The 288,358-nt window shown below is 36.9% G+C and overlaps 1 protein-coding gene across 1 annotated transcript; it reads right to left on the bottom strand.

The window, feature by feature from the left end:
• Positions 1-63,091: 63,091 nt before the first annotated feature.
• On the bottom strand, positions 63,092-222,686 carry MMP16 (matrix metallopeptidase 16). The gene is made up of 10 exons (XM_075141528.1): positions 222,518-222,686; positions 154,332-154,480; positions 146,318-146,440; positions 135,555-135,859; positions 112,885-113,046; positions 109,747-109,964; positions 82,750-82,888; positions 72,768-72,918; positions 68,231-68,346; positions 63,092-63,731 (listed from the first exon to the last, which is right to left on the bottom strand). The coding sequence occupies exons 1-10, from the start codon at positions 222,650-222,652 to the stop codon at positions 63,397-63,399; spliced, it is 1,833 nt and encodes a 610-aa protein (XP_074997629.1). The 5' UTR covers positions 222,653-222,686; the 3' UTR covers positions 63,092-63,396.
• Positions 222,687-288,358: the final 65,672 nt, after the last annotated feature.

Here is a 288,358-nt window from a genome sequence, read left to right as displayed (position 1 = left end):
CTTCATGTTTTTGTCAAAATGCATTCTGAGCTGAGAAAGTCAAAACTAACAAAATCTTCCAACCTCTTTTGAAATATTTGTAGCCCCAGTGCTGAGTCAGCCTTGTCTTAAGCAGCGCCATCTGTTAGATATTGAGTAGAAGCATTTCTTCCAGACCTGCATGAAACAAGTGGTCCAGCAACTGCCAGGGAGTTAGTTAGAAGTTTCAATTTCATAAAACCTATGCATTCAGTGGAAGGCTCTTCTCCTCAATGTCAACCTGTGCAGCCTGGAGGCAGAGCCTTTATTATTTAAATTTGATTTACGCTAGCACCCACAAGCCTGACTGGAGATCTAGGGCTTGTTAAGTACTGTATTTTTTTTTTTTTCATACACAATAACCAAGAGACAAAAGCAAGCCTCAGCTTAACTAGATTAATACCTCAAAATAACTGTGGTTCAGTACAGAAATGATTTATATATCTTTAAAAAAAAAAAATATTGGTTCACCTGATTAAAAGTTCTGTTGTTCAAGCATTATGGGGTATAATAGCATAAATTACTGCAAACATCTAAAGTCATTAAAGATCCCTATGCAGGATCATGGAGTGTTCAGGACTGACCGTCAGTGTAGTACATTTTATGTGAGTGAAAGAAGTGCTATGTACTGGAACAGCACAAGGAACATCAGACTGCAGTAAAAAGCTCTGACCATTTATTCCCTAGCAGTCAGGTCACAAATCTTTGGAAAGACTTTTTTTTAATCATCTGTTTCTTTAACAGAGAGAATATAGAGCAAAACATTATTTCAAGACATACTTTTGAAAATAATGCAGAGACCTGGGCATACAAGGTATGTGCTATATACTCAATCAAGCTATGCAGTGGATAAGTGCATCTTTCTAAGAGACAATCTGTACAGTGTAAAACAGGTTTAGCCTTTGAATGCAAGGTAATCCCCTCTGCATACCAGAAACCATTCCTGAGTTAAGAAAGAATAAGCATGAGGGACTTGACCAGTTAAAACTAGAAATCTTACCAACTTTGTTTTCAGTAGAACTTTTTGACTTCTTTAATTGTGAAAGTTTGAAAATAAAAAGGGGTTGAAACCTTCAAATTCCACACATTTATATTACACAAACTCCAATGTTCTAAAGCCTAAAATACTTTGGACTTGGTTTTGTTTTCTATACTTACATTGATATAAATTGCAAGAAAATTCAGTGAAGGCCGTTTCTTCATTCTGATGTTAACAGTCAGTCTGGCTTTGTGTTTCTGTTCTCTCAGAATATTTAACTAATATTTAATCCTAATATACTTTTGTCTTCGTTAAATATGATTATGAGATTCCCACAGCAATATCACAACAATACTTTCATATACAGTGTTATGGGATACTTAAATGATTTAATCAAGTCACTTCGGACAACTTTTTTTCCCTTATAAATCATCCAAGAACCTCTGTTAAAGAGCAAGCTGTCTAAACAAAAGTTTCTAGGGGAGCAGTAAATAAATATATTTTTTTCTTTAAGAAAAGTAGCTCAGAACATATAAGAAAATGTTGAAGGAAAAAGCTATTATTTGTGTTATTTAAAACAGAATTGTTTAGTTGGAATACTCTTGGTCTGCATTATATTATAGTGCAGTCCAAAAATGACTAAGATTTAGTGTTTAAAAATATAATTAACAACCATAAAGATATAATTGTTCTCCTGTCTGATGCCTCAAAGAGTCTAGATAATAGTAACACTTGTTTTAGATTTTTCTATAATCTGTCTAAGTACTGATACTGATGCACTCTCCAGATTATGTGGCTGGAAGAGCTTTTGCTCAGTAAGATAGCTAATATTCTTTTGAAGCTGCTTAAAGTTTTCTTTTTTTTTTTTTATTCTTTTTTTTCCCCCTCTTTTTACAAAGCTTGGAGGATATCCAGACAAAATGAATTGGACAATTCTTTGTATCCAGTTCCCATGGCAGCTGCTTTCCAAAAGATCTTTTGTTCCAAAGCCTCTAACTCTGCTGTAGACTAATATAAGTTATGTCAATTTTTCAATATACTCTATGTTTGGAAGAAGACGAAGGGCCACCTTATTGCTATCCAACTTAGCTCTGATTTCCAAGTCCTTCATTTAAGATGGGAGTAGTTTTTCAAATACTAACCCCTGTTACGAGCAACTTCAATATTTCAGTTCACTTAATACAGAGCCGCCACAAGAAGGAAGAAGTGTCAGGAACTTCTTTTGAAATTTTGAGGCTACAACTATTTACGCTTGAGAATCACCAGAAATTAATTTTTAACACTGAAGCAGGCCTGAAACATTTGACCATTCATAAATAAGTAACAAATCCTGTTGGATATGCATTTTCTTCAGATAAGGTAAAAAAAAAAAGAGGCTTAAATCTGGAATTAGTCTGAACAATGATTAAAAGGTACCCTTTAAATCCTTTTTTGATTTTCCCTCAGAAAAGTACACAGTGCATGCTCCCACATAGACCAAACAGATAAAAAGTTTTCAAAGAAGGAACCACAAGCAACAGTCTCTAAAAAGGCTGTACAGTGAATTACGTGACAGGATTTACTTTAGTTAATTTGTTGAAATTTTCATTTTTTTTCCTATTAGCTATATCTTCTGTGGTTTCTAGTTCCTGTTTCTCAGACCTGGTGAGTAATCATTTGCCAGCTACTCAGATTATTATTCAAATATATGACTAGTTCAAGATAAATAGTACAATTAAGATGCTCACATTGGAAATATTTGTTGGAAAATTACTTGACATTGGAGGTGTATCTTGCTGCAAAAGGCATAAAGACGTTTGTTAAGTGATCAGAATGCCTATTGTTCTAAAAGTGTCAAAATGTCAGATACAGTAAAACCTCCTTTAAAAGAGCTCACTCTTAAAGGACATCAATTTAAAAACTTTATTCTTCCCAGCACTTCAGAGAATAAAGATTTAGTGCCTTTTTTTCTTTTTGACATATTTTTTGTTCATGGAGTTTCTACTTCTGTGCAAAATTTTCTGATGCAGCATTTTGAGCATTGTGGGAAATTTACTGGAGCGAACAGAACTATTGGGTTATGCAGATTGCATTGATGAATGGTTAGGTTTCTAAATGTTATGTAAATCTTATCTTGTGAACCTAAATCCTAATGTAGGTATGGCCTTAGTATCACATAATATATTTGTGGTACAGCAGTGAGTCGAAATCAGATCTTAGAAACTGCACACTTTAATCCTTAGACTATCTATTTCCTCTTGAGAAACTTTGTTCTGATGGCATCAGTGGCAATCATTGGTTACAGTATGAAGAGAGGTGGCAAAAGAGTTCTGGCTATATGCTAGGTTTAGTCTCTTATCTACAAAACAACAATGGAAAATGCTTATAAAGCATTTGAACCAGGTTTCTAGACAGCTGGTGGAAAGAGAGAAAACACATTAAAAAGTGAAAGATTTATGTAAAATCTGGAAAACACTGGGAAGCTTAAAGTAAAAATAATCCTATCTTTGCATAAAAGGATTGAAAGAGATGATGCAGTCAAATAGGACCCCACATTCCAGTTATATAAAATTATAAAAGACTGGTCACTCCTGGATCTTATGAACCACATGGTTATAACTGCTTTTCCTTTTAGATTAAAACCAACAGTCCTGCCCCTTGTTAATGTCTTTCCTCAGGTTTTGTTTCATAACATATAGTGCTCTTTTTTTTTTTTTTTTTCTTTTTTTAATTTGACTTGTTTGGAGAAATTGTAATTTTGACAATGAGATAAGAATGGGAATAAAGAATGCCGGAACTTTAGAGCATGGTGGAAGATGCTGTGTATGAGTCCCCCTCAGCTTTTTATTAATAAAGCCAAGGGTGTGAAGTGGTTTGTGGACTCCTTGACTGAAGTGAATACCATCATTAATAATGAACACAAAAGTCAAAGGTTCTCTTTCTCAAAATGATTACTGCACAGTAAAATACCATACATTGTGATACATTGTGAGCAGCAGAAGCAACCAAGCTCAGTTTCCTACTGATTAATATATGGTTACTCTGAGCTCCTGAGTCAGATTCTCTCTATGAAATGTAAGGGTCTCACACTATAACCTTTCCCTAATACAGTTTATCTGCTTTATCCAAGAATCTGGTTTTATGATTCATAGAAACAAGGTCTTCAACTCTTCCATTTAATATGATTAAGATTGGACAGAGGCTCTAAAAGCTAATAACGGGGTTCACGCATATACACACACATACACAGAGGCTTATTAAATAAGTCTCGTTTCCTTAGGAAACTAAGTTACAGGTGAATTCCTTACGAATTGTTTGTGCTAGAAATTGAAGAATGTCTTAAACGGGAAAAAAAGAAGAATCCCTCAAAAATCTTCCCGTTATCCCCATTTTCTTCATAAATTAATAACAGGAACATATTAGTGGAACTTTACCAAACTTTGTCTTAAACATTACCCTTTTAGATAAGCCTGTTAAAGAGGAGATTGAACCTGGACTACTGGCTAAATTACAGCAGTAGGGAAAGGAATTTTAGACTTCAATCCCAGGTCCAACTTTTCACATAAATTACATCAGAACTAGCTCTGCATTTTTACTTATAGAACTGGTCTTCCTTCATAAGGACAAGTAAGGAGGCTGAAATCCAGCTTGTAAATACATTTCTGAATTTTGTTTCAGAAGAGGAGGAAAATACTTTCCTCTTACAAGTGGTAGATGTAAAGCTTGTCCTTGTTAGATAATCAAAACCAATACATGTGCACGAGGATTGCTGTTAAATCATAATTGTTAAACATAAAAATGTAATCTCACATAAAAAACTGCAATTCCAGCAAGCATTTTAAATTGTCGTGGATGGAGAATATTAGAAAAGAATATGGTTCAGAGAAGACTGGAGTGCAACAGATATTAAGTAGAAATCTTGAACAAAAAATGCAGCTTTGGTGTGATTGACTCGTATTCATCAATATTGAATGGTGAGGCTGACAAGAAAAGAATATATATACAGAAAAAGGAGTTTTTCAATACTTAGAGGTAATAGGCAGAACAGGGAATAGTTAATTTGTAACAGAAAAACTAAATATGAGGCAAATACTGCGTATAATTTCCATGGGTAGTTGCAGACCTCCTGTTATGCCTCCTAACAAAGAGTAGCAGATCAGCTATACAACTTGGTGTTCAGACTTTTAGAGCTGTGGGTGATTATTCTTTTCTGTCCTGAATTCATGCTGTTACAAAATTTCATGTATTGCATTGCTTAGCACAGTAGGGTCTCTCCAATTTAATTCATTAACCAAGAACATTGACCATGTACAGAGGGTCTAGCAAAAATCCTCTGCATCATTGTTTGCCAGTAGCAGTGACTCCAGTCTTGCAGAATGCTTTGGGGAAACATTTTTGTCTACAGAAGAATTTTGCACGCTGGTCTTTTTGAGCAGCAGTCAGTCCAGTGAGAAAGAAGACGACCAGAGTAGGAGCTAGACCAGGATGGGTCACTCATGTGAAATTGAGCTGTAAACCACTGAGAAAATCACCTCCTATTAACCTCTTTTTCTCTTCCCCAATTTGTGTGTCTTCCTTCCTTTTGATGTAACTTCTTTAGGAACACTGGCCCTTGAGTATCTACTGTGATTCTACTTTCAGTGAGGTTCTGGATGCTGGTGTTAAAGAAGGAATGAAGGCGCTATAGAAGTGCAAAATATATTATACTAATTTAGTTTAAAAATATTAACACAAATGGAACTTTCTCAGAGTCCAACCAATTTCCCGAACAGTTGGATTCAGTTTAACTCAAATGAAAGTCTTACCTCACTCTTGGATCTCTTTCTGTCTCTTTCTGTACATTTTTACTACATTTTTTGTGGAGAGAAATACCTCAATTTTCAAGTTAAGCATTCTGTATTATAGCGACTTGAAGGTGGCCTAATTTTTTCTCATTTCAAATATTCTATTATTAATGAGAAATCCAGCCTAATTATATTTCCATATGCTTTAAAATTAAAAATGACAGATCTCTGCAGAACATGGAGATATTTTCCAGGTCAGGTATTAACACTAGCATGCACATTGTTTGTTTTTTCTGGCAACTGGCCTTTTCTTTTTAAACTCCAAAGTGATGTTAATTTAATAATAGAGGATCAAGTTCAATGCTGCAAAAGCCTTCCTGTCCCATCAGGGCTTATGCACATTTCTGAACCTGCTCACTTCTCTATCTTAAAACCCAGAAATCCCTTTGGTTACAAAAGAAAATGATTTCTGGATCCGCTGGTAGTGGAACATAGAGATTAACCTCTTGCATCATTTATATTTGAAAGAGTCATAACTGGCATTCAGCAAAATCTGAGTTGAGAGTGCTTTTGTCTATAGGGTGATCTATAACAAGTTTCTGGATTTCCAATGTTTTTATTTTAAAAAAATGTAAACAGAAAATACAAATATTATTTATTTCTCATTTTCAGCTACTTTTTTACATTATTAACTCAGATGTCTAGTCTTATTTTCTAGAATGAGAAAATTTGAAGAGCAGTAATAAAATTAACCTTAAATATAAACTAATTTGAAGAGCAGTAAACAAGTCAAACATTCAAACAAACTTAGTTAATTTAATTCATTAGGACTATTTTAAATGCTTTACTTTCCTCGTGAGTACTTTTTAACATTTTGTTAATTCAAAAGCTCCAGAAGAGCTTTAGTGAAAAAGTACCTTTGTTTCAGATCTAACTCCTTCCTCCAGTGAAGTACAAAGAAAATACTTTTATTACATACTCTGTCTTCAGTAAAATGAGGTAAAAACAGATGTGATATTTCTAATGCTAACTTTTAAAATTGCTCATCTGAATATACTTCCACTTTGCCAACCACCTCAGTATAAGAAAGAAAGAAAAAAAAGAGGCTATCGGGCACATACCCAAATACTATGGCAATAACTTCCAAAATATTTAGAGCTTTCAATTCAATCTGAAATCAATTTGTATCACCCAGGAAAATGTCCACTGTAATGTTACTTCTCTCTAGCTCAGACATTTTAAGCTGCATGTTCTGATTCATTAATATGATGATTTGAGCAATATTTGCTACTAAAGGACAACACCATTCTTCCAGAGAAGAGAATCATATTCATTGCTGGCATATGACACTGGAAAAATGATTAGAAACAAAGATTTCTAAACTGTTTTGTTAACAATATACTCAACAAAATGTTTTCCAAGTCTTCCTACATTATCATGACACTTCACATATTTCTCCATGATGCAGACTCCATTCACCCAGCTCCTAAACTTAATATTATTTTTCAGTTGGGAAATCTTACTTCAACATTGAGGTGAAATAAAACTTTTTTTTTTTTTTTACCTGAGAAGGTTTACAGTCCTGGTAGTTGATATAACAGCTGGGAAGTTTTGCTCCAAGTCATGCCTCTTACATCTAGTATAGTTCAGTCATGTCATGGAATCTTCTGGTTTGGAGACAAAGATTAATTAAAGCATTTCCAAAGTAATATCAAACCAGGAAATCTGAATCCTCCATCAAGTGAACCAATGAAATAATTTCTCCTGGAATCTTGCTGGAATTCAGTGTGTCACAGCTTTGACCAGCTTGAGGTGCATCTGCTTTTTCAATATACAATATAACTTTGTTATTACAATGTCTGGGTCTGCAGACGTTCTACCTAGAGTCATGGATATCTCAGAGAGCCGAAAGCAAATTTTTAATAATAAAAGAGTAAATCAAGAGTTATTGTGCCAAAAGCACATGTGGTAGGTAATATTCTATTTTCTACTTATTTAGTGCACAGTTTTCTATACTGCTTATACTCTATTGAGTCATATACTCCCTAAAATTTCTTCTGACACAATGTAGAATTGAAGCAATATAATTTAAAAATATTAAACTTTCAGCTTCATTAAGTTCGGATATTTTTTAAAAGAAGGAAGTAAGATATCATGAAAAATTCTAAGATTCTTTCATTTCCCAATATTTCTAGAAGGAAAAATATACAGCTTCATTAAATAATCCATTATTTTTAAATTATATAATACAGTAAAAAAAAATATCTGCACTTATTTAGAGTTCTTCAGCAGGAAGATTGAAATATTTTAAACATTCAGATCAACCATACTGAGAATTCAGTGTTCACTGAAAAGAAATATGAGCTAAATTTGAAAAGTATTAACAACTTGGGATGGATTTGTTTGGTTTCCATCCCAAGTATTTCCCTTATGTGATTTAAGAAAGTCAAATATATTGTTTACACATGTAGCATCTCCAGTAGAAATAACCAGATGCTATGCCCTTTCATGTTCTTTCAAAGCATATTATATACACTTTCTGTGCACTTTGTGATTTGAATCTCAGAGCCATTTAAAGAAAGCAACTGATCCTGGTAGCCTTCCTGCCAGCTCGATAAGCATTATCCACATTTAATAGCTGGAACAACTGAAGTCACGGTACCATAAAATGCTCACAATCCAGAAAATTTAAGTGCGTTTCAGAAGCCCCTGTAAGAATCATGTGAAAGATTATTTTATTTCAGTATGGATCCAAAACTGAATTCAGGTAACCAAAATATTTGTAACCCTTTAAAGAATGTTTGGGAAACTCTTTTCTAGTTTTGAAACCAGGGAAAGTGAAATTCAGATGTTAGAATATTTATAGTGTGCATGGAGGTTTTGTTTAATTTGAATTCAGGACAAAACCTGGCTCATGGGATATAAATGCTATATGAAGAATGGATTTCATCTTTTCTTGAAAATTAACCTCTTACCTCAAGTCTGAACAGCCCTGATTCTACCCCTCTCCTCCACTGGACCCCACTCCACAGCATTTTCCTCGCTGTTTGCCTTTATGAAAACAAGAACTAAAAGAAAGATTTAAAACCAAGTACAATCAGTTCTCCACTTCTCTTGTAGTTATTACTTTTTCCCTGGAATATAAGAATTCATTGCCAAGAGCATTCTGAAAGTAGACCTTTTTATATTAAATTCAAAGTCAAATTATAAACCATATCTAAGAAATGATAGTTACAGCTTTATAATGACACTAAAACACCGTTTACATGTCTGAGAAGTAAGAGTGGAAGGCTACAGAAATCTTATAGCAGGAGTGATAAGTGCAAAATAATTTGGGAAAGTCTTTTGTATGAAGTGCAACAGAATTGCGAGACAATTGCGAGAAATGGATTGGGCACCTTTTCTCTGCTCTGAAGGAATGATTGACAGTGATGCTGTGATTACTGTAAGAGCACAGGGCTGTACTCAGCAGCTCACCGCTGAGGGCTCAGACAGCTGAGTCAAACACCATGTCCTCAAAGATCTGTGTTTCCAGAAGGTCTTGTCTTGAAAGACAACTTTTTCCTCTGTGTTTCTTTGTGCACTCAAGCCTTGGTTTCTACCTCTAAGGTCAGTAACTTGGACACCAAGTTACTGGACTGGATTACTTGGACTGGATTACTTTGACTCACCAAATGTATGAAGATATTTAGTGGAAAACATGACAGGAAGATCCCCATACCAAAGCATTCAGCTGCTCGTTCAAGCAAAACCTGTCCATCCATGCCTTTGAACATAATTTTCCTAAGAGACTTCTCATTTCAGTTTTCTAGGAAAAGAGGGTATAGATTCACATAGTAGTAAAGGTTAACCCACAGAGAAGTTATAGTGATGTAAAAATTACAGGATACTCTGTCTTTTGTGAACAGATTTCTGTACATAAATCTTCAGTTTTAAACCTTAGGCAAATATTTAACAAGTCAGATCACCAGTTATCTTATAAATGGCTTCTGTTTACAGAGATTTCTGTTATTTTAGTGGAAAAGTTTATATCTGGCATAATGTAATCATCTCCAATTTATACAGAACCTCCTAACATTTAAATCTTCCCTTTAGCAAGGCAACTCTACTATGGTACCTTGTGCCTGGTTATAAAAGTTCTTGTTTCTAAGCCTTTTCTAATTCAGTCCCCTGTTGGGCTTTAAGCTGCTCAGGGAAGTGTTTAGGGTTTTCTTGACTGTCTACTTGAATTTCCAGGAATTACCTGATAACTATTACACAATAAATAATCATAACTCTGAATGGTCATCTGGGAATAGAAAGAAAAGTGAGGTGAATATTACATTTGGACAAAACGAGAGATCAAGTGGAAGGTCCAGAATACCTTAGTAACATCGTTCAAAATCCCATGTATGATCTAAATATCAGTCCAAATCTGAAGCTTAATGCTGAGTATGCTCTAGCCACATGCTAGCAAATTCAGGCCTTGTTAATTATGTGACTTATGTCATGATCCCCAGTGGAGCTAGGAAAATTAAAATACCCCTGGCAGAAGGAAGGGTCTTTCTACCAGGAAATAGATACTGTTTAAGGAAATTTACCCTTCAGGGCAGGAAGTCTCTTAGAGGACAGGTGGAGTTTATGTGCCCCGGAGTTAAGCCAGTCAATCATACAAGAAGCAACACAGATCAGTCAATCAATTTAACATGCCTACATGACAAAATTCAGTCATCAATATGAAAAATAGAAGCATCCATAGGTAAATGTTGAAATGCTGTTGTAACTCTTAGAAAACACAGTGTAGTAAACTATTTACCACTCTTTTACCAATCACTGTGCAGAGCAAGAGGCAACCACATATAGACCGGCGTATTTACCTGGTGGCAACATGAGTACATAGATGCAGCAAAAGGAAATTTACCCTGCAGAATCTGTATGAGAATAAACAAAATAAAGAGAGAATGTGGCATGGCTTTTCATTCATGATCTGAGTTTGCCTTGTGGGCAGCTAGGAAATATTACATAACTGTTATTATTACAGTCATTATGCTTTTAAACACAGCAAATCTGCAGCAGAAGTTAGCAGGGACAATTAGCATTTATTATGTCCTACTAGTCAGCTTTCAGCATGGGACCCACTTAAATTTTCTGATGTATTCTGATTCTACTAGCTCTTTCTTTTATGATATAACTATAGTTTAGCAGAAAAAGCCTTTAATCAATTGGTTTTAATTTAATATTTTCCATGTTTTCCTAAAAGAAAAGCCAATGTGAATTCTCTTTCTATATGTAGCATTTCAATAGGGATGCAGAAGATGTTACAGTCATCTGGCTGGTGAACACAGGCACTGAGAGTAAGATTTCTGTCAGTAGTTCAAAACTAGCTGGATAGTCTGGGTTGTCAGTGGATATTTCCCTCTCCAGAAGTGATAGACTTGCCAAGGTATAGGTGAGTGTCTAGTGGTTCTTTTTCAGCACTGTTCCATTTTTAGAGTAAAGGAAGAATTATTTAGGGGTATTTTTCTGTACTCTTGTACCAGATTTACAAATCAGGCTGCCCTACATGTATTTGGAGAAAGATCTCCCCGCTCCGGAGGGAGCAGCAGACAGCACGGGAAGCGGCTGGATGGCTGCACAGACGCTGGCGGTGGGGGTCTAAGGAGGCTCTCTGTAGAGATTCTGGGGGGAGCGGAGTAGGGAGCAGGGACAGGCTGTGCTGACAGCTGGACTGCAGGGCATGGGGAAAGGGAAGGAAGGAGACGTTGTCCTTAGCCGCATGCTGGAGCCTCACTGCACTGCCGATGTGTTTACACAAAGCTCAGTCCCTGGAAATGAGAAGCTGCTGTAAACAGAAATGTGCCTCGAAGCCAAGGAGCACCTGGGGACTTTCATTCTCAGCATTACAAGAGCTTCACTTCATTCACGGCCACTATGAGAGGGTCCTCTTGTATTCCAAAAAAACTGAATCAGAGCAAATCTGGACTGTCGTTCCTTGAAACTCTGTTTCTCTGGGTGTTACTTTTGGGAACGGCTAGAAAAATAATTCAGCATCCTGTAGGTGTTGGCTGTGTCAACAGGGTCAGTAGCAAAATATTTATTCTTCCTCTATGGACCTTCGATCACAGTTTCTAAACTCTTTTAAATGGTTTCTGTTTATTTCAAGCTTTGCTATATGATAGCTTAGAGATTTAATTGAGTATAGGAAAAAAACAGTGGATAGAGGAACCCACATGTTCTCTCTTCCAAAACTCCTGTTAAGTAACACACACAGCTCTCTCAGTAGAGTCTTAAATCTAGATCTGAGCTAATCTCAAAATCTTATCTTCCAAGAAATAATGTATTTTCTTATCTACATATTATTCTTATACAATATTGTTCCCATTCTTATTAGAAAAATCAGAGGCAGCAATCAGGGCACCTGCCAGAAGAAAAAATACAGGCTGCAGCTTTCTTCAGCAGTATTTTCACTTAGCACATTTAAAAATCTCTTAGTTGAAAGAAAATGTTCCTCATTAATTTGATAACTTCCGAATATAAAGTCATGTTCTGTTATTATAGCAAGCTCTGCTAATTTTCATACAGATTTTTTTTCTTCAAACTCCTGGAAATGATGAAGTAGTTACTGGTAGTTTAAATGGATTTTCCAACATTGTTCAATTTGAAATTTTATGGTATTTTTACACAACTCTGCCCATAGCCAGTATTAAGTAGCAATTTTCCATCTGGGTAGGGTGACATGTCATCCAGATGGTACTGGTGTTTACTCTAAGGCTCTCTAAACATCTGTCTTGCAGAGAAATTAAAGTGTTCTTTCTGCTCTGAACAGAAATTACTTCTGAATTTTCTGTACTATAAAAACATTATTTTCAGATTAGCAGCAGGCAAGCCATCCATTACTTCTTTAGGAGAGGTTATGACATAGATCTTGTGGGACAATAAAGCCTGATTGTAAGGTTAAAAATCTTAAACTCTAAGCCTGTCTGTGTTGGATTGGTCTGCAAAGAGATAATGTGCATGAAAAGTCTTGTTTTAGATAACATGTTTGTTCCTATTAACCCACAAGCAAATATCTAGTTGTCTGACAGTTCATTTTTGTTTCTGATCTTCTGGGACACCGAGGCATTATGCCGTGGAGGTGAGTGGTGCAACAGTGGGCAGCAAGGGCTGCTTCCCCTCTTTGTAGAGTGAGTCCATGTTGGCTTTGTGTCCGTCTTGACAGTGCTCCAGACTTAACCTTTCTTCTGCAGCTGATGGCTCCTGACCAGCACAGGGATTGGAAGAGAGGTTTGTTGGCTGTGCTGGAATTCAAGTTTCACCATGGCGGTGAGCCAGCATGGAGCCCAGATGGGGCTGGCTTCAACAGGAGAATCTGTGATGAGCACAACAAGCTTAGTTTTATGTGAATCAGAACAAACAGAAGGTGGTGTTCAAAAAAGCTTACATTTCATTATATGTAAGTATATTAAAAGGAGAGAAAACAGAGTTCAGTCTCATTGCGGAAAGGGCTGGGGTGCTGCAACTAAAAACATTATTTTCACATCTAAAATACTTTGCCATGAAAACTTATAACAACAAAAAACTGGATCTCCATTTGCTGTAGTTTGCTACTGACTTGTGGAGTTGGTTAGCATGGATAATGAGCATGTTCATCATCTAATACTGTCTGTATCCTGTGAGTTGGATGGTTAGTTTTACCATTTGTACAGGAGTGTTACAGGATTCTTGACAATTACAAATGGACTGATCTCAACACGCTGAAAACTGACCACATTTCTGAAATAATGCTCTTGTTATGCCCATCGGATCAGAATCAGAGGTATGTTTCAGAGAAATTACCTGTAAAACAGCTAAATTCAGCAGTCTTGAATAGGGCTCTGGACTTCCACTGCTAGCTCAGTTACTCCTGTGCTGTGTGACGCTGGTGCAAGGTATTTCCTCCTCCTCCTTGTTCCCACTGCAAGCTCTTTAGGCACTGTCCCCTACTGGGTGTTTGTGTAGTAGCTAACATAACAGGGCCCACTAGGCACAACTGCAACACAATTAATAAATAATAATACATCTAATCCCACGCTTTGCCATTACAGGATTGTTTGCTAAGCAGCACTTTTTAGTGTTAGTGTTATTCTCTTAATCATTATTTAGCCAAGCTATGCATGCATAAGTCTTTTATTCTTCTCTAATAAATCAGTCTCTCTAGCCCCTTCAACCTTTTTATTGCATTTCTCTGAAGGAAGAAGTTAGAGAGGCACTAACAATAAAGTAGCCCTACATTTTCCACAATTCTTATCAGCAGTTTTACAGGTGCCTCACCTGTCCCTCCACTGGTGTGCAGACTTCAGCCAGCACTATCTTTGGATGCACTGACCCTTGAGTGCATAGTTTATAGATTTGCATGGCTGAACATGCAAATAGATTGAGAGAAATAAGCTTTATATGAACCCCATGTTCATATAAACACATATAAACACATGGGGGATGGTTGCCAACATTACAGCCATGTAGAAAGGACTGTACGTGAATCTACATAAAACGCTATGAGTTTGAGTTAGCAGAGGTAGACCTTGCTTGTTAAAAACATATGCATTTTATCTTTTCTCTTAAGGAAGAACTAAAGAATGCTAGACACAATTTTATACAGTATTTTAGAAGATGATAAACTGGATAAATTTGGGACTTGACATGTGCCAAGGTCATTCATCTCACATAGTACGCATCTCTCATCTTTAATAGTATAAACTTGATAGTGATCCAAACTTTGAAAGATAATGCTGGTAAAGAGGTGAACTACAAAAGCTTACACAGCAGGTAAAGCTATATCGACATATTCACAACCATACATATCTTTTTGCACAGAACTTGCCATATCACCACTAGTCTCTTGGGATTCAAGGCTAATAAATATAATACAGCTAAATTGTTCTTGAGAATTTTTCAGTAAGTAATTTGTTTCTTTTGCAGTGGCAACAGTTGCACTACTTTAGCTACAGGCAAATTTTGGAGAAAGTATTGATGTCCTTACATGGGTAGGTAGTTCCTCACATGAGTAAATCCACTGGAGCTGGTGTTCCTATCTGAGTTAATATCTGCTAATGGAAAACTCTTTAAACAGTCTGTGAAGAATAAAATAAATTATGTTCAAGTTAACTACTGGAAAGAGGGGAAAGAGATGATTTTGTTGTGAAAAGGATCATGCTAAAGCTATCAAGGGAGCAAACAGACTGGTATTGCATAATGTATAGCAAGCATAGGCAGGGATATCTAGATGAATAAGCAGCACACAATAGATAAAATTACTCCAAACAGTTGGTATTAAGTGTTAATTGCCCGAGCCTCTCTGAGACGATAGGAGTACACTCTGCTGCATGACCCAGTTCTTATTAAAGTAATTAAAGACAAGTTTAGGCCAAACCCTTCGACATACATACCACAGATCTTGAGGAAGTTTATCTACGTACTTAAGTTTTCTGGTTGGATTTTATCATTGTGGTTGATCAAGATTTAAAACCATGGATGCAGTCCTCAAGGGCTTAATTTTTATAAAAGTAAAATAATATTTTGAAATGAAAAATAAAATTTTGTTCTGGATCTGGGCAGTTTGGCTTAAACCATTTCCAGTATTGATAATATTTCTGTATATTTCAATTCCACAAATTTCTTAGACCAGACACATAAACATGTCCTTATCTCTGTATGTTTGAGACATCCCTTTGATTTCAGTGTGATATCTCATGCATGCAAGTGCTCTGCGGGATCAGAGCCAAAGGATTTAATATTTTGCAGGATATAGTCCTTATAAAATAGAGATAACATGTATTATAGAATAGGTAGATGGCTTTCAGATGCAGACATAATGCCTTCTCCATAAGCCTGTAAATATAAAAGAGGAAACTATAATTCTGCAACAACAATCAGTAAGTCAAAATGTAATGTTAATAATATTTTATGATTTCCTTGAACACAGAAACCATGTCTCCACACAGTATGAATTACTGAGCTTTTACAGAAAATTATTGTAAAGGACTCTGAGACAAGAATCAATAGATGAACATTTCTATAGCATGAAAAACATGCGGAAATACTGCCTTACGAATGGGCTACAGAATTGAAGTGTCAGGTATAATCTTCCTTATGTAATCACTAAGTAGGGTCATCATGAAGTATTAATGTATTAGTCAATAAAATAAGTCTAGATAAGGTCAAACACCTTAGGTGTTATCTCTTCAGCTATAATTGCTGTTACAACATGAGTTTATGAACAGCATGAAACATCCTGCATTTTATCAGAAAAAAGCCTTTGGCAAGTAACAGGCTGTTTGAAGGTAATAGTAAAACAAAGCAAAAGGGTAAGCAGGACCTAACTCTGACAGATGTGGTCATAGGGCTGCATCTGGACTAGAAACTCTTCCTGGGGCGGATACTCCCATTCTGCTACTTTTGCGCAGCTTAAATCTTGCAAAGAGACTGGAAACAATTTACCTCTTGGCAGCTTAGAATCCTTCATCCTTTATGGGATCCTTAGTAGATCATTATACAACTTTTCTGAGGTCATGACTTAGCAACGGTTATTCAAAGAGGAGAACCTGGCTAGGTCACCTTGGCTTGCATCAGCAACTAAATGGTCTTGCTGTGCTCTTATTTCTCATGTTCGTCCAGCAAGTCAAGTCATGCCCAGTAATTTTTTGTCCTCTTTTTGGTTAGCGTAACCTTAGGCCAGGGTCTACCCTTAACACAATTTACAATGCTTTTAAGTATAACGTGAGTGCAAATGAAAGCACAACACTACTTGCAACTCTCTTGCAGTCTGCAAGTACTAAAGACGCCGGTAGCAAAAAGTTAGACTTGTTATGAAATGCATGACATATTGATTAAATTGTCTGCAAAAGCTGATAGATACTAGTGCTCAAAGAATATATTTACTCTTACATCAGCAGCAAGTTTTTCTAATATTGAAGGGGTTTAGACTTTTATCAATTGCGATATTTTTAAGGAAAAAGAGAAGTCATATAGGGACTAGAAACAGGCAATGAATAATGAGAGTTACTTTTTCAAAATGTTATATATTATTTTTCTGCGTATTGACATGCCTTAACAAAACTAGAATATGCCAAAAGCCTTCCACTGATTTCTCATTCTTATATTAATTTAAATGTATTAGGATTTTGATGAAATGTAATCAGTCACAAACCACTGAAAGGTAATTTTCAGTACAAAGTTATTTGCAACTCTACATTCAAAGTTATACACAATACTATGTACCAATCATTCAAGGGAATTTAACTCAGAAAATCCATATATTTATTGGAAGCTTCACTGACTTCAAGAATAGGCTTGATACAGGCTTGATCTTGCAAGGAGCAGCACTGGGATTCACCCAGGCACAGCGGTCTGTGAACACAGAATTCACTGAACTTCCTAAAAAACTGGAGGTAGGATTGTCTGTCTTTTCTATTTATATACCATCTACTAGATTTCAAAGTTAGCAGTGCTGTAGTATAAAAAACCATCATTATCAGCTGCAGTGTCCTGGCAACCCTGAATACAACAACTTAGTCATTTTAATTGGCTGTTGGAAAAAAAAAACAGTTTTGTAGTATGGAAAACTTCCTGAAACTAGTTCATTAATATCATTTCCTTTATAAGATGTAATTTTGTAATGGGCTGCAGTCTGAAGACATAAAAGTAAGGTTTCAGTTTTTAATCTGTATGACCTAATTAGTCAGGAAGTTTACACTAAGCTCATCAGCTGGAAGGCCTCATCGCCTATTTCAGAACAATGAATGTGCCTTGATTGCATTGTGTTTCCTAAATATTTCATTAATGCTGCGTTGGGAACATTTGTGTTCAGCAGAAATCAGGATCTAAATTCTTGTCTTCTACATGAGAAGAGCAAATGGAGAATAGCTAACCTAAGCAATCAGGATTTTTATTGTAGTTAATGATCTCCTTTGGACAAGAGAGAAAGATCAGCCTGACTCTCTCACAAGGACGGATCAACCTCCTTCAGTACCACTGGCAACAAAACCTCTCTGACATCTATGCAGATCCTGATGAGAATAGATGTAACCATGTTTGAATGGCTGAACAATTTTCTCCCATGTCATTCTATGTATCCTAATGGGCAATTATTTTTTTCTTAAGGCTCAGTTCTATTCTATCATCTCTTCAGTATGCACAAGTGGCTTCTAATACAGACAGCAAAGCTTTTCCTAAGATAAAGACATTTCCTACTATAATTTGAGACTCCCCCCTCAAGATTACAAGTTTTTTACTAATAGCAACTGGCGCACTAAAAAGATAATTTAATTCTAGTCTAACACAACCCTGCAGAACTTAAAACACCAGCAGAAACACATAGGTTTCACCTTCCATAGTTAATTAGATATTGCCAAGGAAGACTTTTGGGCACTGAAGCTTCATCAGCTGTTAAGCTGTTAGTATAGTTTTTAAATTTCTAGTATGGTCCTTAGCATGAGCTTGGCCTGAACCAAAACACGCTCTCAAACAATATTTAGATTTGAATCATGGATTTTCATAGGCCAGAATCCATTCCTCATAGGTAATTTCATGCAGCCTGTTTTGAATGGTAAGAGAGTTTAATGCTAAGTAATAAAAAATTATGGACTGTGCTCTGCCAGTTGGCTTTAGTGCCAGAGATCAGTCACAAGCCCTTTACTAATCTTGTTCCACATAGGGATCCCGTTTGATTGTGTAGAGCTACTTGCCCTCTTCCTCTACTCCTGTGACTCTTTTTTTCCCAAATTTCTTTCAATAAATCTGTTCTTCTGTGCATCATTAAGACACTTTACGAATTCCAAGGAAGTCTTCTTAGAATGAAAAATAAAAGTCACAGAAAAAAGAGGTCCATCAAGAGATATTAAACAAGAAGATATGACCTTGGCTCAAGAATTCCCTGTGCTGCTGATTGCTAAGGTTTGGAGGATTTACCAAAGAAATATTGTTATAACATTATCTTCTTGTATTTTTTCTATATCCTGTGCAATGGCTAGAGGGACTGCTCTGTACCCATACAGCTGTTCTTTTCTTCTCACAAAAACAACCAGAAAAATACCCATGGGAGAGATATTATTGTTCTTTTTCATAGAGTGGCCTAGGAATTTTTATTACATGCTGGCATCATGAAGGATAGTAAAGTTTGTAGTCTAGTGTATGAAAATCCATCTTGTTGATTAGCATGATTATTGTGGGTTTTTTCCTGCAGTAATTATCTGTCATTAATGACAGAGAAAAGCAGGAAATGTTCATATCCTGTTGTGTAATAGAATAATTTGCAAAATCTGTTAAGAAGGAGCTACAGAAATATAAGACACCATTCCCAAATATTATATTAAATACTGATGTTTTCCTTTTGACAACAGGTTTTTAGAGAACACCAAAAGATCTATCAATACACACATGCACATATAAAAATAGTCATATACTGCCCAATTTTTAAAATGTAATAAAAATTACAACTAAATATATTTTCCTAGTGTCACATATGATTTGCTAGAGAAAATACTAAAAGGCAAAGTAGCAAACACACATCTATTCCAGATTATATGGCTGTGAACTAGAGCATAAGAGCTTACAGGAACAGTATTGGAAAAGTATATAGGATTGATCTTGTTCTTACTGAGTTCTGTGGGATGTTGTGTATCTGGCATTTATTGTAACAGGACTAAAATTTTACTCCTGGTTTAAAAAAATCCTCTTTTTTTTTTTTTTTTTTTTTTTTTTGTAGCAGTCCAGCTATTAAATTCCAGATATTATTCCTATGCCAGTGATTAAAATCAAGAAAATGCTTTTTCATAACCTTGAATGTAGTCTTCCCTGTTTAGTTTTTCCATTATAACTGTTACCAAGCCATTCATTGTTAAACAGTAATTTTCTGTTTTAAACTGCAAGTTTAACTGAAATAATTAAATATTAAATCCTTTGGGTCTGATCCCGCAGAGCACTTGCATGCTTTTCAAAATAATCTGAATATACTTTAAATTTGATTTTTACTACATTTTAATCAACCTGTACTTATACTAGCAGATCTACTCTTAAAGTAGTATTTTTTTCACTGGTCCAGTGAGCTTCATTTGCCTTTTATTTTCTTTTTACAGGAACACAGTATCAGCCAGGATATACTTTGCAGAAAGAAATAAATGTTAATCTTCTATATGCTATGTAAAAGGCTACAGCCTCTCTTTGATCTATGACAGTTTGGATGTGGTCCTATAAATATAGAAAGTATTTCTCACAACATGCTGAATTGTGCATAGAGTTCAAAATTACTTTTTAACCTAAACAAAGCAAATTGTGCACTCCTGATTTTAAATCTTGGTTGACAGTGGTTTTGTTCATTAACTGTAATTTTGGATACTGTCCATATAGACAATATATGTCATATTTCATTTGGAAGATAATGTATATAGTGAGGCTTCGCAGACATTTTGCCATGTTAATATCATTCTCATTACAGTTTTTCACATTTCTGTCTAGACTGTTTAAAAACAAACTTTCTTAGCATATAGCCAGAACACAGAAATGTTTATACAAATAAATTTCCCTATTGTCATAGATCAGTTCAGACACTGATAAAGAACTAGATATAACTTTGAGCTAGCTAAGTTTGTGACATTTTTCTGAGTTACAAAACTTACATCACAAAATATATACCATTCTTTCCACAGTAGGTGGATTCTTCTTGACCATAAATTACAGGAAGCTAGAGCAGAGTCATGAATTACTAACAAGAAAGGCTAGTTCATGTTAGGAATCTAACCATTGTAGAGATTGAATGTTGTCAATATATAACTCCAACCTGGGTTTAGCAAAAAGCTTCTCCCATTTTATTCACTAGTTTTGAATGCCTTTCTTATGTCAGATCCCTCACTTTTTGCTGTAGATACACATTTCAATTCATGAGGGGCTTTTTCTGGGAAATGGAGCCCATTGAATTAGCATTTCTCATCTTATAGAGCAATTTCTCTGTTCTAATGTCTTTCTCTGGTCTGCTGGTAGTACTGAAGCATACTTCCAGAAGAGAAAATATGTTTGAACAAAGAACTGTAGATTGGCCTTAGCTCAGAAATGTATATTACTGCCATATATTTTCATCCTGTTAAGGGCACCCCCTTATAGGAGCAGCGGTCTCCAAATTGGGGTGCCTGCCCTCCAGGGCGTGCACAATCCATTGGGGTTTGGGAAGAAAATATTATTTGTGTCATTAATAAATAAAATAAAAAATTAAAAAGAGTGTTTATTTCATCTTTACCTCATCCTTTTTTAGATTCTAAGGGTTTTGTATATTTTATAATGTGCATAATATAATATTACAGTAGTAAATGTATATAATTTATAAATAAATAAATATAAATATATTGGGAGTTTGTGCTCAAAAATTTTTTACTTATAGGGGTGTACAATCAAATATATTTGGAGACCACTGCCCTAGAGGGGCCCTGTGTAATTACAGATCTGCACAAAATCTACAAGCCAGGCAGGCAGCAAGCTCTAGCTTCCTCTGTACTTTTCTGTACTCCAGCAGCAGTAGTAACCGGAATGGGCTGCTGACACCCCACTCTGGCTTATCCTACTGCCTTCATAAGGGGTTTGTCCCAGAGGCCTCCAAATATATACCATACTGAGGTTTTCAGCATCTTGCTCTTGGATGTGTAACAGAAGTTTTGTCATAGCTCATCTAGTCTTATGGATGCTCTGCAGCAGGTCTTTTGTGTTTCTTTACGTTACTTTTTTTTCCCCTCCTTTCTGCCTTGCTTTTCATGACTGTTTCTGTACCCAGCCTTTTATTTTATTCTCTTTACTTTCCTTTGATCTCCTTCTATGACCAGGTGACCCGCCTAGTGGATGAGGGAAAGGCAGTGGATGTGGTCTACTTGGACTTCAGTAAAGCCTTTGACACTGTCTCCCACAGCATTCTCCTGGAGAAGCTGGCGGCTCACGGCCTAGACAGGTACACTCTTCGCTGGGTAAAAAACTGGCTGGACGGCCGAGCCCAGAGAGTTGTGGTGAATGGAGTTAAATCCAGTTGGCGGCCGGTCACGAGCGGTGATCCCCAGGGCTCAGTACTGGGGCCGGTCCTGTTCAATATCTTTATCAATGATCTGGATGAGGGGATCGAGTGCTCCCTCAGTAAGTTTGCAGACGACACCAAGTTGGGCGGGAGTGTTGATCTGCTCGAGGGTAGGAAGGCTCTGCAGAGGGACCTGGACAGGCTGGATCGATGGGCAGAGGCCAACTGTATGAGATTCAACAAGGCCAAGTGCCGGGTCCTGCACTTCGGCCACAACAACCCCAGGCAACGCTACAGGCTTGGGGAAGAGTGGCTGGAAAGCTGCCCAGAGGAAAAGGACCTGGGGGTGCTGGTCGACAGCCGGCTGAACATGAGCCGGCAGTGTGCTCAGGTGGCCAAGAAGGCCAACGGCATCCTGGCCTGTATCAGAAATAGTGTGGCCAGCAGGAGTAGGGAGGTGATCGTGCCCCTGTACTCGGCACTGGTGAGGCCACACCTCGAATACTGTGTTCAGTTTTGGGCCCCTCACTACAAGAAGGACATGGAGGTGCTGGAGCGTGTCCAGAGGAGGGCAACGAAGCTGGTGAAGGGCCTGGAGCACAAGCCTTATGAGGAGCGGCTGAGGGAACTGGGGTTGTTTAGCCTGGAGAAGAGGAGGTTGAGGGGAGACCTCATCGTGCTCTACAACTACCTGAAAGGAGGCTGTAGCGAGGTGGGTGTTGGTCTCTTCTGCCAAGTAACTAGTGATAGGACAAGAGGAAATGGCCTCAAGTTGCGCCAAGGGAGGTTTAGATTGAACATTAGGAAAAATTTCTTTACTGAAAGAGTGTTCAGGCCTTGGAAGAGGGTGCCCAGGGAAGTGGTGGAGTCACCATCCCTGGAGGTATTTAAAAGACGTGTAGATGAGGCCCTTAGGGACATGGTGTAGTGGGCATGGTGGTGTTGGGTTGACGGTTGGACTCGATGATCTGATAGGTCTTTTCCAACCTGTATGATTCTATGATTCTATGATTCTATGATTCTATGATTTTCTTGTCCTGTGCTTCTCCCTATCTCTTTCTTTATCATATCCTCTCATTTCCACACACTTAGTCTATGTGACTGATCACCACAGCGCAATTTTAAGTTCATGACAATTAAGTAATTATAAACTGCTCCCAAAGACAGGGACAAGTGTAAACAAGAAAGGGAGAAAATAGCAAATGCAACTTTCCTATTATTGTAACTCTCATGCTCTCTTGTTTGCAATCACTTACCTTGTCAGATCTAAGTTTAAACTATAAACTCCTCAAGGCAGAAACCATTTTTCACTTTCCTAGAAACCATTATGCCATCCTATTGCACTATATAAATATTTGTGCACATTTTTAAACACAATTAATCATTTTGTATACCACAATGTTCATCTGTCTGGCTAAAGAGCGCTTAAAGGGTTATGAATTTTATATGGCAGATACTATGCACTTCCTAAAATGGTGTTTCTTTAGAATGCCATATATTGGGTAACTGAGGTAATTAATCATGCTAGAAAATTTGAGCTAATAGCAACATCAATAATCTTATGCATTTTGCACATGGAAATCTCACTGGCATCACTGCCAGGAAGAGCAGAGGAGAAAAGCAGCGGGAAAGGAAGAGCTCTCTGTTAGGACCTGCCCAATACAGCAGCCTGATAGAGGTGCAGTGGCTGAAGCTCCACCCAGCTCGTTACTCCAGCCAGTAACAAGGCTGAGCATGTAGTCCCAACAGGTACACAATAAAACACATATATACAATATGCATATCACACAGTGGATGCATCCAGTAACTGATCTTAGACACTCGGTCTATCCAATAACTTACCTTGAGATCCTCTCATCTCCTGTTGCCTCATGCACTAACACACACATGTGCAAATGGGTCCCTCGGTCGAACCCTAAACCCCATGGTCAGCCCAGTAGCTGGCTTGATCCTCCTGGTCCCTCTAGTAACCAACTGGCAGATTCGTTGCTCTCTCCAGTGTCCAGCCGCCAGTTCTGGACATTTTAATATATGTTTCCCAGGCCACTTACCCTACTTATCGACTAGTTCAGCTTGATATTCATGAAAAATCATATATTGACATACATGTTCACACACTATGCACACACTCTGGTCTCTCTGATCAGGAATGTACGAGGCACGAGGAGGAACAAACACCAGTCAGAAAAATGGCTGCAAGAATGTCATATGCTGGTTTCACCCAGATTAAGAGGATCCCAGTATATTTACTTGCAACGGCTTAGAACAATCAGACTGGAAGACAAAGGACAGTGAGTAAATTCTCATTACTCACACAGATGTGAAAGCAGGGAAAGACTGTCAGCTCCTAGAGGACAAAAAGGCTATCCAAAACCAGCACAAGACAATCCCAGGAGACATGAGGACGACAGGACCTTTTGCCTTCTGTGTCATCACAAGGAATCCTGCTCAGACCACCTGAATAGAAATGCCTTGCATGCTAGATGGACTACTTGGACACATAGGTTTTAGTGGTTTTCAGTATGTGGGAAGACAGTGTGAGTGTGAATGAATGAAATCGTTTTTGTTTTAAAATTAAATTGCCTTTTCCTGTAATGCCCCAGGCTGAGCTTTGCTACATTCCTGTTGCTACAGCGTTGTAACATTATTTCCTACAGTCTGGTTGAGATGTCATCTTGCTTAGCCTACTGGCTCCTGTGAATCCCCATTACTAGGTACACTAGAAATTATCTCAAGAACCTAAATGCTTATCTTCAATTAATGAATTTCATTAGGTGCTTGACACGTAAATGTTTTGTGTGGTAACATATCATGCTATCACACCTAAATCTGCTTGTGGATCTGGCTGTGTTTCAGTCACAATTCATTCATTAGGAAAGATCTATTCTGGAAACCTTGCCTGATGTTCAAAATAGAATTTGTTGGCACATTTAGTAGGCAATCATCACTACTGTATTTGATCACTAAAGGGCTCACAGACCTCCTAAATAATCTCACAACAAATTCCAAATTTACACAATAATACTTATACTACGAGCTTTAAAAATTCCCCATCCACAAGCTGCTGTTGTTTTCTATATTGACAGAAGTTGTGTTATTTCCATTGTAATATTAAATGATAGATAAACAAGCACAGATTCTCACAGTTTTAGAAAAGCTGAATTACTATCAAATGAAGAGGAGTTTGGTCTGAGGAAGAACATCAGGATTTAGTCAAGTGGTTGAAGCTGAATTTAATGAAATACAATTACTAAGCAGCCAGAGTGTGTTGGTGAAGTGAGACTGGGAAGGTTTGAGTATGTGAATGTATTGCTATTTGTAACCACCCTTCATACACCAAGTGGTACATTCTGCTTCTCTAACAAAAAATATTTTTCTCCACTACAAATACATGCAATTTTCCTTTTCCTTTTCTTGCTTATTTTGATATGCGGGGTTGGGGTATAATGTACAGCTGTGGTAACAACAGCTAAAAACATTGTAGGGAACTAGGCAAGAAGTGCAGTATACAGGTTACTGCTAAACTTACAGGGATGAAGCACTGAAAGGGCCCAAGGGCCGTAGCTCCTTTAGGACCAGATACATATTAAGACATGGATAGCAGAGCATGTTAAAGGTAGGAATTTAAATACACAAAATGCCTTGCAATGCAATATAAAAGTTTATATTTCCTTCTCCCTCTCCTGTAGGAATGTTTTCCTCATCATTAGAACAATACTGTATCTCTTGGACCCCCTCATTGGCTCCACACATGACTGTGGAAGTGAAAAGCCTGGGTTAGACATAGCCATGCTAATAAAAGCTCGAGCCTTAGGTCGGCTACTTCCACATCTACTGCCCTAGCACTAGGAAAGATAGGTACTCAAGACTGGGGAAGGTGAGAGAGCGCTACAGCCCTGGGATTTTTTCCACATTTCCTACTGCATATATCTGTCATCTCCCTGTTCAACATGCTTGGTGCTGCAAATCCCACTCTGTACAGTGTATACAGCCATGAAAATGCAATTTGATCTGAACTTTTCCAAAACAAGCTTGCCTCTCCCTCCTTCTGATAAATGCTCATTCCCTCAGTCTCCACTTTGAAGAGCACAACTTCTTATGGGAGAAATAGGCAATTCATTCCTACCTGCACATTTTCACAACTACAGATCCCGTAGCAGAGCCAGTTCCTCCTATACATGCAGACTTAGTTTTTCAGCAGTCCAGTCACAAAGATTATGTTTTTTCCATCTTTATATTTTAAGAGACTTGAAGAAATGTTTGTGCATGCCTGCTACCTTTGAGCCAAAGCCAAACAATATCCATATTTCCAACTATGAGTCACAGCAGCTCTCTTCAGTTTCAGGTTAATTAATTTTATTGTACATTTTATTTCCCTTGTGGAAGGAAGCTCAGAGTTCTTTTCAACATATACTCTTATATACTCATATTCAGCACATGCACATATATATTCCTTCTTTTACGATATGACTTGTCAAATTCTCACTCCACTCAAATCAATGACAAGAGTGTACTGAGTTTAAGTCCAGAATTTCATCCACAGTTACAGAAAATAAAGCTCTTTCCAGACTGCAGTTCCGAAAGAGGAACAACCCCTTTTTGCAACAAACATGGTTAAAGCACTGCAATTTATTTGTGAGACAGAATTAAAGACATTTTTGTCTTATGGAGGAAACGTCCTGTTACCATGGGTTTGTTTTGAAAATTCAAAAGGTGGCATCCTGGATGCATAAGCAGAATTTTTTTTTCAGACACAATGGCCTTACTTGAGCATTTGACAAAGCCAAATGTAACAAGATGCTCTATTCACTTCTTAAATATCTTGGTAGGCAGGTTTGTGTGCCAAAATTAGGACTAATCCAGGTTATTTTCTTTTTCAAAGTCCTAATTTTCTTGTCACAAAACTGCTGAAGGAGGGATGTGGTCACTTTCTGTCTTGAATCTTTTTCTCTGACTTTCTCCTTAATTACAGATCTGTTTTCTAAATTTTGCCAGCTGGTGCTCTAACAGAAGATCAACAAACCAACTTGAGAAGATGTTCAGGAAGATGGAATGAGAAAACATGCATGGGATCTGGAAAAAAGAAAATGTCCCTGTTAGGAAATAGTGAGACTCTGTTTTAGAAAAAGGTTAGGGTAGATTTATTTTTATTATGTATCAGAGCTCTCCTACAACCATTACAATAAAATCAATAAGTGTATAAAGGATAATTGGATCAAGTCCAGGGTTAAAATTGAATAAAATAACAGTGACAGGTTAATATACAAAGTGATGATCCAAGCCTAGTAAGTCAGCAAGCGACTCTAATCTAAAGCTGAAAAGTGAAAGGGCTAGCATCAGGTACTCAATATAGGGTAAGCAAATTGCTGCATTCAGAGCTCCCAGTTTTCTTACATCTGAAGCTTCACCATGTGTGAGAGTGGAGCACATCCTCAGCTTCTCTTCTCTGTCTTGTCTCAGGTAGATGCTTTTACTTCAAGTCCCCAGGTGCATTACAATATACCACCACAGGTGGTACTGATTTTCATATTATTATTCTCTGTTTTCTTGTGTGGATATTAGAGAGGGGTTTTGATGCAGGGTTCAAGATGGACTGAAAAGGAAGAAAAAGACCAAATCTGACTGGGAAAATGTTAATAATGTTAAATGGGAATTGTCATTGTTATTTATTTATATGTAGTAGCCTTAGCCTATCTTTTTCTTTCCAGAGGTACACTCTTAGGATAACAGATGAAACTCAGGCCAAGTGGAATAATTTGCTGCACATACTTTCTCAAGAATTCGCTACATTTTATCTGACCATATGTGACTTCACATTTCAGCCAGTGTTCAGATAATTGAATGTCTGTGAAAAATGTATTGAATAAAGAGTCAGTATTTTTTTTAATCCATTAACCATTTATAACTTTTCCCCTCCTCCCCCACTATTTGGCTGGATCCATTATGTTACAGTCCACTTTTGAGGGGCTTGTGCTGTAGCTTCAATATACGCAAGTGAAATCAGATTCATGTTCCCTGTGAAGTTGATGGAGATATTTTGGATCTACTCTCTGATCTTATCTGGTTTATTTTGGAAGGGAAAGCTATTCTGGCTCACTTTTTTGAAAACACCAGGAACTGAAAAATTTCCAAAAAAACCCATAAACCTATACTGATGATTTATAAGTAAAGCACACTAGGGTAATCCAGTGCTCTGAAACACGTGTTCTGATCTTTCAGGGCATAACTATCTTAATTTTATATCTACTTTTCATACTAGATCCCAAGTGATAGTCTTGCAGGTCACTCTACCTTTAGGTAAAAAACAGGTGAGTATGTTGGCAAAATGTGCCCTCTGACTATGGGAACTGACATGGTACTAAGGATTAGAACTGAGGTCTCGCTACCGGGAAAGGGCTTTTCTTACCTGGCCACAAGAAAGCCAGGTAAGAAAAGGCTTTTCTTACCTGGCCACTTTGCTTGAATAGTTAGCAATCTGGGAAAACAACTAGAGGGCTGCTGAAATAAAGCCGAGGGGAAAAGGCTGTGAAGAGTCTAGATGTAAGAGAAAGAAAGATTTAAAGAAATTGCTGTAATTCAAGGGAGATTACTGTAAGAAGAAAGTTGCCTGAGGAAGAGAGTGTAAGAAGGCCACTGACTAGCCTCATCCTTGAATATCCTATGCTTCAATATTCTTTCAACGTTTGTTTTCAATTGTTTTCTTGCTTCTCTGGAACACATCCCATTTATCAATATTCTTTTTATGCACCAGAGCTGGGCACACATCCCATCACAGCAGCAGCAGTCATGCTCACTGGTAGTGGTATCAGATGCTTCCTACTACTACTCAGTGTTCAGCTGTCTGTATGGAATCACTGTAAATCAGAGTGTTACTCTGGAAGCTCACATTCAGCTGACTCTCCACTATGATCTCTCTCAGACTCATTTTTTCCTGGGTTTCATATTGGAAGCCCAGCCTACAGTCTTTGCTCCCAGATGTATTACCTTACACTAAGTGAGACAGAAACATATGGATTGTGCCCAATTTACAAGATGATCCTGCTTTCTACATTAGTGATCTGTATTCTTCATGATATTTACCACTCCCTCAATCTTTGTCAATAGCAAATTTTATCAGTAATGATTTTATGTCTTCCATGTCACTGGCAAACTTTAAATACTGTACAACTAAGAATAGATCCCCATGGGGCTCCAGTAGAATCAGAAGAGTAGATGGTTGTCCATTCAGGAGTTTTAAATCCATTTGAAATACGCCATGTTGTTTTTGTATCATTCTGGTTTCTGGTTTAAAATCCAGTAAAGTCAAAGTGCAAGACCAGAACTTTCACATTTATCAATAAAATTTGTCTTTTTTTTTTCTTTCATCATATTAATTTGATAAAATCTTTAATCGTAAGTGTCTGGTAATTTTATTATTTAAATGACTTTCCTTTAATAGCACTGCCTTAATGACTAATTGGTGTTACTACATGATGAAAACCTGATTAACTGGGAGCTAAGTGCCAGTCATTAAGGCTGCCTATTCAGCTCTCTGTGTAGGGATTTACATGCTTTATCTGAGCATCTGGATTGAAAATATTTATTAATTTGCATATGTAACTACTAAGTATTATAACTCAGACAAATCACAAGGAACTAGCTCTCACAAGGACTTAAATATCTAGATGCCACCTCAGACACTTACGTTTAAACTATAAACTCCCATAATGCACTCTATATGTTGACAGCTGACTCTGGAGGGACCTAAATTCCTTAGATGTTTAAGCTTTTAACAGTAAAGGTATCCTGGGTATTAAACATGTACTGCTGACCCCATGCAAAGCCACTAATGGCATAACAGAAGTGAATTGTTCTTTGTATATGTCAGGAATATTCACAAATTATGTGTTTCCATGTTTAGCTCATCTCTCCTGTTTGTTTTAGTAGCATTTCCAGAACTTAGTTAATGTTTCTGACCTCCCGTATAGACAGGTGTCTCTTTTACCCAACAGCCCAATCCTTAGAGCAACAAGGCCTGTTTATCCACTTAAGTTTAAGAGGGAGTTCAAAGATCCCCTTCACAGCCCTTGTTCTATTCAGGTCACACAATCACAAATAAAGCCTTACATTTGTCTCCCAGCTAGATTCAAGGCTCCGGGAGATGTCTTTGATCACACGGGTCCCAAAGGCTGAGACCTCTTTTACAGATAGGTGCCTGTGTGCCTGCTTTTCACGGAGAGTGTCGGAACCTCTTTCCTGAAATGCTTGTAATAGTGGTTGTCTTGGACCTTCATTTCTGTTTTTTTTCTCTCACCTTTTCTAAGCAGACACCTGCCACTGTGTTGAATGTTTAGACCTGTTTCACTCAATCAGTCATTAGATGTCCAACTTTTCATTTTCTTAACTAAAAAGGTAGAATAGAGATATGCAATGATTTTGAAAAACAGTCCTGTTTAAATGAAAAAGAAAACACATATGCCACCTGAAAAATTCTGTTTAGAACAAAGATGCTGACACAGTCTCAGCACCAGAGCGTCCCTCACTGTAACATACCTGGGCAGCTTCGGTGTGTGCAAGTATGCTATGTCTTTTTTAATAGGAGACTAAATAACTTACAAATGAGGCTACTTAGGCAAGGCAAGTATAACTAACTTCCTCAACAATCTATAACACCACAAAGCCCTATACTTTACTTTAGACTTTTAGATTACTTTACTGCATGCCAGCTTTCCACCCAGAGATATGATCTGGTAAAGGTACTTTTTCCATTTTGTAAGATGGGAAATATATATCTTTATATGATTATTGCCCAGATGTTTGAATTTATTTGACATTTCATGGCCTTGGCCTTGCCATGATTTTCCTTCCTTTCTGGATCTGTCCCTCCCTGTTTAGCTGCCAGAGGAACGCAGCTGACATCTAAGAAGTTTCCTTGATGTATCATAAATGCTTTGATTTAGCACTTGCTGTTTCACTTGATGGGATCAATCTACCCTTTCCACAGGCGCAGTGTAACACTTTTCTCAATTACCCCCTATCCACTGGAAGTTTAACTGTGCCAGCTACAAGGCGGTGCTTGCTGATGGCTTCTCTTGGGTAATACACAGCTGTAGTATGTTTGAACTGTTTTCTTTTACATTTATGTTTCTGATCACTAGACTACTTTTTCTGTTTTAAAAATAAAACTGTCATTACAAGGAACAGCAAGCAGTGCATCCTGTCTTTCTTTGCCATTCTGATTTTTTTTGTTTGAAACAGACCTTGGCTCCTATTGTCAGAATTGTTTGAAAGACAAGGTCACATAATATGACTTTCTCATTTAAACAACATTAGGGAGTAATTCTTCAATTCGGACTATCCCATAGTGCTCTGCCCTTATTACATTACAGAGAGGAAGACTGCACCTGAAAAAAAAAAAAAAAAATCAAGCCAAAAGAATATTTTGCATATATTAACTTCCTGGGGAAAAAAAAAAAAAAAATTAAAGTTGATTCTGGGCACCTTCCCTTTTTCATTCCTTTATGGTACACTACAGAATGGTCAACAAATTTCTTTGCTTGTGATGAACAGCCAGCAGTTCCTCTAGTCTTAAAAGGAATAATCATTGACAATCAAACACACAATCACTCACATGCCCCAGCCAATAGACACAACACATAAACAAGATAGATGAAAACATTTTTGTTTAATCTCAAATTCAACATTAGAATTTTTTTTACATAAATTTTTCCCTCGTCTCCCCAAAATATCTAGTTTCTAAAGTAATATATGAGCATGGACATAGCATGTGAGATAATTATTTTTCTCAGCATTGGAATAAAGGGAAAAAATATAGGTTATTTTCAAGTCCCAATCACTCTATAATTTAGTTAAGAACTTCAAGTACAATATAGATTCAATATGCACATCTTCCCTCTTCTTTCTATTTAACAAAATGGAATATGGGAACAATATCATGTTAACTGACATTAATATCCATCTAGAATAAGTGGGTCAGGAAGGCTCTGTAGAGGATCAGGCTTCCTGTAAGGTCAATGGGAAAACATAGGAACATCCATTCCATCACAAAATAAACACCTAAAATAAATAGCATTCTTCTTTGCTATAGGAAGTCTGTCCATACAGGGAACACCTTTATCTCCCTTCTGGATATGTCTATGTCAAAACAGTAACTCTAGAAAGAACCTAGATAGCTACTTTAAACTTGACACCCAAAATACATTAAATGAATCCAGCTCCAAAGAATAATTCAAAGGATAATCCAAATGAACAAACATAAAAATTGTTGCCAATCAATTCAATAAAAATAAATCCTAAGACATAAGCATCACCGACTAAGTTAAGGATTTACAATGGAAAGGTACAACTTTTTTTGCTTTTGCTTTGCCTCTTCATAACACTATGAATATCACATCTAGTTCCAGCCAGAAGCCCTATAAATAGTTCCTAAACCCAAGGAAGAGTCTGAAGCTCTAGATTACGGGGTGCAGGAAGCCTCTACTTCTCCCTGTCTGGTAATTCAATTAGGTGTACTCTAATATCACTTGCTAAAGCAGACTCTGCAGACAAGGCAAGACCTAATTGACAGAAACATGATTATGAGCTGATTAAGGATTTATAATTAACAGCTGGGTGGAGCTTTAAAATACTTCCGTGGTATCTAAATGCAGGACCTAATGAGGTGGAAGGATTCATTCCATCCAAGGCATCTAAGTTGGAAAGATATTCATAGATCCTTTTACTGTCCGGGAGAGAGAGGCACTTCTAGAGAGGGATTCAGCTCTTCTGATTCACCCCTCTGGGGGTGGTCTCTCTCTATTTTTGGCTTGGGATTTTCCAGTTAGTTGCCCACTAACAGGAGATAGGGTGGGAGGAATTCAGGTTCCATAATGGATATCAGCCTTTCAGTCCTTTGAACATTTTCCCTTTCATGTGCTATCCTTTGTTTGTTTGCTTGATTTTGTGCATTTAATATGTTCTTTCTTTTGTACACATTAGTGGACAGATGTATAGCCATTAAATAAAGCATCTGTTACGTGGTTTCCATTATCTGAATGATAACTGGTTTAGAGGAAATGCTGAGAGAATTGTGGTTGTTCAGCTTGGAGAAGAGAAGGCTCCGGGGAGATCTTATTGTGACCTTTCAATACTTATAAGAAAGATGGGGACAGAGTTTTTGGTAGGGCCTGTTGTGATAGAACAAGGGTAATAGTTTTAAACTAAAAAAGGGTAGATTCAGACTAGGTATAAGGAAGATATTTTTTACGATGAGAGTGGTGAAACACTGGAACAGGTTGCCCAGAGAGGTGGTAGATGCCCCAACCCTGGAAACATTCAAGGTGAGGTTGGACGGGGCTTTGAACAACCTGATCTAGTTGAAGATGTCCCTGCTCATTGCAGGGGGGTTGGACTAGATGACCTTTAAAGGTCCCTTCCAACCCAAACTATTCTATGATTCTATGATAGATGTCAACAAAAATATTCTTCTCAGCACTGCCTGGTTATTGTTTGCTCCCTTTCCCTCCTAGAGGCAGTGTCTTCTGCAAGGTATCATTATCCCTAGCTGTCCTCAAAACCTCACATTCTTCAATTAAAATAATTCTTCAATTATTTATGTATAATGTAATTTATGAATTTGCTTGGTGTGAATACTCAACATATTGGTCAAGGAATCAATTAGACCCTCAGTATTTGTATAGTATTTAATTTCTAAATATAATTTCTATTTCCCTCTAACTTAGGTCTTTACACTGTCACCTGCCATTTAACTATGCATGGTAATGTATTCATTCTCACAGGAGCTTCTACCATATGTCCAAATACTGCTAAAAGTTAACTTTTAAAAAGCAGGAGTTTTGAACTGACTGAATTTTCAGAATCACGAAATAAACAGGAACTGAACAGATGCCCCAGATGCATTGCCTACAATTCTGGTAAATCAACCTTTTTATGATGTGTAGGAGTCTGGTGATGCCCACCACAGTGATTTACCTCCCTTTATTTTATACTCTGTTTCGTTTGCCTGGCTTTCTCCAGTGAGAAGAAAGCAAACACTGCTGATGTGTATTACATATCCACTCTTTCCAGAACCAGAGGAGCTTTAGTTTTAACAGGCAGCTAAGAACCCATTAAAATGAGTTGTCCTGTTCTTCTCAGACTAAAAGCAAATTGATATGGTTGTTGGATTTCCTGAAGTTTGTCTAACAAACAAACCAAAGAAAAAGTTAATCTACAGGAAGAAGATAGCAAGCAGTTTAAAGCTGATGGCAGATGTTCTTAGACCGCCATCATAGCGAAATTTCATTTGAGCTAAGAGAAAAAAAAAAACAACTTTAAATGAGGTACTTCTATGACAGTTTTATATTTAAAAATAAAACATGAAGCTTGGAGTTATATTCTAGTTCTACACTTTCCTAATAAAGTGGGTTTGCACAACGAGAATGGAAGTTTGATAATGGGCTGTTTATTATAGGGCCTGCCTAATTTGGGGGTCTAGTTTAGCCAGTCGCCAAAACAGATCAGTATGATGAAGGCAGATGGAAAGGATGGCATTTAGATTACATTTGTTAGAATCACAGAGCAATATCTACTGTTATCTATAGCTAAGTAGGGTGAATTTGTAACCTGATATAATGAGGTAAAGTTATTTAAGCAACTAAGAATTGTTCCAGTAATTTGTATTAATCTATCATTTTGGATTATGTAAAATCACCATAATAAAGTTGTTTACTTAAATCAGTGATGTATATACTGAACTCAAATTTCAACCAGCTACTCTCGTGTTGCCATCTCCTGTCAAGAAACCTTTGTTCATTCTGCAGAACAAGTTTAAAAATTAAAACACAGTTACTCAGAGAGACGAAAAAATGGGAGATTTAAAGATGATTCATGAGTTCTCTTAGAACAAAAGGTATTTCTAATAACTCTCTATCACCCAGGCCTCAGACGCTATTATGCACAATACAATACAATATCGCACAATACAAATCGCTAGCAGTCAATCCAATTGGATTTCTTTATATACTTCAGGAAAATAGAGCCTGTTCAGACTTAACCTCAGATGCAATGTCAACATCTTAAGTATATTTACATAACTGTTGTACAATTGTGAAAAAATCTCCATAGCTTTAGAGTTCCCATATATCCTGAAACTCACTTTCAATGTTATTTATCATTGCATCTGAAGTGAAACAATAGTCACTAACAGGCTTTTATAGACATATTTAGTTTACGAGTAGAGGCCACTTAAAGGAAGTGGAAGACTGTTTTTCTTTGAGCGACTTCTCAGTTGGCAGTATCTGAAGTATCATCTCTTTAGGAAACAAAACCTTCACTGAACCATTTTCTTCATTGGAAGTACAGTTCAGCAGTTGTATGACTGTTTTTCTAAACTAAAAATGTCACCAACCTAGCTGTAGTATTTTTCATGCCTATTTGTTCAATTAAATCTTCCAGCATTGAGCTTACATAGCAGGCAAAAGATTTTATATTACTATGACTGATTGTTTTAAAAGAATATATACCTTCTCAGAAGTGAAAGAACAGAGACTGTAAAAACCCTACATTACATTAAAAAAAACAAACAAGGGCACATGATCCTAAGAGTTTTATTGTAAGATCTCCCCAAACCAGTTGCAGGGTGTCTACATCTGCCTGAAACACCTCAAGTTATTTTAACAGAATCAGAATTGCACAAATCCATCTGCAGGATTATAATAAAGTCATACACCCTTGAGCTAAAGTGTCCCTCTAGAAATGGGGAATCCAGAGGATGGGAAAAGGAGTCCCAAGTAAGCACAAGGATGTGTGAAAATTTCAGTTTGCAGCCATTTAGATGGAAACTGGACTCCATATTTACCTCATGGAATCTTTTCTGTATAGGGTTACCTTAAAATGACAAATTACATAAAAATGTCATTTTAATGCTTTTAGCTTTACTTCTGTCATGAAAGCTTTGGTTTATAAATTAGTCTCTGAGATACAGACTGAGAAATATCTCTTTTTTATGATAAAATTATGCTTTTCAGAGCAAGAACAGTAGTGCATTCACATGCACAACTGATATCTCACATAATGATCCACAACCTGAAAAAAATTGAAAATGAAGACTATGTTTACTGATAATGGATTCGTTAGGATCTCTATCCTGCTGCCAACAGGCACAGGAAAAAGTTCTTTGGCTACATGTGTTGGCTACTCATAGTGTTGATGGAAGAACTGAAACGTCTTTCAATAGCATCCAAGTGAAAGGAGATCTTTGTTCTGCATTCTTGTGGGACTGAAAACATACATTTTGAAACTCAAAGGTGTATGCTCTAGGAAGGCTTAGAAGATGTTTGTTAACTGAGGAGGCTCCAACAGGGGAAGTTAGACTAAATGTGTCGCTGTCAAATTTATTATGAGTTCAAGAGATCCAGACACTTTTAGGTTCCAAGAAATCTCAAAGTAATGCAGAATATGAAGGAAAATTATTTTTGCATGTACTTCACAAGAGCAGATTCATTGACTGCATAATTCTGTTTGAACAAAATGTTTAAATTTTAAGTTTAAACTTTGCTTACTAGGAACACAAAATATTTCCATGATATGGCTTGCAAGAGATCAGAAAAAAAAAAATATATGGAAACTATTCAGTTATTCTATAAGGCCCTAGGTATACATATTACTTGCAAATTATTATTCTAAACACCAATATAAATAAGAGCTTTCTCCCAACTTTCTCTCTTCTTTTATGTTTCATTTAAAAAATCTTAGCAGTGTGAGTTACTGAGAAAAAAAGTGGGTTCAAATTCGGTTTCATACCTGTTGTAAGGTATTTCAGCTCTTGGGGTGCTCACAGGGGTGCTTACCTTTCCAAAATGTCAGGTGACAAGACAGGAACATGGGTGTAACAGTGTGTGTGAATGGGACTCCCCAAACTGCCTGAGAGATCATTTCACCCCAGTTTGAACACGATAGCAAGGATGGTGACAAACAGCCAGGTTAAACAGTAACCAGGGAATTTCCAAGGGACTTTTGAAGCACGGGAAGAGTCAGCTCAAAAAGAAGTATAGGAATATGAAAATCTTAATGGTGAGAAGAGAGACTTTGGAGAGGAAAGATCAATAGCAAGGCTGGCATGATCCTGCCAGATATAACCCTGTGGCACTGGGAGTTCTGCATGGACCTGGCAGCATGGCCCCCAATGGGCCACCCCAGCAGCCAAAAAAAGCTCAATATTTTGAAATCTGGAGTCCATGGCTACCTTCATCTTGTCTGTCTCTCACAGATAGCTGCATCCTGAGGTTCTTCATAGTTTTCACTCCCAGGATTAGGCAGGCCGTCCTGTATAGAAAACAAGATTGAATTTTCTACATCAATCCTTCCAGCTATAGTAGTAGTAAGTAAAAGCATATGAAGGCAGCTGTCCACTCTGCCTCTAGTGAACAATTTATTTGTTCATCTAATGTAGTATGTAGCACACCCCTGAGATGCAGATGAGAGAGAAGCTGACAAATAGAAGGGTCCTTCTGCTGATAATTTTTCTACTTTGCGTATCTCCCAAGCCAGAGAAATTAAGCTATTTGATACTGTCTTTTAGTGATGTTTACATTTAGCAATTTAAAATTAGTAGTTTGTAGATATAGTGAGGAAAAAGAAAACATTCTGAAAGAATTAGAGTTGCTAACATAATTAACTTGAAGAAACAACACGATAATAACTTTTGCTTGTGTGCTGGTTTTGGCTAGGATAAAATTTTCTTCACAGTAGCTAGTATGGGGTTATGTTTTGGATTTGTGCTGAAAATAGTGTTGATAACACAGCGATGTTTTCGTTATTGCTGAACAGTGCTTACACAGAGACAAGGCCTTTCCTGCTTCTCACACCACCCCACCAGCGAGTAGGCTGGGGGTGCACAAGAAGCTGGGAGAGGAAACAGCTGGGACAGCTGACCCGAACTGACCAAAGGGATATCCCATACCATATGACGTCATGCTCAGCATATAAAGCTGGGGGAAGAAGAAGGAAGGTGGGGATATTCAGAGTGATGGCATTTGTCTTCCCAAGTAATTGTTACGTGTGATAGAGACCTGCTTTCCTGGAGATGGCTGAACACCTGCCTGCTGATGAGAAGTAGTCTGCTTTACCTATTAAACTGTCTTTACCTCAACCCACGAGTTTTCTCACTTTTACTTTTCTGGTTTTCTCCCCCATTCCACCTGGGGGGGGTGAGTGAGCAGCTGTGTGGTGCTTAGTTGCCAGCTGGGGTTAAACCACAACAGTGTGGTATGCAATAATTTCAGAAGAGATATTTGCCTTATCTCAATTTTATGAATCATATTTCAATTTGTAAAAAATGTTCTGCTAAAAGATTCTAGGTGATTATGAGATGATCGTTGCTTTCAGTACGTCACACATCGTGGCTTTTTTATTTTTGATCAGTCCCTTTCTACTACAACATATTTCAGGCAAGTGGACCCAAACTCAGGAGCATATCTCCCTCTAGGCAAGTATTTAAACATACACAGACATGTAAGCTTAATTTCCCTGCTGAACAGGATTTAATCCTCTTGCCTATATGCCTCACACAATTGGGGCTATAAGGGCTCAGTATAAGTGTACATGTTTGAAACGCATCTCTCTTCGTAAGTACATGTGAACAATTCTAATTACCCATTGAAAATCAGCTGCTACTTATTGCATAGCAACTGTAGCACATTGAACCATACCCTTCTTCCAGTTAGATATTTTGACTGATTCAGACATTTACAACATTTAGACATAATCAGTGTTCCTGGAATCCTCGCTGGAATCATTACAGGGACTTTGGTTCACAAAGGTTTGAAATGCAGGAAGTTTTGCAAAGATAGTTGTTGCCACAATTTCTTTGCTAAGTTCTCATGAAGATGTGTATACTTAGGAAATAGTCTCTAATTAAATGGAACAATCAAAAAAATTTTATGTGCAGTGCATGCATGTAGTGCAATATGTGGAAGTAAGGATATGTAATTTGTGAGGATACCTTGTTAGTGGGTAGTTAACACAAAAGACTAGGAAAAGAGACAGGAGAAGTAATAAATTAAACACTTAGATGCACATATCCTAATAAGCCATAGATAACAGAGACAGTATCAAAGACCAGCGCTCTCAGGTGCCTGACTGAGACAGGCCATAGATGGAACCACTCAAAGCCTTGAGGAGGTTCATCCAGATGTTTTGTAACTAATAAGAAAGGGGAAACAAGATTATCCTAAGTCTCATGAGAAAGAAGAAACTTATGAGATATTTGAAGGGGCTTGTGAGATTATGAAGTTTATTATGGGATATTTAAGAGAAGGGCCAAAGAAAGTAGTGTGCAAAGAAGTTGCTGGTCTGGCATGCTTGACTGGCTAAGTCTGGCACATGATCATCATCGTCTGTTGAGTCTTTTTATTAAACCCTTCTCCTAAGTGTTTTCCTATGTGAGTGTGCTCTGTCTGTGTGTGCATGTGTGTGTGAGACCTGCTAGTGAGCATGAAGCTGGACTAGCTGACAAGTAGGAAGAGTGGTCGAAGTGGCTGCTATGGAAGATAGAGACTGTGGATCAAAGGGACTTATAGGAGGTGGGTCTGGCAGCTGGAGAGACTGGGGCCTGGGGCCAGCTACTGGATAGGCTCAGGATCAAAGGCCAGCTCCTGAAGGGATCCATTTATTTACCTGTACATGATGTTAGCAAATTGCAAACTGGACTAGCCAGTGAGTCACACCAAAGGTCTGGGAGCCAGTTACTGGAGAGGCCATAGGTCTGGGGCTGGATACTGGGGAGACTGGGGGCAGCTACTGGAGAGATCCTAGGATGGGGCCAGCCACTAGATAGTCCCATTTGTGAGTGCGTGAATGTGGGCTGTGTCAGTAAGCCTTGAAACTGATTAGCCTGCAGGTGAGAACAGGATCAGGCCATTGGTATGATTCACATCTGTGGGAGTGCTGTTTATGGGCACGTGGTGCCTGTAAGGGCACTGCTCTCCTGTCTGTGTTACTTTGCTGTCGGTTGGTTGTGTGTGTATATCTATGTAAAAGTGTGTGTGTGTGTGTGTGTGTGTATTGGGAGTACCTGCTTGGCCTCACTAGGGCCCAAACCTGGGCTGACTTTTGGGGACTGGGCCAGGAGGACTCCCCCAAGTCTTTGGCTCTGGTGGGCTGGGAACGATAACTCCCTTGGGTCCTGAAGGTCACCAGATGTGGCATCCCTTTAGCTCATAGTCCTAGGGGCTCCCTTCTGTATCACACCTTGCATGCAGAGGGAGGTAGCTGCAGGCTCCGGGCTCATAAACAGCCTTACCCTGACTCCTCCTTCCAGGAGCCCCCAACCCCACTGGGGGCCCCACATGCCTCCAGAAACCCAAATCCAAACACAAAACTTGTGTGGAGAATACCAAAAAGCAATCAATATGACACAGAAAGAGAGAGAATAGCCACCAGAATGCAGAATCAGGATGCCAATGTCCCATTTTGTACAGTAATGGAAAGTTAATTAGGTGAAAACTTTTCCAAAGTAGCCATATCACATGCTATAGAGTAGACCCCAAAAAAGCTATTGGTTTCTGTGAATTTGATCTGGAAGCAGACACAATTCTTCTTTGACCTCCAACCTGAAAGCTGGTTGGATCTGGGGCACATTAAACAGACACCCAACAGACTCATTGACTCTACTAAAAGCACAAATGCATTTTTTTCCCATGTCCTGTACCTAGCATGGTCATCCTCTGAATCTCTTAAAGAAGGTGAAATGCAGTTCTGATACACAATTGTCCAAGTACAAGGGGAAAAAAATCTTTCTTGTTCATAAAAGTGCCCAGAGGAGAATGTAAAGCATGGAATCAATTTAGTACTGTCCAAATACAGTGGAATATGTTTCCTGTTATGTATAAAAAATTCATGGCCAAGTGTTATTGATAAAGAACCCATTTCTGTTTATCTTCCCAGGGTACTGAAAGGGGAAGAAATGGTGACAGAAGGGAAATAATGTTAGTGCTATTTGTTTTGTCAGCTATTTTTTCTCATTCTGTTTTGATTTTTATTTTATTGTTGTTCTATTTTATATCTATGTAAGTAATATGTAGGCTGCTGACAAAATCACTTTTCCTTGGCCTCATTCAAAACACTGGCAAATATATGAAACATCAGAACAAACTCTTTAGTTTTCACTGAAGGGAAGACTTTCAATGTCATTGACAAAGTTAATTCTTTTAGGATTAAAAATGTCATTCACATCCAAGATCCATCTTGACATTTCCTTATGAAAAATTGTGAAAAAATTAAACAACTGTTAACTATGGAGGCAACTACTGCAGAAACCCCAGTGCAAAATTATGAGGCAAAATTTGCCTGTGTTACCTTGCTTGATACTATATGATGGTCATAGCTTATCACCATTATTAAATCCATTAAGGGGTATTAAATCCATTAAAAGCAAGGGAATCTTGCTTTTAAACTTACATATAAAGTGGTGATCTCTGAGGAAGCCATCTGAGAAAGTCTCCCTTAATCAGCTACTTCCTACATCACGTATCTTGAATTATTTTCTTACACCTTAGGGAGAAATCTTTCCTTCTCTTTAGAAACTATGACAAATCACTCATTCATTGCAAATTGTACATCAGGTACATAGGTTTTACTTAACCTTCCTGTTTGCATATGTATATACACATACTGAATTTTTTACAGAGTAGGTGATAGGCTGAGCACATAGAATTATACTGGTTAACTTACTGTGTTAGGAAGGCAAAAGATATAGGAAAACTATTCCAAGGACTGATATTTAGTTTTTAATATAGAAGTACTCAGCTGGCCTCAGTGTGCCATGTCAGTCTTTTCATGAGTCACGCTGAGTACCAACACACAGAAGGCATATTCAATGGAAATCTTGATGATGTAAAGATCTGTACTGGGGAGACTGTCATAATGTGATACACAGGAATTCTCGTCTCAGATTAGGGCTTCATCTGTGTAAAGATTCTGTTGCTAATGGTGAGCATGACTTTAGGATAGCTCTCCAAGACATATTTTCAGGATCATTATCCCAAAACTCATCATCTCCCAAGTGGTTGATTATCATTGTGTCTGGTTTCAGTGAAGAGGCAGAAAAGAATTACAGGCACTTATCCGATTTAAATATTTACATTAAGTATATCTATTAATGTATGGGTTAATATGAAAGACAGGGTTCAGTAAATGAAGATCCTTCACATTTACATTTGAATTTTCAGTTACCCAAAGTTGTGGGAAGTTTGGTAGTTTACTCCTCACTGAGTCAAGTCAATTATAACAAATGCTGTTTGTTTACCAACTCAATATATAAACACATAAATGACAGTATGGGTTCTAGTCTAGTATCTTGAGCCACTTCCACAAAGATACTGCTTTAAGCTTGCATTATTCTTATTATTTTCCACAGTCCTGCATCTCGGTGTGTCAGGTCCTACCAGAGGACTCCTTGTGCCCATGGTGGTGGTTTGTATTGAATAGCTCTAAAGAGATTTTGCTTCTTTTCATTTGTCAATTCACTTTTTGAGTATATGTCAACTTTTAGTGTCTATGATAATTTGTAACAAGTAGATGAGCATCTTACCTGTGTGTTGTGAAAAGTATCTACTTTGGCTAGCTTTAAGCCTGCCACCTGTTAGGTTTTTTTGATTGACTTACGGGATAAGACAGTTAAAAATAACTTCCTATACACTTAGTCATATAACTCAGGTTTTTAGACTGTTTCTGTGTTTCCCCTAAGCTATCTTTTTTGAAGAGTCCTCATGTAGACATATATGTAGACATTTCTTATAAAATAAAAACATCGTTGATAACTTTGCTCATCCTTGTAGCTTTTATCCAAACACAGCTACATTATACAATATTATGACTTTGTTACTATATGAATTTTGATGTGCAAGTGGAGAAAAGGAGGCAGAACTTCAAAGAAAATTCAAGATGCAGGCATGTAATGAATTTATACAGCAGCACAATGATTTCTTTATTATTAGTATTTTGTTTTGTTCTCTATTCCATTCCTAACAGCTTCTAACATCTCATTGCTTTTCTTCACTGCTACTGTGTATTGAACTGACACTTTCATAGATTTCTCTCATATTCCTAAGAACTTTTCTCAAACACTAGTACTTAGCTCAGAAAACATTATATATACAAATTTTTTTTCATATGTGCTTCACTTGTACATAATTTCATTTATATGCCATTTGATTTCCACATCCTTAGTATTGTGCAGCTTTTCTTTTTACAAATATTAACACTTATTCGTTGTCTTTATTATTGTTAATATCATCAGCAAAATTTGTCATATAACTCTTTCCAGATCATTCATGAATATAGTGAATAACAGTCTCTGGAGAGACTCCTATGAATTTTATTTATTTTATCAGGCCCAGCCAGCACGGGTTCATGGAAGGCAGGTCCTGCTTGACCAACCTGATCTCCTTCTATGACCAGGTGACCCGCCTAGTGGATGAGGGAAAGGCAGTGGATGTGGTCTACTTGGACTTCAGTAAGGCCTTTGACACTGTCTCCCACAGCATTCTCCTAGAGAAGCTGGCGGCTCACGGCCTAGACAGGTGCACTCTTCGCTGGGTAAAAAACTGGCTGGACGGCCGAGCCCAGAGAGTTGTGGTGAACGGAGTTAAATCCAGTTGGCGGCCGGTCACGAGCGGTGTTCCCCAGGGCTCAGTTTTGGGGCCGGTCCTGTTCAATATCTTCATCAATGATCTGGACGAGGGGATCGAGTGCTCCCTCAGTAAGTTTGCAGACGACACCAAGTTGGGCGGGAGTGTTGATCTGCTCGAGGGTAGGAAGGCTCTGCAGAGGGACCTGGACAGGCTGGATCGATGGGCCGAGGCCAACTGTATGAGATTCAACAAGGCCAAGTGCCGGGTCCTGCACTTCGGCCACAACAACCCCAGGCAACGCTACAGGCTTGGGGAAGAGTGGCTGGAAAGCTGCCCAGAGGAAAAGGACCTGGGGGTACTGGTTGACAGCCGGCTGAACATGAGCCGGCAGTGTGCCCAGGTGGCCAAGAAGGCCAACGGCATCCTGGCCTGTATCAGAAATAGTGTGGCCAGCAGGAATAGGGAGGTGATCGTGCCCCTGTACTCGGCACTGGTGAGGCCGCACCTCGAATACTGTGTTCAGTTTTGGGCCCCTCACTACAAGAAGGACATGGAGGTGCTGGAGCGCGTCCAGAGGAGGGCAACGAAGCTGGTGAAGGGCCTGGAGCACAAGCCTTATGAGGAGCGGCTGAGGGAACTGGGGTTGTTTAGCCTGGAGAAGAGGAGGCTGAGGGGAGACCTCATCGCACTCTACAACTACCTGAAAGGAGGGTGTAGCGAGGTGGGTGTTGGTCTCTTCTCCCAAGTAACTAGTGATAGGACAAGAGGAAATGGCCTCAAGTTGTGCCAAGGGAGGTTTAGATTGAACATTAGGAAAAATTTTTTTACTGAAAGAGTGGTCAGGCCTTGGAACAGGCTGCCCAGGGAAGTGGTGGAGTCACCATCCCTGGAGGTATTTAAAAGACGTGTAGATGAGGCCCTTAGGGACATGGTGTAGTGGGCATGGTGGTGTTGGGTTGACGGTTGGACACGATGATCTTAGAGGTCTTTTCCAACCTGTATGATTCTATGATTCTATGATTCTATGATTCTATGTCTCTCTCGTGGAAATTAGGTAATAATGTTTTCTTTTTTTCCTGTACTTTAATAACTTGCTCATCTATCTGAGGACCTTACCTCCTTTGCTAACACAGCTAAATTTCTTTAAGAGTGTTTGGAGAAGGATCTTGCTAAATGTCTTTTGGAAATCCAGAAAAGTGTATCAACTTGATTAGCATTATTTACATGTTTCAATAGGTGATTCTGTTACTGAAATAATTCTGATTTCACTCTCATATATCAGGTTTATCCATATGTTTACAAGTCCCTCTCCTAAGGTCAGTTTGCTCACTAGAGATGACAGTTTACTTGGCTGCAGTTTTTCAGATTTTGCACAAAGCTCTCTCAAAAAATCACTGGCACTTTAACCACCTTCCAGTCATGAAGCAGTTTTAGCACAGTCCATAAATCAGTTATTTTTTTTTTCAGTTCCTTCAGAACACTGAAGTTATTTCTAGCAGAAATGTGATACTTATCATCCTATCAACTATTCTTTAACATCTTATACTGACATTTCAGCTCAAGATGATGCTCTGATAATCACATCCAGGAAGATAATTCTACCTCCCCATGTTCTTCCATTCTTAACACAGGTATAGAATTTTGCATCTCCACAAAAGTTTGTGCCAGGAAAAGTGTCAAGTATACCATCAAATAAAGTAAAATATCCTTAAAGAATGTTTGGGGAGGTGTTCACTTTGGCTAGGAGCCAGACACCCACCCAGCTGCTCATTCACTCCCCCTCCTCAAAAGGACCAGGGCAGAAAATAGGATGCAAAACCTTGTGGGTTGAGATAAAGACAGGGCTCCAGTGCCTGGAGCACCTTCTCCCCTTCCTTCTTCACTGACCCTGGTGCTCACAGGGTTGTTTCTCACTTTTTTCCCTCATTCCTCACTGCCTGTGCAGTGTTTTCACCCTTTCTTAAATACATTTTCCCAGAGGCACCACCCACTTGGTTGACAGGCTCAGCTGTGTCCTGCAATGGGTCCATTGGAGCTGGATGGAACCTGCTGGAACCAGCTATGTCCAGCATGGAGCAGCCCCGACCTCTCCTCACAGAGGCCACCCTGCAGCTCCTCACTGCCAACGCCTGGGCAGTGACAGCAGACACAGTGACTAAACCCCTGAAAGCCATCAAGGGGCCCCTGGGAAGGAGATCAGACAACTTGTTCCACTCTGAAGGAACTTGCTGCAACAAATGCAACCTTAGAGTGTGAAGAAACACAGAATCCTCACAGAATTTATCAGTGACCCAGCTTAAGACATCCACTGCAAAGAGTCTTCGCTGTCATCTCTAGTGCCTAAATTCCTTCTGTGTTGACTGGAGAGGCTGTTTAGAATCAGATTCACACCAGTTGCCATAATATTTCCTAAATGAATGCTGAGGAAAAAACAGTACTGAGAAATAATGAGGAAATAGAGTATTTAAAATCCTTCTTCTCTCTCTGGGTTAAGTACATGAATGACAAAAGCTCTCTGGAGATTAAATATCTAAATTTTCCCTTTTTAGACACAGAGGAAAGAAGACTGAGCTGATGAAAGCCATCTAATTCCTAACAAGAGCCAGATCCCCTTGAGCTCAGGGGGCTTTGGAGTCCAGAAGTCTCCACACCCAGGGACAATGCTTAAATGAGTTACCCATCTCCAAACCTGCAATTTAACCAGTTCATCAACTGATGATAACCCAGAGCTCCAGAAACACCTAGCTCTTCCACTGGCTGGTGGCTAAGACTAGAGGCAGAGTCGCACTGTCTTCCTCCTTCAGTGCTTCTTAATAGTAAGTTTAAGTGTCACCCTGCTCAACAGGTTGACTATTATGAATCATATTTTTGGTGCTCAGGCTATGGAGAGCTTAGACACACAATTCTGTATTGGCAATTCTACTCATTTCAATACAGAGTATTACAACAGCTGCCAGTGGTCATTATATGATTCGCCAAGGGTCAAAAAAGTAATCTGACTGTGCTGGGAAGTTAAATCTTATTCCAGTTAGGCTAGAGTTGCTTTCACCTAGGTATCTTTCTCACTCCAGCCACAAGAGTACAAAAGCAGCTGCAAAACCACTTTACGGTCTACGCAGATGGAAGGAATCAACCTTAGAGGAACTCCTGAGGTTGCTGGGCTGCAGACTGGGACTAACTGCTGTAATAATACATGTAAAAAGTATAAAGGGGAAGAGACATGGGGGAATAAGATTATCAATGCTAAAATAATTACTTTTATATATAAAAAAGAAAGGTCTGCATGAACCATACAGCTTCTGAGATAAACAGGCACGTATGATTGTGCCAGTGTAATTTGGAGACAGGTGGGAGAGGTGAAGAGAGAGTTTTTGTCCCTTGAGGAACTGTCCCTGCAGCCCACATCAACAGAGGCATATGTACTGTGCAACGTCGTGTAGCCTGACCCATCAAAGGAATAAATTAATCTTCAGAACTTTCAATTTCTTGTCTCTCTGGACCACTTAAGTTCAATTCTTTTAATTAACATTTAAATGAGATTACAATTCCCTATTTGCGTTTTCAAAGGTCATTAGGACTTTACGGCATTAGGTGATGTCCCTTTCATATCAAAGGATTTGAGAAATATTCTCACATCCAGGCATTTATATCTGGATTTATTTTCTGTTTCCTCTTTAACTACTGATTGTACCTGGGCTTAGTAAGTAACACAGCCAGAAAAATATGCATGGCCCAGATTTCCCCAAAAGTTAGGTAAATAAAAAATTCATTGTCAAAATTTCTATATTGTATAAAGCAAAGCTCAAAACTACTTTTTCTAAACACTCTGGTCTTTACTGCCTTTCTCATTTCTCACAAAATGTTTATCTTTCCCCCATTTCCATCTTTTTATTACATTAGTAAAATTCTGTGTGTCCTCATTTGCCTGTTCCCTCATTGTCTGAGAGACCTGAGTATACACAGTATAGTAACATTTCTCAGCAAGATATAAGCTTTTGCTACATGGTATAAGCCAGCATATAAGCAAAGTGCTGTACAAATAGCTGCGCCTGTAAAGGGTGTAGGTGGCATTCAGCATTACAGTCAGAGGGCACTCAGCACACTTGCAAGGCCTTTTTTTGCTCTCACTTATGTCCTGTGCTGCTAACTGATATCCATATGAGATAGCTCAATGAATGTGTTTTCTCTATGCTGTTTGTAACATGCAAAGGCTCTGCTGCACGCATGAATGTCAACAGTGAATCAGTGGAGGCACCTTCCTCACAGATGATAGGAGCAACTTAATTATACCTGAATTTTAGTTGACTCAAACAAAAGAAATCAGGAAGTGGTACACCTGGAACCAGTGTATCTCTGCCTGACACTTGTAAATGGGAGACTCTGGTTTGGTTGTTGCCTGGGCAGTGTCCAGTGATAATACACAACTGTAGTACAGACGGGTGTGCAAGCACATATCAGATATTTAAACACAGAGAAACATGTGTTTAAAGGAGCTTCCTTTCCATTTTCCTTTCTTTTTTCTCTTTGTACTGTGATTTCTGACAGTCGCGAGATACCTCATTTCTTTTAATTGTGTGGGATCTCTCTCTGTTTTCCCAGCATCTTTTTCTATGGTCTGCATCTTTGTTCTCCTGTCTGAGGGGTGAAAGGGATACAACTCAGTTAACTTACATGTCTTATCAAGAGAAAGAGTCTTAAACTAACTCCCAAATTTAGCTGTCTGTTCAATGGAGAGAGGAACCAACTTCTGAAGGCCACCAGCTAGGGTACAAATATATTATAGTCAGGTAGAGCCCTAATGCAGTTAGTTTAGGCATAGGTTAGGAGCTAAAAGTTGGCAATTATGCCCTATGCCACACTTTTAAGGGGCATTTAAGTTCCCGCATCCCAAACTCATTTTCTGATAGGCTAGCCTGACCTTTGAGAAGATCTAACTTTTCTTTACCTCTGAGTTTGTTACAGTTCTGAGTCTAAACAGTGCCGGAGTGATTCCTGGAATAACTGCCTCCCAAAAGAAAACACAGGTTTTAACTCTAAAAGGCCTAGCTAGTGCACTCCAAAAGAAAATCTTAATGCACACGCAGTGTGGACTGTCAGGGAAACAGGAGCTGGAAGAGATTTGGGAATGAAGTTATTTGACACTGTGACAGTATTCAAATACTCCGTATCTTCCTCGTAAAACTAGTCCTTCACAGATAATTGAGTACTTCCTTACAAAAGAACAACATGAATAGAAAAACCCTTCAGGATCTTTTCAATCTGAATCTATTACTTTAATCAATGTGTGAGCAAAGCCACGCAGTGGGAAGCTGGCCAGCGTGACAGAGTAACAACTTCCCGGTGTAGAGACAGAGGGAGTGCAGCCATACTTTTCATTTGTCATTGTGAGAATGTTTGACTGATGCTGAAAATCAAAGCAAAAATTATCTATGAACCACAACACAAAAGCACTGCACAATGAATCTCTTATCTAGCAATTAGACAGCAAGTGAGCAAGTCATGGGTAACAAGGATGCCTCTACATGTCACTTCAGGGGAACATTTTAAATAGAAGAATCCCAGAAAAGTGAAGAAAGATAATCAATACGGTGATTAATGACAGTAATTTCACACAAACATCTGGGAAATTAAGCATGCTCTTTACCAGTTGTTTCTTGCAGTGACTTGTGAAGGGATGAATGAGTTGCAAACCAAACTACACATCAATATATTGAACAGTGTGGTAGCAACGATACTTATTTCAGCTTGGAAAGTTTCCAGAAATTAAATACTAATATAAAACCATCTTTGAAAAATATTAGGTTTTCAAATACTTTTTTTTTGTTGTTGTTTTCTTGGATGCTGCTTTACTGTTACAGCTTACCCACTCTAGTTCTCCTGAATTATAACTTCAATATTTCAGATTAAAAAAAAAAAAAAAAACTTCATGGGAAAAGAGGCACTTAAGTGAAAATGTCTATATGTGGCATTTAATGTGACACACTGAAATAAGAGAATACGTTTTTGTTAAGTCTTGGAAAAGCTCTTTTACATTCTGAATGTTAGAATCATAGAATCATAGAATCATGGAATCATTAAGGTTGGAAAAGACCTCTAAGATCATCCAGTCCAACCATCAACCCAACACCACCATACCCACTACACCATGTCCCTAAGCACCTCATCTACACATCTTCTAAATACTTCCAGGGATGGTGACTCCACCACTTCCCTGGGCAGCCTGTTCCAAGGCCTGAACACTCTTTCAGTAAAGAAATTTCTCCTAATGTCCAATCTAAACCTCCCTTGGCACAACTTGAGGCCATTTCCTCTCGTCCTATCGTTAGTTACTTGGGAGAAGAGACCAACACCCACCTCACTACAACCTCCTTCCAGGTAGTTGTAGAACGCGATGAGGTCTCCCCTCAGCCTCCTCTTCTCCAGGCTAAACAGTCCCAGTTCCCTCAGCTGCTCCTCATAAGACTTGTGCTCCAGGCCCTTCACCAGCTTTGTTGCCCTCCTCTGGACACGCTCCAGCACCTCCATGTCCTTCTTGTAGTGAGGGGCCCAAAACTGAACACAGTATTCGAGGTGCGGCCTCACCAGTGCAGAGTACAGGGGCACGATCACCTCCCTACTCCTGCTGGCCACACTATTCCTAATACAGGCCAGGATGCCATTGGCCTTCTTGGCCACCTGGGCACACTGCCAGCTCATGTTCAGCCGGCTGCCAACCAGCACCCCCAGGTCCTTTTCTTCTGGGCAGCTTTCCAGCCACTCTTCCCCAAGCCTGTAGCATTGCATGGGGTTGTTGTGGCCGAAGTGCAGGACCTGGCACTTGGCCTTGTTGAATCTCATACAGTTGGCCTCGGCCCATCGATCCAGCCTGTCCAGGTCCCTCTGCAGAGCCTTCCTACCCTCGAGCAGATCAACACTCCTGCCCAACTTGGTGTCGTCTGCAAACTTACTGAGGGAGCACTCGATCCCCTCATCCAGATCATTGATAAAGATATTGAACAAGACCAGCCCCAACACTGAGCCCTGGGGAACACCGCTAGTGACCGGCCCCCAACTGGATTTAACTCTGTTCACCACAACTCTCTGGGCCCGGCCGTCCAGCCAGTTTTTTAGCCAGCGAAAAGTGCACCTGTCTAAGCCATGAGCCGCCAGCTTCTCTAGGAGAATGCTGTTTGTGCAGAGGATCCTAATACACCTCCTTTTGGGCTGAAAGTGACTCAGGTGAACATTGGTTAGGCATTGATCAGGGTCTAGCTTTTTGTACTAGTGAAGCCCACTTCAAATGTGCACCTAAACTTTGCATGTCTTATAGCAAAACCCTCTTTACCAATACAGACTCATTTTTACCACCAGCAGCAGAGCATTTCCAATATATTTGGAGAAAAGACAGTTTGACTCGTGTAAGCTTTAGGACTGAATAATGTTCATTAAAGTGCTTTCCTCACAATTCATGGTAAGCACCTAGAGTTTTCCCAGTTAGCTTAGTAGGTAATCTATAAAATACTCATTTCTTTTATCCTTAGCTTCTTTTGAGTGGAAAATGAACATGTTCCATGCTATTGTATGCTGTGTAGAACTGAAGAAAATAATATATAATATATTCCTAAGTATTAATTCCATTGACAACTATTGATGTCCAGATGTTTAGTTGATTTTGTTCACTGTAATAATTCAAATAAGCAGCATGAAAGTGGTTAGCAAGCAGTGATTAAGAATATTTATTATTCATAGAAAGTTTTGTCTAATTTGTTAACCTAGTATTGATTGTGTTTCTAGGTTGGAAAGATTTTTAGAGGAGAATAATTCCTGGAAGCTAAATCCTTAATTTGGGCCCCAACATTAAAACAAAATCTAATTATCTGCCACATAATTATGTTAAAATAGGTCTGAAAAAGATTAAGCTATGGCGCCAAATTTCTCATATATCAACTGTGATTGCTAGATGTTTACTACTAAGTTTTCTGCCTGTAGCAGCATCTTCACCTATAAAGGAAATGGTATTAAGAAGACATAGATCAATTTGGAAGTTGTTTTAATTCATGTCTTTCAGAAACAGCACACTTCCATGAACTTAAGATACTAAGATATTTAGGACACTCCCTAAACCCTTCCATTCAGAACTGGTGTTTTTCCTGTCAGTCGCCTGCAGACAAGGCCCAGCCATGGGCCTTTTCCTCTCTTGTGTGTGAGAAGTACAACCAGCGACTTCTGTAGCATCTGATTTATTCAGTTCTCTTCCTTTCTTCCTTTACTCAGCTAAAAAATGCGACTTCCTTTTTTTCTTCTTTTTTTTTTAATGATGAGCTCCTTGTGAGTTTTAGCAAGTCTCTGATTTAGAATGGAAAAGAGTAAGGTTTCAGGTAGCTTAGGTATGTAATGAGTTTGGCCTCGGGTCTTGGATCAGCTTACAAGCACTGCCACCTTTCTTGCTAGGACCCTGAAACAATAATATCTTTCAGTTTATCTCCAAATAGATTGGACTTGTTCCTGGTTTCCTGCACCCACACATATACATGGGTGTAGGAAAATTTTAATCTTCTATAGCCTAAGAAGAATTACACGTTTGTTGACATGGGACAAACACAGATCTTTGCAAAGCTCAGCTGCATGGCCAAAGTTTTAGAAAACTCTCTTTTGCATCTTAGGCCTGTGGTCTTCTATTGTGATTCGATTTCAAGAAAACTATATATTTTTTTTGTTTTTATACTTCAGCTATTTTCTAATCTGAATCATTAGACTCACCTCTTCTTTACACTATACTTTTCATGGTTTTTCTTACACACAAGAAAGGAGCAAATTCAGCCACCTGTTTGTCATTTTTGTAGTGGCTGTGACAGCAATCTCTAATGAGTGGCCCTTCAGACACTACAGAAGTAGGTTCACTGTCACATACTCCACCTCTTTTCCATACAAATTAGTTTTTCCTACTCTATTTGGATTAGGAAAATTAACTAATGTTTATTTCACCCTGCTCATAGCCAGATATATCCATAATATCTCTATACACTGGATAGGCATTCCTCTTCTGGGGTAAAGTTGACTGTAATGTTATACAGTAGCTAAAGAGCAGCAGCTATAAATCTTACAGTAATATATACCAATTAAACCGCAATTCCTTTATGAAACTTTTTTTCTGTTCTCTTATTTATTGACAGATTTTTTTTAATTACAACACAATGAAATGATGGTAAGTACATAAGATGCATTAGTATAAAAAGCCATTTTAACCCTTCCCTTGGTTAAGACACTTACAGCAGACAAGAACTGCCCCACCCCAATTCCCCCCTTCTGAAATGAAAACAAAAAATAAATATAAATTAATAAATATAAAACAAATCACTGCACAGCCCTTAACTCTTTGATTGCCATGGCAAGAACCATAATGATGATTCTAGCATGTGACTTTCTGTGGTTAAAGGTTGCCGCAGCAGTCAAAGGGTTATAGCATTGTAAACATAAGTATTTTGTTGAAAATGTTCAGTCATGTTAATGTTCTACAGCAATGAGATTATTATCATGACCCCTTGACCTTTAATGACACAACATTATAAGGAGTTAAAGAGATAATAGCTTGGTGAGCTGTTACATAGATTAATTAACCCATTTTGTTTAACAATACACTATGAGGTCTTCATTTACTAATAAAAGACAACTTGTGTATAATAAAACACTGTTCAATGCATTGATCAATAAAAACAATGAAAATAATCAGTCTAAGCACCACAAAATTTTGCCTGATTATATCTGACAGTCATCATACACTTTAGCACCATTTAGTCAGCCTTGCATTTGCACACAAACAAGCTTTGTGTTTGTCAGTAGAAGCTACCTGAAGGAATAACATATGTCAGTTATAAAAAGGTTACTGTATAGAATGCTGTGTGAACCAATAAAATAAAATAATATAAAATAAAATAAAATAACAATAATAAAATGAAATTTAGTTGCAGAAAACAAGTAAATGCCCCAGTTATTTCATTACTAACACACATCCTAATGAGCCAAACATGGGCATGAAATGCATATGGGGCTATGCGAGAAAAGGGAATAAAATGCATGAAAGGTTGATTTAATCTTTCTCAGAGGTGGAGGATAAACAAGCAAATCAGTGTGGGAAGAGTCACAATTGTAGTAGCTTCTAGCTAACATATTGGAACCAGAAAAATTTCTGCTGGAATTTTGCAGGGAGGAAGGAATGGCAACAAGATGGAAAATGGAATCAGCTGGTAAAATAACACCCAACAAGCAAAACTAAGGAAGAAATCAGGTTCTGGTAGATACAAGAGTACAGCACTTGGAGAGAAAGCAAGGTGCATGTTATTCAGAAAGTAAGAAAAACAAGAATGTGTATGAAGCATGGAAAACAATGTACCCTTCTTGTACATATCCATATCAAACTCTGACTACACACTGACAAAACCAGCTGTACATGTTTTAACTGCTAACAACACGAATCACAGGACTGGCAAGGAGCAGACATCATCTCCCTCAAACAGCTTCTGATCATGTAGGAACACTTGTTACATACAATAAACCTACAGAAGTCAAACACCTGCATCTTTCTCTGCAAGCTGCGACTGAACCGTGCAATGAATCTGATTCCCAGACTACAGCAGTAGATGTCAGAGAGAACTCTTCATAAATATGTTTTTTATGATGCCTAAAAATTAGGATCAATCAGAAAACAATCCATAATAGCAAAGCATTCTGCCATGCAACAGTGTTAGCATATTATGCTACAGCAGTAATGTAATGGCAGTTGATGTATGTGTATGAACTAACTTGTGGTAGAGGAAGAAGTCAAGCCTTATAATTATTGTCTGAAAGTCCATGACACAGATTATAGGCATCAGAATGCAAAGGAAAAAGAAAGATTAAAGACGAGAACTGGAACCACTGGAAATAATACAAACATTTTTGAAATGCAGCTTTCTAGACTGTTCACCTCTCACAGATGGCATAAGCTATACATGCAAATGGTATGCAATGGCTGGCATCAAAAATGATAGGTCTCTGCTGTTACACCAGTGTACACATGACTAGGCAAGTAGCCACAAGATGCAAATAAGAAGTCCATAATGGTCATGGACATCATTTTCATAAAAGACTTAAAGGATGGCAGTGTCAATGGGTGGCAGAGACTTCAATAATCTGACGTAAGTAACTTGGAGCTCAGTGTTGGGAGACTGGACAGTGAACAAGATTTAGTGAAAGATATATATCAAGTTCCTCAAATGTTCATAGGATTTTTTGAGAAGGTCCTACCTCTTCACCATAGACACAAAAAGCTGCATTTCCTAGTGACAGAGTGTAAAAAGTTGTGTGTGATTAAATGAGATGGACAACAAAATTGTATTTTCTTCTTTTCTCTGTATAGTGAACAGATAATTTCTCACTTGTCTGCCAAGAGCATGTAACATTAAGTATTATTTTAATTAGTCAGGAAACATGTCAGGGCACAGTGAAAAAAAAGGGGTGGAGAGAAATCAGAAGTTTGATCATATTTATCAATTTACACAAAGAAATAGCAATAAATGATCCATCCAAATGCCATAAATGTATTGCTATTATATCAAACACTTCAGGACTGAAATATCATTGAGATAAAGATACATGGCTGTAATATAGACTAATAGAAGTTAAGGCTTCTTTGTCCTTCAATATTTCATCCAGTTGAGTTCTTCAAATGACAACTTTTTGGATCTAATTTCTGAAAAAAAATGTAAGAACATTTCACTGTGACAAGTTTTTGCAGATAGATTCAGACTGATGTTAGTTTGACTAAATCTCAAAAGATTTGTGATTGCAGCAGAAAAATAATGTGTTCTCTCTATATATTTGTAGTCAGATTTAGAGTAACTATACTGAGGAGCCTTTTGATTGACTGCTCTGTGGTGGGTTATGACATCAAATATAGAATTCAGTGGACTTTCTACAGCCTAACAGGTATCCTTGTTGTTGGAGACCAATAATATTTTCAAAGCTTTCACCAACTTCCTGAAAAGTTCTCTTCTCTTTTATTGTTGATTACATAGCAGTTACATGCAATTTTAGTGGTGTCAGTGGTCCTTGGCTCCTTCCCTTTCTGACAAACTGGTTTTGTACTCGCAATTATAAACCAAAATGTTCTCATTCCTTTTCTTATATTCTTCTGGAAATGAAAAATGGAAATGTGCTTATGCTGCTTTTTCTGTGTCTGTCTGCAGTCTTTGACCAAAAGACTTAGCTGGCTTTCCAGTGGATCCTAGAAGTTGTGGAAAGTAAGTTCATGACTGAATTAAGTTTCCTCTGAGAAAGATTTCAGTAGGGTGATCCTTTAAATCTCTATTTGTCATCACTGTGATCCAAGAGCTACCACCTTCAAAAGGAATGCCTATTGACAGCAGATGATGATCTGTGTATCTTGGATGACAAGAAGGCAGGATCATAATACTTGATCTATTCTATAAAATGGTTTCCAACCAGACACAGTAAGACAGTACTGTGCATGAATTGACAAGGGATGCCTGCATGGTTTTGGAAATACAGTAAAGATGGACGTTAGGCATATACTTAGTTGAAAAAGTTTTATCAAATGCATTACATAGAGTAAGAACTGGGAATAGATAATTTGCATCATTACACGTTCCTTCAATTCTGGATTCCTACTCAAGATTAAATTTTCTTGGCTATAACAATCTCAGGTATTTCTGTGAGCTGTGTGAGTATTGACAATGGCTATCCTGAAAGACTTTTTTTAATAGTTTCATCTTCCTCGTGATGCATGGCCAGAGTTCATAGCACTTTATCATATGAGGTAAAACACAACCATGCAAATACAAGCCACAGCTATGCCTTGCAGGTATGAATTGTGGTTGTCATGATCATTTAAAACAGCTCTGTATGTTGCTGATGATGTCTTCTGAATACATACCATCACATGTACCATTTTCTAACTTATATGACTCTACTTATATCCAAGCAGACAAAATACTTGGAGCTGACTTCAGCATGGTGCTCCTGTAAGATATGGAGATGATCAGTATGTGAGCACTGACAATTTTGTGGCAATAGCCAAGCATAGCGTACACAGTATGTGCATCTCTCGTTGTATTCGTTGTATGCCTAAATATGGGGCTGTGCATTTCAACTGGAATACATCAGTTGTACAATAGTACTTTTTGAGCTATATATAATATCATGTAATTGTGAACACTGACAAAGAGTATTATAAACCATCATTTTACATTACGGAAAAAAACACTTTCTTTTTCTTTGTAAAATGATAGTAAGGGAACCAAAATTTGTTCACACCTCAGTTAGCATTGATTGCCTGCTGACCTTAAGCACTCTCAGCTTCCACAAGGCAGATGATTTTATGTACAGTCACGTAAGTTATGAATATGTGTGTGGGCTGGGTTAAACTATGCCAACACATCAGGATGGAAATATGGATTAGAAACATTCTTTTCTGACTTAACACACTACGCTTTGCAAGTAGTGAACCCATATGGGCATGCACTGATTGGCAGAGTTACACTGTTCTGTTGCCGGTGGGTAAGTAATATAATAGTTCACTAAAAACTCTTCAAATTCTGTTGTCATATTGTTAAGGGTTAACCAGGTACTTTAGGAAAGTATTTTATCCCAGCCTTCTGATGATAATCCCACTTCCCAGAAAGCCAGTTCCCAGAATGATGGAAGGGCAAATGGATGATCCAGGACACATGCACAGAATGAAAGTCATTATTCCATGTGTTACTGCCAGATGGCAAGATGCAGAGAATGCTCAGTATATATTTTACTCCAACAGCAAAAAAAACCAAAAATGGACATGAAAGGCTATGAATTAAGATATGCCGATAGCTCACCAAGGAGATTAAGGTTGTAGTTATACAAAGGATGTGATGCAATTTCATAGGGTAGAAATTACTACAAACTAAACAGAAAACTTTGATTTATGTGGTGGCTATTATAATTATCATCTGTGGACAATGTCATTCTACAGAAGCAGAAGAAATTAAGCTGTGTGACTGGAAAGCTTCATGCTATCATAAATGGCTGGCATGTGTAATGATTACTGTTTTATAGTTTTACTGTGAGAGCAAGTAGCACTATGCTGCATGCACATCCAAGTGTAGAAAATTGTCTTTAGCATGCTAGTTTACAGTAGCATTTCTTCATTTATGTCTTCTCTGCCACTAAAATTTATTTAATCTATACTGCAGGCAGACTAGAGCAGTACTTAAGGCTATCTCCACAGGGCAAACATACTTTATGTACACCTCTCACAGAATGTCATATCTCATAGACATAATGGGCAGCTACAACTGCAAATGTTAATCAACTGACTATAATTTGTAGCTGATATGCTAAAGCTTATGTATACTGGGAAACAAGACCTATTTATGATGCATGTGTTTAATGCTGTCTACATGCTTCTTTGAAATACATTTTGATTTTAGGAACAGATGTTTGCTGTGGTCACATACTGATGATCCTTCAAAATATGATCTCCTGATTATCACTGGGCTTTCCTAGTTACACACATACATCAAATAATGCCACATCATACAGAATCTATGCTGCCTAACATTAGATGTTACCATAGATCAAGCATCAAATGGAGCCAGTCTGCAACAAGTGATGGTATGCTTTTGATGCCTACCAGACATTTTCAGCATCAATGGCACTGATGACAATGTATTTCTCTATCAGCCTCTGATATCTTGGATGGCAAGTCACAAGAATGGGTTAGACAGATTTGACTCACATATTACATTTTTCATGAGACCAGTGGCAGACAATTCATTGATTCACATGCATAATTTTATGAGTATATGGTTCACTTACACCTGATTTTGTAACTGACATATGTTTAAATGGTCTTATCTTATGTGAACCACTCTGCCTGCAGTCTGTGTACCGTGAGCTAAGGAAGTACACCTAGCGTTACAGTGCTGGTGTATCAGTCATGGCTATACCATTGTATTCAATAACGGGTTATCTGTTCCTCAGCTCCCACACAATATTATTTGATTTACAGCATAGCTGAACACCTAAGTGGCTAGTGACATTTGTTCCCTCTTGATAATAATGATTTGCCTTATGGCTCATAGGGCTGAAGTCATCTATTTACGCTTCTGGAAACAGAGCTGTCCAAAGACAGTCTTGAAAACAACAAAAGGTGACAGGGAACTATTGTTCTGTAATGGCTGCTTCGCATCTCCTACTGCCACAGTACTCTGCTTCCTCCACCTCTGCAATTGGTGATAAAACTTAGGCCATGTTGTGAGAAGATACAGAAGCCAGAACAGAGCAAGCCCCTGCAGTCATATCCTTGCTTCTCAGCCCGGTCATCTTGTGCTATCTTCAGTTTAGGCTGCTAATGGTGTAGTACGTTGCATTTCTACTTTCTTAAAAATGCAGTGCCTGGAACATTCACTGTTCAGTTTGCTATGTGTCTTTTTTAGTTTGCCCTAGTGATGGTTCAAATGCCAAAAACTAGAATAGGAATGTAATGCTTCCATTGCTTATAGGCAGACCTACTTTCTATTCTACACACTTTTCTCTAACCAACAAGCTAGAATTTGAGTCTATATAATTTGGTACCAAAAGCTACATTTAACTGACATTAAGATTGTGAAGTAAGACCCCCCAAAAATTTGAAAATTCAAAAATTAAACCTTACACTCTGTTCTTAACCCACAGTGCTAATGGCACAGGAGTCTTGACCAAACAACTGAGCAGGTGAAGTACACTTCTAAGAAAAAGTGTAAGTCTGCACCTTACGTTTGAATCCATTAGCTTCTGTTATTTTCATTCACAAAATTAGCCTTTAAAAAATCTTTTTTCTTTAATTATCCCCTCCCTTTGCCCCCCTTGGAAAGAGGAAAAAGAACAAAAGTTCGTAGGAAGATATAAAATATGTATTACATTTATTCAGGAGACTTGAAATGGGCTCCTTTGGAGCCATTTGAGTTTCTCCATCCCAGCCTACCCAGTAAATATACGGTTACATAGCTTTTTAAATGTATTTTTTGATAACAATTAATTTGTGTCTACAGTCAATAACCTTTTCCTAGGTTTATACATTAAAAAGCCAGAGGAAACACTGCCATCATCTACTCTGGCCTCCTGCATCATTCAGACCATAGAACTCTGAAGATACATGACCCTGTATAGTCAGCTTGATAGACTGTAACTGATTAACACAATGCATATTCAGTTTTGTATTGTTCCACAGTACAGATCATGACAATAGGAATATGGAAATGTTTATTAAAAACTTTATGAAAAAAGATACGGCACATGAGCAGGAACCCATATTGTAGAACTGAAAATATTTTCAATTTGTTTCTTCTTAATTCTTATAATTATAGGCCCTGGTAGAAAAACAACTGTTCAAAAAATAACGTTGTCTTTGAACTTTTACTCGTTTGAGTTCAAAACTAGATCAGGCAATATCACTAATTTACTCTGAACTTCTATAATTTGAAACTAACCAGTATGTATTTGGGAATTACAATGAACACAGTTGCTCCTACATCTTTTACTTAAAGCAAACCTTTATGACTGTGTTATATGTTATAACCTACTGAAAATAGGAGTATGTAATAGAAATGCCGACACAATCTTGCTCTGCATGACATAAACTTGCCAATATAGTATTTTTTCTCCCTCTGTATATAATATATATGCACTTTTAAGTAAAAGAAAATAGATTAAACAATCAACTTATCATGTGTTCATGTATCTATCAGGTACCATATACCAAGCACTAGACTTATCACACTTACCTTCCTGCATAATTAAAGTTAAATTCTCCAAATACAAACATTTTCATTACCTTATCAAAGAACAACAGTCAACATGCTCAGCACTTCATTACTGTCAGGGAAACAGTTGCACAAAAAGTTAAAGCTGCCATGAAAGATATTTCAAAATTGAAGTGAAATTTTCACGTGAATAAAAAAACAAATGAGATGCTGTTCTGACTTAAAGATATTATAAAATAAATTCTCCTATTGTAGAGGAAAACCAAATGCAGAATAAGTAGTGCTGTTAGTATTTTCCACCAACTATCCAAGGGACAAAATAGGAACAGCAACATGAAACATTTTGTTCTGTCTGTAGCAGAACATAAGTTATAGTAGTTTGTTGACAATAAAAATCTCTCCATGGATTAAAATATGCGTGTATGTGTATGTGTGTGTTTGTATGCATTTATAAGCATACAAACACACACACACATTTTAATATATATGACAAACAGGCATAGAAGTCCAAATTCACCAAGTGAGCTGATGTGCAGTAAATATCCTATGTTACTTAACTGTCAATTAATCTATATTTTCAGCAACAGCCGAAGTGGATTTACTAAATAATGCTATGGGCTGATACTGGTGCAATTCTAACCTACAGAATGCAGTACCTTTACAAAACATCTCCAAAACGTCATCTGCATTGCATATTTGTTGTAAAACTATATCTTTTTCTAATCTTCATTTTTGTTAGCCGTACATATGTATATCTGTTTATGCTCTAAGAAATAAGTTTGCAATGCTTTATAGCATGCCACATATGTTTGTAAAACAAGTTCTCAAAACAATATAAAATCATGTAATTGAACAAAAAGGCATACTATTTTTCATGCTATGCTCAATATAAATATAAATTCAAGGCAGTCAAGCTATCCATTACCAAAATAATAATAACCATAATATATATGTATATATACCTACACTCTCTAAAAAGTGATCCAGTTATGTGGATTAAGAAACCAGTAAGAAATTGGTTGAATGTAGTATAAAAGTCTCATTTTATGTAAAAGCCAATACTGGCCATTTCAAGTATTTTAATACTTTCCTATAACCTTGTCATTAATAACTAACTATTTGTAGAAATGATAATTTTATACCGAAAATTGTATTCAAGTTAAATAAAAATTAACTTCTACCGTAGTTCATTTTTAGAGTGTGCATGTATACATAGCAAAATACCCTTCTACAGATCTATCATAAATATTTTAGTTTATGTCAGTTCTTTTCTATGAAAACACAACGTTTTTTTCTCAAATTTTGGATAATGTATATCAGGCCTTTTAAGAAATAAAATTTGTCTTAGTTCATTTGCAACACCAGATTCCCTTCAGTTTGTGCCAGTTTGCAAGTTAAAGGTCAAAGATCAAAGACACAGGACAGTACACTTTAAGGAAATTCAGACAGTGAAGCTGTTCACAAAAGACAATGTTTAACTTGGTAATGACAGTCAACAGGTCAATAATCAAGTTCAAGGCAAGCTGTTCATTGTTGCAAAAGCTACTCCCCTCAAATCCTGGCTTTCATAAAAAACCAAGTGTCTGACTTTTGGGGTGCATCATTCTGACCATCTTTAATAAGTTCACAGCCCAGTGACTGTAAAGCCTATCACTGCAAGAAGCAGCTCCTAAAATCAATAAAGAGGTCTGTCAGTTGCTGACTTTTCTCTAGGAAAAAAATATTGATACAAACCTGCTCTGCAGGTCACATGAATATGACAATACTGTTGTTAGCACAAATTACATAGAATGACAAAATGCTTTGGTGGTCCCTTGGCTCTATCAGTGATATCATGTGTGACTGAAGGCCAGAAATTTGACTAACCCTTTGAGAACTACGGTGAACATGCAAAGGGTAACACACCAGAGGATACTCATGCAGTATCAGAGTCATCGTTTTAGCTTTCCTTTGAAACTGTAAATCTACCTCTGCAGAGGCAAATTGAATTATCATGCAACATAGTTTAAAAGATAAATTCAAGATGCTTAAGATAAAAGGCTAAGCTATAAAACTGTCACCAGTTCAGAAAAATTCTTGGTAAGTAGTAGAATTTATTAAAATAGGTTTGGTTCCTTTAACCGGAAAGTAGCTGGTAAATATATTTTGTTTTCTATTTATGTTACAAATGCTTTTCTATCAATAATGCAAATAATTAAAAACACTCACTTGCAGTCACAGGAAATCTGTTTTGAAAAACTGATTTTCTTTTAAAACCTGTATTACCCAAACACAATCCTATAATTTGACAACCAAGATTAACATCCATCAGACTCTGAAAACAGATGCAATAGTTCTCAAAGGGTTACACCACCAATGTAATACCGGCGTCACGTTTCTCTATAGCATGACTGTTGCTTTAATTCATTGAAATCCACTTCAGAGACACACTGCTTTTTACCATGCTTTGGAATGAATGCTCCTGACAGACCTATGAAAGGCCTGGGGCAATTGGCTTGGTACAGCTTGGGAAAGATTATGCAGGAAAACCAACCAAAAATCAAACAAACCAATAAAAAGGTTCTGCTTGAATATAGTAATGAATATAAATGAGTTTAAAACATTGAGGACGTAGCCCAGAGCAGCTGTAAAAAACACAAAATGAATGTATTATTAAGGCTGTTACTATATTGCAGATATTTTGGCCCCTTGTTTGTTGGAAAATGGCTGTCCGAACAGTCTGAAGTCCTGCGTGTCATCCGAGTCTCCCACCTGACAAAACTGGAAGTAGGAGTATAGGACTTTTTCCGTAGCAGACAAAAAGCAATCCTCTTTGGAGACAAAGCTGTTTTGGGTCTTCTCACTTTCCTGAAAGTTCTGTTGTGGGTTGTGTTTTTCTAAAAATATTTACTTTCAGCAAAAAATTTTTCAAAGGGGAACAGGCCTTAAGGGAAAAATGTAGAAATATTGGATTTTTTTTTTTTCCTCTTCGTTAGTTAATCTTGATAGTTTATAGGGCATTGAGCGTGCAGAGGAAAGGCCTAGAATCGAATGACAAAGAAAGACAAAGGACTGAAGAAACAGCAGATACTGTGTATCATGGAAGCTTCCCAGCTGAACGAATCACCACTCATGCGCAGGGCAGGCAACCTCCTGGGTTTTAAAGATCAGCTTTGTTTCAGACTGACAGGTGCCTGCTCCTAGCTAGGAAACTGCATAACAGCTCTTGTGTTGAATCTCAAGTTACCACAAATTCCTGGGAGGGAAAGAAAAAAACCAAAACCCTACATCACACCCACTCTTGCATAGAGCGTTTGCAGTACAGTATGTGGCGGGGTGTTCCTTTCCTTTTGAACTGGAACACAGTGTAAACCAAGACAAGGAGGCACAAGGCCAGGATGCAGGGAATGACGATGGCTATGGCTTTCACAGTGCTGGCTGTGTTGTCCAGTTTGATGACAATGTCAACGTCATCTTGAGGGCTGTGTCGGTCTTTATCTCGATCTGTTGGTCCATCACAACCCATAAAATCCTTGAGGATGGATCTGGGATAGCCAGGTTCCACCCTGAGCATCTGGTTATTGAATTTCCAGTACTCTTTTCCTTTGTAGAAATATGTGAAACCTGAGGAAGAAAATTGCAATTATTCGTGGTCATATCGGATCAAATCATGTCATCAACACACCATGACCAAAACTACTGGCATCTAATTATTTTGTAATTAAAAAATTAAAAAGGTGTAAGGAATAGACCTCAGTTATAGGTCTTTCAAATCTTCTTTACAAATTCTGTTTCTTTACTCTCTCTAGAAAATCTAACATCGGGGTGTTTTTTTTAATTCAATAAACTGGGATTTTATTTTCTTCCATTACTACAAAAAAATAAAGGAATTCCAGAGAATTCTTTGACAGACCAGGGTTCAGCTGATTTGTTCATTCACTGAAAACCCAACCAGAGTTGGAATCCTCTGGGCCAGGACTTTAAGGCATCACAACGTCTTCAAGATGGGAAGTATACTGAAACAAATTGCAATGCTATGCTAGCCAGAAATGAGAACTGACCCTCTTTAATGTCACATAGCCTACTGCTGTATTTCAAAAGAAGGAAACTGGATGAAATAACAGCAGCTTTGCCAAGAGAAAACAGGTGTAACCAGATTTAAGTTTTCTGCAAAGAGCTGGTATTTGATCATTCAGGTGCAATCCAATATTATTACTAAACATGCCTAAATGGACAAAAGAAAAACTTGACTCCTTGCCAAAAATCTACATTACTTTATTATCCCAGCTGAAAAATGGCATTGATCTAGTAAGAAACTAACCTTCAGGATGGGTGAACTTCCTCCTACTGTTTAGGAACCAAATGCCAACAGCTGGATTTTTCCTTATCTTTGTTTTATAGACCACAGCTTATTTCCTGCAGTACTAAAGGCCACTAAGAATACTAAGACAGATTGGGCACTAGTTGTCATTTTAACAATGCTTCCTGAAAAGATTGGTAACTGGTTATCTGGAGATAATATTAGTAATCACCTATTCAAACAGCAATTAGTTTCTTTCAATTCCAAAAAAAATTACTTGATACTATATTTTGCAGTTGAAACTGTAAAAAATCTTCATCATCTACTGCCAGTTTTCAGAATATTTAGAATATTTTAACATCCTTCTACATTAGCTATTTATGTAATTTTAATGGTCTTCCTAGCCACTGAAAAGGTACTATTTTCCTTTCCTTAATCCCTTGCAGTTTTATTATCTGAGAATATGTTAGTGTATCTGTAGAAAGGTATAATACTGGTTAAAAAGAAAAAAGAAAAGAAAAGCACTGAGCTATATCAAAACAGTAGTTAGGAGGTTTGTTCACAAAATGCCTTGTATTCTGATTGGAACAAAACAAAAAAGAGGACTGTAATTCTTTAAATATAATGAAGTTTTAAAATTTTAGCATATATAAAGTTCCTTAAAGCAATCTGTAGTTTAAATGAAAAATATTATCAAATGCAAAATTTCAGTATTTTGAGCCACAGGTTACCTTATATTTGCATTTTATACAACCACATGTATGTAAGAAAGCACTGTATATACTGGCCCTGGATAAATATTTCAAGTGTGGAAATTTGATATATTATCTCTATCAATATTCTAATACATATATAGAGACCATATACAGACATGACATCTCTAAATCTAGTATTACATATATACAGGATACATATATGTGTACATCAGGGGTACACATAAATCAGAATACTGACATTAGTTAGTATGAATTGTTATTATACATTAAAATATCAAATTAAAACTGTTAAAATCAAAGCAGCAAAGGAATCGCCAGCCTCTATAGATCCCATAAAAATTCTTCAGTCAGAGCATATTTTCCACTGGAAGACTCTGAAGGTAGTTTAAACTTTTCTGTCATTTTGCTGAGGCAGGAACCAGGATAACAGTCAGTAACAGCTGAAGGATGGAAGTTACCAGCAGAGAAGGGTAGTTCTAAGAGTCTGAGTAGTTTTACTGCTTCTCATGTCAGAACAAGTGATTTCACAGAACTGTTGAAAGTGATTTCATCTAACCTGCTTGACTTGTTGAGCCTGCTTTGGGAGCTGCTCCTTACAATTTTCTAGGTGCTAGTTGCTAAGAGTAGTGAGTGCAATGCCTGACGCAAACAGCATGGAAGGGCTTAACAGTCACTAACGTGTCAAATAGGAACTCAAATTAGGAGTGGTAGTAAGCACAAGGCAAAAAAAGCTCAATGGGCTAACAAAGTAGACTACCTTTTCTCTTTCTTGTCTCTAAAAATTGCCCCACCATCCACTTTAGAATTTCTAGTTGGGAGGTGAGATTTTCTATGCTCTCAAGGCAGAAAGAAAGATTTCTCCAATCTGGAAGACTTTGTGTGATCTCAGATTCCATGGAGCAACAGAAAGGAAATTTCTCCTTCACCTCCTTGTAAGAGTTTCTACCACAGCGTTAGAAACCAAATCACAATATGGGAAGTAGCAGGGAGAGTTTCAAAGATGTTACCTGAACCTTACCAAGCTTCTAGGACAATGAGACAGGATGCTGACTAGAGTAGGAAATTGTTTTTTCTCATCTTTCCCAAGCCTCTTACTGCAAGATGACCCAAAATTTTTGTGGACAGTGATCAGACTTATTGCAGGTGTTCATTTGCATGGTTTACACAATAGAAAGACAAGGGAAAGAAAAAAGTATTCTTTAAAACAAAATGGATAAACTGGAAGACATGCTTTCAGATGTTCCCTTATGAAGCTATACAGTAAAACTTCCTTGTCAACTCTGCTTCTGCTCAAAGAAAGGAAAACAGTTTCAGACAAAATGCTATCAACTTCTTTCCAACTAAGCCATGGTACTTCTTATTTGCATCTGCTTTTGTTTCTTTCTCTCCTCATACAAATAACAGTGGAGTTGTGAACTGTTTCTTAAGATGTCTATTTTCTTGATTTCAGGGAAAATGTCTTAGTGGTCTTCTTAGGAACTGTATGGTGTCATTTTTAGTCCCTCTTTCTGTCCTGGGGCCCTTTTAGGCTTTCTGAGAAGCCCTCTTTCCCTTCCTTTCCTTCACAATCTCACGTCATGTTTTACCACCCTCCTCATTCAAACAGTCAGACAGACTATCAAAGCCACTGGGGTAAAAAAGAGAAGTGGCTTTGATGTAACCGAGAGCCTTTCCTGCCTTAGGAATGAGTTCTCTGCCTCTGCAGTGCTTTCAAACCCACCGATCTGGGTGTTACTGTAAGATAATTTTCACTTTTAATAAGAGACACATGTACGTGAGCTCAGTACAGAAAACTTATTATGCGGAATGCAATCAAGGTAAGAAAAAACTCCATATATACATACATATATATATATGTTAAATTCCTTTTGGATGTAAATCTTCAAAAATATGCTTAAAAAGTAATGAAGGGAAGAAAGCAGAGGTTATAATACATTATGTTTGTCTGTGCATATATAATGTTTGTGCCCATTTCCACATACATACGTATTTATGAACAGTTAGTTATTGAGTGTGATCTATGCAGAATACCATCTTGACTGACCTATTTTCCAGTTAAAAACAAAACAAAACAAATAAAAACAACACAAAAAAAATCCAGTCTAGCCAAAAGGTCAGAATCCAGGAGGGTTTCTGCTTCTGGATAAAACAGAGACAAAGCAAGGAAGCAATTAAACATATTTCTGAAAAAAAACCCCAAACATTTCCATCGTAAATTGCTTAATCAAGTTAGAGGTTGAAGTAAGAGACTGAAATGGTTTATACAAGGAAAGAAATCTTTTTATCTGCTTATTAAAAGGAAATTAAAATAATATGCCAATATATACATGACTGTCTGTGAGGCAAACAGAATAAACTCAGAACCTACTAATAAATAAATCATAAATGCCATACAACAATTCTCCAACAATGACAAGTGACGACAAATGCATATTTTTATTCCCGTCAAAGGGATCTAAAGTCTGTGCAACTGAGGGCCAGCAGCCCCTGGGTAGCACTGAATTCTCATAAGATGGAGGAGATTTTGGCTGCTCTCATTCATTTGGAGGTGTGGCCAGCTGAGATTCTAGGTTCCTGTATGTGATGATGCATCTTGGTACAGGTAATAGCGCTTCATACTAACATCTTTGTGACCTGCATTTCTACATCATGGGCTTATGACATCTTTGATTTACATAGATTCCTAGGGATATTTCTGCTTATATAAAGACTCTGCTTCCCTTTTCTAGCTGTTCAGAATGAAAGTAATACCTTCTAAGCTGTTCAAACAGCCAACACCTTGACAATTCAAATAGAGATATATTGTTTTGAGAGGTACTATAATTCAGCAGAGAACAAAAATAATTAAGTGAATTAAGACACAAGAAAAAAAAGAATGGAAATTAAGATTTATGATACTAAATTTGAAATATTTTTCTCCATTGTGTTAAATGGTACATACAAACAAACAGCTATTTTCACAACAGCAAGTTCTATAGCAGAAAACATTCTGTTCATAAATCAAGAATTCCTTTGCTACTTAACCTGAATAGTCAATCACCCCTCTACTACTTTGTCTTACATAAAGGGTGTTAGTAAATCATTAAAACAGAAACGTGTTTGCATACCATTTTCTTTGTGGACAAAGGCTCCCTGAGGAGATTCTGGGATACCTTTCCAAATTGTGATTGGTTTGGGATAACCAGGGTCCATGGATCTCATTTCTTCACTGTACCTCCAGTACCTGAAATTTTTTTAAAGGACAAAAATAAAAGGAAAAAAGCATTTATAAGATAGCAGATTAATAACTACATTTTTTTTCCCTTCTAACATTTGCTACATTCGTTAGCCACAAATGAGAATACTTGACTTCTTTTCTTTGAACACACTACCTGATTACAAAGAAATCTATTTGCTGACTGGACAACAGTTTCATGTAAACAGAAAGAAGATAAAAGTTTTTTGCACTTTGACAACTAAATCAGCATGCATCTCACTTATAATTGCAGCAATTCTCATGCCTATGACTTCTGCACAGTGACACAGAAAGATGCAATATATGCAAAAACGATACATTAACATTTTAGATAATTTTAATCACAAAAATGACAGTAGATTCAGATTAAAATACTCCCAGGAACCTTATTTTAAGTCCTTATATGTATACATTACAGTAGCTTTTCATTATCATTAAATAGATACAGTGTAATACAAAATTCAACTTGCTTTTGTGCCATTTTGCCAACCAGCCCTTCTCCAATTTAAAAAGATTCAGCATGCAAATTCTAGGTAACCTGAGCATGTAAGAAGTATTTACACTTGTGATTTTGTTTACACTTACAGATAATTTTTTTGTCCTTATGCATCTGGCTAAATTGCTCTGCATATCTTACTATAAGCTGGTTCTAAGACTTAACATACTGTATCTCTACCATCTCTGTATATCTGATATAATAATTGGGTGGATCATTTCATATTTTGATTGGTTCCCCTAATTTAGAGCATACCAATTTAGAGCATAGTTTTCTTGGAGAAATTTTTTTTTTCAAAATCACTTTTATTCATGTGAAAAATTACATAAAAAGGCAGCCACTCAGGCTGGCATTTCAGGACACCAAGAGCCTGAGAATATATCACTTTCGTTGATAATCTGGTCACTGCTAAAAACGTGACCCTTTTTCTTATTTGGATTCATTTGACTTCAGCTTTTAGAGATCCTTGTTATGATCATTCCTGATACATTAAAGAGACCTTAAGTGGATGGTATTTTGTCCCTGTGAAGGTACTTATACACTCTACTAATTCACATCTTAATCTTTTTTAGAAACAAAGTGGTCTAAATTTCTCCCTGTGGGGCATTTCTCTGGCTTTAAACTTTCAATGACATTAAAAGGTGGCAGATTTCAAGTGGGTTAAGAGTTGGCAAGTTACGTTAAATAAAAATTGTATGTTTGTTTTCTTTCTTATGCATGACTTATTTTTATAGCCTGATTTCTTAATCTAGTCACATATGCATCAGTAACCAGGCAACAAAGCAACGCTCTTTATTTTGAAATGTAACATCTCTCAGAGTTTACATGGAGAAAGAACATTTAGTAGTAAACAAAGCTATGACATCAATACTATTGCAACAAGTTCTTGCTCATCTTTTGACTCTGTGTTTCTTCGTCCTTAGTTTGCATTTTCTCTTTTCACATTTGCCTGTTCTCTCTTTCTCTGTTTCTTTATTCTCACTCTTTGCTGAACTTAATATTCTATTTTCTAATCTCCATTTTTATCTGCATTCCCTATCAGCTATCTTACTTTTTTCTTCTATCCCTCTTTCCCAGAACCCTATTTCCTTCCTGCATACTTCCACTCATTTTCCTTTTTTCTCTTCCAACATTTTCACCTTTTTGAGCTCCTTCTTTTACTAACCTCTGTGTTTTTCCACTAGGCTGCATGATGGAAATAGACAGTCCTATAGGACTTTCAAAAATATACATTGTCATTAAAAAACAAGTCTTTGAGGACACACCCAGTGCACTCTCAAAAGTTCCAAAACTTGTTTTTTCAGCATTGATGAGAAATCCTATGAGGGAAGGACTGAGTGGTATCTCAGCAATCTGTGCTGGAATAATGAGCATGTCTACAGGATAAGGAAAAGCCTAGTTCACAAGCAGACTCCCCAATGATGATTTGAGTGATTTGAGCTTTACATATATTAAATGTGTTACTGTATCTCAAAGACTGATAAACAGAAGGAAAATAAATTAAAGTGCACTTTGTGGCTTTAGAAAAAGGGAATTTGGAAAATATTTGCTAAAACATGTTTTTTCCTGTATCTAATCCTATTTACTTAATGATATTCTGAACTATTGGATGACTAAGCTTTATGAAGAAAAAAATATTCATTTAAACTCTAAAACCCAGTCACACCAGACATGGGCATAAACAAGGCCATGTGTCAAGATATGCAGCAAATCTGTTACCATCTTGTCCTACACTACTCAATTCTGGTAGGATAGGAATGAGAGAGGGCAAAATGTTTTCTGTAGTGATCTTTTGTCCCCTCTTTATTTTTCATACAATTATTTGGAAGAATTATCTTTAGTGTTTAGATGGATCATTTCAAATATTGATAATGATTCATACATGAACTTCTTTAGACATACAAATATTACAATGCCATTTACTATTTGGACTTTTAAATCTTCTTACTGGATTGTTTTGGGTTTTGTTTTTTTTTTATTATTATTTTATAGCCAATATTTGATGTTTTGTATTTTATTGCTCTAACTTTTTTATGTATACCACTGTTCTGGGACATTTAACTCTGTCTAGATTCTGTCCCAGAGCTCCTTAACTACAGATTACTGTCAAAACAAAATAAGTATACAGGTCCTTGAGTTACATAAAGAGGAACATACTTTGTTATATGGATGCTGAAGTAACTTTTTGGTTCCCTTTCATTCCTAATTCCTGCCACCAAGAAGCTATATTTATGATTTCTTCAGGAAAAGATCCACACCTATAGCAGACTTATACATACTAATAAAACCAACAGGAGAATTCAACTCTAATTTTACATTAAGAAAAAATTATGACATAAACAATACACATTGAGAAGCTTGGTGATATATGGGTTTATTCCCACTGGTGGTCAATATCCTGTAATAGCTCAATTATCTCTGCAAGGCTTATGTTGTTCGATCTTCTAACATACTGTATTGCATTTATATCCTGCTGAGTTTCATTGTGCTTGTTAGCTCCTAGTAGCAACTTCTCCATCAACAGATGTTTTCTCTGACAGTTCTTTTTGTCTTCTGTTACCATTAGTATTTTAGGAAAGTCTTGACTATAAGTAACTGCCTGTGCATGGAAATATAAAAGGACACTGCTGGTACAGGTCACATCAGATTCTTACTGTACATACTTTGCCAGGAGTGTGGAAGTGGAAAATTATTACCTGAAAATGAACTTACATTTTTTAAAAAATTTACTCAACCATGGGAAGCAAATTATTTAGGTGTCTGTCTTCTTTACTGTGGAAATTCATTGCTTGAAATGATACTTAGATTTCAAATACCACAAAAATTTTACTTAGTTATCTACTTTCCTCATCATGAGTGTTGGAGAAATTTTTTTTTTTAAAAAAGCTTTAACTATAAAATTGGTTGTGGCAATCTGTAGTGCAATATTACAGTACTGCCAAAAAAAGATCAACTGTAGTGTGTAAAACATATTCTATGATGTGCATTAAATTAATTTCTTAAGTGATCCATGAATACTATTAGTGTCTCAGAATCCTAAGTACCACACAGTAACAAAAGCAGTCATCACACTAATACATAATACTAATACAAACACTACAATTATTAATAAAGAATAATTTGTCTCTGAGCACTTAGAATTTGCACAGTGATACATCAATCAACAAACATAGTAACATCCTGAAAACCTGTAAAATCCATCATTCAGATAACCTGCAGGGTTTCAAAATTTAATTAGTTCCTTTGACATCTCTATAAAGCGGACAAATATTCTTTCCCTTATTTTTACAGACAGGGAAATTAAGACACAGAGATACTAAGTGACTAGTGCAAGTCTCTTTCAGGAATGGAAAATAACTCAGATTTTACAATTTTTTTCTGTTCTTTATTAATCATAAAAATAAGTGTCCCTTCTGAAGGGAACTGTAAGATTTATTTAAAAATAATTCCTAGGGAACTGCTCAAATTTTTCTCTAGCTTCCTGGTTTAGCTGTCATTTCCCCTTCTTACCTCATTTTTAAGTAGTAGAAGAGAAGTAATTTTCTCTGACCTTAAAAAGTTTTGGATCATGCCTTGCTTGTTTATGTGCTAGGATTTAGAAATGTGGATAAAAAGGAACAGGTAAAAGTGTACACAACTACGTTACTTTGAGTATTTAAGTTTAAATTTGCCACAACTGTGACTTGCCTGTTGACTTCTAAAACATAATTTTTCCACTGGATATACACATACTCATTTCAGGTTATAAGAAATGTGAAAACAGTATGGCCCTCTATGCAGGAAAGGTTAATTTCATTCACAGAAAATGAACTGTTTAAGTGGCTTGACTTTTTCTTTTGAGAAATAGAGGAAAAGATTAACATGCTTAGCTGATATCCACCAAATTGCTTCCTTACAGAATTCCTATACCAACCTATCTCCTTTGAAGAAGTAGGTTTTCCCAACATCTTCCCACCAAATTGCTGAATCAATGCCATGGGAAGGAATTCCGCTTCCAAGTGTTATCAAATCATGAGGATAACCTGGCTGGAGAGTAGTGTCCTTGAAAACCCAGAACTTGTTACCTGTACAAAAGCATATATATACACATACATATATGTGTGTTAGTCTTCAGTACTCTCAGTATTAATATTAATACATTTGTAAGAAATACGAAAGACTCCCAAAAGGCTGTAGTGGTTCTGCCAAACACAATGAAATGAAAAATGTTCTATCACTGCAGATAATGTAAAATTAAATATGCCTTACAGATACCTTGCATTTATAAAGCACCTTTCATTCAATAAGCCCACAGAAGATTTTGATACCAACTATATAGGGATCAAAATCAGAATGAAAATGAAGTAATCTCAAGAGGCTCTGTGGTTGATAATGTAATACATTTACAGCAATACTACACAACAGATTTATGTTTCATGAGGAAAGAAGAGTGAATTTTAAGACAAAATGAGGTAAGAAAACATAAAAATAAATAAAGAATAGAAATTCCTATCCTCACAGAGACCATATATTTTTATTTCTCTCCTTCTCCTCAAGAAGTTAAATTACTTATGAAGTATGTACAGATTATTTCTGAAATGGCCATAGAATTTAATTTTTTTTTTAATCATATTTTCTTTAGTGGGGCCTAAAGACAGAAAACAGGTTCTGAAGTCCCACAGGTGAAAACCTTGTGTTTCTGAAATTACTGGGGGGTTGCCTTTAGTATCAGTGGCAGTAAGATTTAACCTTTGGTTGTGGGTGACAAATCATTTAAAACTACTCAATTTACTTATTACATGCTGACAATACAAGGTACTTGTACGACTCTAGCCGGTGTTGGGATAGTCTCTACAGAAACCTCAGGTTACCTAAACCGTCTTAAATACGAATAATACCCTAGTGCCTCCTGAACAGCAATGCTCAGTGGTTGAACCCCTACTATTGCAGTTACTAGCTAAATATATTTTCCATATAGGGGTATGCACGTATACAGAAGCAGCAGTTGCACCAGTGTTTTGTAGTATAGCTCCCCCGTACCTGTTTTTGGAGAGGATGCTTCCTGTGCTCTCTCTTGTAACTGGATATCTTACCTCATCTATTGGGTTTGCGTGGCAAGGTTTTGGTAGCAGCGGGTGCTACAGGGGTGGCTTCTGTGAGAAGCTGCTAGAAACTTCCCCTCTGTCCAACAGAGCCAATGCCAGCTGGCTCCAAGATGGACCTGCCACTGGCCAAGGCCGAGCCCATCAGCAATGGTGGTAGCGCCTCTGGGATAATGTATTTAAGAAGGGGAAAAAAAACCCCTGTGCAACAGTAACTGCAGCCAGAGAGAGGAGTGAGAATACGTGAGAGAAACAACTCTGCAGACACCAAGGTCAGTGAAGAAGGAGGGGAGGAAGTGCTCCAGGCGCCGGAGTAGAGATTTCCCTGCAGCCTGTGGTGAAGCCCATGGTGAGGCAGGCTGTCCCCCTGCAGCCCTGGAGGTTACCGGTGGAGCAGTTATCTCTCTGCAGCCCGTGGAGAACCCCATACCAGAACAGGTGGATGTGCCCCAAAGGAGGCTGTGACCCTGTGGGAGGCCTGCTCTGGATCAGGCTCCTGGCAGGACCTGTGGACCTGTGGAGAGAGGAGCCTATGCTGGAGCAGGTTTACTGGCAGGACTTGTGACGCCGTGGGGGACCCACGCTGGAGCAGCCTGTTCCTGAAGGACTGCACCCTGTGGAAGGGACCCACGCTGGAGCAGTTCGTGAAGAACTGTAGCCCATGGAAAGAACTCATGTTGGAGGAGTTCATGGAGGACTGTCTCCCATGGGAGGGACCCCACACTGGAGCAGGGGAAGAGTGTGAGGAGTCCTTCCCCTGAGGAGGAAGAAGCGGCAGAGACAATGTGTGATGAACTGACCGCAACACCCATTCCCCATCCCCTGTGCCACCGATGGGGAGGAGGTAGAGAAAATCGGGAGTGAAGTTGAGCCTGGGAAGAAGCGAGGGGTGGGGGGAAGGTGTTTTTTAAGATTTGGTTTTATTTCTCATTATCCTACTCTGATTTGATGGGTAATAAATTGAACTAAATTCCCCAAGTCAAGTCTAGTTTGCCTGTGATGGTAATTGGTGAGTGATCTCTCCCTGTCCGTATCTCGATCTATCAGCCTTTTGTTATATTTTCTCTCCCCTGTCCAGTTGAGGAGGGGGAGTGATAGGGTGGTTTTGGTGGGCACCTGACATCCAGCCAGGGTCAATCCACCACATCTTACCAGCCCACAACTCCAGTTTCCCAGCTTCAGTTTGCTCTAGCTTCCTAGCCAAGCTCTTCTTCCTCACTGAACACTTCCACGATTATCTCACCTGGTTCATCATCTCATATTAAGCCTTTAGTCTAACACTTTCCCCCCAAATTGTGTTGTCTTCCAGACTCTTTACTAGGGTCTTCTCAACATACTGTGGTTCCTGTCCTATTCTTGCAACTATCTTCTCCTATTTACATTTTTGCTTTCTTCTAATTCTTCTTCAAAACATGTTTCTCACCTGTGTCTTTTCAGCAGAGACTTCTCTTTCAAACACAGACAGCTTTGGCTGAAAAAAGGGAATAAAGATCCTCATATGCCCCCTAGAAATAGGGAAAATGGAGCATAATTTGCATTTTAGTACTTATCTGAAAAGCTTGCTTTGAGGCCTCTCTTCTCTTTGCATTATGTCATCTAGGCCACAGGGACACTCTTTTTGAGCTAGACTATAGGCTCCATTGTGTAGGAACCATGTATTCATTTTCTCTTCAAAACACTGTCTTCATCTGTGTTTCCAAAAAATATTGCTATGTTTAGTAATAATAACACTGAAGGAGAAGATACTCTTTGATGTCATGTAGACCCTTCTGAGTTACATCACAGAAAAATCTAGAGAAGATCCATGAACATATATATTGGATTGGCCTACTGGATGCTTCTCTTTGGTCTATCCATTGTTATTCATGATGATGATATTTGGAAAGAGATCCTAAGAGATAAAATTATGGCTGTTCATATAAGCTATTGTACTTACCTGTAAGGCTAGGCAGCTGTTACACAGACTTAGGAGGTCAAGGCACTCTGCTGTGTAAGGATGTAATATTACCCCAAAGATCTAGGATCAGGTGTATGCCAGTCACCAAGATGGAAAATCCGGAGAGCTGTTTTGCAGTTGGTTTTATATTTTAGATATCCCTCAATAGTATTAAATGTTTGTTTAAAGGGAGGGTGTTTTTAATCTCCCTGTTTGTATTGTAGTGATTTAAAGAATGTTTTCATGTTATCACAATTTTAATTAGGAGAGGGTATACAGTTTCAGGCCCTCCCATGCTGGGTTTCCAGAGTAAATTTTTTATCAGCTCCTTTACAGCTGCTTGTCATCCAGTTCCAAGCACAGACACTACAGTTTTCTCAACAGATCTATCTTCTCCCCCCCTGCCAGTTGAAGGAAGAAAGGGTTCAAAGAATGAGTATGTACAGAGCCATTCGAAGTACTGAAAATAAAAGAGACACAAATCTGTGAAGAACAGTCATGGAAAGCTGAGGTCTATGTTGACCTGGGATTAAGGTCTGTGCTAACCTGACATTTACCTTTACTGAGATTCCTTACAAAATTCACTTATAGGGTTTGATCTTGTCAGGGGAGAGCAACTTCAGTCATTCACCCTCCCTCCTCCCATGTGGTTTATCCTTTTGCCAATTCACATGACCGGACACAGAAGGCTTCAGATGGTGATGGCAGTTTCAAATGCAACAATGAGAGAAAGTCATGCTTTTTGGACCTTACTAGTTGGTACTTATGGTGTGAAAAACAGATGGCATCCAGTGAATGATACTGAGCCAGCTCATTTCTGTTTCAGAAGATCATTCAAAATGACAGCTGTTGCACAGCATTGAGAGGCATATGCTGTGATGTATGTAATGCCATTACCTTTCTCTGTGCCTCACAAGGAATAAAAGTAACAGCAATTGTTAGGAATAGATCATTATCAGCCATACGCAATGAGTCAAATTTAGCTCTTAACAAGATCAGGTCATACCAAAATAAACAAGGGTTGAGCACACACCATTATAATTGACAGCACCACTAAGCCAGGTATTTGTTGCATATTCAGATATACTGAAGTAGAAGGAAAGTGTAAATGTGGGAACACAAGACTTAAGAAACTAAATTCTTCTTCACATAATTTCTCACTAAGAAGCAAATTCTTCCTGGGTAGAGAAAAGATAAATTTAACTGTATTTCATGGAGAGAGTTGGGCGTTGAGAGCTCTAACATATGTGGGCAAGACTTCTATTGGTTCTAACTAGAGGGAATTGTATTTAACATTTACTTTGGAAGACATGTTTAGTCTACTACAACTGTGTTGATTGTTAAGGGGAAGGACTGTATATAAAAAATCCAAATGTTCCATCTGGTTGGCAGTTTTCACTTTGTTGTTTTGTTTGTTTGTTTCAGGGGGTTTTAGGTGGTTTTGTTGTTGATTTTGTTGTTTGGGTTTTTTTCCTGTTTAGCTTCTGTCCCTCAGCTGGAGAAAAGTAGGTGGCTGTTGATCAGAGGATTTCCAAAAAGTCAGAAAAAATGTGAAGCTTTCAAACTCAGAACCAAATATTAGGAGGAGTTAAAGCTGAAAATCAGTGCAAAAGATGCCTGACTGTGATGAGAATTAGCTCCTTTTATTTCTAACTTATATTTATGTATCTTAAAATGTGTTAAAAATGAATGCTTAAGTCAGTATTCTTTCATTTAGCTCATATTCCACTTCCACTAGTAAATAGTCACTTCATTAATTGTGATTATAATGGAAATAAAGAATATATGACAAAACAAGAATAGTTATAGTTTGATCCTTCTTATAGATAACTAATGCTTGTTCAGAGTCCTAACCTATGCCCTTGGCAGAAATCGCCACTGTATTTATTTTACAAAGTTGTTTTTTAAGGTCTGGTTAGTGGGTTTGTTATTCTCACAGAGAATAAAGCACCACATGTTTCATGAAGTCTGGCCAATCTTCAGAATGTTTCATCTCTCTGCTTTTATTCCCTAATGTAAGATCTAATACAATAACAAGCAGAATGTAAGGTCACAAGCTAAGAATGAAGCAAGTGATAAAAAAGTCAAAATGTCTTACTTTTTTGCAATAATGCTTTGTTAAATATCATCACTGTAGGGAAACAATTGAGAAGGATGAACTGTGACTGCAATTATTTGAAGTCTCTCAACATCTATCTTTGACATTCTAGAAAAAATACTGGAAATAAAGGGTATCTGTATTGTTATGATTCACTTAAAATATTGAATATTTAATTCCAAATATCCTTCAGACTGTTTAACTACCTGCTGACTACTGCAAACAATTATGTAGTTTTTAACAGCTGTGGTTCTTCCTTCATAGAATCAGAATGCTGAATAGTTGTGCTCCTGGGTTGTCAGCAACCAAAATTTTTGTTCATGTTATATGCAATTATATGTGTGTAGTGCAAGACCTGTGTGGGATACAACACATACTCACTGTAAGTGTTACAGTGATGAGACAAATTCTCAAAACTTTTAGGAATTATATTCAGTTGAAATCAATTAAAATTTTAATATCTAATTAAAGTGATTTTTTTTTCTCCAGTTACACTTGCTCTTAATTTTAATCTTTCAAGCCAGGATCAAGTGTCTTCTTTCCAGTATTCCCAAATTACTATTCATACTTCTTTTCTTCTCATTCCTTGTTTCCCACATTAAGTTTCTGTCATTTCTCTGCTCCATGATCTGACACTATAGTAAATCTATTTTTCAAAATAAAACTGTCAAGCAGTGGGATAAGTGCAGTTGAAAGTTATGATGGTGGCACTGGTAGTATGAGTTTTACAGCAGCCTTTCTATTGCTACATTTGGTTTACCATAACATTCAACAGTGCAGATGGCTTGATAATTTCATTTTTAGCACCATATGAATTCCCACAGGTACAGAGAATAAATTTTACTATTCACATTTCCTCATTAAAAAAAAAAGAAAAAAGTATCATTCTGGTGCCATCTTCTTATTATCATTCAGCATGAACACCACCAGTGAATAATAACAAGAATGTAAACATCTGCTTTTTATAAGCAGCCATCCACCAGATTGCTATGTACTTTATGAGCATTATGAGGTAGAAGGAGGTAGGCCAAGTATCTTAAGCCACCCGAAATGAGCAAGCATCACTTTGCACTACAAGCACGCTACTGAATTTTTACAATTGTTTTTCCTTGTGTAAATAAATATTAATGCAAAAAAAAAAATTAAATAAAAGTTAAAATGATAAAATTTTAAAAAAATTAAAACCAACGAAATTTCAAAACCAAAGAAGACACTTGATCCAATAGTCTTGAACTTGATTCAGCTTGATTTTCTATACACATCTAACACACTATGCATGATCTCACAGGCTCCCCAAGTATTCTCAGAAGAGTAATGTCAAATAGGTATAAATATACAGATAGATTTTATTGGCAGAAGTTAAGAATAACTACATTTCTCATAGCAAAAACATCAGCTATAAAGACATTTCAAAAGTTCATAAATAAATGTTCTGTCCTGAGCTGCCATCTGATATCATTTGCATATGGTTCATACTTTACAACATAGCTCCCATTTAAAAAAAAAATGTTAGTTTTTAAATACTTTTATACCTTCATTAATTTATATTTCTACTACTGTAAAGAAGTCTACTAATATCATGAATCCAACTGTATACACAAAGGGAGGAAAAATCTAAGGCTAATAAAAAAAAAGTAATAAAGATCTAAACCTAGTTTATAATTTAAATCAAATGTTTCAAATTTGATATTTGCTGCCCTGAAAGACAAAGATTGAAACAAATCAAATAGAACATATATTATTGAAAATAAATGAGATTTGTGGATTTCTAAAGAGAGAAACAGAATGTTTCAATCCATGATGGTTCACAAGGTCTATCCTGAGTGCATCTTAAAAATGGCACTGGCCTAACAGAATATATTTTGTCCTGAATTTATGACAGTGTAGGCATGTAAGGAGAAGCAAGGTGGCAATTACTCACTAGCAATTGCAGATGAGTAAACTCACTTACTCCTTTCTTCACCTTCCTCAGAGAGTAGAGATATTGCTCCACAAGTATGAAAGCAGGTGTGAAAAAATGGTCAGCAGTCACAGGAGGCCCTGTTTCACTAGTAAAAAAGCCTCCAAAGTAAGTGAAAGGAGCAATGGAGATGGAAGGTATGCCTGGAACCTTCCTTTGAGCATCTGCAGAAGAAGCAGTGGCTGTTCTGAAGGGAGGATATTTACACACTGACCTGTTTCTCCAGCACACCAGAGATTCAAGACTCTATACCTTACAGGACATTGGATGTTATGGATACCTTGAGAATAAGTTTTGGAGACTGTATTTAAAAATCTGCAAGTAACTGCTGTCTTCACTCAAACACCATACTTTTCTGCCGTGAAGAACCGACCAGTCTTAAAATGAAGTTATCTGGAAAATGTTTTCTAAGAGGAGCGCATAGTGACATTATTCTGGTCCAAGCTCTGTATTGGTACTCACTCCATCTTTTATCTTTTTTCCCTGAATAATGGACATAAATGTTGGCTTAGATATGTGCTTTGTAAACATATCTGTATGCAAGACTTGAGATTTAAAGCTCCTTCTAGAACTTACTCGGTTTGACCAGTTTTAGATTGGTAAAGCACACTACCTGGATAACATGTTCTACTTGCTCACCATCTTAGCAACAATCAACTTGTCTATTTCTAGCACCTTTGGGAGGAAGACATATACTCTTTTCCCAGGAAGAAATCTTGTGATGGAATGAAAGAAACAAGACAATGATTGTTACCTACAGTCTATTTATATCGACTTCTGCAATCGTGTTCCATAAGGCAGCTGAGATCCTTGGTTAACAGGAATTTTCAAGGACACACATACGAAGGACTCAGCTGAACCTATTGATTCTGTTGCAGTGGAAAAACATGAATTACACTGATAGACAAACACCATCAGGTAGATATTGGAAATCATGAAGGGGAAGTGGCAGAGAAGCAAAAATTCAGAAAAATCACACAAGGAAATATGAGGACTTTTGACCTTTGCAAACAAAGGGACAATACAAATGTCACTGGAAAAATAATGGAAGGAAAAGAAAGCAGGTGGAAAAATACCTGCAACAGAAAATCCAAGTATGATATCAACTAGAAAGCACAAAACTAGCTGGTCTGAAATCAGAGAACATAAGCTGGGGATGATGAGGAAGGAAAAGAACACAATATTCTGACTTCTAAGAGCACAATCCTGCTGCTTCTGCTTGCTTTAATTAATCCTGATTATTTAATTTCCCAGGTAGAAAATAGAGAAGTTCCTCTCCTCGTTCTGTTTTTTGTTATCTATAACCTACAGACTACTGAATCAACCCATTCCTCTAAGACCTAATAGGAGTCAGTCAGCATTGGGTAAAGGGTTAAATAATGATAAAACCTATTTTGAGGTCACTGGGAAGGAAAAGAAAGCAGGTATAAGACTAAGCTTGATCATTTCTGTCTAAAGCTCCGGTAATGGATGCCAGCATTATCAAGGTAGAGGTCTGGAATGCACAGGGTAGTTCCTTTGCTTTACGTAGCAGTGATGAGCAAAGGAATATCTATAGAATAATATTCGTATCCTCCCGTGTCCCATGGATCCAAAAATCAAGCAGAGGGATGGAGATTTAGAAGTACCTTGATCTTCATTCCCGATCTTACCATCTTCCCAGAGTTTATGACATGAAGTTTATTTTATGGCAGCAGAAGTAAAAGCATATGATCTATTGAATTCATGTAAATAGAAAATGTACTATATGGAATGTAATTTTCCTTATGATTCACACAAAAAATACAATTTCCCTATTAGTAAAACATAAACTTCATCCTCATTGTACTGTACTGTTATGCAGTGTTTCTGCATGTTATTAAACATTTTCCATTTAGCATTCCCAAGATTATAATATTTCCATAGTGAATGAAATATTATTTTTATCTCCCTGTTAATAATTCCACTTGTAAAAATGAATTAATTTTTTAAATAACAACTTAAAAAAAAATTCCACTTTTTTGTAATGAGTTAACAAGTGAATCACTCACAACACTAAATAGCTGAATATTTTTTTACGTATCTATTCAGTTTCTTCTTTCTTCTCCCATATTATTATCTTATAAAACATACTTTACATGGTTTCTACTCTTTTATTGCTAAATGGGTATTTATTTAACATATAGGATAATTTTCTCATTAAATCTAAATTAGACACATATTCAAGAACTTTAATTTTGAAGAACGGCTGATGCCTGGAGTGAAACTTTGAAAAGAATGATTAGCAAAAATTCAATCCATACAACATATTTTCTGGAGTTTATGCTTCTTTAGAAATACTAAATGCACATCTATGAAAAAGATATTTATTTTCCCACCTGAAACTCCTAACATCACAATTCTCAGATGAAATAAGTACAGTGCAGTACAGTGACATATATGTAGCACAGATGCCATTTAAATATATGCAAATTTAATTTATAAAAAGGAAGAAGAGCAAAGAGAACCACACAAAAAAAATATGGAACCGTGTTCATTCTTGCTTCCTAATCCACATTTTTCGAAAAGGATTTCATAGTAGATCACTGCATTTCTATGTCTCTTATTTAAACTTCTAAATTTTTACTGAATATGTAAGAATAAATGATCTGATACTCTGAAGAGTAATTGTAAATTAAAGCTGTAGTTGCCAAAACGAGAAAACATAACTCATATACTCTTCATTTAGCTACCAATTTGCAATATGATTTACAAATCATTATAAAAATAAGCAAGATATGTTCCAAGAAATCATCACAGCCGAAAGTATTACACAAAATCTTACTCTTTTTCTTTTCTTACCTTTAAAGAAGACAAAATTCCCCTCACTGTTTTCATAAACTGCATCAATGCTGGGAGGCAGTCCCCTCCAGAAGTAGGTAATCTGCATGGGGTATCCATCCATCACCCTGTTGTTTCTGACTCGCCAAAACCACTGATCCTGGAAACCAAATATACGTCTCTTACTATGCTTTGAGGCATTTATATGTCTTCAGTTGCTGTCTTGAAAATATTGAACAACCTATCCTGGCATTTTTAGAGCATGACCTTTCACTGTTTGCATAACCATATTTATATTTGCATTCATGTCACATCCAAACATTACAAATGTGTCAAAACTAGTTGTTCCCTGAGGTGAGAATAAGCTACCCATGTGAACTGTGTGTTTGGTATAGACAGCCTTCAGCAGAACACGCAGTGTGCTGAATGAGGTGATGTAACTTTCTCAACATCATTCCTATAAGGGGCCCAACTTAAAATTTGTAAACTGACTACAAGTGCTTTTAGACCGAACCGTATGCATATGAGTAAGCCCAAAATAATGGGACTACAGACAGGCTTTGAAGATCAACTAATTCTGCAACCCATTTTTTTGCAGTGGCTGCTAACAGTGAAAGGTTGATAGATATAGCTGTAACATTACTACATCAGTCTGTTAAGAACCACAGTTTGATGACAACTTTAATGTTGTGAAGATTTATAGTCTTTCCATGTAATATCAAATAGAATGGTTAACGTTACAGCCAGTTATAGGTGCTAAATCCAGTGTCCTGGTAAATCTCTCTTAGCTTGTTGCCATTTAAAATGGCTTCTCCCTGTGGGATATGCTATTGCTTTAAGTGAGAGTCATACGGAGGTTGCATTGTTGAGGAATGAGGAATGTTGAAGTTGAAAAATGAGTACCTGATACATTAGGTGGGTGTTGATAAAGATGATGTTGTACCTCTTCAGCTCTTATAATAACAACAGTTCTAGTTCATCCAATATTTAGAGATGAAGGATGGGGTAAGCAAGTATTTAACTTTTTACATACATTTGCACATTTTTACAGCATTAATATTATACAAAACAAAACTCCTTAAATGATAAAGAAAGTGCTATTCTGTCAGATATCCGTTTTACATGGCAGTTCAGCCTTCTTTCTGTATAGGTCAACTTGCCAAGCAAAAGAGATCTGTGCTTTTATGGGAACAGCTTAGAGAGAAGATTAAGACTTTGCAAGAGCAGGCTTATGATGAACTGTATTCATCATCTTTCCAAACGTGAGATCACAGCTCTCTTTAATTGTTCCTCTTTCCAATGACTCAACAATTTATAAATCTCCACAAAAAGTATTAGCCATACAAATACGAAACAGCTCAATATATATCCGAAAATACATCTTAATCATGTGCATAAATGAGTCTAAAATTGAAAGAGTTGTTTTGAGTGCCAGATTTCTGAGAACTTTAGTATTAAAAAAAGTTCAAATAGCTTACACAACCTGAAAAATATTATATTGAAAAGTTGCAATTGTCTGGAAATAATACTACTAAAATCCCTCACATTTTTTTCATGTCTAGTTATTTCGGTGCTAGTGTAACACAGTTGCACTATTCTCATCTGATTAGATTCCTATTTTAGGCTTTCATTGTTTTTTTTTTTTTAATTGTAAGATGTATTATAACATTTAAAGAAGGTCAGCAAAACAATTTTTTAGGATTAATTGACTAAATTCCAGTAAGAGAACTGGCAAAAGTGTGGGAATACAACTTAGAGATAGAAATATTTAGGAAGGCCTAACTGAAGCATGTGTTCTGAATGCTGGAACAGATAATGTCAACCTTTGCTATTTTTTATTATAGCATGTAGATAAGACAAGAGGGCTTTGAAAAATTAAAATTAGGGGGAATATCTTCAAAGCAGACATTTGGAAGTACTTTTTCATTGAAACAGTAATAAATGCTTGAAATGGATTTTCAGGTCAGATTTTTTAGGCATCATCAATCTAGGAATGACTTAGGGAGGAATGATGTAATGGTAAGTCTCAATAGGCCAAATAGTTCTTTGCCCTCCCCAAATTCCTATAAAACCCTCAAAAGCCAGGCAGTGTCTCAGAGATCAGTTTAAAGTTTAAACAAAGGAAAAACAAGTAGCAAGTGATTTAAAACTGCTGTCTTTGTGACATCTGTTACCATCTTCAGTAAAATGGAATATTCCAATCTTGTCTTTCTTCACCCCAAGATAGAGATAACCCTTTTTATTTGTCTGAATCTGGTTGCAAAAGCACATTTTAGAAAACAATGTTTGGTTGCAGGAAGGAACATAGCCAGCTCTCATAAAATGTCCACCAAGTCAGAAAGACATCGATCAAGTTCTGGGTACAAAATAAGCAAGATATTTAAAGCTGAACAAAGGCTGACTACTTAGCCGTATACAAAAGGACATAAGTATACACGTAATCACTTCATTGAAAAAAGATCGTAAATGAAATATTCAGGCTTTCAGGAGTTTCCCAATACAATGCGTATACTCCAGAAAGTCTGAACATCAGTGCTATAGACAAACCTTATAACATTCTAGATTGACTAATGAATCTCAACTTTCAGCTAGTACGCCAAAGCAGATCTTGCAAATCACATTAACGTGTTACAAGAGAAGGATTTCTGTAATTCTAATGACAGGAATAACCTTCTTTTGATCAGACTTAAACTACATTGTTAAATTTTAATCAATTCCATTGACTTTTTTTTTTTAAATAAAAACATAAAACAAAAAACGTCCAAACTTTAAATAGTCATGGCTATATTCTATAGTTCACAAACTTCCAAGTGTTAAGATAGATGTGGCCGGAGTAGCAAGCAGTCATTTTAATTTGGGCAGTATTGCACTGCTGATTGGCTAGTACTATGCCATCATGGTGATTTCTGGTATAATATCAAAGTGTCAGTAGAATGACCTCAGTAAAGAGACTAAACATGCATTTCTGAAAGAAGCTGACTCTGTAACGAACACAGATTTCCCAGTGCAGCAAAACCTGTAAAATCAACAAGTCAACAAAGACTCTCTTTCTTGAGAATGAGTTATGTTTCAGACTTAGTGATTTGTGGAATATATTTGTATTAACTCATTTTGATAACAAGACCAATAAAATTATATTCTGCAGATTTAGTATTGAGTTGTATGTCAGATTGTGTATTTCATATTTAATATCAGCGATTTGCAGCATAATAGTGAGACTATTCTTATTTAGTTTTTAGTCAAATTCCTTAGCAAACCAATAATTTGCCTTGCTATACCACAATTAAAATCTTCACAATAATACAATTATGGCAAAGCTGGAATGTTTGATTCATGCAGCATAGCCCCAAGAATTTTTAAATATATATATGGTAATGTCAATACTATGTATCCATAAGCTTTCAACAAGAAATAATTCAAGGTATCTGACAAGAAATTAATTCAGCAGGATGTTACTGTGTATATATATCCACCCCAGACTGGCACAGGCCTTTTCACCTGAGACTGATTATAAAAGATCCCCACTCTACCCTATAGTCATTTTAGAGATACTTCCAATAGAAATGGTACCTAAAATGGTATAATGAAACTTCAAGATCTTTTCTTTTTTTTTTTTAATATGTACCTTGTTACTTTCCAAATCCTACAAAGAAATGAGACTACTACTTCTCTAGTAATACTACTAGATTAGTGTTCAGTGAGTTACATAAGTAGAATTGATTTGACCAGATTTATATCTCTCCAATTTAAAAATCTGCTTAGAAATGAATCATTGAACCTGGCACAATAAAGGTCCTTCATAGAAACATTCTAAGGTAAGCTTCACTTGGTTGTTTGCTTCTCTATACTGATTATAGAGGGAATCTAGAAACCTGGCTCCTGTTCAGAAGTCTGCAAAGTACAAAGTGGACATCTAAATGCAAGTGAGATAAATCCCGTCCATTCTCTACTTTTTGTCTCCTGGGTTCAACTCGTCATAATGCAAAGAACATAAAATCATAAGGATGACCACACAGGGCCAGGACAGGGTTCATCTAGACCTGTATCCTATCTCCAGTGGAGTCACTAGCAAATTAACAGATAAGACTTCAGCCCTGAAGTGGTCAGGCAGTTGGACTAGATGACTGTTATAGGTCCTTTCCAACTGCACTATTCCACTCTACTCTACTCTACTCTGCTCTATTCTATTCTATTCCATTCTATTATAATAAAAACAAAGGGAACATGCAATGACACATTTCTGATACACTCTCCCAGTCACCCATCACTTGTGGTTCAGGAACCTCCTGAACCAAAGGCAATAATTTTGTGATTAATAGCACTTGATGGACTTTTACTCTTTTGGACTCCTTCCTAAACACATGCAAATTTAGAGCATCCACAGCTATCTGCAGAAATGTGTATGACAATTTAACAACACACAGTGTGAAAAGCCATAAGCAATCAGCAACAGTCACAGTTGCTCACTGGTGTTCAGCCTTCATTCACTCTATTTCTTTTTCTTTATCACCAAGAATAGTAGCACTTTGACTGCAAGATCTAATCCAAGATCCTTGGCGCTTTGTATTAAAACCACCTTGTAGATTAAATCCTTCTGCATGTGTTCAGGAAATCTTTCTATACTGTAACACATCTGGCCAATAATAAGGATAAAGGATCTGTGGCTTGAAATAAGATCTTGCTGTGCCATTGCCTTTAATGTCTAAATATTCCATTCTGAAACATAATTGTGAACATAACATACCATGCTCTCTCTTCTGCTGATGGAATCCTGTAGACTCCTTATTTTCCTGCTCTATTTTCAGTAGATTTACATAACATTGCAATAATCATGAACAACATGGTACTGCTCATCAGTAAGAACCCTAAAGGTTTCCACAGAACTAAAATTTTGGAAATGTATAATTTTAGCATTTTTATGGTCTTATTTAAACAGACAGAAGCAGTCACATGATTTGCCAATAGATGTATTTTTAGAGATAGCCAGACTGACGAGAATTAACAAATATCTGGAAATGTCTGAAAGCAGAACTGGAAGTTTGGATCATTTATAAGATTGGGCAAGGTAGGTGTTGGCAGAGGTTGACAGAATAATTTGTTTATGTAAATTTAATTTTTCTGGCTGACTTTCCTGCGAACATACTGGACTCAACTGTTTTAGACTGCCAGAGTTCAAACTCTGGAACTCAAGAAACTCTAACATGTGGCTTTAAAGTATCCCAAGGATCTTTCTGAGGTATCAGATGGGATAGGCTCTGCTTATAGAAGGAACGGATCATTTCAGCACATATAACTATATGTACTTAATTTATATCTTAAACAAAGTTATATTTACCAGCAATTTTATCATCTGCATTTTGATAAACAGGTACAATTACTGAAAATGTGTTTTCAACACAATTCACCTATTACTGAAATTCGAAAGAATCATAGTCCAAGAGAAAGTGTGTTCACTCTAAGAAAGATCTTTCACACTTGAAGTAAATAGCTTGAAACAGTTTCTCTGACAAAACACATCTCAATGTATTTGGTTACACTAAATAAACATAATTTTGTCTCTTTTGAGAAATACTGTGTAGTGAAAAACTGTTTGTCTTTCCCACTATATTGGTTAAATATATTTTTAATTATTTTATTTCCCAAAACCAGATCATTAACTCCCGCAGACAGGTTGAACACATGACTTGTCACATGCATTCCAATTCCAAGCCTGACAAACACATATATTGAATGCATAGCTTTTAGTGCCTTTCCTTGCTGGTTAGCAAATGCCTTTTTGTAAGCATCTGTAGTTACCCAATAGCTCCAAATATATGGATCACTCCTGGGCAGCTGGAATCTTGCATAATAATGGATCATTAAATATTATGACTATAGACATACTAAGTAAATTAAACTTGGATAATTATTCTCAGTTCAAAAAGCAGAACTCAAGGAAAAAAAAAAGAAAAAAAAAACAAACAAAACACCACAATATTGAATTGAAAAGTGAGCAAAATATCTAAGAATCATAAAATGGGCATGACTAAGGAAAGACTGTAAGCTGTTTCAGAAACACTGTTATGGATAAAGAGTAACAGTAGGATGAAGAAGCAGGAGCAGTCACTCAAATTGAGTGTTATGAAATTTGTTTTATTTAGAAGATGGGGTACTTCTGAGAAAAAAAGACAATAAAGCTTTTTAGAGAAAACAAACTGAACAGAGGTTATACATAAACCATTCTGCACTATCAGTAAATGCTCTAGGTATTTTTTCCTGTGCATATGTAACCCAGTGATTAGATGAAGGGACTAAAATATATCACATTGTGTATGATCATAGCAAATACCTTCCTCATAAAAACACTTCTTTATTAACAAGTTGGAGAATCTTGAATGGAAGAATGTATTAGACTCAAAAAATTTTGTTCATAATGCATAATTTTCATACTTTATTGTTAGATCCAGTCGCCTCCTAATCTTACAATAAACCGATTTTAGCTTTTTAGTGATGATTGAGTTAAATTGTTCTTCATGTTTGATTCTATGAACGCTTTTAGCAAAGTTTCTAAATCAAAAAGTTTGTAACTTTCCTTTTATTTATTTCTATTTGATGCTGGCAAAAGTTGCTGCCATCTCATTTTTTTTTCAAAGGTACGTTTAAATCTGTACTCCTATGAACAATCTCCAGATATTTCAGTTCATCTATAATACACAAATTAGTAGAGTTTTTAGTGCAAAATTAATGGAGCTTTAGTCTCTCACCACATCATTTTCTCTGGACCAAAAAACATTGCCCATAATAAAACATTAATTTGCTACAAAATCTCTAGAGCCCTGCCCTTTATTTTATACCTAATGAACTCTATCTGCAATTCTGTAACGACATGTGACACTCTGACTCAGAGGTCCAAATAATACCCACTAAAAACAGAAAGACTGCCCCATGTGACAGACATTCTAAAAAAACTACGAAGAGCTAGAAAGAAGAAAAAATTGGAAACCTTTCAACTGGTAACTTTTGTAACTACTTGGAGATGAAGATTAAGCTGACTTTAGCAGAAATTAGGTTTTGTGCTGATTTTACAAGGAATCTTAAAACTCACTGTAGGTACACAAGGCAGGAAAAGATTTAAGGCAGACAGTGGGATAGGTGAAAAACAAGGACAAATCACAACTGTAAATTATAATATTTTAATTATGATTGTAAAATGTGTGTGAAATCCCCAGTAATTTGTGAAATACCCTTGCATCTGTGAATTTCTCTCAGTCAATACTGAGTCTCTGACTTTATGTTAAAGTATATATATAGTGCTGTTAAGGATATTCCGCCACCAAAAGATGGAAGGAGATACAAAACTGAAACCTTTAATATCTGCAGCTGCCAGAGAGAGAAGATTTACTATGGCTAGATTCCACAGGATCACTGCTTGGCCTATTTAATTTCCAAAAAACAAAGACAAATAAATATAATACTTCTGCCCTAAATCAATGTTAATCAAATGCTGAATTCCAATTAATACTGTAGCTTAATATTATTGACAAAACACATCAAGCTTTCACACTGGTTCATGTCTTCTCCTATAAGCTACCTCTGACCACGTGCAAAAGTAAGCCTTTGCCAATGGAAGATTAAACATACCTAGCAGCTATGCAAAGCAGGAGCGGCAGACTGAAACATTCAGACAAATGAGTATCCTCCTAATTTTTTCCCGAGTATTGTGAAAAAAAGCCAGTAGTAAATAATATACTAAGCTGTTTAGTAACTTTAAATTATTCTCTTACAGAGAAATAAGAGTTCCAGTTATGTACAGAGAAACTTACCAGAGGACAGAACCTGCAGAGACTATATTTCAAGACTGTGATCCAGGAGAGAATGAAGTTCTCTTACTACACACTTTTAGCAGGAGTATTACAAAACTTCCTGAATTTGGGAAATGCAAGGTATATTTATTGTATCTAAGTCAAAATAAATCGGGAATATCCTTTTAAAAATCTTGATCTAATCTCAAAAGGCACTTTTCCACATCTACTTCATCAGTTCATGTGAATTTCACCAGGGGATCTCAATGATGGTAATACCTGGGCCTGCAGCATGTGGGATTAAAGGCTTTGTTCCTCCTTATTTGGGGAATTCCACTATTTCTTTAATAACATCCATTTTCAACATTCCAAATTTGGAACTGACAGCATTTAATTCAAAGGACACCTCTGCACAGAATAGGAGAAAAAAAAGAATAAAATGCTTTTGAGCAACTTTCTGTGAAATAATTTTCATGGAGGAGAAAAAAGAAGTTACAGTGCAGGGGAATTAAATATAGAAAAGGTATTAACACAATTCAGCTGTGAGAATGATTGCTGAAATTATTTTTTTTTTTCTGTTTTGCATTTTTTTTCAATATAGAATTTGCAAGGAAACTTATAGATTAGACCTACTTCAGTTTCTACTTAATTCCACAGCAGAAAACAATTGGCTCTAGTGAGACTGGAATCAGACATTAAATGGAAGCTACCAATCTAGCTCATTTTAGGAAACAATTAACCAAATAGACTATTCTATACACACAGAGAATACTTTAGCTCAGCTTATTATTAAGCTGATTCACATTAAGAACAAACAAAGCTCCTTTAAAACTACAAAGGACTGTTATCTGTTCATTAACAGATGAATGTATAATGCATTGAAGATGACTTATTTGAACTTCTAGAAACAATTCATCTTTCCTAATGTATTTGAGACAACAGCATGGTTGTAATAGAGTAAAAATGTGGTCTGAGAACCAGTGTGAGATGTCAGAGCATTTAACACCACTCAGGGAAACCTCAGCACCTCCTAAGTTGAGATCCTGAACGTCCTGATCATCTCATTACTGGAGATGAGACCAACTCGCTGGATTCAAAACAAAGGGATGCAAAAACATCATCAAATGCTGTTGCTACTTCTGTTGCTTCCTTACATTCCCAAACAAGGAATGTACTTCCTTAATGCAATTTATTAACCATTTATTACTGGCATCTAATCAGACACTGAAGCACTCCTCCAGACAAATTAAAGCTATTGTTTGTTATGATCTTATTCTTTTTCTTAACAACATGTTAATGTTAACCAACGCCATGGACAAAAGAACTGCTGTGACTCAGAGTAGGAGCAAGTAAAAAACTGGTAAACTTACCCATTTGTTGTTTATGGGAAGTACTACACTGAGCCCGCTTTAAAGTGTCTGTCTTCAGCTAAGACACTGACATGAAAAGTTCACTGGTGTAAATACATTTTCAAGTAAAAAAATTACCTAGGAAATCTTTGCTAAGGAGTAGCATATATTTTTTTCTAGTATCTGTTCTTATCTGTTTTTCTATGTAACTGACAAAGCAAAGTAATGTCAAGTAATTTATTCAAGGTCAAAAATGGCTCTGTTTATGTTAAAATCTACCTTCTTGGCTTCATATTTTGAGTCCTAACTATTGACCTGAATAGCCTTTTTTGCTCATTTGAGATATGTGCAAAACTGTTTTTCATTGCTCATGCTGAAATCTATAGCTATGCTTTTAAAAGAAAACTACAGTAATCCAGAAATTAGGCTTCAAAGATTAGGGAAAATATGAAAAATAACACTTCTTTTTCCAAAGGATTCAAAAGGTTATGGCACTCCATATACACTCTGATTCTCTTCACAAGAGAAACCTCTTTTTTTCCCCCTCATTTATAAACTGCTGTATAGATCTCCTTCATGGACACTGTACGGGAAAATTGTAATGTGCACTCTTGCTTGTCCGAAGTCTGATTCTGGCTTATGCACCACCAGGACAACAGGATGTAACAAGAGGAACTATGATTAAAGCTAGAGCAAAAATACCTCCTTCACGTTCAACATCAAATTCTAAAGTATGGTCAATTAGCCGAAACATTGGTAATCCCTTTGAAACCTCTCCTGACATTTTGTAGTAATTTCAATAAAACACTACCAGCTGCATCCCAGTTTTCCCACTTCTAGTGCTGTACAGTGGTAGATCCAAGATGCAGTTTCTCCTCCTTTATTTCATCTTTTAATTTCTTCTTTTCTCTATAAGCTTCCTTTTTTTTTACTCTCTCTCTAATGCATACTTTGGCCATTTATATTGGCTGTTGGTGTCCACGTGCTGGGGGGGGGGCTGCAGGGGCAGCGTCTGTGAGGTTCCAGCTGGTTCCAGTTGGTTCTAATGGACCACTTCAGGACAAGCTGAGCCCCTCAGCCAAGCTGCTGCTGCCTCTGTGGTAATGTATTCAAGAAAGGGCAAAAAATTTGCTCCCCACTCAAAGTTTTTTTATATTCAAAATATTTTCATGTTCAGTAGCAGATTTGAGGAATTTCTGATTTTATTTCCAATAGACAAAGAGTAATATTGAATGCCTGACAACAAGCTTTGAAAAACACCCATTCATATTTAGACTAGATTCTGCAAATCACTCTTTCGTGCTATATTTTTCTCATTTGAAAGACAACATTCATTGTTCAACTGTTTCAAAGAGGTGTTATTTTGTCTAAAATCATCAACATAAAAGGAATATAAAACTATTAATATTTTTAGAATATAACTGAAGTTTATTTTGGGTATCATATGTTGAAATTTTGCTAAATATCTTGCATATTACAAGGCAAATATGAAAAAAAGTGCACAGTACTGTGAACTTACATTACCTCTTCCTAAAGAAAATATAAAAAAATATTCAGCCAAGTACTCATGCAGTTTGGCCATTTGTTGTGGAGAAATGGTTTTGGACATCTATTTGGTTGACTATTAGTATATCCAAATATTCTGTGTGCTTCCTTGAATATTGAATGTATAAGACTTACACACACACACAAATTAAAACAGCTCTTAAAAATAGATCTTAGGCTTAAAAAAAAATGGCCAAAGAGACCATTAATATTTTTTTAATTATTATTTTTTTAATTTTTATTTTTTTAAGGAAACAGGCCTGGTATTATTCAAAGAGAACTACCAGAGAAATTACCTCTTTAAATGAATGTAGTGAACATAGCCTACTTGCAACGGCATCCACAACCATGGCTATAGTTCTCTTTTGGAAGACGTGTCTTGATTTAAATCCTGGCCCTTTCCTGTCTCTGCTCAGCAGAGTGCAGTAACTAACTACAGTAACTAAGTAACTTACTTTCATGTGCTCTGCAAAGGGCATATGATTGCTGTTGCCCTTTCTAGTGCAGATGAAAAGAGGTTTTTTAAAAAAAACTTTCCTGTGTTTCAAACTTACAAATTCAAATTACTGCGTAACAAATTCATTCCAAAATAAACATCTCTTAAGACTACTATTAGTATCTGGTGTTCTATGGAAGTAATTAATTTAAGAACACTTTGATGTACATTTGGTTAATATTTAATTTTGAAATATTGTATCCTCATTTTGTTACAGCTCTGTTCTCATTAGTAAATGATTCTTTCATTATATCCTTTATTTTAATTATTTCAGTCTTATTCAAATATGTATTTTATAATTTTTTCATTATCAAATTGTATGTGAGCTTTTTATAAAATTGTTGATACACATCCATCTGTCCTTTCTATTTTTCCTGTGTAGACAGTAGCAATGGCATTTACCCATTTCTTTTCTTTGTATATATTAACCTTTCAAAACTACTCTGAAGCAATCAAAACCTGTAAGTATCTACAGAATACTTTCAGTTCAAAGAAAAATTGTTATGCAGAATACTTTTAAAATGTGCTATGGAGTCTTTGGTTTCCACCAGTGGCTGGGTGACACTAGATCTTATATCATACATGAAACTCAACAATCTTAGAGACCCCTGAAAACACCATGGGTTGTTCTGGGCCTTATGTGGAAGATTACCACGTACTATATCACTATCATACACTTCCAAGAGCACTTGGCTCTTCCTGGAAAATCTTCCACATCAGAACTTGTCCAGTGTATCTATTCGGATTACAAGTCTGACAGCTACAGACCTTACGTTATGGTGCAGCTGGAGATGATATTGCACAGTGCTATTGCTTTTCTGATGTGTCCCAGAACATATTAATGGTAACAACTCAGGTATGAAAGTCATGTCATCAATGCTTTATCTTTGCCAACTGATCATTCGATTAAAAAAAAAAGAAAAAATAACTATCTCCCTTTGGGTGAGTTTCTGTATTGCTAACTGAATTCAGCATTTCAATTCATTCTGATTTTGTCCAAATAACTAAAATGACTGAGACTCTATAAAATGTTCCCATTGCCACATGATGATGATCCAATATGAAGAAACAAACAACCAACCATAAAAGAGGCACAATAAAGACTGTAAAGACATCAAATCTAGGCTTGCAGCCAGGAATCTCTGGAATGCTTAGACTCCCTCTAATGCTCTGTAGGTAACAGCACATGCACATGAACTACTGCAGAAACCTCTTCATCCACAGGATGAACATCAGGCCTTTACAGAGTAGCTGACTGTTTATTTCCCCAGTAGTGATTGCACTTTGAGTCTACAAAACCATCTGTAAATTTTCTTCAACCCAGTTCCATTGCCTGTACCCATAGGGAGTTCACATAAAAGACAATGAGTTCCATGAGTTCATGGAGCAATGGTGTGTTCTACACCATGGAAAGATAAGAAAATTGGGCATTTTTTATTATAAAAAAAATTACTAATTTTCTCGATTAAAACTGAAAAACTTTCTCCTGGCATTGAGAAAAAAGTGTTCTGCTGAGGCATATGTTATATTTAAACTGCAAATATTCTAACAATGGTGACTCAAATGGAAAAAGTGTGACATGTTTTCATTAATACAGGCACCTGTCTATGTAATATAATTCAAAGAAGGGATTCTTGATAGATCCATCTTTGAAACCAGTCAGGTATATAGTAGGGGTTAAACAAGGAAAAGGGGTGAAAAAGTTTAAGAAGTAGTTACATAACAATATGAAGTGAAGATGTCAGCTTTGCAGTAGCTATCCTTGTCTTTTTACAAATAATTGTGTAAAACCGAGTTGGAATGAAGGTTGGCTTTCTGAGAGGCCTGCATTTATGCAGGCTGTATCAACACATGATCATGGTTCTTGGAAATATCATGGGATATATGATGAATATAATGTTCAAATGAGTTAAATCTCCTTTTCCATTTATCAACACCTGTTTCTTGGTACTTCTCTTACACTAACACCTTCCCCTCTTGATGCACTCTGTGGGAAACTAAATAACCAATACTTTTCTATGACAGTTTGTTAGCTTAAATCTGACAAACATGTGAGCCTCTATTCTGTTTGAAAGCTCAGTTATACTAATTTTACAACTCCCTTCATTCCCTAAGTCATCGCTGATATTATACTCTCCACTTTTCTTCTACCCTTTTACAGCCTCTTTTACCATTTCATTAAAATAAAGAATATCAAGAACCTTGGACTACCTGTTTCCCTTTAATAAAATTGTCAAGAGGATTTGAAAACATGTGGAATTCCCTAGAAATAGACAGGATATCAGCATAAAAGTATTGTCAAGATTCTTGATAATTCCCAGCTGCACAGTATTCCCAAGCACTATGCTATATTGCCTTAACAACAATAACACAGACCTTAGAACAGAAATTCCTTCCTGGAGAAGACCAAGTGTACCACCTAGGATCCTATAGAAAAATTAAGGATTTTTTTCCACAGTTGTTTGTAATTTACTTTTGCTATCCATCTTGGGCCATGAGAAGAGAATAAGGAATATTTGGTTTTGTGTGCCTACATTTTTCTCTGTAACTTTCCCCTCCCCCCAGAATTATACTCTATCTATTTCTCATCAGTCTGAAAATGTTGATTCAACATTTGTAAGGAATAGACATACAAATATGTGAAAATGGTCCAGGACAGACTTATCTTTATCCAAGCAAAACAGACCAACCATTCTAATGAAATCAGAATTATGTTTTCTCTACTTGTCTGCCCTTATCACTTTATCAGTTGTAATATGATGCTTCACCATCTGCCTGAGGGGTGAGCAGACTATTTTAACAACTACTACAAATACGTCTGAGTCATCAGGCTCTCTGTAATGACTCGGGCACTCCCTGAAAATCAAAAAGGCCAGAGGAGAGCAAACTCAGCTCCCTTTCTTTATTTTTACCCCCAAAACGTAGGGATTAAATCAGCATGGAATGGAGGCTATGGGCCTAGATAACCAAAAGTTACTGACAATCCAAGAGAAGGTATGATCTGCTTCATCAAAATTTCTAGATGCAGGCAGGGAAAACACTAAAAGGAGTCAAGCAGAGAAATTATAATTAAGCCAAAGCCATAAATACTTGTTTCTAGTTTCTTTAACCCAGTTAGATACCACTGGCAAACCAAGATTGGAAAACTCCAAACAGAGCACCGAAGAATTCACTCAGTAAAAAATAATGTTCACCTACATGAATAAGCCTGCGGCTTGTGTACTATGGCATGTCTAGGAGATCATTTAGCATAATTTCCAGCTACAGGAAGCTTCTAAGTCTCTTTTCACTGTGGAAATAAAATATGAGTCATTCTCATTCACTCTTGTTGGCCAAAAGCTTGTGAAGACGAGGGAGTAACAAACTATATCCACCAAGATTAGCCAAAACTAACTATCAAAAATCTCTTCTTGATATGGTAGGAACACAGAAATTAGTACTCCAAATATTTTTCTAGACGTAATACAGCTTTCATTTCCTTTAAGGAGTGATCTTTTTACTCTAGAATTAATTGTGATATATTTCTGTTAATATTTATATGACTTATCACTGTATCACCTGTCTTTTCATATTCCTGTCATATCCATAAATTCATACACATCTGTGTTTCTCTCCATATGGATATTTATGTCCCTGCCCATGGCAGGGGGTTGGACTAGATGATCTTTGAAGGTCCCTTCCAACCCAAACCATTCTATGATTCTATGATTCTATGATTCTATGATTCTATGATTAATAATAGGAAAGCATTCACAAGAAAGCAAGAAGAAAAAAACATGTAAAGAATAAATGAAAATTGGGTAAAATATTCCTAATAGAACATTAACATTACAAGTTGTAAAGAAAGATGGATGTCAGTGGGTGAGAACACAGGACGAGCTGATGGAAACCACAATGTACGTGTCACACACATACACAAGTACATCACATGAAAACAGTTGTGTCAGTAACTCTCACATTGACATTTGTTACCTCTCTGAAGACCTAAAATAATCATGTCCCTCCCTTGAAGCTTCGTAATCACTGAAGCTAAATGTCATAGTTTTGCAATACAGGTGCAATTTGATGTGATCCTAAGCGCAGATGCAGTATGTATTCATCCTACCACTTACCCTATCTCCCTGCCTTCCCCACACTGCACATAGTGTGGATTCTCTGAGGAGACCAAAAGAAAGTGCAGTGCCCTGATGAGTCCTGTCAGAACCACAGGCGGGAGCAAGAAACAGTGACTAATTTAAGTATTTCCTCCTGGTTGCAGTAGTTTAGGACAGTCGATGCATAAACAAGAGACTGAAGCTGCTCTAACCAGGATGGGGCTCTCAGGAGCATATCCCACTACTTTTACACACTCTGTGTAGGGGAAATGGAAGAGGACCTACCCTACCCATTTCAGGGCCATACCACCTTTGTCCACATACGCATACCTATAATGAGTAGATGTGAAAAGACGTATATCAGCCTTCAAAACTGCATAGGTTAGTATACCTAAATGCAAGATTTCTGAAATCACAAAGTAGAAAACATGTAGTTATTCAGGTCAGAGCTGTGATTTCTTTGCAAAAGAAACCAGACACTTGTAAACAATGTAAGAATGCATTTAATTTTATACATGCCAACAGTTCTAAATGCAAATAAGTACATATTTCTGTTAAGCTTCCTTTTTTGTTCCTGTGTTATCCTCAATGGCCATGGAAGTCAACTAATGGAATACTCTGAAGGCCAAAATGTCCCCATCTTTTGCCCCAAAATCTACCTATTGTAATTGTGCAATTGAGGAGACAAGTATTCTGAGATAGATTGAAATTAATGAACTAACTAACTAAACACTTAGGTAATGGACTAACAAGAAGCTGTTTGAAAATCATCAAATGGCTTACAAAAGTCCACGCAAGTCACCTGTAAAGAGCAAGATATGCAGACCAGGGCATAACCAAATTCAGATTTTAAAAATATGCAACATAGGTTGAGTATATGTTGCTGATAACTCAATCTTTCCTGTTGTTTAGGGTATGAATTAAGCAATAAGCTCTGATAAGCTGATAACACATGAAAATAAGGGAAGACATGATGTAAGAAACTCTGTAAGTATGGGGGTATTTTGGATTCAAGCTGCTGCAAGCTAAGATGCTAATATATGCTGTTTGATCTCAACTTAATGCTTGTGATCTATGAAATTGTGCTGACAACGAAAATAAAAATATCTGGGTACCAAATCTAGCTTTGAGTAGTGTCACAAGTAGCATAGGGCAAGGCTAAGTAAATCTTCTCCCCCATAGAAGTGGCAGGATTAGAAAGACTATAGAAGTTCCCACTGTAATCAGTGGGTGAACAGCAATATTCTTGGAGTGACTCAGCTTTGAGGTTGACAGCAATGGCCAAAGAGAAAAACAGGCCATTAAGAGTGGCATATCCAGCAAAGAGCAGCCAACAGTGACATCTGTCATGACAATGTAAATACAAAAATGGTAGATATTCAATTGTCTTTGCTTACTGTCTCTGTCACTCAGATACAGGGATTAGATCATGAAGAAAGTGAAGGAATTTCTAACAGTGAATATTGTATATTACATCTGATTACAGATAAGCTGGGAATGTACAATTTGAAACAGTAAATGACTGTGGGTGTTATAAAGGGCAGGCCAGACATCACGCCAAAACATCAGCAAAGGCTCCGTCAGTAAGATAGAGGAGATTGAGGAGAAATGCTGGTGAACTGTTAGGGAGAATGGGAAAGGGTTGAACTCTCATTATCAAGTATAACCTTTGACCTAATACAGTCTATTCTCCTCAGTGAAGATATTCTTACTAGACAGATATGTCAAATCATTAATTAAAATGTTCCCTGTCTCATTTTGATTTATAGACTGGACAAGTAGTATAATAATATTTGATTTCGTATAGGAAAACATGTTTTCGATTTCATATGCTTGGTATTACAAGCTAATCTGCTGTTTCTTGTGTTATTTTACCTAATATGTGTTACTCAAAATAGATAGTGTCCCTGTCATATCAAAGGTACTTAATTCTGAGTGAAATCTTGACTCTGTTACAGTCAATGGAATTTTTCTGCATTACTTTCAACTGGGCCAAGTTTTCACTCAGTAAGCAAAGGAAGCAATATTTGAAAAGAAGATTGCTATAGCTTATAAAAAAGAAGAAAATATAGGATTTAAATAAATATCTATTATAACTTTTTCATATTTTTCAATAGATTTTCAATAGTGTGAATAACGTTTCCCTGTTTTGTTGAAAAAAATACTTTTTAATAAGTTATTTAAGTTATTTAAGACCTCAACTGTTTAGTAGTGCAGTGTTTTGCTTAGGAAATGACTAATTCAGAGGAACAAATGAGATTAGTTTCTTTCATTTAAACACCTGCTAAGCTTCTGCATTGTAAACCCTCAGCCCCTTGAAAGGAAAAAAAAAAAAAGAAACAAGGAAATTAAAAATACACAAATACTTCTGGAATATAAAGCTTTAGCTGTAAATCAAGATTAAGCAAATATTTCCAAAACTGATCAATACAACTGCTTGAAAAAGCTTACATTACAATCCATTCCAATTGTTTCCCAAAATGTTTACCTAAATTAGTTGAAAGGCCACAATTTTGTACAAGAAATTTTAATTAAATCTTGTGCTTGAAGTATTTCTCCCGTTGGTTCTATTAGGATGTAGCCCCAATTAAAATGTATTGTTAATATTACAAGATAACACTTGCTGGTGGTACAAAATTGAAGATATGCCTCCATGTAATTTGAGATTATTCCTTGCTGTGAATTTTTGCAATTATTTTTTGTCAATAGTGTTTTTTTCTATTCTCTTGCCAACGAAATATTTTTAATCAGTTCACTCAAACACCAAGTCTCTGAAAACAGGCGAGTTCTACAAAATTAAATTCCTTTTGTACCCTAGTATTCAGTTAAAGATTTTTGTTAGTCATTTTTGTTGTAGTAAAATAACAAGTGAAAAATTAATAGGGTCACAGGATTCTTTGACTGTAGCAAGCAAATATTGTAACTGTGAGGGAAAAAAAAATCAGTATTTGATCTTTCAACTTTAATTCACATTGTTAGTCCTTACTCAAGTGATTATGTCCACTGAGGGCTTATATTTTGTGTGCATATATGTGCATATGTTTTCCTCATTGAGATTCTCTGTCTAGGCTTGAGTTATTCGTAAGAAGTAAATCTGCCAGGTCAAAATCTTTCATGTGCATTTGTTTATCTGTATTTTTAACGTCTTTCACTTATTTAACAGTGCTATGCAGAACTATAATTGTTCTGTATTTCTTGCATTTAATAGTATGTAAAACTTGTTCTGATCAAAAGCACAATTAAGTTAATGGCCAGCTAGACTCCAGAACAACTTCTTGAGATATGGGGAGTAAAAAGGAACAGTTATATTCAATGACTAAGAAAAATAGCAATTCTAAATACACAAGTAACACCATATAAGCATGCTATCATTTGTTGGAAGATCCTGTGGATTATTTTGGGGGGGATCAAGAAAAAGTCATAATTCTATTTTTAATTCAGTATTGTTACAAGTACTTTCCTAAGAATATACGAAAATTTGACACATTCTATCCTTTTGTATAAAGAGAGTAACAGAGATCTTCACCAATTCCACTCTATTAAAAAACAAAAACAAAAACAAAAACAAACCCCAAAACACTTCTAAAAAATGACTAATTCTTGGAATTTTGGCCTATGATTTACAAATACTTAGTCTCACATTTGTCAGTATTTATTAGATTAAAACTAAATTAGAAACAAAAATTTGTTAAGATTCATATTTAACTGTCCAAATCTTTACAAACATTGTCCCAAATCCTACCACCACATTTGTATATGGGTTCACACAAGTACTCGAGTATTTCTGTTAAACTCAGTCTGTCCACACCATTGTGAAAACTCTTGAAGTGTCTGAAGTACCTCTTTTTAATCTGTGAGGACTCTCTGGGTTAGGGAGTGCACCTTGTGGGTATTAACGGCTCATCATGAGATGGGGAGAGTCTCACAGAGACAGGACCGGGTCAGTCTTTGAATAAAGTGTTTTAGCCCAGAGCCTGACCCTAGAAAGGAGTGTGATTTCTCCTGAAAGCTGAGACAGGGGAATGAGGGAGCAAAGGATTTGTCTTGCACAGCTGGAAGGGGTTGACATTCCCTCCCCTGCAGTCCCCTTGTTAGTGCTTTGTGAGACGCAGCCACACACCTCAACCTCCTCTGCCTGCTTTCTTCTTCTAAGCTGAAAACAGAAGTCACAAAACAGTCTCCTGACCAAATCTCATTAGGTATTGCCTGTGAGGGCCATATCCCAAAAGCGATGATGGATCAAATGCTACTGGGAAATGAGTGGGTGAAACAGTGAAATTTCAGTGGATTCACAGAATCACTGAATGGCTGAGGTTGGAAGGGACCTCTGGAGGTTTCAGAGGAGTATGAAGAAATACTCGATCCCTCCTTTGGAGTAAAGTGGGGAAAACAAGTAACACAGAAACATTTTGGGAGGCTATGCCTTTTTAGTGATCATATTTCAATCATTACACAAAATCACAGAAGGGTTGAGGTTGGAAAGCACCGCTAGAGATCCAACCCCCTCCTCTGCTCAAAGCAGAGTCAGTTACAGCCAGCTGACCAGGTTTATGTCCAGTCAACTTTTGAGTATTTCCAAAGACGGAGACTCCACAACCTCTCTGGACAGCCTGTTCCAGTGTTTAATCTGTAAGGGTTTACAATGAAAAAGTTTTTTCTTATGTTTAAATTGAATTTAAACAAGGCATTCTGCCTTGTTTTACTCTGAGGGAGAAGAAAATTCAGAAGGATATTAGTCTGTAAGTTCAAGGTGATGTCTTGGCACAGCTGTTAAATCTACCTCTTCTCCCTGGACTGTATTGCAATGCACATCATCTAAATTTGCCGTACAGAGGTAGTCAAGCAACAGGTACCATCGTGTCATGCAAAAAATGGTATGAGAAGAAATAATAATATCTGTTTTGCATGTGAGGGTTTATTTGGGTCAAGATGGTGTGAGAAGTTACATGTTAACACTTGCGTTAGATGAAATGCTTGTGTGGTACACTCTAGAGGGCTCCACAGTCAAGTGTCTAAGACAGACGTCAGTGTCTAAGAGATAGCCGCCCTCCAGAAAAATCTGAACCACATGTGTAGTGGAACTGTTTGGCCTCAGAGGACAGACTGTATCTAATTAAAAGCAAAGCACATGTGATGGACATGAGAAGACCTCAGTACCATCTGCTCTGCTACTGATCAAATCCTTTTACACCACATTGTTTGCCAATGAAAACATAGCCTTTTGGAAAAAAATAGTACTCTCTCTTCTGACAAATCTAAAGCCCTGCTGAAGATACTGAGTCACGCATCCTGCTAAGGTTATACTTTTTAATAGGTTAGTACATGAATAATAGGAATTTTATTAGCCAGATAGTACAGATTGTTAATCAGTTCAAGTTGCTTACAAGTTTCAATAACAGGTACATCCATTACACTGATGCTTTTGTAAATAAAACCCTAATAATATAGTTATGATTTTTTAGAGCTTTCTATACATAATATTTATATGTGTACAAATATACCTGTAAGTTAGTAGGTGCTAGATAGTAAGTATAGCTATGACTGGGTTACCATCTTTTGAATGGACATTAAACTATGTAATAAAGTCAAGACAATTTTTTAAAAGGTGAGAGGGTAGAAGGATTTTTAACTGAACTCTTCTGGTACAATTATTACCCAGGTGATTGCATTCCTGTCTAAATTCCTCTGCAGCTGGATGGAATATACAACCTACTTTCCATACAGTAATGAACAGACTGTGCTTTCCATTTTAAACTGTGAAATATGTTAGCTAAAACCCTTCCTTAGCTTAGAAGCACACTAAAATGTTTAGGTAACGTTTGGAAAATATTTCTTACATCTGTCAGTGAAAGTATCCATTTATCAAAAATATACAAGCTATGACATTTTAGTATTCGAGCATGTCCCTGCTTTTTTTCCTTCTTGACATCCTACAGTTTGGTTTTGTGCCACAAAACATCCATCCTGTACATTTCTAATGGGCTTGGTCTACTGTGATACATTGAAGCCCCCACCAAATTTTTGCTTCTTTTCTCCTTCCTTTTCAACATATAATCTGAATTACTTGAATTAAAGCAAACCTCCTCCCTCATGAGTTCAAAAATGGCAAATTCCACCAGATTGTTCTTCCTAACAGAATGATATAAAAAGCAGGGGGAGTCTGCTCTCTGCAGACTTAGCTACTTCTGACCTCCTGCTCCCAGTCTTTTACAGCTGAGATGTTAAGCGGTTTTACCTCTCAGATCCCAAAGTGTCTACTTCCACAGCATCCTCTGCTGAATTTTCCCAGGCTGCAACCAACAGCCCAGACAACCACAGCATCATGCAACAAAAACCAGCTACACAAACAGACCAGGAAAGCTTTGAAAAAATGTTTGCTTTCAAATACGGTGGAGTCAAGTCTCATACTGTAGCTGTTTCTTTGTCTCTACTTTTTATTATTAGTATTTTCCCTCCATCTCACAGATTTTTTATTAGACCTATCAGTTACGATTAAATAGCCAATGCTATAATGCTTTAAAAATTCCTCCTGTTTACCACATATCAAGAAACAAGTGGGTTTTTTTCCTTTTGTGTTTAACAGCATACTCTATATAAATACACAATTCTGAAAGGGATATTAAATGGCATCTATACAGTTATGTATGAAAGCCACTGCAGTCTAAACTAATGCCAAGAGGTAATGACAGCCTAATTGGCTTGGCTCATTTGGCACGTCATAAATGTTTTTACAATGGTTCTTAGCAGATGAAGAGTCAGAAAACAAATTTCTGCAAGTTGTGGAGAAATTACTATAAAATATTAAAACACAGCCTGTTAAGACCTTCTTAAAATTGGTTCCATATTCTACCATCTGTAATGTTAACATTTCAGAAAACATTTCTCTGAGCTATAAATGTTATTTTTTTGATGGACAAGCTTCTTTCTCTTATACTTAAATTACATTTCAACAAACACCCTAGTATACAACAGTGGTTAAAAATGTTGTTCTTCAAAGAGTGAGTTAACTTTTCCAACATGAATACTAAAATCATTATAGATTAATAGGATCCATTTTTTTCTTATGGATTTAGCATTAAACAAAGAAAAGACCAGTGCAACCTCTATGAGATGTTCTTCTGTGAAGCAAAAAACTGTGTCACATAAAAAAAGAGCAGTGACTTGTCCCTCTAACTTGCTGATTTTGCAGGACAAGTTCCACACATTTAGTGCTTACTTTTCCAGATGTAACCTGTTCAAAAAAATAAGGATTTTGTTAAAATCTGTGAAACTGAAAAGGACATAAAGAAAAAGGATATTAACAGCAGTAACACAGATTGTTGAAGCAGAGCTAAGGGTAATTTTGTTGCCAAGGAACAATCAGCATGTAGAGTCAAACACAAGCTATACACACCTCAAAAATAACAGAATAAGCAACCAGTGTTACTTGATCTGCATTCTTTGAGAGATAGTACATTCTGTGCAACCATTGGCTCCCTGGAACAATTTTTTTAACTGTGTAAAAGATTCAGAAGTTGTTAACATAAGTACTTTTATTGGTAGGACATCCTAGATTATCTTCAAATCTGTTTTGCTGCAGAAGACTGGACAAGCAGTGTGAATTGCACAGAACACAGGAAGAAAGTGGAAATATATGCTGTAAAATTCTTCACTAATGGATCTTTTCTGGTGACCTTAGACAGTAGGGTTCCTTTTCATGATGCAGTAGCCTGGGAGGTATTCTCAGGAGACTTCAAGGAGAAGAGAGTATTGTCGAATACCACACATTCCTATATAGAATGGCTGAGAGGTTTTTCCATTAAAGGCAGACAGTGTCATATCACTCTGCACAACTTTCCTAGAAAAGGAAGACCAATTTGTTTTTCTCCATTTTCAGCCATTTTCTGTGTCCCAGGGGACGTCTAACTAAACAGAGGGAGAAAATAGGTGGAGAAAAGGTTGGAAATGAGAGTGACAGCTAAATACTAATTGAATTCTGCATTAGCATCAATACAGAAGCTAAATGGAATCTCAAGATTAAAACTTGGCACTCATTAATTTTGGCATAGAAATTCTTCTGTCCTGGTGGTTGTTTATACCAATTCAAGCATGTATTAAATAATGGCAATAATTAAAAAACTGCATTCAATTAAGACAAACTTCATACACTCTAAAATATCAGTTGATGACAACTGAAACCAATAGTTACAATACATTGATTTTAACTAACATTTTTCTTCTATAGCATACTGTGTCCTCAAGCCTTACAGCTAGCAGGGGGATTTTAAGGGCATCTAATTTAAAGAATTCAGGAAGAAGTCCTTTCAGGACAATACATTTATATGTCAGTAATCTATGTACATTTGATGAAAAATAATTTTGTTTTCCTTAAAATCCAATCATTTCTACCAAAACAATTGATTGGCAAAATTCTAATTTTATTTGGTGATCTTTGGGGAACCTTTAACAGGTTGATTGCTTTGCTTTTGTATTCACTGCTCATGTTAGATCAAGAACAGTTCCTCTTTATTTCATTTCTATAACCCTACAATTTTTATCAAGTGTTGCTAGGTTTATTATTTTGTCAAAGTGATGGAAAAAACAATAAAAAGGGATGGATAAGTGTAAATTCCATTTTCCCTTTAAGTTTATTGTTATAAAATTTTACTCTGGATATATGCATTTGAGAATGCCAGATAGTCTTAAAACCACAGACAAAGCTCATCAATTTGACTGAACATAGAAATTGTTTCTAATATTCTGATACTCTTAAGTATACCTAATAGCTCAACAGCCAAGAGAAAACAATCTTGAAATTAATATTGTTTGTCATCTACTATGAAAATCCACAGTGTATCTCAAACTGTTATGTTTCGTGCTTCAGTTTTATGTTTAAATTAGAATTTAATTATTCATAAGGGCTCACATTCTTCAACTCTGTGGCTAAGTTCCCAAGCAATTTCAAGGATTATTTAAACAAATTGAGCTCCTGAGCTTGAGACTTGCCCATGAGATAAAAAAGTGGTTATTTTTAATTTGAAATTGGTAAATGGCATACATGCCATGTAGAAGGCAGTAAAATCTGCCACTACACAATCATTACAGACTTGTAGATAAAGACAAAGAAAGAAAAGGGTATCATTTGATTGGTCTCCAACTTTATTAATTTAACTCATCTGGGAACTATCCAGCAATAGTTCTTCCAATGAAGGTCATAATTCTTTAATAGTTTCCACCTGGTACAGTACTGCCATCAATCCCCTCTTCTTCTCCACCTCTCTGTGCTTGGCTCTCAGCCCATCACTCATGCCTTCCCAGTCTATGCTTGTACTAGTATTAAGGGGCAAGGGCAAAGAGGTTTGGGGTTTTTTTGTTGTGTCAGACCACAGAACCTCCATCTTCACTTCTTCCATTGCTGGATGCTTTCCTTGTATTCAGTCCCTATTCCTGTTTATACCTTCTGAGAATTAATTCCTGTCCTGCTCCTGCTACAGTTTGATACGCTGAGCTTTTCCTTATAACCTGCCCCCCTGAGATTCTGCAAAGTAAATTGAAAATTACTAACAACCCCTGACTTTTCTAATTAGTTCTCCCCTTTCCTGCTCCTTTCATACTCCTCCCCATACACTAAAAAACACCCCATCCCCCCCAAAAAAAATCTCAAATAGGTAATGAAACTCCTTTAGCACACAAAAATCTTCATTAGCAAATTAATATACAAACCAGAAAGTTAAGGCCTACTAACTCAGGCATTCAAAGACACTCAGACTACAAAGTCAACATTTGTATACTTAAGTAAAGTCCATTGCTTAGCATGCTAACCCAAGTCATGCCTTTCCATGTTCCCAGGTACCCTGAGAAGAATAGGGGAACTGTGGGACCCTTGAAGAAATAAATCTGGACAAAAGTCATCTCTTTCTTCTCTTCCCAACATGTTGTTTTTATGATTGCAGCAAATTCATTTTGGAGAGTCTAAACATGAAATCTGTAAACACTCTGTTACTGGTCATTTTTCTCTGACAAAGTTTTATCGTGTTTCCTCATCAGGGTGTGGATCATAAATGAACTTTTAATTTTGGAACATAAATGCAGTTTGCACACTAGTAAGCATACGAACTTATAGTAAATATGTAGTGTTAACGCAGTAAGCAGTAGACATTTTTGGAGAAAACTTAATTTGTATTTTCAATCAGAATAGGTAAGAGTCATTAGTAATGGTGAATCTATTTATCCAGGAACACAGACTTGGCTAGACAGGAAATTTTGTATCAGTGGGATAGCATTTGACTATTTATGGATTTATGTCTAAAATAAATAAGAACATGTTCTATTGCTCTTGAGGTGGATGACATGAGATTGAAGTAGGTATTTTAAAATCTTGTTTAATGTCAAGTTAGAAAATTAAATTCTTCCTTAACCTTTGAGTTCTAGTTATAAAAAGGCTGATGGTTCAAGACCTCCCAGTGTTTGAGATATACCATCTATTCAAACGGAAAGGGCTGACAGCCCCAGGGCTGGCAAAATCCTTAGCTCTTTATGGGAAAAATATTTCCTGCACATTGGGTTGTGAATGTAGCTCAATAATTTTGAACGAATTCATGTAAAGTTATTTGTACATATTTTTTCACGTATGGTAAAGAAAGTGAAAGCCTGGGTAGCATTGCTCATAAGATTTATCTGGAGTGATAGATTACATAAAAAGAAAACATAAAAGGGAGAAATGGGTCCTACCAGAAAGGACAACAAAAGCCATTGAACTGGGATCTTCATGTTTTGGGACAAATTCATTGCACTTCCCTTGTACTTACACTATTGCTGAAGGGAAAAGTGTTATCTATTCATGTGAAAGGCCCTTCTTCTCTTCCTATAATGTTGAAGTTAAAAGGAATCATGTCATATATTTACAAAACAAAGATCCCACATTTCCTATTGCTTAAGCAAATTTGACACACCAATAGTTCAAAATAATAGATTATCCTATTGCTTGTTTCTGGAACATTTGCACAGTACTACCTGTCAGCAAATTGGTTTAAGATTTAAGAGACTGAATAACAATGATTCTGTAATTACTCTTCAACATTCAATGTCTTCTGGAAACCATATTGTAGATCATCCTCCTAAGATAGCTTTGATGTCTCAGCAAAGTCCTTCTATCAAAAGATTGCCTTTCAGTTCAGTTTGTTTATTTTGATTTGTTGTATATACCACATTTTCAGCTCAGAGCAAGAAGATGAATAGAAATAAACAATGACACATTTGCAGTAAGATTTTTGTGGCAAAGACCTTTACTTAGATATTGTGGTTTCAATGCAACCACAACACAATGACAAACTTCCTTTGTAAATGACAGATTTAATTGTAAAGTTAAAATTATAGCTCCATGGGGAAAAAAAAAAAAGTGTTGAAGACACAGTATCTACTGCATGTCTGGATGTGGCTGTATTCCCAACAAAATAATTCCTATTATTAATGAATTGGTTTACGCTTTTTATCTCTCCATAACACGCTTTTTATCTCTCCATATTTACCCTTACATTTTGAGGTATTACAGTTTCTGCTGACATGGGTATTTTCCCAAAATAGAACATTACAGCAATCCTCTGCTAGACGTTTAAGCCATGTGTATGTTTATTTTTTAAATTTCTTTCTCAAACTCTCTAACTATGAGCAGGCTGGGAAAGTAGAGTCATGATGAATGAGAGTTTGCTTTAAAAAAAAATAAAAGGAGAAATGTAGACATTTGATGTAACATTAAAAAGTTCACAGCCTCCTACCTTGAAAACAAACATTTCCCGGCGAAGAATAGCCAGAGTGTTGAAGTTCCCATCACAGATGTTAGGCTTGGCTCCGGGATAGGAAGGTTTGTCACCAGTGGGTGGCCGGGGAGGCTTTGGTTGCCTGTCATTCTTCCGCGGGTCTGCTGGAGGGACTGAACGATGTGGGGGCACTGTTGGCAGAGGTCTTGTTGGTGGTGGGATCCTGTCAGGTGGACCTTTAAAAATATAGCAGCAGGATGTAATTTACATGTCCACAGTGGCATTCAAAAAGAAATACACAAGAAAAACCTCCTGTAAGCAGTGCAAATCCTACAGTGGAAGGTGAATGGAAGAAGTGACCTAACATTCCTTTCCTGTGTTGTTAAAAGGTATAATGAACGACTACTATAAAACCAAGGCATGAATGAAGACAATAATTACTTTTCACTATCCAGAATCTTCCTTCCTTATTGGAACAACGTTCCAATAAAACCTGCAAAGGATGCATAGTCCATCATCATTTCAGATGAGAAGTAATTCATAGCACATGCTTTACCAACTGAGTTAGAAATGTTAAAACAGAATCATTGTCTGTTGTACAAAATAAAGGAAAACAAAAAACCTGTTCCTAATAAGATCATCAGCAGTCAATGGATTTTCAACCCATATTTTTAACTTCCACTCATCAATTCACATATGCCTATATGTAGCATACCTGATATTTCCTACTGACCCAATTTGTAGGCCAAGTAATGTCATGTGCATTAGTGACAGGACATTCCCAGCTTTCCCCAAAGTCCCTTGCTGTGTATAGGAGCTCTTGAAACTGGACTTCAAATCCTAGGCATCCATATAAACAAAAAACATAATTCACATGTTTTCTTCAATATTCTGAGAGTAATTACTCTTATTTTAATTTTTATTTTCCAGTGACTCTTATGAATAACTGGTAATTAAAGGAATTATTCTGAAGATAAATGGATTAAAAAGAACTAAAGTGAAAAACTGAAACTCTGTACAGTGATTTTAAAACATTTTTCTTCTTTCAAATACATTTTCTGTCATAATATACAGATTTTGATGGCAGATGAAATAACTATCCTGCTCATAATTTCTCTACCTGAAAGTCAAAGGGCCATCCTAGACAGATGCTGTTCATAACCCTAAAGGCATACTGAATGACTCGCAATGGGTGTACTGAAAATGCCTTTCCCTTTCTTCACATATTACTACATTTGCTTATATTTTCCATGTACAAAAAGTTAAGAAGTTTCGGTTGGATCAGTAAGATTTCTGGAAACAAGATGAACAATTTAATTTTGCCCATTCTATTTAGGCATCTCTCCAAATCATTTCAATACATAATTAGTTTTGACTTTAAAAAATATCATTTGCATGACCAGCTTCAGAAAGACTTTTGAATAGTAAGACAACTCTAAAACTGCATAAATGGCATTTGAATTTCTGATACTTTTTCAAAAAAAGTATAGTTTTTAAAGAACAAGATGGACTGTGTAAGGAAATATTAAACTCACCAAAAGGTTGTCATACAATTTAATAAGGCATTTATTTCATTCACAATTTTAAGACTTGTGACATTTGTAATTTACAGTTAATAATGGTGTTTTAAGGAATACTGCAGAGCAAAGTAATTATTTTAATAGGTGTGACATTTTTATTGAGGCATATAATTCCAGATCACCTCTTGATTTTAAAAGGAGCAAAGGAATCAGTTTGCAGTAGCTCATGTTGGAAAGTTTTTAACCCCAAACCAAAGTTTTCATATGCCATTTGGTGGTGATGTCAGATATTACTTCCCAGGGGTAACACATTTCTCCTAATGTATAGCCCACAGCTGTTAGAGCTTAGCAGTTAGTTTTCAGCAAAGTATTCCTGTCTAGCCCTTAAGTCTAGACTACCAACTTATGAGGTCATGAGAAACAACCTTCCTTCCAGCTAATCACACAGGATAAAAAACAACCAAACAAAACTTGATCATCCAATCATTTTGAAATTGCTATTTATGCTTTATGAAAATATATATCACTGCTTGTTAATATAATATTTTTAAAAGCTTGTTAATATAAAATGCCATGGAGGCTGCAGAGTTCTAGTTAGCAGTACAGCAATTCTACATGATCACAATTGTCCTTTCTAGTAGTAAAGATAAACAAGGAATGGCCCTGATAATATTCAATATAAACCTGACAAACGTTTAAACTGAAAATAATTCTGAGTACAAAATAGAATCCAATACAGATTTAATTGGGCAATATTAAGCAAAGCAATTCCAAATGATATGTGCTGGATACATAGCATTAACATACAGATACCACAGATTTTTCACTGTAGGAGTGGGGGAAAAAAAAAATTTAAGAAAAAACCAGACAATTTAACAGATATCAACTGAATCAAAATCTTTAAAATCAAGAACAAAACCATGTCTTTGGAAATGTAAGGAACAGTAATATGGGAGTTAGTGTTACATTCAACCCATAATGACAATAATGTTATTGTTTTGTTTTGTTTTGTTTTTTAATTTTCAATTACCTTACTTTGTCAAATTGAATTTAATACATGCAGAATTTATTTAAATCACGTGTCTTTCATATCAGCCACAAAAAACCTAAAGAAACATATTTTAAGGAAGTGGGCCTTTTTCCCCCTAGGTAGCTCAAAACCTTGGGCTGGTAGTAATATTCTTTTGAGATCAATCTGCTGTATTTATCACAAGAAAGAGTTTTTCTGGGACCACAAATTTTGTACACCTAGGGAACAGTTTAGTATTATAACTATCAATTCACCCAGTTACATGAGCTTGGACTACTGTGGGAATAAGCTTGTTATGGTTAAAAGCCTGCATTTCTTAATATTTTCATAGTTTGGGATCCTTTTGCAGATATTTTCTTTATGGCTTTTTAAAACATTTAAAATTACTATTCCAGTTGAGTGTAAATTTGAATGCAAGTTGTGAACAGTGAGAAACAAAGTAAAAGATCTTCATCAAAATCTTTGGCCTACTCACAAGAAGGCCTCTGGCATAACAACTGGCAGAGTCTACACTAACAAACTCTTTTGGAGAGGTGCATGAACAGGAGGACCTCAAATGTATTCTAAAGCGAAAAAATTACCTTGCTTAATTAGAGTGTGACATACCGTATATCTTCTGGATGCCCTGTAAATCATCATTAGGTAGTTTGAAGTTGTCAGTTTCCATATACTGGTAAAATGGAGCCATGATTGCGGTGGGATCATTAGAGTGCTCCAAGCCCAGAGCATGTCCCAGTTCATGCACTGCAACTAGAAACAGATCGTTTCCTATGAAGAGAAGAAAGGGGAAAAAGATCTTTGAAACCACAAACATAGTAACAGAAATAACACAAGTGGAGGACTCTGCACTTGAAAGACATTTTCACTGAATTTGAATTTTACAAGGTAATGCTTAATATGAATCATAAGGATAATGTGGTAGCAAAGGCAGCTTTCCCTTTTTTTAAACAAGGAAACCATTGTTGTTACATATAATATATGATACTCTTACAGACACCATAAGCATAATCTTTTCTAACTGAAGCACATAGTTAATGTAGGGTTTAAGTGTCATACCTCATGTCTAGGCTTGTGCAATTTCTGACTTGAAGTTGATGTTGTGGTGAACCTGACTAAAAAAGCTTGCATCAAGACATAGTTCCAAATGGAAAATATCCTTGCTGTATGTTGTAAACTTCACAATTTGAGGACTACCTATTTAGGACAAACCCCACAGGGAACTTAGTCATCCAAGCACTTGTAATCAGACCCCTGCTGATTATTTGTAGATGTTGTCCATTTCTGAATCACCATAAGTGAAATCCTAATGAGGAAAATATGGGTATTACGCTATCCTTCTCAAAATAGGATGCCCTTATTTATTTCATTGTGTAGTTAACTCCCTTATAAGTGTAGTTGCTTACTTGTGTATTAGAACTTTTTGGTTTTTGTAGGTCTAAAAAATAAAATAACACACTTGTGTTATGGACTGATTTAACTTTTTTGTTATTTCCTTCTAAAAATCATCTTTTCATTTTTTATTACAGGATATTAGACACAACTAGAAGTTTTGGCAGTAGAATTATGGCACTCTGTGAAGGAAACACAAATCAAAGCCAATGGGATTATTTCTATAAAAAATTCAGAGCTGGACCTCTATGGTATTAATTTTGCCTGTTTTTATTCATCTATGACTTAGTTCAGCATATCTTTCCATGAGTCTTTTGTACAGATTCTGTCTGTAGTGAACCTGTCATATAACGAGACTTTAGAGAAACGTTATATATCAAGAAAAGATTCCGGTCACTTGGAAAGGGTCACATCCAGGATATTGCTCGTTTTCACCACCTAGGGATGGGAAGAATCATCCTCCGGAAGCATGTTCCTGTCCCACTGACAAGAGAAGTATTCTAGATCAGCACCTTATGCTGAACATCTAACTTCTAGGTGGCTGGACACAAGTGAAGCAGGTGCCACCTACAGTAGGTAGTTTCTTGTTGAAAAAACAGTATAAATAACAAAAGGCCTATACTGTAGCCTAATAGGCAGTTCTATATATAGTTGTACATAATGCTCAGCATTAACTCTTATCCTATATTCTGTAAATTCTTTGGGGGTAGACAGTTATTTTCCACTGCTGTCATTTGATCTGGATTTATAAGTACTATTATAATATTAATAGTAATAATATTAAAAAGTTTAATTTAGGAAAAATTGTACATATATATAAAGTTACAGAACTTTGAGGACATAGTTGACAGCATTTCAGTTTTTCAAGTATTTCCTCTTGATACAACGAAATAAACTTTCTCCCAAATATATATGAAAGTGTAAACACTTGGCAGTAGATGTCTTCATGATGTGTGGAGCGACACTGAAGTTTGTAAAATAAATGTTTGACTGAAAGCATGGAAACAGTCACAACTAAAACTATGTGTTTAGTTGACAAAGTCTTTTCATGTCTTTCTGATTCTTAATCCTGAAATAGGTAAAATAAATGCTCTTGCTCTTTTATTCAGTATAACTGCGCAGAAAAATCATGTCTTTCAAAAATTAATGTGACATAATGTGTTTTCAGAAATGAGAAGGGTTTATCCTATCATTTATAATTATGTGGCTTACAGATGAAATATTTTCATGACAATATTTTTTCTTGGATGCAGTTCTTTTTATAGTAAAGCAGATTCTCAATGTGTTGTTGTAACAGGTTTGATAAGCTTGACTGTCCCGGTGACAAATGTTTTTGATATCTGAATCTGCCCTTCTATAGGCAGTCAAAGCTGATCCTGACATCTCACATGAATAATCCACAGCTTCTGTAGCTAACATCAGCATTGGAAGTGATGCACAGGAGCAACTCTGTAAAGGTTTTCATTCTGCACTCATAATGGAATAATTAATATAATTTTTAAAAATGATAGGCTTAAGATGGAAAGACACGAAGGAAGAAGATGTTACTGTACTATAACTATTGTACTGTGACATGTCTCACATTATTTTTCAATTCTTTTCTGCGTTTTATGAAGTTTAGAGTTCTAACCCAGGTTTATTAGAATGAAATATTTCTTTGTCTGGTATTAACTCATATAGTTAGGATGCAATTTTCTTTTGCTTTTCAGACCTTGTGAAAGGCAAATTTGCCTCATAGACCTGTGCTTCCTACATCATAATTAAGAATATTAACCAGTCTAGGTCCTATATTAATAATTGTACTAATAAGCTGGCCACAGTATTTACTGAACAATTTTCAAACCATTTTAAATTAATAGTATTTGATTCTACCACTATTATTAGGCTGGTCAGTATCAGTAGACCAAAGAGTGTTTTACATGTGGTATTCAACCTCTACTGTTTGAAGTGGGAGGTCTGGGAAGTGAACTTGCTACAATTTCTAAAATTTCAAGAAATCACAGTTAATAAATAGTCTTGGAAGAGTCTACTGCTTTTCTCTATTTGCGGCAGTTATGCAATGCATGAAGAATCAATACATCCTTTGGTTATCAGTCCTTGTTGAGTCCCCATAAAGATCTCCAGGAATTTCCATATTTTGTTCCATGTTAACTTTGAAGGGGTGTGAATTACATAGTAATGGGGAAATAAATAAAACACACTGTCATCTACTGGCATATCTCCTTCTGGGATCACAGATAATGAGCATATGGTAGAGCACTTCCAAAGTAGTACTTCTAAATGGCAGTGGGACTATGTCAGAGAACAGATTTTATGCAGTGAGTGGTTGTTTCTTAGTATGTCTTTCTCCCTTTGTCTTTTGGATAAGGGTGATTATGTAAAAAAAACCCATATATATATATATATTCAGCATCTGACTGCCCTCTGGACTTAGTCAAAGCCTACATCCAAAAGGGAAAAAGGCAAAAGGACTATGGAAAGTAATTTCCACCTCCTGCAATGCAACTTGTAGCCATCAGGGGAGCTATTAAATGTGGTAAACACAGAGCAGCCCTTGGAGCAAATGGATGAGGGGGGAAGGGAAAAGGTCACAGGAAAGAGCTGGGAGAATAATATTTTTACCTGGGGCGACAGTGATTTAACAGGGAACATATTTTCTATATGTTTCTATTATAGTCAAATAGCCCCATTATTCATAACAATTTCCATCAAGAGTCATGATTTTCTCCAGGGCATCCTGAATTTAAACTGACCCAAATAACTTAGTGCAGTTGAAACGGAGGTTTAAACCAGTTCAAGATGTGTTGTCTGAGACCAGCGCAGGTAGGACTTACTACTGTCTTAGTTTCCACTCTTTTTCCTTTGCATATAATTAGATTTCTTCAATTAGGCAACAATTACTCAGTCCCTCTTTGCTTTCGGGAGCAGACTTGCCTTGAGCATCTCAACGTTACTGTAGTTAGCTACTGAGAGCACAGAAGGATGACCCTGAGTGCTCGCTCTTTGTCTCCAGGCTGCACAGAAGTGCACTTGTGACTGCAAGGTTGATAGTAGGCCAACTTCAGTTCCTTGGCCGGTGGTCAGGGTAAGATGAAGGAGTGTAAAAGCAAGTGAACGTTCATACCACTCAGGCTAGCTTTGTTATCGTACTGGATATAATTTACCCATAAAATATAAATGGTAATATATATTTATAATATACCATTTTATATATATATTTATAATATATATTTATAATATACCCATAGTAATGCAAAAAATCTGGCAAGAGCAAGAAGTGTGGAGTCATTCTAGTGACAAAGGTCTGCTCTTCAAGCAGTGGTTTTGACCTGCCATTTCTTCTTTGGGTCAGTTTTCAGCTCTTCACCCTTAGAAACAGAATTCTTCACCCAGGCTGTTCCTAACATAACCACTAAGGAGAAAGCAGCACCATGCAGCTTCCTCCGGCAAGCTTGATTTTATTTCAGTTTGGAGAAATACAGGAAAATGAACAATATCATCAATTACTGGTTTTTAGACTGCTAGTTTAACACATCCACAATCACAAAAGACTTCATGTTCACAGACTGAAGCATATCCAGGTTGGTGTTATAATCCCAATTCCGCACTACTGGAATATCACTATACTGGGATTACGATAATCACCGTATTTAAAAATACAGGTAGAAAAATCAGGGACAAAATGTCTCCATCCCAATTCCAATATTGGATATAATTTTTTAAACATTTTCAGTCCCCACTATTGAAGGAGGGTCCCAAATGATTCAATATTTCACTATAAATTACCCAAGTAGAAGCACGTATTTCAGTCCACTTGGCAAAATGAAGCACAATTGCAAAACTTTAACAAGTCATGAGTAACAGAGTTAAACTACGTATGACTGTTGACTTTTAAACTAAAAGCTGCCACTGCAAGATATACAGTGATGAATATTCATTGTGATAGTCTGAGTTACATCTTGTTATATTTACCTATACAGTAGTAGAGAAATACTGGAAAATATATTTTACAAGTCCAAAACTTGTGCATCTTTGTTCTTGTGTTCCCCATTAGCATGGAGATTTGGAGTAGAATGGATATAAACTCAAAGAGATTGTGATTATTTTTCTTATTTTATCTCAAGTTTGATTTCACAAAGTAAAAAAAAAAAGATACTGTGTGTAAAGAACTAAGACAAAATGATTATTTTTATACTGACACTTTTCTCTGAGGCTATAAACTATTTTAGGCACTAAATCTGCCCGACTTTACAATCACTGCCCAAACTCCAGAATATAAATATGTATTAATATATCAAATATTCAACAGCCAGCACTGTGGAGCATGGTGTACGGGGAAGCCTTTCCCTGGAGCTATAATATACACTATTTTTCATGTCTACGGATAAATAAAGCTAATATGTTTGTCCACAGTAAGCTATTAAGAAACCCTCGTTCTGAAGATATTTATTCCTGTTTAAAGTAACCTGTGAGCTTAATTTATAAAAACAATACCCTAATGGCTTAGCAAGCCTTTGATTCATCAGTTGGCCACCTTTTTAATGCAGCACTAAATGACACCTCAGGGCATGTCACTTGGTTCTCCTCCGTGACATGTGACAGTAACTGCTACAACACATTGTGAGCTCAAGAGTTCTCCATCGTTTAAATGCCATGTGATCTCAATTTTGAAGACTCTCCCATCCAGAGAAAACCAAAAAAATCTAGAAACTGAATTTCAAATAACAAACTGGAAAAGCTACAAAAATGTTTTATGCATAGACATGTACTGTTTCTTCCAAAGATTATTTTACTTCATTTTTCATGTGATGCAGATAGATGATTTCATATTAAATCCATATTAATCTGAAATGTAAATCTATACAAGAAAGAGTTCTATTACAGCCCTATTAACAACAATTCAGTACCTCAAAGTCAAGCTTACAGTTCATCAGAAAATATTACACACACTCTACCATGAACTTGTGTCCGATGTATTTAGAATTTGCATTTTCATTATCCTGTTCATTTGTTACATTGACTCATCAAACCATGCTGCTAATCCCAACTGTCTGAAATGCTGCAAAGTTTAGAGTAAGATTCTTACTCTACATAGCATACAGAAAAAAAAAAAAAAAACCAAACAGAAAAAAAAAAAGAAGAAACAAAAAGAAAAAAAGTTTTATATCTTTGTTATTATTATACTTTCTAGACTGGACAGAATTTTGAAGGTGCTATTTCAACAGTCAGTGATAAAAGAAGATTCTTTCTCTCTCTGACTTTATTGCAATGCAGCGGAATTGAGAACATACGTTATGTATGCACTTACATAAGCACTATCTATGCGTATATATGTTATACAGAGAGTATACATGGACCTAAATATAAATCATAGACATACTCTTACCCAGACAAAGGTGCCACATTTTCTAGTCTAAGAAATCATATACAGTTGCTTGACATTATCTCAAATTTCTGCCATTGACACTGAAATTTGGTAGCTTGATGGATACTTTTGGAAAGAAAGTTTTGCTAAAAGATGGAGCTGAGATGATGCAGTAGCTTTGAAAAATGAAGAGCAAAACTAAATTATTGTGGTTTTAAGTAAAAAGGTATCATATATAGTATACCCATTTTCTGTGTGAACGTAGTGTATCTATTTTGTACACACTGTATTTTAAACAATCATTTTTCAATAACATATCTATACATTTAGCCTTTTTTTCCATTGTGACAAATGAGAATGACATGAAAATATGTTTCTTTCACTCTATTATTACATATACTAACATATACACTAAAATCTTTGCAAGCTGACTTACTGTTATGTATATATTTGCAGACAGAAGGGGAGGTACAGGCAATTTGTTATATACAAGGTATGTACTAATATATTCTGCGTATAATTTAGTATACCTACACCCACATGTGTATATTTTTGAAAAACTATTCTATTTAAAAAAGATCAACAGATTAGTATGAAATTTAAAATTGCTTGCTTGAAATTTGACAAGGGGTTATTCCTACAGGGCAAGGCTGTCTTCAGGTGACTCAGTGATCACTGATGAGATATGATAAGAACATGTGAGTTTAGAGGTGTGTACGTCCTTCCTGGCAGTATTCTACTGTTTCTGCATATTGTGGGCATAATGTAGAAGTCGTCAGGAGGCTGATAAATAACATATTTGAAAGGAGCCCACATTCTTTTATAGTACAGATCAGCTTGTACTTTAGAAACCAAGGACATGCAGAAGGTAAGAATTTCTGCCTTCCTACTTAGATTTATTACCAAGTACATTCTACAACTTTCTAGTAAATTGCTTGAAATGGATCAATTAATTACTTAATGTATTCTTAATTTTCTTTCTAAAAAAGCATGCATGTAAGGGTATTTCCACTTTGTTTCTCACAGTTTCAATCACTAGTACTGAAAAATTTCACAAACTATTCTGACTAGTGAATCAATACCAACTTCTCCAAAGAGTGAGAAGTGAAGCAGCTGAAGATGATCTTACAGGAGGTAAAGAAGACACGAGAGCTCGCTGCTTCCCAAAAAGGTGTAAATATGATGATATGTGTTCCTTCTGCAAATGTAATGCTTATAGGTTCATTTCATGCTTTGAGGAAACCCTGCTTTGACAGTGTACTTAACAAATTAACAGACTGAAAAGTTTTATTTTGAGTGTTTTCATGGTCATCTTTAGATAATAACTATTTTAAATAAATTAAATTAAAATTATAATGGAATTTTGCATTTTGCTACAAAAGATCTTCGTAAGTTAATTTCTCTCAGCAAGCTCACACCAGTAAAAACATTTGAAAATATAATGGTCATTCTCATAACATTACAATTGGCCAGGTTGCTTGTCCTGGTTTCAGCTGGGATAGAGTTAAATTTCTTCCTAGTGCTGTGTTTTGGATTTGGTATGAGAATAATGTTGATAACACACTGATGTTTTTAGCTGTTGCTAAGTACCTGCTAGTCAAGGACATTCAGCTTCCATGCTCTGCCAAACGCACGAAAGGCTGGGATGGAACATAGCCAGGACAGCTGGCCCAGCTGGCCAACGGGGTATTCCATACCATGTGACGTCATGCTCAGTATATGAATGGTAGGTGTGTTCCAGGAAGTAGCAATCACTACTTGGTTATCGGTCAGCGTGGGCGGTGAGCAATTGCATTGTGCATCACTCATTTTATATATTCTATCATCATCATTATCATCATCATCATCATCATCATCATCATCATCATTATTATTATTATTATTATTATTTCCCCTTCCTTTTTTGTTCTATTAAACTGTCTTTATCTCAACCCACGAGTTTTTCTCACTCTTACCCTTCTGATTCTCTCCCTGTCCCACCGGGGGGGGCAGGGAGTGAACGAGTGGCTGTGTGGTGTTTGGCTGCCTGCTGGGTTAAACCACAACATTGCTAAATAACATTTACGCTATTTTTCCAGTAGTCTCAATGCAATTACAAATGCTGCAAATACTGTAGCAGCCTTATCTATTTATAATCTTTCCTATCTTCTCTTTGTTTCTGTTTTTAGTTGTTGCTGTGGGAACAATAAGCTGGAGAAGTATTTAAAACTCCTTTCTGAAGGCTGTGAGAATGAACACATGCTGGGATTGAATATTTGGATATGTGCATAAAAAGAGCATGTATCACACAATTCTCAGCTATCCTCCATAGTCCTGTCCCTGAGGGACATTCATGTGAAGGCAATGGACATCTTTCTACCACTCCTGAGTAAGTGCCAGTCTGGGTGAGAATAAACATAAAAGGATCTTAATTGTACATGAGTCCATATTAAAATTAATTCCTTGCCTGTGACAAAAACAAATGTAGGTTTTGTCTCTAAGCCACTCAGCTAAAATACTGGCATGTTAACGCTGTGGATTCTTTTGTTTTGAAGGGATGATTTTTTTTCTTCATTTCCCCTAATGTCTTGTGTGTCCCACTATAAAGAAATATGTGTAATTACTAGGAGGAAGGTCAAAGTCATGCTGCCAATATTCGCAATAGATGTAACTTGCCATGGGGCAGAAATCTGAAAGGGTCCTACAGATCACTGAAATGCCCACAATAGAATGTACATAGAATTTAATTTATGTGTAAATCTTGTGTTGGCTCTCTGCAGAGATAAATTTTTACCCTGTGTCAGTTAAACTACTGAGAGTAATTATATTATCCTCTAACTTAACTCACATTAAAGCCATCAAAATCATTTTCATGGTTATTATTCTTACCTTATCATTGTATCTGCTTAACACGTACATATGACTTTAAGACTTTTTTAAAGAGAAAGTGTTGCATATACATTTGGGAATTTTATATGAACAGTTCTTCTTCCTTCACTGTTATTTTGCTTGTTTAATTTCTATTAAGAAAAAAGTGTCAAGATAGAATTGTCCATGCTTTTTCTTCCTTAGACCGGTGCTAAAAGAAGTGGGAATTTTGAATCCTAATTGGCAAAGTGATTAGGAGAAGAAAAAAAATCATTAAAAGTTCTCTGATCTGAAAAGCAGATATGTTCTCTAAGGGATACCAAGTGTGTACCATATTCTAAATTGAGACAACTTCAAACTGGGGATCATATAATGGAGAAAGTGACAGAAAGACAAATCTGTTACTTTGGTTTCACTTTGTTAAAATTTACTCACAGGAAATGCTCTGACCTATTGCATAATCTGCTACTATTAGTGGATATATCCATTCAGCTGTTTGTTTCACTCTAGCTAGAGGAACCACTGTAAGCCTCTCTAGCACTCAGAGAATGCTGTCAGTTTGGCACTAGTCACTATTGGCACTTGTCGGCATGGAGATGCCTCAGCACCCACTGTGGAGGGGCAGCCTCCAGGATGAAAGATTGCAGAGGGCAGGGCAAAGGGTGCTGGAGAGGCCAAGATGGTTAGTCAGCCAAGCCATCCTCCTGGGCCTCCCAGCAGAGGAAAGCCTATGCAAGAGGATGTTTAGAGAGGAAGATGAAGGCAGGAGTTAGCTGCCCCTGCCAAAGTGCAAGAGAGCTTAGACATGGGAATGTTAGCCAGGGCAGAAGTCAATCCTGGCACACTTTCCCTTCTGTGAGTTAGGAGCTCAGCAGGATCCCAGCCTGGGGGGACAGTGGCTGGCACAGGCTGGGAGAAGGGACAATGTCAGAGGTCCTGTGTCTGATGGCTGTCAGACCAGAGCTTCCCACTGGAAAGCAGGGAGCTGAGCGCAGAGTCGCTGGGGGCACACTGCTCTGCCACATCCCACACTCAGTCAGGTCTGGGACCATTATCTCTCCACCTCTGCCAGCACCATGGATAGCCCTGCCAGTAAGTCATTAAAGCCCTGCCATAAGATCATTAAAAACACAAACCAGCTAAGGACTGACTGTTGGTATATAATGTAGTTGCTAACTATTCTTGAAGCTCAGGCCCTAATATTTTTACTGCTTCTACTAGCACTGCTAGCTGGAGTACAGCTAGCAACATTAATCCTCTGTCACTACCATATCTTCAGTTTCCTGAATACTCAGTGATAATCCCATTTCCTCATACTTAACACTGTATCAGTTCCTAAACTGCATCATAAGAAAGGAGCTATGTATGATTTTTAGAAAAGGAAATCTAAAAGTATGTTTACCATATTACCAATTATGCATTCAAAATTTAAGTGATGCAATCCGTTTGTGAATTACCATATTTAGACCAATAGGAGAGCGTTCATCCTGCCATACCGCGAGGGACAGGGGATAGGCTACACCAGTAATTACCTTTTGTGTGTGTAATACTGAACTGTTCCCAAAACAGGCATCTCTGCTGCTAAGACGGATTTCTTTGCACCCCAGTTGGTGCTGTTATTTGGAAGTACTTATCACTTAGTTCTTCTCTAATCTGAAATTGCACATGATTCAACATCACTGGTGGAAGCCATCTAGCTATAGAAAACTATTACACGAATGCCTATACCTGCACCTTTCACAGCCAGTGGTGAGAACCAGGTATTTTGGGACATGATTCATCTAGTTTATTTTAGGCACCTACTTCAGGATGCGACAAATCTTACCTAGGAAGGCAATATATCTCTCCTCTAACTCTAAAGGGACTCTATGGGATTAACTCAGATATAAACATCAACATATGGTCAGATTAATTCCACCCCCTCAAGTCTTTTGGCTTCTGACTTAGGTCTTTTCATTTAAGTCGGTGGCAAAACATTAATTATAAAAGTACAGGATATGGATTTAAGTGATATATGTACAAAACCAGGAAGCATTCATCCTTGACTTGACTAGAGACTTAAACCTGTCCATTACAACAAAACATTTTGCACAAAACAATATTGTTCTTTTAATTTAGCTGGCACTTTTTGATTTTTCTCTTTTCATCTTTTTTTCCAAGCTGATGTTTTAGCTGTAGATGCTTCCAGGTATTGGTGTTAGCTGCTCGGCACTTTTTGAAACCCAAGTCATTTAGGAAGGAGTCTAAATATAGATTAAAAATATTTTGGCCTCAAGAACATATGGTTTGAGCATTTTGAAGTGAAGAATTGTCAGGATAAAGCACAAATTATTCTCTAGGCTTGAGAACACAGATATTGTAGAAAATCTTTCATCACTTAGTCATACACTATTCTTAAAAAGGTCATATATAGTATTACCCTATATTTTAGGGTTATCTTACATTCTTCTAATTTTGCAACAACAACCCATTAAATTTCTGTCTAATACATAAATAAATATGTAATTACTGTAAAATTCTTGTCTCATTCTCTCAGGAAACCATGACAACATCCATAGTAATTGACAACATGATTTTTCAGATTCTGTTTGCCCCTGAAAAGGCAGGGGAAAGGAGAGGGCAGAGCAGTAATAATATTCTATAGAACATCTTTGGGAGAAGTCAGATTTCCTAAAGCTGCTGTCTTGGTGAAAAATTCTCCATGAAGTGGTCCTAACAGCAAACAGAAACTCAAAGATCTCTGGATCACATGGGCGTTGGAGTGCTAAGCCTGGTGCCTCCTTTAAATGACAGAAATGCCACTTTCTGTTTAAAGGAACAATTTGAGGATCATAGATAGTTTCTCTTTCCTAAATTATTTCTATTAACAGATCAGACTGAAAAGAAAGAAAAAATAATTTAAAGCCATTAATTCATTAGGTGATTTTTTGGTTGTGAACTGATTTCAACTTATTTGCAATAATAAAGGTGGTTTTCTCTTTTTTTAACCCAATGTGTTTGAGAGTATGGTTTTTCACAAGCTCTCCATAGCGAGTAATCTTTCAAGAACCTGAAATTCAGGCCCTGGTGTGAAACCTCATAGGTCATAAGATAGTTTCTTTATTATTAACATTAGTTTTTATTAGTATTATTTTTATATCATACATTTTAAAGAAGTATTGCCTATTTGTAAGCTGATGGAAAACACTTATAAAAAGATACATAGGGGATAAGAAAAAAAAGCACTGGAATATGTCAAATTCTTTCCTTTTTCCCCCTTCTCTATAACTTTCTGTCATGTACAAGAATTATATGAAGTGCTCTCAGATTCTGGACTGAAAATCAAGCTTCTAAGAGGAAGAAAGGTTAAGGTAGGAGCTAGATTTATTTGTTTGTTGTATATGTTATTTGTTTTTTTTTCCCTTGTCATTCCCACACAGTAACCATGTGTGAGGGGTTGTGGGGTCATAAAAATAATCATGACAGGGCTGGCCCACATTTTATGTATGCACTCATTCAAAATACATCTGTTTGCCTGAACAAAAAACCTTCCCAATGCTCTTTTCTAGCATATTGCATAGTAGCATTAGTATCTATATTTTATATATATATCTATATTAACATCATTCTCCATACTGCAGGGGAAAAAAAAAGAAAACAAAGAAAAAAAAAAAGAAAACTAAAAACCCTAACATTGTTAGTTTCAACTTCTTAATAATTTTAATAAACATTTTTCAACTGAATTTCCCCATATTAAATCAGTACCCTTAATATACTAGCATGAGTGTCTGATCAAATTAATCCAGTTTGGGAAGATAAACTTCATTGTTGTATAAACAGTTGTTTGAGACAAAGATACCTTTGGGAATAAAAAAATATATGGCAGTTCTTTTTCTGTGAATGTAGGTGCAATGGTTGCCAAAATTGTCTGCAAGGATCCATTCTGCCTTTCAGCTAGATGTTTCCTCGGCAGTAAAGTTGATGTTACAGGCAACGTGAACCTTCGTCATTTATTCCCATGCAAATTCAGCCAGCTTCGTTTTAACACTTTTCATTAGCAGTTTAAGATAGACTGGCTGATCGCAAACTGAGGCAGATGGTAAATGCAAGCAGTTTGTTCTACTGGCCCTGGTATGTGGGAAATAACCTCCAGCTGCAGTTTGAATGGATAACTGAGTTTGTAACTTCCTTAACTACTCCACATAGGCTTGCAATGATCTATATTTACCTACACCGTGATGGAAGCAATATGCAATTTAGTGGCTCAGGTTACACCTGCATCATGACCATCTCTGTCTGGCAATTAAGCCACAGTGTAAATATCACCTTGCATCTATAGACACAAAAAGCATAATGTAAATTTTCCATTGTTTTAATTAAAAATATCACAAAGTCCATCTTCTCGACATATTCCTCAGCCTCTCTTTCAGTTTGCATAATAGTGCATTTGGCAGTTTTAGGCCAAGAAGGAAGCTGAGGACATGATATTACACATGATAACCCTTGGGATATATTAAAAGCAGCGAGCTAAACACACATCTAGAACATGAGGCTGGATTCATCCACAAGTTTAACAAATTTCCCTTTTAACAACATGTAAATGAAGTGCTTTTCTCAAAGCCAAAAGGGTGCTCCATGAAAGCAAAAAAACTCCCCCAAAACAATAAAAATGAAGTCATTACCTTGCCAACAGTTAATATTTTCCATCACCTGGCTTCCAGCCAGTAAATGGGGTCTAGCAGACAGATCCTCTTCTCTTCTATATATAGCCCTATGTCTAATGACTGAGTCCTCACAAGCCAGCCAGGGCCATTTATGGTTTATTTTTTAATTATTTTCCATCTCTTCAATAACTGAAAGGGATCTTTCTATTCTCAAGTGCCACTTTGCATCCTATGATAACACTTTCGAGGACATGTTTTATGCAGCAGACACTGAATGTTTCGCAGTTACCGTTTTATGTAAGATCTTGGGGTTCCGTATCCTTGGGGATATGAAACAGGTGGGCATATGCACACCAAGCAAGTATAATCCATGGAACGTTTGGGAAGCCTAAGGACAGATTACCCTGTTAAGTTCTATCAGCACAACATGCACTTACTAATGGGGAAACACTGGTTTGCTTTTTAAATACTGGAAGCCTTGAGGTTTAGCAATAGAAAGTATTATCTGTGTTAGTTGACTCCTGAATCAAATTGGATTTCAGGGGGAACGGTGAAATGAAAAGAATCAATCGTTACTCCATTTGTCTGCAACTTGCAAAATTCTTTTAAGTATTATCCTGGCATCTTCATCATTGTGCGATGCTATAAATGTAATAGTTGGTTTTTGCCATCTTTTATAATATTGCTAATTTTCTCATTTTACACTCAAATAGATTCAGTTTAAAATAGAAGGTGTGCTTCCTTAACCTTACAACTACATATAAACAAAGCTGTAACTCAACAGGTTAGGTCTCTTTATCCTGGAAACAAGGTACGACAGAGGTCCATAAAATTATGAATGGCATAGATAAAATTATTAGGAAATTACTTCCTCACAATATGAGCACCAGTCTACCTAAAGTGAATTTATCAATGGCAGGTTCAAAATTCAGCGAGAGGTAGTTTTTCATATCTGCTTAAACTATAGAACACATTGCCACAGGATGTTGTGGATACCAAATGTTTATATGAGTTCAAAAAGAGATTACACCAATTCATGAAAGGAAATCCCTCAAAGGCTATTAAACACAAAAATATGGCCTGTGGCTCAGAAATTCAATGAGCCACAGATTGCTGGAAGCTACGAGGGAATACGCTGAGGTTTTGTTGCCATATGTTTGCCCTGCTCTTATTCTCTTCCCTAGGTATCTGTTAATAGCCATAGCTGGAGATAGGATATTTTGTAGGATAACCTTTGATCTGACCTCATGTTGGCAATTCTTTGTTTAAAAGTATATACACAAGTATAATACGATACAAATTCAAAGAAAATATTAATCTTTTACGTGTTTATCCTAATACAGAACTGGAAAACAAACATGTGACAACTGCAATGCCACACTGCTTGGTTACAGATCAAATTTGATATTGATAAGTTTTTATTAAAAACATATATAATCAATTAAGTAAGAGCACTATGCTTTATGAAATTAAAGTCACAGTAATATTGTAATACAGAGCTTCCTTTAATCTGAAATACTCGGCTTTCTTTATACCTAACAATAGCATGTGACATGAGCATGGTTTGAGACACAGAGCTCCCTTAGGAGACTTAGTTTTCATAACTCCACTGGTTCATATTTCCAGCAGCATATATATATCTCCTGCACTGTGTCAACCACACAGCCAAAAGAAATTTACTACAACATGATCTATGCAGTTCAGAGATCAGGATTTTCATAAATTTTTCTTGGCTGCCAACACAGTGCCCACAGCAGATTCTATGCACTAACTAGAGTCCAAGTACATTACACTAGATACTGTATTTGCATCAGGTCCAAGAAGCTTTTACTTGGCAACCTACAAACAGCATGGTACAAAGTGACAGTTTGGTTTTGTTTTTTTTTTTTTTTATTTTTATTGCCTGCAAAACTTGAATAATTTTTTGAATGCTGGAGAGTTAGCAAAAAGATTACTGAATTCTTTAAGGTTTTGTTTTGTTTTCCTGAAAACACAGCTTCATGTATATACAAGTTACAAATATTCCACATGAACGTAAGCACTCTGTGGCAATATTCTCCTTACATTTCAATGTAATTGTACACTAAAAACATCTATTACTTCTGTAATGGAGTTTCACTTGATATTACTTTTTGTATATTCCTTGATGGAAGAACTGGTTTCTGCAGAATTTCAGTGTGTTATGGTAGCTGCCTTGGTCAATTTGCTACAGAGGTAAAAAATCATGCATTTTACTTTGATTTCTGTTTCTCTTGCAGATATGAGTATGAAGATAAGAGTATCAAACTACCATTACTGATCTACTGTGTTTATATAAGAAGAACTTAAACTTAGCTTTTGCCAAATTTTCTGCCACTGGAAGACACAGTTCTATGGTCAGATTTTAGCCAGTAATTGGCACATTAAGCATGAAGTCTAATGTGCTCGAAATCTAAGCTCCCAAGAAATCCTTGTTTTCCCCAAGAGTTACTTCTAAATCTTGCTCTTTCTTAAAAAGCTGCACTTGTGTAAGTAGGTCAATCTTAAATTAATGTAGTTAAAAGTGGTGCACTCTCCATTCAAACTAGTTTAACACTCCCTTAAATAGGCTTAGATGCATTCCGTAATTTCCCAGAAAAAATAACCGCTTTAAACAAGGTTTAAACTAACTTAAGTGCATGTAGCCAGACAAATGTGAAATCAATTTTGATAAACCAATGCAATCTTTGAAATAGAGTAAGGGTAAGTGTTTTTGCCTTAAGTTAGAGATGTTTGCCTTCTGACAGGTAGCAAAAATGTTTTCATACACTCTCAGGTGAAGAAAGGAAATATAAAAATTAAGAAGCCATAAAATATATGATGATATGTATTAGTAATGGATTTTTCTCTCTATTAGAACATAGTGTATATATCTTCATCCATGATGGTCCCTTCTCTGAATGCCTTCCTTTCTGCTTTCTCTGCCATAATTTTTAGGATTCCATCTGAGAGCTTTCCCATATTTAATAGGAATTATGCTTATAACAAATCATGCAATAAATCCAGGGAAAAGAGATTGGTGGAAAATATGTAAGGCAATAGTGAGGATGAAGAACAGATACATCTCAGTCATTTTTCCCAACTGATAGGAATAGTCTGTCTTTCATTCAACATGCAGGTAGCAGTGACTATTAACTGCAAAATTCATAACAGTCCTTCCTTTCTTTCTCTGCCACTATCTGCCAAAATGAGACTTCTGAGCATAGCCACTAGTTAAGGAACCTGACTTTGATGGGTTGGGGTTTCCAGGGACTATCACAATGCTACACAAACTTGATCCATTAAATAGCCCTTGGGGTTTGCCAATAGAACTATTCAAGATACAAAGATTTCTGAAGATGACACAGCTTTCTCTTAAGTCACTGTTCAGAAGACTGTTTTTAGACTCTTCATCTGTCCCTTTCTTGGTTTTTAATTCAGAAATGGTGAAGGATCTGAGATTCATTTAGTTTTTGAAACTGTCTGCTTGTAAATTACTGATAAAACTACAAACTAAACTGAGGATAGTTCTTGTCCTCTCCAAGGCCTTACAAGGGATTCCACAAAAAAAACCAAGCCAAACAAACAAAAAGCCAAACAAGCAAATAATTCCCCTCCAAAATACAGCACCTAATGATCCTTTAATAAGGGACATAGATCTACTTCATCACTTCAGAAGCAGCCCTCACTATGTAGACTGCATTTAGCATCTCTTAGATCAGATGTTGCCTCCTCTCTTTCTCAAAGTTCTGTTATGGGAACCTGTTCTGTCATAGGCAACCTTCAATCACAGGAATGAGGCAATGAAATAAAATCTAGTGAGTACTGTATATAATATATGTTTTGAGTTCTTTCTAATTTGCATTTTCTGAAGTACACATAGGAAAACTGGCCTACTGAATTTTTTTTATGGTTTATTACTATATGCTATTAACAAGGCAGAGTTGTAAGTCCTATTCCTAATTGTGTCATTGTAGAAATACACCTTCCATTTTTTCCAGTAGCAAACATCTATGCTCAGCAGACATTATTAACAGCTTTCAAAAGACTGTTGCTCAAAATTGGAACAAAATATGGAGAATGTAAGTAGAAACAAATAATTGCCAGTCTTATGATAAGGAAACCATCTTATCTATAAGACCTTGTGAATGTGTATGGCCCATCATGCTGCAATAAATTGGAGGATAGGGGAGGAGGAGACTATAGGCTCTGAGGCTTAACAACTCCATAATGAAGCAAATCTTCCAGAAATCTAGCACACTACTTTCTCCACTAGAATCTGACACTTCAACTTCTAATTACATTACAGTGCATAAAAAATTTCAGTGCTGCAGATTTAATAATGGACAGATGAAGATAATATGTGGAAGAGCCTTGTCAAGGCTAATAAAAACACCACTTTCAGTTTCAGTACGGGAAGACAGGGCGTAGGATAGGATTTTTCTGCTAGCTACTAGAAAATTTACTACAGAGACAGTCTCTATCCCCCCTGCTCCCTGGCAGTGACTTTGAATTTCATCAGTGATTTGAAATACTGCAATTGAAAAAAATACTTTGAAAAAGATTTTTGTTGAGGACTTTGACAATAAAATATCTCCAAAATATTGCCTCTTTTCGCAAGAAGTCATTGTCCTTTTCTGGGTTTAGATACATTATTCATTGTCCATACATTTTTCATTCAAAAAATCAGGTGGTATATATCACCTAAATGGACTGGAGTCATGGGGAACAATGAAATCTCTCCCTAGCCTTAAGACTGGTATGTTAAGATTTCTTCCTTTTCCTTTTTTTTCTCCACTTCTTTTTCTTTACAGCACTTAAGTTCAGAAGAAAATAAGGATTTAAAGTTTTTCTTAATAAGTGCTGATTTTTCAGATAGATATTTTTCAGATAGATATTTTTCAGATATGTAACTTGATTTTCGTCTCCTATTTATTCTTTTCTCTTTTTACATCTTTAAGTGTACATATTGTGAAATGTTTTCCTGTGATATTCCTATCCCTTCTGATTTGCTATTCCTGAACAGTTTTTCACCTTCAATGTTTGTTACCTCCATTCTCTTCTTTTACCATAGTTGCTAAGCGTTACCAGAAATGAGACTGCCTGGGAGGAAAAGGTACTTCATAAGATGCATGAAGAAACTGTCCTGTCCCAAATAATTTACAAATCTAAGGCTCTCATCTCACACTGAAGGCTGGATAGACAGACCATAAAGGAAATGGGGCCTACTATAGGTGGAAAGGCCTACTCCCACAGAACCACTTGAAAAGTAGATGTTGTAAAAGAACAAGTAGAACATGAAAGCTGTCTGGAGGAAGGCTACAGTCCAATGCATACAACCACTTTGTCCAAAGTATTGGAAGACTACAGTTTCCCTACCTTGCAAAAAAACTCAAACACCTTTTATCCTCCAGTGTATCCCTCCTTCCCTAGCAAAAGAAATCCTGTCCTTGTTTCCATTGCTCGCCTGTGATGGCAAGTTTCTTGTCCTTCTTTCTGGCCAATACTTCTGGCATCACCTGCAGCACTGTGGAAGGAAATTTGGAGAAAAGACCTCTACAGCTCAGCTGGAGTTAAGGTACTAGCTGTACTCTGCTTACTAGCTGGTACTAGCTGTACTCTGGTATTATGAAAGCAAAGAAATACATCATTTTAGAAAGCCTGCAGGTGTTAAATTGTATGACAGGAGTTTTTTCCTGAGCGACGGGCCCATTAGTCTTTACTCCTACAAGACCTTTATTCATTCTTCAGAATGAGGGAGGATTCAAAGCACAGATCTCTTCCCCAGAACATGATTGATAAGATAGGTCTGTGATCCACAAAAATATACCACTGAATGAGAACAAAGGGAAGCAGCACTGCACTGTGGAGATTATGTATTTCTGTTGGAACTGTCCTTTCAGTCTAGAACATTGTTAAAATCAACAAAACCACAAGAAAAGCAAGCAAATATGATAAGAAAAAAAAAGACAAAACCCAACCAAAAAACAAAACCCAAACCTAAAGTATGAAGACACTGCAATTAACTAGTCAGGATATATTACCTTAAGAATTAACTATACTCAGAATACTGAACTTGTATATGATTCCTTATTTGGAATGAAAATTATTTTAAAAAGGACAACAGTTTATGAAAGCATTTCAAGAAGTTGCCTATCTTTTCTGAGGTCGATAGTATGCAAATTGTTTTCATTAGAAGAATGAGACTAGTGTTTTCCAAGAGGATCTTATATTTGCATTTTTGCCACTAAATAACCACGTTGATCCGTGTTTTCAAATCACTCTGGAATAGGAATCAGAGAAAAGGAATAGAATAAGAATCAGAGAAAATCAGCCCTTTGGGGTGAGATTTAATTTAAAAATAAAACTAAATCACCAAATCTTTTTCCCCTTCTATTGGATTTCTAATAACACTACATGAAGATTGGACTGGATTGGAAGGAGCAATGAACTTAAAAAAAATTACACTCACCTGGGAAAAATGACTCATAGCTAACATCATAAATATATTTTTCAACCTTCTGCTTTTCAGTGCTCTGAGACTGAACTCAAGATGATAGGGACTCTAAGAGAGCTGTACATCTTTTCTTCCTGTCAATCCCAAATGGCATGCTTCTCTTCTTTTCCCACCAGGAATTTTTTTCCAATCACAAAAGAAAATCTGGACATTCCTTCAGGATTCCTAGACACAAGCTAATGCAGTAAGTTCATCAGCAGAACTTGGCCTACCTGATAACTGGAAGTCACCAATCAGGCAAATAGGCACCCTGTGTATACAGATCAACTGCACATACATTGCTATTTCTAGAGTTACAATGACATAAGGCTTTTCTCTAGACAATAGCTATGACCTAAGATCCATGGTTCATACCATCTCAACAATGAAACCAGGAGTTGCCAAAATTCTTCAGAAAACTTACATTGGTAAAACATTTATTTTAATTGTCATGTATTTTGCAGAAATTTTCCAGTCATAAAATATTCCAGTTTTTTTTACCTTAACTATTCCATTCTAACAGGAATATGTCTCCCTTAAAAGAGTATATATGAGCACATCAAAGTACATAAGTTATTAAATTTGCAGAATAAATTTCCAGTGATACCTATTAAACCTTCATGATATAGAGAGCAAAACTTTTTTATTATAAAATTTCAATGTTCTAAGATACATAAAAGCATATTTTTAGTGATAGTATCATTTTACTTTCACTTGTTTTTTTTTTTCTTTCAAAATATCTTAGAATTCATTAATACAATAAATAGCTTTTGAAAACTGCTTTACAAAACTCAACCACGAAAAGGCATATAAAGACATGAGTGTCCTTTTGCACTCTGAAAATTATTTAAGTTAAAGGAGAAGGAGATAGCCAGAAGCTTGCACACTTTCATACAGACTAGAAGATCCATTTGTGGAGCTGCTCCAAAAGGGTTATCACATTTTAAATTGACACCTTGACTTCAACGTACATATGCCTGTAGATTTTCCTGAGTGCTTGAAGTAATAGCTCCAAAACCACAGAACATTATGTGCAGCGTTAGTCTCCTGCTGAGGCCCATAAAAACACCTTAATTTAGCCTCACAATGCTGTGACTGACTATGTACCTGAACTGCACAAACAGAAGATTCCCACTGTGAATTTTTTGAGCAAAACCTGTGAAGAGGGCAAATATGACCAGTGCAATACCACAGATTTTGCTCCAGTAAGAATCTAGGGCTTGGTCCACAAGAAATAAGCTTCTTGAACCCATTCTGCTACTAAGGGCTTTCACAGTGCAGTACACTGCTCTTGCTTCGCTGATCCTGGCAGAGCAGAAGCATTGCACCATTAGGACAGTCATAATACCATATTTATAGTCCTGAAATATTAACTTAAAGCTTTGTTGCAAACTCCAGGCTACAAATACTGCTACATAAAAAGCTCTGAATTTTACTTGGAAGATCTCAGGTGAGAAAGGGAAAGGAAGGGAATTAGATAAAGCCTCTCATTGTTCACAAATTCAGTGTAACATTGAAATACAACAGTTCTGCACTTCTTGTCATCTTTATCGTCTTTTGTATTCCAGAAACACCCTCTTTGTGCATCTGTGCATCCTCTTTTGTGCATCATTGTTTGCTGAAGAGACTCTCTTTAGCTCTATATAACTGGCTTAGAGAGATCTACTAGGACAACTGAGGCTGCTTGGAACCAAAACCTATCAAAGTATCAAACGCAGAATATGTCTACACAAAAACTCTTCTTTGATACTGTTCTGCAGAGATGCAAAAGCTAGCTTTAAATTAGGTTTCCTAGATAATGGCGGTAATTTAGTCACATGAACTTTGAGCTTGGCAAGGGCCAGATTATAATTTTGTGAAAAGTAACTTTAAAGAGTACCTTTAATTTTGGTTTGGTAAATTTTAGGTATGCCAACTGCACTATGCAGTCCTTATTTCATTATGGGGAATGTACAACTTAAGTAAATTAGAATTACTGTTGGAATTAACAATTCCAAAAGAGGTTCAAAAATTATTAGGAAACACTAACTGTCTTCTTGAAATGGCATTTTAAGAGTTGACTTTAAATGCTGCCACCTCATCACCATAAAGAAACACTGGAAAAGACTAGGTTTTATGTACATTGGTACCCACTGTATTGGTGGATAGTCTCCGTTGTTCTTAACCTCTCTTATATCACTGCTAAAGAACATTCCGCATTTTCCCTAAACCTAAATAAGATCTATATGGCAAACAATTTCATAATGAAAGTAGTTTATGTAAACATTCAACAGTACAATGTCTGAATGAACGCAAAGATTCCTAACAAGAATTCAATGTCTTTCGAGAGAAACACATTTTCATACTGTAACTTACATTTAGACAGAAACTTTTCTGCCTCAGATTCTAATAGACCAATCAACTGAAGATATTTCTAAAGTAATGTGAACTTAGGAAAGAAAAATATGTGACTTTAGGGACAGGGAAGCATGGAAATACTTCTATTAGCTGAAAATTCATGCCATTTATTTATTTTGTTTAAACTGAAATCTTCTCTTACCATCGTGATTGGGATTTCCCAAAGTCCATGGCTCATCTGAGTCAAAATGAGTGTCTCCCCCAATTCCTGGCCCAGGGAAATATGCATGAGCCAAAAATCCTCCCTCCCCATCAAAGGGAGAACTGTCTCCATGAAAACCTGATGCAAAAATGATTGTAATATCCACGTCCCTCTTGCCATTTTCTAATTCAATATAAGGAACTTCTTCAAATGTTAGAGGAGTTACATTCTGCCACACATCAAAGGCACGGCGAATGGCTTTACGAGTTTCAGCATCACCTACTTTTGGAGTGACGTTCTTTATGCTGAAAGAAACAGAGAAACGTTAAAGAGATTAAATTTGACAGAGTGGTAAGTGACACTGCTTACATCCATTTTCCCCTAATTATTAAAAGCATTGTGCTTTTAATAAAACATGCCAGTCTGGCATTATATCCTTTAAGAAGAGTATTTTTAAACAAGCTGGTGTGAAATTATTGTGTCAATCTGTGTAGCCCTTTATGCTAGAACTTATTATATGTTAGCTAGGTTACTCTCAGCAGTACAAAAATCTTATTTTTAGAAGATTAAAAATATTTTAAAATGAAAAATTCTTAACAGTGGGATAACCAGTTTAATCAACCACTGACTGTTTACCTCCTGGACCACAATTAGAATCCATCACAGCTAAAGAACGGCATGTCATTTCTGATCAAAAGAAAAATGTTTCTATTTAAATGAAATTTTAACTTCTTAGTGAGTCCATTAACAATAGCAGAGCTCCATACTGTGACCACCAATCAGTATTCACAAAGCCTTAAAAACAGTTCTTGTTGCATTTGTGACTGGATAGATAATTCCTTACCAGAAACAAAGACTTTTTATTTCAATACAGGCTAAGATGTCCTTTTATCCTTTAGATGACCTGATTACTTCTATAAATCTTGCATAAAACTGTAGAATTCATCAGAGAAATCATTTTATAGATGACAATTACATGCTAAATCAGAAATATATATTTAAACAGAAATTTCAGTCTCCACTACTACTTCAGATGACACACATAAGAGAAAGGCAAAAAACCATCAGAATTACAGTTGAGTTCAGAGCCACAGTTACTAGTAAACTATAGTGGAATGACCTTTAAAAAAAACTTTTTTATTTATTTTTATTGAATTCAAGAAAAGAATGGCAATAATCAGTTTCAGACCTATCCAATTTCCTCCATCATTTTTACTCGATTCATATGGCCAGCAAAAACTCTGTTAGGTTTGTGTCTGTTCTGAAACTGCTGCAGTCAGATGCCTTTTGGTCATTTGACATGTGCTTGACTGAATGTCCAGAACAAACTTCAGAAATTACATAGTTCGAGAGTATATGTAAGTTTACACAGCATGGCGTGTTAATGGAGAACAAAAATATTTTCATGAATAAACCTGGAATGATTCATTTGTTTGATGCATTAAATGTGTTTGATTGTATGGTATTGTAAGTTTATATAAATGGAAATAAATCCTTCAAGTCTAATTTTATAGATTTGACTTCACATATATAATATTTTGTTCACAGGTTCATGCAGAAAACATAAAGTTACCTCTTTTGAGTTCCACTCAAAAATATTCTTGTATTGAGTCCAATAATGCTAGTCTAATGAAAGCATTATTTCTTTTTAGCTAGTATGTATGTTCCAAAGAGATATCAAGACAGATTAGAAGATAGTATACTGTAGAGAATCCACTGTTTCCCTTGATCTTTTCTTCCAAAGATGATTTAACCAGTAATTACATACTTGTGCCTATTGTCTTATTTGTGTGGCTTGTAACGTTGATTCTTGTTCTGCCTTTCTCTTTCACATGAGCTTTAAGAACATTTTTCCCCCCTAAAAAAGACATTTAAAAGACATTTCTGCACTGCAAATTCATCACCTTTTTGTTGTTTCTTTGAAATTAAAAGTTTGAACTCTTTAAATCTCTTATTATAAGACATTTTCTCCAGTCTATTAAATATTTTCTGTGATTTTTATTGAACTCTCTCCAATTTTGCAATGTTCTTTTAAAACTGACTGTGTCAGAACTACAAAGTACTGCTGTACTGATCTCGCTGTCAGAGAGAAGTCCTCTGATATGTAGGCATAGCTTTACCCTAGATGATATAAATGTCATGTGGTTCAAATTGCTTTGTATGATGCCCTTTCTTCACAGTTATTTACTCATCAGTAATTTTATGATCAGTGTTGTGTTGATTTTCAGGTGATTAAAAAAATATTGGATGTGCTGGACCAACTATCAGTCTCTGCAGACACCCTCTCTGAAAGCTCCCTCCATTGTGAATTACTTTTTTGAGATGTTTTAGTTAGCAATTTCATAAACTACTCAAGCTGTGCCCCTTGAGAATGTACAGTATTTTACAACCAGAGTGTCATGTGGCACTAAATCAAAACACCTCACAAAGGCACACTTACACTGCCACTACCAAAAACTTGACAACAGTTAACCTGTTGCTGTGCTAAGAATACCACTTAAAAAGCTGACAATTTTTCTCTTAGTCAATCCTGCAGTGCGCTCTCTAAAGCGTGTAAATCGTCTCAAGCACAGCTCATTGAAGGTTTAGAGCCTCTATTATTTGCTATGTATAATGAATACAGCAAATGAATCAACAGGCTTTCATAGAAAATAGAATATGTCTAGCAAAACTGATATTTTGATGTAGGAAAAGTTCATCTGAAAGATACAGGGGTTTTTTTATTGTTTTGTAGTTAGGAATCTTAGTAATGGGTTAAAGTCACACTTTGGGGTTATGTAAACAGAGCAAAAAGATGGTCTTATGCTGTTATATGTGATATGAGTAAATGGATGAAAACAGATTGGAATTTTGTATTGGTGGTAAATTGATTAATTACTTGGTCTAAAAGGGTTTGACTCACGTTTTAAACCTTATCACTTTACATTTTCTACTTTTTCAGTGCACAGAATTAAGATTTAGTCATTGATTACAAATGAAAAATTGAGCCATTGTGCTAGTTTCACACACATTAACTAGGGGTGATTACCTATGATGGAAGACCTTTTCCAAGGGATTCAGCTATTGAATTCCTTTTGAAATAGCATCCTACATCTCAAGATTCATTGTCAAGATGAAAGATTTTTCAAAGCGTACATTCTGAATTAAAACAAGACAGATTTCTGGCTTCCAAAATAACCTTCTGGAGAGGGCAAAATTATACTGAAAAACGTAGCTTCTAAAAGAGATTAAATAAACGAGTAATTATTTCCAATATAAGAGTATTTCTAGAAAATGATTGTCCATTTTATATGTTTAACACAAGTCATGTTCAATCCTAAAAGGACAATTTCCAATACTGTGTGTAACACGAATGTTGAAGTTGTCTAGCTGGGAACTTTGCTTAGAATAATTCACCCATGTGACATATGAAATCCAAGTTATTTTGCATTTCTTTCATGGTGTTGATCATATAATCTCCAAAGGGGAAATACAGTAAGAAGATCAATCCATAAAGACAATGTATCAACTACCAGAGATTCTAGGACTCATCTCTTAAAAGTCTTCCGTTTAGATATATCACTGCAGTAGCAAATAAAGCCTTATATGAACCCTTTTCCTATTACATTTGGCTCTACATCTTAAAGCTAGCAGTAACCTGAAATAGTGGTAACTGCCACTGGTAACAAAAAAAGAGGAACTGGGTATCTTACACTCAACACGTCCAGATAATGGAGCTCAAATAAAAATAAATGGAGGACACACCAACTCAGAACCACTTTTATTGCAAGGTGGCAGTATAGCAAGACAAAGGCCATCACAATAAGAAAACAGTATTTCCTAAGTATTACTTTCCTAACCTCCAAGTCTAGTGATCATTTCACAGAAAAGATGTTCAATAAAGAGAAAGATCCAATGCTGACCTTGACCAGAACAGCAATGCAACCTTATAAAGAGGCTGAAGACCATATTCACAATTCCTTCCAAAGAGAAAGTATTTTAGTAAGGAAAAGATGATCTATAAGATGAAACATTTACTTCGATGTCTTTTTTTACAAACTACTAAACTGAGTGATGCTTTGTATAAATTTTGAAAGCTGTTATTCTTAGACGACCACAGCCATGTATCAATTGAATACAGTATTTTGTGGTTATTATTGCTGTTTGATGCAAACATGGTTTTCAACCTAATAGTTGCTTTAGGCATTATAGCTTTTAAATCCATGTCTTGTACAACAAGAATAAGATTTCACTAGTGATATGCACTTTTCACACTGATTTACTATTTCTGCAGATGCCTGAAAAGTCTTGTTTTGGAGACTGTTATTCTGAAATTCTGAGACCTATTGATTTTAGAAAAGCTTTGGGTTTTCCTTCCCCTCCCCCTTCTTCTCCAAAATAACCTCAAAAAAATTATCCATGTTTCAGTGACACATTTTTGGCTGCAACAACTTCTGGAGCCTTGCAAGGCTGTCAAGATATACCTTACTTGGCTGTGTAAAATCAGTCATCTGAAATTTAAATACAGTACATTAAGTAGCACATATTTGCCATTAAATGTCACTATTTCCTTTTTTTCTTCCTGAGCAGTCATTAGAACAGCTTGTTATATTTTTCACGTAAATTGCTACAATTCTGTATATAAAATCAACCCTCTGACCCAAGCTAGACCCAAGAGGCAATTCAGCAAGGGCTAGACAAAACTTGAAATGCATAAAGCTTATTATTACTGCTTACCTTAGCAGTAATGGCCTCCACAAGAGTTCTAATAACTCAGTGAGACTTCTTCATGGCCTGTAGACTTTGATACTTCTATTCTCCACTGCATATAATAAATACTGCTTTTAAATTGGTTCTATGCTAATTTGTGCATTAAATCCAGAGTATAAGATTAACAATATCTTACTATCTTGTTGTACTGATTAGACTGGATACTAATGAATGCTTTTAGAATAATTAGGTAATTATAATGATGCAAGATGATCTGTTATTTTTTTTGGAACATAAATATATTAATTAAATATAAATGGGGAAAATATTTCTACAATGCTATTTCTCTCAAACATTCCAAGATTTCCTTGGAGCAAAGTCACAAATTGGCAACCCCATTCTAAAGAAAGAAAGGACACAGAATATTCAACTGAATAGGTAAAAAGATGCAGTTAGTAATCTGTTTGAAGTAAGCCAATTATAGATCTGTATTTGATATGAAACAGTTAAGATATAAAATGAATAATAATTAAGATAAATTTGAATAACTTGTTGAAACTACCTTCTCATTGCCATTGCTGCAAATCAAACTGAAACTGAACCAAAGTTTTTCTTTTTTTTTTTTTTTTTTTAAACCCACTGTTACTTTTATTGAGATTAATAGAGTACCTCTGGTCAAAGGTATATTTCATTTTGCACCATCATTTCGCTAGATATTTTCTATCATGTTGCTTCCTTAATCTCTCACTCACGTGAGTTTTCTTAGCTTCAATTTCTTTCCAGTCTCACTTTGCTAACTCTTTGTAACTATAAGCTGAGAATATTTCTCATGTAAAATGTGATCTCGGTTCATATAGCTCCTGCTCCAGCTGATTAAACCCAAGTCAGAACTATTGCTTTTGATTTTCTTTTCTTGTTCTGTCACCACATTAAAAGTCAAGCTAATGCTGCCATGTTGGAAAGAATTTATAATTCTCTTGCCTTTTTGGTTTCATGAATAATATTCTCCCCATAATTCATTAAAAGGAGATGAAAAGTGACAAAGATGAGATTTCCAAGATACAAAACCAAGATTAGCAAAATATGTGACACAAAAATGCTTTTATAGGAAAGATGTTCTAAATAATCCCATGTCACAAATTACTACAATTTAAAATTAATAAAATACAACATAAACATTTACAATTATAGCATATTGATGTTGAAATATTTAATTATTGCAAGATTGCTGAAATAGGTGAGTATTAAAGAAATGAGAATGGATATGCTACAATATTCAAATTTTATATGAAAAAGACTGACATTAAAAATACATATAGTGACGAGCATTTTTTTGTTAATTACACTGTAGAAAAGCATAACTGATTGGCTTAATTGATTGTTATATAGGAATCCTCTCTCACAATTACAGTTATCTAGTCTTTTTTCATTGCATAAATTTTAGGATCACCACAGTGTAATTTAATCTCCTTTTATTAGGTATATTTGACATGTCCTCCCCTCTTCCATTCAGAGGTTAGAAATGCTAAGGTATATAACACTGGTAACATAGTTCTTTAAGAAAAGGGCAAGCATTACCTTTATTAAGTTGGACTTTGGGAAAGCACCAAACTTTATCAGAGGGATAAATATGCTTAAATCAACACTCAGGAACTGGAGTATTCCATTTTATTCAGATTCCTAAACATTGTCTATAATGGCACTAGGAGATGTCGGGTAGATAGATGCTGGAAACTTTCCTGTGTATCATCAGGTTGACTAGAATTGTATTTTTCACGGTATTTCTGAGTGAAAGCTCGAAGGAGATGCATGCAGTTATAATAACAAAAGAATGTTTAATAAAGCTTTAATTAGCATCTAATTCTGAATCCATGATTACTACAAAAAGCTAATGTTTAATGTCAGGAATCATAGCATCCCTGTCCCATTAGTCCTTAAGGGTTGAAGCCTTATGGTAGCCTAACCGTTTATGAGAACTTTATTGTAGAAAACAAGTAGTCTCTCTAGCACAAATTACTATTTTTCTAGATTTGCAACTGTAAATCATCAGAGTTCCAGCAAAACATGTAAGTAGGAATGCTAAGAACTCATGGGTGAGTCATTTTGAAAACATCTGTTTTCAGAAAACCCTGAAAACTTCTTCACCATGCCACTCAGAATGCTTTCCACATCTGGAGGTATCATTTCTCAATATAAATCTGCATGCATTTTCTATACTACTGCATGCTCTGTGACACAGAGGAGCTAAGAACTTCAAAATTTGTTACTGACTTAAAATGGTAGAGTAGGATTCTAGAGCATATAGTTAGGTATTGCCACTGTCTTAAGATCTTGAAGGCCTCATATGTACATAGGGAAAAAATTATATCAAAGTGCAGCCCAATCCTGTAAATACTTCTGGCATGTTTCAAAATATATTAGTCAGGTACAACTGAACTAAAGCATAGAATATTGCTAGCATATTGAAGAAAAGGACATACAAACATTTATGTTCTATTTTTACAAAGCTGATTGTTTCATTGATTCACATTGTTGCTCCTTCTTTAAAGTACTGGATGATTTACTTCCCTAGCAAAAAAGATGATTGTTTTTTTGAGAGAGACTCATAAGAGTCTTTGTAAACACACCCTTAAAAAAAAAAAAAATACAAAAATCCCTTAATGGGTTTTATAGATTTCTTCTCTAATTCTATATAACGTTCAGAGATTGTTATGTAACCTGTTAGGGTCTAAAACACTAAGACCATATCATTAAGATCTTTGTCATTTGTTCTGTAACGGGGCTATAATTTTCATATACTGTAGATGTTCTCCTTCACTCCTATACTCTTCTGGCTAGTTAAAAGGTTCAAATAATCATTTTCTGTTTCTTTCTCTGTAAGAGTCATGTTAGTATATAACATAAGAACTAATAATGTTTACAAGGTATACCAGCATGAACTATACCTGGCAGAAAGATACAGTAAGTAATATTGCTGTGTAACTTAATTAAAAAGAGAAATTCTAACAAACACCCTATTCACCAGTTCAAATAAGCGGAAAGCTGCATTCCCTGAGGGAGAGAAAGTACAATTAATGCAGCACAATGCCCATTCCATGCTGATGTTCCCAGTACTGGAAATCTGCATTTTGTTACTGTCTGCACACATATTGTTTTCTAAGAGTAATTATCACCCAATTCCAAATTGTAGTGTGTGGTCAAAAAGGACATAATTAATGTAAATTATAATAGTAAGTCACTTCTTTGAAGCTCCATCTTGAAATTTTGGGGAACTGTTTCAGCTTGAAAAATTACAAATTGAAAATATGGAAATACAGAAAATATATTTTGTCGCATGTGTATCTGTTTCAATCCTCTTACCCATGATTACAGGGACAATCTAAGAGGAAATATATTCTGAACAACATTAATTAATTTAAATTTAACAGGTGCCAGGAGCAATTCTTGGGGAAAAAATAAGTGTCAGAGAGAAAATGCTAGAGTAAATATATAAGTAGACACAGTTTAAAATGCATTTATATGTGATCTCAATTCTATTTTTCCATTAATAATGTCTTGATGTTTTGCCTGAAGTGATAATTATTCCATTTAAATAGAGCATGTGAGGATATACTCTAAGACCAAGTAGCCAGGCAGATAGTAAGTGGTAAATGTAGCTTTTGGTCTCTTTCAAAGGGCTCCCCTTCAGCACTGGAATTGCACCTATTTGGCAGTGATGCATACGAAGAAGAACTCCACATCTGTGGATTTCAGAGAGTTCAACAAGAGTTTATACATTTACAGTATTATATTAAATATCTTCTTGAAATAAGCAACAAAGAAGCAAATTTGAAAAGTTTGCCTTAGTCTACTCCAATCAAAATTCTTGGCAAAAAAAAAAAAAACACCACACCAAATATTTTAGGAAAACCCATTAACTGCTGTTCAGGTCCATGTTCTGCTCATCTGTTAGTGTCTTTTTAACATAATGGGTATGTCCAAATACTTTTTTTTGCTATTACCCTTCCTGTTCAGAAAAGCTGGTGAGTGCAGTCCTATGATAACTGATGGGTGGTGTCTTTTTTATTGTTTATTCTGTGCTTCTGTTCTGTTGGGGGGGAGGGGGAGCTTGGTTTTGGGTTGGTTTTTTTTTGTGGGGTTTCGGTTTTGTTTTCCAGAAAAGTGGAAGAGGTAACAGACATTGAAATGAGGGATAAATCACTCTTTCTTTGGAGGAATTACTAAGCTTGCTTAGTGGGCGCAGTTCAGACTACAAGGTTTGACTGGCCAGGAAGACACAGAATGCAGCTGGAAACCTGCAGGTTATAAAGAGACTGAGAAGTGGCACTGAGAAAAATGGAGCAGACAAGTGATGCTAGAGATATGATCAAAAGTTTAGGGAACAAAGCAACTTAAAATGTCATTCAGTTAACTGGTATTAAGCCTGTAAGCAGGGAATTGCTGGGAAGAACAAAGCAGGTGAGGAGAAATGTGTAAAGATTTGTATTTCTTTTTTTGTTGTCCTTATTTGCTTTGAGTTATTTTTTAATTCAGAAAGATTAATATTGTTTTTTTTTTTTTATTCTAATAAAATTTAGGGTTTCTACTTGAAATGCCTTTTGGTCTGTAATTAACTATAAAAAATATTATAGGTTTGTTCACTTCAAAGCTCTGTTTGACTGGAGGTCTTGTCAAAGTGGGAGAGTGAACATTTTACAAGAGGGAAAGCAGGAGGTAAAAATTGCTATAAATTCTTCAAAGTGAGAAAGATTACTAGATAGTTGCCACATAGTTTAATAGCTGGCACCCTTGTTTCTTATTATGATTAATGCCTTCGGGTGACAGTACAGAAGATATACAAGCGGTAGGATTTAGACTGTTGTAAAAAATCCTGTAATGAAATAGGGAATCAGACTCTGTAAAAATCAGAGCAATAGAAAAACACACATATTTGTAGGTGACCATGCATGCCTTGCCGTATGTGTGCACACACATTACATCTAAATTTTAAAATGCAGATAAATGTAAAGTGCTGTAGGTGGGCATTCTTATTCTAACCAACTATGCATTACATTTACATTAACAATAAAGGATTCCAGCCAATGCAACATATTAATCTCAAGGCAGTCAGTTCTCTATTACTTGAAGTTGTGTAATGTCTTAAAATAGAATTCTCCAATTCAGACATAAGCCATAGTATTGACACAGAGTTACTAATAAAATTATCTCTTCACTGTGGTATGAAGAACAGTCTATATGACCATTAGAGCTTAGGAACTTAAAATTTAATACTTATATGGGTTCATGAATAATCTCACCAGTTAATGAATTTGAAAACTATTTTATCCCTCAGAACTTACCCTTGTTAGATATTACGGGAATCCCAATGAGTCTGTGTGAATTTTCAAACAGGCTGTATTGGAATCCTTAGTTTGCTGACAAATTATGGATTTTATATCATATACATGACACTTTCTTTGGTTGACAGAGCTCTAGCAAGTACACAGTTTGCATCTAACTTCCCCTGCAAAGACCAGTTTTGACAATAGGCAACATACTGTGTAAGCTACATGCCAGACTCAAGAGTTCTAGAGATGTACACCCCCGCACATACTCCTATGCCCATCATCATGTAGGCAGGAAATGATTGGGTCAGTGACTCACCAAATTATAATCAAATGCATTTGTACTGTAGGCACCCACATTTTGCAGAGACTCACTCCTTTCAATAACCTATTTTACATACTTAAATTAGAGGTCTGAGTTTCATTACAGCACTCCTAGTTTCAGAGTAATGTTCCCTGAGAAGTTGCCAAGAGGATTGACAGGTAAGATTCAGGACATAGTGAGTGTTAAATCAATGCTGAAAGCTTCAGAGAATTTATCGGTTACTAAATGCATGCCAAGAAAATAATTTGGTTCTTATGTAGTATGTACATACTTACCCAAGAGGTATCCAAATCAGCATTTTTATATCACATATTAATAATACACTTCTCAAAATGTTGAAAAATATTTCAGAAATTGATATTTACTTTAAATTAAAAGTTAGCACTACTAGTGACATTTATATATCTATATCAAATCTTTGGTACCTGTAAGTGATATGTTTGTGTTGCCATTTCTGTCCTGTTAATGCATAGCGTTTCCGACGAATGTTAAATTTGGAGCTACCTCTTGTTTGGTCAGGCACACCACATCGAGGTTTCTTCATCCAGCTGTAAGAAACAGCACCACACAGTTAAAGCAACGTGAAAGAAAAATCATAACCATGGCACCCAACTAATAAAAACATCATACTTTTTTGAAGTTACAGTATTATCAATTTTGTGTCTACATGCAACAATGACTAACAAAAGGAACAGTTATCTTGTTACCATATGTACAGTTTGTGAAACTTCATTGCATCCCATGACATTCAGAAATCAATTTCTTTGCTGTTATTTTTCCTAGTTTTCTTTTGTTACAACCTCTGAACAAAGACTTCGTAACTGGACAAGTCTTTCACAGTCAATAATTTATTTTGATTCATTCAAGGTAATTATGATTTGTGTTACTAACTTGTTTGTTGAAGGTGAAGTTAAAGTATATACACAAAGTTTTAATCAAATCACTAGTTCCTAAATTATTTTTTGTATTCTTTGATCCTTCTCTTTTGTCTCATTGTCAAGGTATTTAAACAAGCCTCCAGTTCTTCTAATCAAAGAGCCCAGTCAACTGCCAGAATTTTTTAATTCATGATACTGAAACTGTTAACTTTATGATACTATTAAGTTCTTCTGTGTTACTCTCTTTCCACACAATGAAGAGTATCTCATTGCAACTGTAAGGTCCTAGTGGAGATATTTAACTCAAGAATTCTGCTTAAGAATATTTAATGCTCTGCACAAAATCAAGTTGAAAAGGTCTAAATCACAAACAACAAAACTGACCATTGCAGCAGCACCAGGTTTTCCACAGACGTGCTCGATTTTTACAGTGGCCTTCAATATTTCAATGTTTTCCAATATATCAAAAACTTCAAATTTGTCAGCATTCCAAATGTGTCAAAATTAAGACGATATCTAATTCAAAAGCATGAGTTCAACAGCAGTATCATTGAACCGTTTCTCACTTGTAGCGTAAGGGTTATTTAGTTTTAGTAAAAGTGAACAAAACTCAGCTGAAGTTATTATTTTATATTAACTTAATAGCTGTCAAACAATTTACCATCAGAAAGACAGTAAGATTAAAGACATTCACCGCATAAGTAACAGACAAATCTCTGTTACTTTTCCAGTTCATTTGACTTTATTTCTATCATGCCAAATAATTACTGACGTAAAAGCTATAGTTTTCCCATGGTATTTACCCCAAGAGTAGTCATACCCTATATTCAGGCTTACATGAATGAATTTCTGACCATTAAACTGGCATTTAAGCATTGTTTCATAAATAAATATACACATAGTAGCTCTATGTATGTATGACTGGATGATAGAAAAGTCATTTGAAATGTCATCTCAGAACGTAGACTCCTTTTAAAACATTCACAGATACCAAAAACTCAAAAAAACAACTGCCAAGCATCTTTCACCTTCTCCAGTAGATATTCTTAATTCAATATATGCAAAAATGAAGAAAACCATCTTGTTTTGTCCAGAAGAAAACATGGAATATTTGCAGTACAAAGGAGCAGTGTGTGTGTGTGTGTGTACAAAAAACGACACAATCTAAAGAAATAATTGATTTTTCAGTTCTGTACTCAAGGAATGAGACGTGCATTGTAAGTTTTACACCTACTAATACAAGACAAACCATACTGCATACTGAATGAATTTTTAGAGATGGGCTAATCCAGTCAAAATCAGCCACGCACATTTTCATAAATCTGTGTGAAGAGGTTTAAAAGTACAGCCAGATTTATAACACTTCATATATGCTGTAGCTATGGATATATAGCAAACTATTGTTTAAATGCATAAGTAGGAGTTAAGCTCACCAGCCTGTGTGAAAATAGAAAATTTTAGTGATAGTACCAAGATGACACTGCATCCCACTTCCACTGATAAAGACTATAGAATTGCCTGCAAAAACGTTGATGAGTGACACATCCATCGAGTAGTACAAGTGGGGAAGCCATAACTTATGAATTTGACTGCCTGAAGACACTGAGTTCATTGTTACCTCTTTCAAATAAGAAACACAGAATGATTTACTCTAATTTCTGGTCAGAATAATTACAAAATATGCGTGGCACATAAAACAGTTGACTATTATTTGTATTTGCAAGGAAGACAATCTTCTTTCTCTAGTGTCTGCAAAGACAATACTGCAAAATCTATAAAACTTTACCCCACCAGTATTTGCTGAAACACCTGCAACTTTACTTCAGGTTCCTCTGTTTTTTTAAAAGAAGTGTCAGTTCAACAAAAAAGACATTAGCAATTTCTGGGATGAAATATTATTGAAAAGTTTAATTTGTTCTAATAATAAAAAAAAAAAAAAGGAAGGAAGCAGACCTTAGTTACAGACCAAAGGGTAGTTCTATTCTTCTTAGTAAAATGATATCATATTTACACTTCAGCAAATGAGATTAAAATTGGCTCAGACCTCAGAAAACTTTTAGACACGTTGTAATACTTTTTCACAGTGCATGTTAGATCAGCATGCAGTTACCATGCATTTTAATGACAGGTTATATTTAAATTATGCTGTTGAAACTGCACACACACATTGCAGAAAAAGACATATACATAACAAAAGATCAGTGTTCTCACCTTAAGGTGATATCACTACATCAAAAGAAAGAAGCAAGGAATAAAGCAAAAAAAACCCCTATTATATTTTGTCAGAAACACTGTGCAAAAATGTCAGGGTTTTGTATAAAATATATAATATATAACTTATAGTTGTGTTGTTTCAAGGACAATGACTTTAAATCAGTTGAATTAGGCCTCCCCCCAAAAAAAAATGTTTAAATTATTTACCTTAACTGATGGAGACCTATTTTAATAGCAGGGTTTGCTCACTGGCAAGCCAGGGGCAGATAAGTGTAAATATTCCAAGCTGTGAATTTAAAAATTAATCTTCAAAGCTGTTATTGAAATAATCTCTCAAGTTATGTCAAAGGTTCAATACTCTTACAGAAAATAATGTTAGCATAAAATATTTTACACTTAAGATTAATACAAAAAGTCAAGAACAGTAGATAGCATGGATTCAAAATTCAACATTGTATTATCTTACTAGAACTACTGACAATCCATTTTTAGCAAAACAATATATGGCCCAAAATAACATGTTATGAAATTCAAGCAGTCACAATTTGTTCTTGCATTGATTTTGAAGTGGTATGTACCTATCAAGAATATTATGCTTGTATCCTTATTGGTTTGGATGGGCAGAAGATGTTCCATGTTGTCATGCTGTCTGGCCCACTAATGTTCTTACTGTTCTTACATGAGAACTGGGACTGTGGTTCACACACAATGCAAATCCCAACGTAAATCAAACGGAAGCCTTTGCACAAGTGGTTCACTAGATTTCAGGAAATTATCTTCATGTAAAATTTAAGGAAAGATGCAATCTGCAGCTGAAGAGTTGGACTATCACCAAATCTATTGCCTGGATCTCAGCTGAGCTAAGTTTAGCAGTCAGAATTTCAAATAAATTACTACATGGTTAGTATTGGAGTTCAGTATTTTCTAGCACAGAAATGAGGCAAAATGTTAACAACTGCTGGCACATAAATTTTCTTTTTTTTTTTAAACTTGTTAAAAAATTTTTTTAAAACAGTAATTATTCTCACATTGACTGGGAGGAAGACTTCTGTCAATAGTAATCATTAATGCTCATGACATTTGGGGATACTTATGTGTAATATGCTCTCCCATCTGGGGGGAATTGACAAATAAAACATTCATTTTTATTTTCTTCCAAATATAGCAGCTTTTAACATAATGTGACCAAGGTCTTCCATGTTCTTGATTGCTTGTTAGAGCTTAATTTTTTTTTGTAATAATTGTTTTTCATTTTAAAAAGGTGCATACTGGTAATGACTTTGCCTCTCTTTCATCTGATTCTGAACTTGTAGAGATCTTTTATGCAGCAGCCCCTCAAAATTAATGTTTTATCAGTACTCAATGAAGAGGCTTAATTGTGACTAATGCACTCTATGTGTAGTCTATATCACATCAAATTCCTTTCTTAGCGCTTCCATTAGTTTGAATCTTGAGGAGCTATATATGTCAGAATTCAAACAGTTTAGACTCACAGAAAATCTGAAAAGATTAAAATAAAAATATGCAGTAAAACTGTAATGTTTTTCCCGTGGAGAGAGAGATGAAACTGAACTTCTCATAACTCAAGCTAGTTGCCTAACCATATTTTGTTCTTTGGGGGTTAAGAGAAGAATCTCTTTCTTTCTCCCCACTTTCTTAAGCCTTCAGGAAAAAGTTTTGATCTAACGCAGAATCAAAACATTAAAAAAACCTACCTATGGTTAAAAGCCCCCGCTCATTTATTCCTAATCAAAACTGCTGCTTAGGCTGTTGGTGGTGGTGGTGGTTTTTTGGTTGGTTTTTTTTTTTTTTGGCAAAGTTATAGCAAAAAAGGAAAATAAAAGGAAGAGTCCAACTTGACTTAGTGCAACTTGACTTAGTGGCTGGAAAACTATAGACATTTGTTTAAGAAAAATGCTGAATGGTACCCTTAAACTTCTTGTGAGGAGAGATAAGTATGTTTTCTAAACATCTTTACTCTTCCCTACAGTACTCTGCTATTACAGAGCTTTACTGACACTCCTCTAAGTAATAGGAAGCAGTCAGAGAGTGATGTAAGATACTGTATTTCAGCCCTGTTACTGACGATGATTTGTCTGTAAGACTTCTCATTGAATGTTTGCTGAGAGTACAAAACCTTATGTATAGCTTTTGTGCAAAAATATTTATTAATATAATAGACCACCGAGTCAATTTCAACAGCTCAAAATTTACCGTTCACTCTTGCTCTGTGACTGATAATATATAAACAGCAGAGATCATACATAAACATGATTACATCTTAATTACAAACATTGAAGTAAACTTGGTTAGAAGATCATCTGAGCATTAAAATTTGCCATTTATTTATAAAGTATGGCATTAAAATAAAATGAATGCTTTGTTACTGTTGCATAGATTTAGTCACCATCCTGTACACAACCATATTATCTGTATACCAAGAAGTTTGTAATGTACCCCTTTAAACAGCAAAACATGTTTTGGAAATAAACGTATATAGCTATTTTAAGAAGAGACAACAACTAGTCTTCTTCTACTTAGTATGTTTGGTTTAGGGGTATGAAAGCCCAGGATGCCAACAGTGGGTCCATTTTCAGAAGTCTCCTTTTTAATGAATCATTGACTCTGTTTGATAATATTTAAATGAAACAGAAAATACTATGGCACCCCATGCAAATGTCAGACAGTATTTTCACTGAGTTTGCCATTGTCATGATACTTGTATTCAGAACATCCTTCATATTTTTACACCATTATAATGATGTCTCTTTCTACCACTCACTCTTCCTCATCCCCAGCAATAAGCACGCATCATACTTTTCAAGCCACTTGGGAAACAAATTAAAAAATATAGCAAAACTAAGGGAATGGTGAGTAGTAGGGGGAAGATGAACACTGTTCATATTTATGCATGCCAAAATACTCATTAAAGGATTATCTTTTTTTCAGAGCAGCAAATTCCCCCCAGGAGACTTTTGGTGATGATGCTGCAGGACATTATTTCTGTATATCCCCAAAGCTGGTTCCTATCAAGTTACTACTATAACTTCTTTTAGTTGTTTGTCCTTCTGAAGACGAAGAGGTACATCGTAATCTCTTCTCAAGACATGCTAGAGAAGCAGGTAAATCCTCACGCATAAGATGAGAATATATTGGTTTTACAAAGTTCCTGCTGTACTCTTTATTTTGCAATGCCAGCATTGTATGTGATTATAACATACTAATCACAGAGAAACAAATGGTAAACTGTCACATATTTCTGGCCAAAAGAGAGTATATATACTTTCTGTGTAGATGAAAGGGAAAATTATTTAAAATATTTACAAAATACTGCCATTAATGAACAACTGAAAAAAAAAATTATCCTTTGTTATATAGTCATATCTCCCAAGAATATTCAGTGGTGTTAATTGGTGGTAACTTGAGGCCACAGTTTAGTTTAATGAGTTTATTTTTTTCCTCAGCACTAATGCAAATGTGACAAGTCTTTAAGAATCAGTTCTATTCCCAACTTGACTCAAGTAAATGCAACTCCAAATGTGTAAGTAAATTCCGAATTCATCCAGCATGAGCTATATGTACCTAAGAATTGCCATGCTTTAATATATCTTTCTGTAGAGAAGAAAATCATGCATCAAAAGCTTTGGAAGACTCAATATCCACCAGACTGTAAAATTAATGTTTTGGACTGCTGCATAGATGGATTCCTTTGCCTTTTACATAGCAGAAGTAGTGAAGACAACCTTGATGACATACTGGCCCACAAGCCCAATTTAGCAAACATAAACCACTTCCCTTTCCAATTAAAGTTTTAGTTTGCTTTGGTTTTTTTCAACTCACTAGCTGATACTCTAAACTAAGAGTTTTCCTCAGGTTACCACTTTCTATCTTCTCTGTACTGCTAACTCCGAACAGATTATTTTCCTTTTAGTGAAATATATTGCCTCTTACAAAGCTGCCATTAATGGGTCTTTAAAAGGCTACTAGTGGCTGGTATAGCAGCACTATCCCCTCAAGGATCAATCACTGAAGCTGTGTAAAGAACCTAGTCTCTCCACCCTGCAGATTGGATCATAAACATACTTTTGAGCATGGCTCTCTCACAAGGTGTTTACTGCTATTGCACTCCATGTTCTAAGGTCCTTTAAATTCCTAAACTGAGGGATGTGTGATCAACTCACCTCCCCTTAGGGCAGCCCTAAATCTGCTTTGCTTTATTGCTTTTCAATGCAATAATGCATGTGCCAGTGGAATCAAATGATTTTTCCAATCCTGCCAGCATTTTGGGTAGTCTCATCCCTAAACTGATAGAATGATAGAATGATAGAAATTATAGAAATGATAGAATGATAGAAAAATGATAGAATGATAGAAATGATAGAAAAATCATTCTTGTCAGCTACTTTACCAAAAAAGAATAATGAAAGATGACACATCGGGTTGGAGCTGGTAAATGGGAAATGAAGGAGGATTTTTTTTTCATCCCTAAAAAGCATTTTAGAGAAGTAGTAGAAACATATTTCAATAAAGTAAATGTTGGATATTTTGTTATTGTTTGCTTTTCAAGCGAAGTAACTTTTTCTAAAATCACAAGATAATCTTTATTGCATTTTAACTGGAATGAGTCCAACAAGCACTTCAAATCTTAATCCCAGATACGTATTCTTACTATGTGTAAGAATAATATGTGTACTAAGTGTACCTTTTAAAATTTGGCATAGTTTAGAGTTGTTTGGAAGTGTCTTTTAATAGCTCTGTTTCACAAAGTTTCTCTGTGTTCAGTCTGTCAGTAAAATCAGACACTGCTGGCCAACTTCAGAATTGCAAAGGGCGTGCAAAACTAATCCAATTTTACTGCATGTATAATGACCACACCTGGTCTTTTGTTACTGGAAGCGATTAAATGAATGGACCAGTGGAGTGTGCTAAAATTTTTTTCAGTGGGATAAGGAAATTTACACTAAAGATTTTCCAGTAAGAAAAGACCCTTTCCACTGTGAAACATTTCATGAATTCTTGCTAATTTTGAATAAGTTTCTCCACTTCCACATTGATAATCTTTTGGCCTTTTCTTTAGTTAACACTGAAACATTTTCTTTACCATCACATGCCCAAAGGCAGACAGCAGTTAGGCAGGTGACTACCTGTTACCATGAACTACAGAAGATGAAAAGAAAAAAAAAAAAAAAGGCAAGGAGAGAGAGAAACATTTTAACTCCCCATCTGAAGCTGCAACACTATTTGGATATCCCGGTCACCCTGCTTCATGTGTTATAAAGTTTTTCCAGTTCTATTTTACCCTTCTTGAAACAGAAAAGTCAAGAGCAGTTCAGTACTGGTTACTTACTCAATTGTGTTCCTGTCCACTTTTCCTGTCATATTAATGCCATAGAACTGCTGCATGGCAGCTATAGCTGATTGCATGGTTTCTGCAGAGCGCAACACCGACATTCGGGGATCAGTTGGTGGAAGGTAGCCATACTTTTGTAACCATACCTGCAATGACAAGTGCAGTGGCTATTAAATAGAAATTAGAGGTAAATAAAATGCTCCCTAGTAATTAGTTTTGTACCATATATAATGAAGCTTCTAATTCACCAAGCATAAATAGTTAGTTTGGTTTTTGTGTTGTTTTTTTTTTTTTTCCCCAGATAAGAAATTTTTTGGGACTTTTATTTGATCTCCTTTACTAAAGATTCTGCTGGTTTAAGACTTACAGTGTTTTCTACACAGGAGCCAGCTCTCTTTATTATCTGAAACTGCCTGCTTCAATTATTTATTTAATTATTTATTTATTTGAAGTTACAACTTAAGCACCTAACCAAGGCTCTATGCATTTCAAGAAATTTTTAAAGCAGACAAAATATAAAATCTACAAAATATACCACATATAATTGACTGTCCACAGGGTACATAATAATATTCACCAACTACAATAGTAAATCCATAATAGCTCTCACACAGAAACACTATATTGTTATCATCTTTCAAAGAATATGAAAGAGACGGTGGGGAGACATTCAGCTTTCCGAGAAGAACATCAAAATGACTTACTTATAGGCAAAGCAGGTGGCCAGGAGATAGTGAAGTAGCAGAGTCTGCCTCACTCACAGGAAACTCCCTGATAAGAGGATCTTCCTTTTTAAATCAAGATGGATTTAATGCCAACTGTTTATGCTCTTAATTGTGTAGAAGTGAGAGGGAGAAGGCATGGTCCAAGTAACTGAAAGCTTTATGGATTAAAGGCAATATCTTAAGAACACCTGGAAAAACCCTCTGAAACATGCCGTCCTCTTGAGGCAATGTTTCATAAACAAGTAGCTGCGGTTATCTTAATGTTTCTAAGCATTCTCAAAATCTAGCCTATACAAAGCACAGTGTAAGAGTTTTAAGGCAATGAGAGCACTGATACATCTTTAAAAATGTCTTAGCTTCTCATCTAAGGACTGGAAATACTCACTAGAATGAAAGGTACATACATTGCCAATCTACAAGACACAGTTAAATTTTATTGCTGCAGCTTCACTCTCCCCAGTAACAAAGTACTTGTGACCCCATAAGTCTGATCTTCTGTTCTTTAAAAAAAATGAATGAATGGATAAACAAATTAAAAAATTGGCTCAGCCACGTCTTTCAGACATATCACATCCCAGTTCACGGATTTTGAATCATTACATTAATGAATGCTATCCACCCACTCTTCCCTTATAGTGTGTTTTGGGCTCTGTCTGCTTCATACAACATTTCTGGGGGTTTTATCTGTTTATACACACTGTTTATACACAGCCTAACACCAAACTGTGTAGTCTGCAATTTTCAGCCTTAAGTTTAGCATGCAGAGTCCACCCAATTCAGTTCCGTAACAGGTAAACCATGTTGGTGGTGCACTCCTCTTTTATGGACCCAGTGAAGAACCTCAAGGTGGATGAACTCGTTGCTATAGTTCACTTTACTAACACTGAATGTGTATTATAGGTGAACATTGGCTCAGTGTAAATAAAAGATCAAACTGGCACTAAAGATAGGGGAAATCTTCAGGTTATGAGTTCAGATATTTCTAATTTAAACAGGTTTACCTTCCCATAGTGCGGTTCAGACACAATCCCAAAAATGTTTGTGAGCTCCACACAACAAGGAGATACAGTACAGACAGGATTAAGACCCAGCCTAGCCTCTTTCACCTTCACACTATCTCTATATACAGGAGCCATTAGAATAAGAACAAAATTTTGTTTAATAGATAGGAAGGTGTTCTTGTTTCTAGAATAAATGAATTGCTACAATCAGTACCTAGATCTAACTTTACATACTCCTGACTTCTTGCACTTTTCAGCTTCAAGGGTGACTTGTGAACACTAGGTTTGTGCTAGATTTGGGTCATCACACAAATAATTTAATTTATGTGTCACTTTGCACATGAATACTGGTTTTCCTTCCATTATTGGAAGATAGCTCTGAAAGGCCAGCTAGAGCTGGAAGGTTGGCAAGAGCAATGCACTATGCGGAAACAAGACCATAGAAGTAAGAAATAAGTTTTACACAGAGTGGGTTGATTTCAGTGTAGCATGTAGAGTCCCGTTGAATTAATATTTACCATGAGTATTGTCCTGGTTTCAGCTGGGACAGAGTTAAATTTCTTCCTAGTGTTGTGTTTTGGATTTAGTGTGAGAAGAACGTTGATAACACACTGATGTTTTCAGTCATTGCTAAGTACCCTGGTAGTCAAGGACTTTTCAGCTTCCCATGCTCTGCCAGGTTAACAAGAAGCTGGGGGGGAGCATAGACAGGACAGCTAACCCAACTGGCCAATGGGATATTCCATACTATATGACACCATGCTCAGTATATAAATAGGAGGCGTGATCCAAGAAGTAGCGATTGCTTCTTGGGCATGAGTTGGCGGGTGGTGAGCAACTGCATTGTACATCACTCATTTTGTATATTCTGTCATCATTATTATTATTATTATCATCATCATCATCATAATTATTTTCCCTTCCATTTCTGTTCTATTAAACTGTCTTTATCTCAATGTATGAATTTTACCTTTTTTTTTCCCCCCATCCCACCGGGGTGGGGGGGTTGGGGGGGAGTGAGCAAGTGGCTGTGTGGTGTTTGGCTGCCTACTGGGTTAAACCACATAAGTATGGCATTATTTTGAGATTCATCTTCTCAAGTCAGTGATACTAAAACAAATGATCAGTCAGGGAAGAAAAATATTTCTGAGCAGCATGTCACTGTTGTCTAAAATGATGCCACCTTCTTGCTGCATTCTCAGCACGAATTTAGTATGCAGACACAGAGCAGGGCTTTTCAGGAAGCTCTGTTTCAGGTGCTAAGGGCACACAAAATTGCATGGTAGGCTTGTGAGGCCACCTATCACCACTCAAAACCATCATTGTGGCACAACTGAAGGAGAAAGAGGTATGGGGTTACAAGTAACCAAATTTACCAGGAGCTAAATCTTCAGATATCTGAATTAGGAAAGCTATAAAGAGAGAGACAGAAAAAAATAGTTTGGGGAGTACTGCTCGTGGGACAAGTGGAGTAGAGAGGACAAACTGGAATCTAGCAGAGTGCCACTGCAGACACAGAAAAGGAAAAGAGAGGTGGCTCAGAACCAGCAGGAGAGGACAGTGTAGCCTTTCCCCTTCTAAAAAGACTTAAATACAAGTTAAATACAGGATGCCTGATAGTCACTCCCTATCATTGAACAAAGGAAGTAGACCACTTGGGTCTTCCCTCAGCCTTCAAAATAGCAACTAGAAGACACAGCCAACATACCGGAAAGTCAGATGACACTCTGAAAACAAGTTTCTTTTTTTGAAAATTTACACAAATTGACCTCCAAGACTAATAACTGGGGAATGTTTGAGACCTAGTAACATTTATAGAATCACAGAAACATAGAATAATTTGGGTTCGAAGGGAACTTTAAGGTCATCTAGTCCAACCCCCCTGCAATGAACAGGGACATCTTCAACTAGAACAGGTTGCTCAAAGCCTCGTCCAACCTCACCTTCAATGTTTCCAGGGTTGGGGCATCTACCACCTCTCTGGGCAACCTGTTCCAGTGTTTCACCACCCTCATCATAAAAATTTTTTTCCTTATATCTAGTATGAATCTACCCTCTTTTAGTTTGAAACCATTACCCCTTGTCCTGTTGCAACAGGCCCTGCTAAAAAGTTTGTCCCCATCTTTCTTATAAGCCCCCTTTAAGTACTGATAGGCTGCAATAAGATCTCCCCAGAGCCTTCTCTTCTCCAGGCTGAATAACCCCAACTCTCTCAGCCTTTCTTCATAGGAGACACGTCCCATCCCTCTGATCATTTTTGTGGCCCTCCTCTGGACCCGCTCCAACAGGTCCACGTCTTTCTTGTGCTGAGGGTTCCAGAGCTGGACGCAGTACTCCAGGTGGGGTCTCACCAGAGCAGAGGAGAGGGGCAGAATCACTTCCCTCAACCTGCTGGCCATGTTTCTTTCGATGCAGCCCAGGATACGGTTGGCTTTCTGGGCTGCGACTGCACATTGCTGGCTCATGTCCAGCTTTTCATCCACCAGTACCCCAAAGTCCTTCTCAGCAAGGCTGCTCTCAAATCCCTTCATCCCCCAGCCTGTATCGATACTGGGGGTTGCCCTGACCCAGGTGCAGGACCTTGCACTTGGCCTTGTTGAACCTCATGAGGTTCACACAGGCCCACTTCTCGAGCTTGTCTAGGTCCCTCCGGATGGCATCCCATCCCTCAGATGTGTCAACCATACCACTCAGCTTGGTGTTGTCTGCAAACTTGCTGAGGGTGCACTCGATCCCACTGTCTATGTCATTGATGAAGATATTAAACAGTATTGGTCCCAATATGTATCCCTGTGGGACACGACTCATCACCGATCTCCATCTGGACATTGAGCCGTTGACCACTGCCCTCTGGATGTGACCATCCAACTGATTCCTCACCCACTGGACAGTCCACCCATCAAATCCATCCCTCTCCAGTTTAGAGAGAAGGATGTTGTGGGGGACCATGTCAAAGGCCTTACAGAGGTCCAGATAGATGACATCTGTAGCCCTTCCCATGTCCACTGACGTAGTCACTCCATCATAGAAGGCCACTAGGCTGGTCAGACAGGACTTGCCCTTGGTGAAGCCATGCTAGCTGTCTCAAATCACCTCCCTGTCCTCCATGTGCCTTAGCATAACTTCCAAGAGGATCTGTTCCACGATCTTCTCAGGCACAGAGGTGAGACTGAGTAGCCCGTAGTTCCCCGGGTCTTCCTTTTTTCCTTTTTTAAAAATGGGGGTTATGTTTCCCCTTTTCCAGTCAGTGGGAACTTCACCGGACTGCCACGACTTCTCAAATATAATGGATAGTGGCTTAGCAACTTCGTCCGCCAGCTCCCTCAGGACCTACGGATGCATCTCATCAGGTCCCATGAACTTGTGCACTTCCTGTTTCTTAGATGGTCTCGAACGTGATCTTCTCCTACAGTGGGCGGCTCTTCATTCTCCCAGTCCTTGCCTTTGCCTTCTGTGGCTTGGGCAGTGAGGCTTGAGCACTTGCCGGTGAAAACCGAGGCAAAAAAAGTCATTGAGTACCTCAGCCTTCTCCGTATCCTGGGTAACCAGGTCTCCCGTTTCATTCTGGAGAGGGCCCACGTTTTCCCTAATCTTCCTTTTCTCCCCGACGTACCTATAGAAGCTTTTCTTGTTGCCCTTGACGTCCCTGGCCAGATTGAATTCTATCAGGGCTTTAGCTTTCCTAATCTGATCCCTGGCTGCTCGGACAATTTCTCTGTATTCCTCCCAGGCTATCCTTGTTTCCACTCTCTGTAGACTTCCTTTTTGTGTTTGAGTGTGCCCAGGAGCTCCTTGTTCATCCATGCAGGCCTCCTGGTGTTTTTGCCTGACTTCCTCTTTGTTGGAATGCATCACTCCTGAGCTTGGAGGAGGTGATCCCTGAATATTAACCAGCTTTCTTGGGCCCCTCTTCCCTCCCAGGCTTTATCCCATGGTACTCTACCAAGCAGATCCCTGAAGAGGCCGAAGTCTGCTCTCCTGAAGTCCAGGGTAGTGAGCTTGCTATGCACCCTCCTAGCTTGCTATGCACCCTAAGGATCTTGAAGTCCAGCAGTAGTAACACTAAATGTTACTAGCATTCTGTCTTGTGAGAAAGGATCATGAAACAAGATAAGAGACAACAAATCTGGTTCCTGTTGCATTCCTCAGATTCCTCAGTTTTCTATTAATAAATTTTGAAGGACCTTGGCTCAGTCTGCCAGATACCTGAAATATGCCCCTCAGATTCTATTGTGCATAGTCCAAATGCTGGGAACTATGGAGGAGAAGCTTAACTTTAAAATTAAGTCCAGAATATATAGGTGGGTAAAACACTGAAGAGGAAAAGAAACAGAATGAGGCAGACACAGCAGGAGAACAAAGGAAAACAATTTTCTCACAACCTTGTTTTTTTGAGGCACCCTCAAAGAAGTTATGACCACAAATTATGACCACAAATTATGACCACAATAATTTCCCTGTCCCACTCTACTGAAATTAGATATCTCTCTGCCTTAATGTACTTCAGCAATGACAATGCAGTGTTGGCGAGCCATCTATTATCCTGAAAAACTCATCAACAAGGAAATAGTGAAGTAGATCCATCTAACATGTAATGTCTGGGTTGCCAACAGAGACCTTTTGCACAGACTCTAAAATCAGTGTCCCATTCCTTTATACAGTTTAGGAAGATAAAATACTGCTACTTCAAGTGAGGTTTTTGGGCAGGACTTTCTTGTCCTGCAGCAGAATGAAAGCCATGGTAACCTCTCATGGTAACCACAGAAGAACACAGTTGGAAGACAATGGGTTCCACCACTTCCCTCTCTATTACAGTGCTTTACTATCCTACTGCTGTGATGTTTCCCTGAGTTGAATCTCCCTTACTATAATTTAAGTCTGTAACTTCTCATTTTACCTGCTACGGGTGAGGGGAACTGATTATTCCTTTCCCCTCTGCAGCAGCCTTTTATGTATTTGAACTCTCTTATGTGAGTAACTCTTTCTAATCTTTTTTAAATAAGCTAAAGAAACCTCTTCTGTTTAATCTTATTTCATTGTCCACATTAATCTCCAGGGAACTAGAAGCTAAAATCTATCTTTACTAAGCATCTGCTTGCACTAGATTTGTATGTTAGCCTATTGTCCCATTGTTAGCCTATTAACAAACACTGGAGTTCAGCTGCAGTGTTAGGAGTAATTCAGAAGAACATGGACACTCAAACACTTCATTTTGGGGAAAAAAAAAAAAGAAAAAAGAAAACCCAAACAACCAGAAATAAAATTGTCCTAAAAATATTTTTTCTCACTAATTGAAATTCAAGGCTTATGTCCCATTTATCTATACATTTTAAAATTATAAAACCATGCTTTACACACACTTTTTCCACCAGAAAAATTCCTTCACCATAATTCCACCTTCTCTTTTCATAATTGTAAGGAAAAAGATAAACAGAATCCATTGGTGATGAAAGCTGTAGAGATGCTAGGAGTTTGCCTGCCACTTCTGCTGGAGTCTATGAAACCTGTAAGTGCTCAGCACACAAGCTGTATCACCTTCCAGATTTTGGATGTCATTAACTAGATGTCTAAGGTTTGGGAGGTTTTCTGCCATGATGAAAAGATCTTTTCATTTTAGTTTGTAGCTGTTACTAATGTTATGCTATACGGATAATCTGGCTATGGAATAGATAGCACTTTGTGACATGGTTGTATGTTTGTCCCCTCTAAAGGATAAAGCATGGGCTAACTTAAAGTGTATTAAATACACCAATGGACTTCAATCGTTCAGATCTTTGCTAGTTGGGGAAGAAAGAGTGCTCTTAAAAACAGTGTGTTGACACCAAACTGTTACTAAGAAAAAGAAAACCCATATATCATCATTAGAGATTAAGCAAGAATATTATGAAGATACTCAGAGTTTCAGAGAGCTTACTGATTTCTAAGATGATAGAAGAGAACTTAATCAACAAATTATTAATGTTCCTGAACAACAGTATGTAGTATAAGCTACAGTAAAATTGTGTTCTATGAACCTGAAAGCTTAGTAAATCAAACAGTCTAATAAAGCACGGATCAAAACAATTTCATAAACACCTTCAGTAGTGCAGCTGCATATCATTATTATTCATGTATTCATGTTCCTTTTTTAGATTTTATCATGCAAACAAAATTCCTATCTGTACTGAGTAAAACTGTGAGATTTCATAATTTCAAAATATTTTGACTTCTGGTTTTTAATACACTTCCACCAAAGACACTATAAGTGAAATGATTTAAAATGTCTGAGTAATTCAGGAAATTTATATTTTCAAAAAGCATACCTTTAAGAATCTAACTTACACTGATCGCCACAGGATTTAGCAGTTTAAGTGCTGATGTCATTTTGAAAAGAGATTGAAGGCTTGATAGCCAGATAGACAGAGATAGACAGAAATGTTTACACGGACCATTATAGGGAATCTTCTGCTGTTTTTCCTACCTCGTATCTCTAATGCCACCAGTTCCTTATGGTGATGTTTTCTCCTTTTAACAAAAGACACTGATGTGAATTTACAGAATGGGTACATTGTGCATGGTATCTATCTAGTGAGAAAAACACTTCCCAAAAAACCCCATATAAGAACATATAGTCCAGGAGAGTCTAACCTAATCTATCAGAAATGTCTACGTAATGAGAATAAGAATTATGATAGGTAATATAATAGCTTAATGGTTATGATTGGTTTGCTACCTATAGTTGTAATTTGAGATAACTAATCCTTAACAGCTAAAAAAAAAGCATGCATGTTCACAATACATTAGTCTGGAATAGCTTGAAGCTCACAAACAAATCCACTTCTTAGAAATTGTATAACAGGATGAAAAAGATCTTAACTAGAAGGAATCATCTTCAGACCAAGCAACTATCTTGTTTGTCATTATGAACATGCCAAAAAGAAAAAGTCAAAATACCAACTTGCAAAATTTAGGTCTCCAATGACCTAAACTAGAAAATGACCAACCTCTTTTCTTGTGAATTACTGTGACAACCTCCCAAAAAACAATTTAGTTGTCATATTGGCATAGTCTTAGACACATTAATGATGGTAATCTTTATTGTGGATTACAGAATTTGTAACAAGAACTTAATAATTCAGAAAAGTCTGTGGGATGTCTAGGTTGCAGACTGCACTATATTAAAAACTTAGATGCAGTACTAGAAGTAGCAGAGTTGAGCTTATAGTGGGCCGAAGAAGAGGATAAATTAGGCCTCATTGAGTTCAGTGTTGCTGCAGCTAGGTAGTTCAAAATTAGCTGAGGCATGTCCACTGTTCTAGTATGTATATGCTTATAGTTTTTTCTGCATTGCAGCTACAAAATGGGTGTGAAACTGAACGTTCATATTATATAAGTCTCAGATAGTACAAATACAGATTTACCAATACATGATCTTGTATGTCTCTTCCTACATGAAGTCAGGAGAGAGGGGACAGAGTCTGGAATTTCCCCATGCAAGTGTATGGGGACTGAGATAATTTTAAAAGAGAGCTCCTGTTCCCAGTGAGAGGCAATTCCATTGCAAGAATCAAGGCTACAGCCCAAGACCAGAAGCTCTGCCTGGTTAGTGACTTGAACCAAACTCTGTGTCCAAGGAGTGTCAAAAGTAAAAAGGCAAAATATATTCAAAACTGTTTGCTGATTTCCTCTCATTTATAATTCAACTTTAGTTTAAATATTCTAAATCCCTTGCTTTACTGCCACACTTGTGCATGGAAAAAACAATGTAGTTGAGAGCAGCAGGAGCGGAAGGTGTAAAAGAGCAGCCAGGAGCACCAGGACAGATACATTTGCAGATCCCAGACAGGTGGGGACCTACCAGTAAGTGGCAGATGTGGGATCTGCATGTAATACTGTGCTTGAGAGACTCTGAAATACACTTGGCACAGAGATCAGTTACTATCCAAAGTAGTATCCAAAGGCACCAAAGGCAGGAGTTAACATTGTTCATTCACTACTTCTACTGAGTGTCTGTACGGAGAGTGGGTTAGTGTTATAACAACTGTGACACAAGTCCTTGCCCTGGAAAGAAACTCTTTGTACCTTGATCATTCCCTGTAACAGTATGCACATTTATAACTGACTGCAGAATGTAGACCTTATTCATTAGTTGCTCAGGGAAATTTTCTCCAGTCACTAATAGAAATCTCTGGAGAAGTCTGGCATGGTCCCAGACCAGTGGAAACACTTCCATAAATAAAACTAACAGTTCTAGTAGATGTAAACACTTAATCATAGAGTGTATGTTAGGGGACACTGTCCTTACATCTCACTAGAATTTCTATAGCTTCTAGGAAAATATGAAGTGCTCTGCAGAGACAAGGATGCTGTGTTGGGTAATCTGGCTGGATAAGTCATGACTGCTTCAGAAAAAAAAATGAAACTTCTAGGGCCATGAAGATGATTAAGGGATTGGCGCATTTCTACTATGAGGAAAGACTGAGAGAGCTGGGACTGTTCAGCCCAGGGAAGAGAAGGCTCAGGGGGGATCTCATCTATCTGAAGGGAGGGAGTAGAGAAGATGGAGCCAGGCTCTCTTCAGCGGTGCCCAGTGACAGGGGCAACGGGCACAACTGAAACACGGGAGGTTCCCTCTCAGCATAAGGAAACACTTTTTCACTGTGAGGGTTGTCAAACCCTGGCACGGGTTGCCCAGAAATGTAGTAGAGTATCCATTCTTGGAGATATTCAAAAGCCATCTGGACATGGTCCTGGGCAGCCTGCCTTAGGTGACCCTGCTTGAGCAGGGGGTTGGACCAAATGACCTCCAAAGGTCCCTTCCAACCTCAACCATTCTGTGTGATTCTGTGATTCTAGACTGAAGCTCCCAAAAGTGTAATATCCCGAAGACTTGTAAAATCCTGCTCATACTTGCTCAAACTTGAGGGATTAGAAATCTGGGTAAATCACTACTGGTATGTTTTTTTTCTCCCAAGGTCTGTTGTAATAATTACTCTAAAATTACTCCACACTAATTCTTATATGGTCAAACAAAACAATAGATTCTTTTACTGTGTACACTACTCTCAAACTGAAGTGAATGTATATTTTAGCTTGCACAGAGAAAGGTGCATAGCTGTATACAGGAATATGTCCTGAGGCTGGCTGATTTAAATCAGCAATTCTAACAGAATGTTCAGTTGACTTCATTGCAAAACTTTGGTTTCAAAAGAATCCTGTTAACTTTGGCTAAGCATGCACTCCTTGCAAATTGTGTTTATAGTGACTGATTTTCTTAGACAGACATTTTCCTCGTGGAGAAGGGGAGACTTCATTTGGTATTATAACTCACATACTTATACCTGGTGTCATTCCAAGATCTCCAAGACAGGAAGAACAGTAGTCATCTAGGAGGGAAAACATGCCTACATACTTATATTCCTAAAAAGCCAGCATGTTTCATAGACTGTCTTACCTTCGGCCTATAAGCACACTGCTCCTAACATGAGTACAAAAAAACGACTGGCAGAGAATCAGGAAATATGAACATGGGAACAACAGTAATTATTAGTATTTATGCAGTAGAAGTGAGATAGTTTGCTATAAGAAGCAACAGAGTCCCATTGTGCTACACAGAGAATGAGAGTTAATTCCTTCATCAGAAGTAGACACTATCTAGTTCAATGTGAAATGAAGAAAGAGTTTATAGGAAGGAGAGATTGAAAATCCCTATGTACAAGGGGTGTTGAGTAATTTAGTCTTTTAAACAAGATAAAGTAGAAAAAATAATGAATAATTCTTAGTAGTCATTCACAGTCATTGAAAAGAAAATTGAGGAGACAGTGTTGGAGATAACAATCTGTCTAGCAGAGTGTTGCAAGATTAGGGAAAAAAGTCCCCATGTTCAAAGATGAAAATAAGTCCCAGGAAGTTAATTCTCCACAGAGCTCTCTTTCTACAATACCTATTCAATAACACATTTTGTTTATGAATCTCAAACTATGGAAGAACTTGGGTGCAATTTTGCAACTTTTTGCCTGATAGCTAAGCAGTCTGGCTTCCGGTATACATTTTGCAAGAATTGTGATCTATTTCTTTGACAACCATCATATTGTGGGGTATGGAGATTGCCCACAAGATTCCATAACCTCCGGTTCCTATAAGACTTATTTTATTTGTCAAAACTTTTACTTTTTTTGTTTCTTTCTCTCCTTCTCTGTGTATCTTCTGAGCTGTCATGTATGTATTCCTTCCTGGAATACCCTTGATCTTTGCTGGGTTTAGATTTTTCTCTTTCTTTTTCTTTTTCTATGACTTGTTATGTGTAACTGTGGAGTTCATTCAGACACCTGGATCCCAGAAGAACACTGGCCAGATCAAGGTGATTGGCATATATAAAAAACAATGATGAGGCTGGAGTCAGAACAATCCTGGTTGAGCCACAGGCCCATTAGGTGTTCCTGGGAAAATCAGCTGGCTTTCATGGTAGCAAAAATAAGAATGAGTTATGTTTCCGAACTTCCCTCAGCACAGCATTGCAAGAATCCAGACAGGGTTTGGAACATATAAAACGCTATATAAATGTAACTGTCATTTGGTGATGTATCAAGGAAGGCAAGAGTTGAAAGTGACTCATCACACTCCAGAAGATTACCCCACCTTGTCATTGCCTTGGTATTAGCATCTTTGATCCTATAACTTTGCAATACTTCACCTGCAAGCTAATAATTTTTTGTCTAATCCATCTACATATTGCTGGCATTAGTTTGACTATGCTTACCATCACAGTATTTTAGTGCAGAGTTGTTTCTTTTATTTCACTATTTCTAAAAGCAAGCTAGGAACTGAACACCAACCAAGGAAACAGAGTTTGTTGCTTAGATCCTACAGCTTAGCACTTGCTTGGACTTTTGTTTCTTCTGTTTTAGATTCCACAAGAGAAAGGTCTATCTCACCTCACACACATATGCTAACCAACCAGAGCAATGCATTTCATCATGAATTCATAAGGACTGCCTCACTACTTCCATCGCCATCCTACAAGCAGCAAAGTCTTAAAGTGTGAAGCACTAGCTGGAAATGGCCACAGACATTTTTAGGCTCTGAGAATATCATTGCAGTCAATCATGTATTTCAAAAAAGAGGTATTCATACCAGTAAAATTTAAGAGTAATATAGGATTTTTCCTCATAGATTGTAAAGTCATTAGCAGCAGCTGCTACATCAGACAAATAGAAAATGTATACTACTATAAGACTAATGTAAAAAATCTTGGTTAATTGATATGTCTTCTATGGCACAATTATAAATTACATGCTGTTATGTTAAAAAAAAAAAAAAAAAAAAAGATACCAATAGTGTATTAACCAAAAATACATTAATCAGTGTTACCCTTTTTTATATGTCCCAATAGGTTGTTTCAAATCATCTTAATAAAAGTATTAAAACTTTGTTCTAAGATATTTACATAGGAAATACATAAATACATAATGTACCAACAGATGGTGTTGTGCTACTTTAAAAAGGCTTGTGGGAAGATTGTCCATTGTAATAAAATCAAAAGGTCAAGAGCTACAAAGTTCCTTTGGGGAAATGATTATTCAAACCATATCTGACACTTGGTATTTGAATCCATTAGATAAAATAATTTTACTATTCTAGTTTATGCAGTTTTAAGTTTACATCAGTGAAGTAGATGAACTGCAAGTTAAACATCTAAAGGAAATGTGTCTTGGCCAAACTTTTTTTCCTCCATATCACTTATATTTAATTTTCTTGATCATAACAGGTTTTTTTTCTCTCATTTTATAGATACAAGAAACATAATATTTTGAATCATAAACACATCCATTAAATATCTATGCAAATATTTCCTGTATAGATATAAATATCACGAATATTCTTATGTTATGGGTTAAACTAAATTTGCATTAAAACAAAAGAGGAGAAATGCAACAATGCATTGCATATCTTCTGTGGATTTATACTTTATAGGTTTTTTTACTACACCTTTACAGATAAGATTATATGTAAATTCATACTGTACTGCACATAAGCAGTGTTTGAAAGACTGTGTCTGTAAAAAAAACAACTGGCTATGTTAAAGACAACAGCAAAATTGCCTTCAGTGGAAACAGGAGGTATTTAACTGAATCAGATAGTTCTTTTATTTTGTTGAATGTTACTTTTACTTTTTTTCTTTCTATTCCTTTTCAGCAATTAATGATGTCACTACTACTTGCAATATAAGCTTTTATGGCACAGGATGTTTGTCTTCCATAGTCAAAAGAGGTTTTAAATGTAAATTGATACTAAACCCACTTTTAAATTGAAAATATCTTCTTTTCTGTCTTCTGCTTTTCAAAGTCAGGTATATAACATGTAAAATTTAAGATGCTGTGCCTCGTTGCTGGATATAATTCTATATTTTAGAAATCCTTCTTTTTTACAATCAAACTGGTATAAGATTTGTGACATTTTCAGTACTGTAATAGCTCTTTCTGAGCTGATTCATGTTTTCCTGCAGAAATCTGTAGATAGAAGATGAACATGGATTTTATAAGTACATAAAATCTACAGATAGTATCAGTTTGTCACTTCCCAGGGAGAGACAGGAAGAGAATACAATGAAAATAAAAGGTAATACTGTGGTTTCCCAAATTACTTTATTTAGTCCACACAGCAGAATGAAAACAAACAAACAAACAAAAGTAAATACTACAACACAACATCATTTGAAAGAGAAACCTTGTAACTTCTGCAAGGAGGCCAGGGAGCTAATAGAGAAGAAAGGAAGTAAAATCCCTGAAATGTATGATTTCTTTGGAGCAATGTGTCCAGTTGGGAGGAAGAAGGGCAACATTTTAATTCAGCCACCCTCTTCCTGTTTTGCAATGAAGACAATCTATTCAGCTACATAGTAACGGTATCTGATCAGAAGCTGTAACAATGAAAAGGAAAAAGCAGTACAGAAACCAGCTCATCCTTTGTCCCATCCTTTTTTAGTTTCTGACTTACTCCCCAGTTTTAAAAACACTGGTCCAGTAGAGGAGTTTCCATGGGATATTGATCTGTAATTAATGTTTCCCACTTTCATTTCCAACCCTTCTTCAGATAATGCCCATAGGAGATGACTCTGCCACAGGGAGGGCAGGGATCAATCAGAATCTAACATTTCCATTTTTACATGCTTGCTTCTAATGATTCTCTCCAATAATTTATGCAAATTAGACCTGTCTTATTTTCTTCTTGTACGTTGTGGTTCAAATGGAGCCAGGCAGTGCCCTATAACTGAAGAGGTAACAACAATACTGGTTTAACATTTCTACCTTTTTTTTTAATCATCTTCAACAGTGATCACATACCTTTCATAAATTCTGTTTTAGCATGGAACACAATAGATGAATACAGTAGCTTTTCTGTATAGAGTTCAAATCTTAAGTAGCAAGAAAAGGTGAATTTAGTATGGGTAAGACACTACCCTTGCTTCAAATCACCATGGAATCCATCACTATTGACTCCTGCCATAGATGTTAAGATGAAGAAAAAAGAAATTGTAGAGAAAGCTATCTTGCTTGCTATAATAAAGACATATCAATTCTGAAGTAAAACATTCCTTTTCCTTGAAACCATCTCTGTGTAGATTAGTGACAGAATATGACCAACTCAGGCTAGCTGTATTAGCCTCCTACTTTCATAAAGATAAAAAAGTCCTCATACTTCATTCGATAAGTAAGTCTATTTTGCTTGCAGTACACTAACTCAACAGCTGTTTGTAATCCTTCTGCAAGTAGCAGAAAGACTGCATATATTTCAGTACACCTGCAACTCTCCTTTTTATCATCCTCTAAACTCTATTTTTGTTAAAGGGCAGGATTACAAAAATAGAAGGGGAGAAAGGGAAGTGGTGGATTGATGCAAGTGAGGGATGTGACAAGGTGATTCCTGCAGGCAGAAAGGGACATACAGTAATTGTTTCAAAGCAAACCACGGGATTATCTTTTATTAGCTCCCCTATGGGCTATGGTCATGTGTATTGCAATTTTAAAATGTAATAGAACAATCTTAGCTTTGCTTAATTGGGACCTGATGCTGTGAATTCCTGAGTACTCTCAATAGCCATAGGTTCAGATGGATGCTTAGAGCACTCAGTACCTGGCAGAACTCAGTCAAGTGTCTCTATCAACTAACAGCAAGATTAGGATTTATCTATACTTTTATATATATATTTAAAAAAATAAAAAAGTTGCTAAAAGAAAATAATTCCCTTACACTCATCACTGGTAACATTTACAAAGCTTAGACATTGTAGAGGTTTGGTTTGGTTTGATTTGGTTTTTTTTTTCTAGAGCTAGAAAAATACTTTGTTTTTCTAGCTCAAACATGTAGATAGAATTAAAATAGCAGAAAAGGCCAGGGAAAATTATCTGGTTTTTTCTTCCAAGAGACATGGTCTTCCATGCAATTAAGAAGGATAATATGCAAAACAAGTAAGCTAGTATATTTTAGAAATTACATTTGCAATTAATAAACATAATAGGTCCTGTATTCTCATAGCAATGTCACTAGTATGCTAATCCTGTGAACCTAATGTTTAAATATCCCAGCAGCATTTTATTTGATATTCGCTTGTTTTCAGTTTAACATAAGTTTTTTAGACTTGGTCTACCATAAACTAGAGGCAAAATTAGAGCTGGTATTACCCCATTCAGCAATTAAATCCAAACTTCCAAAAGCATGTATACATTTTTGTACAGGTTCAAACTACAAATGAGAACAACTTTTACATATATTAAATGCAAGGGTGTTTACAAGTGTTTATCTGTGTATGTATACATATGCTTAAGAGAAAAATTACACATTTTTTTCAGTTTTGGTCTTAGAAACAAGAAAAAATGTTTTAATATAGTGATTGAGTTAGCAATTGTTAATGGACAAACTGAATATTTGATTTCTCAGCTCCTATCAGGAAGCAGGAAGAAAACTTAGGAAAAAGAACAGTATAAGTTTTGCTATACTGGAAAACAAAAAAAAAAAGAGAAAACAGGGTTAAGAATCAAAGGAAATCCTGCATTTTGCAAACATTAAGCTCTCCTCCAAAGTAAGATACCTCAGAACTGCAACTGAGGAACCAACACGCAAAAACTGTCCAGCCTGTGGCCCATGTATAATGAACAAAAAAATACAGATTGTGATTGATGTGGCATAAACTGGTTGGGATACATTGTTCTAGTCTGTCCTATCGCAAAAGAGAAGAGACACACAAAACATTTCCAACTGAAATCTTCCAATAGGTGGTGGACATCATGGAAGTACTATCATGTTGCTGTATTGTTTTTCTGTATGACAGCTAAACTAAAGCTTATTTTAGACACTTGGCAATGTTCTTTGCCTTCCTACAGGTAAGAACTAACAGTATGCTTTTGCATTGTTTGAGGATGATATCTGTATGATAAACACCTGCACTACAAATTTCATTTTTATCAAGCACCGTCTCCTTACTGACCTTAAAATTGTGCAATTGACCTTCATCATACCTATTCTAAGGTTCAATTTTTTTAATACATGCTTGCCACATGCTTTTTTCTGCAAGCAATTTTTCCCAAGAAGTAATCTTTCTTCCTTCTCCCATTCTAAGCTGAATATTCAGCTTGAGAAAAGTGATAAAGTTACCCATCCTTTTTTAAGGATGAGAATTTCATGTTACTAAAAAGTAGAAATTCCTAGTGTTACCTTTTAATTTTGGAATGCTGTATGAGATCAACTTTTAAAACAATAATAGCTTTCTAACTCAGCAGTCTAACTTGGGTTATTTTTAAAGGCATTTTAAATATATCATTAGGACTCAAGTCTTTTTTAGTTTAATAGTGGATTTAATAATGCAGCCATTATCTGAACAGAAACTGGTGCAAAGGTGACTTCCTGAAACTACAGAAGAGTACTTGAAGTGCTCATGCTGCTCTTTGATGATCTTATAAGGAGGAGCAGGAATATGAACAAGATTTTAATAAGAAGTTCCTAGAGAGTGAAAGCTGTGAGGAATCATATTGCTGAGAAAGCTACCTGTAACAAACACAGGGATGTAAATGGAGGCTCAAAGAGTGGCAGCAACCTTTCTTTTCTTTCTTTTCATAGCAGAAAGTCTGAAGAAACAGTGATGGAGACCAAGTTTTCAACTCGATGCAAACTTGAAGAAAGTTCTTGTATCTTACAACTACTGAAGGACAGAGCTTCAAAGTTACCAAGCACCTAATAGTCAGAAGTAGATTTGAAGACTCTAAGATCTTAACAGAAACTATAACCAGCTTTCCATTAGTTGTTAAGGTTCCTACAGTCATTGAAGCATCTCATGTGTCTTTTCCATGAAATTCAGCGTTACAACTCTTAGGAACCTAAAGTTGCCAGGTGGAAAACTGAAGTTTACTCCTCATTCAGTTTTACAGATAAAAAGTGAGATATGGTTACATAGCCATACTGCCAAAAAGTGAGGTATGCCTAATGAAATAAGAGACTTTAGCAAGTGGTATTTTTAGATTCATCAAATTTAATTGACGTCTAGTTCCCCTTCCCTTCCTTTCCTCCTTTCTAGAGCAGAAATGCAGTCTTGCTTCAGCATTGGGAAAGTTTTGCAGGTGATCTGAAAGCAAAGTAAAGCTGAAGGATCTGATAACATCAAAAAGCTCTTAACTGATTGTATGTACTCATGCCAGGATCATTATCCCTATCACATAAACTGATAATAATGATTGGAAACTAAGCACGGGACTAAACATGGGAAATTCCACGATGGAATTCCTCAATGGTGCTTCATCTTCTGCCTTAGTAAAAATTTCCTATTAGACAATTATGGAACAATCTGGCTACCGGGGTAAATTCATTTTCACCCCATCAGTTAAAGGTTGTTTTTTTAAAAAGCAATTTTCACTTCAAAGTCTACTGTCCACTTCAACTGATCCACATTAATTTTGGAAAGATAAATAGGAGAACTGGGTTTAGTTTTTTCTTATTCTTAAGGCTGATCCTATTTAGCCTCCTCAAATGAAACAGTATTCATATACAAAAAGGCATTCCCTTACTCAAATTTCTCCTCACCCTTTCCTAGAATTCTGTCTTTTCTTGATGAATCACTTCCTGAGATGGTGTCAGAACCTAACAAACACTATGTAAGAAAATAATAACATGTTAGCTTAATGATATTAAAATATTTCAGAATTTTAAAAATTGTTTTTAAATATCCTAGCATTTTCCTTTTGTAGCACACTGAACAGCTGTTTTTGCTGAGCTGTTCAAAACATTGCCCAAGTCTCTTCCCTCAGTGACCATAATTAATTTAGAAATCTGCAAGTTGTGTGAGAAATTCAAATTATCCCCTCTAGTATGCATTACCTTATCAGCACTGAATTTCACCTGCCACCCTCAATAAATTGACAACCATTCACTCCAATCCACACATTCTGAGAACTGTACTGTAGCACTCAGCAAATAACCCCTCTCTCTCTCTCTCCAGATAAATTCAAAATCTCATCATAAAATCACTGCTCAACAAAATCTGTGGAAAAAAGTCTTGCAAGGGTAAGTAGCTAATGGAATAGGTTTAAAACTTTTAAGAAATATTCTTTTCACTGGCAAGTTGAAAACCAGGATGGATTATCTTTTCCCTAATGGATGTGCTTTTCTTCAAAGCAGAATTAGTTCAGGGAAGTCCTATGACCTTTACTATGAAAGCAGGATGATCAACAGTCTTCTATGAGAACAGGTCTCACATTATTTTCCTCCTAGATTTAACAATCTTCTTAGAGGTAATAATTCTTCATGAAGAGGAAGATGTGATGGGATACTTGTATAATCACCATGGCAGTAGCTATTAGACTTGCATTTTTGCATACAATGATCTAGAAATAATTAGTCTTTCTTTTGTGCCTCTTTATCTCAGCCCCACAAAACACACGTGGTTGCGACAGCAAAGAGGTAATGTTTACTGTAAGTCAAAGCTGTATATTTAAGCGATATGCATCATAAGTTTGGGAGGTCTGGCAGCTGATGCCTCCAGGGAACAGTGCAGAAACCTTAATGAAAAAAAGCAGCAGGCACTGACAAATAACAGGACATAGGTCTGCAGAGGGACTAATATAGACCAGTCTGGGGTTGAAAGGAACTGGAAAAGATTCATGTGGTTTTAGTGAGCACTGAACTTCTTTGTAGGAAAAAGAATCTGAGAGAAATGGATCAAAAGTCTGCTACTGAGCTCTGGGATGATGTATTGGCTCAATGGATGTTTATGTAAATGGCTTCATTTGTACATATAAGGTCTAGACAGGTGGAAAACACATATACATCCCCTCAAACTTAACCAAAGCCAGTTTTCTGTCATATGATTTAAAAAAAAAAAAAAAAATATCTGCTTGCAGGCTCAGAACGAGGTTTTTTTTTTTATTATTTCTGTAGGGCACATAGGGAAGCTGACATACCAAGTTCCGTACATGTCACTTTTCATGATGGAACACTTGAACTAAATCTTGAAAAATCCTTACAACTAATTAGTGTGAGAAGAATATATAGAAAGTCTGTGTTCCCAATCTTGTGAAGGTCTTGAAACTTTTCAGATAGTGCCAAGTAGTGCACAATTCAGTATTATAGTAGAAATGCTTAACAAGACACTTTTTTTCTTCTCCTGACACTAATTTTTATGTTCTCCTTTCCTTCTTAACTTTAAAATATCGAAAACTTGTAACACCAGGAAAGTATCTGAAATCTCTTGGAAATGCTATTTTGATTCTTATATGATGTATTGAAAATTCTCCTTAAAACTCAAGTGCCTTCCCATGTAGTATGGATCTAGTAACCTCAGGCACTATTCTGCCATTGTGAAAGGCTGCTAGAGTAGCTGCTCTTTTCTAGAAAGGCACAGAATCTAATTTTGAAATACTCAGACTTAAAATTTGATTTCCACAGAAGACTGGAAAAGTTTTATTACAGAGAGGTTAATTCAGTACAGCATGGACATGTACACCTAAAAATCTATCATAGAGTTTACATTGCCTTAAAAAAAATTAGTTTCTCTGAATATTTCACAGTTTTAAAGAATTTCTTCTTATAGCAGATCAGATAGGGAAATAATAGTAATCTCCTTTCATAGGTGAGGAACTGAAGCAGAGCTAAGGCAAAGAACTGTCCCATTAAGCCTCTGATAGGAGATTGAAGGGAGAGGAGGAAACTCTTGGACACAAACTGTGCTTCCTCTTGATTCATCAGAACAAACTCTTATGCTGATACTTTAAAGTTCCTGAAGTTGATGGAACTGCTTTCACCTTGATATTTGACCATATGCTTTGTAAACACATAAAAATACCCACTAAGGAAGGTTTCAGGACAATTTAAGTCTTTGCAAAAGAGGAACCACATGAACGAAAGCACATATACTGTTATAATTTATTTCCATATTCAGATATTAGAGCCAACTTGATAAGGTGTATTTAACTGTTAGCTAATTCATAATTTGTCTTCCCTTTAAACATATAGTTTTTAAAATAAAACCCCCATACTTCTTTAAATACTAGAGCTTTAAAAATCGGTGCCTCTGACTCTTGTATTACTCACTTGCTTTACAGGTGTGTCCCTGCACTATATTTTGGATCACATATTAATTTCTTAAAATAACTGTAAATTTACCATACTCCAATTAAATAAATATATTCTTATTGTATTAGTATCCCAACATATACAGTACAATTAACATGCTGTGGGTTATTTCTATGAATAATTAAAACCAATGGAAATAAATAAATATATATGTATATATATGAATATGAATCAATGAAAATATGAATATGAAAATGTTTTACTGTTTGTTCATCTTTTAAGTCATAGAATTCAATTATCTTCAGTTCTATCCCGGTAAAATTGTGCTCCCACCTATGAAATACCAGGTAAGATCTTTCTTTGGAAGTTATTTTTAAAGAACATCCAAATAGACCTGTTCTTAAAAATGGATCTTTGCCTATTTTAGTTTTATAGATACAAGAATTTGAGTTATTTCTGCAGCATTTTTGCATTCATTCATTGGAAAAAAGCCCATCAAAAATTTATGCTAGGGTATACGGAAATTTCCCTCCAAAACTTCAATTTATCCAGCATTTCATTATATTAAATAAACGTCATTAAATATTTTCCAATTTCAGTGAATTTAGAGAAATGTGAACAACAGTTTCATGGAATGTTTTCCATTTTTTCTTCTATCAGATATTTTTATGTTTGAAAAGCCGTTATTTGAAACTTATGTATCTTGGGGTTTCTTTAAACTAATTATTGTAGAATACCTGATTCCCTAACTGGTCTTAGTGCAGTACCTATAGTGCAACTCTATTTTATTTTTGGAGACAAACACGTTTTCCTTGGATAGTATAAGCATTATCCCAGATTCCTTGAGTTGCTTTAAATTCATATTTTTGCTATTCAGAAAGATCTTTAGATCACACAGGTATACATGAAAATTTCTTTCACAGAAAGAGCAATAAGTAGTCTTTGGTCTCGTTCTCCTGTTTCCTATTCTAACCACTGGAATACAAATCCACACTGTTACTTGTGCTCTTCTGTGTGAAGGCATTCCCACTACTTCAGGTAGCATTCATCCTATACAGTAGTATTTCTTCAGAGGGTGAAGAACTTCAAACTTGCCTCTAATCTAACAGAATATTGCAAGGGACTGTGGCAGAGAAGAGCCAAGAATATGAGCAAATGCTTTATTTAAAAGACCATAATGGAAAATTTGATGACTGCTTAGCACCAGCTATCTGGCAGTACTTTTCAAAGATGATGGTGAACCAGCTACTCGAAGCACTTATTTAGCTTGACAAAACCTGAAGAGAGTAGATGTCTCAAACAAACTTCTCTTTTCCATATTTCTGAATGGAAGCTGAAGGTGGTGTATAACCTGTGTTGACAAATACCCTGTTCTCCCTTCCATGTAAAAAGAATGCAGATTTGGGACATGATTTTTTTTAATTCTCTTCCCAGTCTGAGCCCTGCTAACACTCAACTTTGTCACATTACATCTTCCTGTTTTCCTGGGTCCAACTTTTTCACATGTGATTGCACATGAAAGCATATACTACAGTGGATGCCAATATGAACTGCTGGAAAAGCATAGACTCAAAAAAATTAGGAAAAAACATGACAATGAAAACAAGATAGGGTCCTATATAAAAGAGCAGGCAACAAAGGGAGGCATTCACCCTTGTGATCCAAACCAGCAAATCTTTTAACCGTCTTCCGCATCCTTGTACATAAAATTTTGAATGCATCTAGGTTTTTTCAAAGCTTATAGATGTTGCAAAGAGTAGAATAACATGGATAATTGCAACAAATCCTCAGAAGTCCTCAAGTGGTAGCTTAAACTGCTTAAGTCCAGAACAGCATCTCAGAGCTAGACGGAGAAGTCTCATAGTGGACTTGAACAGGTATTCAGTGTCAGTTGCAAGCAACAAATTACAATCTGTTAAAATCAAAAACCTGGAAAATTAAATCAAGACTTCTTCACGAAGATAGCTCAGTAGGTCAGGTGGAACCATATACAGGCTACATATTGTGAGTATTTCTTCATTATATATTTCTAACTGGCCAGGGTGGTTATATCATGAAGGGTTTTTTTCCAAATAAAACCGTATTTTCATACTGTATACTATTCATTATTACTCTGAATAATTACAAAATATATAAAAATATATAAAATGCATATCTTCACAGATAGTTGCACAATCACAATAGTGATTGTGACTGTGAACTGTTTAAAAAAAATCTCAAATTAGGAACAAAACCAAGGAATGGAAACAATACAAGAGCCCATATACAAAAATAGTACAATACACCTAAGATATAAAAAATATAGTGAGCTATCAAAACCACATCTAGTTTTCCTGTTACACGTTACTAAAGTGACAAAACCAAAAAGCATGGATGTTTCCAACTGGAATTGCAGATGGACTCTACAAGTACTAGTCTGATTAAACTGAAATACCTTACACACTTTGACTGTGTTTGCAGCTAGGTAGAAATAAGTTATGAATTTCACAGTGTGTTTACATTTTACTTCCATTATTGTTACATTAACTGTCTCATAGTTTCAAAATATCTTAATGATTGTCACTTGACTCTGCTTACTGTGCTTCACAGGTACTTTTCCCCCTGTTCTATTGTTTAAAATGCTTTTCATTTGATAAAACATACTGCATTTCAGTTAACTCTGGCATTAAGTTTTATTATGGTAGTTTTATACTCGGTAGTTTTTTGCTACATAAAAAAATGACACAAATTGGCAGCTAGGCAGAAGCTTTAAATTTAGGCAGGGAGGCTCCACAAAGATAGTTCTTACCAAGCATTTTTCATGTCCTTTTATCAGTGACGAGGTCCATAGATCCATATGACACCTTAAATACTATCATTTTACTGTAAATGATCCCAGTAACAATGGCTTGGCTTTCATTTCAGTATCTTCTGTCTTTACAACAAAATCTGTACATACTTAGAAAAAGTCATTAAGGTGCCAAAGCAATGCTTTTAATGTTGCTTGTAACACCCAAGGTCTTGTTGATAAGTTTGTTTCAATTAATAAAATGAACTGCAAACACATTGTTTTTCAGAAAGTCTTAAGTTTATGTTGTTTTTTCAACACTTGGTTGTGGAAACGTGGAATTAAATCCAGACCCAAATGTCCTCCCCTGTGTGTTACAAATTCATGCAGACTTGCACATGAGGAAAGGCTTAGCTTAAAGCACATGAAAGTCAGAAGTTTATTATCTAAATGTGATATTATTAAAATTGGGATTAAAGTGGCCTCACCAGATGTTTACTCTTGTGAAATGCTTAAGAGCAACACCAAGTTAGGCTTGGTGTCAACTGTTTACTGTCATTTTGATCAAGAATTGATAAATCCTACTTTTTTAATATTTTCAGAATTTAAATAAACTGTGACCAATATTTTGGAAAGACAGTTCTCATTTAACCTAGTTTTGCTGGCAAAAATTTTATCAACTTTCTGATACTTTCTGATACAGTATGATAAATGATTCTGAGAATTATATTTTCAGATAACACCCAAATAATGCTCAAGTTTTTTAATCAGCCTATATTTTACCGACCCAAAATTCAAAAACAATCTCAGTGGCAAGGGATCTGACAAAGAACATCCAAGCAATGCCATCTGTGATGAGAATCTGATATGTTCAGCTTTAGAAAGGTCAATGCAGAAGGACAACCTTGCTTGCCGCATCCATCACGATGGAATTCAGCAGGTTGGATGAAAAAATGCTTTCCTTTAGTCTGATCAATGACACAATATCAGGGCAATGTCTCAAAATACTGTGAACAAGCACTAACATGTTTGCAAATATTGATTTTTCTTTGATGCTGTCACCTTCAAACCTGCATAATACTCCAGATTGTGAGACTACTTCAAACCATTCGATATCATTGAAAGAATGAATTAGAAAAGTTGTCAGAAAAAACACTTCAGGAAATAGTGTTTTCTTTAAATCACAGCTTTTATAATGCCTCAAAGTACTTATAAAAAATGTCTATTTTTAATTGAAAAATAGCTATAAGTTTAAATTCTGGTTAACCAGTTACAATGTTGTTCAGTTCGACAACCTCCAGGCCATGAAACTACTTTAATTGTTCTATTCCTTCACGAGTTACTTGGTCCTGTCTATGCAGACAATGCCCTTCACCAACTTTTCAGTGCTTCTGGTCTGCAGGAATACTTTGATCTTCTGTATGCCTCTTCAAAATGTGACAACAAGGTAGAATTCTTACACTGTGCTTTGCTCAGAGTTCAACTTTTTCCATGGACGTGTCAGAAATATAGCTACAGTAATCAGGCAACATTTGAGTCCTGAAGGAAGCTCGGTGTTACTTTTTGGTGGTGCCAGTTTTGTGGCTACATAAGTAACTATGAAAAATGCAAGTAGAAATAGTACATGGAAGTATGTATGGATGCAATGAACCCTGTTCAGAATTAAGGCAAATAATGTAGAAAAAAACAGTAGGAGTAACACTGCAGAAAGCTACAGATAGTCTCAGGCGTGCTGCCATTGAAACCAGTATCAAGCACTGCTTGATCTCTATGGTGCAATGCTATATGGTACACTAGCTCTAACTGATCAGTCAGAAGTCTACAAAAGAGTATAAATGTGGCCCCAACTCTTTGATTACTTTCCACTGTTGAGTTAATACACAATAATAATTTACATATGATGATAATTATTTCTTTGGCAGGATGGAACACTCAAGTAACATTGAATTCAAGAATGTATTTATTTCTTTAAATAGTTCATGGTATCTTTTTACTACCAACATAATTTACCATAAACAGATTATATCTTCCGGAAGTACTACTTGTTCTAATTCTTTCATCCATGTATATTTGTTTCTCGTTTTCATTTTATTAGCACTAAAAGAACAATTCAGTAATAGTCATATTTAGCACCCTGACTAGATAGTCCCCTGGAACTATCTAGTGTAGCAGCCTACAGGTAGAAGCACAAACATGAAATAAAATCGGAGTGTGAAGAAGATGTTCAGACCTATGATAGTCACTGTCATTAAAAATACATCTGCAGTGGTTAGATGAGTCAAATACAACGAGAATGATTTAAAGGTTATCAAGTTTGTTAGCTGCTGTAGTGCCACATTATGAGCATAATCTGCAAAAAATACCTCAAATTCCAATATTTATTTTAATTTCATTTTAAAGAATGCTTCAAAATGAGTGCTCCGAATAAAATGTGGAGTGTGATGTGGACACAACTTGGACAGTGTGATGCCACTCTTCATGCATGTTGGTTTAGTATCTTGTAAGTCCCAGTGGAATGGCAGGGAGAAGGGAATCACCTAAGGCTGACCTTAGGTTAAACTATAAGCGGGTTTTACTTCATCAGTTGTGCCATAGGCTTTTTTAACAAAAACCAAGCGTGTGAAAGCAAGGCAATTATGGGTAAAACACATGGAAATGCCTCATAGCTCTCTGGCTAGCCCCTCTTGGTTGTGACATTTTCTAATACGTCATTTTTTCCACAGAGGTTTCCCTGCATAATGAGCAGCCACTCCTGCACACTTAGGAAGTCTCCTGTCCCATCTCTTCCATATGGCGATGGTGGTAGCTGGCACATCTCTGTGCCAAACTCTGCACAGGTGCAGGAGGGGGCATTTACTGGCCACCCAACAGCTGTCATTCGTCTCCTCTGTGAATAAAGGAGCAAGATGTCATACTATTATTTTAATACTATTATTTTGCATGCTGTTTTGAAATAGATGGTGTATGAATTGTGAAAAAAAGGTATGCCACAGTTTAGTAATCCTTGTTTTGGACTAGAACAACAGCTAGCAAACTGTTCTGCTATATCCAAGATCAATTCAGACTTGATGGCAGCCCATTGCTGGAAGTGGTGCAGCTGCATACTAGTTATGAAGAAGTCCAGCTAGGACATTTACATTACAGTGCTGCCCCCCCATTCATTGTGCAATGATAATTACTGCAAACAGTGCACACTCCTATTTAAGCTCAGTGCTTTCCAGACAGTCAGGATGGGCAGTGACTCTCACACATTTTTAGAGCAAATGTATTCAACCTTCCAATCCCGACAGCTTGCACAAAGCTCTCCCCAGCCCCAGCTGAAAAACATACATCAGGCAGGAAAGCCAGGCAAAAGAAAGCAAAATCACTGCTGTCCTAAAAGTCCTTTGGGATCACAGGCAACCAATACAAGTCAAAGCACATCACTGAGAGTCTTCACCTGTGCTCAGAGACTGGCTTTATGAGAAACCAACCTGGCTTGAAGCAATGTTTGCACCATCCACCACTTAAGATGTGCCAAGCACTACTTGGCCACAGCTGTGACTTTAAGCCAAAATATCTCTTATTTGAAAAAAATCAAATACATCTTTCACTTACAAAAGATAAGAGCTTCCAGATGGTACAACTGTCAAGGCTGATCAGTTTCTGATCCAGTTCCAGCTACCTTGACAGTATCGTCTTTAGTACAGATGCAGACAAAAAAAGTCCAGAAACACAACAGGACAGATGAGATTTGAATTTCAATTGTGAGGTTCTCTCTCTTTTAGTTTTGCGATAAAAGTCACTTTAAAATAATTTAACATTCTGCTATTGTTTTTGAAACATAACATGCAGCTATATGTTGTATATACAATTAAAAAGCCCACCTCTGAAAACAGGACAATGATGCCAGACTAGTATTTTACAATACAGCCCAGCCAATACACACTTCAGTATTGTTTCAAGCAAAAGCAAAGCAGAACTGGTACAGCTGAAGTGTCTAGGAAAACTAATGACTTTAAGATATGAGAATATGTAAATCGGAGAAACTGCACATCCTACAGAGGGAAATATTGCTGATACTTGTGAAGGAATATTACCAAAAAATCAAGTTAACCTCAGTTAAGAATGGCATGCAATTCTAACCAATTAGAATGATATCTAATTTCATAACAAATTTGACTCGAAGTTTTCTCTGCTGTTTAATACAGGTTGCACCGTTACTTCACCCTTTCAAGAATCTTTCTCAGTACATTTGATCACCTGATATTCACAGTTCACCCAGCTACTGCCATACAACCTCACAGATCTCTGGGATAAACTGGCTTGTGACAGGTGACTTCCACGGTCAAAACATAATGTACGAAAGATTTAAGCAAAGGGAGCCATCGCACCTCATGTGGGAGATTGTTAATTCCCAGAACCCTCTGCTGTACATCATGAAATGCTGGATGTCTGGGAAAACTTCAGAAACAGGTTCACAGGAAGGAAAGGAGAATGAGAGAGAGAGAAGTGGGATATGAGTATGATGGAAGACACAACAGACAAGAATAGTAATATAATATGTATTTAAATTTATATAAGATCTTCATAAGCAAAGGTATTTCTAAGCCAAAGACTAAAGTTGGCTCTAAACAGGTTCCAATATATGCTTATAGGAAACATTTTTCAGTATGTCTATGATGTATGCAAACCATTTTGATGCTTATTTCCTCACCTACACTGTGCAGGACACATAAGCCGTATATGGTTTAAGGTGCTGGCCTTACTGCCAGTTGACTTTTTATAAATTACTCATATTTGTAAATAATTCCCAAATCATTTTGTCAAACATTTTTCTCCATTTGGGGGGGGAGGGGCGGGTACAAAACTCCCAAACAAAACCAAAACCCTTAAGGTTTTTTAGACGCAAAGAAAAGAAGCCACCATAATTTCAAAAAACACAAGCATCTGGTGGATTGGCATCTGGAGGTTGATGACAGCTCTGTGGAGTTTGCGGAACATATATGCACTTGAATGTTTCCACTCTAAGAACAAATGCAAAACTGAGCTACCTATTGCTTATCCTAAAACAGCATGAAAGTCAGAACTATATTTTATAGTCAGATATGTCTCAGACCAGAAAAGGACACCTGTGCTACTGTTATTTGTTACCATGTAACCTGGTACATTTACCCAAACATGTCCAAAGATCATCCACAGCACATCACAACCTGAAGTCCCCACCACCTCCCAATCATGTAATTAGACTTCCACTACGAAAGACCAAGACCCTCACAAATGACAACGCTGCAGTATAGCATCTTTTTTCAGGAGTGTTATGACGACTTATTTGGAAACATAACGTTTGTATCTTGCAGAAGAGAAACACTGCTATCAAGGGGAAAACTTGAGGGTATATTGTGATGAGAGTTTCTTCTACTTGGTTTCTTATGCCTGCACCTGGTGGTGCCATTTATAGTTGTTTGACATCATAAGCATACTGACCTAAAATGAAAATAGGAACCATTACAGAATGACATGTGTAAGCTTTCTCAAATAAAAATATGCAGGCAGCCATCAGCAGAACTAAATTCATATGACCAACCTGAAGCATGCTCTAAAGCAGCTGTGTGGTGATTATACTGTAAAGGGAGAAAACTGCAGCTGGAAAAATCTTCAACAACTTCATATCTTTACCCTTTGATTATAGAGAAGTAGGAATATAGAGAGAGTTGATATCAACTGCACCTCGCTTCACCACAGCTTCTTTGTGAATTAAATAAACTGCAGTACATTTTGAGTTTAGAAGAATCAGACATTCCTTCATGAACCAGCTATTTAAACAGTCTTTCTTCTTAAAAAGCATGTATTTTATATTCTTTTATGTGACCGTATTGTTTGCTTCCATTTATTTGTCCACTTGTCTCTGAAAACCTGTTTGATACTCTTCCTAAGGCTTTCCCTGTTGTCATCCACCTGCTTTCTCTGCCTCCTTAGACTCACATTCACAGCTCTGCCTCTGCCTTGTTCAACTTCTACGCATTTCTGGATTATTCCTACTTACACCCCATTTGACCTTTCTAAAAGCTCCAAGAAAATTTTATCTTTTCTCCTCTTTTCACTACCCGCCTCAGGATTTCAAAGCACAAAGTTTGAGTGCAGTACTTGCTCACTCACTTCACTCAGGCTTTACCCCAGTCTCCTTCCCTGCCTTTTCCATGTCAACAGCTTCCATAGCAGATTATAGCCTTTCTGACAATGGACCACATGAGTCTACACAGTGCATTACAGGAGATGCTGAGTTTGTTTTGCCCACCCTGTGAGCTAGCCAAGAAGTACCTGTGTTACATAGAGCTAAGCCTGAATTAAAAAAGCCCTCCTGAGATATAAAATACATCAAATCAAACTCAACATTATGTCAATATAGGCACAGATCTTTTGGACTCAGCTCAACTCACATTGCATTTTCTCAAAGCCCACATGAGAGACCCTAAATACACCAAAAGAATATCTTGGAGACTTTTCCTCATTCTTCTAATTCTTCCTCCTCTCACAAACTTTACGTGTTTTCACATACACGTGTGCAAACTATTCCTGGGTGAAGGAAAAAAGACAAGCCCATGCTACAGAGTAGTCTTTCTTGTTTACCCTTGTTATTTCCTCTGTAGTTTTGTTTTTTGTTTTTTTTTTTTAAAAAATCCCCCTTACCACAAAACTTCTGCTGAAGGTGCAAAAACACTTGAGTCAGCTCTGCTAAGGACCATGTGGATATAGAGGGTCACTAGCCCAGGCTGTTCCTCACTGAGGTACAGTTGCCCTGCTTCTGATGCTGCTTCTTTTTCAGGATTCCTATTTCCACACCTTGAATACATTTCCTATTGTATCATGGATTATTGTATCCAGTTCTGGACTCCCCAGTACAAGAGAGGCATAGACACATGGGAGCAAGTCCAGCGAAGGGCCATGAAGATGATTAAGGGACTGGAACATCTGCCATATGAGAAGAGGCTGAGAGAACTGTTCAGCCTGGAGAAAAGAAGGTTCAGGGAGGTTCTCATCAATGTGTATAAATAACTGATGAGTAGGAGTAAGAAGACGAAAACAGACTCTTGTCAGTGGTTCCCAGGGACAGGACAAGAGGCAATGGGTACAAATTGTCATAAATTGACATAAAGGAAATTACCTTTATACATAAGAAAAATCTTTCTCCCTATGAAGGTGGACAAGCACTGGAACAGGTTGCCCAGAGATGTCTTGGAGTCTCCATCCTTGAAGATATTAAAAATCCAGCTGGACATGGCCCTGGGCAACCTGCTTTAGCTGATCCTTCTTTGAGTAAGGGGGTTGGACTAGATAATCTCCAAAGATGCCTTCCAGCCTTCAACCATTCTGTGATATTTATCAACTTTGTGCCTTTGATCCATTTTCTTGCTTTTGACACCATTCACAACTCCCTCTTCTTTCTCCTTCCCCCATTCCTGGCACTTTTGTCTTTCTTGGAAGGCTCATTAGTGACACCCAACTGCAGAGTCAGTTCAAATCAGAAAGTAGCACAACCATCTCCACACAGATTTTGGAATTCTGAGCGATGCCACATGCAAGAAGGCCAGAGCAGAGTTAATTGTGCTGACTGAACCCACAGCATGATCTACAAACAGACCAGATAATTGATAACAGAAAGTTGATTTAATTTCTGTTATCAATTCCTGCTCACCCTTGTCACCTTTGCCTAAAATGTCTCTTTTTGGTTTTTTGGACCAGGTAAGAGGTCATGCTAGCTCTGACTAACCCCAAACTACTTCTATGACTCTCTTTTATTTATTATAAAAGGCACAATCTGGCTTTTAACCAGGAATATCAAAGTAAAGGCCTTAAAATCCTGGGATTTTAAGCAAAGACTTACAAAATTTTAATTTCATTATTTTTCAGGTACTTTACTCATTGTAAAATCAGCATATCCAGAATACAGGCTCCCTCTCTCCCTATCCCCACAGACCTTGGGTATACAGCAGACCTGATCATCCTCTTATTAACCCTGATGGCTTTGGTGGAATTATTCCTTGTTTATTCCTCCATGGTGTAATGGAAGGAAGAAACTGTTGCGAGACTTACATCAAAGTACTAGAGAAAGAATCACTAAGCTTTCTACTACTCTTTTTTTAATATTGCATTTAATTACTGTTATAAGGATGGTTCATAATAAGCTTCAAACCGGGTTATACATTAACTGTATTTTTTTTTCTTGCCACACATGCAAGCTGACATAAAGGAAAAACTTCAGAGCCCTGTTTGTCCAATTGAGATGGGCTAGATTCAATGAAAGATAAGAAAAAGGTGAAGTAGTAAATTATTTAATCAACTGCATGTCTGCTTTACTAGAGGTTGCATTATAATAAAGCTTTCTCTAGTAAGATTTTACTTTATCACAAATCCAAACAAATAAATTGAAACATCATCCTGCTTCATGAAAAAATATAAATTACCAATGCTATCAGAAAATATTTTTTCTGTATTCTGTTATATAAGCTGGTACTGCCAAAAGTTATGTAGTGCTTAAAATATGTAATTATACTGAATAATAGGGACAAAGCCCTGAGCAGTTTCAAAGTCACAGATAAAAGCCAACACTGTAGATACAGCTCTGAAGCAGGGAAACTGGCATTAGTGCTGCTTGACTTTTACTGCTAGAAGTAGACTGGCAAGTCAAAATCTAGCTATAGATGCAGACACAGGTCAAAATGATTGAAGAGCTATCTGGAACAGAAAGCAGGGAGGGCCTCCTGGATAAGGTGCTCCTATTTTAGCTCAGTGCTTGCAGGGCCTATGAATGCCATGACCATGACCTTCCACACTCCCTCACCAACAGAAACATTTCAGTGGTAGTTATGTTAGGACAAGGAAGCAAGATCACATGGATTTTCCACTAGACAGGTACTTCTTCTGGTATCCCTCTCCTAGAAGCCAATTTCCTAGGTTCTTCTGCTCATGCTCTTCTGAGAAAAGGAAAGGAAATGAAGGCAGAATAATTTATTCTTGCTGAGGGCTGAAGAAAAAGGTAAATCTAGATTTTCACTTCCCATGTAAAAGGAGAAAACCAGCAAATAAGACCCATGAAAACACATATAAAGCTACGAAAGCATCTGTGCAGGTTTTGCTATAAAGTAAAACAAGTATAAGACTGATTTGGAAATTCCCACCATTTACCTACTGGACATCAACCATGTAAAAAAAAAAAAAAAAGTTGAAATATCTGATCTCAAAAAGAAGTGAAATGCAACACTAATCAATGAAGATAAATGAATAATGAAAACTATACTTGTTGTTCATTGGACCAGAAACAAAAACATTGCAATGGATGAAGAAATATGGTTGCTATTGTTGTTTAAATGGACAGAAGTTTTGCATGAGGTTGTTTTCATTATCCACAAAATAAAAAATACTTAAATGCTTTCAAGGAACTTTATAGCTTTGGTAAACTTTCATTGAAAAACAACATGACATGGTGGTCTACTATTTATTTTTCAGAATAAATAAACTGTTACAACCAGAGTATAATGTATTAAAGGGAAAATTTGACTGTTTTGCCAGAAATAATAAAAAAAGCCCAACAAACCCCAAACTAACAACTCTCTCTCTTACATAATCACTTCAACTGTGAAAAACAGAAGAATCCTGCTTAAAAACCAGAATACCCCTAAGTATCACCCATCAGCTGTGCAGGAGCAAAATAAACAAAAGATTACATTACTGCTGCTTCTGAAGCAATGTCTTCCCTTACTCCAGCCAATGATCCTTTTTTCCCTTTATTGAAGCAACAAAGATGTGGATACTATGGAAATTAATTTCATCATCAATGAAAATAAAACCTGTACATCTATGCTTTCATATAAACCTCTCAGCTTTTAAATGAAAGGAGAAAATATTTTTGAAAAGAAACCCTCCCAATTATGAAATGAGGCCCTGTTTTCTTACTGAATTACACAGTTTGAAACAATCTGCTTATGGGTCTCTTGCTTACCCAGGCACAAACCAGGAATAACTCTGTCAAAGCTTATATAATTACTCTGGTACAAAAGTCATGCAAGCAAATGGAATACCCAGCACAATTTGTTCTAAGATAGTGGTGAAATACCTGTTAGCCTGTCTGAACTACATCTTCCATGAGGCACTGCAGTCTCACCTAAATGAAACCAATGTGATAGAGATCTAGTCTATTAAGGGAGATAGGAAACAATGTCAAAATACTGGAATGGCCTATGGGACAAAATTTGTGATTCCAGCTAGCTCTAATGTGATGCGCTCAGGTACAGTGGCCATTTCCATCAAATAGCCCCAAACTAAACAAGATCAAAGCCTGGAGAGGTGGTATTCTCAGTCCACAGCAGAGAGACTGCTGTGCTCCAGATACATGTCTGGAGCATCCACAAGACTGAAAAGTGTTCATGCAAAACTGTAGAGAGAGTATCTGTGGAGTAATAAATAGCAGTAGTCTGGCAAGTGACTCACTCTGAGCTGATTCAGAAGTTCTGTTCCCTGCCTCTGTATGTGTAAACCTATTTGGAATAACTGATTAATTAGGAAGGCATCATATTTGAGGTAACCTGTCCAGTTCCCTGGATACAAAGGCCAAATTAAAAAGCCACATTAAACTAAATAGAAGTTCGAAAAGAATAGAGATGAGGGCAAAATCAGAATTTTGCCATAGCATTTTGCGAAGAAGCATAAAAAAGGAAGGCTGGCTGAGTGTACAGGAGTAATGAAGTCACTTGCCTATCCCAAAAGCTGAATTATGTGCATCTAGACTATTCAGGACATACTTTTCTTTTAAAAATCCCCAGTGAAAGAGAATCCACAGTATTAGTCAGCATTCCTGCATTTCATTCACAAAGGTGAAGATTTTTCCCAATACCACATCTAAAGCACTGGGCTTTGATTGGTTGGTTGCTTCTGTTTGTTTTTTTTTTTTTCTTTGAAAACTAAGCTAATTATTACCTGTTTATCCACATGGTTGTCTTTTGACTATACCAGTCTTTTATGTACTGAAAATCTGTTATCATGAGTTCCACCATTTAGATGAAATCAATTAAATGTCTTCTCTGCTCAAAAGGGAATTTTCCATACCTCTTGCAATTTTGCTACTCTCCTCTGAGCATGCTATAATTTTAAGCTCTTTTCTGAAGTGTGGAGGCAAAGAATGGACACATTACTTCATAGTCAAGTCTTCATCAGGTCCAAAGTAAAATTATTAACTTACATACACTGCATATGGCATTCTGGTTAATACAACCAAAATAACATCTCATGTTTATTTTTCAAAAACATCATTTTTTTAGCTGACAAAGTCTGTGGTCCACTATGGCATTCAGATACTGTTCTTCAGAATAAATACATAGTTCTTTATCCTCATTTTGTATTTGTGCATTTCACTTTTCCTGCTCAGCATTTTATTCTTATTTATTACTGAATATCAGCACAGTGATACAAAACATCTCAAATTTCCAAGATAATGATCTTTCTTTCTTATTGTTCAAAATGCTTCCAAACTCTCATATTTCATCCATAAGTTATATGAAGTATACTTGTCAGTCTATTACCAAGTCATTTATGAAAATATTGAACAAAACCAGGCCCGGCACTGTCCACCCTCCTTGACAGTCAGACATTGATAACTCAGCTTTAAGTATCGTTTCCAACTAGTTCCAACTTGAAATTAAGACAAGTTCCAACTTGTCTTAATTTCATCTAGATCATATTGTCCTAATTTATTTATGGACTCCTTTATGGGACAGTGTCAGAAACCTCGCCTGAAGTCAAAACTAATCCTATCTGTTCCCACATCTGATTAACCCAGAAATCCCATCAAAGAAAGTAATTAGTGTATGTTGATGTGATTGTTTTTGACAAAACCATACTAGCTGGTTTTATTGCTTTATTATCTTCTCTGTACCTACATATTGAATGCCTAATAATTTGTTCCAGTAACTTTCCAGATGTTGAAATTACACTGATTCATTTAGAATTCTACAATAGTCTATTTTTCTTTTTTTAAAGTTAGGTATTATGTTTGCTAATGGTTCAGGGATTGAGCTGACTAGGTTCTCTAAGTACTTAAGGGCAAATTTAATTGGATCCTGTCAACATGAATACATCATGTTACATTAATAATCTTTAAATTGTTCCTTCCCAATTCTGTTTGTACCTACTTGGTAATGTTGTTTTGTTAAATACATGCCTATAGAACTGAAGGGAATTTTTCTCTCTTTGTTTCTTGTTATTCTTTCTTGCTAAGCAATGGACCAGCACTATCCTTTATCGTTCTATCATTCTAATGTATCATTCTATCGTTCTAACATATCATTCTAACATCTTCAGAACTTTTTCCTCAAAGCTTTCATGTGCCTTATTTGTGTAGCCTGATGCATCCATATTTCTGAGTATACTTCCTGTCTTTCCTCCCCATTGTGACAGTTTACGACTCTGCTTTTAACATATTCTCTTTCAGTAACTGCTAGCTCTCCTTCACTCATTTATCCTTTAGATTATCTTCTGAGGAGACCATTTCTACTAGGTCCCCAAGTTCGTTAAAGTATGCTTTTTTGAAATCAGTTGTTCATGTGGTTTCTTCTGTGGTTGCTTCTTCCTAAAACCACAAACATTGCCACTTTACAGTCACTTTCACCCAAATTAGTTTCCACATGCAGATTCTCATCCAGTTTCAGAAATCTCTTAGTCATAGCCAAATCTAAGAAATGCTATTTGTAATAACTTCCTTCATCCTTTAAAATAAAGTAAGTTGTTCATATGTCAGACCTTCTCTATCCTTACATACCATTTTTGGAATTGAGTAATTGATGCTCTCTAATTCAACCACACCAAATCCTTCAAGTATTTCTAGTGACTCCATTCTTCTGACCAAACTGTCTGTAATAGATTCCAAGAATTACAATGTCCCTTTTCTTTTCCCTTCATAACTTTATCCAGGCTGGTGAAGGTGTGCCTTCAAGAAGTCTACTTCTCACTTTCTTGCTTGAACATCAGAGAGCTATAAATACATTTTTCAGATGAAGTGTAACTACCGTTTTTCCTTGGCTTGTCTTTTCTAAACAAAACATACTCTTCTAACTCAGTACTCCAGCTTTGCTTTACTTCATGGCATCTCTGTCATCCATACCAAGTAATAGTTCTAGATCTGTGTTCAACTTCAAGATCTTCCAGTTTATCCTCCAGGCATCTCTGTAAAGAGCTTTCAATGTTTGGAAGTTTTAACCTTCTGCTCTTTCCTACTCTCCTTCTATTTTCAGGTTCCTCCTTCAGTTTTCAGATCTGTGCATACTTCAGCCTATTGGTGATATCTTTACTCACAAATAGGTTCTTGTCACTAACACATTTAAAACTTAATTTAAAAGGGCTTGGACACCTCTCCTATGAAGAAAAGCTGAGAGAGTTGGGGTTGTTCAGCCTGGAGAAGGCTCTGGGGAGACTTTATTGCAGCATTTCAATACTTAAAGGGGGCATGTAAGAAAGACGGAGAGAGACTTTTTACCAAGGCCTGTAGTGATAGAACAAGGAGCAACTGGTTTACACTGAAAGAGATTTAGATTGGACATAAGGAAGAAATTTTTTACGATGAAGGTGGAGAGACACTGGAACAGGTTGCCCAGAGAAGTTGTGGATGCCCCATCATTGGAAGTGTTCAAGGTCAGGTTGGATGTGGCTTTGAGCAACCTGATCTAGAGAAAGATGTCCCTGCCTACAGGAGGGTTGGACTAGATGATCTTTAAAAGGCCCCTGCCAACCCAAACCATTCTATGATTCTATGAAATCTGACCCTCCCTCTCCTCATGGCTGAGCAAGCTGACAATGGAGTGTATTCCCTTCCTAAAATTCATCAGAAGAGTTTTATTAATTGTGTGCCTGTATATACATGTGTGTTAACAGAAGTGAAATCAAAAAGAAGAGAAAATAAAAGTGTTTACAAAACATATAAACATCACAATAAGTGCTATTAACCAAATTAATCAAGTCTTTCAATATTATTATTTAAAACAACACAAAAACCATTCTGTTACAGATAACTTTTTTAGGATTTGAACATTTTTGTTATTGTTTTAGGAAGAAGTAATGCAATCCTAAGTGCCTTTATGTTTTCTTAAGTAGTAGGTATGATGTGAATACCTGTCAGTCACGTCCCTTGATCTCATTATGACTGGAATTTTCATTAAATTATCTTTAGAACTGTGAGGAAATTCTGAATTACAAATATTACAATGAAAAAAAAAAGTGTGACTTTACTAAAATAACTTCATTAGTTTACACTAAAATAAGCACTGAGTATTCAGAACTCTGGACCTGGTGCAACTAGCTGCTGTTACATTCAGTGAAGTCACAGCATGGACATAATTGTGCAACAAAGCTATATCTGCAATAGAATGTTCCATCATTGACATTACAACGTTCAGCTGCAATTTTGTGGTAACCTGCATAGCACCTTCATTATGCCAGAAATTTATGAGATTATAGGTCTTTCTTTTCATATTAGCAGACTAGTGAAGGAAGATTACTTCCTCAGTGAGTAGGCTTTGGAGAGAGCAAGGATGCATACATAAATTCATCTGTCCTCATAAAAAGAAATATCCAAAGGGTCACTATAGCAGTTTGATTCCTACCACCACAAGCTTGTCTTTGAAAGGAGGTGAGTATTTTGCAACATATACTTCACACCTCTTTTTCAAGGTAAACATATCTATTGAAAAACTGAACCTGTAAAAACTTTCTATATAAAAAATACAATAATCATAACTATAATTTTATAAGCGTATATAGTGATAAAAACATACATCCACACGTGCACATATTTCAACAGTGATATATAATGGGAAATAAAGACATAATTTGTATTCCTGAGATGGATATAACAAATCTTATAAAGTCTCAACATATTTTGCATTATATATATATTAGAAAAATGCAATAAAAATTTAAAACGATCCATTTAAATTCTAAAATCATTGCTCATATAAAGCTGATTTATTATCTCAGATTAATACTGACGTAAAGACTGGGCATCTGAGTCAGAAATGTAGCACTCCATTGTCCTAAAATCAGATTAAATGAAAAAAGAATTCCAATAAATAGTGAATTCCAATAAATAGTAAATTCCAATAAATAGAATATTTTCATAATATTTTCCTCATGTTTCACATATATTGCTGCAAAACAAACTGAAACACTGACTCTGTAACTATCTAGTACAGTGACATTATTTACATTTTATTAATTATTTAATTTACATTTAATTAAGCTATCGTTGCATTTGCATGAGATTTTGTCAGTATGTAATTTTTTGGTACACAATTCTGATAATCAAAACTTTTTCAGCCTTCTTCAGTATAGCTTAATATTTAAGAAAGGGTTTCTTTTACACTGTAACTAGCAAATGTTTGGCAAATGTAACAATCTCTCTACAATATAAACATTTATGAAAATGTCAATCATTGTGGCTTCTACATGCTTAAAAATATTTAAAATTTCCCCAGAGGACGGTAAACTCAGTTCCTTGTCCTGTTCTTGGTACAATAATAGGCTGTTATTATTGAAAGTTCTCCCAGGGTTTTCTGTTTCTTTTAGCTGGACCTAAATATGGTGAGAAGGCGGCTTTCTCTAATGTCTTTTTAAAGGCTCCTCTAAAATGACCTTATCTCCAGTTTATTTGAGTTTATTCTTGCATTCTCTTCAACAAGACGTAGGAGATGTGGTCTTTAAGGTATGTAAACCTAATAATAAAATGTAAAGTCTTTACCACCACAAGATAACTAGCATTATAAAAAAAACTGCCAGAGATAGTAAAAATGCATTTAATGTATTCCATGATTTCCAAAGGTGCTTTAATCTGGTTCTATTTTGGAGATTGTGTAAACTGTCTTCCCCATGCTGTGCTGAATAGAGTGTCATGAAGAAACACTTTTTTCATAGTTTAGCTCATTTCAATAATTTAATGATGAATTAGATAATGGCACACGAGTAGTGTGCTCTAGTGCAGAGAATAAACAGAAATTAAAGAAGAGGAAGAGAAGCTGCAAAGATCTAAATACTGAGAGATAACATATCTTCACTAGAAGACAACTTAAATAAGCTATAGCACAATAAACTTTGGAATTGAGCAAACATGTTTGGTAATGCCAAAAGGTCAAATGCAAACTTTATAACCCTGTAAAAGTAAAAATCAACAAAAGACCCACTAGCTTCAACAAGATTTCCTCAGGACATTGTAACACCATCACTTCACTGTCCCAATTTACTAAAAATTTCAAAGCCGAAATAAAATTATAGTGGTGAAAATAATGAAAAGAAGTTTTGAAAAGGGTAATGTAGTCTATGAAAAAGTGACAGGAAAAGTATATGTGATACAAGTTTCAAGGGAAATTCAAGAATTCAAGAATTTAAAGATTAAAAAAAAAAAAAGAGGGGTCAGATGTTAGGTTGAATCCATCTTAGACTTTGTTACAAAGAAATTTATTCATCCTTGATGTTAAAATAATAAGTTAGCTCTGATCTGTTTCTGCAGTAGCCTACACTGCCTGAGCCAACAAAGTAAGATGTTTTTACAGTTTCCACTAGAAAGGAACAAAGCTTTTTCTCTTATTAGCAGAAAATGTTATAGAAATTCAATAACACGTTCCCAAAGTTCACCCTACGAATTGAACAATAACTTGTTCACAAAATTACACTAAGATGCTAAAGAAACTTAAAAGGAGACCATTAAAACAACGGTTGAATCTGTTGCAGTTTATATGAACTTTGTCAAAAACTGTAAGAGACATTTTGGCTAAGGAACAGGCCTGTGAGACAGAAAATCACTGAATCAAAAAGAGGTCAACAGGCTAGAGATCTGAAAAGGAATTCCTACTGTCATGAGTTGTAGGCACTCAGACAAGTTATATTTTTTAAAATTTTATCTGATTTACTGGCATCCAATCCTTGCTACCAGATTCTCTATACAGCAACAGATTTATCAGTAAATTAAATGTCATTGTGCTATGCATAAATTTTTACTAAAATCACGTACTCTGCTATCCAGCAGTGGGGTCCAAGAATCACAGCTACAATAACAAGTAAAAGGTTTGAACCGTACTGAGAACTTCTCACCAAAGGAGAATTCTGAAAAAAGTCCACTGAAATTTAAAGTCCTATAAAACAAAGCAGAATGAATTATCCATTACAGGAATTTAAGAAAAAAGATTGTTTTGCAAATGAATAAGGATTGTGTCACAATTCTTTTATCTAAAATAGGGGATCCAAACTTTCTAGACCAACGACTCTCAACAATATCTTTCATTTCTCAAACACGTACTTTGATTACTTAAAGGTTTTAAGTTAAAAAAAAAAAAAAATCTGCCTTTCATCATTATAAGAAAGTCCTGCACTCTTTTGGAGTCAGTTCCAGGATACATGCAAGAATCTGTAGGCTGTAGAATGGAAAGTGCACAGGAAAGAAAGCACATAATGTTCCTAGCAACCTGTAATTTACTCTCTGCAACCTTTTTTTGTACTAGGAGACTCAATGCTCACACAGGAAGTAGGTGATCACAAATTCTGAAAGACTTCTTCTCTACCAGCTCCTTTCTGAAAAGTACAGTTGCAATTGGACGTGTTAAATTTTATTTTATCATGTACTAATGTGACAAAACAACAGCAAGGTCATTTTTAACACATCATGGGATTAACTAAAGATTAGATTTCCATATTTTATTGACAGTTACATGTGTTTAAATTTTTATCTCATTAAGTTAAGAACCTGCAATAGTTCACAGGACCAAAACTCAAGAGATTTACATGTACGTAATAGGTGCATGGTAGAAGTTGGCTCACTGAAGTTTACTTTTATTTCCTTGGATTGATGGGGCTTGAGGCATGAGTTTAATGAAGGAGACACATGCAGCTACCAATCCCAGCTTTCAGTTATTTCTTTGCTTCTCCTAGAATCCTTAAACTTTGTGTTTGTTTAATTCTCAGACTATTTTGCACCTTTCTATTTCTGACAAGGCAAAGATGTGATATTTAGTAATTCTAAACAGCTTTTCTCATACTGTCAAATAAATTAGCAGAAAGATGCCTTCAGAACATTAAGGAGAAAATATCTGCCCCTACTCTAGAATTCACCACATTTCAACAGAAAATGTTACAGAAGAATGAAGAGGTATTTTTAAATTTTTTTTTAATCCCCTTTTATTTGGTTTTGGAAAAGCTAGCCTAAAGTAAGAAGTAATTATGTGTGAGACTAAACACTAAACCTTAGATGCAAATAAACAGGAGTCATCATAAAGCAATATATCAATACCTCCCAGCAAACATCTAGAAGTCAATTATACTAATTTCACACACTAATGGCTTTGGACTGCCCCTAAAAGAGCCTATAGCCATTTTATGAAAGAAAAAAATTAATAGCTGCTGTAAGGGTGAATTTGAACAAAGTACATCTCCTGTTTATAGCTCTTGCTACTGTGAAGTTATATTTAAATTCATACTTAGTAAGTCAGCTAGTGACACTTTTCTGCCTTAGTTGTAGAGCCAGTTGTACAAATCTTTATTTGTCCTGGTTTTACATCAAAGAAATGAGCTCCAGATCAGCTGAAGAGACAATCAATTCTCATTCCCTGAATGGAAAACGCCCATCGTGGACTCCTCCAACAAAGCCAGTTTAATTATAGATCCAGCCACAACCTATCAGAACCACAGTAAAAAAGACATATATCTGATCCTAATCTATATACTCACCTCAAAACTGACTTTTTTCTCTGACATATTAAGATATCAGCTTGTACCATTTGTTGTTACAACTGTGCTAATTCACTTTCAGACTGAAGAATATGCTATCATCCAAACCCTGCTACTCTGCAGGGATTCCAAGCTGCTTTCGGTGAAGTTAAGGGGCACTTTGCCTTTGACTTCAAGACTGCTGTGGTATTGTAGCCTTTTAAAGCATACTGCACCCTTCCAATCTACTTTTCAATCACAATGTACAGACTTGCTAACTGTCTTCTTTTTATCTGTGGTGAATTCTACAGGGTGCAACCAGTTAATTCTGAATAAATGTTAGATTCAGTTCTAGATATGCAATAGTCATTAAGCATACACTAAATTGCCACTATTTTTTTATACCCAGGGTGCAAACAAGACCACTTCAGTGTTTACTTGACTGCTATGATAATTGCCAGGCCAATTCTCATCCTTCCAGGTCATTGTTACTTCCCTCTGGGTCATTTCCACAGCAACTCAGAGGCCACACAGGGAGACTTGACCAATGGACCAACAGAAGCGAATGAAGGGCAGTTGCTCATGCAAATGTTCATACACCTCTGCTTCTGGACATCTAATGAAATATAATCTTACGATTCTTCTGGAACTGCTGAATTGGGAAGTCTGACTTCCTGTTCAATCTGTAGATGTCCACAGTGTTCTTATGAGAGGATGATTTTGAAATCATTACATGATACAGGATTTTCAGTGCCCTTAAGTCTATCTTTTTAAAGAAGACTGAGACCTGAGAATCTACCATAAACCCATAATTTTTTTATTTAATAGTCTAAGATAAATAACACACTTTCTAGAAAGCTGTAAATTCTGTAAACTATGCATACATTCATCATTTTGCAACCAGTATTCTGAAAAGCTTAAAGTTAATTATTACAACGGACTCATAAGTGATTGCATAACAGATGTCTCCAACTGCTTTATGATGAAAAACCCAGAAATTTTATTTACAATCATTTTACATATGCAGTATGTCTTTCATTTTTCAACGATGGATTAGCGGCAAAGTCAAGTAAAGAATCCAGATCTTCCGACTCCAGTGCTCTGCTGTGCCACCTTGGCATTAAATTTTCTCTTTCCTTCAAAACAGTTAGTGAAACACAGTGCCCACCTAACTAGCTATTTTAAAAGTGTAACTTAAGCAAGAGAAGGTTTTATCTTTTTAATTGAAAAAATATGTTAGCAAGTATCTGTTTTACAGCTTTCATGAATTAAGTCTACTACAGCACCATATGTTTTGAATTCTGACTTTGTTTAATTACAGCTATGGGTAAATCTCCTTTGCCTGTGGTTAGCATAAAACATTGATATGTATGACCTACAAAAATTCAAAGTCTTAAAATAAACCTAATAAAATCTATTCTCACCTTATTTAAAAGTATTCCAGTATATTCTGCTCATTGCCTTAAGTACTTGCAAGATTAGAAATTGTCATTTCCTGTTACAGAAAAAAAAATAACTTACCCATATTAACCTGCACAACACTGATCTGTGCTTAGGAGATTGAGTTAGAAATAATATTAGTTTCCAAATACAGTGTTAAAAGCTGTTGCATGTACACTGCAGGCCCACAGCTCCCACACTAATTTGTATTTCTACAATCACAGTTTCTTAGTGTTAACGCTGTTTTTGTCTCCTCTTTTGTAGTGTAAAACACCTACATTAAAAGTGAGAATTGATTTATTAGCACTCTTTTCAAGTAGATCTAATGCACAAAAATGCATCTGGAGCAACTCTCTACTCCTGTGAAAGAGCAAAGTAACTGCAGCCTATTCATCTTTTTCCAAACTTAAATAAATTCATCTGCATGAGCAGTGATGTTAGAGATACTGCTGCCATCTGGGACAGATGCTACACCCAAAAAACAGCTACTGAATACAGACAACATCTTTTCTCCAAAGGAGACAGACCACTCCAATTTGCTTCAAATATTACTGATGCATGGCAGAATGATGAGCACCAGTTCACTCATGTAGCACAGTCAGTCTCCTTACACATAACTGGGTAGGAACACTTGACAGTAGTAGGAATCTAATTGCAGGCACTGAAAAAGCATCTTATGTGACAGGGGAAAGGCAAAAGTAGGGCACAAAAAGAAATGAGAAAATGACATGTCTGGCTGAAGTCCACACCACTGCTTCTCCCATTAGTACAATATTTCTTTCCATTATTGATTTACTATCGCAAATCAGTGACAGAAATAATTCCACCAGAGACAAAACATGACAAACATTTTTTTCTCATTTGCTTGTTCTGAGAGGTCTAAACTTCACTTCCAAACTCTACTTGGTCATACTTAATTGAACCACATACTATATGTAAACTATACGCAAAATATTGCTGCAGTAGATAGCACTACATATTCTGCTAAGAAATGAAGATCCCTTCATCCATGCATCCAGTTTTCCATTGTGAAAATTCTAAATTCTTCTTTAATCTCTACTCAGGCATGAAAGAAATGTGATAATCTATTGCTGCATAATGCATACCTACAAATAATATAAGTATCCAAATATTATTAATTTTTCTTTTTTAAGTGCAGCCAAAAAATTTAGATTTCCTGAGAATTCAATGGACTGAGGAAGTACTATGTAATGTATTATCTCTTTCACTTTATATTTAGAGCCATTTCTTTCAATCTGTTGTCTTCTGTTTCCTTAACTATTCAAACAGTAAAATGAAAAGCCTATAATCCTTTCCCTCTTTAACTTCCTGAAAATCCACAATATAGTTTTCCTCTTCCAGTGTTCATCCAATAAGCACACATCTAAAATGGATTCATTCTTGATAAAAATGTCAAAACCAAGCCCTGTATCACAGCTTGGTTCAGCTCTGCTGTTCTCAGTGAAAGCTACTCTGTTGTGATAGAATTATATACCTCACTTGCTATAAAGCTCCCTTTGTTTAAGCAGTGGCTGATAACCATGGTTAGTTTGGCTCTCTTAGGTGCATATTCTAATCTGAGCCTATTGCAGGTGAGCAGGATCCTGAGATTCAGCTGCCTCAACTCTGGAACTAGCCCTTCAAGCCTTTTAAGTGCCACAGGTAATTGCATAAATTTCTCCTGGACAACACATTGCTATAACAGAGATGTTGGCTTATCATTAATTTCTTAAAGGAGAACATATGGTAACAGAAAGAACTCAAGTTCAGCAATAGAATTTCTAAAAGACACAGTGCTGTTCTCCTGAAAAAGAAAATAAGTGAAAAAATAATTTAAAAAAAGGAGGGGTAATTAAGTTCCTCAGGGAAACAACAACCTCCTGAATGTAATTTTACTTCTCAAATTTCTAATGAATGTTATGCTCATCCAGAAGCTACGTTCATTTTCCTCCTTCATATTCCATTTCTGGAGGAAAAATAGCCTTCTTTGTCTAGAAAGCATGCTCCTTTTAAATCTTTCCTACTTCTGCTATTTCAGTGGAAGTTCTCTTTGCTCTAATGCTCCTGTCATTTGCTACCGGATTTCTGGCCAGAGAGCTGTGCAGAGTAAATGGCCCTGCCTAGAGAATATGCACGCTGTTCCCAAAGGGAATCAATGCCAATAGCGCTGCTTTTCTCTCTCACATCTTCCCATGTTGGCCAATAGTTTTCTTGTAGAAAAATTAACTCTTATAGCCTTAGCAACAATCATATTCAAAATAAGACTGAAATGCATTTTGACAGCCACGAGCACACACAGAGGAAAAAAACATTCAAAATACCAAGGATTTCAAACCCTGGTGAAGCCTTAGCCATCATCTGGGCATAGTATGTTGCACAACAAATATTCTTGAACCAGTGACTGCAGTCAATTTTAAAGGGTGATTCAACTCCAAAGAGCGTTCCTGTGAAAACAGCACCTCATAGCTCAATGTTTACTGTTTTTCAATGGCTTTTATCAGTTTACAAGTAGCAAGATTATAAAGAAGCTCCCCACCCCCTGTCCAGCTGTCAGCATGGGATCCAGAAGGCTGGTTTCTCTCTCACATTCTCCCCAATAATCTGGATCCAACTTGTACATAGCGAATGGACAACTATGGCAAGGATCACTTCTCTGGACTACTGCCCTCATCAGTAAATGTGGACATTAATAATTACCTTTATTAAAAATGATTATTTGCTTGACAATATTTATAAATCCTATACACATATTAAAATATATCTGGAAGCTACCCCAAATTCTCCAAATTCTGGGCAGATGCAAACTCCAGGTGCACAACTTGTTTGAAAAAAATGTCTTTACGTACTTTTGAAGGTTAGCAACAGCAGATAGTCTGCACAAGCAGTTGTGCTCCAAGGTTGCCACAGGAGGTGACTGGGAGTATTTGAGAATGCTCTTCTCTTTAATCACTGTGAATAAATAAGTTCTGGAGACACTGGCCATTTTCAATTTCTAGAAACTCACCGTGGATAAAGGGTAGTTGTATTTCAGTTGAGGACGATGTAGCTCAAGCAACATTAAAAAGCAGATGCATATTTCTGCGCATAAAATTCAGTAACAATTTGTCACCTGCTCTTGATACAGGTAGAGCATCATCAGTAAGGGCTGAGATCACATCGCATACACCCGGTAGTAGAACATCCAGGACAGCGCTAACAGGATGGATGCTGCCACAGTCTGCAAGAGGCTGGCAGATGGGAGACAGGCAGAAAGCATGTAGAGGCAGTACAGTCATGCAGCTGCATCACACTTACTTAGACCATGTGCCCCAACTAAAGAGGAAGGCTACAGCCACCTTCACCTGCTGAGTAAATCCAGGCTATATGAGGGTATAAATGATTACACCCCAATTGCTTTTTTTAATGTCTGCTTGTATTAGTGGTTTAATTACTTTTCCATATTTTTAAAACGTACACAAGTATAATAGAAAACGTTACCTCTTCACCATAAATCAATGTCTCATTTGAAATATTTAAGGATAAAATATCATCTGTGTTAACAAAGAATTTAGTTTTGGCAGCTAATCATTCTGACTACACAAAAAAAAAACCCTCTACCTTTCATAATATTTTACGTAGTCAGAGGTTAAATTCTTGATTACCTAATCAAACACCGGCATTTTGCAGTAGTTGGCTGTGTAATTAAAGGTGCAGCACTGAGCTGCAGTGTCCAAGGTCAACAACTAAAAAATCAATCATTTAGGTAACAAGCCCTGGCTGACTTTTCTAAAACCATTCTTCAGCTGCAAAGTGTTTTTAAACAGATCAGGAAGATGGCTAGGTTATGAAATAGTTGTATTTCTCACTGTCAGACCTTTTCAGAAGTTTTAATTAGAATATAAGTTTCAGACACCACAGCATAGCATGTCATATAGGTATAATCAGGAGTGGTGCTCAATTATAAGCATGTTATAAAATGATTTTTCCTTGGTATTCCTCCCAAGCTAAACACTTTCCCTCATACTCTAAATATTATCTTCATTAACTGTATCTTAATAATACCCAGCATTGTAGATATAGTTTATCATAGATAAAATCATAGAATCGTTTAGGTTGGAAAAGACCTTTAAGATCATAAAGTCCAACCGTTAACCTAGCACTGCCAAGTCCACCACTAGACTATGTCCCTAAGCGCCTCATCTACACGTCTTTTAAATACCTCCAGGGATGGTGACTCAACCACTTCCCTGGGCAGCCTGTTCCAAGGCCTGACCACCCTTTTGGTGAAGAAATTTTTCCTAATAGCCAATCTAAACCTCCCCTGGCACAACTTGAGGACATTTCCTCTTGTCCTATCACTTGGGAGAAGAGACCAACACCCACCTCGCTACAACATCCTTTCAGGCAGTTGTAGAGCACAATAAGGTCTCCCCTGAGACTCCTTTTCTCCAGGCTAAACAGCTCTAGTTCCCTCAGCTGCTCCTCATAAGACTTGTTCTCCAGACCCTTCACCAGCTTTGTTGCCCTTCTCTGGACACGCTCCAGCACCTCCATCTCTTTCTTATAGTGAGGGGCCCAAAACTGAACACAGGATTCGAGGTGCGGCCCCACCAATGCCGAGTACAGGGGAACGATCACTTCCCTGGTGGCCACATTATTTCTGATACAAGCCAGGATGCCATTGGCCTTCTTGGCCACCTGGGCATACTGCCGGCTTATGTTCAGCTGGATGTCAATCAGCACCCCCAGGTCCTTTTCCTCTGGGCAGCTTTCCAGCCACTCTTCCCCAAGCCTGTAGTGTTGCATGGGGTTGTTGTGACCCAAGGGCAAGACCCAGAACTTAGTCTTGTTGAATCTCATACAATTGGCCTCGGCCCATCGATCCAGCCTGTCCAGATCCCTCTGCAGAGCCTTCCTACCCTTGAGCAGATCAACACTCCCGCTCAACTTGGTGTTGTCTGCAAATTTACTGAGGGTGCACTCGATCCCCTCGTTCAGATCATTGATAAAGATATTAAACAGAACTGGTCGCGATGCTGAGCCCTGGGGAACACCACTTGCGACCAGCCGCCAACTGGAGTTAACTCCATTCACCACCATTCTTTGGGCCTGGCCACCCAGCCAGTTTTTTACCCAGCGAAGTGTACGCCTGTCCAAGCCATGAGCAGCCAGTTTCTCCAGGAGAATGCTGTGGGAAACAGTGTCAAAGGGTTTACTAAAGTCTAGGTAGACTGTATCCACAGCCTTTCCCTCATCCACTAAGTGGGTCACTTTGCCTGATCACCTGGTTGTCCTGTATGTGCTGCGTGATGGCGCTCAGGATGACCTGCTCCATAACCTTCCCCGGCACCGAGGTCAGACTGACAGGCCTGTAGTTCCCCAGATCCTCCTTCCGGCCCTTCTTGTAGATGGGTGCCACATTTGCTAACCTCCAGTCAACTGCAACCTCCCTAGTTAGCCAGGACTGCTGCTAAATGATGGAAAGTGTCTTGGTAAACACTGCCGCCAGTTCCCTCTACCCTTGGGTGGATCCCATCTGGCTCCATAGACTTCTGTGTGTCTCAGTGGTGTAGCAGGTCGCTAACAATTTCCCTTGGATTATGGGGGCTTCATTCTGCTCCCCGTTCCTGTCTTCCAGCTCAGGGGACTGCGTACGGTCGTGGTTTCACCTGGCAGGCAGCCAAATACCACGCAGCCGCTCACTCACTCCCCCCACCCCCAGCGGGACGGGGAGAGAATCAGAAGGGTAAGAGTGAGAAAAACTCGTGGGTTGAGATAAAGACAGTTTAATAGAACAGGGAAAAAAAGGGAAAATAATAATGATAATGATAGAATATACAAAATGAGTGATGCACAATGCAATTGCTCACCACCCGCGCTGACTGATAACCAAGTAGCGATCGGTACTTCCTGGATCACGCCTACCCTTCATATACTGAGCATGATGTCACATGGTATGGAATACCCCATTAGCCAGCTGGGCTGGCTGTCCTATTTATGTTTCCTCCCACCTTGTGTACCTAGCTCAGTCAGTAGGCACGGGAGCTGTCCTTGGACTAGGAGGGCACTTAGCAACAACTGAAAACATCAGTGTGTTATCAACATTCTCCTCATACTAAATCCAAAACACAGCCCTAGGAAGAAATTTAACCTTATCCCAGCCGAAACCAGGACACGTACCCAGAGAACAACTGGTCTATCATGTTTCATTAAACTGTAATTCAGCCAGATATTTAACTACTAAGAATGTAATTGATGTTATCTAAGTCAATGGGCTTATTTAAAAGGCATAAAGCTGAGAATTTCTTGTGGAAATTTTGAAGGTTAGTACCAGCACATAGACTGCAGAAGCAGTTGTGCTCCAAGGCCAGTGCAGGTCAGTGGGAAGATTTAAGATTTGCTTGTGGAAGGACCTTGTGGTATCTGGGGGGAAGGAAACAGTTTCAGGCCTGTATCTCACTGAGGGGTGGATAAAACTAGTCTTTCTTAAGCACGGCTCCAGTCCCATTCATGTAGTGGACATTTTACCTGAGTAACTGAGCTAGAATGAAGCATTTCGTCCAAACTGCCTTTCTGAGTTTTGCAATTCAACACAATACAGAAAAGCAACCCAAAAGTTCCCTGAATGTTTTCTCACCCACTTTCTCTATTCAAACATGCCATATGACATCAGAGGAGCTAAACGTGTCTCATTTTAACTGTTTTAGAATGGAGAATAACATCAACCATGGGTACTGATGATAGAATTATTGAAAATGTAAATATCTTCCCTTTTTTATAGCTCTCAAGCACTCAGGTACATAAAAATTTGGAAGGAACAGCCATATATTGTAGTTGAGTGCAAAAATGTTCACAATATTTTTACAAGGCCCTGCCACAAAGGAATAATTAAACTCATTTATGTTTTCAGAGCATTTTGAGAACTTTGAATTAATTTTAGTCACTTTTAAGGAATTTAAAATTCTCTTCCAGATTCCAATGTTCCAGGAAGCAAATACCACTGTGCTTCTTACTCCATTTCTAAAAGGTTCCTTTTAATTTGCATATCTAAAATGTAAAAAAAGATAGAGCATAATAAAAGCAAGAATGACTGAAAAGCAGTTGCAATGGTTCACTGTTTCACAAAGTGCTGAGTGGAAAGTAAATGGTAGAAAGAAGGAAAGAAGAGTGGATAAAGTGTTCCAAACAGGGAGAAATGAATGGTTTGCAGTACGTGTGAATCTGTTCTGCAGTTATGGTTGCTCTGAAGAGGAAAAAAATCATATTTCTTTCTTAAGTGTTAAGAAAAAATCTTATCTATTTAGCATAAATACCAGCCCCTCCAAGAGAAAAAAAAATAACATATATATATTTCCAATACAGTGGATATTTCACATGCTATCATATGCATAGCTTACATAGCTTACATATGCATAATATCTTTAAAGGGAAATCCACTGAATCTGCACTGTCCTCCCACTAAAGCTTTCTGACAGAACTGTGTGGACGTTTCTGTAAAAAAACATGCCACGTGTTTTGTAAACTAGCTTTATACCAACTGCAAAACTTAAGCTTAAGAAAGAATCACCACTTGTGATTATGTGAACTAACTCCCTGTCACAACAACATTTGATTATCATTCTGTATAGGCCATATATATCTGCCTATAGATCTGTTTAATGAATCCCATACAAAAAGTACGAAGACCTTTTATTTCAAATTAATGGTGAGAAGGTGGTGTTTGCATTAAACCAGAGGCTAAGAACAGTCTTTATTTCTCATATAGCAGTATGCATGTCAACTATGTTGCAAGTGATACTTACTCTCCTGAATTTGCAAATCATATCAGATCTGAAGGCCCTATATCACTCTTTTTAATCTGTAGCATTTCTTTTAGGGTCTTATTCCTCTTCTGCAAATGGTGTTTCAAACAACTGCTCATAGTATAGTTAAACTTCTCAGAAAATGATACCTACTCTATTATAGTAGCGCAGTTCTAGTATCTGGCCACATATCATGCAGAGCCCTTTCAAAGACTAGACTAGAGGTCATTCAGAGCAAACCCATTACCCATCAAAAATGGCTTGCTTCCCTTTATTGCCTAATTTCAATCAAGTGTTGGTTCTTAACCATGCAAATTATTCTCATTTGTATGCTTACATAAAGTTACAACTGTCCATTGTTACATAAAATGGGCATTTCAGTGTATAAAGTGTATAAACCATATGTGTTTTGAACTCCACATCCTCAGAAACCTATACACCAAGAAACCAAGGAAAGAATTTCAAATATCAGCAAAGAATTTGAAGGAAAAAAATATTTTCTCTTTAGCAGTACTTTTCTATTCTTTTTAGTTAAGAAAATAATCAATACATATTTGTATTTTCCAGTGCAATGCCTGCAACAACCCATCAGAAACTGTAACGTACAGCAACAGAATACAGAGATACACTTTCACACATGTACACTTTCACACATGTACCACCATTTGGAAAAAAAAATATTTTTTCTTCTTGTTCCCTGAACAGAAGTGAAATTTGGATGTCTGCATTTGTTTAACAACAAGAGCAACTTCAACTTGCACAATGTCTTGACATTCCCATATATCTTTGTCTGCATACTACCATCGTTTGACGGATACTTGCATAGCTCTAGGAATAGTGATTGCTTTTTAACTGTATCAGCATAACAAGGGAAGAACCAAAAATAACTTCTGTGTACTCCACAGTAGTGATTTTAAAAATCTTTACATCATAATGCAATAAAAGAAGAGTAACCCAGCCTAGATAAGGGGGATTTGAAGCCTATAATGCAGCAGAAGATAACACTCACCAACTGAGCCTGATTTGATGTCTGACATTTACTATTACATAATAAATACATCATGCCAGACTAATATCTGGCTGAGTTCTGGCTACACTGCAATGAAAGTAGTCTGATCACATTACCTTTGAGGACCTGAATAAAAAGCTGGGGTTTGTTTCTTGTACTCCTAATGTACTACCGAACACTGCTCTGCTTATGCCCTGAAGAGTCTGATTTCTAGCAAGACAGAGAAGAAAAAATGTAAGGAATAACTAGTAAATAAAAATTATTTATGTCTCAAAGAAAAAATTAACCGGACAAATAATACTGTATCCATAATATGTTGCAAATGGATGACACATGGAGCCAATTACAAGTTTCCCTACAAATACATAGTTCTAGTTACTTGCAGATATAGATCTTCAAAGGCATTTGGAAAAGGAAGACTGAGTGACCTTGAGGACAGTCCCTGAGTTCTGCTATTATTGCACTGAATAAAAAAATTGTCTTTACAGAGGTGTTATTTCCCAATAAAAAATCTTGTGTGCATGCCCCTGTGTGGAAACATTTATTTTTTAAAAAGACTTTGGCTAAAGAGCCTAGCATATTAAAAACTGTAATAAAATCTTCCATGTAATTTATTTGTTTCAGTAGAAAACTGGAGCTGGTCCAGGGTATTTCACTTTGTAGCAGGGAAGCAGTTAGTCGCATTTATGGAACTGCAGTCCATCTTTGAATTACATGTATTTGACTCAGCAGTCACTTAAAGATAGAAAAGTGTAGTTTTTCAAATAAAACTTAGAGTAAATCTTAGAGTAATAGCTTTAGCTAGCTGGTACTGTGGGATTAAACTTCTTCAGTAGCTCATCAGCCACAGTTTAGCCGAGTCAAGTTAAATTAAGGTCAGAGGTTCAGGTACAGCTGCCTTTAGCTGATGAGTTCTGGGATAAGCAGTGGAGGTTGTCTGTTGCTGTAATACGCCAAGAAAACGTGCAGAACAGCATGCTTCTCTTCAGTTTATATGGGTGAGCTTAACACAATGGCTTTCTCTCCATCCCTTCCCCATAAACTAATCTCTTAGCAGAAGTTTGCCTGTTCTAAATTTTTAAGCATATATCAGTGTTCTAGTTTATTATTGAAATAGCTTTTGCCAGACCTACCTGTGGAGCGCTTACTTTTCTTAACCATTTCTCTGCTATGCTTTGATATCTGCTTCACCTGCTGTGCCTGCAGTCAAGCAGAGTATGTTCTGCAGATGCTTCATCCCATATTCTCATTTGAGATGTTACCAAAACTTCATCAGCCGGGACATGTTTTTGCAAATGGAGAACAGAATAAGGTAGCTAGTGGGACAGTGTCCAGGGAGGGACAGAGACAATGAGAAATGGGAATACAATGGAAGGAATAATAAATATTGAGAGGTAAAGTTGAGGAAGGAAAGGGAAAGAGAAGGCAGGAGGTTTGGGGACATAGGACAGTTATGAAAGCGTTCTGGGAGTAGAATTTTTGGTAAAGTTCTGTGGAAAAGGGAGTAACATAAACAGATAATGGCGGAAAGTGGAGAACAGAAAAAGGGGAGAAGGAAAAGAAAAAAACAGGAAGCCATAGTGAGCTTTTTTAATATTTTAGAATACATTCACCTTAGTCAGTAATTTCTAGGTATAACAGTGAAAAAATAGCTATGTCTATTAAAAAAAATAAATCTCTGGATAAGAAAACAAAATCACCTTTTCTTTGAACTTTTAACTCTGCCTTCACCTCCTTACAGGAAAGTACATTAGTTGACTTCGATTGATGCAGTCTGTTTCACCAAAGGAAGGTAGGGCATGGGGATTCTCCCCCCAAAATATCTTCTCTTCTTAGATGCAAAAATTTTCTCCATTTACAAGAAATACCATCCAAGACACTTCTCAAAACTCAGCAGCCACATAGAACTATGTGATACTAACTGGAAATTCAAACAACAGATAAAACCAAAACTTGTTGATGAATATTGTAATGGAATTTGAGAATTGCTTGCAACACTTTTTTTCCTTCTTTGAAAATTTTCTAGCGTGTTTCTATTGAAAATAATAAAATCAAGCAAAACATCAAAAACTGGTTTATAATGGCACATTTCATTAGGTAGACATTTATTCCCTTTTCAACCACAGCCATGGGAAGCAGATATTAAGTTATTTAACACTCTGTAAAATATTAGAACCAGACAAATGAATAGCAGACAACTTCTTGCAATATCTTCCAGGTAAGGTATTCAAGCTGGTGAAAAAAAAAAAAAAAAGGCAAATATAGCAAACCCAAGAATACAGCAAAGCAGCCTATTTTTGGCTCCCTACTTATAAAAAACCTGACTAGTAATCATATTTTGAACAATCTAAAATAAATTTGGATAGATAATTCTGGAAGACTCAAACAGTCAGAGAAGTGATATCCAACAGGATTAAATAAAATTCTGCAGCTGCAGTCACTTATATTGAGCTAGTACAAGCATTTCAAGATACAGACATAGAAATGAAATGTGCAGTAACACTTTGAACATAAAAGCTCAATACACAAACAGTGTGGAATGAAAACATACCATTTGTAAAAAGACAATGCTATTTTCTCCTAATAGGATTCATACACATGTTAAATTTCAGTGGACGTACAAGAAAAGAAAAATAACTGAATATCTTAGTGAGAGAGCTTACCAAAATCAACACTCAATCCAGCCATCCAGAATACAAATTTTAAATAAATGATTACTCAGGTTTTACAAATCAGCGTTTACATTCACTTACAGAAAAATGCAAAATATAGTGGGCATCAGCATCAGCCAAGAGTTTAGCTTACCACAGACCATATGGGAGGATGTCCCCATAGACTGTGTATCTTGTACTAGCATGGCATCTGCAGTACATAGCAACACTTTATCTGATGTAATAACGCCTTCTGCTTTTAGCCTTTCTAAGTTATAAAACAAATGATTAAGTGTTTTCACTATAAGCAGCCTCATGGAACACTGACAAGGTGGGATGAATACAGGGAGTTATCATTCCACAGGCCAGGCATCCTGTAAGTCAATATGTTAAGAGTTACAGCCTAAGTTTATCCTTTTTTTAGAAGACTATATTGTTTTAAAAAAGAAACTAAAAATGTTACCTTGCAAATTGAGTGGAGGTTCCTGGAGCTCTTTGGTTCCTTACACTGCTTATGCTGGTGAATCAATACATTCAATGAAAATATAATAAAATGGATGTAAACCTCAGTTATCAACAAATGGCTATCATGCTTTGAAATTATTCTATTAGCTAGAATGCAGTAATGTAACCAGCGCCATCCAGACTATAAATCCAGAATGTATTCACAGCCATGCATCTTCAATAAATATTAAGAAAGCACAGACAACTTTAACAACTTATGCTATGAAGTGTGTTCTCAGCGGTGCAACTTCAACAAATACTAAGAGAGCGCAAATGGACTTTAGCAGCTTGTGCTATGAGCTGCAGTGTTTAGAGCAGAGGACCTTCCAGTGGGATAGGTGTTCTCTGTAGGCACCATCTCCCATTGCATCATTGGAATAGTTAATAGAGATGCTGCTGATACACACTGGAAGGAAAGGTGGGAAAAAATCAAGACAAAAATGCTTTCCAACACAGTACCTGTCTCAATCATGCACCATAGAAGGATGGCATCATTAAAATTTATTGCAATAAACCAAATACCAGCATTCGTTTTTCCATAGATGTTTTGCCATCAAATATGGCTTTTATTATTCTCTAGTATTAATATATGTATCTAAATATAGAAAGGAAGAGAGAATATGAATGCCATAAAATTAAAGAAGAATGACATGCATTTATCTCTTTAACCTTCCTCAGAAAAAGGATAAGGAAATTACCTATCACCAGTCTGGATTTACCCAAAGGAGCAGAGACACAAAACATAAATTCATCCACTATTTCATGGGAATCTTCATCACGGGAGAAAATAAGTGCAGAAAGAAAATATACTCATGAAATGTTTCTGTTTTAGCAAGTTAGTGTTTTCCCACATGCGCTCTTCCCTAAAAAAATTTCTCTCTGGCTCTTACCTTGTCCTGTCCTATGCTAAAAGCACTGGGCAGGAAATGCTCTCACTGAAATCATAAAACCAACAATATAATAAAAATGTCTTCAGAGTGCTCTGTCTTCTAAGAGCTCTCTTATACTGTCTGCATCCAAAATGATAGCTCTACTGACAGCTACTGACAGAGCTGGCCCGAGACAGGACCACATTAGTGATTAGTTTTAGAGATTTCTGCAGTGATGTCATGTTCTCACACAACAGGGATTAATCAATGACATTAGTCTCTTGTTTTATTACAACCTCAATTTTAGTACACTATGTCTGCTTTTAACATTCTTCACTGATGTGTGAAGACCACTTGACTGAGCTGTGTTCCATCAAATACTTGAAAGGAAATTATTTTTCAGAATTATAAGAGATGGATTATCCAGAAAACCAGAAAGTCAAATTTCATACTGCTTTTCCTTAAATACTTTTATCCTTAAAGGCCTTGACTCTCTAACCATATCTCTTAACATAAAATACATCTCCAGGTACAGTAATCTAATCTGTTTAAGCAGGGGAAATTCTTTCAGAGTTTTCTCAACGTCTGTAAAATGTGTGTTAACTTTTGGCCTCAGATAAAGATAGCCTTAGAACATACTGTATTTTTTCACCCCCAGGATTGCCTTTGATTAACATTCTGTACATCAGAATTATTTTCTCTGTAATAAATATCTACTTAACAGACTATTTCCTATTGTCTGTTTTAGAGCAAAACCAGCACAACTGCACTGGTTATAAAAAAGATCCTCTAATTTTATACAGTTGAATTTGCTCAAACCTGCCTACTAAATTTGGCTGCTGAGGGGATTACAGAGTTTAAGGATTCCTCATTTGTGAAGCTCCAATAACCTCAACTGGATTATAGGTCCTGAGCACTCTGCACAAAAATGATATAATCTTCAAACATTTGTAGGTAAGTGGTCAGCCCTCAGCATGGCTTCTGAAGAACGCTCTTTCGATTCAAGTGCTAACATTTCACCTGAATTTCCATTCAAATGCTAGAATGCTTTTTGGATATTTTCTTAAAAGGGATTACATAAAAGGAAGATGTTTTCATGTTTGAAAGCACTGTATGTTATATACGTACTGCAGATTGTCTAATATCACTAAAACACGTGGTGGGTCAGTAGTTATTTCCTGCTTGAAAACTACCACTCGTGTACTCTTCATGCAGTACAGTCATTCCATAACTAATCATCAGTAATGAAAAAGTAACACGTCTTCCTTCAGTAGAACAACTGCTACCTCAGTTGGTATTTAAAGGGATCAAATAAAATCTTTTAATAACATGTCTTAGTTTAATTTTGTAACAAGCCATGCCAAATGAAACACACCCAGGCAACAAATGTGATTATCATGAAATAGGAACGCCACTCTTTTCCCATTCCAGCCACTGATATAGATCTCATCCTCATTTTCAGTGTGAACATAGGTCTTTATGCTTTTTGGCCTCAACTCAGAAGTAATTATACTAAGAGAGGCCAATTTCAGACTCTTAATTTTTGTCATTGCCTTTGATTTTGAACAGAATTCTCTAGGTCTTTTTTCCTACTTGGACTTTTTTGATAAACCCTATTCCCTATAATTCCTAATTCCATGCATGACTGGTTCTTTCCAGTTTTGCTCTCAAAGGAGGATAAAAAGATTCAGAGATGGGGGCTGAAAGGCAGAATACTAAGCTTTGCAGAGATGTGCTAATCTTTTTACCATAACACTGTCAGTGTTTTATGTGAATGAGATCACACAGTAAGAACCAACAACACTGGTCTCTGGAGGTAGAACAGAAACTTGGCTAAAGAGTAGGAAGAACAGATAAAGAAAGAATGAATAACAAAGGCGGAGAAGAAAGAACTGAGCCAACCTGTGCCAGAAGAAATTAATTATTCAGATTTTTTGAACAATCACGAATGGATATCAAGCTTCCACTAATCTTTCCCAAGAGATGGAATTTGTTTGCAAGGTCCGATGAAGGAAGAGACAGTCAGGAGTCTTCTCTCCTATTTAAACTGGTAGCCCAAGGAAAGGTGAATTTTACAGGTTCTGGGAAAGAAGTTTTGTATGGAGGTAATTATTGCTGATCCCAGGAGATGTTATGTTTCTCCTCACAAGGACTCATTTAGAACAGCTGTGTTCAAACGTCCCTGACTTGGGGGGGATTTTCTATGCACAGACACAGGCATTGACCACACAACCTCCAAATAACTCTCCATGATAACTCAAGACTAAGAGAAAATGAGACACAGCAAAACAACACAATCAGTGGTAGAGCTGCCACACGCTTTGATATTGTTGGAGGCTGGGATTAACCAATCCATTCCATTTCACTCAGTAATAATCAAGGACCCATCTGTCCTGCTATGACACGATGGGGAGGTACAGCATGGTGGAAACAAGAAAGCGTGTCAGCAGAAAGCAGTGAGACACATCAACTTAGGAAATGGTTTTAATGAAAATAGACTCCTACTCTTCTGCTTGTATTTTTACCTGGTCACCTGAATTTCCATGCAGCCTGGCTCGGAGCTGTAATGCGCTTGTTCCGCATAGGCAGTAAACTGAATTCCTAGGTATGTCAGCAGGATATAATGCTGCATGTAGAGTTGCACAAGCTAGCTCAAATACTAGAGGCAGTATAGTTGCATTATAGAAGCGTTCTGCCACAGCTAATTAGACCAACCACTGCATCATGTTGTGGGAACATACCCTAGGAGAGTGCCTGAGATCTGACACTGGATTTCTCTTAGATTTTAATTTCCAAGGTGGCATATATTTTGTTGAACCTAGACTGCTTCATGCCCTTTGAAACACTTTGGATGCTGAGCTTTCCCATCTGAACTGACTCAGAACCCCCAAACCAATCCATTCATTTGGTGGAGCCCTGGCTACTATCACGGCCTCTTGTTTTCTTACCGGCCAAGTTTCAGGCTATTTTGTGAAGCACTTCATAGTGATCAGCAAACATGATTGTCAGCTTCTGTTCCAGGCATATGCCCAAATCAGAACATGCTCCAATAGTGAACCCTGAATGACGTGGAACTTTTGGAGCTCTCTGTCTTAAAAAAAACTTGTCTTTGTAACACAAGCTTATTTCACTTGCAGTGATTTCCCACATCTTCCTACTCTATGTTTTACCAAGAAATCTCTCCGCTGTTTGAAATCCCCAGTAGTCCAATAGTTTTATAAACAGGTATAGAAACAGAGTACTTGCTTTTCCTGAACCAGAACAGCCAGTTGTTACTCATATCCTTCACCTGGAGGCTTCCTCTACATCCTGCTCCGAATATTTCACCTTCAAAAGCTATTTCACACTTTGATTTAAAAGTGGCACTCTGGTACTCTGAGGAGCACTTTACACTGCAGGGTGAATGAATTTAGCAGTTCATATTCCATTAATGTCTACCCTGACATTAGGAACTTCTCTGGTAAGTTTTCAGTAGATCTGAAAACAGATTTGAGTCTTAAGTCTGCTGAATTTTGGAAAGAGATAAGCCTCTCCTAGAAAGCATACTTTCCTCCTGTACACTCAATTTTTGTTCTTCATCTAGATACTGTCCTAAAATATCAAATGTCTGGTTAGGGCATCAGCATTATCATGTTTATGTCCATGCCTGCTTTAACTTTATAATCGATTGTAACATTTCAATTTTTTTTCTGACTGCTTAGCTAGCTGCGCCTCAAGATTCCTGAACCATAAAATCTATTGCAGGGATACACAAGCTCTCTTGAATAGAGATGATGAAAAATAAGATGAAAATGTTCTAGAATGTAATCACAACTACAAGGTTGTGTAATTATTTCTCTGAGGAATATCTGGACTTCTCCTATCGTGACATACCACCTTCTTAAGACAATGGTATGCTTATGTACTGTTCTTAGACTGTAAAGACTACCATATATGTTCAACTTTAAAGAATTTTGGCATGCAAGCAGCCTAAAACTAGAGAAATGACAAGAGCTGTCAATGCCTGAGAAGGAAAAAACACATTGCATTAACTATTGTAAGCTTGCCTTTCTCACTTAACCTGTGCAGTGTTTGTGCAATATTAGTTTAGCAATATTACTGAGCAAACCAAGAAGAGGCTCCTACAAAACTTTCTATATCCTAAAAAGAATGGAAAACTATCCATTTCCATATAACCTTAGTTATTTCAGAAGAAATGCTGATCTCACTGACTTAGTGTCTGCTTTTTAAATTATTCTTTTCTCTTTGGATTCAGTTTCCGACTGACAGCTTTCAGTTTATCACAGACTGCTTGCCAGACACTTCTTCAAAGATTTCAGTATGCATAAGGATATATTAGCAGGATAACAAACAGACCTGGAAAGCCTGTGTCGATCAAGTTATGCTGAAACTTCCACAGCTCTCTTTGTTTTTATATTCTCTTTAGTTTCCCATACACAGCCACCATCTTCTCCAATAACACCCAGTCAATGCCCAATATGGTGGTCTGCCATACACAGCCTTTCAGTTTCTGAGCAACTTTGCACTATGTTTACTTCAGACAGATAGATAGCAATGTTTATCTGTCACATGTAACCATCAGAAATGAAAACCAGATATTAAACTTAGTATTTCCTTACTTTGTGCTGTGAACATGAACAGTGACTTTAATGAATGAATGTTCAGCTTCAATCTAAAGATATAATAATTCTTTTCAAAAATTAGAGAAACAATGCATGTACAAATATTTCCAGAAATTGAAAAATGTTAGATGATAGCAATAAAGCAGCAAGTAGCTTGCAACTTCAGCACACAGATTTACATTGCTATTAAATCTCTTTTGATAGTATAAAATAGGGCCATGATTCAAAGTTTTTAAACACATGCTGTACTTATTTCTATGGAAACTGAAAGTTTGGTTTCATCTGGAGCTGCACACCAAGCAAGCCTTACAAATTCCATATAACCTATTTCAGAAGGAAAAGTGCTCAATTCTGAAACAGTCACTTATCACATCACACCAGAAGTGCTTTCATATGTCCAAACTACACACCTCACCAGCTAAACACCATAGTGAATGAAAGGAAAAGAAATAACTTGCAGCATTTTCTTGGACACTAAATAGCCTGTCCCCAAGGGGATGAATAAGGACTCTGGATTCATAAGACTGACCCCTGAAAACTCTATCATCCATGTACACAATCACCAACACCATGAGCTGTATGTGCGCACATATGCACAGCCACAGACAGACCAGCACAATCAAGAACACACCAATGACTGAATGACATGTTCTCAGATACCATGATCACTACTCTTAAGAATCTCTCTTCTGAGGAAAAAAAAAAATTGATCATCATATTAATAAAAGTTATACAACATTCCCATTATGGATTATTCAGAGAAATACTTCTGCCTGAGTGTGTTCTGAAGGAACATTTAGAAGTGACCCCCCCAATGAAATGCCTTTTCCTCTTCCTTGAAATGCAGTAGGATCATTTTCAGATGAAATCACAAAACTGTCTGCATGTGCAAGGGTATGAAAACAATTTTAAATGCATGCACAGCCAGAAATAGAAAAAGAAATTACTTCACACACAGGCCTGAGTATTTTTTTGAAATTATCATCTGCCGCACATTCTTCATTGCAATTGCCAGATTGTGCATATATACCTAATGCTGTTCTATACACAGATTATAGCATAATAAAAACTTTGGTTTGTGGGTTCTTTTAGCATAGTGACTATATCCATACAACCGCAGATTCTGATTTAGATATGGCTGTACCTTCTCTACATTTGATTCTGCTATATCTTTTTAACTTCCTGCTTCCATATCTAGAAATAGATAAACCAGTATAGGGCACCCTTACACTCATGTCAATTCTACCAAGCCATGCTGGAGTAGAGTTTGTCTCTTCACCTGTTTCATTTGCTGTTAAGAAATAAATTTGTAGTGTGAACAAGCTGTGATGAGCAGTTCTTGGTTTTCATTCTTGATGGCAGTTAGCAACACTTGTTGGGATGGAATCTGTTGAAAAGGGGATATTTCTCCTTCCTTGGGGAAGACGCGGAGCCTCCTCAAAGAGAAAAATGTCAAGCAAAAGGAACCTGCACAGCAGTACAGAACTGGGAGCCTGCAACTCATTTGAAAAGGTGCAGTTAACCAGGCCTCAGAACTGATGGTGCCTTTTCTTTTACCCTGTGGACCCCACAGGATGGTGCTGAGTCATGAGGCCAGTGGGTTTTCTGGAAGCAAGGATCAACTCTGGGAAGGCATTTGTTTGTAAATCCTTCTTATTTCTATTGCTTTTCCTAAGTTCTTTGAATTTTCTTGGGAAGTTAACTAATCCAGTTTTATGCTAATAAAACCTAAAGGTAATTTACTTATTTACTTGTTTATTTAAAAGGCTTTTGGTTTTCTTTGAAGAGTTCCTTGAAAGGGAGAAGTCTACGCACATCTGCCTCACAGCTGTGGCTGACTTGGAGTCCCATGATGCTAAACAGTAAGTTCTCAAATCAGGAAAGCCTCAGATGTTTCTGGTAAAAAACAAACAAACAAAACCACCACCAAGAAAAAACAACCAATAACAGAATCCAGCTGTACCTAGTATGTTGGTCTTGCAACTTCATGGATTTGGCCATCAATTCCAGAATTCAACCCCCCTAACTTTTACCTCCAATTGCTGTCAGATAATCACCTACCAGAAGGATTAAGAACTGCCTCATGAATAACAAAGTCAGATTAAACCCAGCTATTTGAAACATGGAAAGCCAAAACGACAGCACCAATCACCTCTCTGTAGCCCCATTGGTCTCTAGACTGTCAATGTGGTCTCAAACTGTGACACTGCTGTATAATACTCCTCAAGTATTTTTTATTCTTACTACTCCTTAACTTAAATCAAACTTTTATAAATGTATTTTTGAAGCATATGCTTTTCAAGTCAGCCTGAAGTTGTTCCTTTCTAATTATAACAACAGCACACTGAATTATGTAGACTAATTTCAAGGTAATGTTCATGCTTATTGTAATGCTAAAAGTATACTCATATCAGCAGCAATTTCTGGAGCAACACAAACAAGAAGGTGGGCAGCTGCAGAGGGCCAGGGCACAAGGGGAACTGTCCAGCAGTGCAGGCAATACGCTAAGTTATGCTTCCCATCTTACAACTTCTTTTTTAGCTGTGCCAATCACCAAACCCATGCCAGGCAATGTCTTTTGCCCTGAGAGCTCATCCCCCTCCGCAGTCTCTACAGAAGCTCAGATGTGTCATGAGAATCATCCCATGCTTCTTTTTCTCAGTTTCATTCATGCAAATGTTCAACTTAATCTGATGCAAAATACCAGAAGAGGATTAAGGTAATCAGTCACTAAAGGATATTCAGTCCACTGTACTAACAAACAAGAGCTACAGTGTCAATTTCTGAGTCATAATCTACAATAGAAACTTCTCCTTCCATATCCCAATTGTCCTGCCTTTTTGAAAGGCAGGCCTAACTAATATGAAATGTATTTCTTAAATAATGTTGGATTTAATTGCATAAAGTAAGGAAAGTGCATTTCACACTCTTAAATTATGGATTACAGTCTTCTACTTCAGCAGAGCTATGAGATCATATAGTGCATTAAATGTTAATTAGGATATTTTCTTTCAGTTCCCCCTTAAATTTAGGAATATGGGAATGAATTCTGCAGAACAACTTGGGGCAAAACTCTCTTCCCTTTTATCTAGGATGTAAATTACAGGTGTAGTAGTGGTGCACTTGAACAGCATTTTTCTCTGAGTAAAAACTGTATAAAATTGAAACTGACTTACAAAAAAAGTTCTCTGTTTCAGAAAACATGTCAGGAAAACATCCAAAATAATATACTAACTGCATAACAGGCTTTTAACTGTTTTTGGGAAATTTGCTTGCCATTATTATAGTATTTTCAAAAAATATTTTTTTTTTTTCAAGAAGCACAAAATGCACTTCCTATGGCATAGCTAAAGTCACGTTATCTTAAAGGAACTCTTCATTAAACACAACTGTAAACTAAAGATGTGCAAACTTCATAACGTTTCTTTAGAATACCATTCATCCTTGCTCCAGATACTTCTAAGTAGCTAAAGAAAACATAAGAAAAACCAGGGAAAATATTGTAATTTATAAAGCTAGACCATTGACAAATCAGTTTTAACTAATGGTATGATAAATTTTTAAGCCTACTGATTAGAGGTTCTACATCTGACTTCTAAAGATAGCTGAGCCATTCAGCAATAAACTCAACACAGTGAGGCAAGTATTTTGACCGTGACATTCAAGTGTTTAAAAGAGCAGCAAAGATATGGAGACTGAAATCCTTTCTTCACCAGGTTCAGTGGCAAATTGAGCTATTTCAACAGGGCAAAATGACATATGGAGATGCTATTAAAATAGTCAGTTTTACTAAAAGTAATGCTGAAAAATCACAGCCCAAATCACACACTACATTGCTGGTACAATTAATTTTTACATGTCCACCAGGTGACACCAGGTTATTTTGAAAGCCAGAGCTGGAAAAATCAGGACATATCTCATAAATCACTGTAACTATCGATTAGTAATCAAAGCTGGTGAAGGGTCCTGAATCACTTTAGGTTATGGCATTAGCAAGATGGCCATCACCTTGGATGATTAATGCAAATGATCAGGATTGATAAATTGATGCTACAAAAAAATCTAAAAATACGCATATCAGAAAATAAAATATATTACTTACATGCTATTACTTTAAAAGCAAAAATAATCCATTCCCATCTTTTAGTACTGTCTTTAGAATTGCAAATTCTCTAACTAATGTTAAGGAGATCAGTTTAATGAGATCTTATAATGAATTTTATCTGGACTGTTGCAATGGTATTTCAAAGAATTTATTTAATACACAGACAATTGTTTTCAGTGGATTCTACAAAAATGCTTTAAATTTTGAAGTCATGTTTTTTGTAACATTTTAAAAGTGAAGCTAAGTATAAGCTCACATGTTTGATTGTTTGGGAGTAAATATAATCCATGTAATAACAACACCCAGATGTTCCACCTGTCAAAATAATATACGCTAAAAGAAAGGAGTATGTAAACTCCAGATTTCAGCTATAAGTAATTACCTAATAGCCTTAGGTAGAGCACCACTCCCAGATTCAGAATCAGGTCCCCCAAGAATAACAAATATTCCTATAAATGAAGAAAAATAAAGCTGATAAACTAAGCATTAATGAAAAGACAGAATAGTACTTGTTGATTATTCACAGAAAATGTGGACTTTAGAATTTCCTTTAGTCAGAAACCTGTGTTTCCTTTCTGCTGAAGCCATCAATGCATCTTCATTGTAGTGTTCTATTACTGTGGTATGTTTGCCTGATAAAAAATGACTTTTTTTTTTTGGATCATTAGCTGCCTGCCTTTGAATTATACTGTATATCTTTACAGTGACTTTGTAAGAAGGTCTTCAAATTCATGTATTCTCTGGATTATAACTGAGCTCTGTATTTACTAATTCATCTTTATTTGCAGCTGGGAGATGCAAAGATGTTAGCTACACCCAGGAGACTTTGACATGTGACTTCTTGAAAGGTAGAGAAGTGACAATTTTCCCTTTAGCAAACAGTTCCATGTTTTATTTTCAAGAAACGTGAGTCCCAAGGCAAAATGAGATTATTAGACTGACTTACTCTCTTTCAAATTAAGGATTTAATGACTAACATGCAGCTTTTTACTTCCAATAACCTTAGCTAGCAAAGGCTTCGGTTTAGTTAATGTTACTTCTGGTTAAAACAAAAGCAGAGTGCAAGGGGACAGAGTAATCTCAGCCACCTAATTCTGAGTCCTGCCTTGGACTTACAAGCTGACAGAGCTGTGAAGAAGATCCTTCTGGTCGAGGCTGAAGCTGCAAAGACGAATGGAGTGAAGGTTAGGCACAACACTGCTTTGCGAGCCACTGATGATGAGAGGTAGCGCTGGTAGTATTTCGACGGGTTAGTTTAAGACTCACATGGACGAATTATACAGTATGCCAAGTCGGGAACGTTCCTTCTGCAGGTTCAGATTTTGTGCAGAAGGTCAATGCCGTGTTGCCATGTCAAAATGAAAGGAGGTGAGTCAAGCAACAAAATGTACCTGAACTTCAGCCCCCTGAAACACACATGGTCCCCACTGAATCTGTCAAACAGCTCATTTGAAATCCTTACTTAGTGCTGTTGTACAAAGAGGGGTCATAAGATGAGTTATTGTATGGCTCAAAAAAAAGCAAAAATACACCACGCCCAGGGAAAAAAACTATTTGAAGCATTTCACTTTTTCGATATGAACAGAGATTTGGTCAGTGGTAGTGTGAAATGATTTTCTCCCCTTAGAAAGAAAATTATGAGTTCTTCTGAAATAGAGGGCTTTTGAGTCTTATATATGCATGGTGGTAATGGTACTCTGCCCTGAACTACATACACATGAATAATCCTTCATAGACTGAACTTTTAAAAATCAGGCTTACTGGTAAAATTTCTCTCCAAAGTCTGAGGTGCCAAAATCAAACAGTGTACACTTAATGCATTATCTCTTTCCCCAGTATTCCAAATTTTCTTCATACTTGCAGTAGATATAATACTGTTAGAAATAACAATAACTTCTGCCTATTCTACTTAAATTCCCTACCTGCAAGTATGCCTCAAAACCCAAAACTGCATAAATGAATTTTGGATTGGATAAATGTAATCCAAGCACAATAACAACGCAGAAACAGAATACAGGTCAGTTAACTTTGTGAGAAACAATTGACAACTACAAAATGCTCTTTAACAAACAGATACAATCATCTAAATACACAGAAACACGTAGCAATTTTGGGCATAATTATTTCTGGGTTTAATAATTTGGTGTACGATATTGTCAAACTCTTGTCGTAATTTCTTTCTATATATTGTATATTGTTAAAAATGGAAGAACAAAAATGTTCAAACATAAATAAAAGACCACCAAAGGAAAAAAGACTATCAACTTACAGAATTATTATTCTGTTATTTTCTGTTCATAACCATTGACAAAATGTGAGTATCCAACATGGACAGTGATTAATAGCAGAGCCTTAAGAAAAGCAAGAGCAAACTGATCCCTCTGCTAGCTGGTGAGAACCCTCCAGCACATCAGTATAAGCCGACTGATGTCATCTCACTGCTCTCCTCAGTTACTCACTAGGATCCTGTTGCTGTGGTTTTCTTCTTCAGCAGAGCTAAATAATTCATCAGGGCATGGCGTTTTGTGAGCAGGCCAGTCTGCAGGCATCAGGCCAAGACCAAGGTCGCCATGGAGACCTACATGCAGCTTCATCTCCCCGCTCCCTCCCTTGCCGAGAGAGCCTATGAAAAACAGCATCAGCTGAGCAGCCGTGCTCATTTCAGCAGTGAACAATAGGTATAATAAAAACAAAAAAGAAGCAGCAAAATAAGGATATAAAAGCATCCGCTGTAACTGCACTGAAAGATTTAAATGACAAATGACTCATTAAGCAGTTCCTATTTGCACTGATACAACTATTATTTCACATGAGAGAAGTACTAACCCCCCGTTATTAGTAAGAGCCATTGCTGCTCTTCAAACAAATAGATTATCCTATACATTGCAGATGGCAAATTATTAAAGATACATGCTCTTTAAAACTCATTTCTGTTACGAAAATACAGTTGTAGCGGTAAAATTAAATCCTAACACAGAAATAAGATTTATTGCTTAGATTGCCTTTACCCTCTTATATTATATATAGTTGCTGTAGAATACTGATTTTCAGAGTTCTCTCATCATTCTTTAAAAAGACAGGCATATTTATTATCTAAACCAAAAAAATAGTAGTCAGACATGCAAAAAATTACATCAAAGAAGAAAAATGCATTTGAACTGTGTTTATTGAAGTGTTGTTTTATTTCTCAATTAATGTTTTTCATTAACATGAAAACAGCATTTTTGTACCCTTTATCAATGAAAAAATGAAAATTTATTCTGAATTATTTACAGTAGATCAGCTTAACTTGCTAACCTGCATTCTTTCCTTTTTTTCCTGCTACATATTGCTGTTCCTTGACTATCTTGCTCTCCAGGCACCTGTTATTAAACATCACCATATTTTATTACCCAAAAACATCTGTAAAGCAAGGGCCTGGTCATGTTTTTATTAGATATATAAAGTACAAACCTTAAAACAAACTACATTCTGCAACCTCCCAGAATGAATTTCTTGATTTTTTTCTCACTTCTAAGCCTGTTTATTCCAGAAACCGTATAAAACCACTCCCTCTAGCACATTCCTACATCCTCAAGCTTATGCGTTTATTGGAAAAAGTGATTCTGCAGAATGCTGACATCACACTAATACAACATAGTACTATATATATAACCTTTGCAAGCCACAGTGTGCTCTCTACAGGTGATAATGGGAAAATTTACAGAATGAGACCACATGCGCACAAGTCAGAGGACCACATGACTTCTGTGTGGTAACCCTGAAACCAGAAGAGGAGCATCTCTGACTGCTTGCCCTGGGAGGTCCTTATAGAGTCTCCCATTGCCTCCAATGTACACTGCTGTTAGGGCTGCAGAACCCTGAATCTAGTATGGACAATCCCTTCAAGTTTTTTCTCTTTGATTGCCAATCTCACCCTCTGCTTAGGCTCAATGCTGTCTAGCAATATTCTTGTCTATCACTTCCCCTTCCAGATTTTCGGTTTACTAAAAACTGTAGTCAAAGTATAGCAGGGCTGAGTGGATATAATAGACCTCTTCTTCTGATTTCTGATACTCCCACAGAGATTTTCCATGTTCAAATGAAAGTTCATAAACAGAAACGCCACAACATTTTGCAGCAGTGTCCCCACTGGCAACTGCATGTATGTAAGCCATACAGAATTTGGGACCAATTTCTCCCAAGGTAAAGCTGATAGAAAAGAAATGTAGATCAGCACATTTCTCAAAAAAATCTGAGGAGATAAAAGTCAGGCAACCCCTCATCTCAGAACCACCAGGCCTAATTTAAATCCCAGTCCACCCACAAAGAAACACGATATTGATGTATATTTCTTTTGTCTTTGCTGTATAATTATGAAGGAGGTAGAAGATTCAAAAACATACCTTTTTAGGTTTTAGAGATTTTTCTTTTTCAGAGTAACGTTTTGGCATGAAATGATCCAGAAATCCAGGTACTAACACGTGACTGACTCTTACGATCACATATTTTCTGGACAGAAGGCATGTGGGACATCTTTTCACTATTTCACCCCACAGAGAACAGAAGTTCCCTTGTCCAGAAAGAGACTACTAAATCACAAAAAAATCTGAAGCACTCCAGACAGAAAATTAGAACAAGTAGAGTCCCTGTGCTCAATTATGAAATGGTAAAACATCCAAGATTAAAGCCTTGCAGCTCAGGTAGGGATAGCATGATCTGTTGCTGGAGGCCCAAACTCCACTACAGGAGGAGGGCAGACGTCTGGGTGGAGTTTTCATTCTTGATGACCTAACTGCAGCCTTCTGAGCCAGCTGGCCATTACCTTTATTTTCCATTGGATTTGACAGGTCTGGTCTGCCTCCAAGGCTGCACACAGAACAGCCTGAGTATCATGGATCTGAAGACCTCATTATGAATGTGTAAAAAATCCAGATACGGTAACACAAACACCAGAAAATGTTGGACAGCTGAGGAAATGTGCTGAATGATTCTGATGCCAACGCTGATTTTATATGGACTAGAAGAGAGTTACTTCCAACTCAGCCTTTATGTAATGGCAGAGCCAGGCCTTTTATCCTCTCCTGAACATACAAAGCTTGGGAAAAATTGTTATCCATCTGCCTTAAACTGATCTATTGTTTCATGAATACTGCACTTGCACTCCTGTATATCTTTGCAGCTATTGATGTTAATAAATCTCTTTGAATTTTACAAACTGTTACTTGTAAAAAGGAAAAAAAAAGAAAAAGTATATCACTTAATTTGCTTTATTTCTAAAATATGCAAAGAAAAGGCATATATGACAGCTTGTTGATGCATTTTTCCTTTAGAACACAGCATAAGTGGACATGGGGAAAAGTATAAAAAGAACAATTACCATGAAAACCTGCTAGAAACATTGTTACAGATGGATTCAGTGGCTGCTGAGGGTATACATTGTAAAAATAAAGGAAACAAAGAAAAATCACATTTCCTGATATACAGTTTCTTCTTTTGTTATCATGGTCATATGGCAGATAGAGGATATTGGAAACAGATTCTTTTGGACTTGGTTTTCAGCTACTGGCCTGCTTTTTCAATCTTCTATGTACAGGAGTCCTACAGTGGATGTAAATGTCGTTTACAGAGCTTTGGATCCTTTTAACACAGAAGAAGGTAGAGGAATAGTTGTTCACATGAGTTGCACGAAAGTTCATATTTCAACGCAATTTCCTCTTTCCTCTGTATGCTCTTAGGGGGAGGGAAAAATGGGATAGAATATACAAGCCCTTGTCCGCTGACATGGAAAGCCACACCTTTAAACAGAGGGAGGCCATTTTCTCCTTTCTTTACGGTGGCTTGGGTCTCTTTCCATCTCTTGGTTCCTTTAGCATCCCTTATGCACTCTGCTATTAGTTATTTGATCCACATTTCTTCTTATCCTGTGTAACCCTTGTAGAGAGTGTGGCTTATGTGCTGGTGGACAAAGGATTTTTAAGCTCATTACTAGGAGAATGTGTGACATAGTGGTTTGACATTGCTTTTCCAAAGATATTAACCATGATGTCTGATTCTGGCTCTTGCGGTGATGTTTGGGCAGATTAATTGACATCAGTTTCCTCATCTGTCTATGTATGATAGGCTAACAAAAGCATCCTAGAAAAATCCCATTTGACAAAGAATGCATACTTTTGCCAAAGATCTGCTGAAGTTTCACAAGGCTAGAATGGTACAAAATGATACTAGTATCAACAAGCATGAAGTATTGTGGCTCACCTTTAATCACACAGATCAAATTACCAAACATCCCACTTATAATATATACATTTTTATATATATATTCCTATATATGAGGAAGCCTTCTGGAGCAAAAACTTTTGGATCCATACAATGATGCTTTAATAACTTTACCACCAAACCACAAACAACTCCTATGGCACGTGATAGATCCATAGGAATCACTGGGGATGGTAAGCTTTTACTGAATGGGATGTTTAAACAAAGAGTGAGCATGTCCAGAACATGAAAGCGGTACAGACTAGAGACTCAAAAAGAACAGTAGGACTGTGGCAGAGTGATTGAAAAGTCTGTTTGGCATGATGACTAATATTTCCCAGCATATATATACAACGTTTCAATAAATGTCCTATAAAGTGCTACAGAAAGTGCAGAGATAATGCTTTTACACAGCATTATTATTGTTGTGAAAATTTGTTTGCCAATGTTTGTCAAGCATTTTGAACAACGGCACATTTACATGCAGTAATAATAAAATATAGTCATATTTAGCTGCAGGGCAACTATGAAAGAATGTAAGGCTCTTCCTCCAGACTACCACCACAACTTCACTTCATCTTGACACCCCGTATTTCTTCCTATGCACTTGGCAATCACGGACACCTATGTTTTGGTTCCGCTATTTTAATTGCTATACTGGTTTTGGCTGGGATAGTGTTAATTTTCTGCATAGTAGCTTGTATCATGCTATGTTTTGAATTTGTGATGAAAACAGTGTTGATAACACAGGGAAGTTTTAGTTATTGCTGAGCAGTGCTTACACAGCGTCAAGGTCTTTTCTACTTTTCACGCTGCCCTGCCAGCGAGCAGGTTGGTGCACAAAAAGCTGAGAAGGGACAGCTGACAGCCAGGACAGCTGACCCCAACTGACCAAAGGGATATTCCATGCCATATGTCATCATGCTCAGCAATAAAAGCTGAGGGAAGAAGGAGAAGGGGTGACATTCGGAGTTATGGCATTTGTCTTCCCAAGTAACCGTTACGCGTGATGGAGCCCTGCTTTCCTGGAGATGGCTGAACACCTGCCTGCCAATGGGAAGCAGTGAATGAGTTCCTTGTTTTGCTTTGCTTGTGTGAGTGGCTTTTGCTTTACCTATTAAACTGTCTTTATCTCAGCCCATGAGTTTTCTCACTTTTACCCTTCCGATTATCTTCCCCATACCTAGGGGGAAAGTGAGCCAGCAGCTGTGTGGGGCTCAGCTGCCTACTCGGATTAAGCCATGACAATTACTTAACAAAATGCTAGGCTGACCAGTTAGTAAGGGACCTCCCCTAGGTCTCTAACCAAAATGAGTGAAGTGATGTAGGTCTGGATCTACTCATACACATACTAATTTTCTGTCTTTGGATATGGGGATTTTTGCACTGTATGACTGCTATTGGAAGCCCAATCAAGTACCTTCACCTAGCAGGCAGAGCAGGTAGAATCAATGGTAGTTTCAGGATATCTGTGTTTCACTCTGTATTGTAGGACAGATAGGCCTTGCATATCACAAACAGCATCACAGATCTATATGTCACTATAGTGACATATGAGCATCTCATATATTTTAAAAGAAACACTTCATTTGGTCCTTGGCCAAAGAAAGGAGGAATAACACTGCTAATGCCAATGGAGTGGCAGTGGTGCAATATATCTCACGCTCTCCTCTTCCACATGGAAGGGAAGTGTAAATAATTTGTCCCAGTATGTAGTTCAAGCAAAGAGACTAGGTCAAAGTAGCGACATTTACACCTTGTTCTGCTGGTGATCATTCAGACTAATTTTGAGAGAGAATAATTTCAAGTTGATGCAGAAATTATGTCCTCACTTTACATCATGATGAAACATAAGAAAAATATTTCTAGTGATCTTGTACATATCTACCTGATACATACAGGTAAGTTAAACATATTGATATGTAAGTGGCTTAAACTGAGGCACTACCTTGAAAATTGTCAGGCACCTTATTCAAAAGATCCCAAGCTAAGTCTCCCCCAGTTCAAATATCTGTGTTGCCTCATTTGATATTTTGTTGTATTTTAACATTTTCTAAATAAAATAAAAGAAAGAAGTGGTAATGACTTGAAACTACTTTGCCAAGCACACAAGAAACATTTCTGGAAAATTATCAGTCACATTATCATCCTGCAAGCAATACTCCCCTGAATTACAGTTATCCCATAGTCTACAGTGTTCAACCAATAGCACTGACATTAGCAAGAGCTAATCCTGTGAGTGAAGAGTACAGAGCAAAAGCAACATGAAACATTCTAGCTGGCGACAGGGGATTCCACGGCTTCAGACATAGTCCCCTTGCACTTGAACTGAAAGCTTTGTAAGAGAAGTGCTCCAGGTGAAACCACAGCCACACACAGAGGTCAAAGTAAAATTCCCATTAATTTCAGTCAGGACACAATTTCACTGTACGAATTTCATTGTCACCAGTCTTGCTGTATTTTCAATATCTTTTCTTCTACTTAGAATAAAGAAGTGAAGTTAAAAAGGGGAGAGGAAGTACCATATGTTATATGGTAATAACTATGTTTACATAAAGAACAAAGGAGGATCTGTAGAACCGCAATCCAGTAACTCTGACTTCGCTTTTAGGACAGAAATTGGAAATGCTTGCTACAGCCTCATTTACAAACCTTTAAAACTGTATACTGCATAGACCAGCCAGAGTAACTCAAACTCATAAAAAAACTACACATGGCAAATTTACTGTATTTATTGCTGATATGACAGACGATAAATGTGACACATTACATTTCATAAAATGAACATTTTATTTATCTCGATTTCAAATCAGTTAATGTTGCATCACACAGCCATTTCACCTACAAGGTCAGACATTAGAAAAGTTGCTCATACAGATTAAGAACTGGCTTACAAAACAAGAATGGAGGGTGTCAGATCAAGAGAAAACATTTGACTTGTGTAGGAGTAATAAGCACAATAGTTATCAATAGCTTGATTCTGTTTACACAGTTTATGCTGAAGACAGTATTTCACAGGGTATCAGAGGAGGCTAATAATATCAATGACAAAAAGCCACTCTGGGCTTTCTCCTTTTCAAGACACTGAGGGGTCTATCTTCCCTAAACACAGTTCTCAATAGCATGCTTTCCCAGATCAAGCCAAAGTCCTCTGCTATGTACCAGGCTGAGCTTTATAAAGAGAAATGCAAAGGAAAAAAGCAGAGGAAGGCTCATTTTTCCCCATCTAAGTACTACTCTGAACGTGATCTTAAAGGCTAATAATGCTAGACCATTGCTACTACAGGAATTCAGAGGGCTTCTAGTACATAACATAAGTTGATCATCCCAGCTCAGTTCCCAAAAATACAGTTCAAATCAATTCTCAGTGGCGTTCTTCCATGAGAGTCGCATGAAGTACCAAACAGTATTTGCAAAGAGCCTTGGAAAGCTCTCTTGACTTACCTCACCTTCAGCACAGGAGACTCCAAGCACTGGTTGCTTCTTTTGCCTGAAGTGTATCCCAGATAAACACCAGCATACACCTGTCCACATCCTACAAAGGGGCCTTTGGTTTTCTCACCAAAGGGGACATGTTTTCCAGCAAAATTTCATCCACTGTGAGACTTTACCTGGAGATACAGACCTGACTGTGAGGCAACACCGTAACATTTGTACCATCCATAATCTGCAACCTTAATGGAAGTTTGTTACACGGAACTGTAAACATATAAACTGCAGGGAAGCATTTCACAAGAGCCAACTGCGTAGGTCATGATCAGAGGTAACAATTAATGTTTCTGCTTCTGCTGACTCTATTCTCTCACCTGGAGACTTGGGTGCTGCTTTCTCCAGCTCAGGGTTGATCAACTTTGGTACAGCATTGGGTAACTTGCCCTGCCACTAACCATTCTAGAGACAATGATGGAACAAAGCATGTCTGTCTCCTCAATAGTCAGTCAATGTAAGTCAAACTTACAACCAAGAAAAACACGATCATAAGAAAGCAGAGATGCAAAAGAAATACAATGCAGGGCAGACAAACAAAGTGTTGACTCTCAATCTAATGTATGCAACAAATGGCAATAAAATTATTTCAGGCTTTTGAAGGCATATTTTCTATATCATACATAAAACCTGACTGAGCCCTGGCCCAATATACCAGTATGACCCTACTGCCGACTGATACTAAATAACGCCCTGACCCTCAAGTCTTTAAATCTGGTTAAATTCTCCTTCTACCATAGAAGTGTCTGGAGCTAACCTTTGTCTGTGGTGCCTGGATGATTCAAGTCCAAAGAAAATATTGATATGCAAAAAGAAAGAAACAACAAAACAATCAGTTTTCCAACAGAGTGTCTGTCATCAAAATTTTTTGAGAGAAACTGCAACAAATGGTAACAAGGACATAGATGTTCTGGACCTTTCCCCTTCACATATCATCTGAACAGAGTGAATCACCAAGAGGGACAAATCAGGATCAGTTCATTTAAGAACACTCACAAAAAAGACTGATCATGTCTAAATTAAATGTGCCTGAGACCATTCTGCAGCATGAAAAAGTTACTGGCACAACAGCTCACCTCCATACTGTTAAACACACATAGTGCCTTCAGGAGGTTGTCCCTGGTCAGTAAGAGTGCTAGCTGGTCCATACTGAAACCATGCCTGAAACAATTTAACTGCATAGACAAATGAGTTCAGCGCCTGAAGACTTCTCTGGTGTTGCTTAGCTTCCCAATATAGACAGAGTTACTCTGATACTGAATTTTATACTTCTTGAAACATGACATGTTATCTTGAAACTTAACTCCTGCAAGTTATCTTGTCATTAGCTTGGTATCTTGCATCAAGCAAATCAACAGTGAAAGAGACAGAAGTTGCACATGATACGAAAGTTTATCCAAACCTTTTCCGTTTACCATCTGTGATGGAAATTTCTCAACATAATTAAAGATACTGAAGACTTATACCAGTTTCAGTCTGTAATGCAGCAATTTAAACTGTATTGGCACTCTTACATACACCTCTCCAGAAAACCTGCAAAACCAGTTTTATTATTTTAGTATATTAGACATAAACACAGTCAGATCTCTCTCAAAAATTTTCCAATACTGTGTTCATTCAGCATAAACCCATGCAGCGTAATTGAAACTCACAGTGACCCCAAGGGATACCTTCTTGTACAGACTCTGCTTCATCTTATATAAGACAAGTGTTTTACGGTCATCTGGGACTGCATTTCAAATGCTTTTTTGTCTCCAACATTAATGTGATTAGGGCTTTACATCTGAGCTGGACATAATGAGTTAAATTCATTCCACTATCTTTAGAGAGACCCTTTGTGGAACTACACCTCAAAAGCTGAATCTAACCCTATTAATACAAGCAAAGAGCAATGCCTGAAGGGATTACCTCCTCTGTTCTTTCAAAACAGAGAGCCACAGCATCGACTGCATTTATCTGACATATAATAGTGTGTTCCTGTTTAGCTCTTACTTTGACATTCATGACTCGCTGTCTCCTTTCTACCCAAGCAATGTTTTCTGAATCGTAGTAAAGAAATGTGGTGGCCGATTTAAAACACCCCCCATTATAGACATATATGGTTAAAATAATTATAAACTCCCTATTTGCATTCTTGAACAGGCAGAATCCCTATTGCCAGGTCTTCCAAAGGCCATCCCCTGAATTTCAACTCCTGACTCATGTATGAAGTGAATCACTACGTGAATTTTGAAGTTTAAATTTATATTGTTAGACAGTCAACTGTCTATCGTGTCGTGTTGTCCCCCCTCCAATCAATATCCATTGAATATGTATCAATCACTGGCATTTTTCTCATGAAAATATTATCTAAGCAGTCAGCTACTAAGGAGTCCTGTCTTCTTAAATTTCATGTATCTCAATCAAAGTAAAACAAAATAAAAATCAAAATAAAAGAATATAAAAAGAAAAAGCATCTGATTACATAGGAGGAGGGAGGATTTATATTATCTAAATAATTAATTTATATTCATTATCATCTAAAAATTCATTTATATTATTTAAATACTATTATCTAAATTAACCTCCTTAGTTCACAAATTATTGTTAGTTTATGACTAAAAGTACATGTCACTACTGATATTGATATTTTAATATGCTGCTTTTGGAGGTCTAATCTTGAACCTTTAGGACACTGGTTGTACCTCACTGCAACTCTGTCTCTCACAGATGCTACAAAATACCAAGTTAAGAGTACAAAATCACAAACTTAGTTTAAAAGCAGTAAAATCTGTGCTTTTCTTCTCCTATTTGAGAAATTGCAGTACCTGTAAAAACAAAAGCTAAATTTCTGGAGAACTACCCAGTCTCTGCTGCTGCAAACAATCAGTAGCTAAGTCGTAGAATCAAACTTAGGTTTCTCCTATGGTCAAGCAAATAGTGATGCACAAGGCCAGCCAGTTAGCCATGTTAAACAGTTTAATGGTGTTATGCAAATTGTATAATGTTAGTCACCATATAGCGAAAAAGTGTTTGTCAGCAGTTAGAAGTATTTTGACCTTTTGAAGTGGCAAGTTTTAACAGCAGCAAAAATAGCAGCAAATACAATTTTGAAGACAATCAAAACTGAAAAAAGGTATGAAGTGAGCACTGTGGCTAGAGCTAGATAGGTTTCATCTTAAATATTTGGTATGTTTCCTGAAGATGCAGCTTACTGGATATAATGAAAATATTCAGTTTCTTCTTTAACTGTGAATCTCACATCCTTGTTTCAGAAAAAAAAAAAAAAAAAAAAAGAAGTTGTCAACTCAAAAGCTCAAAAAGCATAAGACAACCAAAAATATTCCAAAAGCCTTTTTATGATTTTCAAACCAGTCTGGTTGATTCCACAGGCCTTATTCACGATTGACAGCATTGAATTAAATGTTATTGGAAAAAGAGACTTTCACACATGGTGTCTGAATAATGTAAGTGACAAAAAGCAATGAAGCAGAGAAGTCAATTGATGCAATATAGTCCACATTTTTGGTCTAATGCAATAGCTATAGAGTTCTTAAGGCAGACAGACTAATGCAGAAGAATAAACATTACAGTCAATGGCTGTCAGTAGAGCCATCAGCCTCACTGAATGAGGAAAATTACTGTTAAGACTGAGGATGTAGGACAAGGAAGGAATCCAGTCCATTACTACTGATGAGAGAAGTTATTCTATGTAAGCCCTTTCATTAAATAGATCCCATCTCAAAACAAGTTAACTTTTTCTCCCCTACTTTCACCCCCCTACTATTCTTTCTGGAAAGTGGTTCAAGAATACCACTCCTCTAGTGATTTTAAACTTTCTTCTAACTACAAGATTCAGTTTACACATAAATATTTTCTCTCCACTTCTTTTTGTGCCAACTTTATCCTTTATGTAGAAGTTAAGGTTATGGATTTCCACACCAGTATTTATCTTAGGTATTTAATATATACATACTCTTAATTTACTCAGTTAAAATGTTTGGCAATTCAGTGCTTTTCAAACAGCTTGGAATAAAATTTCAGATCCAATGAAATTAGTGGCACAATCTGACCAATTCCATGAAGTTAGAATCTCATAAAAGTTTTCCAATGAAGACCACTAGACACAGATATCTTATTAGGATAATAGGTAAATAAGTAAACAATATAACAACATAAAATAACAACAGTTATGTAAAAGAAAAAAGATCAAATATGGGTGGATTCCCTTCTTCTTCCTGTCTTTAAACAGTTTCTTCTTTAAACTGTACACTACTACAATACATGGGTAGTGTATGAGTTCTAAAAAAAGAAACCATAGAACAAAAGCGTATTTATACTCTCCATTTCTATACAAATCCGTTGAAGGCTGTTGACTTCTTTCAACAACTCTGTGAATTCTTTGTTCCAAAGGAAAAAAAAAAATTATTAGATACTTTACTGATGTCGTGGTTTAACACCATTAAACAATTTTCAACTACACATGTAGCTATTTTATTTCTAAAACCAAGTTAACACCTACAAAGCCCTTGCATTGTAGGACATTTAAAGTTAAAAGTTTCACTCTATCCTTTTCTATGTTAAAGCTAACGGGCATGATGAATTTTTCTATTGTATTAGAGTTAGAACATGAGAAAAGCTATAGTTGCTTTAGGCTCTCCTGTCCTTAGTCACTCATAACTTTTACAAAACATCACAGAATGTATTGTTCTAACATATTTAAAGCTTAGTTTCACCTTAAGAATCATTTCCTCTGCTGCTGAAAATTTAGAGAAGGAAGGGAATATTCATAAAGACATTAAAAAAAACTTTTAATGAAACAGAATCTTTATTTTGAGCAAAGCTAAAGAAAGAACATGTTTCTATAGAATCCAAATCTTTTGGTCCAAATTAAATTGACATTACCTTCTTAGAAAGATCTTGCATGTAGAGAAAAATTCTCTAATATCTCAGTGGAAAAGGCATCTAAGCAATTAATCTATGAAGAACAATGACTCTATCTTTATATGACTGCTGGGACAAAAAGTGAATTCTCTTGGCAGCCAGGAAAAATGATGGGATTATTCACAAAGGAACTAAAATACTGTTTTTTTCTCTAAATGAGCCTGTCAGTGCAAAACAATAGAGTAGAGCTAAACATTACAAAGGAAGCTCTTCTGGAATAAAAGATTGCAGATATATCACTCTTCCTTCACAAATGCAAACCTAAAAATCAACAGCAAATCTAGTCTCTCTATGATTACATGATAGCAGAAAACTCATTCAAATAGTACATCAGGTAGCATACTCAGGTATTTCAAATTTTGGACTTATAAATAAGTAAATAACCAAACATATAAACATGAACTGGCCAGTAACGCTCTTATTCTGACCCAGTTAATTTCACAGTTCTGAAGACCTAAAGCAAGTAGTGTAAATAAATCAATTAAATTACATATCTGCCTATGATGAGATCTAAATTCTGGTGTTAACACAGAAATGTAAATTTCTGTTGAATTAATCCACATTTTACTTTATATAACAAAAGTACTTGAAAACATAGCTAATTATTCTTGAGGTCCTAGGGCTCTTATCCAAAGAAATTATTAAAATGTCATTTTCATTTTTATCTTCTTGGGGATTGTCTATCAGACAATAGACATTTAGCAAGCTTATTCTTCTAAAATGTATTTTCTAATTACTTACTTTTTAAAAAAAATGCTTAACATTCTGTTCTCTCCCCTCAAGGGCAACAAATAGCTATTTAGAGGTTTGTATGTTTAGAAGGAAAGACAGTCTTTAAAATCATTTACAGTAAGGCATCAAATAACAGTCAGGAGCACTAAGTTTATAAAACATGCTAGAAGTATTCTCTCTAAGCTAGGTAATATGTTTTACACAGATTTAAACAAGCCCAGATCTGGTCTCGTTAAGGTTGAAGGCAAAACTGCCTTGTTGCCAGTGGAGAAATGTGTTCTTTATATCCCTAAGTAAGTATTTAAAATACATGAGATCTAAAGATGTAAGAAAGTGTTAGCCTCTTGCGCTTGTATTTAACAATGTGCAGGGCACCAGAGTGACAGGGTAAAAATTGTACTACCATAAAAATGGAGTTCTGCTCTTGGTTTTGTCAGAAGTGATCTGGTGTGATCTGAGATGATCTACATTATCCAGGGGATGGCAGATATATCATCGGACCTTTAGGAGGCCCATGGTTTTTTTGAAACATTATGTAGAGGCTAAGCAAGATAGACCACAGGGCCTAAACAGCCACCAGGTGCCTAGACAAGTGTAATGAATCCCATCATTGCAGAGGGAAGGGATTCAATCCCAAATTACATCATCTGAATGCTAGTGTCTACCTCGGGGGAGCCCTATAGGTATAGGTGTCTTGACACCCTCCACCAGCACTTAAAATCGGGAACTGGATTCAGTTACCTAAACAGAAGTGTCTACAATCATCTGAGATGACTTAGAACACAGCCTGGCTTTCTGTTGCTAGCCTAAAAAGATGAAGCTTTCGTAGGTCCCATGTTATTTCTGCCAGCCTTGTGCACATCTCGGCCAAGGGCACCTTAAATGGTGCTGGATGCCTACGTGTAAGCAACTGTATCACACTACTAGTCAATACCAACAGTAGAGTCCAGAAAAAAGATTCAAGTCACTCTGACATAGACATTAACTGGTTGGTTGGCTGAATTAGTCTATCTGCTTCATTGACTTCAGGGAGCAGACTGTTACTAATATATAGGAAACATGTACAGCATATTTGAACACCTAAATTTAAGTACTGTTCTCTCAAACTGAATCCCTTTCTCAATTTAATCCTGTAGCTTGCACACTTGCTGGAAAATATACCTCACGCAAATCATCCTGCGCAAATCTCATCATCAAAATGTATATTAGCAAACAAACTCATCCTTCCTACCTGAAATATCCCAAGATCCTTGTTTTGCAAGTGTTACATAATTTGCAAAGCATGGACATTATGATAGCTCATATGTGCCAGTGTCACGAACATCTTTAAGTCTGTGTTTGTGACCACACTAATGATGTAATGTGTGAAATTCCAAAATAAGATTTTTTAACAGAGCACAATATCTAGATATCCATAACACTCCTAGTAATATCCAATTCTATTCACTAGGTAGCAATACTTAAATACAACAAGGCATAGTACTTCTAGAAAATCATCATAAACTAGTCACACCCTCCTGAGACAGTGTCAGCAATCCATACACATCTACATATCTTTTAAAATCAGGCAGTGTTAGTCCATTTCAACTGCACTAAGGATTTTAAATGGAGTGAAAATTTAAATCAATCCTTCATTTCTCTCTGTCCCTCCTGTAGTTTTCATTCTGTAAAGTCAAAGAAATACACCGAATTACCAATCAGTGCATGCCATCTATGCTCATAAACAGCTGCTATCATCTTGGATTATAGAACAGACATCACTTTCTATCAGAAATTGCCTAACCTGAGCCAACTTCAAACTGTTGCCAGTAGCCAAAGGAAAAGTCTATTAAAAAGAATTCTTCCACTGTAGTTTTCCCTACTGTACTTTTATCAGCTTTTTTTCAATTCCAATCTTGGAAGTCCCACCACTGTGGATTTTAAAACTTGACTTGACAAAACTCCGGCAAATATACAATAGTTAGCAATCCTGCACTGGCAGAGAAATAGGCTCTTGATAAGTCTTTCCCATCTCTAATATCTCTGATTCTATGGTTCAATAATGACCGATTATTTTCCCTGGCTACCGGCAATGGTCTGTAGGAAGACAAGCTGAGGGGAAGCAAAAAAAAAATGAAGGAAAAAAAAAGATGAAAACAAGATATAAGAAAGAAAGAAGCAAGGAAAAGAAAAGTAAGGAGCAAAATGGAAGGAAGGAAGGAAAGGAAGGAAAGGAAGGAAAGGAAGGAAAGGAAGGAAAGGAAGGAAAGGAAGGAAAGGAAGGAAAGGAAGGAAAGGAAGGAAAGGAAGGAAAGGAAGGAAAGGAAGGAAAGGAAGGAAAGGAAGGAAAGGAAGGAAAGGAAGGAAAGGAAGGAAAGGAAGGAAGGTAGGTGGGTCATAAGGTGAACTCATGGTACAGGAACCCTGAGGAACAAGATTCAGTTTCCACTTCTATCATACTTAACATGTCAGCATAGCAAATCTCTTTTTTCCCCTATGCCTCATCCTCCCACCATTAAGTTTTTAACATCCAGAGGTATGTGAGCAGCATGTCTGCCTATTAGTGGTGTCTAATAAAAAGCATTAATACCTGGAACAGTGAAAGGCCAATCTTTTATTGTATTTCATAAAAATCCACAAATATTCAAATAAAAAAGGAGAAACTTAGTACTGTGATGACAAGGCAACATGAATGTTTGTAGAACAATTTACTTATTTAATAGTACATTCATTCAAAAATAGAACAGTTTTTAATTTTGCATTGCGTAACATTTACAATCTGATCCAAAATTCATTTTATTTGTTAAGACTTTTACATTTATTTAAACACATTTTGAAGCAGACTATTTGTTTTCGTATTTGGGTAACAAGAATTATCTTATTCCAACTTCCATTCTGAAAGAGAATGCGATACTCTGTATCTTCAGTCATCTAATGACATCCTTCATGTAATCCTACTGACAATGTTCTCTACCAAGTTTTGGTATTTACATTTTAAAAAAAAAACAAACCAAAACAAAAAAACCACCAGGGTTTGAAGTGTTATAGATATGTTTTTCACCTTTTCTGCTCTGGTACTTGTCTCTTGAACATATTCACTACTTGAATTATTACACAGACGACCAAATTGAAATGCTGTATTTATATTTTATGATATCCCTCTACTACTTTTTTTTTAGGAAAAAAAGTGAAACTGTCCCAAGATAAATGAATGATGAAGATATATTCCTGGCTCTTTTACATCACTTCTATTGTTCTTGACATGCATTGGAAAAGGCAGCAAATACTCTTCAATTAGTCCAATTCACATTTGTGGAAGCTAGGTTACAAAGCTATGTGATCGATACGAAGACTCATGATGGAACTGGACACACAACCCAGATCTGCAGCTCCCCAGCACAATGCCTCAGTTATTTACTCACATTGCCTCCTTTTTCCTACATATTTAAAAATACATGCAACAGAGAAAGAGATAATAAAGACCTTTTGAAAGCTGACATTCCATGAACAAGTAATGAAGGAGAGAAGTATCAGAATCCAGCACTTCACAATCAATAAGGAAAACCAAAAAAATGGAACACAGTCCTGGGTTGTTGATTTTTTGTTGTTTTTTTTTTTTTTTTTAATTTGTAGAAGTAATCAGAGGAAAAAAAAGCCTTACTTGCCAAGACCAAAATCATGCCGTACAGTTAGCAATATCATACTATTAATTCTAGCAATAATAATAGATTTTACTGTGTGGAAGACACATCATTTATTTTACTTGCAATTAAATGCATTATTACTATTCTGTACAGCATGTAAACCATGACACGTAGACAAACACAATCTGCCAATTTCTCAGCGGATCAAAGCCATTTCCTAGAAGAGCATCACACAACCAACATCTGAGGTAAGAAAGAAAAATATGACAGGATCATCACCTTCAGATCCGGATGCAGTACAAAAAGGAAGCAATTTCCTCTTTGGTACACTTTGTAAATATCCACTACATTTAAAGGAAGTATGTTCCTTCCCATTGAAAGGGATGCTTGTTTTTCTGTTTTGCTACCTACATTTTAAAGAAATTGATAATTTTCCATCTGCCTTTCAGCTGGTAATTTTCTGAAAAGGTAAGTCTCCCCCTCGCCAACCTATATTTCACACTTGTTAGTGGAGATGTGATTACATGTCATCAAAAATGAACAGGACCAATGAAATAATACAACTGTTTCTCTACAAGATCATGAGGAAAAAAAAATTAAAGACCAGATTTTCTGAGGTTAGCATTTCTTTTCAAATTATCTGTACAACTGTGAAACCAGTTCAATTGTTTCATAAAAGGTAAAAACACATAACAGCATCTTCATGTATTACAGACATGTCATGTGAGCGGGAAAAGCTGATGAAAATCGACATAGATTTGTCTTACAGCGGTTTTACTTTGTCCCCCATAACCACGGCCTGCATGAAGAGTACTGTTGAGTTAATAAAATCCGGTCAAAGCAGAGGGCATCAGTCCTAGAGGGACATTCCTTCCCTGAGCTCTGAGCCGTCTGGTATAGAGGCAAAGCCACTGCTACCAAGAGGTAGCAGCAGAGAGACGAATCTACTTCCACCCTGGCCCTACAGCGACAGATGTTCTTTTAAGATGCAGCCATAAGGAATTTGTTCCAATACTCCTCCCAATGTACAGAGACATCTTCTATGAATACTCCCATTCCACACTGCTATTCCACACAAGGGTCAATCATTATATGATCCATAAAGAATTAATACAAAAGGCAAAATATTTCTCATCCACAGTCACAAAACAATTGTCAAATAATATGCTTTATGAATGTTTTCTCACAGTGTAATAAAAACTGCTATTGTTCTACAGAGAGAAAGCATCAAGTGACTTTAATGTTCTACAGAGCTATTGTGGCTTATTGCTTCAGCTGCACATCCCCTGTCGCAGCAGTTTTAATCCCAGAATTTTAAACCCCTTTCCCAATACTGGGTTCAAGCCTCAGCACTTGAGATTGGATTGCCTAATGCTAAACACTGAAATCAACGGGGGATAAGTTTTCTCATAATCTGAAGCCTTGATCTTGAAATTAACAGGAGATTTTAAGCATGATAAATAAAAACACCTGAACAAGCCCCTAAGTCAATTATGTGCTGTAATACCTCAAAAGGTATGCTAGGAACATTATGATCACAGCTGAAGTGCAGATAACTCCTCAGCTGGTATAAACCAGCTGTTAATAAGTAGAGAAACATTGTACCAACAGTTTCAGTTAATAAGTAAATCTACAGAAATATTTTTTTTTCTATTTCTGTAATTTATGTCAATTTTAATTTATCACAGAAATAAGTTGTTACCACTTAATTGCTTTTACTGTAGCAAAGATGCTTATAATGAATGATGATAAGCAGGAACACGAATGAACAGTTGCCAGGCAACCAATAAATAAAGGTTCCAAATAGCATGACCTCTCTTTAAAGGATAAAGCTCTAATCATAATTATTTTTCAAATCTATTTCAGTGCCAACTAAAATCAGGTTTGCAGCACTAATCCCGGTCTTTCTCATACAAAATGAAACCAAATCTGTCATTTGACATATCACAGGTAACAAATTAAACAGACTCAACCTGCTCCTTCAGATTATGGTCAATAGTGTAGTTTGAGGATAGTGAACAGGTTAGAAAATAAACTGGAATCCAAAACAGAGAGGTGAGAAGAATTAAGCAATTTAAACAGGTTAATTAAAAAGAAAAAAAAAAAAAGAGTTACATTGTTACTTTAAGGATCTTCAAAAAGCATCAACACAGAGTCCTCCAGTGTTTAACTCCACAAAATGATCATTCAGTAAAGTAGAAGGATGAGACAGACTTTAAAATACTGAAAACAGATGCAGTTTGAAATGCTTTAAAATCTATATAATACCACATTCTATCTTTATAAACTCTTACAATTCAGTCTTGCCGAGTGCATAAGCAGCGCTGAGGTGCCTAGAGCAAGCACTGACCTTTTAGATGGATTCAAATAAAACTGACAAAGAGCAGCATAAATCTTAAACCAGTTAAAGAACACAGTATATCCACTCTGAAGAAACAATGAATGCTTATGCAGGAGTTTTACATTATGCCTTCTGAATACTGGAAGGGGCGAGAGCTTGGGCTTGTTCAGGGGGTTTTGGTGGGCTAATAAATTGTGTATTTATTTTAGTAAGAGCTCATGTCAGAAAACATTAGGAATACGTTTTGGTACATTTATCTCGCACTACATAAGGTGATTACATAAATCTCTTTATTTAACCATTTTATTTCTTTCCTTTAGTAGAATTGAGAACCACTAATAGCTGTGATGCTTAAACACTAAACAGTCAAAAATTTGCAACAGGAAGACAAGAGGAACCAGAATTATAAACAAATCCATCTTGCATCTAAGGTCTAACATACTATATCAGTTGTGAACTGGGACCATCTTTTCAATCTATCTTTGAAAAAAATAAAGGCAACAGAATCCATAAATGTGCCTGCAACATTAGTAACACAAAATAATCTCATACTTCACAACGGAAAATTGATCTTTTGTAAATTTTTGTAAACAATTTTTGTAAACAGGAATTAGTGTTTAAATTACAGCAGAGGTTGCACTCCGCCAACCAGTAGTAGTCTCCACATGTATTTCTTCATATCAGATGAGAACCAGTACATTATATAGTAGGTATTTGCCTTCTATGACAGAAAAGTGTTCTGTGGCCTATCAGACACATAAATTTCCAATTATTTTCTTCATCTAGATATATCTGCTCATCAGAAGCCTTTACAGGTTTTCTATGTATCTGTATTTTCTCAATAATCAAATAGGAAATACACCACATTATATCTATATTTTTATTGACTAATATTTTACCCACTAACCACCTCCACCACCTGATTCAATAACTCCTCTCCATCTTTCTAATAATTTCAGTTTGAACTTCTTGTTTTAACAAAAATCCAATTCATTAAGTTGATACCTTGTGCAAGAGTGAGATTCAGAATTTAAATAACTGAGAATCATGCATACTGACTGCAACTAAAAACAATGCAGAAGACCCTGTAAAGTCCTTTTAGGTCACATGGTACTATTTATACCACAACCACCTTAATTGCTTCTCCACACTTTTGAGCTTGCATTTTAATAAATTATAAAAATACTGTGTTGTGCTCGCAAATCTGACAACAAAGCCCACTAGTTGAAAAGTGTGTAAAGGTGATATTGTAGGAATTTTCCCCTCGCAAATGTTTTCCTTTTCAATTGCCAGCTGAAGAATTAAACTGGTCTGTTTTTAAGCTTAAAAGATTCAAAGCCTATGGAAGAAAAGGTCATGCATTACCATTCAGCAGGAGCTGGAGGCTAATTGTAAAGTTTATTAACAGTGAAAACAATGGGGTTCTCAGCCACTTATTACCATGGAGGAAACGGATGGTATTTTTCTGGAGTTTGGATTCCACTGTATTTTGTTCCACAATATGCAATTTAACTGTCCTCTGAAAATGGGAGGAAAGAAAAGAGTGTATTGTTTTAAAGAGCTGCTCACGCTAAAATAAGGGTCATTTTAAGATCTCCCCTAAGGATTCAAGTCTATATATTTAGCATTAGGAGAAAGAAAGTAGAGCATAACTGCCAGCTTGAGGAGAGAGATGACGAAGCATGCTTTGTCTCTAGTGTTTCCCTTATCACAGATACAGTCAATGAAACTAAGCGCAATTCTAAAAACTTCTTTGCTCAACAGGCTTTACGCAGATACCCAGCTGAGTAAGAGTAGGCAGTATTAGGATCTGGAGATTAATCTTATTCATGCTGATCCTGTCTTCTGACCAAGGTATTCTTGTTTCAATAACCATTTTTTCCTTAACAAAATTGTGACATTGTTTTTTGATTTTTTTTTTATATTGAATATTTAATAGTAAATTAAAGTACATAAGTACATACTTATTATTTAAATATATACATAAACTAACGGATAACATTAGAAGATAAACTCATAGGATAATACCAGCTGAAACAGTACAATATTACTGGTTTTAGGAAAACACATAAATATATATATAGTCTCTATGGATGATACTTGTGAAAGACCATCTATAGACACTCCCAATAACATGCAAAGGAGTTATCTTTGAGCAACACAAGATATTATTACTATAGTGAGGAACCTGGGGGGAGGGGGGGGGAGGGGGAAGTTGGTTGCTCTATCATTTTTAGTAACAAATTATCTTGTGTGTGCTTGTTTCAATTTTGCATTTTAAATGTTCTTTTAATAACTATTATTCTATTCACTATCTCACTGATGGACATTTTCCTCTTCTAGTGTACAGAAATAGTTGAAAATAGCAGAAAAACTCTACATTGATAGCAGAAAAACTCTACATGTTCTTCCATTAGTGCACTTACTCATTGATCTTATAGTTTTGGACCAATAGTTCAGCACTGAGAAGAGGGAGCTAACAGTGTACTCCTTAGTTTTTCTCATGATGTCAGAAAAGTGGACAAAGTGAACTTTGAAAATTAATGCTAAAATCTTCCTATACATAAGAGTATGCGAATCTTAAACTTCATCATTACTTAAACTATCAGTTTACAATCATCTCTCATGCAGCTTTACCACAAAGCTTTCACTGACTCAGAGTGCAAGTGCCCCTCCAGACTCCTGTACTCCATGAGCTGAATTCTACTCAGCTATGTCTCTTTCATGAAATACTACATACATGAATGCGTTTCAGGATTGACAACTCGGCTATCATCGGAAGCTTGATGAATTCATGCATGTAGATGTTTGGTTAAAAGAATTTTTACAGAGGGACAACAAAATTATAAAGAAGAACGGTAATGTTCATACCAGCTTGTAAACTTCAGCTTTGTGTTTTTCTTTTAAAAGATAACATTTTTATTTAATATCTTTGAGCTACAGTAATGTCTCCTAAGAATTGCCCTGGCTCACAGCCTAACAAACCTAACAAACCTGCATTGAAACAAGCAAACAAAAAAATAAAACACTGCTATACAGGTTTTGCTTAGCAATCATTAATGTGGATTAAATGAGACAGAGTAACAACAGAAAATAAATGATCTCCGCATTTTATAATGTTCAACAGGTATTATCTGTACTTTATTTGGAGACAAGAAAGAATGAAAAAAAATCTGCTTTCCAACCATCTTAAGCATTTGCTCAGTGACATTTCATTCAACTAAACGTACACCTCTTCTTTCCTGAACCCTATTTCACATATTTATTCTTGTCATAAGAAATGTTTGTCATATTTTCACAATTTACTATCAAGTACAACTGTTTTATGCACTTGTGCTGACACAGATTGTACAGCACAATACACACATGCTGTTGCCAAGTCCTTTGCTTCAAACTTCCCATGCATTTAGCCTTTCCTGCTCCCAACAGAAAGAAAGTTGAATTTTCAGCGCTACCCAAACAATGAGAACATGGCAATGGCTGTTCTGGGGCAATTCTCAGGTCCATTGAGCTCAGGACCACGTCACTGACAGTGGTCAAAGGCAGTGGACTAGGGAAAAGTCACGTATTAGGACAACTCTCGAATACTAGAGTAATTCCCTGGAACACTCTTCTGGCTCCCAGCAATCTCTGGCTTAAAGGCTTAAATATGAAAAGAGACTGGGAGCGCTGGCATATGACAACACACTTTGTTTCAGAAGGGCTGGGAGGAAGAACAGGAGATGGCATATTTCAAAAGGGAGAAATATGTGTCCTCATCACACACACACACACACTACTTCATTCCACCTAACAGTGTTTCTTGCTCCCGAAATTGCCTTTGCCCTCAAAATGTACTGTTTTCCATATGGAAGAGGTGGCAAAAATGAAAGTGTTTCCCTTCTTTCCTCGTAAAACCTCCTTCTGACTGGAGTTGGCCTCCTGTTCATATTCCACTTGACTAAACCAATCTTTCTCTCCTCCCACACTAGCTCCATCTGCCGCCCGTCTCTCCAGCAGAGCCAGATGCCAGCAAAGCAGACTACTGTGGGAGGAGAAAGTTCTGTTGCTGGAATTTCTTCCCTATACCCTGCAGGGGGCCAGCCTGTGAAGCCTGGAGAGGAGACAGAGAGCAACTTCCTCTCTTCCACGCTGCCTTCCCCTGCTCATCAGTAAAGGCGGCAGCTGAGGACATGAGCAAAAGAAGGATAAAACTTCAATGTGCGCTCCGAAATTTGCAACTTTAATATTTATACAGCAAAAGTCTCAGAATTGTACTCCAGATTCGAGCACAGTACACACCGCATAAACATGTAAGAAGACATGAGTCCTGCCCCAAAGAGCTTACAATCAAACAGAAGCAGAGGTGCCCATTTGTGATAAGGAACGAACAAGAGTGACTACAGTGTAGATGACAGAGAAAAAAAGACTAGGATTTATAATCAGGAGAGACTAAAAGACAATACTTTTGGGAGAAATACAAGTCAGAAAGAGAAGCTATAGATGTTTGTTAAGCTGAGAGGAGGATTGCATGTGGCAAGGGAAACTGGGGAGAGGGAAAGACTAGCATAAAAGCAGACATGGGGAAAGAAAAGGTAATTTTTTATACGTCTGAGGCAATCTTGAATGAGGCAGAGGGAGTACAGGTATGTGCTTTAGACAAAAAGGGAGACAGTCTAGGGACGGAGGAGCATCTGCAGGAGCAGTCTTGCCAGAGACGGTAGCAAGAATGAGTGTCACTGAGTGAGAACATGAGCTCATATAAAACAAGCAAGTGTGCATATGTGTGAGACAGAGGAAAAGACACAGACTTCATTTCTCTGAGAGAAAGAATTGTGGAAACACAGGAGACAAAAGAGACTAGAAACAAGAATGAGTGAGGGTGGTGTATGGGTGCAGCAGAAAGTTTGGAGTGGGCAGGACAGAAGAAAGTGAAGCAACACAGGGATCTAACAGAAAACCATAATTATGTATTAGAAATTGAAAGAGCTCATATAAATTAAAGAGACATGTAACAAGAAAGATGAAGTTGAATAGACAGGGAAAGGAAGAGGGAAATACACACATCACATTGAATCAGATTAAGAAAAAGGGCTTGCAGCAGAACAAACAGAGTGACAGGAAGGGGAAAAAGGAGGAAAGAATATATTCAAAGATGATAAAATCAGTAAAGGAACATTAGTTAATAAAAAGCATTATGTGAAAACCCCAAACGGGAAAACGGGGAGTGTATAGAATAGTGACTGGAAATGGATATCCACTCAGTTCTCACTGTCACTGTAAACTCTTGGGGTTTGCCCCATCTAGGTATCCCCACATTTTAATCTTCTTTTTCTTTTTGGAAAAATTCTGTTTCCTGGTCCTCCACACCCTCTAACTTTTGTGCTGTATTTGCACTTTTATGCCGTTTGTTTCACTATTTCTGGTGGCAATTCTTTTTGTTACGTTTAAATGGGGAAAAGATCTTATTTTGTCAAATACTCTACCACAAAGAAACGTGCCAAAATCTCGAGTTTCCTTCCTCCTGTCCACAAAATGCTCTTTCATTCATTCTTCTTTCAAAACAAACAAACAAACAAAAAGGCTGGGGAAACTCAGCAATACAGCGGTATCTAAAGTGCAAGATATTCACAGAGCCTTTCCTGAGCTGCGTGTACATACTACGCCCCAGGTCTCCTCTGTGCCCGGGCCGAGGGTTTCCCGTCTTCGTGAGCGAGGGCGGCGGGCAGGGAGGGCTGCGCTCCGGCGCTCAGCATCGCGCTTTGCGCGGCCGCGGGTAACGGGATCACCGGCTGAAACGCATCCGTCAGGCGGGGGAACTCAGGGAGGGGAGCTAGCTACCGGCTGCTGGAAAGAAAGCCGACACAGGCATATGTCCTGGCTGCGGGAAGACATGGCTGGCTGGCTATTTGATTTTATTTATTGAGGGGATATAAAAAAAAGGGAAGGGAGGAAAGGGAGAGGGGGAAGCACACACGCTCGCACACGCATACGGCTGATCTTACCTCCACATTGAAATACTGCTCCGCTTTGCACTCTGTAGCACATAAAATCCAAAGGAAGGTTTGCAAGAAAAACACCCTGGACTGAGACACGAAATCCAACCGGCTTCCAGTGCTGAATGCGAGTACGATCATAGTGAACTGTGCTTCAGTGGATGGAAGATATATCTCTCTCTCTTCTTCTCTCTTTGCCTTAAACACATACAAAACAAACCAACCCCCCCGTGTCGGTGAAGAGCCCGTAGCGCAGGTTCACCCACAGCAGAGGAGGAGGAGGAGCAGACACTTCACAGCACAGGCGGCGGCAGCGGCAGGGTCAGCTCTCGCTCATCCTCACCACCAGTCCCGTCAGGAGGGAATGTGGCGTCCGAGTGCAGCCGCAGCTCCTGCACGCCTCCTCTCTGCCCAGCAGCAGCAACCGCCTCCCCGTGTCCTCCTCCCTCCTCCTCCTCCTTCTCCTCCTCCTCCTCCTTCTTCTCCTCCTCCTCTGCCTCCTCCCCCTCCGCCTTCGCCTCCTCTCGGGAAGGCCGGCTCGGCTCGGCTCGGCTCGGCTCGGCTCGGCTCGGCTCGGCTCGGCTCGGCTCGGCGCCCTGCCCTGCCCTGCCCTGCCCTGCCCTGCCCTGCCCTGCCCTGCCCTGCCTCACCTCGCCCCCCGCCGCTCCCCCCCACTCCAGAATGTTCAGCCGAAATCTACATAGCCCCGCCCCGTAGGCGTCTTAAAGCAGACACCGCCAAAAGGCCGCGCTCGCCGGGCAGCCCTCGCGTTGCCGCCGAGAGCGGCTGTCGGAGGGCGGCAGCCCGGGAGGAGCGCTTGGCCCTTCCGCACACGAACGTACCGACGCAGCTGCAGAAGTGCCAAGTCCGCCGGGAGGGCGGGCCTCCCCTCCCCTCGGAGAACAGCCCGGCACAACGTGAACGCCCCGAGCCTTCCCCCCCTGCCGCGGGGCGCTGCTGCGGCCGGGGTAGTGCCTGTGCCCGGGGGTTACCTCACGCACGCACGGCACGGGCCGGGCTTCCCCGCCCGCCTGTGCGCCGGGGAGAGGGGGGCGCAAGGCCGGGGGGTTGGGGATGTGCACGCTGCTCCCGCTAAGCGGCCGTGAAACGCCTGCCCGGCGCAGCCTGCGGGAGCTGCCGCCGTGCCGGGCGGGGCGGTGCCTGGCGGGGCGGGTGTCCCTCTCTCGGTGTTCCCCCCCACCGAGGAGGGGTCGGGGACGCGCAGCTCGTCCCAGCTCCGCTGCCGTCCGGTTTAGCGGAGCAAGTCCGAGCGCCTGGCCGGGCTGCCCTGAAACCTCTCTTGGCACGCAGCGAGGCGGACCGCGGCGAGGGAGGAGCACGTAGTGTGAGCGGCCAGTTAAAGTGGTTGGACAGTGACCAAGGCGGGGAGATGGAGTTGCCCGAAATGCAGGCTTTGATGGGGAAGGATCATCGCGTAGTCATTAAGGTGCTTCCACGGCTCGGAGGAAAATCCAAAGTCACTGCTGACAAAGTTCACAGAAAGTGAGATCACGGTAGTGATATAAACAAGCCAGACAAAATCTGGGTATTGGGTTGATTGAAAATCTATTTTAATGCGTCCAAATATATGGTCATATATTTAAGGGGAAACAATATGTGAAATACCTGTAACATAGACAAACTTTGTGCTGGATATCGTGATGTTCAAAATGCCTTGTGATTATGGCACATAAACTACTCTTGCAGTGATTTTATGGACATTTTATGTAGCCCTTTGATATATTAACAGGATTATCCAGTCAAAGGAAGGTGGAATGATCCACAACATTAGTGACACAAGTTAGTGCAATAATGCATCTTGGGAAAAAAGGGGGGGAGGGGGGAAGCAAGCTTACTGAAAAAAGAAGCAATTTAAAAATTCCAAGATTTGAAAATTTGTCTTATTTTTACTTGTTTGGTTATCAAAAAAGATGCAAAGATACTTAATCGTGATACAGAACAGCCTGGAAGTAAAAGGCATGCCTGACAGATGAAATCTCCTTACTCAAATAGTTGAGATCAGTGGCCAGAATTAAAACACGTGCAGATTAGATGTGTAAAATTTTCCCAACACCTAGTAGTAGGACGTAGGAATGTGGTAGGATCTCCATCATTTGATACTTTAAAAGTAAGGCAGTTATCTCTGAAGAAGTCATGTTCTGCCCAACCAAAAGTAACAGTATTTAAGCAAAATTCCTTATGTGATATACGTATTTCATGTTAACTGCTTGATCTTAAAGGCATTTTCTGTTCTTCCATTTGTTAGTAATGCAAATGATGAAATCATGAAATACAGAGCTGGCAGCAAGCTAGAAGGAGCTGTTGGCACTTTGGTGGCCAGTATCGGAAGTCAAAATGATCCTAACAAATTAAAGAAACGTCTTGGAACCATCAGGAAGAAACCTAATACTGACAAATGCAAATTACATTTGGGAAGAAAAATTGAAAAGTAAAATCAAAAGGATACTGGTAAAACAGCAGCACTTCAGAAAAGAATCTGGGAGCTGTAATGGACTATAAAGTAAATATGAGTCAGCAGCATGCTACTGTTAAAGAAAAAGACAAGACAGCCTCATTGTGGAGTGTATTAATAGGTGTGCAGTACATCTGACAGGACAAATTATTTTTCTGCTAGGGATTGATGAAGCCAACTCTGTTTGGTCTCAAACTAAGGACAGTCCAGAGGAAAATAAAAAAATACTAAAACATTTAGAAAATAAGACCTATGTGTAAAAGTTGAAAGAACACTATTTATTTAGTCTGAGAAGACTGAGGGTAAATGGTCTCTTTATATGGAAAGTGTTGCAGTGAAAAGGACAGAGATATTTCATTCTTTCTGGGTTTGGGATGAAGGAAAAAAAGAATCAACTAAATTATTCAGAAAGTTCAGATTCAATGTTAGACAAAACTTACTTTCTAAAATGTGATAGTAGTAGCATTTGGAACAAAGTACCTAGTGGGAGTGTGGAATCTCTTCCATACAGAGGTTTGATAGTCAAGAATATTATAGCTATCCTCTCTCCATTCCTAGAGCAGTGGATTGTATTATGAGATCTAGTAAACTTTCTTGCTTCTAGTAGATCAGTAATTTCTTTCCTTTTATTACTCTATGAATTAATCACTGTAACTGGTGTAAAAGAAACACTAACTCACTAACTTTATACTGTATCTTTTGGTTTTCCTCTTCCCCTAAGGGACCTCCTTCTTGTTCGCGCTCTCAGCGAGCACTAGCTCTATTTTTGCTGGTGTATTTTGTAGAGTTTGCCATCAGTGTAATACCCAGAAATGGAAATGGAAACGGAAACAGATATGTTCCTGTAACTGGAATTTCATTCATCTGCCCTGTCAGGACTGCTGTGGCTATTTATTGTGGAAAGCACAGGGCCATGAATACAGCGACCTCCTTCCTTTACACTGCATCCATTAGAAGAAAAAAGAAGAAAAGCAATGGTATGAATAGAATGGTGGAGAACAAAAGCGTCTGAGTATTTGTAAGCGTGTTTGAGAAAGAGAGAGGGAGACCACACAGGTAAAGAAAGAGATTGGTAAGGAAAGAGAGTAGCAATGTGTGAATATGAGTTCCAAGGGAAGAAACAAGGCATATGAAGGGCAGAGAAGACCTTTGAAGTGAAAAATACAATTCAGGAGTACTTGTGTGAGGGAAGAAACATCAGCAATGATGGGAAAGGGCTTTAAATATTTATGAGTAAACTGCAGGCAGGAACATACAGGAGTAGAGTCAGAGCCTCATGCAACATGTAAGAAGATAAAGAGAAATAGAAAAGCCCCATACATACGGCCGTCTATAGATACGCGTGTATGGGATTGTGAGGGAGATTAAAGAAAAGACAGAAAAAAGCAACCAAGATGAAAGGGTAAGTAAATAAATTAAGAAGGAAGGAAGCAGCAAAATGCAATTGGAAAGAAATGGGAGCTATTTGTTGAAGTACTTGAATGGTTCAGGTCATATACTTTGGAAGTATCTTGCAGTTCTTTATCAAATACCAATATGATTTTTCTGTTCTTGCCTATGGCATTTACCAGCAGTAATTAATAAGCAGTGAGCAGGTTTGTAGAGAAGCAAAATTGAAAAACTGAGATTTCCATTTAGTTCTCAAATTTTTAGCCTTTTTGAAAGGCAGGAAGAGGTCTGTCTCCTGTGATCCCAACCAGCCCATTTACCAGCTGAGTTTCTTAGACTCTGTAGAATATATCCCTTATGGATGACTATAGTCACAGGTTTACAGGTTACTAGAAGCAGACATAGATGTTGTTAAACATTCCTATGTCCAGCTTTGAACACAGGGCAAAAATCTTGCACTTCACTGTATATCAATTCTGAATAGAAATTCATATGATAACTAAAAAATAAAAATATTACATGTTGTCCTTTCTGCATTTTGTGTTGCTTAGCTGCTGATAATACCAGCTTGAACTTTTAAAGAGAAGAGAGCTTCAGTACAAAATATAATAAACTGCAAAGATTGAAGGTAGATATCGCATATCTCATACATCTATATTTATCTTACTCTGCTATACTTAATTCTGGTTTGGAAAAGTTGTTCTAAACACTTGGCCTTTCACTCGTGTAATGAGACTTTCGTAGATGTGTACATATGAATTCTGCTTGACTATTGAAAGTCCTACAGGACATGAAGGCAACAAACAAGTTTAAGAGTGTAGGAGGGAATATTGCATTGAATATGCATTCCTGCAAGGATCACGCTCATATTGCCTGTGTTCAGGTATCTATGGTTCTTAATCTACACAAGGTTCACTGTAGGCATAAGGCTATCTGGTCAAGAAATAGAACTGACTTATACTTCCAGTGTACTTTATTGTGTTGTCTTACAGCTCCACTGATGGCTTTGTAAAGAACCTAAGTAAAAGTAAAGATGAATGACAGTGTAAAACCTCACACATAATTGTTGTAGGATCACAAGGAAAATTCCTAGAGTCATAAAAGTCAGTAATGTTTCAGGATATTTTGATTCATGTTTGGTTGCAATTTTTCACAAAGAGACAGTGAAGTCAGAGAGGAAGAAAGCCTGAAAGTGTAAAAATTTTTTAAAAAATATGAAGTTATAAATTGAATTTGTAATTCAGAGAGTCATAATATCATAGAATAATATAGGTTCAGCGAGACCTCTGTAAGTCATCAGGTCCAACTGTCTGCACAAAGCAGAGACAACTCAGGTTAGGTTACTCTGGAGCTTGTTCAGGGAGTTACGAATCAAGCTTACTAACTCAAGCATCATTTCCTAGTCTGCAATATCATTTCTTTGTCTCAGGGAGCTATTTTGAGGGTAAAATCTCTTCTGTGAGGCATTTGTCAGGCCTTCAGTTATTTTGGTCTTTGTGGTGACGACGCCCATTTCAGCAAGTGGAACAGGTATCTCCTAATCTCTTGAAGGCAGGAGAAGCGGTCAAGAGAAATAGGTATAGAAAATATAATTCTGTAGCTGAAGACTGAGAGAAATACATTTTAAAGAGAAAGAAGATATAGTGTGAAAGAGAAATGGCTCCTGGAAGAAAAACATCAAGTACACAATAATAATAAAACAAATCTCTTTTTTGATAACATTTTCATAAGAACATTTCTAGGAACATGAGTTAATATTGGGTTAGTGAAGAACAGATCCAAAAAATGCACTGAAGCAGCCAAGTCCTTACTTATTTACTCTGTGTAACTGTTCATATCAAACTTTATTTTCCCTACTTTATGACAATTTTCATGCTGCTCTTTTCTCTCCCACTCCTGACACATTCTCTCCATGCTTTCTGATTTTTGGCTCAGTCTGCAGAGCAAGAAAGGCCCATTCAAACATCAAGTCCATCAGCAATTTCCCCACATATATATCTCAAACTAAAGGGTTCTTTACAGCCAAAGGCTTATGAGTGGTCCAGCTGTCCTTTGGACTGTGCTGGTGATTATTCACTGAGTTTACAGTAGTGTCAGAATGGCAGTCCAGTGATTGTTGTAAGATCTTAACAATTTGAGTTGAATATTATCTCCTTCATTTTTACAAGGTGCCCTGTGCATAAGATTGATATTGTTAACGGCTAAGAGAAGAACACAATACACGAAACAGAAATAAATAATGCTGAGCAGTGACAGGTGAGTCTGACAGATCTGAGGAGGAAGACACAAGGAGTTCTGGCAGAATAGTCTGGCATAGCCAAATGGCGTGGAAAGTCCTCTTAGAAATATTGAAGGGTTGGGTCAAGGAAGAAAGAAACAGGTGTCTGTCATAAATACTGTTTCAAAAGTGTGCAAAGGTCTAGTTACTAGGTGGCTTCTATAACATAAACACAAAGGCCTCCATAACTCCATATCAAGTTGAATCTTAAATGGAAGGTAATTATCCCAGGCTTTGTGTTGCTCCAACCTGGCTGGAAATTCCACATCAACATGGTTAAAATAGATCTTTTTTAAATTACTCTATTAATTAACCTCCTCAAATTAACTGTACTTACAACCTGTGTCATTTATTTTATTGTCCACAGAAATTAATTTTATATTGTCCATTTTTAGCTTTCAACACACTATTTAGTACATTTTTTTTCCAGTTGTTTACAGCACAAATTAATGTTGAAAGTGTTACCTGGGGAAAGATGATGGCAATTGGAGTTTGGGAGAAATAGCGTCGCATTTGGCACTTGAAGAGTAAACCTAAGACTGTGGAATTTCATAGATGGATTGCATGCATCTGGCAAAATGTGTAGCAGTAAAATAGCTAGGAATGTTAACATTTAAATATCAGTGGTCAGTTTCAGAGTTAATTACCAGTGTCATTAATGAAATCACTGCATCTCTTAGAGCTGTTGTTCTGCAGACTCAAGAAAAAATTATTATACCTGGCATATACATTCAAGGATATCTTTATCATCAGAGCATAATTTCTTTACTTATTTGCTTTCGCATGAATTAAAGTTTAGGTTCTAAAAAGCAGTTCTGCTGCCTTGGTAGCCCAAAAACTGGAGTTACTCCCCTCGAAAGCACTGGATACATATAAGTCCTTAAGACCATTTTAGTTTATACCATTCATATTTGAGATTTTGGATCAAGAAGAGCTGAGAGACGAGTTTAGAGAAGAAAAAACTGCACACTGTTTGTAAAGAGAGAGCAGTGTTAGCAACAGAAAATGTGTTTTAAAAGGGCACACTTGAAAAATGTATCTGAAGAGGTCAGCCTGAAAGAAACAGGAGGGCTCACTCAAGGTTAAGTTACGTGTTACTCCATTCTGCAATACAGGTACACCCAAAGTGTCAGGTACCTATCCGATAGAAACAGGTATTCAAGTGAGAGAGGAAAAATCACACACAGAGGATTCAGCTTCTCTGTGTCAGTACTCCTCCAACTACAGCCTGTTTGTTTTCCCCTTTTATTGGCAACCTTTACTTCGATGTTAAGGTTATCTTAGCATCCTTTTGCTATAATTGGTTAAATTTTTGTCATTTGGGAAATAGCGGTCAGGTCAAAGACAACTATAAAATAATGCTCATGAGACTAGTATTAAGGTTCCATCTGCAATTTCAACTTTTTAACTTAAATGCTGATGGTCTTATAAGCAACATTTAACAATTTTAGAAATGCAGCTTTTAAGCGCAGGAATATTGAAGTGTGGGTATGTTTTTATAAACCCACTTATCCCAAAGTGAAAAAAGTTGGGAAGGTGAAAGGAAGGAAAGATTCAGAAAATGAATTATTTAGAATAGTAGGGCAGACATGTTTACCAGGGCTACACTATCTGAAAATGCATTGCACACTTACAGGATCTAGTTGCACCATATAGATGATTTTACCTATCTTTGGGGAATATAAGTTTGGACCTGACTCAGTTTTCCTTTGCCCAAGCTCCTCTAACTAAACAATGTTCAGTTCTTCTGTTTTTAATACAGTTTACTTCTCAGTTAAAGCAATGTGAACGCTCTTTTCTTACTCTTACAGGTGATTTTTAATTTATATTTGTTCTGGAAGGAGAGGATAGGGAATGATTTTAAAGTAATTAAGCCTAAATTGAATTTTACCCTGGTAACTTTTTTCATCCGTCAAATTTCATGGCCATCCTGGCTGTTTTTTTCTATTCCAGTGGCAGCCATGACCTTAGCAACAGCAATTTAAAAAAATTGCATAAAATATGTGAAAAAGGGTTAAGATGCTGGTGTAGATGTGATTGTTGGGAAGAGGAGGAAATTTCTTAGAATTCTGATGGTCTGCCACAATATTACTGTAGCATTTCTAGAGGGAAGGACCTCATATAAAGAGGTACACTTCAAACCTATCTGTATATATGATTGTATTCTATGTGTGTGTAGGGCTACAAAAATAGATTTAAATTCATTATGTTTCTAGTGCTGTATCAGGCAAAATTATGGTAAAGGAAAAAGATGGGTAGATAAAGTGGTGAGGCACAACTGAAGGTTATTAGCCTTGAAAAGTCTGTTTAAACATGGCTAACATTGACGTTGGCAATGTAACAGTGACAGTGGCAAGAGAGTGAGATAAGCAGCCCAGTTTTGTATCTGTATTCTGGGATGAACACACAGAAAGTATTTAGATTGTGGTGTGGAATTTTATAAAGTCTTACCGGTTCAGTCTGATGTGACCTGTGTAACTCAGGCACAGAAAAGACACAAAAACTACTGAAGATTTTTGCAACACCATACCCCCGCTCCAATTTTGCTCTGTACAATGTGTGAGCACAAACACAATTCTGGTCCTTGTAATGTTTTCAATTATCTTTCTTCAAGAAAGCCATTATTTATATACTTTTAAATTTATATATTTTTCAATCTTCCTTAATCTAAGACATACAGGTTTTTATATCTTTCCTCTGTCTTCCTTCTGGGATTTTTCTGGTCTTCTCAATTTTCTTCTAATTTCTGTCTCGCAAGACACTTCATAAAAGCACAAGAACTGGCTATGCAATATTTCCATATCATTAAGGGGGCCCCTAATAAGGACCCTAAGCATATGTTCTTACTCCTGCATAACTGAAGAAGAGGCAGAATTATGCTTAGACCTTTAGCTTGAGAGAGACTTTCAAATAGTGCTCGTACTTTCAGGTTGGAATGTCAAGGCAACCTAACAGATTTGAACACCTATTTCTCATTAATTTTTATGGGAACTGGACAAACCTATCCCACAGGCATAGTTGAAAACTTTAGTCTTACACTTCATCTATTTCATTGTCCTGTCGTGGAAAGGATGAAATAAAAATGAAAGAAAGGAAAAATAGGGGAATTAGAGAGACACTTGCTAATATAGATAATTATTTTTAAAAGTGCATTTACTGCTGTTTATTAAGTTTCTTAGTCATCACCTGAGGCTTATACAGTATTTACATTAATTGATTGATATTGCAGTTGCCCAACTTATTAACTGCTCTGAAAGCCTTTCTTACTGTTCATATTATTTAGTATTATTACCGTTGTTACTGTGTCTGGCCATTCACAGTGAAAAATCACCTTCTTCATGTAGTGAGTGGGCTTTATGAGGTGAGGGGCCTTTAGTAGACTTTCAGACCTTCAGCTCTCACTGACCCAAAGGCAGATGAAAACATTTGTACCTTTTAGAAGGTTTCTCACGTTTTGTTAGAACATTCCTGTGTTTGTCAGGATGAGTAAAATTTCTGGAGGACAGAGAATGACAACAGCATCATTAAAAATACGTGGGTTTTTTCATTCTAACATACTAAGGTTGCTATTCTGTGAGAGTGTGTATATGTGTGCATGCACACACACGTGTGTGTGTGTGTGAGAGAGAGGGAGGGAGACCACACAAGGCAGAGTTCCAGATTATCTTAATAAAGAGAATATAATGTCTAGTTTTTCATTGCAACTATCCAGAAAGCTGCCAGAAAGTGGAGTGAGAGGTGGAGTTCTGAGACAAAGGCTTCTTGCTTCTCCCAAGCTTAGAAAGGTACTTCTCTTCAAATACATGATGTTCATCCATGTTTAGTATTGAACAAAATGAGTGTGAAACATATGCATGCTATGCTTATGAGAACATAGGGACTAACAGAGATAATGGAGATTAGATCAAGTAAAAGGAATTTTCTCATTAATTATTTGAGCAAGTTCCATTTTACCAGCTCTAACTTTTCAGTCTGAAATGTCAAATCTGTAAATTTACCATTTTTTATTGACCAAATAAGTGAGCTTGTCTATTCTTTAATTATCATTACAATTTTGAGACTTGAGTTCATAAAAGAATTTAGTTGGAAATTTATTTATTTTTATGCTGTTTGTGCTTCATTTTTTGCTTAAGTGATGTTAAGATACATATAGTTGTAGTGTTTAAGTGTCTAACTCTAAGCTTTGTAGTTGTTTTTCTTCCTTACACAATGTAGTTCTGAGCAAAGGTTATCCCACGTAAGTGATCAACAGTCAAAAGAAAATAGATAATTTTACATTTAGATGAGGAATTCCAATACATCTGTAAGTATATGATCATATAGAAAATATTCAGGGACCATAAATAATAATCAGATGACTTATGAAGCTATGCAGGCTCATACAAAACTTGGAAGTTTCCAGTAAGTATTCTGCAAATAACCTGTGAATTAAAAATCATTTGCTTAAAAATTCAGATCTAAAAAAGCGTAGAGCAGATAGTTGCATTTCCAGCATTTGGTGGACTTGGCCATAGACGCTATTGCACAGGTTATCCATGAATGTGAAGCATGCACTGCAACCAAGCAAACCAAGCGGTTAAAGCCTCTCTGGTACGGAGGGTAATGGCTGAAATATAAATATGGGGAGGCCTGGCAGATTGATTATGTCACACTCCCACAAACCCACCAAGGCAAGTGCTATGTACTTTACAATGGTGGAAGCAACGACCAGATGGCTGGAAACATATCCCGTGCCCCAGGCCCAGAACACCATACTGGGCCTTGAAAAGCAAGTCTTATGGCAACATGGAACCCCAGAAAGAATTGAGTCAGACAACGGGACTCACTTCTGAAACACCCTCATAGACACCTGGGCCAAAAAGCATGGCATTGAGTGGGTATAGCACATCCCCTACCATGCACCAGCCTCCGGAAAAAGTTGAACAATACAACGGGCTGCTAAAGACTACACCGAGAGCAATGGGTGCTGGGACATTCAAACATTGGGATACACATTTAGCAAAAGCCGCCTGGTTAGTCACCTGTAGGGGATCTGTCAATCGAGCTGGCCCTGCCCAACCAAAACTTTTACGTACTGTAGATGGGGATAAAGTCCCTGTTGTGCACATAAAAAATATGCTGGGGAAGACAGTCTGGGTTACTCCTGCCTCAGGCAAAGGCAAACCCATTCGTGGGATTGCTTTTGCTCAAGGACCTGGGTGCACTTGGTGGGTGATGCGAAAGGATGGGGAAGTCTGATGTGTACCTCAAGGGGATTTAATTTTGGGTGAAAACAGCCAATGAATTGAATTGAGTGATGTTAATTGCTATATAATATTGTATGACATCACTTCTATGGTTGCTATATGTCATATCAATGGTATTGCAGTAAGAATCACCCAGATTAATGAAGAATGAACTTTGATGAAAACCGAGCAAAGTGCAGCGATGATAGAAGCGGACAAGCGCAGTGGTGATGAAACCAGAACTGGCCTCAGCATGCAACAATTCAACACCACACACCGTCTCTCTTGCCCTGAAGGACTGTCGTGAGAAATGGAGCCCAAAGTCTAAATGAACTCAATGGACATTTGTGGACATTTTAAAGATATTTTACAGGGGTGGTCCATAGACTAAGGGAATGATATCTGTGTATTATATCAAAGGATGGGAAGGGGGGTGATGGTTAATGAGGTTGTATTGGATAGTGTGGTACCTGAGCATGACATAAATGGTATGGAATAAGGGGTGGAGAATGTGCTGGTTTTGGCTGGGATGGAGTTAATTTTGTTCGTAGTAGCTAGTATGGGGCTATATTTTGGATTTATGCTGAAAACAGAGTTGGTAATATAGAGATGTTTTAGTTATGGCTGAGAAGTGCTTACACAGAGTCAACGCCTTCTCAGCTTCTCATGCTCTACCAACTGAGAAGGCTGGAGATACACAAGAAGCTGGGAGGGAGCTCAGCCAGGACAACTGACCGAAACTGGCCAATGGGATATTCCATACCATATGATGTCATGCTCAGTATATAAACTAGGGGAAAGCTGGCCAGGGGGCTGCTGCTCAGGGACTGGCTGGGCATTGGTCCGCAGGTGGTGAGCAATTGTATTTGGTTTTTTTTTTTTCATTTGCGTCACTTGTCTTTCTTGGGTTTTATTTCTCTTTTTTTTTTATCTTTCTTTTCATTACATATTATTATTAGCATTATTATTATATTTTATTTCAATTATTAAACTGTTCTTATCTCAACCCATAAGTGTTCTCATTTTTACTCTTCCGATTCTCTCCCCCATCCCACTGGGGTGGAGAGTGAGCGAGTGGCTCTATGGTGTTTAGCTGCCTGCCAGGTTAAACCGCAACAGACCTAAATAATTTCCTGTAGCACAGTACAACCAAATACTTTGCTAATGCATAAGAGAACAGATTAATGTATATGTGACAAGAGAAGCATTAATAACTTTGAAAACTAAATATTGTTTAATTTTTGTAATATGAATTTCAGGTAAACGCGAAATCTATGGAACTTAGGTTTTTCAGTCTAACAAGATTACTTCAGTATTCAAAAGTGGTTCTGGTATGTATTGAGAGTGCTTTTTCATCAAGAAGCCTTTCTCCTAATCATGCTATACAGCTGCTTGGATTCTTATTAACTTTTTCCCTTTTAAATCATAATGATATAGGTAACATGGTTTGCCAACACATGCCACATATTCTTAACTTTTTTCTTTAAAGTAGTATCACTGGATACATACTTTTCCAACACTCAGGAATTTCAGGTTACTTGACAGTACTTCATACAATGACATTTGTCATCATAGTATTGAACTGGCAGCTGGGAATCTTCATTTTCCTACCTTCCCATAAGATCAAAACAGTTCACATTTTGCATTTTCAAGATTTGGTGGTTCAGGTGCCAAATTTACATAACTGTTTGCTTTATTTGTTTTAGCTGAATGCTCTGTTCCCCACCAAAGCACTTCGCTGCTATGACAAATATTTCCATTCTACTTGGTACATTCACCAATCAATTTAGTATATGTTTTTTATGGAGGGCAGCAGGGATTTAAGTCTGAAAATGTGGGACAATGCATGACTAGGTGATGAAAAAAGTTTCTTTCTTAATGTACATTTTTTAGAAATCCAGCTCCTTAACAGTATACTATGATGTTGATTTTACACAGTTTAGAAGAAATTACCAGAAGTTGAAAAAATATTGACAAAGTTCAGTTTTCAATAGTTTTGTTTCAAACTGGAAAGGTGGTGCATTTCTGCCCCAGTTGGCCCATTCAGGGAAACAGCTTCTCTGAAGGTCTATTCCATATTTTCATTAATGATTTATACAATGAAATGAAAGGCGTAGCTATGCAATTTACAAATGGCACAATATCTGTGGAGTTTGCAAGTATTCTGGAGATGAATGTATGTCAGAGAAAAGATCCCAAATCTGGTTATATTTAATAATGACAAATACAAGTACCATGCTTGGGAAAGATGTTATATAGGCAAATACAAAAGGAGGAAGGGCAATGTAAGAAAGACTACGGAAAAGTATAGATGTGCCATAATCTGAATTAAGGTTTATAAGATGTTGCCAAAAAAGGTAAATGCCATTCTGGGAATGGATCATGGAAAATTGACATGGATCCATCATCCAAAATTGGCAGCTCTGAGTGGTATTTTTTCTTCCTTAAGTCTTGGCAAGGCTTCAGCTAGGAGTTTAGGTTTGTGCACCATTCTCTCAGAGAAAACAAACCAAAAGGAGCAACAAAATTATCAGAGATTTAAAAGCGTAGGAGAAAAGCTTTTGTCTTGGACTGAAAATTGGATTTGTATAGCCTAGAAAGGAAGACAGTGCAGAGGACATAGTAATGATATCTATGAAACTGTACAGGTATCATGAAAAGAATACATTTATCTCCCATCGCTGTGGGATAAATTTGACTTAATTTAAAACCAAGATATTTAGTTTAGACATATTGTTTTCCTTGCTGTAATAATATGTAAACATTGGAAGAGGCTACTTAGGAAGGCCGTGAAAATTTTAAAAATAAGAATGTTTCAAGTTAGTCCTGCCTCAAAGCAGAGTAGATTGACCCAATGATCGACCCATTGAATTCTTTTTAATGAATTATAGGTAAACAATGCAATCAACATTAAAAAATAGCAAATTTATATTTGATCTGGATTTAAGTATGTGTAGAATTATTTTTTTCCATAGGAAGAATTTTTTACTTGTTCCGCTCCTTGAGAATGAATATAGGACAGAGAAATATTTGCCTTTCTCCAGTTCATACATTAAATTTATTTGTTAAAGATAAGTTTCTCCGTTTTTCTTGTTTTATTTTTTTGTCAGGAAAGATGCTCACATGATGGGAAGTTTTGTGGGTTTTTGTGGAACACATTAGTGTGCTGACTAATGGGACTGCTCTTTGAAACACTAGTATTCTCTCCCTTTGTTTTTGCTGAAAAATGCTGATACATTTTTCCTTAGCTCTTGGAACTAAAAGCTTTTCATTTAATGATTAAAAGTGTACTTGCTTGGAATGGTATGAGCTTGCCATTCTGAGAACATGATGACAATAATATGATTGTGATGTAATTACAGCATGTACGGCTTTGGGAAGTGATCTCATTTTCAGAAACCCATAGCTCCTCATAGCAGTTACCAGTATAGTCTCTAAACTTGCCTTTACAGATGCGAGAAGGCTAAAGTTTGTCTGAACCCTATGCAGATGCCAATAATCGGGCTGTAGCCTTCTTTTAAGACATCTTGTTGCCCTGCTCGAAACATGAACTTGAGGATCCTGAATTGTTAAAGATACTGACCACAACAGCTTATTTTCTAGATCGTTTTCCCTATATTGGTAGATGAATAAGATAAGTAGGCAAGATAAAACATTTCTCATACATGAACATAGATAGCCTCTTCCAGCCTTTCCCCCCCTTCCCCCCCCCCAGGAATAGATGCCACTTACCATATGGAGGGGGAAAAATGCAAGAACGGGATAACTTTTGAACCTTGGTCCACATTATTGAAGACCACCCTGTTATTAATGCATGTGTGAAGGGGTCATTTCAAGATGAGCAGTGATACTGCTCACCATATCATTCTTCGGCTTGCTCTTTACTGTAATAAGCTGTGTGTCTTATTCAGCCTAAATGTCTACAGCCAGGAAGACCACTGACTTAGTTTCAGTAATGAAGACAGGGAAGAAGAAGAAACAGCACCTCTGAGCATGTAGTGCCTTATAAACAAATCATGGTTCATATGGCTACTAAACTTTTACGTAAGTAATAGATGGTATGGCATAGAAAAGCAAAATATGACACCAGTACTGTTTAGAACAACAAAGTGAGGCATGCAAGGGCATGACCTTGCGTTGAGTAACCTACTCTTTATGCAAGCAATTTTCATTAAAGTAATCTAGTGAATAGAGGGAATGGTTTCTGTAAATATTAATTTAATTCCTTTAATGAATTCACTTCAGCATTGTATTTCTTAGTTGTTTTTGTCTATGAATATTCTAGTGAACTAGAATTAGAGTGCAGGATTGTACTTTTTTGGTTAGTTAGCTATTTTTAAGAAGTAGTTCATTTAAAGGAAATGCTAGAGAATGTTTAAGGAAGATGACTCTTGTACCTGTAAACAAAACTAGTCATGGCAATTCAAATACATTGCAATTGAAATCTTCATCAGCTGCAGGTAAATGGAAGACAAAGAAAAAAATGTCCTAGGAACCAGATGTCCCCTTTTAAAGTGTGTGAGGATACTAATGCCATTCTGTAGTACCATCTCTCCTCCTTTGAACTATTATCTGGAATTAAGCTGAAGCAGCTCCAGAGACTTTATTTCTCTGGCCCCCAAAGTCTTGTACTTATAATTTCCTTGGAGGGAGAGGGAAGATAATATTTTTCTCCTGTGTTTCTATTCTCTTACCATATTCATTCATTTTACTCAAAAAATTTGCAATTGTTCCGACTTCATACTGCTCCAAGTGGGGAACAACCCTCTGATGAGTGCATGTGAAGAGCCAGAATCTTTGTGTCTCCTTTCCATTTACACAGTCTCCTTAGAAGTCTCATCCTAAAATCATCTATGCCACTTCACCAAGTTGGTGAAAATGAATTTGCTCTGTGATTTTTATGACATAAAGATTAAAGAAATGAAACTAACTCTGGTCATCCTGCATCTCTCATATCTGGGCCATCAACAGTTAAGATGAAAATAAATGAACAATTAGTTCTTTAAAAATGTAGTCACTACACAAAATCTTTTTTTTGTTTTTTTTTTTTGTTTTTTTTTTTTTCTTTTTTTTAGCTGTGTTGCGATCCTTTTTTACTGCTGCCTTCAAATGGACTCTGATGAATTATATAATTAGTTGTGCACTAGACCAATTTGAAACTTTGGCTTCCTTTACTTTCAGGTACTTCTGATAATTTTACTTTATATCTTATTGCATGTGGCACTCCTGCATACAATAATAGAATGCTCCAGGAAGAGTTTTACTTATAGTGGGTTGTAAATTTAAAATTTTTTCCAGCTATACAAAGTCTGCATTACTTTCCTAGAAGTAGGTCATGGGTAAATCTAAGTCTACCCTTCATGCTACTCCTCCTTTTGCTTGTAGAAGATATGATCAGTTACCTACAGAGCTCAAATTATCTATAAGATAGTAGAGAAAAGAGGAAGGAAAGCAAAAGAATAAAGTGGGGGAAAAAAAATCATAAGGCAGAGAAGCAGCAGAGAGGTAGAACATGAGCTTACAATTTCTGATACATCCCTGAAGAGTATCAGCCTTCTCAGGCATCACTCTTTCACCATTTCCTGTTAATGCCTCTGCCTGTTCCCCCATTCTTTGGGAGACATTTTCACTTTTGTGGTGAAGGGAAGAAGCAATCTCTTCCCTGTTCAGAGTGATAGGTTGTGTTTGTGACATCCATCTGAAGGCCACTTTCATATTGCTCCACAATAACGAAAGAGCAGAGCAGAAAAATACAAAAACAATAGGGAAAGAGAAAATGAGTGATAAAAAAATGATGAGTCAAGCTGAATGGGGGAATATCCTTTTCAGATGTAGACAAGAAATTGGTTATATGTGGTAAGGATGAGATATCAGTGCGTCTAAGAGAAAGCTGGAAAAATGTTACCATCTGAGAACATCATGATTGGAACAATGGAACGAAGACATAATGGAATAATAGGATGAGATCAAGAAGTGGAACTATGAAACTTTATTAATGCTTGACTGAATTGGGAGAAAAGATCTTTAGTCTGGATATTGCCAGGAATGTGTTGAAAGAGCAACGACAAAATTACTAGGAAAATGTTAAACAAAACCAAAATATAAGAAAAGGTATCTTTGGATCCAGTCACCTCCCTGCCCCACTAACAAATGAACTGTTGTTGCCCTCCAAGTCTGATTTTCAGATAGTGCAGAAAACAGTTTTTGACTCCTTATAAGAAAAATGGTGAAATCCTGGGTGCGTTGAAATTCAAAGGGAGGTCTGTCATACAATTACAACCAAGGGATATGAGTTCACCCAGTGTATTGGATATTTGCCTTTATACTTTGCTGTATTTCGAAGTTTATCTCCTGTGCCTGTTCTATTAAGATAAATTTCTTGGACAATTACTTGAGCAGTACATATTTTTATTCTTCAAAGTATCCACTATATACCAGATATGGCCTTGAGTTAATAAGGATGTTTTAAGAGGCAGGGGAAACAGTGAGATTATAAGTAAAAAAAGATGTAGAAAGGGTAACACCAGACAGAGGAGTATGTTGCCTGTGTATTAAAAAAAAAGAATACATACAGTTTAATGTAACATGGCAAACTTCGTCTGCATTTTTGGGAAGGGAAAGGAAGATAGGTCAACTAAAGAAAAAAGTGTTTCTTTTTCAATTACACTAAGATACCAACTATACAGAGGAACAAAGAATATTAATGTAGCCCACTGAGATCAAGCAAACACTACATCGGCATTACTTGACATACCCAAATAAAAATGACTTTGTTTCTCTTGCTGGAAATAAGCTAAAATCCATTAAGTACAAAAAAGTGGAATCTTGCTGTGAGGTAGATGTATGTATTTCCTTCTAGAGAATTTAAATATCAGGCTAATTAATATAAAACCACAGATCTAATGGGAAGTGCCTGCAATAAATTTTTGGTTAAAGTTGGCTATCTCAAGATCTCATAAAACTAGTCCTAGATTCTTACTCACAAATATTGCCATAAATTTGGATTCTGTCAATCTTATTCATAAAGTCAATCCTGTAATTTTATAGAATTTTATGAAACTTTTAACAAGATAAGCACAATTCAAGCTCAGTGAGAATGGCAAATTGATTCCTTAATATGAGGAATCCACCTTAGTGACATTTTTTGGTATAATGTAGTGCTGGATCACAGTTAATTATGACACCTAAATGCTTGCTTGCTTTCAACGGCTGCATATAGAATGTGTTATAGTTGGTCTGACCCCAGAAATAGTACAGGGCTGGAACTGTGTGCATAGCTGACACACATCTCATTGCTCACCTTGCTCACTCTTAGAAGCCATGTATATGATGCTTTATATCAGTATGGTGATACCTGTATTGTGGAGCATTTGAACTGGTTGATTTTTTATTATGGCAGAGGCAAAGCACCCTCTTGCCAGATTCCATTTCCTTGTTTTCTTCTCCAAGGATGTATAAGATATACAGTATCTGCCCACACTTTCACCACCAGGTTAATGTTGTGCACATCCCTCATCGCCAGACATTAACTCCCAGGTAGGCACCAAATAGTCCGAGGATGATTTGTTTCCCTAATTTTAGATTTCAGCTGTGGAAGCCTCTTCTTTCACAGTCTTTTTGACTTTACTTGGGGTTCCCAATGTATTTTTTGCCTAAATCAACAGTTGCTGTGAGAATAAAGTTGGCAAATTATGCAATCTGAAAACAAATTTTAAACTGTAGATACAACATAGCAGTTAAATGCAATTGTTAAAAATTGTTTAAAATCTCTGAAATGTGTTTATAAGTGAAAGGTGATTTTTATGAATGTATTAGGCTTGTGTATGTGTAGTGGTGCATTCCCTCCCCACCTCCTGGGCTGCTCCATGATCTCAGAAACTCCTGTTAAACCTTGACCTTGGTGTAATGAGTCAGGTGATGAAGCGTCCCTTGACCGTATCAGGAACTCTTGCATAGCTGAGGTGGGGAAACGGTACTGACTGTACCAGGAACTCCTGCTGCCTGACCCAAGTAGGGGATGAGAGTGGGGATAATTCATTATCCCCTGACATCCTTATCTGAGTTGTAACTTGAGTGGGATGATACCATTGTTACTGAAACATTGAGAATTTTCACAGATGACTAAAGCCAATCATCTTGCGACCCTATAAACAGCGGTCCTAACTGAGGCCCTTCGAGCTCTCCTGGACAGCAGCGGGCTGCGCCCAATATCTCCCTCTGAGTGGGATGCCTCTCAGAGCTCGCGAAATCTTGAGTTTGCGATATTCGGAGGACTGCCGCCGACTGACAACGGGACATGGGCTGAAACACTCCTCAAGGCTCAACCCCTTGCCCGTTGAGAAATGCCGAGACAGTTGATGGAAATATTTCACTGGACTTGAGGGGAATTTCTAACAGGTATACCTTTTGTACATTTATATATATTTCTGTCTGTGTGCGTGTATGTGAACTGATTTAGATAACTGATAGTAAACATAATCTGTAATTAAGTCACTGACACGATTGTAGTACACTCTACTAACTTACTTTGTAAGTATTAAATTAGTCGATGATTAATTGCTACTAAAATCTTGTGACCTATCTTAAAACTGTGAATGAACCTTAGACTGCTGCTAGACACTACAATCCCTTAGACATAAATTGTTGACCAAGTCTGGGACTAGGAGTGGATCCAGCCGCACCTAGACTCCATCAGGAGTTTAGAAAGCAAGGGGGTCTACTCTGAATCTTGTGACTCAGCGGGAGGGTTTCCTTACCCTTTTCGTATTAGACAGAAACCGTTGTCCAAATCTGAGACTAAGATTGGATCCAGCTGCACCTAAGCTCCATCAGAAGTTTAGAAAGCAAGGGGGTCTTCTCTGAACCTCATGACTCAACAGGAGGGTGTCCCTTACCCTTTTTCGTCCTCGGTCTCTGTCATTCCAACTCAATTCTAACATGATTTTCCTTTGTATGCTTCATCCATGTAGTAAGTGATAAAGTGAACCTTGCCATCAAACTCTGTTAAGTCACACTTTTATAAATTTCTATTAAAATAACTTTCTGCTAATACCTTTGACGGTGATTCTTTAAGCGGCCTCTAAACCACTTATTTGCGACAGTATGACAGAAGCAGAATAATACCAGATTAGAAAATATTCAGAATAATGCAAGAAATACATTTTAGAAAATTTTATCTCTAATTCTTTATGAGTGATGTGTAGAACTCCTGTCTTCCCTTAAAACTCAGAAACATTAACCATGATTCATAAAATTCAAGCAAATATAAATTTGTGCCTAATTTACTGATAGTGGATGTAAATTTATTAGGGAAAAATTCTCATTTTATTCACCTGTTTGTTAGGGAGCAGCAAGAGCCCAACTGATCCATTGAAGAGGATGAGCCAAGAGCTGAGACCAGGTATGGCACGGGCAGGGCAGTGCCCTCTCTGGCGAAGGCACAGCCCTGCCGCACAAGGACAGGGTGGGGAAAGGGATAGCGTCCATCAAAAGTCCCAAATAAGGTGAGATAATGAGTCAAGTCCGGGGTGAGCCCAGGGATCCCCTTAGGAGTAACGGGAGACAGGGCTGGAAACAAGGCTACTGCAGCATAGGTGCAAGGTCTATCCAGGAACCCCGCAAACGAGGACAGCAAGAGATAGATCTGGGCTCAGGGACACCTACAACATAACTCAGGGCAGGTCTGGGTGTCCAGGCATGAGCTTGAATGAAATCCTTGTGCCCACAGGCAGAGCAGGTGGGTGAAGGTCCAGGTGAGGCTGCTTAGGGTAGGTAAAACTTATTAATGCACTCAGGGCTCTGACAGTGTAAATCCAAAGTAATCCCATTCACTTCAAAGCATAGGCAATGGAATTTACAGTAATCAGTCTCTTTCAGTCAAGCTTTCAAGCCCACTGTGTGCTAAGAAATGGCTTAGAAAAATAATGAGTCATTTAATAAATATTTATGTTGGTCCTTATTGTGTGAAGTAAGTCTTATTGATGGACTCCGAATATTAAAACAACACCCACTGGATGTTTAAAACAGATTAAATGACCAAATTATGTTAATATTAGAATAGCTGCAACATGTAAATTTGTGATATTTGTGAAGCCATATTTTACTCCCATTAATCCATATTTCATAAAAATTCAGACACATCTTATCCCAAAGAGACTTTCATTGATTCCTGTTCAAAATTAAAATATATAAAATATAATTCATTTTAGATATAAAGGCCACATTTACACACATTTGAAGGGGTCTAACTATGCAGATTGATGCTCAGTGCAATTTACAATGGCAAGTGAGGTTCATTAAACAATGCGTTTAGAAGTCAATGAGTTAAGTACTTACTCTAGTGGGTTCTTTTAAAAATCTTTCTACATTTTACTCCTTAACTATCTTTATTAAATCAGTCCCTTCAATTCTAATTTTCATAATGTCATTCAAAACCTGTTATATTCTGTGCATGCCCTGATAATTCTGTAACACACTTCTGACAATATTTTCTTTTTTGCCTTTCAGTGCTTACCCTTCCTTTTTCTTTTATAGAACATTATCCAAGATTTGCTCTCTGTCCCCAACACAAGCCGTGCGAGTTTGACATGCTGACTAATTTCAGAAATTTAACCAAGCATTCAAGCTAAATAAGACATGAATAATGGCTGAGAGTGATTGAGACTGATTAATACACATACGGCAGCACTGAAATGACAATCACCCACTCAGTCTGATTGTATGGTTTGGGCCTTAGGTAGTCATGTTATACTTGCTTCGTTGATGCCACTGCTAGGTAGATTTTGAACCTTCGTTGCAACAGACTTTACTCATTGTTTAATGTAATACAAGAAGTTTCCTGTCTTCCAATATAATTTACGTTTTATAATCCCACACACATACTTTGCAAAAAGTCACTCATGGGATATTTTTCAATCAAGGATATTTTCTGATTCAGACTCACTTTTCTATGTTACAGAGCACATGTTTTTCAAAATATTTTCAGGATAATGTATACAATTGCAAATAAATAAGTCCACTAGAGGGCAATAACATGGCTAATCTAACTGAAAAAACAACATTCCAGTTGATTAAAATATTTAAGTGAATAAGGAAAGGCACAGGAAATCATGTAAGTAACAGGGTATTTGTACTGACTCCAGACTGGGAACACTACTTGTCCTGCTTCTTCGGTTCTCCTGTTCCAGATATACAAACACCCAGGGTAGACATCTTCAGATATGCTGACCCTCTATTCCATGAGGAGAAAAAGGAATGTCAAAAGGACAATTTTGTAAGTAAAGGACTTCAGGAACCCTATTTTCCCAGTGTAATTTAACTTGAGATTAAATTTATTGGTCTTTATCCTGAACAGTAAGCACTTAATATGTCCTTTACTTATATAAAGAAGATGGGAAAGTAAAATAGTTGTCAAACCATCACCAGTTTCAGCCTTATTTAGAAAATCCTTTCCTGACCTGCAAAGTACCAATCAGAAAGACTTACCAGTGTCTTTAAAAAGATATCCTTTAGGAGTATATACCAACCCTTACAGTATGAGAAGGAAAAAGTGAGTAAAGAATGGTAGAAGAGATAGTAGTTAGTCACTTTCTAAAATGTTTTGACTGGAAAGAATGGCAGAAAGAATATTCATGAAGGGGAGAGGCTGAGACCATATTACCCTATGTCCGCTCATCTTCCCCACCCCATTCCTCAGAGCTTTGCATCTATCATGTATTTTTCATATCCAATGCAGTAATTTCTACAGTAAGTGAAAGCATCATTATAACTCATTTATGGATGAAATATCTGAAATCTGTTTTGCTTTACCTTTCTGATGCAAACCTGGGTAATACAGAAAGTACATGAAAATAATGAATACAGTGCAATTTCAGATTTGTACTGGATAAATTATAATGCAGGATTCAGATATATTACTGGTGTATTTATAACAGTCTGCTCATTTGTCTTGCTAGATAAGCCTAATGCAAAACTGTCCATATTGATATTATGAAAGTTTTGCTGGAATCACATATACACTTAAATCATGTGCAAAATACAATAAAACACATCGATCTCATCAGCAAACTATCTCATTTATATAATAAATTCATATATCGATTATGTTAACAAGATAGGGTAAAAAGATGGAAAAAACATTAGTAAATTAACTTTTGACTATGTGTAAATTAAGCATAAAAATAAATTAGTAATGTGTGAATAATTTGCAATAAGTTTATTTATAGGGTCAATATCTTTTCCTTTTTTTTAGAATATTAATAAACATAGAATTTGGACACATTTAAAACAGAGTTGAAGCAGTTAGGCTCCTATATTGTCATTCTCACTGTTGCTTAGCTGAACTCCATGAAGGTGCAGTTCTGATAAAGCTCAGTGTAACAGAGATTAAAACTGAGTGAAAAATAGGTATTATTGGTTTCCAGTGAACTTTTATTAAGAGAATACATTCTTAAAAAAGCAAGTACTGAATGAATTAAGAAAACCTAGAAACTGTATGATGATAGCCAATAGTCACTGGAGTGCAATGGCTAACAAAAGTTTTTAAGCAGTCTGTTGGTGTTCTTCACCTAAACCTTTCTACTTTGCTTCTTATTACCACAAAACACGCTTCTGTGCTTTAGCATGTACATGTAGCATATGGCCCTCTATCTTCATGCTAAAAAATCATTCTTTTCTTTAGGTTTTGTCACCATAATAAGTGATGCTTTACCTGGTCTCTTCACAACTAGGGAAGAGAAGCAGCAACTGAGGTCTTTGCAAACAATCCCAATGCTCATCAAGAGTTAGTGAACTTCAGAGAGCTTTTTTGTTCCCTGCATGATTGTTGTCTGTGGTCTACAAAAAGTAAAACCTTAAAAAAGAAATCTTGAAAATAAATCATCTTCATGTCTTCATGAGTACTTAGAAGACCCTCCAGACTCAGGAACTCTGACAACTCTGTTGTGGATTTAGAGCCTTCCATAACAAAATATTGCTAGCGTGTTTGAAAAGAGTTGAACCATATTTAACAGAGAAAACCAGAAATAAATCTGGATAGTTTATAAAGGTTATACATAATTTTGTTTAAGTGCTATTCTGTTTGTATTATGACAAAATTATCCTCTCCATATTGTGCTTTGCTCCAAGGAAAAATAGCTATTACATGTGAATCCTGGGAACAGCAGCTGAGAAAAGTTGAAGAAACATTTCTCAGTAGTTGTGGCATTAGGCAGGTCTCTCAGAGGTCTAGGCCTTTCAGGCAGAGCAAATGTGAGTAGGAAATAAGTACGAAGAAAATGAGACAATATTAACAAAAAGGCACATGTTAGAATATTCTTCTGAAAAAATAATAACATGCAATTATCAGGAAACAACAAATTCAGCTAATCTATGTTCAGTTATAAATCTAAATTTGCAGATTTATTTGAACAACTAAAGTAAAAATAAAGGTCTCTCTTTAAATGTCATCCCCATATTAACAAAGTTTTAATGATATCTCTAGTTACTATATACCCATACACTTACGTGCAAGGTCTGAAATGGATTAAGGAAATAATAAACATACATATAAAATTATAGACAAATCAGTTTAAATGGAAATATGTTCCAGATGCCAAAGGAGATGCTGGTAAAATGCCTGGAATGTGACGTCAAAGATGATGAGTAAATAGGGTTAGTAGTAGCATTGAATTAATCCTGAAGATAAAGTAGCATTGATATATGCTCCAGGAGGAATTCACACAGGAAGCTGTAAACTAGAAGGTCGTAACTGTTGCACTAGATGGATGGGGGAATATATTCTTCTTGAGCCTTCTCTCTGGCACAGCGTGGGTGCCCTGTCATGCCAGGGCTGCTGAATTCCTTGTGCCTTGTGATAGGTACCTGGAAGCAAGGGAAATGGAATATGAAACCATCTTTTCCTTTTGCCTGGGTAAATGTTTAGTCCATAACCTGTCTCTTTTTTCCCAAAATGTACAGTTTGGGGAATACAGTTTTCCCAAAATATACTGTCCTGGTCCTGCAAGATCATGATATCTACATCAATTCTGATTTATACTACTCCTCTAGGTAGTATGTATGCAAGAAAAAATCAACACATCTAAATATTAAAGCTTGGGCTAGAAAGCCTAGAAGGTTTTTACCTCCAGAATGCCCAAGTTTTGATGCAATAATCTTGCAAGAAAGCCATCTGCTCTACCTAGTGCATTGAACATTGTTGTCAGGGCCTCGAGGGCACCATCAGCCCCAACTGCCCCTGCCAAGCCCCTCTGAGACTCCCCCTCCCTGCCCATGGCCCAGGACCCTGTGTCAGCTCCCCAGGGCTTTCAGCTCCCTGCCCCAGCAGCGCGGCAGCAGGGCCAGTCTCCAGCTCCCCACAGCCCTGCCCTGCCATGGGGCCTGCCAAGTCGGGCCCACCCACAGGCCCACGCCCCGGCCTGTCCCTATCCCCATCCCCGTCCCCAGGGAGGTGCCTGATGCCCCAGACTGTGTTACCCTCGGTTACCCTCACCGGACATGAACCTGACCTGTCCACCTGACTTGACCTCAGACCTACCTGACCAACATGACCTTGCCTGGTCTTCCAAACTCTTGGGTGAACCTGTCTGTCATCTTCAGGCCTGTCCTGCCACCTTGCTGGGACGGTGGGATGGGCTTCTCGGCCCCCAGTCCTGAGGGAGCAGCTGGTCCTTGCTGCTCCCTGGCAATCGGCTTCTGAGCAAACGACCAGTAAGAATGATTGTAAAGCATTAAGAAACAATACAGATTTGAATTGATATTTGATTGAAATTATAAATTCCACATAGAAGCACATGTTGTTCTTTTAAGCTGGTAGGTATGTGTTAAAACATTATGTCCAGTGCATACGCTGTAGATCCAGGTACAACACAGTTACAATAAACCCCATACTTTATTACAATCAAAGCTTTTTCTGTTAACCTGTCTTCACAAATTCAAAAATACCTTCATTATAAGAATATTATTAGATGTTATGTGAAGTCTTATCTCCCAAGAGCTACATGGTCCTGACAGTAAAACTACAAATTCACTCCTGAAGATTTTTGGTAGGAAGGTGTCATACCAACAACAAAATACTCACTCTTATGCAAGTATAAGCCCTTCTAAGTACACCTCGGTAATTGGGTGAACTTTCAATAAATTAATAGCCTCTATTCTTTGCATATGGAAACTTTACAAATTAATCTTTCAACAGCTTAGGAGTTATGTTTTTTGCACCATGTTTTGAAAGCAACCTTAAGTACTCTAACCAAGATCAGAATCCAAGTAGCACAAATAATATATAATCTTAATAATTTTATGTTAGAAGATTGACTTATTTTTAGATTTTTACCAAATATCCATTATAAGTCCATTTTAAGTGGATTAGTGGGCTTTCTTTTTTGGAGTTACTAACAATTGGCAGGAGGTGGAGTAGAAAAAGGATAATCTCCACAGCTTTCTTCTTAGTCAATGAGAGAGGTTATTCCTGAATGACGAGGACTTTAACTTAACATGCTGAACCACCTCTGGAGGAATCTTTCTACACAGATTATACAAGAAACCAAAGCACAGACGTAATTATAGGTATAGATATAATAAGATATACTTAGAAGAAATTGATTTTTTTTTTCTGAAGATGAGTCCAAATTTGTAGGCTTTCTCTACCTAGTATATGATTTTCTGGAAGTTTGAAATTGTACTATTATGATGCTAGAGGTGGTTAGATCTTTAAATAATGTATTTCTAAAAAATCATAACTAAAATCCAGTGAATCATAGACAGGATGGTTGTGATCCAGATTTGTACTTAAATCACAATCTCTGCTAATTGTCTGAAAACTAATACATAAGTTTTCCCCAAGTATCTAGCCTAGCCAGTAGAAATAACTTCTGGTGAAAACATACAAAGAAATACATTGATTTATAAGCTAAAGTATTCCCTTTAAGAATTTTTTGTTTTGTTTCAGTGTCTTCATTTTCTCCATATGATTTACCGATTAGTTTCTCTCAGCAAATTAAGGCAAGAAATGCCATTGGGATAGTTAGATAATTCTTCCTTAAGAATTAATCTTCAGGATGCTGTCTCTATGATGAGATGACTCAGAAAGACAAAAAAAAAAAAAAAAGAAGAGCGTTTCAGGAATTCTCGGTGCCTGGTAGTTAATGTTACTCAGAAGTGCTGCGGTTTCTTGCTGCTGTAATCATTAAAGGTTCCCTATGACTTTGCCACGCCCAACCTTTTGTGTCTAAGGCACAAGGTACCAGACAAATGAAAGAAGAAACACAGAGTGAAATCCTTAACCCAGGGAGACATAGAGGAACTCCACAATGTGACTTTGTCCAGCTCTTACATAGCACTGCTTTTACTTATGCAGCCCTCTAAAGCTTTGTAAAGTCAGTTACAAAGACAGACTAGATTCACCAATGTGCCCTGCTCTGAAAATGTACAATAACTATCAATGCAGCTTTACTGGGGTCTGAATTGTTTGGCATGGTAACAAATCTGATCTCAACGGTTAAAATATTTTCATTTTTTAAAGATAGATATTTCACATCTCATGTCATTAAAATTATGAAAGCAATATTCTCTGACAGCTTCTTACTTCAGTTTTCGTGTATAAATTGTTTGGTAATTCTAAAAATGTAAGAAAATATATAGAAAAATCCTCTGCAAAGGTAAAAAACAAAGTTTGCCAACAGCAAAATGCTGCTTACTCTTCATTTACTGACACACACTACCAACTCTATTTCTGTGCTAAATATTTTTTTGTCTCTGGATTATATATTACACATACAAATGTACATACAGTGGTGACATTCAGTTGTTAACTGACAGACACCTACACACACATATAGTGTATCATTTCAGCCGTGTAATCAGAGATTCAGACTGATCCATGGTGATTTAAATTAGATGATTCCACTACAGTCTGTATCATGGAAGACTTCCTGTACTGTGCAACTTTATGGAGGGATGGAGGAACATGAAATATTTATGCTAAAGACAAAAACACACAAGACCACTTTTCTCAGCTTAATAGCAAGACGTTTGAAGTCTGAAAGAATTTTAAGTTCTCCTGCCTGCAAATGACGCCCATTCCATAATTACACTCTTAGGTATATAATTCCTGAAACCATATAAAGCAAACAGATGAGTAGAAGAATGAAAACAATCACTACTTTTCTTTCCTGATGTGCCTCTACTATTACTTCTTGAAGGAAAGGCACAAGTGGTTGCTGGTTTTCATAAACTTAAAGTCTTTTTCAATCAGGTGTTGAATTATGCAATGAATGTTCTTGGGCCGTTATACAGAGAACTGCCTTGGGTCCACTATAAAATAACATTATTAGCCTAAACTGCTTGCAGAGCAATGTCAGAATGATACCAAAAACAATATTTCTGAGCAAGCTACTCTGAATTAAAGCCACTGGCTGTGTCCCTTTGGATGACAAATGACTTAGGTGATTCTCCTTGAAAAGGATTTTGTGTGTTCATATTAAAATACAGATTTTCTTTAAATTCACTTTAAATACAGATTTTTTAAAAAGGTGGAAAGTAGCTGTGTCACACTAGTGAAATGGAACTCATTTTAATATTTCTTTTTTATTTTCACTAAGGTATACACATTATTATGAACAAAGTAAGGTAAAGAAGTTTTAGGATTTGTTTTTCTCCCTTTTCTGTTCTGAAGACTAAGTTAAAACAATAATAATAAGAAGAAAAAATCATCAGAGCAACCATATCTGCATTCACCTCTTGATGAGTCAACTGTTTCTCCACAGACTGAAACTTATCAGCTCAGATTAACAAATGGATGACACTGAAGTCTAAAGTGCTTTTGTATGTTATCCTACATTGATGACTTTACTTCTCTTCTTGGCTTTCTTTTTCCATTCTTTTTTCAAAAGTTACTTTTAATAAAATCTGGTTTTATTCAGTATCTTTTGCATTCAAGGTACCCTGAAGTGTTTTACAAGATAATGAGACACAAGCTGGTCTTTTCAATGGATACGTAAGAAAGAGTAGAATGTGTCTAGTTAAAGGAGGGGCATGATCTACACATCCTCATTTGGGTAATATTTGTATTGATCTCATATGAAACTTCCCTAAACAATAATTGTAGGCAGAGCTTTTGCAAGGGGAAGACAGCCTGAGCAGGCAGCCCAAATGTTACCCCTCCCAAGGAAAGGGATATAGCTGCAGTACCAATGGAACTTCCCCTGCTTCAGCCTCCCAGAGCATCTGTGCCAGGCTATCTTCTGAAGTACAAATTAAAGGGAAGAATGAGGAAAATGCAGCCAGAGCACCAGGACATATATCTTCTTCATCCTCTCCAGTCACTTATTTGCCCCATACAACATCAGGGCAAATAAATATCCCGCTGGATGCGAAGTGATGTACTTCAATTCTGATTTTAGATATTAATGCCTACATCACAAGATCCCAAAACATTGGTTGGGAAAGGACCCCTTGATATTTTAAACTGTCACAGATTCATATATACCAGTATCAGTTAATTGCTCTTGCCTATATTTCCTGAAATTTCTGCAAAGTATTTTGACTTACCAGATACAAGAAGCCTTTAAACAGTGCAATTTAACCTAATAACTTTGGGCAGCACCACCAAAACTTTCAAATGTAGTAAATGCATGACTCACACTCCCCCATCCCACCATCCTCGATCCTAGGAGTGGTTTCTAAATTAGGCTGCTAAATTACTTCTTCAAAGTAATCATGTTGTCATCCTTCCTGTTACTGCTGTGTTGTGGCCATAAAATATTACTCAACTTCTTTCTGCAAGCATCATTTAAATGAAAACACTTACCTCTGAGAATTGATATTTAAAGAAAAGCACCTTAAATATGGTAATAATTGGCAACAGCACACAAGCACACAGGAATAGAAGGTGAGTATCTGATTTTCTTACTGAAAGACAACTCTGCTGTCTGCGTCATAGTTAAGCATACTGATAACCTTGTTAGTTTGCGACCAGAGTAGCATTAGACTTAGGAGAGTAGCGCTTATGGCAGGATGTATTTTGAAGGAAGAAAGCAAGACAGCAGCTCATTTACAGCTAGGATTCTTGCTGTACTTAATGCAAATAAATTAATAAAGTTTTCTTAATAAAAAATCAATTTATCTTTAGAAACCTGATGTGGTTTCATCTATGTACTGAGTTAATGTAACTAAAGTAACTAGTGTTACATTAGTCATGATGGCAGGGAGTTGTCTTGTCAGATCCACAGTTAAGAAGAGTGTTTGATTAGTGCACAAAGAAGTACTTTGGAAGACAGCAAAGTGGCACCATGGAAGATGTCAACTTCTAGCATATCCTGAATTTCCATAAGTTAAAATTTGCATAGGCAATAGTTTAAAAGCAGCATGTGAACCAGTACAGGAAAATGAAAAGGAAAGAGAAAACTAAAACAGTAAGAATAAACCCTTTTTTTCCCCCCTCTATTGCATTATTCAGGGAAAAAGACAAAGCTGTTGGTAGGAATAATAGCAGAAGAGTAGAATATGTGATCACATCCAGAGTAAGACAGAAGAAAAATACTCTTTTTACTCAAAATCAAGATGCAATATGGGTACTAGATACTTACAAATTTGAGTGTTCTGCCATAATTGAAAAAAGGTCATGTATGTAACATATAACAGAGTTTAAGAGAGACTGTGTAATAATAGCTACAATCTAAGAAAAAAAAATCTCCACATAGAAAGGAAATAGTCATCGATAGAGTAAGCTGAAGTGGAAATATATGCCCAGATGCACTTTGTGAGACAGAATTGTAGTAGAGAATAGAAAGCCTATAGAGACACATCATCACATCAAAAACTAGCACAGGATGAATCGTCCTTGTTAAAAAGCAAACAAACAAAATCTTTAAATAACCTGAAGACTAGCACTATCCCAAACCACTTCAGATAGCGTTGAAAAGAAGTCAGTATCATTATGAACAACATGGGTATGCTGTCCAACTTCTCCAGAGAAATAATGCTCACTTTTTGTGATATAAAAATGAATTCTATTATATTGAGCCATATGAACCATTCAACCACTGACAATTTTTGCTATATATTTTGGCAGATACCAGGAAATTTGAATGCCTATTGGCAGAATATCACCAGAAAACAGGATGATACCAAATTGTATCAAATTTATTGCCAATACATTAATTTATTAGGTGGGAAAAAATGACATCAAGGAAATAGCAATTCCTGTGCAGATACTAGAATAAGAATAGTAGACAGAATGCAGATAAATTGAATATTCAGTAAGATTACTCCAGTCTTCATTTCTTGACAGGTGGTGGTCTCTAGCTTTGCCTTAAACCTTGAAAAAAGTAAAGGAACCCCAGAGTAATGAATGGGAAATGACTGCAGCAATTTATAGGGGTGATTAATTATCTTAAGTACCTAGCTTCAGAATACCATGAACTCTTGAGAAGCTTTGTATATAATGGTGTGATATGGAAATAGAGATCAAGGGGCAGCATTTGAAGAAAGAAATCAAATCATAAGAGGGTCACTAATCCTGTAGCACCTTACCTCTTCAGAAGCTAGAACAGCAATACACTATTTTTAAATGATGTTTCAGGCACCACTGGTAGAAAGCAGCATCTACTGGTAAGTCTTTAGGAACTGTAAAATGCGGCATACTTAAAGACATGATTCTTTAAGGTGCTTTTTGTTGTGGATCACTTTCCAGAAGTAATTTTTAAGACAAATATAACATATTTAGTCACATTATTGGTGTTTAAAAAGTTCCATGAAGAAGCTGCACTGAAGATAAAATGCAGTGAATGATATTAAATCTCTTCAGTCTGGAAGGCAAAACATTGTATTGCTCAAAAATGGCTCTACTGTTGTATTTGGCATAGCTGGCAGGGTTGCGGTACAGGGCAGCAGTTGTGACTGGTGTGGGAGGACACCATGAACTGCCATGAACTGGCTGGTCACAGCCAGTTCTAGCTGGCTCTGACACCAGTGTGAGTGCTTCATTGTGCACCAAAACCACAGCCAGCCAGAGGAGCCCCAGTGCCATGGCTCTGCCATGTTTAAGAAAGAGCAGCAGCCACTATGGAGGGAACAAGATGAAGGAAATGTTGTTGGGGACATGGCTGAAAATGCACTCTTGGAAGGAGATGCTCTGTGACGGACAGTATACAATCCTGAAGGACTGCAGCCCATGGATAAGCCACACCAGGGCATGGACATCCCTGAGGCACTGTGGACATGGGGGACCCTTGCTGGGGCAGGGACACTCCTGGGGGACTGTCGGCAACTCAGAACAAGTAAGAAGCAAGAAGTAGCGGAAAGAAACCATTAGGCACCACCCCCAACCTCTTATACTGACCATCATGTCAGCAGAGGAATTGGGATGGACTGGGTATAACCCACTGTCAAAATAAGGTGAGCCAACACTAGAAAGGGAGTAAGAAAGAAGTTTGACTGAACTTGAGCCTGGCAAAAAGGGAGGAAAGGTGTTTCCTAAGTGTTTAATTGTTTATGCATTTCTTTCTCAATACCTGAATCAGTAATAAAAATTTTGTTTCAGCTGTCAATAAATTAAATTAAACTATATTCTCCAAGTCAAGACTGTTTTGCCCACAACCAATTGCATTGGTTTCAATGAATACAAAGAGATATCCAGCAATGGATACGAAAGAGCTACGGAGATCCTGGAGAGAGTCCAGAAAAGAACCATTAAGATTATTGAGGGACCGGAGCATCTCTCACATGAGGGGAGCCTGAGAGTGCTGAAACTGTTCAACCTGGAGAACAGAAGGCTAAGGGGGGGTTTTACCAATGTATACAAATATCTGAACGGGGGTAGGAAAGAAGATTCTTCTCAGTGGTACCCAGTGACAGGAAAAGGGGCAATGTGCCCCAGATGAAACACAGGACATTCTCTGAGCATAAGAAAACACTTTTTCACTGTGAGGGTGACTAAGCACTGGTACAGGTTGCCCAAAGAGGTTGTGGATTCTCCATCCTTGGAGATATTCAAAAGTCATCTGGACACAGTCCTAGGCAACCAGCTCTAGGTGACCCTGCTTGAGCAGGGGAGATGGGACCAGGTGACCTCCTGCCAAACTCAGTCTTCTGTGATTCTATGTGATTCTGTGTGATAGACCCAGCTGTTGTTCCCTTAGCAACTCAAGCAATTTGCCAAAAGCAGTATCAAACTGACCAAGGGGACCACTGGGAAAATATAAAAATTAATTGATTACCTGGAAAAACAAGGAGTGCTCTCAAAAACTCATTCACCTTACAGCAGCCCTGTTTGGCATGTACAGAGCCTGCTGGAGAATGGCGGTTAGCAGTTGGTGTTAGTTTTGAATGAAATCACACTGCCATTATCTGCTGTGTTTTCAGATATGCTGCACCTCTTGTACAAACTGGAAGCCAAAGAATATACCTTGTATGCTACAACTGATGTTGCAAATACTATTTTCAGTCACTCTGGCTGCAGAAGCAAGATCCCAATTTGCCTTCACCTGGGGTGGTGTGCACCTGGAACCAGCTGACCCAGGGGTGCAAACACAGCCCTACCATCCACCTTGGCATCATCCACCAAACATTAAATCAACAGATCTCCAGATAATTTTTCCATTACATTGATGATGCATTAATTGGAAGAACAGCTCCAGAAGTACTAAGTAAAGGATGTGGTAGGTTAACCTTGGACTGCAGTCAGATGCTCACCAGCTGCTCACTGACTCCAGTTCCTCACTGGGGCAAGGGGAGAAAATAGGATGAAAAAGCCCATGGGTCAAGATGAAGACAGGGAGATCACTTACCAGTTATTGTCATGGGCAAAACATACTTGACTTAGAGAGAATTAATTTATTTAATTTATTGCCAGTTCAAATAGATATGAGTAGTGAGAAACAATGACAAAAATTAAAACAAGACCTATCCCTCATCCACCCCCATTTTCCCAGGCTCAAATTCATTTCCCAGGCTCCTTCATTCCTGACTCCTCTACCTCTCCTCTACTCTTGAGTAGCACAGAAGGGATGGGAAATAGGGGGCTCTGGTCAATTCATAACAGTTCTTCGCTACTGATCCTTCCTTCTCACACTTTTCCCGTGCTCCAGAGTGAGTCCTCTCCATGGGCTGCAGTCCTTTAGTAAATATCCACCTGCTCCACTGTGGTGTCCTCCGCAGGCTGCAGAGCAATCTCTGCTCTGGTGCCTGCAGCACCTCCTCCCGCTCCTTCTTTTCTGATCTTGGTGTTTACAGGGTTGTTTCTTGGTCTTTGTTTTTCCCCCTCTTCAGCCAATGTGGTGCCCTTTCTCAAATATATTTTCACAGAGGCACCACCAACACTCCTCAGCTGAGTCCTGCAGTGGGTCCATTGCAGAGCCAGCTGGAAGCAGCTGTGACTGGCATGGGGCAGCCCCTGGTCTCTTCTCACAGAGGCCACCACTGCAGCCCTCCCCCAACCTTGTCATGTACACCCAATAAAAGGTCAACAGGTAATCATTACTTTTTCAATGCCAGATTTGCCATTAAGTGTTCCAAACTGAAAGGGCCCACTCAAGAAATACATTTTTTAGGTTTGTCATGGCCATATGGACAGACACATATCACAGCTGAACAAATTGCTCAAGTAAGTGCCTTGGATTCCCATCTGCAATTAACAAGAATGCCTTCTTGATCATTAACAGATTTTAGTGTATGCACATTGCCAGTTACAGCCAATTGACCAAATTTTTATATCAAGTGACCTCCAAAAAAGACTCATTTTGAGAGGGAAGAGAAACAGCAGCAAGCTTTTGACCAGGTCAAACAGGAAGTAGCCCATGCAATGACATTAGTACTGATCCAGAAAGAGACAATGTAAAAATTTTGTTATATACCAGCACAGGAAACAACAGCAGTTTGCAGCAACAAGAGCAGGAGCTTGTGGCAATGAGGCCCTCAAGAGATGAGAGGCAAGCTGTTGGGATTCTGGAGTCAGAGCTCCAAAAGGGCCAAAAATAACTACATTTTTGCAGAGCAAGAAGTTCAAGCTGCAGATGAGGACATTCTGTATGCCATTGAAGAGTTAGGCACAGAGCAGCCACTGTGGTTATACCCTACCTGTCCTTAATTTTTTGTTCAAGGATTCAAAACCCACAGGTGGAAAAGTAACCAATGCTACGTGGCAAAAATGTGTGCTGACCTTTACCCAGTAGGCATCTACTGGTTCAAGCTCCAGACTGGGATTACCTGAGATTATTAGTCTGTAGCTAGTAAATCAATAATGTGAGGAAACCAAATTCCCAGGCTGTTGAAGCTCCAGCATATGATGAATTAATTGTTGAAAACAAACAATGGAGTTTGTTTACAGATGGATCCTATAAAATTATAGCAGGGATCAGGACGTGGTGAGCTGGTACTTGGAATGCCTCCACGGGTGAAGCTGCCACCTGTGAAGGGACTGGAGGCTCTAGTCAGTTTGCAGAAGTAATGGCCTTGAAAATAGCCTTGGAACATGTTCAGGAGCATCACCAGCCCCAGTATGTGTACATACAGACTCCTGGGTGGTGGCTAATGCAGTGTGGAAATGTCTTGAAGACTGAAATCATGTTAACTGGCAGTAGTGAGCAGTTGAGCCTGGGGAGAGGGGAAGAAAGTGTTAGTGTTTAATTGTGTATGTTTTCCTTTTTTTCTCAGTACCTGAATTAGTAATCAAAAGTTTTTGTTAATTGCCAATAAAACTTAAGTAAAATTCCTCTAATTGAAAATATTTTACCTCTGACAACTGTTGGCAAGGCAGCACAAACAAGAAGATTTCTAGAAGATAGCTCTAAAAAGCAAAATATTGATTCCATCAGCTTGCTACCATACTCTTACTTCATGAAATTACTAAGAAGAATAGCGAATGGATGGACAGATCTTAAGGAACAAATATGCCCAATTGCTGAGCGGACTCTGGGGGTAGCTCTTGCAGATTTAGGTGCAGACCTAAGAAAATCATATGTTTCACTCTGGACATAAGTAGACTAGTGTCTGGGTATGCAAGCTTATTTGGCATATGTTTGAACAGTGAGAAGAGTGCAAACAATATAGAAGACATATAACCTCACCAAATTCTCAACTAGACCTAGAAAACATTCAGATCAGGATTTAGGAAATATATGGATGGCAGAAGGTTAATTTCCAAATTTCTGAGAGAAAGTCTGTCTGGAGGGCAAAAAATGTGATGAGGGAACTAAAGATAGATTTTACAAGTTCTGACCTATCTGACATTGACTCAGGAAATGAGCAACACATTGCAGGAGAATTCAAGTGGTTCAGTGGCATCTGGGAATCTGAAAACATAATGGCTAGCAGTAGGCATGCATAATCCCCTGGAAAGACATCCAAGAAACTGATGGCAAGGGCAAACAGAAAAGGATCCTTATCTGCTAGTGTTGGATCCAGCAAAACATCTTCCCAGGTAACAAAGTAAAGTCTGATGAGCTAGAAAAACATTTTTATCCCCTGAAGTCATCTGGACCTCGCTAGAGAAATGACAGACCCTGTCAGTTAGAAGAATGTCAAACACAACACAAACAATGGCAAAAGGCAATAGCCCATGTTCCTAGGGAAAAGAGTGCATGTAAGGTAAACACAGACTGAGAGAATGGCGGAGAGAAAACCATGGACAACTGCATGGAGTTGGCAGACAGACAACATATAAAGGACAGGAAGACTGTGACCTAGAGTGACCTCTTAGGAGAAATGAATTTGCCTAATATATCTATGACAAGGGTTAGCTGACAAGTCCTCTTAGACACCACAAATTCTTCCAAAATCAGACTTTTGAAGACCAAAATATTTTTAGCATTTATGTTTGATGGGAATTCTGAAAAGGTTTGTTCCCATTCTGATTCAGAAAAAAACATCAACCTTTATCCTGAAACAGAAAATCTGGATTTAGACAACTGTACATCAAACCTGTTTCAAACTGATGGCAAGATCTTTCATTTTTCCACTACAACGCACCTACGATTTTTTTTAATGTCTTGGCTATTATAATATATAGACTTGCTGAAAATAAACAAAATAAGTAGCTTAAATAATATCAGATGTTCCCAAATGTGAGTTGTTTAACAACACATTAATTTGGTGCAGATTCTTTAAGCAGTTAATGCAAACACAAGGGGATGAAAAACTGTTCTATTAAATACAGCATAAGTTACCATTACCACAATCTCAAATTTTCCTCTGATTTGATTTTTAGGTGAGAAATGTTGCATTTATCCTGTATGATCAATTATTAAGGAAGTATGTAGAATATTCTTTAATATATTGATAGAACATTTTGTGCTAAATAGATTATCTGTGTTGTGGATTCTAACTTTAATCTAGGTTAGATCTGGTTAGCCATGTAAGTCACTTACTTACAGAATTACATCAATGTGAAATTTTACAAAATTTGTCTTTGCAGTATCAGAGAACTTACTAATTAACACTACTTATAGATTTCAGTTTATACTTAATTTGTATGGGGAGAACTGAAAGCAGGTTCTTAATTTCACCTCCACCATACTGGCACTGACAGAAGAACTTCAGTGTTATAAATGGAAATTAGCACTGGCAGGTGAAAATTTAATGGGAAACAGTGAGAGTGCATTTAGAAGGGCAACGCCTTCTCTAACCTCCTCTCAGTGACAGTATAAGAGAGCTGACAATGTGGCAGTGCCCATTTCACAGTTTATCCATATTTTTCAGGTAGCCTTACTGAATGGAATACTCTCACTTAAATGAAAAGCAGAATTGATCCAATGTAGACATGCAGGATGGATGAAAGAAGTGGAGCCAAGTACTGTAGGAATAGATCAAATATATATTTTGCTGTGAAGTTTATGATATGCTGGATGTGAAATATTAAACAACATTACAGCATTTTAAAATACTGCCCTAGAGAATCATGATGCTTAGGTTTCAGACCAAATATACCTTCCCTATCTGTGAAGAATCTATAGTAAAAGAGATCACCCTCTTTTGCATATATAGGCATGAAATATAATGAAGATGTTATGTTTTGTTTTCTTTTCTTTTCTTTTTTAAAGTAGACAGTGTTCTTGAACATGAGTTTTATCTTTTTTTGGTTATTTTATTAAAAAAAAAAAGCATATTTTCAAAGCTCTCTGTATGTTTCTGGGTATTCATACAAAAGATAAATCCATTCAGGAAACCATTCATTTTTCTGCTATTTATGGAAAGATATCAGAGATTAAATTTTAATCCTAGTTGCCATTATAAATAATAATTTTTTGAATAGTTCACAAACAGATGATCAGGGTTTTAATATAATTTCCAGATTTTATATAGAATATCTAACCTCAAGGTAGGAAGGTAATCTAAAGAGATAGTTTACCAAACCCAGAAATTGATGCTTATATTATAATTCAAAATAAGACAGTTACTGAAGGTAATTAGCCACTGAGGCAAGAACTGTGGTAGATTTTTTATCACACTGTATTGAAAACTGAATTTCTTCCTAAAAGACGTGCTGTAATTAATAAATGAGTTAAAGGGCACATAATAAATTTCTATTCCTTTGATATATGGAAGATGTAATTATGATACTTCTCACCTTAAGTACTCTAAAAAGACCTCTTACCTAACAACATACCTGTAACATCTCATCACAATAGGGATGAACATACTTCCATCCTAAAGGAAAAATTAAACATCTGCTGGTGCTGATTGCATGTTGTGATGTGAGAGCATTTCTGTGACACCTATCACTTCCATTCTTCTTGCTCTTAGTACAACTTTTGGCTAGTAATAAAAATTTGAAGTACATGAGAACAGAGAAGTATCCCCTGACTTAGCATATGAAAACTGTCTCTCTGGAAAACAGTTTTATGTTTTATGTTAGCTGAAAGATTTATTTTAAATATATGTAGATTATACTTTGATTTTGCAGGTTTTAAAATTGCACATTCATAGATGTGCTCGTATGTTCATAGATAGAATATAATGTGAAGTGTGAAGGGAAGAGTTAACAACTTTACAGTCTGATTCTACCACCATATTTTTATTGGAATGAGCTAGCCATTTCACTGTATCATTACAGTGCTGATTTAGAGCCTTAAAAGGTAATACATAATCATTTCCCAGGGAAAAAAAGAAGTGAGGGTTGGAATATAGCTTATCTGCAAGGGAAATAGAGGGTTGGAAAGAAGGTAGGAAAAAATGGTTAGTTTTTTTAAATGCAAATTTTAAAATGTTAAAAATAATTTTAATTGCCTTGGCGTTGCATGAACATTATTGGATTAGTCATTAATTCAAGCTGGCAGCAGGTTTTTTAATACCTTTCCTACTTTGCTATGTGAGGAAACAGATCATTTTAATGGATATTTAAAGCTTCAAGATGTATCTAACACTGAAAAAGCTTCAATGTAAAACTGGCAGAACCATAGTGACTTCCTAATTTTATTCAAAACTGTCTCAATATGGCTAATACGTCATGTAGAGACCTCTCACAAAAGACAGCTCTTGTTTACAGAATGGCAGCAATGAAGAGTTTGGCTGCACTTGTGCTTTGTCTTCTTTGCTTTCCTTACTTCCTATTTTAAGATTATAGTTTGAGAGCAGCTCATGCAGAAATTTGCTGTTTCCTTCCAGTCTGTAAGGCTTTCACTGGGGATAGTTAGTGGGGCTTATGAGTAGTTTGGAAACTAAATAATTATTAAGTAATTCTAAGTTAATTGATTCCCACTGGGTTGTGTTTTTCTATTCAAGGTTGGACTAACCACAGACTTAGCCACAAAAATAAGTAATGAACTTCTCTGAGGCACAGACTGAGGACTAGACCTAGTGAAGACTTAGGCACGCAGAAGTCTTTGACAGCATCTCAATTATAAACTATTGAGTTCTTCACCTTTCTATGTAGATTCCCCAACCAGCTCAAAAAGGGATGATATGTCTGTAGTACTGTCCCAAATTACTTGTCCAGGTTCTTAAAAGGTGCAGTTTTGTTATCCAAGAGCTCCACATACCTGGGAAAAAAGCATGCTATACAGTGCAGTACCATGCACAAAAGTACAAGTGTGTCCTGGCATATCAGAGCATACAAAACCCTACTAGCTGTAAGCATCTTGAAAACTTGCACACCGTGGTATTTTTGACAGTCTTGACTTATAAAATCATGAACATTTCTTCATTTATCTAAATAAACAAGCAATCAAAAAACAATTTTGTTACTCTTAATTACGCTGAGCAGTCCTTACTGGAGTCTTTGTGAAAGGTGTCTCCAGCCTAGTAACAATTAAGGCACTAATACAGCCTTGTTAGTGTTCCAACACTAACAACCATCAATAAATCTTTTAAACCCACAGGAAAAGTATAAAACCCAATCAAAGCACGTGATACTTAAATAATCAATGAAGGTGAATAAACAAAGTATTACTACCTGAAATACCACATTCCTCAATTTTTTTGCCCTTTAATTGTGTGGAATCTTACATAAGAAAAGACTCACTTGACAGCATTTGAAAAACATTAGAGATAGCGTTAAATATGCTATTTGTGGCAGAAGAGATACAAGCTAGGCTAGGTTTCTGTTGCTGCAGAAATCCAGTCATTTTTCTTTTAATACATGCAAAGGCAGGAAAAAGATAAAAAGTTGGTGAGATTGAGTCTCAATTGCA

The sequence above is a fragment of the Calonectris borealis genome, chromosome 2 (genome assembly GCF_964195595.1).
Source record: "Calonectris borealis chromosome 2, bCalBor7.hap1.2, whole genome shotgun sequence".
NCBI classification, from domain to species: domain Eukaryota; kingdom Metazoa; phylum Chordata; class Aves; order Procellariiformes; family Procellariidae; genus Calonectris; species Calonectris borealis.
This window is presented reverse-complemented; position numbering and strand designations above follow the sequence as displayed.

Coding starts and splice junctions, on each gene's coding strand:
- MMP16 (XM_075141528.1), bottom strand. CDS start 222,652: ATGAAGCTGCATGTAGGTCTCCATGGCGACCTTGGTCTTGGCCTGATG. Junction 146,441..154,331: donor GTGGACAGGAACACAATTGA/GTAAGTAACCAG, acceptor TGTTTCTTACAG/CTGGATGAAGAAACCTCGAT. Junction 72,919..82,749: donor GAATTTTGTCTTCTTTAAAG/GTAAGAAAAGAA, acceptor GCTTTTGTACAG/GTAACAAGTTCTGGGTTTTC.